We start from the raw sequence: 288,358 nt of genomic DNA, 5'->3' as shown, positions 1-288,358 counted from the left end.
AAAACTTTCCGTAATAGTTCAGGAGCCCCAAAAATGACCTCCGCTCTGCACTACAAGGTTCTCTCCAATGGTTGGTGCTGACACGAGGATGTCGTCCATGAAGCACACAACATTGTCTATACCGTCCAAAATCTGATCCATTGTATGTTGGAATATCGCTGGAGCTGTCGACATTCCATAGGCCAAGCGATTTGAATCTGAATAGCCCCTTGTGTGTGTTGATGGTCAGATACTGTTCTGACTCCGGATCCAGCTTCAGTCGCTGATAAGTGAATGCCAGGTCCAGCTTACTGAAAACCTTCCCACCAGCTAGAGGCAAACAGATCTTCAGCGTTTGGTAGGTGATATTCCTCTGTATGCAGCGATTTTCTGTGACCTTGTCGTCTCCGCACATTCTGACGGTCTTGTTTGTCTTTGGCACTGTAACGATCGGAGCAGCCCAGTCGCTCCTCAATACTTTTGTGATGTTGTTCTTCTGAAGGTGGTCCCGTTCCTTCTCTACTGCTTCCTTAAGAGCATAGGGAACTGGACGTGGTTTGTGAAAGATAGGCTTGGTTCCTTCTTGCACTCTGACTATTGCTGTGAAGTCTTGTGTTTCGCCATAGCCATCTTTGAAAAGTTATTTGTGCTTCTCCAGCATGTTAGTGTAGCCTGACTCACTGGTTTGTCATTTTTCAGAGTGAAGATTTCTCCCCAGTTCAACTTTATCTTTTGTAGCCAGCAAGGCAGACTTTTATCCTTTAACAATGACAAGCGGTAGCATCCACTCCTTCCCCTCATACTGGACTGGTACCTGGATCTGCCCTAACACAGGAATAGTGTCACCAGTGTATGAAGAAAGGCTGTTGGATGCTGGCTGAAGAGGGCACTCTTTCGGTTTTTCTTTGTAGAGTCTTTCTGGAACAAGTGATACAGACGCGCCGGTGTCCAGCTGCATTTTCACTGGTTTTCCGCTAACTCCATGCTGAGATAGATTCCATATTTTTGTTGTTGAGCTGTGTACACTGTTTCAGTTGTACCTTCCTCTTCTTGTGCTGTGTCTGACACTTTGTGTGCTTTTGCCATGCGTTTTGGAGCTTTACACACTCTCTGTAGATGTCCAACCTTTCCACAATTGTGGTACTTTTCATTTTGGAATCGACATCCACTGTGTTGATGATTATCTCCTCCACATCTGTAGCAACTTGGCTTAGACCTTTGTGATGTGGACTGCTTTGTTCTTGTGTAATCTTGAGGACGGTACTGAGAAAAGTGTGAGACGAGCCTTTTTCACCACGTGCATCACTGACCTTGTGAACACCTTTCTGAAATTCTGCATGTCCCTATAGCTCAATAGTACCCATTTGGGCAAGTGCGATATCACAGGCTTTCTTAAAGATCAGGTCCTTCTCTGACAGAAGCCTTCTGTGATATGCTTCACCTATGAGACCACATACAAACTTGTCTCGAAGAGCATCATCAAGAAATCATGCAAACTCACATGTACTTGCCAGCCTTTCCAAAGCAAGGATGTAGTCATGACGTTGGCCTGGAGGGGGGGGGGGGTTGGTTTATGACAGTCATACATACCTCTTTCCCCCTTTTTCCTCTCTCTACCCCACTGAGGTTACATTTGCAAAACCATTGGTTAACATAGAGATTCTGGGAACATCAGAAGGTGGGGGGAAATTAACTATATTCTGGTAATCCGATCAATTGAACATATGCGGTGGTACTTAATGAATATGATGTCACTTCGGTTGTCATCTGAGACATTCTCATCAATGATAAGATGACATAAACTCTACAGTGGAAGGTCTACCTACACATCAGAGTTATTTGATTCACATGAAATTGTTGTTCAATTTAAATGTTTGAATATGAAATTATTCGTGATGGGATGAAATGTGAGATTTGGTTTTCATAAGATAGGGATCTGCTCAATCAGTGGCCCACCCCTGTGAATTGACATGGGCTATAAAACTTTTCAAACACGCCCTCCTCTCCCTTCCTATATAAGCCCTTGACGACAATATAACCTCCTGTTCCGAAGATTTGGGGACGACGGTCCTATGTCAGAATGGTTCAGATAATAACTACAGAACGAAGCCAACATCAGCGTGAGCTTTGGTTGCAAATGGTATGAACTTTGAACTCTTATTCACTACAGAAGCGATACCTTCTAGCCGTTGAGTTAGCAACAGCAGATGCAAACGAGGGTTAGGATGGAACAGACCGAGTATCCCGTCTATCACACAACGACGTTACTACAACGTTTCCAATTAACCACCAGAGACATTCTTCAAAGGACTTGGTTGGGCAACACGGCCTTCCATCTACCACCAACCTACCGAAGCGCAGCTCAGAGTAAATATTTATTGTCTTTTCCTTTTCCAAATGGGTGGTAATTTAGAATGCATAAGATACTGTATTTACGATAGCACAGCTTCTTCCCTTTGTTCCTCAGTCTTCCCGCTCTTTGACTCAAACCCATCCCCTTTTCTTTTGTGTAACAAGCTGTCATATCTGTTCCGCCCGCTAGGGACGTTTTCCTTTATGACGTAATGTGTAACCAAGTTATGATTTAAACTATATATTGATAACCAGTTGTTCAGACACACAAAGACTACTCCATGGTTATTTTAAAAATGGCAAAGTTCTCATAGATGAGGAAAATAAACACAATTCTAGCCTGGTTATGGATTGTAACAATACAATAACAAATATAGCTTTTCTATATATCTTCACATATAACTAAATGAACACACAAGCACTAATTCAACATAGAGAAGATAAAAACGAAGTAAACAGAAAGCACAGTATGTGTGGATGGTGTGGTGTATGTTTATTTTGATTTGTTATGTTTGTAAGTTGAGTGAGTGAGTAATGAAATGGTTGCATATCCCAGAGCCAATGTATTGCTGTAGGCCGGGGTACGGGAGGGCTTTCAATGCTGTTCAGATGATGGATATACTTTTATAATGAATTATAGGTCTTATTTATTTATTGTCCTATCATGGTGGAACAGTTTTAAAATAAATGATACATTTAATTTGTTATTGTCCTATCATGGGGAACTACATTTTTAAAATAAATATCTAATTATTTATTTATGATCCAATTTTAATGGTACGGTCCATGACCCTATACCCTAGACACCCACCTGAATGACCCAGAGACTCAGAAGTCCCTAACTGTTTTATGTGCATGCTGTAAGTGGTCTGTATGCAGCCAAATGATGGTCAGAGACCAAGAGCAGCACTGCCCCCTCAAGATTCTGAGCCTGCTTGGCAGGGCTGGTCCTGCAAAGCCAAAGCCCCCTAAAGGGAGAGCATACTATATAGGGAAATTCTCATAGCTACTAATGAGAACCTTGACGACCTTGTACCTAGCCGGTGGGGATTCCGGTGGGGTGCCCCCACCCAGGCAGTGGCAGTGCTGGCAACACTAGCTGCAGTAACCCATGGGGAGGGGTTCACACTCGGACATTCTGAGAGGGGGTATATTATTGTGACCCTAGTGGCACAGAATCAAAGTTGGACTGCATGGAGATGCTTGGGAATATGGTCAATACGGGTGACCGTATTGTGGGGGTTTCAGGGTAGAGGTGTACATTTGACCTCCATCATCTAGGATGTGACAATGGTAAATAAAATCTCTTAATTTTTGCCTAATTTTTTGTGCGGTCTTGGAAGCCTTCTCGTGCAGCTGCAACTGCGAGTACATTTGTAATTCAAGACCTGTCTTGAGTTGGGCTCTGGGGGGGTGCAATTGTTGAGTAAGTGAGTTTATGGTTGTCTAGGGGTATGGGTTGAGTGTGTATGTGTATGTGTGTATCCCACAACTGTTGCGAAGAAGTAAAAGATGTTAGGGACAATAGAGGATGATCCACAGATATATATATAATACAGATCGAGGTGAGGGCGATGGAAATGCATTTGGCAGTTAATCTACTTCAATTCGGTAAATAGCACTGTGTGCTCTTTCCAAAGGATGTTATGGGATACGGGGTCGAGGGTGGTCGAGGGTGGTTTGCCGGGCATTGGGATGACAAACCAACTCAGGATGAGGAGGGCTTTTAGCGGGTGGAATAGTAGGGACCAATTGGAGGTTTACTTAGTAGAAAGGCAAAGATCATGGTACAGCTATATAGACACTTCATCATCATGTTACTTTTTAAGGGTACATTTACAAACATATATTTTGATAAATAGAATTGAAAGTTGTCTCATTATAGTAAGTGGTGAAATAAGTATAGCCAGTTACAATTGTAATGGCCTAGCAGATAATAAGAAAAGACAATCAGTATTTACCTGACTAAAAGTGAAGGAATATAATATTTATTGTTTACAGGAAACCCATTCAACAGTTTTATGAAGTTTTGTGGAAAAATAACTGGGGGGGGGGGGGGGCGAAATATACTTCTCCCATGGGCAAAGAAATTCAAAAGGGGTGATGGTTTTAATTAACAATAATTTTGATCCAAATGTGCAAATTGTCCAAACAGATCCTCAAGGTAGATTTTAAATATGTTATTGGACAATAAACAGATATGGCTTATTAACCTATACGGTCTGAATAATGATGATCCAAGCTTCTTTGAAAATATATATAAGAATCTATCAACTCTACAAGCAACACTAGACTATATTTTTATGGTGGGGGATTTTAATACGGTCTTAAATACCTCTATGGACCAGAAAGGAAATCACACTACAAACTATCACCCTCAGGCATTTAAGGAAATCATGAATGTCATGGATATATTGGAATTAGTGGATATATGGAGACTTAAATACCCTGACCTAGTGAGATATACATGGCGAAGGCTTAATTAAGCTAGTCGCCTTGACTACTTTCTTATACCATTCTCTCTGGCACCAAAAGTTAGTGTTGATAGGGGACAGAATGCGGTCGGATCATCACATAATTGGCATATATATTACTCTTACAGAATTTCCACGTGGGCGAGGATATTGGAAATTTAATCAAAGCCTACTAGATGATAAATTGTTTAGAACTAGGACAGAAGAATTTATAACTGACTTATTCAGACATAACATAGGTACAGCAGATCCCCTTACTGTATGGGACACTTTTAAATGTGCCTTTAGAGGCAATGCAATACAGTACTCATCTATAAAGCAAAAGCAATTTAAATCAAGAGTCCATATTAACAAAGGAAATTGAAGGACTAACAGCACAGTTAGATAGCAATAAAAACGGTACTGTAGAGGCACAGAATAAGGAAAAAAACAAAAAGAAATGGAGGAACTTATTCAAGAAAGATCTAGTGTAATATATTATAAAAATAAAGTGAACTGGATGGAATATGGGGAAAAATGCACCAAATTATTTTTCAATCTTCAATATAGAAATGCTACCCCAAAAAATGTATTAAAACTTGTTACAAATGATGGAGTCACGCATGATTCACCGGATGATATTTTGAAGGAGGAAGTAAAGTACTTTGGGAATATGTTTTCATTTCAGACTCCTCCATCTCCACTAACTGAATCTAATTGTATGGATTTTTTTCCTAATAATATGTCAAATTAATATCTGTACAGAAAGACTCATGTGAAGGCCAAATTACAGAGGAGGAACTGCTTGAGGCAATTGGGGCCTTTAAGGATGGGAAAACTCCAGGGCTGGATGGCATACCAGTGGAAGTATACAAAACTTGTTTTGGTATACTCAAAGGACCATTGTTGGCTTGTTTTAACCACTCCTATATAAATGGTAGATTATCAGACACGCAACAAGGTCTGATATCATTTTTACTGAAACAGGACCCAAGTGGTATATATAAAGATCCAGTCCATTTAAAAAATTGGAGACCTCTTACACTTCAGTGTTGTGATGCAAAAATCCTAGCAAAATGCTTGGCACACAGAATTAAAAAAGTATTGTCAGATATTATTCATCCTAATCAGACAGGTTTTTTACATGGACGATACATTGGAGATAATATAAGACAAGTACTGGAAACAATAGAACACTATGAAATATCGGGGACACCAGGCCTGGTTTTCATAGCTGATTTTTAAAAGGCTTTTGATAAAGTACAACTGGAGTTTATATATAAATGCCTAGAATATTTCAATTTTGGGGAATCTCTTATAAAATGGGTTAAGGTTATGTACAGTAACCCTAGGTGTAAAATAATAAATAATGGCTACATCTCAGAAAGTTTTAAACTATCTAGAGGGGTTAAACAAGGTTGTCCACTATCGGCATATCTGTTTATTATTGCCATCGAAATGTTAGCTGCAAAGATTAGATCAAACAATAATATTAAGGGATTGGAAATCCGTGGCCTAAAAACTAAGGTGTCATTGTACGCTGATGATTCATGTTTTCTTTTAAAACCACAATTGGAGTCTCTCCACGGCCTCTTAGAGGATCTAGATACTTTTGCTATCCTCTCTGAATTAAAACCAAATTATGATAAATGTACCATATTACGTATTGGATCACTAAAAAATGCACATTTTACATTACCATGTAGTTTACCAATGAAATGGTCTGACTGAGATGTAGACATACTCGGTATACAAATCCCAAAGGAAAGAAATGATCTCACTCCAATAAATTAAAGAAAAGTGTGATAAATAAAAACATATACCAATTTCATTTAAGGACCAAAAATATGAACAAAAAATATTCTGACGGCAAACCAGATAAAATTGCTAAATTGTTGGGAAGAGATTTTCGATGTACCCATTCCATGGCACATTGTTTATGAATTGATATGCAAAACAACGCTGGATTCAAAACTTAACATTTTTCAATATAAATTACTATACATTTACATATTTACATTTAAGTCATTTAAAAAAGGTATAAATTTAGACGATATCATAAGTAGGACTTATCCAGACATATGGAAATGTCTGCTCTACTTACAAATTGGTGCATTCATATGTCCTTATTAAAGAATGACATCCAGTGGAACAGTAGTGCATCTAAATCTTTTAAGAGGGGGCACATTGTTTATGAATGAGAAGGATTAACATTTTTCATCCTATCCTAGGTATTCCTTAAAGAGGTGGGGTTTCAGGTGTCTCCTATCCTAGGAAAAGGTGGGAAGGTGATTGACTCCGCTGTCCTGGCGTCGTGGGGAGTTTGTTCCACCATTGGGGGCCAGAGCAGCGAACAGTTTTGACTGGGCTGAGCGGGAACTGTACTTCCTCAGTGGTAGGGAGGCGAGCAGGCCAGAGGTGGATGAACGCAGTGCCCTTGTTTGGGTGTAGGGCCTGATCAGAGCCTGGAGGTACTGAGGTGCCGTTCCCCTCACAGCTCCGTAGGCAAGCACCATGGTCTTGTAGCGGATGCGAGCTTCAACTGGAAGCCAGTAGAGGGAGCGGAGGAGCGGGGTGACGTGAGAGAACTTTCATTATACATACAGATGAGAGGGGATGAGTGAAGCTGAAGGGTGGGACTAATAACAAGATAAACAATGTAGGGCATAAGGGATCTGTAGAATGTATATAGGTTCGGAGCTTTTGTGAAATAGCATAGTTACAAATAGAAATCAAACTGGATGGACATCAGAAATAGAGGAAGGACTAAGAACAAACAAGAGAGAACTATTGTAAAGTAGACTGTATGTAGAGTGTGTATAAGGATTGAAGGTAGAAGCAGAAGTGTTTATTAGTTTACTCCAATTGGGGGATCGGCGGAAGGGTTTGCGGGGAATAATAATAAAGGTATATTCTTTAAAAAAGTATGTATGTCTATATAGGTATGTGTATATATGTGCATATATATATGCATACGTGTATGGATATATATATTTACCCCCAAAATATGGGGGATTGGAAATGATGCAGACAATTACATTGGAAGCAACATTCTTTCCGCTATATTAAGCTGATCCACCCTCCAAAAGTTATGATTTAAATATGTGTATGTGTAATTCTGTGTGAGGTATTTGTGTAATTCTAGTTAGGTATTTAGTAAATAAATAATTAACCCCAATTTTGTATAGCTGATTCAACTTGTTAGCCAGGGTTCGTGCAGACAACTAAGAATTTACAACTTTCAGATGAGACTGAATTAAGATGACGATTAATATTGATTGCTATTGATGTAAAATATTACTAGGTCTTTAAGAGTTTATTCGGAAGATAACAGCTCTATAAATATTATTTTGTGGTGCCCGACTCTCTAGTTAATTACATTTACATCATTAGCTCAATCAGGTAATATTAATTAACGGAGAAGTTATTTAATAGAATAGCATGTCATATCACTTAATCAGGCATAGCCAAAGACATGACATCAGCCACGGTTTCCCCTTGAATCTGAAACGTTCTGCAATCAGAATTGTCTTGAAATACCTTGAAATAGTTTGTCAGTTCTGCATAGGTCAACTCCACTGCTTTTATTGGTTCAATGAGACCTTTCAGCAATCCATACTCAGTTGGACCCAAAATACTGAGAAATATGTCTGCTTTCTTTTCATTTTTTATTTCATTTGCAGCCAGCCAACGCTCTAAATAGGAATCAAAATCCTATTTTGTAGCCTCAAACTCTGGTACTCGACCAATGGTTGCCATTTTCACAGTTAATTGTTCGGTTTCCTCATTTACTTGTATTCCTTAATTTTCTGAATTGTCATCTAATTCTTCACTTTCTTCGTTTCAGAGGTTTCTGCAATTACATCATTCACTGCAACGTTTCTTCCTTTTTTTAAACAATATTTCTCCACTTAGATCGCCTAATATCAATGGGTTCAGTGATAGTTTTATTTAACCACCAGAGGGCAGTGTCGCTATTCTGGACTCCAATAAAGCCTGCTACTTGGCAGCTCCTGAACACTGTACCTGCTAGCCGTGCTTAGCCTTCATGACTGGCGAAAAAAAAATAAAGATAACTGCCAATTTACATAATAATTTTGAGTTTCATTACTCACACAACATTCTTCCCTTCAAGCAATGTCCGTTTAAGAAGCTTAATCACCTCGTCGTCACTGTAATATTTGTGTTGTGGAGAAATGACCAGGCAGGAGACAGGAGTTTCGTTTAGTCAAAACCTCTCTGCTCTACAGCCCCTGCACAATTGTGCGCATGTGCATTTCCTATTAGGTGTAGTAATGTAACACTGCCGTAATATATTACTGCTTAGTAACAGCATAGCAACTAATATAAACAGATGTAGATCACAGATACTACAATTGGGCTAGGCCCGGTTTGCAGTGAAGTAGTAATATATCACAGGTGCTACAATTGGGCTAGGCCTGGTTTGCAGTGAAGTAGTAATAGAATCTTGGATGTTAAGTTCTCCTTAAACGCAAATCTCACGTGTGTGTGTAACTTTTTAGTGCTATTGTCTGTCCCTGACACCACCTTTGGGTCATTGCGGCATTTCTGACTGGATTACAGAGACTGCAGGAATTTAGTAGGTCGCCAAGCATTTCATGCACGCTGTTTTATGAAATTGTATATTTACACTAAATATAAAAGCAACATGTAAAGTGTTGGTCACATGTTTCATGAGCTGAAAAGAAAATCCCAGAAATGTTTTATACGCACAAAGCTAACTTCTCTAAAATGTTGTGGACAAATTTGTTTACAATCCTGTAAGTGAGTATTTCTCTTGCCAAGATAACCCATCTACCTGACAGGTGTGACATATCAATAAGCTGATTAAAAAGCGTGATCATTACACAGGTGCATCTTGTGCTGGGGACAATAAAAGGCCACTCTAAAATGTGCAGTTTTGTCACCAAACACAATGCCACAGATGTCTCAAGTTGAGAGAGAGTGTAATTGGCATGCCGACTGCAGGAATGGCCACCAGAGCTGTTGTCAGATAGTTTAATGTTAATTTCTTTACCATAAGCTACCTCAAGTCGTTTGATAGAATTTGGCAGTATGTCCAACCGGCCTCACAACCTCAGACTAAGTGTATGGTGTCGTGTGGGCAAGTGGTTTGCTGATGTCAATGTTGTGTACAGACATTTTCATGGTGGGGTTATGGTATGGGCAGGCACAAGCTACGGACAACTAACATTTAATTTTATCCAGGCCCACTTGTTGTGCCATTCATCCGCCGCCATCGCCTCATTATTCAGCATGATAATGCCCCATGTTGCAAGGATTTATACACAATACAAATGTCTGTTCTTCCATGGCCTGCATACTCACCAGACATGTTACCCATTGAGCGTGTTTGGTATGCTCATGATCGGAATATACAACAGCGTGTTCCAGTTCCGCCAATATCCAGCAACTTCGCACAGCCATTGAAGTGTGACAACACTCCACAATCAACAGCCTGATCAACTCTATGCAAATGAGATGTCGCGCTGCATGAGGCAAATGGTGGTCACAGATACTGACTTGTTTTCTGATCCACGCCCCTACTTTTTGAATATATACAGTACAATATATATACAAATATGTGGACACCCCTATTTCAGCCACACCCGTTACTGACAGGTGTATACAATTGTGCACACAGCACAGCCATGCAATCTCCATAGACAAACATTGGCAGTAGAATGGAGTGCGACCCTCAAAAACTTTTACAGATGCACAATTGAAAGCATTCTGTCGGACTGTTTAACCACCTGGTACGGCAACTGCACCGCCCGCAACCGCAGGGCTCTCCAGAGGGTGGTGCGGTCTGCCCAACGCATCACTGGGGGCACACTGCCTGCACTCCCAGGACACCTACAGCACCCGATGTCACAGGAAGGCCAAAAATATAAACAAGGACATCAACCACCCGAGCCACGGCCTGTTCACCCTGCTACCATCCAGAAGGCGAGGTCAGTACAGGTGCATCAAATCTGGGACCAAGACACTAAAAAATAGAAGCTATCTCAAGGCCATCAGACTGTTAAATAGCCATCACTAGCTGACTACCACCCGGTTAGTCAACCCTGCACCTTAGAGAATGCTGCCCTATATACAGTGGGGCAAAAAAGTATTTAGTCAGCCACCAATTGTGCAAGTTTTCCCACTTAAAAAGATGAGAGAGGCCTGTAATTTTCATATTGTACACTTCCACTATGACAGACAAAATTATTTTAAAAAATCAAGAAATTCACATTGTAGGATTTTTAATTAATTTATTTGCAAATTATGGTGGAAAATAAGTATTTGGTCACCTACAAACAAACAAGATTTCTGGCTCTCACAGACCTGTAACTTCTTCTTTAAGAGGCTCCTCTGTCCTCCACTCGTTACCTGTATTAATGGCACCTGTTTGAACTTGTATAAAAAAGACACCTGTCCACAACCTCAAACAGTCACTCCAAACTCAACTATGGCCAAGACCAAAGAGCTGTCAAAGGACACCAGCAACAAAATTGTAGACCTGCACCAGGCTGGGAAGACTGAATCTGCAATAGGTAAGCAACTTGGTTTGAAGAAATCAACTGTGGGAGCAATTATTAGGAAATGGAAGACATACAAGACCACTGATCATCTCCCTCGATCTGGGGCTCCACGCAAGATCTCACCCCGTGGGGTCAAAATGATCACAAGAACGGTGAGCAAAAATCCCAGAACCACACGGGGGGACCTAGTGAATGACCTGCAGAGAGCTGGGACCAAAGTAACAAAGCCTACCATCAGTAACACTACGCCGCCAGGTACTAAAATCCTGCAGTGCCAGACGTGTCCCCCTGCTTAAGCCAGTACATGTTCAGGCCCGTCTGAAGTTTGCTAGAGAGCATTTGGATGATAGAAGAAGATTGGGAGAATGTCATTTGGTCAGATGAAACCAAAATATAACTTTTTGGTAAAAACTCAACTCGTCGTGTTTGGAGGACAAAGAACACCATACCTACTGTGAAGCATGGGGGTGTAAACATCATGCTTTGGGGCTGTTTTTCTGCAAAGGGACCAAGACGACTGATCTGTGTAAAGGAAAGAATGAATGGGGCCATGTATCATGAGATTTTGAGTGAAAACCTCCTTCCATCAGCAAGGGCATTGAAGATGAAACGTGGCTGGATCTTTCAGCATGACAATGATCCCAAACACACCGCCCGGGCAACGAAGCAGTGGCTTCGTAAGAAGCATTTTAAGGTCCTGGAGTGGCCAAGCCAGTCTCCAGATCTCAACCCCATAGAAAATCGTTGGAGGGAGTTGAAAGTCTGTGTTGCCCAGCAACAGCCCCAAAACGTCACTGCTCTAGAGGAGATCTGCATGGAGGAATGGGCCAAAATACCAGCAACAGTGTGTGAAAACCTTGTGAAGACTTACAGAAAACTTTTGACCTCTGTCATTGCCAACAAAGGGTATAGAACAAAGTATTGAGATAAACTTTTGTTTTTGACCAAATACTTATTTTCCACCATAATTTGCAAATAAATTCATAAAAAATCCTACAATGTGATTTTCTGCATTTTTTTTCTCATTTTGTCTGTCATAGTTGAAGTGTACCTATGATGAAAATTACAGGCCTCTCATCTTTTTAAGTGGGAGACCTTGCACAATTGGTGGCTGACTAAATACTTTTTTGCCCCACTGTATGTACCATCAAAAGAAAGGGAGAGTGGAGGTGCTATTTTGAAACCACTGTGGATTACATTATGCTTTTGCACTCCACCATGATGGAAGAGATGTGTATCGACCTCAACTGTTGAATAGCTGGAGGTATTTTATAAGCCACTCTCAAGAACAGCAAGTGTGGCTTCAACTGGAACAGTGAAGGTGTTCAAGGTTAGAATGCTCAATGGATTGTTCTGATGTGCATTTATGGCTATACGTTTTCTACACTGAAAAAAATGTTTTAATGAGCTGAGTAAAAGATCCCAGAAATGTTCCATATGCACAAAAAGCTTATTTCTTTCAAATGTTCTGCACAAAATTTATATCCCTGTTGGGGAGCATTTATATCTTGCCATGATAATCCATCCACCTGACAGGTGTGGCATATCAAAAAGCTGATTAAACAGCATGGTCATTACACAGGTGCACCTTGTGCTGGGGGACAATAAAAGGCCACTCTAAAATGTGCAGTTTTGTCACAACAAAATGCCACAGATGTCTCAAGTTGAGGGAGAGTGCAATTGACATGCTGACTGCAAGAATGGCCACCAAAGCTGTTACCAGATGTTAATTTCTGTACCATAAGCTGCCTCCAACGCCATTTAGAGAATTTGGCAGTGTGTCCAGCCGGCCTAACAACCGCACACCGCACACCACATGTAACCACGCCAGCCCAAGACCTCCACATCCTGTTAATTCACGTGCGAGATTATCTGAGACCAGCCACCCACCCAGACACCTGATGAAACTGAGTTTGCACAGCCAAATAATTTCTGCGCAAGCTGTCAGAAACCATGTTAGGGAAGCTCTGCATGCTCACCCTCCTCACTGGTGTCATAACTGACTTCAGTGGGAAAATGGTCACCGTTGATGGCCACTGGCATGCTGGAGAAGTGTGTTCTTCACAGATGAATCCTGGTTTCAACTGTACCAGGCAGATGGCAGACCGCATGTATGGCGTTGTGTGGGCAAGCGGTTTGCTGATGTCAATGTTGTGAACCGAGGGGCCATGGTGGCATTGTAGTTATGGTATGGGCTAGCACAATTGCATTTTATCGATGTGAAATTGATTGCACAGAGATACCGTGACAAGATCCCGAGGACCATTGTTGTGCCATTCATCCACCCCTGTCATGTTTCAGCATGATAATGCACGGCTCCTTGTCAATTCTTCCATGGCTTGCTTACTCAGTCATGTCACCAATTGGGCATGTTTGGGATGCTCTGGATCGACAGCATGTTCCAGTTACCGGCAATATCCAGAAACCTCAGACAGCCATTGAAGACGAGTTGGATAACATTCCACAGGCCTCAATCAACAGCCGGATCCCCTCTATGCTAAGGAGATGTCACGCTGCATGAGGCAAATGGTGGTCACACCAGATACTAACTGGTTTTCTGATCTACACTCCTACTGTTTTTAAGGCATCTGTGATGAACAGATGGTTATCTGTATTCACGGTCAGGCACAATCCATAGATTAGGGCCTAATTAATTTATTTCAATTGACCGATTTCCTTATATGAACTGTACCCCCCCAAACAAGGGTTGTGTAACGTGTACGCAAGTGAATTTAATACATAAATGAACATGGACCAAACAAGAAACAGAAATAATAACGTCTGAGGAAAGAACCAAGGGATATCAGGAAGGTGATGAGTCCAGGTGAGTATGATGAGGCGCATGTTCGCGTAACAAATGGTGACAGGTGTGCATAATGAAGAGACAACTAGTGATGTTGTGCACCGGAGAGGGGGAGTGGGAGTAAAAGTGACAGTTATGGCACACATTTACTTATGTTCCTTTTTTTAAATTAAAGGGCAGTTTAACTACACTGGTACGGATTCAATCATGCCAAGTTTATGTTTCGTAATGTGTGAGAACCATTAGTTTACTATGTTTTCTAATATTGTATCCATCATATCCCTCGTTCAGGTAAAGACGCGTAAGAAAAATAAGCACTGGGCTCGCTATGGACTTGGGGTTGTGAGAGAATTCTGGGTTCAGAATACAACATGGGTTTTCCAATAGGTCTGACAATAATCCAGCAACCCCGCCACAATAGTACAAAATCAGGCTTTCATATCCCACTATTTGTAATTAAAAAAGTAATTTGGTAGATGTCTGTTGGGAATGTGAAAGTATCTTTTTGTTCAAGCTGCTTTAAAGCTGCCTTGTGTTGATTTTAAAGATGGATTTCAGGCAATTAATTTCCTGACAAGTGTAAAGATGTAATTGAATAATATAGAAATGACACAGGATGCTTCTCAAATGGCACCATATCATGGGTTCTCAAACCTCTCCTCGGGGGCCCCCAGCCGTTCCATTTATTTTAACTATTCCCCAGCTAGCACGCCTGGTTAAAATGGTCAACTAATCATCAAGCCCTTGACTAGGTGAATCAGGTGAGTTAGTTCAGGGTTACAGCAAAATTGTGAAAAGTTTGAGAACCACTGCCCTATATAGTGCAGTACTTTTAACTAGAGCCTTATGGGCCCAGGTCAAAAGAAGTGTACAATAAAAGGGAATAGGGTGCCATTTGAAACACATAAAATTCACCAATGGGAAATTACAGCCAAGAAAGGAAATCTAAAGACCAAGCTCTATGCAAAATAGTGAAAGCTCCAGAAATCTGCTTGGGATTATGCATGGTTAGAGCAGGGATGACATTGAGGAAATAGAACCCTTCAGAGAGTTCTAGAAATGTTATGGATTATATAAAAATGGACAAAGCTATATCCACCACACATTGGCTGGCATAATAAATAATGGGGGAAAAAAGAGCTCATCAACCCTTTAACATTGTAAGAAATAGCCTGTTTTAACCGGTATGGTCAGGCGTCAGTGTATTGAACACAGCAAAACTCAGATATAGATTTTTTTTTTATTACACTTAACAAAAATACACTGCTCAAAAAATAAAATAAAGGGAACACTAAAATAACACATCTTAGATCTGAATGAATGAAATATTCTTATTAAATACTTTTTTCTTTACATAGTTGAATGTGCTGACAACAAAATCACACACAAATTATCAATGGAAATCAAATTTATCAACCCATGGAGGTCTGGATTTGGAGTCACACTCAAAATTAAAGTGGAAAACCACGCTACAGGCTGATTCATGATGTAATGTCCTTAAAACAAGTCAAAATGAGGCTCAGTAGTGTGTGTGGCCTCCACGTGCCTGTATGACCTCCCTACAATGCCTGGGCATGCTCCTGATGAGGTGGCGGATGGTCTCCTGAGGGATCTCCTCCCAGAACTGGACTAAAGCAGTGCCATTGGTGGATGGAGCGAGACATGATGTCCCAGATGTGCTCAATTGGATTCAGGTCTGGGGAACGGGCGGGCCAGTCTATAGCATCAATGACTTCCTCTTGCAGGAACTGCTGACACACTCCAGCCTGACACATGAGGTCTAGCATTGTCTTGCATTAGGAGGAACCCAGGGCCAACCGCACCAGCATATGGTCTCACAAGGGGTCTGAGGATCTCATCTCGGTACCTAATGGCAGTCAGGCTACCTCTGGCGAGCACATGGAGGCCCCGCAAAGAAATGCCACCCCACACCATGACTGACCCACTGCCAAACCGGTCATGCTGGAGGTTGATGCAGGCAGCAGAACGTTCTCCACAGCGTCTCCAGACTGTCACATGTGCTCAGTGTGAACCTGCTTTCATCTGTGAAGAGCAGAGGGCTCCAGTGGTGAATTTTCCAATCTTGGTGTTCTCTGGCAAATGCCAAACGACCTGCACGGTGTTGGGCTGTAAGCACAACCCCCACCTGTAGACATCGGGCCCTCATACCACCCTCATGGAGTCTGTTTCTGACCGTTTGAGCAGACACATGCACATTTGTGGCCTGCTGGAGGTCATTTTGCGGGACTCTGGCAGTGCTCCTCCTGCTCCTCCTTGCACAAAGGCGGAGGTAGCGATCCTGCTGCTGGGTTGTTGCCCTCCTACGGCCTCCTCCACGTCTCCTGATGTACTGGCCTGTCTCCTGGTAGCCCCTCCATGCTCTGGACACTACGCTGACAGACACAGCAAACCTTCTTGCCACAGCTCGCATTACTGTGTCATCCTGGATGAGCTGCACTACCTGAGCCACTTGTGTGGGTTGTAGACTCCGTCTCATGCTACCACTAGAGTGAAAGCACCGCCAGCATTCAAAAGTGACCAAAACATCAGCCAGGAAGCATAGGAACTGAGAAGTGGTCGGAGGTCACCACCTGCAGAACAACTCCTTTATTGGGGTTGTCTTGCTAATTGCCTATCTATGCCTGTCTATTCCATTTGCACAACAGCGTGTGAAATTTATTGTCAATCAGTGTTGCTTCCTAAGTGGACAGTTTGATTTCACAGAAGTGTGATTGACTTGGAGTTACATTGTGTTGTTTAAGTGTTCCCTTTATTTTTTGGAGCAGTGTATAAAGGCAACGTGCAACAATTTCAGAGATTTTACTGAGTTACTGTTCATGTAAGGAAATCAGTCAATTGAAATAAATATGGATTCTGTTGGGCACAGATACACTACATGACCAAAAATATGTGGACACCTGCTCGTTGAACATCTCATTCCAAAATCATGACCCTTAATATGGAGTTGGTCCCCGCTTTGCTGCTATAACAACCTCCACACTTCTGGGAAAACTTTTCACTAGATGTTGCAACATTGTTGCGGTGACTTGCTTGCATTCAGCCACAAGAGCATTAGTGAGGTTGGGCACTGATGTTGGGAGATTCATCCCTAAAAGTGTTCGATGGGGTTGAGGTTTGGGCTCTGTGTAGGCCAGTCAAGTTCTTCCACACCGATCAACAAAACTTTTCTGTATGGACCTCGGTTTGTGCATGGGGACATTGTCAGGCTGAAAAAGGAAAGGGGCACAGAATTGTTGAGAATGTCATTGCATGCTGTAGTGTTAAGATTTCCTTTCACTGGAACTAAGAGGCCTAGCCCGAACCGCGAAAAACAGCCCCAGACCATTATTCCTTCTTCACCAAACTTCACAGTTGGCACTAAGCATTCGGGCAGGTAGAGTTCTCCTGGCATCTGCCAAATCCAGATTCGTCCGTCAGATTTCCAGATGGTGAAGTGTGATTTATCACTCCAGAGAATGCGTTTCCACTGCTCCAGAGTCCAACGGTGGTGCACTTTACACCACTTCAGCCGACGCTTAACATTGCGCATGGTGATCGCACATGCTGTGTGTGCAGTCGCCACATGTTCAGGACACGCAGATAGAAATATCTAAACAACCTCTGAACCAACTATATTTGTCAGAGACCATTGAAAAGCATTAAGCATTTATGACAATTTAGCTAGCTAGCTTGCTGTTGCTAGCTAATTTGTCCTGGGATATAAACATTAGGTTGTTATTTTAACTGAAATGCACAAGGTCCTCTATTCCGACTATTAATCCACAGATAAAAGGGTAAACCTAGTTAGTTTCTAGTAATCTCTCCTCCTTCAGGCTTCTTCTTCCTCATACTTTATATGGCGGTCGCCGACCCAACTTTAAGGTGCATTACCACCACCACCACCAACTGGACTGGAGTGTGTACCACAGTTCATCTTTCAAGTCACCCACGTGGGTATATGCTCCTAAAAACCAATGAGGAGATGGGAGAGGCGGGACTTGCAGCAAGTCAAGCTTCAAAAATTATATTTTACCGCCTGGCTACGCAGACGCGAGCGACAAGTGTGGGTGCAATGATTGAATAACATGTGTACATTTATTTTGCAACGCTCAAGCACTCGACCCGGGCGGCATGCTCAGCATGTTAGGCCAGTGCGCGCTGCTCGGCCATGGGAACCCATTTCACGAAGCTCCAGATGAACAGTTATTATGCTTCCAGAGGCAGTTCGGAACTCTGTTGTGAACGTTGCAACTGAGGACAGACTATTTTTACAAGCTTCAGCACTCGGCAGTCCTGTTCTGTGAACTTGTGTGGCCTACCACTTCGCGGCTGAGCAGTTGTTGCTCCGAGACATTTCAACTTCACAATAACAGCACTTAGTTGACAGGGGCAGCTCTAGCAGGGCAGCAATTTGATAAACTACTTGTTGGAAAGGTGGCATCCTATGACGGTGTCACGTTGAAAGTCACTGAGCTTTTCAGAGAGGCCATTCAAAATCAAAATCAGTCACCTACATAGCAGATGTTATTGCGGGTGTAGTGAAATGCTTGCTCCAACAGTGCAGTAGTATTAAAATTAAAATTCACAACAATACACACATAAAGTCAAAGAATGGAATTAATAAAAATATATACATTTTAGGATGAGCAATGTCAGAGTGGCATTGACTAAAATATAGTAGAATAGAATACAGTATACACTTGAGTAAAGCAGCATGTAAACATTATTAGAGTAAACAGTGATCCCATGTCTATGTACAGTGGGGCAAAAAAGTATTTAGTCAGCCACCAATTGTGCAAGTTCTCCCACTTAAAAAGATGAGAGAGGCCTGTAAAAAAAATCCAGAAAATCACATTGTAGGATTTTTAATAATAAATTAAAATTAAAATTAATAAATTCATTAAATATCCTACAATGATTTTCAGGATTTTTTTTCTCATTTTGTCTCTCATAGTTGAAGTGTACCTATGATTAAAATTACAGACCTCTCATCTTTTTAAGTGGGAGAACTTGCACAATTGGTGGCTGACTAAATACTTTTTTGCCCCACTGTATGCATGGGGCGGGAAGAGAGAAGGTCTTTCAGCGGATGTCAAGAATAGCACTGAAGAGAACAATTATATATTTCCCATAAATGTTGGGGGCTCCACTCCACTCAAGGCTCCATTCTTCCCCCTCAGAAGGTCTAGGGAAGAGTTGGATCAGTACAGTTATTTTATTAGGGTGAACAAAACTTACCCTCTAGTTCACATCAGTTCAAAGAAGGTATGTTTTCACATCTGAAAGAAATGGGGGTTGGGCAAAATAGTTGTGCTAGCCTTCTCACATGTTATAAGCCTCAGATATTGTAACAACCTTTAAGTGCATTATGAACTTCCCAGAGATTCAAGTCCTGGTTGGGCTATCCTCAGAATTCCATACATCGGTGCCAGAAATGGGATTGCACAGCCTGTGAGGCCAAAGGGAGTTAATTCTCTTGGTTGTGGTTATGTGCTTAATCTTGAAAAAAAACAGGGTTTGAGTCTTTGCAAGGCAGGTAGCCTAGTGGTTAGATCGTTGAGCCAGTAACCGAAAGGTTGCAGGATCGAATTGCCGAGCTGACAAGGTAAAAATTCTGTCGTTCTGCCCCTGAACAAGGCAGTTAACCCACTGTTCCTAGGCCGTCATTGAAAATAAGAATATGTTCTTAATTAACTGACATGCCTAGTTAAATAAAGGTTAAAAAAAGGCTAACCTTGAATTTTCTACAATATATTTCCAGTATGAATAATAGAAGTACATTGGCAAGAAAAAGTATGTGAACCCTTTGGAATTACCTGGATATCTGCATAAATTGGTCATCAAATTTGATCTGATCTTCATCTAAGTCACAGCAATAGACATAGTTTAAACTAATAACACACAAATTATTGTATTTTTCTTGTCTATATTGAATACATTTAAACATTCAGTCTAAGTTGGGAAAAAGTATGTAAACCCCTAGGCCAATGACTTCTCCAAAAGCTAATTGGAGTCAGCTAACCTGGAGTCCAATCAATGAGATGAGATTGGAGATGTTGGTTAGAACTGCTTTGACCTATATAAAAAATATCCCAATTTAAGTTTGCTATTCATAAGAAGCATTGCCTGATGTGAACCATGACTTGAACATAAGAGATCTCAGTAGACCTAAGATTAAGAATAGTTGACTTGCATAAAGCTAGAAAGGGTTACAAAGGTAAAAGCCTTGATGTTCATCAGTCCACAATAAGACAAATTGTCTATAAATGGAGAAAGTTCAGCACTGTTGCTACTCTCCTAGGAGTGGCCGTCCTGCAAAGATGACTGCAAGAGCACAGCGCAGAATGTGGTTAAGAAGAATCCGAGCGTGTCAGCTACAGAAATCACAGAAATCTCTGGAACATGCTAACATCTCTGTTGACGAGTTTACGATACGTAAAACACTAAACAGGAATGGTGTTCGTGGGAGGACACCACTGAAGAAGCCACTGCTGTCCAAAAAAACATTGCTGCACATCTGAAGTTTGCAAAAGTGCACCTGGATGTTACTGGCAAAATATTCTGTGGACAGATGAAACTACAATTGAGTTGTTTGGAAGGAACACACAACCCTATGTGTGGAGAAAAAACGCACAGCACACCAACATCAAAACCTCATCCCAACTGTATGGTGGAGGGAGCATCATGGTTTGGTGCTGCTTTGCTGCCTCAGGGCTTGGACAGCCTGCTATCATCGACAGAAAAATTAATTCCGAAGTTTATCAAGACATTTTGCAGGAGATTATTAGACTATCTGTCCCACAATTGAAGCGCAACAGGACAACGATCCAAAACACAGTAAATCAGCAACAGAATGGCTTCAACAGAAGAAAATACCCCTTCTGGAGTGGCCCGGTCAGAGCCCTGATCTCAACACGTTTTGAGATGCTGTGGTATGACCACGAGAGCAGTTCACACCAGACATCTCAAGAATATTGCTGAACTGAAACAGTTTTGTAAAGAGGAATGGTCCAAAATTCCTCTTGACCGCTGTACAGGTCTGATCCGCAACTACAGAAAATGTTTGGTTGAGGGTCAACCAGTTAACAAATCCAAGAGTTCACATACTTTTTCCACCCTGCTCTGTGAATTTTTACACAGTGTGTTCAATAAAGACATGAACATGTATAATTGTTTGTGTGTTATTAGTTCAAGCAGACTGTTTGTCTATTGTTGTGACCTAGATGAAGATCAGATTCAATTGTGTGACCAATTTATGCAGAAATCCAGGTATTTCCAAAGGGTTCACATACATTTTCTTGCCACTGTAGTTCTCAAGTCCACACACTAAGATAACATTGCATCATATTCATCTTTGCCATTCAGCCCGTGTTTTCATTCCCCATTTGTCATGCTCAGGAACAAAAACTGTGCTGAAGTTAAAAAAAGGAAACCGTCGTAACGGATGATTAATAAACCCCTGGTAATTGCATCTGAAAAATATTTTTGCGTCTAATTTAAAAGACAAATGACCTATCAATAATATTTCAGGCCGAGAAATCTTTGATCTAAGCCCCATGCATGTGTACACATCTATGTACACCAGTATTAATAAGAATACAAAAACACATTAATTAATAAACAGCCTAGCCTAGTCCTACTGCTGACGGATGCACCAACAATATAAAATACAAAGTACATATTTTTCCATTACACCTTGGTGTGTCTGGTAAAGTAAAACCAAGAGGTCAGTGGTTTCTTCATGAAAATGAGATGTACATTTTATTGATGATGGTGTGCACAATATGGACATGCCAGTGACTCCATTATATCTACACTGATAATTTGGCATTAGAAAGTCCAATGCAGCAGTTTCTTCTATCTCAATATCAAATAATTTCTCGGTAAGAATTAAGTACCTTAATGTGATTGTTTTTAATTAAATTGGTCAAAAAGACTGAAAAATGGCTACATAGCAATTTCTCAAACATTTTGCTAGGACTGTCTTGGGAGTTGTCTGAGTGGGGAGGGGAAAACTAGCTGTTATTGGCAGAGCGGTTTGGAACTCTTTCTTATTCGTGTAACTAATTTACTACCTGGTGATGTGACCCCCCCCCTCAATCTACACACAACATCCCATCATGACAAAGCAAAAACAAGTTTTGAGGAATTTTTGCAAATTAGAATGGTATATTTTTGACTCCACAATTATGTCTTTACTATTATTCTACAACATAGAAAATAGTAAAAATCAAGAAAAACCCTGGAATGAGTGTGTCCAAACTTATGACTGGTACTATATAGAGTACCAGTCAATAGTTTGGACACACCTACTCATTCAAGGTTTCACAAGTATACTGAGCACTTGGGGGCTGCTTTTCCTTCACTCTGCGATCCAACTCATCCCAAACCATCTCAATTGGTTTGAGGTCGGGTGATTGTGGTGACTAGGTCATCTGATACAGCACTCCGTCACTCTCCTTCTTGGTAAAATAGCCCTTACACAGCCTGGAGGTGTGTTGGGTCATATTCCTGTGGGGAAAAAAAGATTGTCCCACTAAGCGCAAACCAAATGGGGTGGCGTATCGCTGCAGAATGCTATGGTAACCATGCTGGTTAAGTGTACCTTGAATTCTAAAGACAAACAGTGTCCCCAGCAAAGCACCATCACACCTGCTCCATGCTTCATGATGGGAACGACACATGCGGAGATCATCCGTTCACCTACTCTGTGTTTCACAAAGACATGGCAGTTAAAACCAAAAACCATTTGCACTAATCAGACCAAAGGACAGATTTCCAATGGTCTAATGTCCATTGCTCGTGACCCAATAAAGTCTCTTCTCCTTATTGGTGTCTTTTGGTAGTGGTTTCTTTGCAACAATCCAACCATGAAGACCTGATTCACACAGTCTCCTCTTAACAGTTGATGTTGAGATGTGTCTGTTACTTGAACTCTGAAGCGTTTATCTGGACTGCAATTTCCGAGGCTGGTAACTAATGAACTTATCCTCTGCAGCAGAGGTAACTCTGGGTCTTCCTTTCCTGTGGCGGTCCTCATGAGAGACAGTTTCATCATAGCGCTTAAAGGTTTTTGCAACTACACTTGAAGAAACTTTCAAAGTTCTTGAAATTTCCATATGGACTGACCATGTCTTAATGTAATGATGGACTGTCGTTTCTCTTTGCTATTATTTGTATAGAAAATAAATTCCACAGAAGGCACAGCTGTTAATTAAAATGCATTCCAGGTAAGTACCTCATGAAGCTGGTTGAGAGAATGCCAAGAGTGTGTCACCAAGACGTGTCACCATGGCTACTTTAAGAATTTCAAATAGTTTTTTATATACTTTTGGTTACTACATGATTCCATGTCATTTCATAGTTTTGATGTCTTCACTATTATTCTACAATGTAGAAAATATTAGAAATAAAGAAAAACCCTGGAATGAGTAGGTGTGTCCCAACTTTTGACTGGTAGTGTGTGTCTGTATGTGTAAACACACACACCCACTACCGTTCAAAAGTTTGGGGTCACTTAGAAATGTATTGTGTTTGAAAGAAAAGCACATTTTTTGTCCATTTAAAATAACATCAAATTAATCAGAAATACAGTGTAGACTTGTTAATGTTGTACATGACTATTGTAGCTGGAAACAGCTGATTTTGAATGTGATATCTACATAGGTGTACAGAGGCCCATTATCAACAACCGTCCCTCCTCTGTGCTAATGGCACGTTGTGTTAGCTAATCCAAGTTTATCGTTTTAAAAGGCTAATTGATCATTAGAAAACCCTTTTGCAATTATGTTAGCACAGCTGAAAACAGTTGTGATGATTAATACAACTGGCGGAGAGATAGCCTTACATTCTCCTGCAAAATGTCTTGATAAACTTGAGAATTCATTTTTCAGTGACTGTAAAGCTGTCCAGGACCTGAGGCAGCAAAGCAGAGTGCTGACATAAATTTCTTGCCACTGTATGTGACTTGTAAAGGACATTTCTACTCCTGAGCTTACTTAGGCTTGCCATAGCAAAGGGGTTGAATACTTATGACAAGACATTTCAGTTTTATATTTTTATTACAGGCTCAAAATGACCAGAAACAAAGCACTTTTTTCTGAAACTCGTCAGTCTATTCTTGTTCTGAGAAATTAAGGCTTTTCCATGCGTGAAATTGCCAAGAAACTGAAGATCTCGTACAACGCTGTGCACTACTCCCTTCACAGAACAGCGTAAACTGGCCCTAACCAGAATAGAAAGAAGTCCTCAACTGGCAACTTCATTCAATAGTACCCGCAAAACACCAGTCTCAATGTCAACAATGAAGAGGCGACTCCGGGATACTGGCCTTCTAGGCAGAGTTCCTCTATCCAGTGTCTGTGTTCTTTTGCCCATCTTAATCTTTTCTTTTTATTGGCCAGACTGAGATATGTCTTTTTCTTTGCAACTCTGCCTACAAAGCCAGCATCCTGGAGCCACCTCTTCACTATTGACGTTGAGACTGGTGGTTTGTGGGTACTATTTAATGAAGCTGCCAGTTAATGACTTGTGAGGCGTAGATATTCCATAAAAAAAATCATTTCCAGCTACAATAGTAATTTATAACATTAACAATGTCCACTCTGTATTTCTGATCAATTTGATGATATTTTACTGGAAAAACAAGGACATTTCTAAGTGACCCCAAACTTTTGAACGGTAGTATACATACAAACATACAAAAGTTTAGAATGATCACACCCGTGTGTTGTTACGTGTGAAAGGTTTACCAGCATGATGACCACAGCATTCTGCGGCGATACGCCATCCCATCTGGTTTACGCTTAGTGGGACTATCATTAATTGTTCAACAGGACAATGACCCAACACACCACCTCAAGGCAATTTAAGGGCTATTTCATCAAGAAGGAGAGTGATGGAGTGCTCCATTAGATCACCTGGCCTCCACAATCCCACGACCTCAACCAAATTGAGATGGTTTGGAATGCAGAGTGAAGGAAAAGCAGCCAACAAGTGCTCAGAATATGTGGGAAATCCCTCAAGACTGTTGTAAAAGCATTCCAGATGAAGCTGGTTGAGAGAAACTTCCGTCTTCAACTATGTGTGTGTGTGTGTGTGTGTGTATATATATATATATATATATATATATATCAGTTGAAGTCAGAAGTTTACATACACCTTAGTCAAATACATTTAAACTCAGTTTCACAATTCTTGACATTTAATCCTAGTAAAAATGCCTTGTCTTAGGTCAGTTAGAATCACTACTTTATTTTAAGAATGTGAATGTCAGAATAATAGTAGAAAATTATTTATTTCAGCTTTATTTCTTTCATCACATTCCCAGTGGGTCAGAAGTTTACATACACTCAATTAGTATTCGGCAGCATTGCCTTTAAATTGTTTAACTTGGGTCAAATCTAGCCTTCCACAAGCTTCCCACAATAAATTGGGTGAATGTTGGCCAATTCCTCCTGACAGAGCTGGTGTACTGACACACTCTTTTTCAGTTCTGCCCACACATTTTCTATATGATTGAGGTCAGGGCTTTGTGATGGGCACTCCAATACCTTAACTTTGGAAGTATGCTTGGGGTCATTGTCCATTTGGAAGACCCAATTGCGACCAAGCTTTAAGTTGTCTGACTGATGTCTTGAGATGTTGCTTCAATATATCCACGTAATTTTCCTGCCTCATGATGACATCTATTTTGTGAAGTGCACCAGTCCCTCCTGCAGCAAAGCACCCCCACAACATGATGCTGCCACCCCTGTGCTTCACGGTTGGGATGGTGTTCTTCGGCTTGCAAGCTTTTTTCCTCCAAACATAACGATGGTCAAACAGTTCTATTTTTGTTTAGTCAGAAAGTACGATCAAACAAGTACGATATTTGTCCCCATGTGCAGTTGCAAACTGTAGTCTGGCCTTTTCATGGCGGTTTTAGAGCAGTGGTTTCTTCCTTGCTTTCAGGTTATGTCTATATAGAACTCATTTTACTGTGGATACACATACTTTTGTACAGATTTCCTCCAGCATCTTCACAAGGTCTTTTGCTGTTGTTCTGGGATTGATTTGCACTTTTCGCACCAAAGTACGTTCATCTCTAGGAGACAGAATGCGACCCCTTCCTGAGCAGTATGATGGCTGCGTGGTCCCATGGTGTTCATACTTGCGTACTATTGTTTGTACAGATGAACGTGGTACCTTCAGGCTTTTGGAAATTGCTCCCAAGGATGAACCAGACTTGTGGAGGTCTACAATTGTTTTTCTGAGGTCTTGGCTGATTTCTCTTGATTTGATTTTCCCATGATGTCAAGCAAAGAGACACTGAGTTTGAAGGTAGGCCTGGAAATACATCCACAGGGACACCTCCAATTGACTCAAATGATGTCTATTAGCCAGAAGCTTCTAAAGCCATGACATTTTGTGGAATTTTCCAAGACGTTTAAATGCACAGTCAACTTAGTGTATGTAAACTTCTGACCCACTGGAATTGTGATACACTGAATTATAAGTGAAATAATCTCTGTAAACAATTGTTGGAAAAATTACTTGTCATGCATAAAGAAGATATCCTAACCGACTTCCCAAAACTATAGTTTGTTAACAAGAAATGTGTGGAGTGGTTGAAAAACAAGTTTTAATGACTCCAACCTAAGTGTATGTAAACTTCCGACTTCAACTGAATATATATTTGAAAATCATGTTTTTTTGACTGCACTGGGTCTTTAAGGAATTGAGAAGCATATTTATACTCTGGGCTGATTAAATCCTGCTCTAAGAATGTGCTAATAGTAATGGCAATGTTAACACACCAATATTATATCTTCACATAGGTCCCTTTGAAAGCGTGATTACAAAGTGAAAAATGTTGCTGTTTAACATTGGCCACTCAAGCCCACTAGCTGGCATTAGCCATCCCCTGTAGTCACATGTTAGCGAGTAGGTGTTGTTTACTTAGCCTCACTCCCTCTCACACAGGCACGCACACACACACACCTCCGCTGCCATCTGACTTTGCCGCCCATCGGAGGCTACTTTACAACAATACAGAAACCATCTGCTGTAGAAATGTACTCCACCGCAATTAGCATAGCATTTGCATGCATTAATCCAACCAATACACTGTGTAATATGATTTTTTTTAATGAGTTGTTTTCTGCTGAGTAAAATCTCCCTTTGCCTAATTGCTGCGAAGTCCTCTCCCTGGTGCCCTGTCTCCTTGGGTCAGGGGAAATTCAGTGAGTCAGGAGGCACATCCGAGACAGATGCACGCTGGTCAGTACAGGTACAGAAGTCATGGATGTATTTCACTACTACGGAGTCCATATCCATATCCACGTCCTCAATCTAATCTGTCAGGAGGTTTGAGGCCGTCCTTATATGAACACTGAACAGTGTATAAATGGTCAATAAAACCTGTATTCTATTTGCATTGATGCTTTGTCAGCTCTGCACTAGTGGATCATTTTCTGGCCCAAAAGTGTTCCTAGATATTTCAGCCTCTGTTAAAGCAGGGTCGATACTCCCCACTAATGGAGGTTAAGTCTGCTCTGAAATTTGTAGCGCACTGTGGGTCATGATGATTCCGGATAGAATATCTTTGCTCACTCCTGGCATATCCTTGCATTGTTGGCTACAACTTTTTGGGGGGTGTTTTCAACCATCATATCTCTGTTGCCATGAGCTCCAGGACACACAGGAAACCAAGTTACCTCTGGACTGCATCACTTCCTGCAGTGGCTCCTCATTGAAACCAAACTAGGGTTTATGTATGATACTTCGTTATTGAAGCAGAATAGAAGTCCCTTCAAATAAACTGTATTCATCCTTTGCTAAATGGAAACGTTTGCCTTTTGAAAGAAATACTTCTTGTTACTATTTGAACCCAGGTCTTGATGGCATCTGAGCAATTGTGGGTAGTAAGCAGCCTTATCTGAGACCTGAATAGTTGTATTAGCTTCACAAACCAATGCCCCTACTTTATTTCAGCAGGCTAACACAATCTTGTGGTGTGCAGGAGACCAGGGGTCTCATTTATCAACCATGAATACATTTCTTACTAAATTCTGGCATGTGGAGATTCTAGGATTTGTGTTTATCAAACTGTGGCACACAACACATAGGCATGTTAATTGATAAATCTGAGCCCTACTATATTTGCGTGTTACAAACCCGCCTCCATTCACTTTTTATGATAACAAAAACGACCTCATTTGCTGTATGATTTGGAGATGTTGAAACTGGGCCATGAGGGCTGTTGTAGTGACCATAAAAAGCCACACCTGCGGTCATGACCGAAGTAAAATTCCATGTGGCAGTTGTCATGGTAATCTCCTTTTTATGCACTCTGGACATGCTTTGGTAGTACCCAACTTGCCAACAACCATCAGGTCATAATGGCCTGGTTCTCAGGGCTCTATTGTCCCTCTAACCACTGACATCAGTGGAAATGCAAATGAAAATCACATCAAACACTTATCAAAACAGTAGGCCTATCATACTTAAAACTCACCTTACTGTGGTCATCAATTTGAATTATGAAGTTCAACAGCAGGTTGAAACATGTAAAACATGGATGTTGTTTCAAAGCTGATGATTAATTCAAAACATCCATACGCATATTAGAGCATATGCATAGGCTTAAGGAGTCTAAGCCCCCCCCCCCCCCCTGCATATTAAGCATGGCAGCAAAAACCGAAAGCAAAACTGATTCAAGATGTCTTTGGTAGCCTATATAATTGGTCTAGCCTATATTCCAAAATCAAACACATTTGAGTATGGACATTATGCATATTGTATGGCCTAGTTAACTTATACTTTGCTCCAAAATGTATATTCATGAGTCTAGGAGATAATGTATAGCCCTAGTGTCACGACTTCCGCCGAAGTTGGCTCCCCTGCCTGTTAGCCACCACCGATCCCTTTTTCGTTTGTCTCTTTTTTTTCTTCTTCTTAGTTTCACCTGTGTTTTGTTGTATGGCTTAATGAGCTTCCCTATTTTAAGTACGTGTACCCTCCCTTGTTTTGTGCGGGATTGTCTTTATGTTACGTGTGTGTGTTTTAGGTAGAGCTGGTTATATTTTCTGGACTTGGCACCCTGTGTTTTTGGGTAGTCACTTTGTTGTCCGGGCCCTGTGTTGTTGGGCTTGTCATTTTTGTGTGCCGTATTAAAGAGCACTTTTCCCCAGTGGAACTCTCTGCGCCTGATTCTTTCACCCACCTAGTCCCGCTGTTGGTTCATTGATTGTGCAGAGTGGCTTACAGTTAGTATTTTATTTTGAATAGCCTAGTAATAGGGATTAAAAAAATATATTTTCATAATTAATTGGGTGACATTACCTTTTTAGCTATACAGAATATCTCCCCACCATGCGTTACCATCTCCTCTCAATCCTGTATTTATTTCTTGAGCGAGGAGACGGGCTGTCAACAGTTTAGTGAAATACAGTATATTTTGAAAACATGTTACGATCAATGTTCCTGAACAGATTTCACTTGGTTTCCCAAATAAAGCACTGGGTAGCTGCAGGAACAATGTTGGGGAGCACACGGCATAGGCCTATATTAAATTGATTTATTATTACCTTTTTAAATGTAGGTGTGCATCAGTGGCTTGTATGCATGGTGGCATGGATATGCTAAATGTGTTTGTTAATGAACAGTAAATTACCATTAGAACCGCAGCCTTTTGCATGACAATAACCGTCTGACAAAAATTTAATGACTAACGCTCCGGGTGTCGTGGGTGTGGAGTCAGACGCAGGAAACAGAGAGTGCAATGCTGTGCTCTTTAATGCACAAAACGCAACACAGGGTGCTCACAACCAAACTGCCCCAAACACGGGGGACGAAAATAGTACAACCGAAATACACGACCAGGAACAAACACGTTCCTCTACTACAGAACCGAAGGTCACAATAATTAATCCCACACAAAGAAACAGGCGGGCCGGCTGTCTAATAAAGCCCAACTAATCATTCACGAACAGGTGCTAACAATAAACATACAAGGAGGGGGAGGAAAGACAATCAGTGGCAGCTAATAGGCCGGTGACGACGACCGCCGAGCGCCACCCGACCGGGAAGAGAAGCCACCCTCGTTGAACTCGTGACAGTACCCCCCCGCGCGGCTCCTGCAGCGCACAGACACCGGCCTCGAGGTCGCCCCGGAGGACGAGGTGCAGGGCGATCCGGATGGAGGCGATGGAAATCCCACAACATTGATGGATCCAAGATGTCCCCCACCGGTACCCAGCACCTCTCCTCCGGACCGTACCCCTCCCAGTCCACGAGGTACTGCAGGCCCCTCACCCGGTGTCTTGAGTCCAGCATGGCCCGGATCGTATACACCGGGGACCCCTCGATGTCCAGAGGGGGGGAGGGGGACCTCCGGCACCTCACTGTCCTGCAGGGGACCAGCTACCACCAGCCTGAGGAAAGACACATGAAACGAGGGGTTAATATGATAATAGGAAGGGAGTTGTAATCGATAACACACCTCATTTATTCTCCTCAGGACATTAAAGGGCCCTACACACTGCAGACCCAGCTTCCGGCAGGGCAAGCGGAGGGGCAGGTTTTGGGTCGAGAGCCAGACCCTGTCCCCTGGTACAAACACGGGGGCCTCACTGCGGTGGCGGTCAGCACTCCTCTTCTGCCGTCCACTCGCTTGTTGGAGTGATTCCTGGACAGCCCTCCAGGTCTCCTTGGAGTGCTGTACCCATTCCTCCACCACAGGAGCTTCGGTCTGGCTCGGATGCCATGGTGCCAGGACCGGCTGGTACCCCAACACACACTGAAAAGGGGACACGTTAGTAGAGGAGTGGCGGAGTGAGTTCTGGGCCATTTCAGCCCAGGGAATGTATCGTGCCCACTCCCCTGGCCGATCCTGGCAATACGACCGCAGAAACCTACCCACCTCCTGGTTCACTCTCTCCACCTGCCCATTACTCTCGGGGTGATAACCGGAGGTCAGGCTGACAGAGACCCCCAAACGTTCCATGAATGCCCTCCATACTCGGGACGTGAATTGGGGGCCCCGATCAGAAACGATGTCCTCCGGCACCCCGTAGTGCCGAAAGACGTGGGTGAATAATGCCTCCGCAGTCTGTAGGGCTGTAGTGATACCGGGCAACGGGAGGAGACGGCAGGACTTAGAGAACCGATCCACAATCACTAGAACCGTGGTGTTCCCCTGAGACGGCAGAAGATCGGTCAGGAAATCTACGGATAGATGTGACCATGGCCGTTGTGGAACGGGGAGGGGTTGTAACTTCCCTCTAGGAAGGTGCCTAGGAGCCTTACTCTGGGCGCACACCGAACAGGAGGAGACATAAACCTTAACGTCCTTAGCCAAGGTAGGCCACCAATACCTCCCCCGAAGGCTCCCCACTGTCCTCGTCACCCCAGGGTGACCCGAGGAGGGTAGGACGTGAGCCCACCGAATCAGTTGGTCCCGAACACCAAGCGGTACGTACTTTTGCCCCGCCGGACACTGAGGAGGTGCGGGTTCCGCCCGTAACGCCCGCTTGATGTCCGAGTCCACCTCCCATACCACTGGTGCTTACCAGCCTTGAGGCGGGAAGGATGGGAGTAGGTTCGGTGGACCTAACCTCCGTGTCGTAAAGGCGGGACAGTGCGATCCGAGCCCGGTCTATAAGACAATGTAAACCGGAACCGGGTGAAGAATATGGCCCACCGTGCCTGAGTGGGCTACGTCTCCTAGCTGCCCGAATATACTCCAGATTCTGGTGGTCGGTCCAGATGAGAAAGGGGTGCTTAGCCCCCTCAAGCCAGTGTCTCCACACCTTCAGAGCTCTGACCACCGCTAGCAACTCCCGGTCCCCCACATCATAGTTACGCTCCGCTGGGCTGAACTTCCTTGAGAAGAAAGCGCAGGGGCGGAGTTTTGGTGGCGTCCCCGAGCGCTGTGATAGCACGGCACCCACCCCAGCCTCGGACGCGTCCACCTCCACTATGAATGCTAGAGAGGGGTCCGCATGCGCCAACACGGGTGCATCAGTGAACAGCGCCTTCAACTTGTTGAAAGCTCCGTCCGCCTCTGCTGACCACTGTAACCGCACCGGGCCAACCATTCAGCATTGAGGTAATGGTAGCCGCTATCTGGCCAAAACCCCGGAGGTTTGGTAGTAGTTGGCAAAACCCAAAAACCGCTGCACCTCTTTTACCGTGGTCGGAGTCGGCCAATTACGCACAGCCCTAATGCGGTCACCCTCCATCACCACCCCCGAGGTGGAAATGCGATAACCCAGGAAGGAGACGGCTCGTTTAGAGAACACACATTTCTCAGCCTTGACGTATAGGTCATGCTCCAGCAGTCTACCAAGCACCTTGCGTACCAGAGACACATGCACGGTGTGAGTGTCCGAGTAGATCAGAATGTCATCGATATAAACAACCACTCCCTGCCCGCACTGGTCCCTGAGAATCTCGTCTACAAAGGATTGGAAAACGGCTGGAGCATTCTTTAACCCATACGGCATGACGAGGTACGCATAGTGGCCCGATGTGGTACTAAATGCGGTTTTCCACTCGTCTCCCTTCCGAATATGCACCAGACTATATGCGCTCCTGAGATCCAGTTTTGTGAAGAACTGCGCTCCGTGAAATGATTCCACCGCTGTAGCAATGAGAGGTAGAGGGTAACTATACCCCACTGTGATGGCGTTTAGACCTCCATAATCAATACACGGACGCAAACCTCCCTCCCTTTTCTTCACAAAAAAGAAACTCGAGGAGACGGGTGAGATGGAGGGCCGAATATACCGCTGTCCCAGCGACTCCGTGACATATGTCTCCATCGCCAACGTCTCCTCCTGGGACAATGGGTACACGTGACTCTTGGGAAGCGCAGCGTTTACCTGGAAATCTATCATACAATCCCTTCCCGGTCGATAAGATGGTAATTTAGTCGCTTTCACTTTACTGAAAGCGATTGCAAAATCGGCATACTCGCGGGGAATGCACACCGTGGAACCCTGGTCTGGACTTTCCACCGACGTGGCACCGATGGAAACTCCCAAACACCTTCCAGAACACTCCTCTGACCACCCCTGGAGAACTCCCTGTCTCCACAAAATTTTAGGATTGTACCGGGCCAGCCAGGGTATCCCTAGCACCACTGGAAACGCAGGCGAATCAATAATATAAAGACTGATACGCTCCCTATGATTCCTCTGCGTCACCATGTCCAGTGGAACCGTAGTCTCCCTGACCATCCCTGACCCTAATGGCCGGCTATCTAGGGAGTGTACGGGAAAAGGAGAATCTAACGGCACCAGCGGAACCCCTAACTTAAGGGCGAGTCCGCAATCCATAAAGTTCCCAGCTGCGCCTGAATCGAATAGCGCCCTATGCTGGGAAGAGGGAAAAAAGTGAAGGAAAAAAGTTAAGACAAACATGTGGCCAATGGGGGGTTCTGGGTGAGATTGATGCTGACTCACCTGGGGTGATCGAGAAGCGTTCCACCTGCCATCTCTACTCCCAGACGGACCCCCCCAGCACCGATCGGCCGTGTGTCCTCTCCGACCACAGTTGGTGCAGGGAAGGCCTCCTCCTCCGGTACCCCTCGGCACGCCCCCTCCCAACTCCATCGGAATGGGAGCGGAGGGGCTGGGTGGTGGAACACACAGGACCCTCTCCGAACACCCGCGGGCAGCCAGCTGATTGTCCAGTCGAATGGACATGTCAATCAGCTCATCCAAGGAAAGAGTGGTGTCCCGACACGCCAGCTCCCTGCGGACATCCTCCCGGAGACTACATCTGTAGTGGTCAATTTCCCTGTCGTTCCACCCAGATCCTGCTGCCAAGGTCCGGAACTCCAGTGCGTAATCCTGGGCGCTCCTCCTCTCCTGCCTGAGATGAAATAGTCGTTCTCCCGCCGCTCGGCCTTCTGGAGGGTGATCAAACACGGCACGGAAGTGGCGGGAAAACTCTGGGTAGTGCTCCCTCGCTGAGGCTTGGCCATTCCAGACTGCGTTCGCCCACTCCAGAGCATGACCCGTGAGGCAGGAGATGAGGACACTCACCCTCTCCGCTCCCGAGGGAGTTGGTCTGATGGTGGCCAGGTATAGCTCCATTTGGAGTAAAAAACCCTGGCAACCCGCCGCCGCTCCATCATAAGCCCTCGGGAGCGTCAGACGGAGGGTGCTGGAGATGGGGAGTCCGGAGCCGGGGGTGCCGAAGGTGGAGAGAGGAGACCACTCCTCTCCCATCGGTCCATTCTCTCCATCACTTGATCCATCGCCGATCCGATCCGATGAAGGACGGTGGTGTGGTGGAGAACCCGTTCCTCCATCGATGGGAGAGGGTTGGCTGCTGCTCCTGCTGACTCCATTCAATACGGATGCGGGATTCTGTAACGCTCCGGGTGTCGTGGGTGTGGAGTCAGACGCAGGAAACAGAGAGTGCAATGCTATGCTCTTTAATGCACAAAACGCAACACAGGGTGCTCACAACCAAACTGCCCCAAACACGGGGGACGAAAATAGTACAACCGAAATACACGACCAGGAACAAACACGTTCCTCTTCTACAGAACCGAAGGTCACAATAATTAATCCCACACAAAGAAACAGGCGGGCCGGCTGTCTAATAAAGCCCAACTAATCATTCACGAACAGGTGCTAACAATAAACATACAAGGAGGGGGAGGAAAGACAATCAGTGGCAGCTAATAGGCCGGTGACGACGACAGCCGAGCGCCACCCGACCGGGAAAGAAAGCCACCCTCGGTCGGACTCGTGACAATGACCACCACAGCTCTAGCCATTGCAGTTTCTAAACAAAAAGCCCAATGGCACATTTTATTGCATTATTGGTGTTAGGTTCTAAATAAACTTAGTAAAGCTTAAACCAAGTTTATTCACCGATTGGAAAAACAGGGTTTATAATAAAAATACCTTTTCCCCCTTCCACTTGTTAAAGGTTCCAATTGATAAAGTTTTTTAAATATTTTTTTTAATCAATTAGTATATTTGAGTTTAACCAGAATTTTATTTGTATGATTTATTCTGTCTTTTCTGGTGGATTAAACTGAAATTGCAACCAACTTTCTATGGCTTGTTAAAAAAATCACTATATTTTGGAGATTTTGTTTTCAAATAACCGAAAGTGAGCGAGGAAAAAGGCCATTCTTGAAAAGGGGGTGAGACATTCTTACTAAAATAAAAATCTCAGATTTATCAAGACCAGTCCCCATGCTTGTCTCAGAGCAGTGCTGTCTTGACCTCTGAATGCTGTCTTTTCCCCATTCCACTTGCCTCTTCCATTAATTTTGAAAGATTATTTTCCAGTAAGCATGATTTGTTTACCTTCATTAACCTACTTTGTTCCAATATTTCTGTCATTCATTGATATTTATTCCTATAGTAATTCATTATGGATCCATATGGAAAATGACATGCTCAAGAGACGGTGGTAATAGTTTTCCTTTTACAGACTATAATGCATGGTGTCCAGGTCAGGAGAACCCAAAAAAATTCTTTATTAAAGACTATCAGGAAGAATGTTGGAACTTCATTTAGATCCAAAGCCATGAATGACTGAGTCACTCAGCTTTATATAAGTGCCAAGGCTATATTGCTGCGCCATCAACTTGATTATTTAGCAGACCTTAGTGTAACAAAAAGTGTTTTTCCAGGTGTGCGCGTGTAGCACAGAGGAATAGCAATTCTCACAGTATTGTTCTAAATTCAATTTTGAAGTGCACAATTATCAGTTTCTATTTGGTTGATGTCGCGTGTGTAGGTGGCAGGGATGTCAGGCGCAGGAGAATCAAACTTGGTATAAATGGAGTAGTTTAATAACACATAAAACAAAAACTCCAAAACCAAAGTACATAATAAAATAAATGTGGGTACAAGAACCTGTCGCGAACCAATCCATAAATCACAAGCATAACAATAAACAATCTCTGACAAGGACATGAGGGGAAAAACCAAAGACAAAACCAATGGAAAATGAAAAATGGATCAATGATGGCTAGACGACTGGTGACGTTGACCACCGAGCACCGCCCGAACAAGGAGAGGCATCGACTTCGGTAGAAGTCGTTACAGTCAGAGACATATTAGCGCCTTGGGACCCAAAAGCATAATCAGTACTCTAACTCCCCCTTGCGCTGGTCTGGAGCAATGAAGCCGTGACGTAGGGTACCGTACTAAACCAAAAATTACCTCTAAGTCCCGCAGCATAATCTCAAAACTTTTAGTTGAGCAACCACTGTATACTCATCATTAAACTCCTAGACTGGGTTTCTGTGTCTCATCACTTTTTGACCAGAGTGCAGTTCAGTAGACATTTGCTCGGATTAATATGCTTCATTTTAAGAAGTTATTTGGACACTTTAGTTGTGATAAATGTTGGGTAATATGTTCTAATGATGCGACTAATGATTGATTTTTAAAAAGTTGCATGAAAGGCATGATCTCTACTTTGTCTCTCATTCACAATTTGACAATTAGTTTAACTAATTCGAAATTAGTAAAAGCCTCCATCTTCCTTTCTACGAAGGCAAGTCTGAATTTCCCGGCAGCAAGTATATCATTCACAAGTGATAACATAATATTGATTTAATCTTCTCTTTACATATACTAAATAATGTGTGAAATTTATTTTGATTCATCATGCACCTGTCTCGAAGCAGGGAGAAAAAATACATGTAATTGAGGATGCTATTCCCGTGGTTAATTTTCATTCCATCCTGTACTTAATATTAAGAAAGTTGAGAAATAAATATAGTAGTACTAGCCTATAGAAAGCTGATGGGATTCTCTTTTAATAAGAGGCCATCACTTTGTTTTCTCACAATTGCATAGCCTATAGAAATGTTGCGCAACATGAGCTCATGAAGTGTTTGATTAGATTTTGGATTACTTTTGCTTTGATGTCAGAGTGATTAGTAGGTTACTAATGACCATCAGCAGCATCCGAGCTTGGAGAAGCCTAATTACCATGACTAAATGGTCACATGGAATTTTACTGCCATCATGACTCATGTGGCAGTAATACGGTCACCATGACAGCTTTGTGGTCAAGGGTGGTGCATTTTCCATACCAAGCAATTATGCAACCAGTCGAGATGCTTTTGATGGTGCAGCTGTATAACGGAAAATTTAAGGAGCCCATGCCAAATCTTTTCAGACTTCTGAGGGGATTCACTCGACCCGCTCCACTACAGCCCCGTCGATGTGGATGGGGTGTGCTCTCCCCTCTTTCTTCTGGAGTCCACTATCAGTTCCTTGGTCTTACTGACATTGAGGGAGAGATTGTTGTCATGGCACCACACCTCCAAGTCTATGACATCCTCAGTGTATGCTCTCATAGCCATCAGTGATCAGGACTTCCACTGTTGTGCAGTCAGCAAACTTGATGATGTTGGAGTGGTGCGTGGCCACGCAGTTGTGGGTGAACAGGGAGTACAGGACGGGACTAAGAACACACCCTTGAGGGGCCCCTGTGTTGAGGGTCAACATGGCAGAGGTTTTGTTACCTACCCTCACCACCTGGGACCGTCCCGTCAGGAAGACCAGGATCCAGTTACAGAGGGAGTTCAGTCCCAGGGTCCCAAGCTTGGAGGAGACTATGGTGTTGAATACTGAGCTGTAGTCTATGAACAGCATTCTCACAATGCTACAGTGCCTTTAGAAAGAATTCACACCCGTTGACTTTTCCACATATTGTTGTGTTACAGCCTGAATTAAAAATGTATTAAATAGAGATTTTGTATCACTGGCCGACACACACTCATACACAATACCCCATAATGTCAAAGTGGAATTATGTTTTTTGAAATGTTTACAAATGAATAAAAAACTAAAATGTCTTGTCATAAGTATCCAACCACTTTGCTATGGCAAGCCTGAATAAGCTTAGGAGTAAAACAATTCTTTACAAGTCACATACAGTGGCAAGAAATAGTCAGGGCTCTGCTTTGCTGCCTCAGGGCCTGGACAGCTTACTGTCATCGAAGGAAAAATGAATTCTCAAGTTTATCAAGACATTTTGCAGGAGAATGTAAGGCTATATGTCCGCCAGTTTTATTGCTTCTTTAATGAGTACAACAGTTTTCAGCTGTGCTAACATAATTGCAAAAGGGTTTTCTAATGATCAATTAGCCTTTTAAAATGATAAACTTTGATTAGCTAACAACGTGCCATTGGAACACAGGAATGACGGTTGCTGATAATGGGCCTCTGTACATATTCCATAAAATCCTTCCAGATACAATAGTCATTCACAACATTAACAATGTCCACACTGTATTTCTGATCAATTTGATGTTCTTTTAAATGGACAAAAAAGTGCTTTTCATTCAAAAACAAGGACATTTCTAAGTGACCCCAAACTTTTGAACAGTAATGTAGATAAAACGTATCGGTGCTAATCGACAATTGGACATAACATTACACAAGAAGTTGGAAATCGCAAAATTCATCCAAAAATGAGGTTTTGGATGATGTCTTATGCGACTTCATAAATTATGTAGGATGCCAGAGATGTATACTGTAGCTAAGAACGTAATTTTAAGTTTATTGTGTGTAGTAAGCTGTTAGTAGCCCATGTGCCACACCCTAATAATTTGGTCTATTTTCACCAATTCAGTATTGCAAACTCATAGTTCGTGGCCGGTGTGTGCCCGTTTGCCTATAACCTGTTTTAAAAAAATCCTAAATATGATCCTCAATTAGAGGCAACCATTACCAGCTGCCTCTAATTGGAAACCATACAAACCCACCAACATAGAAATACCCCCCCCCCTTCAAAAAAAGGTGCAAACCTGATACCAAACGGGGGGTTGAATAGTGTCTGTGCGGGTCGTCGGATCCGGGAGCTGGGCTGGACGCCGTGCCTGGACTGGCACTGGCGCAGAGGAAGGCTCCTGCTATGGAGCAGTACGGGACGCCTTGCCTGGAAGCTTCGGACCGTGGACCGTTGTCGAGAGGTTCCGGGCCGTGGACCGTCCCCGGGGGGTTCGGGACCGTGGACTGTCGCCGGGGGGTTCCGGACTGGGAACCGTCGCCGGAAGCTCTGGACTGTGAATGCGCACTGGAGGCCCAGTGCGTGGAGCCGGTACAGGTGGCACCAGACCGGTGACACAAACTTCAGGGCGAGTGCGGGGAGGAGGCACAGGACGTACCGGACTGGGGAGGCGCACTGGAGTCCAGTTGTGTGGAGCCGGCACAGGTTTCACCAGACTGCTAACCGGATCCTCTGGTCGAATGTTGAGCAGAACACACTTGCACAACATCTCTCTCAATTCTCTCTCTACCAACTTCTCCATCGCCTCCCTGACAGTCTCTGGCTCTTTAGGGCGAATGCAGGGAACCGGCACATGATGTACCGGGCTGGGGAGGCGTACTGGAGATCTGATGTGTGGAGCCGGCACAGGTTTCACCAGACTGCTAACCGGATCTTCTGGTTGAATGTTGAGCAGAACACACTTGCACAACATCTCTCTCTCTCATCTCTCCAAACTTCTCCATTGCCTCCCTGATGGTCTCTGGCTCTTGCCTCAGCTCGACCAGCCACCCCTTGTGCCTCCCCCCCAAAATCTTGGGGTTGTCCTTGGGCTTTCTGTGGCCACGAACTCTGGTGTTGTCGCTGTCCTCCATTATTACCTTCCGTCTGCCTCTAAGGAAGGGTTTCACATCCACCCATCACTTCTTCCCATGTCCAAAACTCCTTTCCCTTTTGGGCACGCTGCTTGGTCCTGGTTTGGTGGGATTTTCTGTCACGATCGTTTTGAGAGACGGACCAAGGCGCAGCGTGAGTATAGTTCCACATATTTATTAATCTCCGTGAAACAAACAAAACAATAAATAAACAACGAAACGTGAAGTCATGACGTGCACACAGGCAACTAAACACAAACAATATCCCACAAAGCAAGAGGGAGATAGGGCTTCCTAAATATGATCCCAAATTAGAGGCAATGATTACCAGCTGCCTCTAATTGGGAACCATACAAAACCACCAACATAGAAATACACACTCTAGAACACCACCCTAGTCACACCCTGACCTAAACCACTATAGAGAATCCAAGGGCTCTCTATGATCAGGGCGTGATAATAAACTTGTCCCAACACCAGTCCCCAACACCTTACCACTGCTACACCTGGCTTCCAGCGGAGTCCTGTCTGGCAGTAAAACAGTTAATTCAGCCTCATTTACTGCATTTGAAAAAACAGCTGATAGGGTCTAGTTTCCTGAATTTCCGCCTGATTGACGTGCCAAAGTAAACTGCCTGTTACTCAGGCCCAGAAGCCAGGATATGCATATAATTGGTAGCATTGGATAGGAAACACTTTCAAGGTTTTAAAACTGTTATGTCTGAGACTATAACAGAATTGATAAGGCAGGTGAAAATCCGAAGAAAATACAACCCAGGCTCTTATAATGGGAACCTATTGTTTATTTATAAATCCGTCTCCCAGATTGCAATTCCTATGGCTTCCACTAGATGTCAACAGTCCACTAGATGTCAACTAGTTGTCAAATGTCAGCAGTCTTTCGGCGCACGAGGGACAGGGTGCACGCTTACTAATGTTCCTTTCCTATTGAACATACTACTTTCCGTATGAAATATTATAGTTTTACATTTTAGAGTACCTGAGGATTAAATAGAAACATTGTTTGACTTGTTTGGACGAAATGTAGCGGTAGCTTTTCGTCTGCATGTTGAATGAGTGGATTACTGAAATCGATGGCGCCAACTAAACTGACTTTTTGGGATATAAAGAAGGATTTTATCTAACAAATCGACCATTCATGTTGTAGCTGGGACCCTTGGGATTGCAAACATAAGGAGATCTTCAAAAGCAAGTGATTTATTTAATCGCTATTTGTGATTTTTATGAGGCCTGTGCTGGTTGAAAAATATTTTGATGTGGGGCGCCGTCCTCAGACAATTGCATGGTATGCTTTTGCTGTAAACCCTTTTTGAAATCGGACAACGCAGTTAGATTAACAAGAAGTTGAGCGTTTAAATGATGTAAGACACTTTTATGTTCATTGATGTTTAATATTATGATTATTTATTTGAATTGCGTGCCCTCCAATTTCACCGGAAGTTGTCAGCTTGTGTCCCGCTAGCGGGGCGCCTATCCCTAAGAATTCAGACTGTAACATAACAATGTGGAATAAGTCAAGGGGTATAAATACTCTCTGAAGGCACTATTTCACTTCTTGTGGAGGTGGGAGAGGGCAGTGTGGAGTGCAACTGAGATTGCATCATCTGTGGATCTGTTTGGGCGGTATGCAAATTGGGATGGGTCTGGGATGATGTGTGTCATGACCAGCCTTTCAAAGTAGGCCAGGTTTGCACCTTTTGGGGGGGGGGGGGGGTATTTCTATGTTGGTGGGTTTGTATGGTTCCCAATTACATAATTACAGAAGTGAATGCTACAGGGAGATTTTAGGGGAGGGGGTGCTGAGGTGTATTTCTGTCTGTAATAAAACCCTTTTGTGGGGAAAAACTCATTCTTATTGGCTGGGCCTATGCCCTCCAAGGTCCACGCATGGCTGCCAAACATTAGTCACACCATCTGGATAAGGCATTTCTGTGCTGTGCCAGAAACCCTAAACAGGGAGATCGGAAATTAGATTTGTATTATATTTATTTTTCATTTGCAAATCTCATGACGTGACTATGAGACGTAGCTGTATCTAGTGGGATTTTTATTTTATTAATCTAACACAACACTCAACTACTACAAACTAATTTAAATGACAATCAATAAAGGTTAAGTTATTTGTGGGATATAAAGATCAGCGTTTCGTCAGCAACACTAAAGTATTTTCAGGTCACAAAATGTCAGAAATGTTCAAAATAAAAGTCCCCCCAACGTAATAGTAGAAAAGTGTCAACCTGTGTGTATTCATGATATGAAAAATAATTGTGACATTTGCATTAAATTTGGGCTTTAAACATGTTCCAATGCCCCCAATATGAATCACTGTATATGGAATACATAATCACATGTGCGCTTACTGCACTATAGAAAACATTGCAGGGCATGCTCACAGAATTAAAGGGCAACTACACTTTTTCCCAGAACTCAAGTCATCCCCTAATGTGATTTAAGCATTGTTGTGAGCACAGACATATTTTGGGGGGTTTATCTACAATACAAAATAAAAAAATCAGACAAAAATTGAGGGAATCCAAAACCTGGAAAAACAAAACTGAGAAAATGGAATTTGGCAAAATATGTAACTGATTTTCAAAGGCTCTACCAACAAGTTGGCGATTTAGGCATGCGTGAATCCATTTTTTTGTATGGGTGGTCCCGGGAATCAAACCCACTGTCCTGGCATTGCAATGCTCTACCAAGATGCATGACAGGGTTATACATGCTTTGTGAAGCCTCAATTTAATATGATCTAAGGCCTTTATTAAAACCTCTTTAAGATCAGTGGGTCCCCTGTGGGACATTGAGTTAACATAGACTAATGCGATTAGCATGAGGTTGTAAGTAACAATAACATTTCCCTGGACAGACATATCTGATATTAGCAGAAAGCTTAAATTCTTGTTAATCTAACTGCGCTGTCCAATTTACAGTAGCTATTACAGTGAAAGAAAGCCATGCTATTGTTTGAGGAGAGTGCACAGTTTTGAACATGAAAAGTTATTAATAATCCAATTAGGCACATTTGGGCAGTCTTGATACAACATTTTGAACAGAAATACAATGGTTCATTGGATCAGTCTAAAACTTTGCACATGCTCTGCTGCCATCTAGTGGCCAAAATCTAAATTGCAACTGGGCTGGAATAATACATGACCTTTCTCTTGCATTTCAAAGATGATGGTACAAACAAATAATACAAAAGAACGGTTGGGTTTTTCTTTGTATTATCTATTAACAGATCTATTGTGTTATATTCTCCTACTTTCGTTTCACATTTCCACAAACTTCAAAGTGTGTCCTTTCAAATGGTATCAAGAATATGCATATCATTGCTTCAGGGCCTGAGTTACAGGTAGTTAGATTTCGGTATGTCATTTTAGGTGAAAATTGGATTTTTTTGCCCTTTATAAAGCACAGATTTGTCATTATTGACATTGGTGGTTGTCAGTTATGCCACATTTATGAACTCTTTATAAAGCATTATACATACAGTTATAGATTTGTGACACATTACATTTGCCCATTATTCTTTAAAAAAAATATCAAGCTCTGTCAAATTGATTGTTGATCATTGCTAGACAACGTTCAGGTTCAGGTATTGCCATTGATTTTTAAGTAGATTTAACAGATGCATATCGGTTTTCCCAGTCATGTGAAATCCATAGATTAGGCCCTAATGAATTAATTTAAATAGAATGATTTCTTTATATGAACTGTAACTCAGTAATATCTTTGAAATTGTTGCATTGTTGCTTTTATATTTTTGTTCAGTATAAAGAGTAAAGTACAGACCCTAAAAAGTTTTTTTTTACTTAAGTATTTTACACCACTGGGTACAACTCACACTCATCAGTAAAGTTTCATGCACAGTCTTCCCTAATGTGACTGTAGGTGTTTGACCAACCCTGAAAGCAGCCCAAAGAGCACAGCACACAGTTGCTAGCGAGGTTCACGGACAGGTTGCGTTTATCAGGAGGGACCCACCTCATAATTGTTACAGAGCCACTTTAACTTTAAACGCCACAAACATCCTATGCATCCCCGCTGCCTCTCAGCTGTTAAGGGGGCTTAAAATAGAACTCAAGGTCCCCAAGCTATTCAACGCTGAAACCTGAACTGCTATTAAAAGTAGTTACACTCCTTTGTTACTGACTTGTGGGGTCACTCCAAGGTGACAGGAACGGGTGTTGATTGTCTGCCCTTTTCTGGGGACATTTTTTTCTGGTGTGGCCTTTTCCAGGGAACAAGGACTTCTCTCAAGAAGTTCTATAATTATCACTGATACACTTCACTCAGACTAGACTTCATACGTATTATGAAGTCTTTCTGAAAAATACTGTTAATGGACTACTGTACGTTACAGAAGTACATCTGACCGTATTTTTCTTCAATAGATGATCAATAGATGATCAATCAAACCAGATCATTGCTGTTTGGCATGACAATTCCATAAGGAGTTGGCAAGACCGCAAGAAGACTGGCACTAGGCTAGATTATTGGTAGAGTTGTCCTAGAATTAGGATAATACCGTAGTATGCCCATACTTATCTAGGCCATGAACAGGGGAAGACAGAAGCAATGGGACACTAGGACTAACGCAATGTGCTTGCTTTTGCAGCCTTGCTGTGCTGGAAATGCCATTGTGGCTCATTACATAGAAATGAGCCACTTAGTGCGCATTTCTATGCAAGAGCCCACATTAATCCCCCCAACTCCAGGGAATTTTAAATTAGAGCTGGAAGGCTTAGATACAGTCGCTAGTATGCTGATTAATGAAGAGGGTGGTTTGAATTGCCGACCAAATTAATCATGGTTCGAAATGGATGAAACAGCAGTCAGTATTCAGAGTTTAAGTCAAATGCTGCAGCGAGGGATGAGAGAGAAGGAAACTAGAGAAACGGTTTGATGGGGGAGAAACCTGCTGGTGTAAATACTGCATTGGGGAAATAGCAGTTCCATCCATCTCCACTTTTACTAACTATTTGGGGCTCACTCTGGTTCTAATCATGCATTTGCATTTGGTGACAGCCTGAGGGTAACAGGAATTCACCTTTGACCTTCATTTTAGTCTAGTTTAGTTTAGTAGTTTTGACTGATGTCTTGTGTCATGTTTTGCACCACCAGATAATGTTTTGAAATCTAATGGAGAAAGAAAGGTATGTTATAGATTGGTATAGACAGGCACTTCCATACAGTAGACTGGATTAGTAATTTTCCATAAAATAATCCAGAAAAGCCAACCAAAGCAAACTGAACACAGATGGAGAAGGTGTTCGTGAAACATTTCTGGAAAAGAAGCACTGCCATTTCTACTGCGAATAAAACTGCTGTTGTGATTGGTTTAAATTGAACTACTGCAAGACTCTACGAACAAGTGGCAACCAAATTGCTGATCGTGCGTTGTACAGTACATTCAACATACTGAATGGTCCATCTTAATATTTGGTGGTTTCACAGTTTAGAGAACGCAGCACTCCAGTTTATGTAAACCTCTCCTTCGATAAAGGATCTTTCTAGGGAGTGTTTAGCACAAGTGCCATCCAAGCTGCTGCTGCTTGCTATTCAGAGATCAAAGAACAGGCTAATTAAAAAGATTCATCTCCCTTTAGGCCATTAGACGACTTCAATCATAACTGTTCCAAAGCGACAAAACCGAGATCCCCAGTGGCTAGTAAAGTACAACAATTATATCAGCAGCAATTGTAAAAGTGGCTGATTTTGTCATTCACACAATCCCAGTAAGCATAATTAGGTGTTTGCTCACACATATGTACCTGCATGCACACACACACACACACAGACACACAAACAGTATATGTGTTGTTATATAGTAGGTAGATATGTGTAACTGAATGAAAGGTTTGGGTAAGGCTTATGGTGATGCCCATCTACTGTGAGACTCTGATTAGAGAGCAGGCGGAGTCAGATGCAGATCAGTTTAAGAGTCTTTATATATTTTTCAGGTAATGGAGATGATACAGTTGACATGAACATTTCTGGAATCGGATGGACCAGCCGGTGGCTCTGTAGAGTATGTTTGTATGAAGCATGGTTTTTCTACAGAGGAGACCCTAACGAAGCAATGAAAGCAAACATGCATAATTAATTGGCTGTTAATTAGTATAACAGATGAGTACCAATCGCAATATCAGTGTGCAAATGCTGTAAACATATTAATGGGTATTGCAGCAGTTAACTAATGGCGTGCAGCATGGTAGGCCAAAGCTAGAGCAGACTACATGAACAGTAGCATGGCATGTGGCAACAAACCACATACAGCTAACAGGGTCACAAGTATATCCATAAAGCAGGCAGAATTACATCGTAATGCAACTGCATAAAAGGTGTAAACGACAATAAACAAGTCAGTTACTACATGTAACTACATGTAGTTACTACATGTAACACATGTACTACATGTAACTACATGTAACTACATGTAACTACATGTAACAAAATCACATGACTAAATGGTTGCTTGGCCATTAACAGCCCAAATCCCACACAAACAAAACAGAAGTGAGGAAGTCGTATTCTATGCAATAAAATATGTGATCCGTTTCAGGAAACTAGGCGTATGTCGCGGGTCGATACTTCTCAGGTGAGCCATTTGTACGTAATTTTTATTTTAAAATCAAAATGTGTTTTTTTCTAAATCCCTTCTCGACCATCTGAACTTTCAAGTGCCTTAACTTCTTGGATATAGGGGGCGCTATTTTAATTTTTGGATGAAAAATGTCCCAGTTTTAAACAAGATATTTTGTCACGAAAAGATGCTCGACTATGCATATAATTGACAGCTTTGGAAAGAAAACACTGACGTTTCCAAATCTGCAAAGATATTGTCTGTGAGTGCCACAGAACTGATGTTACAGAAAAAAAACATATAAAAATCCAATCAGGAAGTGCCGCATTTTTTAAAACCGCCTCATGGCAATGACTCCTTATATGGCTGTGAAGGATCTAGGAGTCAGCTTACGTTTTCCACATTTTCCCCAAGGTGTCTGCAGCATTGTGACGTATTTGTAGGCATATCATTGGAAGATTGACCATAAGAGACTACATCTACCAGGTGGTCGCTTGGTGTCCTCCGTCGCAATTATTGCGTAATCTCCAGCTGCAGTATTTTTCCGCTTGCTTCTGATGAGAAGCCAACTGACACTACTGATAGATTATCGAATAGATATGTGAAAAACACCTTGAGGATTGATTCTAAATAACGTTTGCCATGTTTCTGTCGATATTATGGAGCTAATTTGGAAAAAAAGTTTGGCGTTGTAAGTGACTGCATTTTCCGGTCTTTTTCTTAGTCAAACGTGATGAACAAAACTGAGCTATTTCGTCTACACAAATAATATTTTGGGAAAAAATGAACATTTGCTATTTAACTAAGAGTCTCATCATTGAAAACATCCAAAGTTCTTCAAAGGTAAATTATTTTATTTGAATGCTTTTCTTGTTTTTGTGAAAATGTTGCCTGCTGAATGCTAGGCTTAATGCTATGCTAGGCTATCAATACTCTTACACAAATGCTTGTGTAGCTTTGTTTGAAAAGCATATTTTGAAAATCTGAGATGACAGTGTTGTTAACAAAAGGCTAAGCTTGTGTTTGAATAGATTTATTTCATTTAATTTGCGATTTTCATGAATAGGAAACGTTGCGTTATGGTATTGAGCTTGAGGCTATGATTACGCTCCCGGATACGGGATTGCTCGACGCTAGAGGTTAAACTTGTCTGCCATCTGTATATACAAATACAATTGTTAAATTACGAGCCTAGTTGGTTAAGCCATAGAAAAAGTCAGCAACCTTCCCACTAGCCATGATTGGCTGAGAGAATGAATCCTGTCCAACGTTGCTTTTTAAAATGTATTGCATAGTAAAACTTAACAAAATACTCCACTATGCAAATATCCATTTCAATAGAATGTCACTGCACCAACTGTTTCACAGCGCTCTCGTCTGAGTGTGCCAGAGCGCAGAATAACTGATGAATTTATGAACGCTCAACAACCGTTGAATATGGCCGGTGTCAGTAAACGTCAACAAAAAAGCGTAATTAAATTGTTGCCAGGAGCAAAGTTAGTCACCATCGCTCTGGATAATATGAAAACAGCCAAACCAGATCAGCTAGGTCGAGGTAAAATTGTCAGAGTTCGGGTGGGGAGACGACACAGGACTTTGTCACGATCTTCTTGATAGGCAAACTCAGACCAATGCAGCGTGCCACATTTTAATTAAAGTGAAACAACCAACAAAAAATCGAACGACCGTGATGTACAATTGAAGTGCTCTCATGCAACAACAAAATCACACAAACCACAGTGGGGAAAAGGCTGCCTAAATATGATCTCCAATCAGAGACAACGATAGACAGCTGCCTCTGATTGGGAACCATACCTGGCCAACATAGAAATAAAAAAACTAGAGTACCCACCCTAGTCACACCCAGACCTAACCAAAATAGAGAATAAAAAGGCTCTCTAAGGTCAAGGCATGACAGACGTCTATTTTAATGAAAGGAGTTGCAGTACGCCGTGAAGATTACATCCAAGAGTAGTAAGAGTCTAGCTACAGTTTCATGTATCTAATTTTGTCAGAAAGTTGTTTTCATTGCTAGCTGGCTCGCTAGCTAACATAACATTACTACACACTGATCAAAAATGTTTTTTATGTATTATTTCTTACATTGTTACCCCAGGAAATCTTAAGTTATTTTACATACAGCCGGGAGGAACTATTGGATATAAGAGCAAAGTCAGCTTACCAACATTACCACCAGGAATACGACTTTCCAACCCAGGACAATGGATCGGATCCCAGCCGGTGACCCAAAACATAGGCGCCGCAGGAGGGGCAGAAGAAGCAGTCTTCTGGTTAGGCTCCGTAGACGGGCACATCGCGCACCGCTCCCGAGTTTACTACTCGCCAATGTCCAGTCTCTTGACAACAAGGTAGACGAAATCCGAGCAAGAGTTGCCTTCCAGAGAGACATCAGAGATTGTAACGTTCTTTGTTTCACAGAAACATGGCTCACTCGGGATACGTCATCAGAGTCTGTACAGCCGCCCGGCTTCTTCACACATCACGCCGACAGAAACAAACATCTCTCTGGTAAGAAGGGCGGGGGTGTATGCCTTATGATTAACGAGACGTGGTGTGATCATAACAACATACAGGAACCCCGGCTGAGGCATGGGAGCCCGGCTGAGGACCCCGACGAGGCCGGCTGAGGCATGGAAGCCCGACGAGCCAGGCTGAGGCATGACATGACGTTGGATGAGAGCCTGACGAGCCAGCTGAGGCCCCCCGGTTCCAGCGGACCCGGACCCGACACCAGCAACAAAATCAAAAACAAAAACTCCCTGAAGCTTCAAGTTGTGGTGTCAGAGTTCTGTAAGCACTGATGGAAGGCTATAAAGACAGTTGTCCATATAGAAGTGCTGCTCCAGGAATAGCAAGACGTCACTCAGACCTTTTTGCAAGGACAGACGATTGGAGATGAGAAGCAAGTACAGGGAGTGAACATCTAATTAATAAACAGACATGAAACAGGACAGGACAGCATCTGGATATGAAAAACATAGCGACATTAATGCTGACACAGGGATGAAACAGACAGATATAGAGAAGGCAATCAAACTGTGAAGGAGTACAGGTCCAATGAAGCGCTGATGTGCATAACAAAGGTGACAGGTGTGCTTAAAATGATGGGCAGCCTGGCGCCTTCGAGTGCCAGGGAGGGGGAGCGGGAGCAGGCATGACACCTTTGGCTGCTCCTCTATCCTCATGTTCCTCCAGATTAACTTCGGTACTGGCTGGTCCTCTGGAAGTAATCAAACCTGATGGAACATGTCTCGGATGTCCCCACAGATGGCAATAGCATGTTGGGAAAAAACGGAGGAATACCCAGGTCTGCGGTGGCTATCAGGCTGGTGTAGTCTGCTCCAATGACAATGGGTGTGCCTTGTCAAAGGCAGGAAGTGGGATGCCTCTTAGATGGCGATAGCACTTCTGCAGGGCTTCCACTGGATAGGACTGTTAGGCAAGGGCCGGTTGGCTGTGAAAGCTCCCTTTATGGTGTACCTCTCTTCCAGCCTGTCCGACGGTGACACCTGAACGTTAACTGATGACACAGTAAGATGAGCAACATCATGGTGGCTTGTCCTCCTGGCTAATGACTCCTCTGGGCCTTCGAAGTGTCTAACCGATGCGGGGAGAATGATTGTCTGTTCTGCTCAGTCATCTAAAATGGCATATGTACTCAGGGACTTCTAACCACTCCTGAGCATGACTGTCACTAGCTTCAAGGAGACTTGTCTGGTCTGAATAGATCGGGCAAGGTAGACCATCTAGATGGGTGACAAGCAGGACACTGGGCTCGACTTGGCTACACAACGAAGGACTTTGAGGTGTACTTAGTTTCATTCTCCATAGGCCTTCATAAGGATGCATGCATCGTGCCCATGGTCAGTGCGGCCACACTTCCTGCAATGCTTGTCGTCCTTGATACTCTTCTTAATCTGCTCTGATAACTGCTTTGCTATCTCCGGGCATTGAGAAATGTAGTGTTTGACGTTGTTCTTACAGTACATCGGGGCGGCAGGGTAGCGTAGTGGTTAGAGTGTTGGACTAATAACCGAAAGGTTGCAAGTTCAAATCCCCAAGCTGACAATCTGTCGTTCTGCCCCTGAACAGATAGCTAACCCACTGTTCCTAAGCCGTCATTGAAAATAAGAATTTGTTCTTAACTGACTTGCCTAGTTAAATAAAGGTAAATAAAATATGATGTGACTCTCTGCCAATAATTACATATAGACAATTATCATATTTATTCCCATAGTAATTCGCTATGGATCCATAACTAAATAAACATTAGCACTTTGAAAGAATATTTATATTATTAATTTATTAACGAAAGCATGAAGCTACCATTATTAGTTTCATTGTTTTAGTTAGAACGTGCAGACTGGCACTAAGAACAGAACAGCGGGAACGTTTCTGTCATGGCTGTTGAAGGAAGAGGACCAAGGTGCAGCGTGGTGAGAGTACATTTTCTTTTATTAATATAAATGACGCTGAACAAAACAATAAACACTACAAAAACAAACCATGAAGCTAAAAGCTATGTGCCCTAAACAAAGTCAACTTCCCACAAAGACAGGTGGGAAAAGGGCTACCTAAGTATGGTTCTCAATCAGAGACAATGATAGACCGCTATCCCTGTTTGAGAACCCTACCTGGCCAAAACATAGAAATGCAAATAATAGAACATAGAATACCCACCCCAAATCACACCCTGACCAAACCAAATAGAGACATAAAAAGGATCTCTAAGGTCAGGGTGTGACAGTTTCCCTAGTCAGCACCATCATTAGTGCAATGGCCCTTGAAGTGTTGCCAGTGTGGCGGGGTGGGGGTCCACCCCCCTACTCCCTTCCCCGTTTTCATCAAGCAAGCTTCTTTCTATTGTGCTACCCATTCCAGGGTTAGGACCACCACGAGAGAATTTGAAAATGAGTGAAACTGAGAGGATCACTAAAGGTATTTTGATTTCAGTGCATTTTCTAAAAATATTTTTTACATAGCCTATCAATGTGGAGGCAGGCATACTGTGTAATAAAATTGATAATTCAATAAAGGTTCAATAAAAAAATAAAAATGTCCTAAAAAAATTAATGTGTTTTTGCAAAGCATACAAACCTGCCAACAACTATCCATGTAGATCAGTGGACAAAGGGCTGGACAACGGGCTGCACCGAAAAAACGCATGGTTACCAAGAAAGAGGTTAGCTTTGCTAGATTCTTAAAATGTGTACACAGCATTTGTGTGTTGGAGTCACTTTTAACCTTTTCATGTGTGAGTTCCAAATATCTCTAACGGTCGCCCCAGTGTGAGTTTTTTATGCATGTGAAGGTAGAATGGCTATGCCACAGTACATTTAATCCACACTGCCTTCAAACCAAGGCACACAGCCTGTTTTTATTTATAGGCTGTTTTCAACTTGACAATTTGACATTATTTTCTAATAACAGATTGATTTGAGGTGTGTTCCACCTCCTCATTCATTCACATAAAAGTAGTCCGTTTTACTTAAGCAGACAATTAATTTTTTAGACAATTCCGACCCGGACAAAATTCCCAAAAGCACTTCCCAATTGTTTGTGCAGTTCAAGTCTGCAGACATTTGCACGTCTCCCATCAGAACAGGATCTGGACACAGGTGTTCATATTTTCCGTCTGTTGCCCGCATCGCAGTAATTGTTGTTTTTGTTACCAATAATTACTTTGGAAACGTGTGCGTTTCAATCGATGAAGTCAAAAGTTTACATACACCTTAGCCAAATACATTTAAACTCAGTTTTTCACAATTCCTGACATTCAAATTCCCTGTCTTAGGTCAGTTAGGATCACCACTTTATTTTACGAATGTGAAATGTCCGAATAAAAGTAGAGAATGATTTATTTCAGCTTTAATTTATTTTATTCCCAGTGGGTCAGAAGTTTACATACACTCAATTATATTTGGTAGTTGCCTTTAAATTGTTTAACTTGGGTCAAACATTTCGGGTAGCCTTCCACAAGCTTCCCACAATAAGTTGGTTGAATTTTGGCCCATTTCTCCTGACAGTGCTAGTGTAACTGAGTCAGGTTTGTAGGCCTCCTTGCTCACACACACTTTTTCAGTTCCGCACACAAATTTTCTATGGGATTTAGGTCAGGGCTTTGTGATGGCCACTCCAATACCTTGACTTTGTTGTCCTTAAGCCATTTTGCCACAACTTTGGAAGTATGCTTGTGGTCATTGTCCATTTGGAAGACCCATTTGCGACCAAGCTTTAACTTCCTGACTGATGTCTTGAGATGTTGCTTCAATATATTCACATAATTTTCCTTGCTAATGGTGCCCTCTATTTTGTGAAGTGCAACAGTCCCTCCTGCAGCAAAGCACCCCCGCCCCTGCGCTTCATGGTTAGGATGGTGTTCTTCGGTTTGCAAGCCTCCCCCTTTTTCCTCCAAAAATAATGATGGTCGTTATGGCCAAACAGTTCTATTTTTGTTTCATCAGACCAGAGTATATTCCTCCAAAAAGTACAGTCTTTGTCCCCATGTGCAGTTGCAAACCACAGTCTGGCTTTTTTAGGGTCATTTTGGAGCAGTATCATCTTCCTTGCTGAACGGCATTTCAGGTTATGTCAATATAGGACTCGTTTATTGTCACGACTTCCGCCGAAGTCGGCTCCTCTCTTTGTTTGGGCGGCGTTCGGCGATCAACGTCACTGGCTTTCTAGTCATCGCCGCTCCATTTTTCATATATCCATTTGTTTTGTCTTGTCCCATACACACCTGGTTTTCATTCCCTAATCATTCTACATGTATTTAGCCCTCTGTTTCCCATCATGTCTTTGTGTGTAATTGTTTGTTTGGTATTGTGGATTATTGTCGGGCACTTTACTTTTGTCATGTTCTGTGTTTTTGGCACGTTATTGTTTTTATGTGCTGTGTATTTTGGAACAGAATTCAAGTGCGCCTGTTCAATACACTCTGCTCTCCTGCACCTGACTTCGCCTCCCGTACACACATTTGACATTTTACTGTGGATATAGATACTTTTGTACTGGTTTCCTCTTACATCTTCACAAGGTCCTTTGCTGTTGTTTTGGGATTGATTTGCACTTTTTGCACCAAAGTACGTTCATCTCTAGGAGACAGAACGCGTCTCCTTCCTGAGCGGTATGACGGCTGCCTGGTCCCATGGTGTTTATACTTGCATACTATTGTTTGTACAGAAGAACGTGGCACCTTCAGGCATTTGGAAATTGCTCCCAAAGGTAAACCAGACCTGTGAAGGTCTACAATTGTTTTTCTGAGGTCTTGGCGGATTTCCTTTGATTTTCCCATGATGTCAGGTAAAGAGGCACTGAGTTTGAAGGTCGGCCTTGAAATACATCCACAGGTACACCTCCAATATACTCAAATTATGTCAATTAGCCTGTCAGAAGCTTCTAAAGCCATGACGTCTTTTTCTGGAATTTTCCAAGCTGTTTATTAATGGCACAGTCAACTTAGTGTATGTAAACTTCTGACCCACTGGAATTGTGATACAATGAATTTTAAGTGAAATAATCTGTCTGTAAACAATTGTTGGAAAAATGACTTGTCATGCACAAAGTAGATGTGCTAACCGACTTGCCAAAACTATAGTTTGTTAACAAGAAATGTGTGGAGTGGTTGAAAACCAAGTTTTAATGATTCCAACCTAAGTGTATGTAAACTTCGACTTCAACTGTAAGTGCCTTATTACATTAATAGTTTCTGTATGTCGTGCTATGCCGTTTGATTTCTCTCTCCTGTCAGGTGGTCCACCTTCCCTGTGGCCGACATGGTTGCTGTATGGACAGTGGAGAGGACATGGACGTCTCGTTTGTCATGCCAATTTACTGCCAGCTGTTGACCGTTATCCTTGAACTCCACCTCTCCTCTCTGCATCTTCCTGCATCCGAATGCTGGCATCCCCTTTCTGTTCGACCGGACTGTACCACAGGCCCCTGTGCTGTTGGGGAGCAGATGCTGGAAGAGTGCGGGACTGCTGTAACAATTGTTTCCCTTGCTGAGAAGAGGAGCCAGCCTGGTGTGTAATGCCCTGGACAAATCCTGTCTTCACATCGCACATGACATAGAACTTGACCCCAAACCTGTGCTTTTTGGAGGGAATATATTGAAAGAATGCCAGCCTACCTTTCCATAACATCAGGGACTCATCAATGCATAGGTCCTTGTATGGCACAAAGACCCGACCAAATGCTGATGTCAGGCTGGTAGAACATATATTATTTTGTATTACGGGTCATTTAGGATAGCAGTAGCATTGTTGACGAAATGCAGGCATCGCAGCAGAACTAGGAAGCTGTCTTCGGCAAAGAAGGGAGTTGCAAACATAGGATCTGTGCTCCAGTATTCTATTAGGGAGTTCTTCTTTACTATCCCCGTGAGAAGGACTGTCACCACTGAGGTTAACCTTAGGAAAAGGGATAGCGTGATGCTTAGCTAAAATGCTTCAGTTATCGCCGACATGACAACTAGATGGACCTGTAAAGTTAACCACAATGGTACAAACCACCAGTTTCGACAAACCATAAGTATCATGACATTACATTTCCTGACCCATGACGGGAAGAAAAAACAAACCATGAAATGCTTACTTACAAGCCCTTAACCAACAATGCAGTTAAGAAAATACAAGAGTTAACTTCTTGCATCGAGCCATGCCGGATCCGGTAGCGTAATCATAGCCTCAAGCTCAATACCATAACACAACGTTAACTATTCATGAAAATCGCAAATGAAATGAAATTAATATGCTAGCTCTCAAGCTTAGCCTTTTGTTAACAACACTGTCATCTCAGATTTTCAAAAATATGCTTCTCTACCATAGCAAACTAGCATTTAGCATTTAGCGTTAGCATTTAGCGTTAGCATTAGCAGGCCACATTTTCACAAAAACCAGCAAAAACATTCAATAAATCATTTACCTTTGAAGAACTTCGGATGTTTTCAATGAGGAGACTCTCAGTTAGGTAGTAAATGTTCAGTTTTTCCTGAAAGATTTTTTGTGCAGGAGAAATCAGTCCGTTTGGTGCGTCACGTTTGGCTACCAAAAAAAAACGAAAATTCAGTTATCCAAACGCCAAACTTTTTTCCAAATTAACTCCATAATATCGACTGAAACATGGCAAACGTTGTTTAGAACCAATCCTCAAGGTGTTTTTCACATATCTCTTCAATGATGTATCGTTCCTGGAAGTATGAGTCTCCTTCTGTAACGCAAGGTACAATGATTGCCACTGGGAATTACGCACCGACTTAGACAAAGGACACCGGACGGCCCCCTGGCAAATGTAGTCTTTTATGGCCAATCTTCCAATGATATGCCTACAAATACGCCACAATGCTGCAGACATCTTGGATGAACGGCAGAGCGCATAAGCTCGTTCACAGCATATTCACAGCCATATAAGGAGACGTTAGTAAAACACAGCGTCAAAAATCCTGTTCATTTCCTGTTTGAAGTTTCATCTTGGTTTCGCCTGTAAGATCAGTTCTGGGGTACTCACAGATAATATCTTTGCAGTTTTGAAAACGTCAGAGTGTTTTCTTTCCAACGCTGGCAATTATATGCATAGTCGAGCATCGTGACAAAATATTGCGCTTAAAACGGGCACGTTTTTTTTATCCAATAATGACATAGCGCCCCCATAGGTTGAAGAGGTTAAGAAACCTGTTGAGTGTAGGGGGCAGTGTTTTGATGTTTGGATGAAAAACTAATTAAACTGCCTATTTCTCAGGCCCGGAAGCTAGAATATGCATATAATTAGGATAAACACATAAAATATTGTCTGTAAGTATAACAGAACTGATATTGCAGGCGAAAACCTGAGGAAAATCCAACTAGGAAGTGCCTCTTATTTTGAAAGCTCCCTGTTCCATTGCATGCCTTCCCTCCATTTAAAGAGATATCAACCAGATTCCTTTTCCTGTGGCTTCCACATGGTGTGAACAGTCTTTAGACATAGTTTCAGCCTTTTATTCTGAAAAAATAGCGAGAACGATCACATCACGTCAGTGGATGCTTAGGTGCCAGCAGAGTTTTGCATGCGCAACAGCTTGGAGCAGACATTTTCTCTCTCTCTACTATTGAAAATGCTACGGTCCGGTTGAAATATTATCGATTATTAATTGTAAAAACAACGTTTGACATGTTTCTATGAACTTTACGGATACTGTTTGGAATTTTCGTCTGCCCTGTCGTGACCGCTCTGGCCTGTGGATTTCTGAACAAAATGCGCCAATCAAATGGAGTATTTTGAATATAAATATAATCTTGATGGAACATTTATTGTGTAACTGGGAGTCTTGTGAGTGCAAACATCCGAAGATCAACAAAGGTAAAGGTAATTTTATTGCTTTTCTGACTTTCATGACCAATCTACTTTGCTGCTAGCTGTTTGTAAAGGTGTTCCTTCAGTCTGCTGAGAGAGATGTGCTTACATAAATGCTTGGTTTGCTTTAGCTGTAAAGCTTTTTTGAAATCTGACACGCCAGGTGGATTAACAAAAAGCTAAGCTGTGTTTTGCTGTATTGCACTTGTGATTTCATGAAAATTAAATATTTTTGTAATTGAATATGAAATTCAGCGGATGTTGACACAAATTATCCCGCTAACGGGATGGGTGCGCCAAGAAGTTAAACGTTTACTAAATAAACTAAAGTTAAAAGATCAACAATAAAATAACAATAATGAGGCTATATACAGGGGGTACTGGTTAGTCAAGGTAACTTTTCAGAATTCTTATGGCTTGGGGGTAAAAGCTGTTAAGAAGCTTCTTGGACCTAGACTTGGCTCGGTACCGCTTTCTGTGCGGTAGTAGAGAGAACAGTCTATGATTGGAGTCTCTGGCAATTTTTAGGACCTTCCTCTGACACTGCCTTGTATAGAGTTCCTGGATGGCAGGATGCTTGGCCCCAGGGATGTACTGGGCCCTACGCACTACTCTCTGTAGTGCCTTGCTGTCAGAGGCTGAGCAGTTGCCATACCAGGCGGTGATGTAACCAGTCAGGATGCTCTTGATGGTGCAGCTATAGAACCTTTTGAGGATCTGAGGACCCATGCCAAATCGTTTCAGTCTCCTGAGGGGGAATAGGCATAGTCGTGCCCGCTTCACGACTGTCTTGGTGTGTTGGGACCATGATCGTTTGTTGGTGATGTGGACACCAAGGAACTTGAAACTCTCAACGTGCTCCACTACAGCCCCATCGATGAGAATGGGGCGTGCACGGCCCTCCTTTTCCTGTAGTCCATGATCATCTCCTTTAGGGAGAGGTTGTTGTCCTGGCACCACACTGCCAGATCTCTGACCTCCTCCCTATAGGCTGTCTCATCATTGTCGCTGATCAGGCCTACTACTGTTGTGTCGTTGGCAAACTTAATGATGGTGTTGGAGTCGTGCTTGACTACGCATTCGTGAGTTAAAAGGAAGTACATGAGGCGACTATGCACGCACCCCTGAGGGGCCCCTGTGTTGAGGATCAGCGTAACAGATGTGTTGTTGCCTACTCTTACTACATGGGGGCGGCTCGTCAGGAAGTCCAGGATCCAGTTGCAGAGTGAGGTGTTTAGTCCCAGGGTCCTTTGCTTAGTGATGAGCTTTGAGGGCACTATGGTGTTGTTCGCTGAGCTACAGTCAATGAATAGCATTCTCACATAGGTGTTCCTTTTGTCCAGGTGGGAAAAGGCAGTGTGGAGTGCAATAAATATTGTGTCATCTGTGGATCTGATGGGGTGGTATGCAAATTGGAGTGGGTCTAGGGTTTCTGGGATGATGGTGTTGATGTGAGCCATGTCCAGCCTTTCAATGCACTTCATGGCAGAGACGTGAGTGCCACGGGTCATAGTCATTTAGACAGGTTACCTTGTTGTTCTTGGACACAGGGACTATAGTGGTCAGTTTGAAAATGTCAGTGAAGACACCTGCCAGTTGGTCAGCGTGCTCGGAGTACACATCCTGGTAATCCGTCTGGTCCTGCGGCCTTGTGAATGTTACCCTGTTTAAAGGTCTTACTCAAATCAGCTATGGTGAGCGTGATCACACAGTCGGCTGGAACAGCTAGTGCTCTCATGCATGCTTTAGTGTTGCTTGCCTCGAAGTGTGCATAGTCAGATCTTTTCTACTTATTCAGTCAAAATTACAAATCTTTCAACTAATTTCATTCAATTCAGTAATGCCCAGAGCATGCTGGATCCCCTACCGGCGAACAATAAACAAAACACTCAAATAAATCATGATACAAGTCTCTCGTTCACCTTAGGGGGATTGTTATTGGAGCTGTCCTTTGTGACTAGGACTTGTAAAAGTGTGCATCAAACAATGTACATTTGTGATTGCTAGGCAATTATTGATACCTTTTGGAATTATCTAGTTGCGGCCGCAACCGGACTAGATGGTGAACGGCTCTTGGCGGAATGACACTGCTTGACTGCCGCAAGGGAGAATAGCACAAAACCGTTTGCGAACTGCAGCAGCCCCCGAACGATTCGTTCGAGTGTTGAGGAGAGGCAGACTGTGTATGTTTTACTTCTACTAAAAGTTGTCCATCGAGTAACATTCAAGAATTAATTCATAGTATTCTTGCATCATATGATCAATTATCAGTTCTTAACATGTATTTTTCTCCTCTATGCTGCCAGCACCCTGATCTATTTCCTCCGGACCCGAATATTAATCCTGCTTTCAAGTCGGTTAAAAGAGTCATTCAAAATAATTAATCATTTGCGAACTGCACATCACTACAAAACAGAAACTCTGTGATACATGTGCGTCTCTCCCAATGACTGTATATGGTCACTCCAGCATAGACGGGAGAGGAGGCGAGACATCCCTCTGGCAATTTTTTCAGGTTAATTTACAGGTAGACCAGACCCAGCTGCTATTGCATTGGTGTCTATGGGAGAGCCATCCCTTAAGTAGACCGGAACTGTGATATATTTTTCAATGGTAAACGGCCTGAGTAAGACATCTGCCTCACATATTACTTATTGACGAACAAAAATAGATTTATTGTCGCTATCATGTGAAAGTGCAAGGCAGATCATCTCAAACCCAGGACTTGGCCCTGAAAGATGGTGGCCACTGCAACAGATTTTTGGGAAAGACAGCATACTATTAACATAATGATAAATTCACTCATCAATGGACAGTTGAACGGCAAGACACAGACACCTTTCCCCCGAAAATTGCCATTGCAGAAAGAACAGACCCAAGAGTTATTTTGGCAGGATGAACATGGTACATTCATGTTTATTATTACAGAGTTGTTTGACTCCTCAGTAAAAGCATTCTTAAATCGTGCCTCCCAGTAGCCTATTCTCCAACTAAATATAACAATTTTAAAGATGTCTACTTTATTGCCTGTTTATTTTCAATGTCATTCTATTAGAAACCTTTATTATAAACGTTTGTTAGTTTCATGTTTTTAACTTTCATTAGGCCGGTGGTGGAAAAAGTACCCAATTTTCATACTTGAGTAAAAGTAAAGATAGAAATGACTGAAGTAAGTGCCTATCTGTCACGTTCTGACCTTTATTTCCTTTCTTTTGTATTTATTTAGTATGGTCAGGGCGTGAGTTGGGTGGGCAGTCTATGTTTGTTTTTCTAGGTTTTGGGTATTTCTATGTTTTAGGCCTAGTATGGTTCTCAATCAGAGGCAGGTGTCATTAGTTGTCTCTGATTGAGAATCATACTTAGGTAGCCTGGGTTTCACTGTGTGTTTGTGGGTGATTGTTCCTGTCTCTGTGTTTGCACCAGATAGGACTGTTTTTGGTTTTCCACATTTATTGTTTTGTTAGTTATTTCATGTCTAGTTCCTTTATTAAAGAACATGAATAACCACCACGCTGCATTTTGGTCCGCTTCTCCTTCACCACAGGAAAACCCTTACAGAATCACCCACCACAACAGGACCAAGCGGTGTGGTAATGAGCAGCAGCAGGAGCAGCAGGAGCAGCAGCAGCAGTGGGAGAGGCTGCACTACTTGGAGAATATGGACTATACTACTTGGGAGGTAATAGACAGGTGGGCGGTCGACCCAGGGAGAGTGCCGGAGCCCGCCTGGGATTCGATGGAGCAGTGTGCGGAAGGTTACAGGAGAATGAGGTTGGCGAAGCAAGCACGGCGGCGCGGACGGAAGCCCGAGAGTCAGCCCCAAAAATTTCTTGGGGGGGACACAGGGGGAGTGTGGCAGAGTCAGGAGTCAGACCTGAGCCAACTCCCCCCGTTTATCGTGAGGAGCCAAGGAGGAGCTCAGAACCAGAGCTGGTTTTGGAGGTGAGCGAAGCAGAGACTGTGAAGGAGTTAATGGGGAAATTGGAGGAGAGAGATATTAGGGAGTTGCTGGTTTGGTGCATGAGGCACGACATTCGCCGGACGGAGCGTGTCAGGGATTTAATGGCACCTGGGTCAGCTCTCCATACTCATCCTGAGGTGCGTGCTAGGGGTCTGGTGAAGACTGTGCCAGCCTCACGCACCAGGCCTCCTGTGGATCTCCCTAGCCTTGTACGTCCTGTGCCATCTCAGCACTACAGTGCTAACCGTGGCAGGCGTGGTGCTGATCAGGCACCGTGTTATGCGGTGGTTCGCACGGTGTCCCCAGTACGCGTGCTTAGCCCGGTGCGCTACACCCCAGCTTCCCACATCTGCCGGGCTAGGGTGAAGATCCAGCCAGGGCGGTTGGTGCCAGCCCTGCTCTCAAGATCTCCAGTACGCCTTCACGGTCCGGTCCATCCAGTGCCACCTCCACACACCAGCCCTCCGGTGGCAGCTCCCCGCACCAGGCTTCCTGTGTGTGTCCTCGGCCCAGTACCACCAGTGCCAGCACCACGCATCCGGCCTACAGTGCGCCTCGCCTGTCCGGCGCTGCTGCCGGAGTCTCCCGCCTGTCCGGCGCTGCTGACGGAGTCTCCCGCCTCTCCGGCGCCGCTGACGGAGTCTCCCGCCTCTCCGGCGCTGCTGCCGGAGTCTGAGGCGCCAGAGCCCCTCAGCCCAGAGGCACAAGAACCCCTGCCCCTCTGTCCCGAGCTTCTGCCCCTCTGTCCAGAGCTTCTGCCCCTCTGTCCCGAGCAGCTGCCCCTCTGTCCAGTGGGGTCATTGAGAGGGGTTGCCATGGTTAGAGAGCCACGGACGCGGACAATGAGGCGGACTAAGACAATGGTGAAGTGGGGTCCACGTCCCGCGCCAGAGCCACCACCGCGGACAGACGCCCACCCAGACCCTCCCCTAGAGGTCAAGGTTTTGCAGCCGGAGTCCGCACCTTTGGGGGGGTACTGTCACGTTCTGACCTTTATTTCCTTTCTTTTGTATTTATTTAGTATGGTCAGGGCGTGAGTTGGGTGGGCAGTCTATGTTTGTTTTTCTAGGTTTTGGGTATTTCTATGTTTCGGCCTAGTATGGTTCTCAATCAGAGGCAGGTGTCATTAGTTGTCTCTGAGAATCATACTTAGGTAGCCTGGGTTTCACTGTGTGTTTGTGGGTGATTGTTCCTGTCTCTGTGTTTGCACCAGATAGGACTGTTTTTGGTTTTCCACATTTATTGTTTTGTTAGTTATTTCATGTCTAGTTCCTTTATTAAAGAACATGAATAACCACCACGCTGCATTTTGGTCCGCTTCTCCTTCACCACAGGAAAACCCTTACACTATCATAGCAAAAACTAAGCCATGAGGTCGTAGGAATTGTTTGTAGAGCTCTGAGACAGGATTGTGTCGAGGTACTCTTAAGGCTGTTGCGAATTTTCGCAGCTTTTTGTTAAAAATCGCGCAACATTTCAGCGCCCTGCTACTCATGCCAGGAAAATAGTATATGCATATGATTAGTATGTGTGGATAGAAAACACTCAGACGTTTCTAAAACTGGTTGAATCACGGCTGTGACTATAACAGAACGTGCGTTTCATCGAAAAGTGCAGGAAAATCTGATCACTGAAAATGGAAAAATATATCCATGCGCCACTTCAACCAATTGTTAAAGGTGACCCAGATTAAATGAGGCCGAGCTTGCAATACCCACAGCTTCCACACGATGTCAACAGTCTTGTCATTTGCCTAGGCTTTGTTTCTTGGTCAAACGAAGAAGAGAGCCCATTTCTTCAGGTATCCAACCGGATATTTTGGTTGAGATTTACCCGGACATTATTTCCAGACGGACAGCTATAGAATATACATCGCCTCGTGATCAATTTGATCGCTTATTAACGTTTACTAATACCTAAAGTTGCATTACAAAAGTATTTCGAAGTGTTTTGTGAAAGTTTATCTTCGACTTTTTTAATTTAAAAAAATGACGTTACGTTAGAAAACGCTATTTTTTTCGTTGTTCACACAGTCTTCATAGATCGATATCTAGGCTATATATGGACCGATTTAATCGAAAAAAGACCCAAAATGATGTTTATGGGACATCTAGGAGTGCCAAGAAAGAAGCTCGTCAAAGGTAATGAATGTTTTATATTTTATTTCTGCGTTTTGGGTAGCCCCGGCTACCGCAAAATCTGTCGTTAGGTGACGTTGCAGTATTTTGGGGGTACATGTTATCAGATAATAGCTTCTCATGCTTTCGCCGAAAAGCATTTTACAAATCTGACTTGGTGGATAGATTCACAACGAGTGTAGCTTTAATTCACTACCTTGAATGTGTATTTTAATGAAAGTTTAATGACAGTTTGAGTTTTATCAAAAACTATAGGTGGCGCTCTGAAACTCCGCTGAGTGATGTTCCTGCCAGGGAACTGTATTCTGCTACATCCTTAAGAAGTTATTTCATGTCTAGTTCCTTTATTAAAGAACATGAATAACCACCACGCTGCATTTTGGTCCGCTTCTCCTTCACCACAGGAAAACCCTTACACTATCATAGCAAAAACCAAGCCATGAGGTCGGAGGAATTGTCCGTAGAGCTCTGAGACAGGATTGTGTCGCGGTACAGATCTGCGGAAAGGCACCAAATAATGTCTGCAGCATTGAAGGTCCCCAAGAACACATTCTTAAATGGAAGATGTTTGGAACCACCAAGACTCTACCTAGTGCTGGCCGCCCGGCCAAACTGAGCAGTCAGGGGCAGAAGGGCCTTGGTCAGGGAGGTGACCAAGAACCCAATGGTCACTCTGATAAAACTCCAGAGTTCCTCTGTGGAGATGGGAGAACCTTCCAGAAGGACAACCATCTCTGCAGCACCACCAATTAGGCCTTTATGGTAGAGTGGCCAGACAGAAGTCACTCCTCAGTAAAAGGCATATGACAGCCCACTTGGAGTTTGCCAAAAGGAACCTAAAGGACTCTCAGACCACGAGAAACAAGAGCCCAAGCTTGTAGCGTCATGCCCAAGAAGACTCAAGACTGTAATCACTCAAGACTGTAAGTACTGAGTAATGGGTTTGAATACTTTTATGTAAATGTTATATCAGTTTATTATAAAAATCTTCTTTTGCTTTGTCGTTATGGGGTATTTTGTGGAGATTGATTAGGAAAAGAACACCTTAATATATTTTAGAGTAAGTCTATAATGTTACAAAATGTGGAAAAAGTGAAGGGATCTGAATACTTTCCGAATGCACTGTACATACCTTTGATCAGAGTGAGAATAAGGTTCTCACCAGTGTTGAATTTGAAGTGAGCTCAGATGTTATTGCCTGCACCCTAAACAGCTGTTTGTCATAGCAAGTGAAGATAGGAATGGTTTATATAGTGTCTTCACATTAGTGTATCCAAACAAGGACTTCACCATTGGACAGCTGACAGAACAACATGATATGGTAGACATGCTGGGAGAGGTTATAAGCACTGATTTTCGCTCATCATGTGTACTTACAAAGTGGTTTGCCACTGACCGACAGAAGGGCCTACCACGTATTCAACCAGATGCAGAGCTAACACCAGGCATGGTTCCACAGTTGTTGTCTTGTGATGTGCTTGTTGGTCCAGCATGTGAAAACACACATTTCTCATGTCATGGCTCGTGTAAATTGCTTCATGAAACATCCAAATTAATATAATTTACAGAGGTTTGGGGCAAGGCATTAGAATCTGTGTCAGAGGCACAGGTTATTCCAGTTAAGAGAATTATGAAGCGCTGTGCATATATATATATATACATATATATATTTTTTTTAAATATTTTTTTCCCCCCACCTTTATTTAACCAGGTAGGCAAGTTGAGAACAGGTTCTCATTTACAATTGCGACCTGGCCAAGATAAAGCAAAGCAGTTTGACACATACAACGACACACATTTACACATGGAGTAAAACAAACATACAGTCAATAATACAGCATAAACAAGTCTATATACGATGTGAGAAAATGAGGTGAGATAAGGGAGGTAAAGGCAAAAAAAGGCCATGGTGGCAAAGTAAATACAATATAGCAAGTAAAACACTGGAATGGTAGATTTGCAATGGAAGAATGTGCAAAGTAGAAATAAAAATAATGGGGTGCAAAGGAGCAAAATAAATAAATAAATTGAATACAGTAGGGAAAGAGGTAGTTGTTTGGGCTAAATTATAGGTGGGCTATGTACAGGTGCAGTAATCTGTGAGCTGCTCTGACAGTTGGTGCTTAAAGCTAGTGAGGGAGATAAGTGTTTCCAGTTTCAGAGATTTTTGTAGTTCGTTCCAGTCATTGGCAGCAGAGAACTGGAAGGAGAGGCGGCCAAAGAAAGAATTGGTTTTGGGGGTGACTAGAGAGATATACCTATATTGCCGGTATAAAGTGCAGTTTGCCAGAACTACAGAGATAGTAACATGTGGTAGTACCAGTTTCAAGCAGGGCTGCTTTTTAAGTATTAGGCTACTTGGAGGTGAAATACTGAGAAATCAAGGGGCCTAGCATTTGACATTTGAGAGCAAAGCTAATGTTTATTTCTTTAAATCATAGTTGTAAAAAACATTTCTTTATAAAATAAAGTGTATCACTTATGTTTTATTGTCAGTTTTTTATTTGGAAATTTGCATTGTACTGTGTAGCTGCTTGATGTGTTAAAATCCCATTTGTCAACCAGCCTTTTTAGCTTGGTCTTTATTCAATGACGCCTTTGTATTCTGTTCTTTGATAACATTTTATCTTTAATTGCCATGCTTGTTTTTTCATTTTGTTTTAAGTGTTGCTATTTTAATTTCACTTCAAACAAAGTTTGGATTGAAGTTTGATTTCATAATGGATCTTTAATTAATGATTGTATGAATATAGACTTCATAGACTATAAAGTTAATCATTCTTATTAAATTAAGACTCTTTTAAAATGAACTATGTATAGGCCTACTAAATAAATATTTGGAGTAGACTGCCTTCTGAGCTGAACTGGGGCGTGATATAAGGACAGTAGACAAGGTGTTAGGGGCTATTATTATGTGTAAAGATCCATGACCTTCCAGAGCCAACTAATCAAGTCTGGTCAAGCTCTGTGTTTATTCTGACTTCTCAGTACTGAGCATCTACTTCTTATGATTAAAGATATTCTGATATACATGTGCACACTCAGAAACAGGCCATATTAAGCAGTGATAGTAGATTACCAACTATAGCCAACTGCAAGTGAGTCTCCTGTTATTAGTGGTTCCTGATGGAATTTGCCAGATACTGTTTTTATTTGCTGCATGATTTATTTCCTCAGGGAAATGTGGGCAGCATCTCAAATGTCACCCCATTCCCTACATTGTGCACTACTTTTGACCAGAGCCCTATTGGCTTTAAACCCTTTCATAAGGTAATTCTGAAATCCATCAAAAAGAGTGGAGTGCAATTTGGTGGATATTAATATAGGTATAGCCGCTGATTTACTCTCCACTAGACGGTTTTATGTGCGACCCCAGTCCATCACGCAGTGTTATAACACTAGGGTAATTGCGCTGGCATGTCCTTCCTGAGCACTCCATATAACACAGTCTCTGGCTCTGCCCTGTTAGGGATTGTATGTACTGTAGCTAACAATAACCTTGTCACATAGTGACTATATAAATGGTATTAAATGTTTCCAAGACGTGTGTGTGTATCGTGGCTAGATGTAGAGATCTCAGTTACTTTGAAAGTGAATTCTTAAAGGAGCATGTTTTTTTTTTGTGTGTGTGTGTGTGTGTGTGTGTGTGTGTGTGTGTGTGTGTGTGTGTGTGTGTGTGTGTGTGTGTGTGTGTCAATCACCAGATCACAACCCAATTAAATACATGGGAGATTCTGGAGCTGTGCCTGAGACAGCGTTCTCCACCACCAAATTACATTTTATTTGTCACATACACATGGTTAGCAGATGTTAATGCGAGTGTAGCAAAATGCTTGTGCTTCTAGTTCTGACAATGCAGTAATAACCAATGAGTAATCTAACCTAACAATTCCACAACTACTACCTTATATACACAAGTGTAAAGGGATAAAGAATATGTACATAAAGATATGTGCCTGAGTGATGGTACAGAACGGCATAGGCAAGATGCAGGAGATGGTATCGAGTACAGTATATACAGTGAAAAAGTATTTAGTCAGCCACCAATTGTGCAAGTTCTCCCACTTAAAAAGATGAGAGAGGCCTGTAATTTTCATCATAGGTACACTTCAACTATGACAGACAAAATGAGAAAAAAAATCCAGAAAATCACATTGTAGGATTTTTTATGTATTTATTTGCAAATTATGGTGGAAAATAAGTATTTGGTCAATAATAATAGTTTATCTCAATACTTTGTCATTGCCAACAAAGGGCATATAACAGAGGTCAAACGTTTTCTGTAAGTCTTCACAAGGTTTTCACACACTGTTGCTGGTATTTTGGCCCATTCCTCCATGCAGATCTCCTCTAGAGCAGTGATGTTTTGGGGCTGTTGCTGGGCAACACGGACTTTCAACTCCCTCCAAAGATTTTCTATGGGGTTGAGATCTGGAGACTGGCTAGGCCACTTCAGGACCTTGAAATGCTTCTTACGAAGCAACTGCTTCGTTGCCGGGCGGTATGTTTGGGATCATTGCCATGCTGAAAGACCCAGCCACGTTTCATCTTCAATGCCCTTGCTGATGGAAGGAGGTTTTCACTCAAAATCTCATGATACATGGCCACATTCATTATTTCCTTTACACGGATCAGTCGTCCTGGTCTCTTTGCAGAAAAGCAGCCCCAAAGCATGATGTTTCCACCCCATGCTTCACAGTAGGTATGGTGTTCTTTGGATGCAACTCAGCATTCTTTGTCCTCCAAACACGACGAGTTGAGTTTTTACCAAAAAGTTATATTTTGGTTTCATCTGACCATATGCCAATCTCCCAATCTTCTTCTGGATCATCCAAATGCTATCTAGCAAACTTCAGATGGGCCTGGACATACACTGGCTTAAGCAGGGGGACATGTCTGGCACTGCAGGATTTGAGTCCCTGGCGGCGTAGTGTGTTACTGATGGTAGGCTTTGTTACTTTGGTCCCAACTCTCTGCAGGTCATTCACTAGGTGTGGTTCTGGGATTTTTGCTCACCGTTCTTGTGATCATTTTGACCCCACGGGGTGAGATCTTGCGTGGAGCCCCAGATCGAGGGAGATTATCAGTGGTCTTGTATGTCTTCAATTTCCTAATAAATGCTCCCACAGTTGATTTCTTCAAACCAAGCTGCTTACCTATTGCAGATTCAGTCTTCCCAGCCTGGTGCAGGTCTACACTTTTGTTTCTGGTGTCTTTGACAGCTCTTTGGTCTTGGCCATAGTGGGGTTTGGAGTGTGACTGTTTGAGGTTGTGGACAGGTGTCTTTTATACTGATAACAAGTTCAAACAGGTGTCATAAATACAGGTAATGAGTGGAGGACAGAGGGCCTCTTAAAGAAAAAGTTACAGGTCTGTGAGAGCCAGAAATCTTGCTTGTTTGTAGGTGACCAAATATTTATTTTCCACCATAATTTGCAAATAAATTCATTAAAGATCTTCTAGATTTTCTGGATTTTTTTCCCTCATTTTGTCTGTCATAGTTGAAGTGTACCATTGATGAAAATGACAGGCCTCTCTCATCTTATTAAGTGGGAGAACTTGCACAATTGGTGGCTTACTAAATATTTTTTGCCCCACTGTACATATGAGATGAGTAATATAGGGTATGCAAACATTATATTAAGTGGCATTGTTTTAAAGTGGCTAGTGTTTCATTGTTTTACATCAATTTCCATTATTAAAGTGGCTGGAGTTGAGTCAGTATGTTGGCAGCAGCCACTCAATGTTATTGGTGGCTGTTTCACAGTCTGATGGCCTTGAGATATACCGCTTCTTTCAGTCTCTCGGTCCCTGCTTTTATGCACCTGTACTGACCTCGCCTTCTGCATGATAGCCGGGTGAACAGGCAGTGGCTCGGGTGGTTGTTGTCCTTGATGATCTTTATGGCCTTCCTGTAAAATCGGGTGGTGTAGGTGTCCTGGAGGGCAGGTAGTTTGCCCCCGGTGATGCGTTGTGCAGACCTCACTACCCTCTGGAGAGCCTTACGGTTGTGGGCGGAGCAGTTGCCATACCAGGCGGTAATACAACCCGACAGGATGCTCTCGATTGTGCATCTGTAGAAGGTTATGAGTGCTTTTGGTGACAAGCCAAATTTCTTCAGCCTCCTGAGGTTGAAGAGGCGCTGCTGCGCCTTCTTCACAACGCTGTCTGTGTGGGTGGACCAATTCAGTTTGTCCGTGATATATACACCGAGGAGCTTAAAGCTTACTACCCTCTCCACTACTGTCCCGTCAATGTGGATAGGGGGGTGCTCCCTCTGCTGTTTCCTGAAGTCCACAATCATCTCCTTTGTTTTGTTGACGTTGAGTGTGAGGTTATTTTCCTGACACTACACTCCGAGGGCCCTCACCTCCTCCCTGTAGGCCGTCTTGTCGTTGTTGGTAATCAAGCCTACCACTGTAGTGTCGTCCGCAAACTTGATGATTGAGTTGGAGGCGTGCATGGCCACGCAACCGTGGGTGTGAACAGGGAATACAGGAGAGGGCTCAGAACGCACCCTTGTGGGGCCCCAGTGTTGAGGATCAGCGTGGTGTTATCTACCCTCACCACCTGGGGGCGGACAGTTAGGAAGTCCAGTACACAGTTGCATAGGGCGGGATCGAGACCCAGGGTCTCGAGTTTGGAGGGTACTATGTTGTTAAATGCTGAGCTGTAGTCGATGAACAGCATTCTCATGTAGGTATTCCTCTTGTCCAGATGGGTTAGGTGTAGAGGTCGACCGATTAATCGGAATGGCCGATTAATTAGGGCCGATTTAAAGTTTTTATACCAATTGGAAATCTGTATTTTTGGGTGCCGATTTGCCGATTATTATAATTTTTTTCATGTTTTTTATTTATTTTTATACCTTTATTTAACTAGGCAAGTCAGTGAAGAACACATTCTTATTTTCAATGATGGCCTAGGAACGGTGGGTTAACTGCCTTGTTCAGGGGCAGAAAGACAGATTTTCACCTTGTCAGCTCGGGGGATCCAATCTTGCAACCTTACAGTTAACTAGTCCAACGCAATAACGACCTGCCTCTCTCTCGTTGCACTCCACAAGGAGACTGCCTGCTACGCGAAATTTAGTAAGCCAAGGTAAGTTGCTAGCTAGCATTAAACTTATCTTATAAAAACAATCAATCAGTATTGTTCATTCAGTATTGTTGTAATTGTCATTATTACATATATATATATTTTTAATCGGCCGATTTAATCGGTATCGACTTTTTTGGCCCTCCAATAATTGGTATCGGTATCGGCGTTGAAGAATCATAATCGGTCGACCTCTAGTTAGGTGGTTGCGACTGCGTCGTCTGTGGACCAATTGGGGCGGTAAGCAAATTGGAGTGGGTCTAGGGTGTCAGGTAGGCTGGAGGTGATATGGTCCTTGACTAGTCTCTCAAAGCACTTCATGATGACGGAAGTGAGTGCTACGGGGCAGTACATTTACATTTACATTTAAGTCATTTAGCAGACAGTAGTCATTTAGCTCACTTACCTTAGCTTTCTTGGGAACAGGAACAATGGTGGCCCACTTGAAGCATGTGGGGACTTGAAGCATGTGGGGACTTGATTGAATATGTCCGTAAACACACCAGCCAGCTGGTCTGCGCATGCTCGGAGGACGCGGCTGGGGATGCCGTCTGGGCCTGCAGCCTTGCGAGGGTTAACACGTTTAAATGTTTTACTCACGTCGGCTGCAGTGAAGGAGAGTCGACAGGTTTTGGAAGTGGGCCGTGTCAGCTGCACTGTATTGTCCTCAATACAGATGTTATTTAGTCTGTCTGGGACCAAGACATCCTGGTCCGCGACGAGGCTGGTTTTCTTTTTGTAATCCGTGAACGCTAACTCTCTCTCTCTGCTCTCAAGACGGAGCCTGTGAACCAACCTCCCCCACCCTCTCCAGGGGCAACTGCTTGACTGTAGACCCTGCCACATACCTCTTGTGTCTGAGCCGTTAAATTGCAACTCTACTTTGTCTCTATACTGACGCTTAGCTTGTTTGATTGCCTTGCGGAGGGAATAGCTACACTGTTTGTATTCGGTCATGTTTCCGGTCACCTTTCCCTGGTTAAAAGCAGTGGTTCGCGCTTTCAGTTTCGTGTGAATGCTGCCATCAATCCACGGTTTCTGGTTTGGGAATGTTTTAATAGTTGCTGTGGGTATGACATAGGCGATGCACTTTCTAATGAACTCGCTCACCGAATCAGCGTATTCGTCAATGTTGTTGTTGTTGGACGCAATGCGGAACATATCCCAATCCACGTGATCGAAGCAGTCTTGAAACTTGGAATCAGATTGGTCGGACCAGCGTTGAACAGACCCGAGCGCGGGAGCTTCATGTTTTAGTTTCTGTCTATAGGCTGGAAGCAACAAAATGGAGTCGTGGTCAGCTTTTCCGAAAGGAGGGCGGGCCTTATATGCGTCGCGGAAGTTAGAATAACAATGATCCAGGGTTTTACCAGCCGTGGTTGCACAATCGATATGCTGATGGAATTTAGGGAGTCTTGTTTTCAGATTAGCCTTGTTATTATCCCCAGCTACAATGAATGCAGACTCAGGATATGTGGTTTCCAGTTCACATAGAGTCAAATAAAGTTTGTTCAGGACCATCGATGTGTCTGCTTGGGGGGGAATATATACGGCTGTGATTATAATCAAAGAGAATTCTCTTGGTAGATAATGCGGTCGACATTTGATTGTGAGGAATTCTAAGTCAGGTGAACAGAAGGACTTGAGTTCCTGTATGTTGTTATGATCACACCACGTCTCGTTAATCATAAGGCCCCTCTTCTTACCAGAAAGATGCTAGTTTCTGTCGGCGCGATGCGTGAAGAAACCAGCTGGCTGCACCGACTCCGATAGAGTGTCTCAAGTGAGCCATGTTTCCGTGAAGCAAAGAGCGTTAGTCTCTGTCTCTCTGGAATGCTACCCTTGCTCCGATTTCATCAACCTTGTTGTCAAGAGACTGGACATTGGCGAGTAGTATGCTAGGGAGTGGTGCGCAATGTGCCCGTCTCCGGAGCCTGACCAGAAGACCGCTTCGTTTGCCCCTTTTACGGTGACGTTGTTTAGGTTCGCCGGCTGGGATCCGATCCATTGTCCTGGGTGGTGGGCAAAACACAGGATCCACTTCGGGAAAGTCGTATTCCTGTCGTAATGATGGTGAGTTGACGTTGCTCTTATATTCAGTATTTCCTCCCTACTGTATGTAATGATTAAACATAACATTACCTGGGGTAACAATGTAAGAAATAGCACATAAAAAAACGAAATACTGCATAGTTTCCTTGGAACACGAAGCGAGACGGACATCTCTGTCGGCGCCGGAAGTGTATCCACCACCACCAACAACAAACAGTGCTGGAAAAAGTACCCAATTGTCATACTCGAGTAAAAGTCTAAAAGTATTTGGTTTTAAATATACTTAAGTATCAACAGTAAATGTAATTGCAAAAATATTCTTAAGTTGAAGTAAAAGTATAAATAATTTCAAATTCCTTATATTAAGCAAAGCAGACAGCACCATTTTCTTGTTTAAAAATGTATAAATAGTCAGGGCACACTCCAATACTCACACATTTATTTACAAAAGATGCATTTATGATTAGTGAGTCCACCAGACCATAGTGGTGGTCACGTGTTCTCTTGATAAGTGCGTGAATTTCACAATTTTCCTGTCCTGCTAACTATTCGAAATGTAATGAGTACTTCGGGTTTTCAGGGAAACTGTATGGAGTAAAAAGTACAATATTTTCTTTAGGAATGTAGTGAAGTAAAAGTAGACAAAAATATAAATAGTAAAGTACAGATACCCCCCCAAAAATACTTAAGTAGTACTTTACACCACTGCCAACAAAATACCAAATTATGAAATTTCTTGTGTAAGAATTGTCTCACATCCCTCCAAAAGAGTTCCAGACAAATCAAATCAAATTGTATTAGTCACATACACATGGTTAGCAGATGTTAATGCGAGTGTAGCGAAATGCTTGTGCTTCTAATTCCGACCATGCAGTAATATCCAACAAGTAATCTAACAATTTCACAACAACTACCTTATACACACAAACAATGTGTCTGCATAGAGAGTCTCGTCAATGAATGGGGAAGAGGTGTATTTATCCAGGGACACACATGGGGCCATTTTGCTGACGACCCTCCCGGCTCCGCCCACCGACATCCTAATAAGGAAAACAAGAACAAAGAGAAAGAAAATGGTAGATGGAGTGGGAGGGTCTTTACAGCAGTTATTCCAAGTCTTCTCAATAGCTGTGCTTGTTGGATGAGATTTATTTGTCTCTTCACTTAAATTTGACCATTACACATAACCGAGAAGCTACCAAATCCATTTTCACTCTCCTTCCTCTCTTGGCACCCAAAGGGCCCTGTGCTGTTGTTTAAGAGGATCCATTAATAAGGGTTTTTCTAAGGTCACATTTTCATGCCGGTTGGTTTATAAATGACATTTTAATCACATTTCTACCCCAGGTGAATATACTGTAATCGTTTTAGGGCAACAATGGTGGAGGCACCTCCGAACCTCGACTCTTGCAATTAGCTTCAGCCACAAATATGAGCCCCAGGACAAGGGAGAACAGGAGTAAACTCCTCCAAATTAGAATTACACGCTTTTGTTAAAACCTATTGAATCTAGGGGTATTTTTTTGGGGGGGGGGTAACGTTCCCAAAGTAAACGGGCTATTTTTCAGGACCAGAAAATAGAATATGCATATAATTGACAGCTTAGGATAGAAAACACTCTAAAGTTTCCAAAACTGTAAAGATATTGTCTGTGAGTATAACAGAACGGATATTGCAGGCAAAATAATGAGAAAAATCCAATCAGGAACGCAGCGGTTTCTAAATAAGAGGCTCTTCGTATGCTTCCCTATTTATTTTTTATTTTTTTATTTTTTTATTTCACCTTTATTTAACCAGGTAGGCAAGTTGAGAACAAGTTCTCATTTACAATTGCGACCTGGCAATTCTATTGAGCAGTGAACGAGATTCCTTTTTCTATGGCTTCCTTAATGTGTCTAGTATCACAAGACATAGTTTCAGGCTTTTATTTTGAAAAATGAGCCTGAACGACAACATTGCGTCAGTGTCCACCTGATGGCTCTTTGTGTATTTCTTGCGCAAAAGACAGAGGTAGCCCTTTTTCCACCCGGTCTTACTGAAAAAAGCTCTGTCCCGGTTGATATATTATCAAATAGATATTTGAAAAACACATTGAGGATTGATTATAAACAACGTTTGCCATGTTTCTGTCGATATTATGGGGATAATTTGGAATATTTTTCAGCGTTGTCATGACCTCAATTTCCGGTAGTTTTCTCAGCCAAAAGTGAAGAACTAACGGAGCTATTTTTGGCTACAAAAATAATTTTTCTGGAAAAAAGGAACATTTGCTGTCTAACTGAGAGTCTCGTGAGTGAAAACATCCGAAGCTCATCAAAGGTAAACGATTTAATTTGATTGCTTTTCTGATTTTCGTCACCAGATTGCCTGCTGCTAGCTATGCATAATGCTATGCTAGGCTATCGATAAACTTACACAAATGCTTGTCTTGCTTTGGCTGTAAAGCATATTTTCAAAATCTGAGATGACAGGGTGATTAACAAAAGGCTAAGCTGTGTTTGAATATATTTCACTTGTGATTTCATGAATATTTTCTAGTAAGATTTTTTGGTCCGTTGCGTTATGCTACTTAGTGTCAGTTGATGACAATTCTCCCGGATCCGGGATGGGTAGTTCCAAAAGAGACATCTAGATGTAAACTTTTCACACTTACTAACACACGGTTGTGATCATTCTATATTGGTCCCTGTAGAGTATGATCAAACCTGTGTGATTAGAAAGCTTATTTAGAACAGTCAGTTTCAAATGACACAACAATCAGCATTTGAACTGGCCACGCTGTTTTTTCAGAAACATTTTGCACAAACACAGTCCTTACAAAGTTATGTCCAGAATGTGAGCAGTTTATTTTTGGATGCAATGTTCAGGCATTCACAGAAATATCTACAGCATAACAGAATCATCCAAACTGAAAAAAGTGTGGGCTACATTTGTCCTAGCGCTAACTGAGGAAAGATTGACGTAACCACAAGCAGTCATATTTTTATAACTCTCAGCTGACAAACTACAATATGAATTAGCTAATAGCAATTACTATGATAATTAATCACATCACGGGTGAGCTCACCATTGATCAAAATAATTGAGAAACACACTTTCTAGAAATCGAAAGTAATCTGAGTTTTTTTTTCTGTGCGCCCCCAGCTTTTTCTTCTCACAGAAACCAAAGATAATAAGAGAAGACAAGATGAGTTTGGTCTGTTTATAGTATGCATGTTGAAGGGGGTGCGTCGTCTACCATCGTTCACATCCCACCGTTCAATTCCGGAAGTTCTCAAAAAATGAGTGAACCCATACTCACCTTATTTTGTCCGACAAACGATTACTTGACACCCAGAATGCATTGTATGTCAACAAACATGGCTCAACACATATCTGGAATTAGCTTAGCCCATCATAGCCCTCAAAAAAGTATTTTAAACACATACAGTGGAAGTCGGAAGTTTACATACACCTTAGCCGAATACATTTAAACTCAGTTTTTCACAATTCCTGACATTTAATCCTGGTGAAAATTCCCTGTTTTAAGTCAGTTAGGATCACCACTTTATTTTAAGAATGTGAAATGTCAGAATAATAGTAGAGAGAAGGATTTATTTCAGCTTTTATTTTTCATCACCTTCCCAGTGCGTCAGAAGTTTGGATACACTCAGTTAGTATTTGGTAGCATTGCCTTCAAATGGTTTAACTTGGGTCAAACGTTTCAGGTAGCCTTCCACAAGCTTCCCATAATAAGTTGGGTGAATTTTGGCCCATTCCTTCTGACAGTGCTGATGTAATTCAGTCAATCTTGTGTGTAGATTGAGGGATTTTTTTTAATTATTCATTTTAGAATAAGGCTGTAAAGTAAAAAAATGTAGAAAAAGTCAAGGGGTCTGAATACTTTCTAAATGCACTGTGTATATACAGTGGTGAGAACAAGTATTTGATACACTGCCGATTTTGCAGGTTTTCATACTTACAAAGCATGTAGAGGTCTGTAATTTTTATCATAGGTACATTTCAACTATGAGAGACGGACAACAACAAAAAAATCCAGAAAATGACATGTATGATTTTTAAGTAATTAATTTGCATTTTATTGCATGACATAAGTATTTGATCACCTACCAACCAGTAAGAATTCCAGCTCGCAGACCTGTTAGTTTTTCTTTAAGAAGACCTCCTGTTCTCCACTAATTACCTGTATTAACTGCACCTGTTTGAACTCGTTACCTGTATAAAAGACACCTGTCCACACACTCAATCAAACAGACTCCAACCTCTCCACAATGGCCAAGACCAGAGAGCTGTGTAAGGACATCAGGGATAAAATTGTCCGACCTGCACAAGGTAGGGATGGGCTACAGGACAATAGGCAAGCAGCTTGGTGAGAAGGCAACAACTGTTGGCGCAATTATTAGAAAATGGAAGATGTTCAAGATGACGGTCAATCACCCTCGGTCTGGGGCTCCATGCAAGATCTCACCTTGTGGGGCATCAATTATCCTGAGGAAGGTGAAGGATCAGCCCAGAACTACACGGCAGGACCTGGTCAATGACCTGAAGAGAGCTGGGACCACAGTCTCAAAGAAAACCATTAGTAACACACTACTCCGCCATGGATTAAAATCCTGCAGCGCACGCAAGGTCCCCCTGCTCAAGCCAGCGCATGTCCAGGCCCGTCTGAAGTTTGCCAATGACCATTTGGATGATCCAGAGGAGGAATGGGAGAAGGTCATGTGGTCTGATGAGACAAAAATAGAGCTTTTTGGTCTAAACTCCACTCATCGTGTTTGGAGGAAGAAGAAGGATGAGTACAACCCCAATAACACCATCCCAACCGTGAAGCATGGAGGTGGAAACATCATTCTTTGGGGATGGTATTCTGCAAAGGCGACAGGACGACTGCACCGTATTGAGGGGAGGATGGATGGGGCCATGTATCGCGAGATCTTGGCCAATAACCTCCTTCCCTCAGTAAGAGCATTGAAGATGGGTCGTGGATGGGTCTTCCAGCATGACAACGACTCGAAACACACAGCCAGGGCAACTAAGGAGTGGCTCCGTAAGAAGGATCTCAAGGTCCTGGAGTGGCCTAGCCAGTCTCCAGTCCTGAACCCAATAGAAAATCTTTGGAGTGAGCTGAAAGTCCGTATTGCCCAGCGACAGCCCCGAAACCTGAAGGATCTTGAGAAGGTCTGTATGGAGGAGTGGGCCAAAATCCCTGCTGCAGTGTGTGTAAACCTGGTCAAGAACTACAAGAAACGTATGATCTCTGTAATTGCAAACAGGTTTCTGTACCAAATATTAAGTTCTGCTTTTCTGATGTATCAAATAATTATGTCATGCAATAAAATGCAAATTAGTTACTTAAATATCATACAATGTAATTTTCTGGATTTTTGTTTTAGATTCCGTCTCTCACAGTTGAAGTGTACCTATGATAACAAATTACAGACCTGTACATGCTTTGTAAGTAGGAAAACCTGCAGTGTATCAAATACTTGTTCTCACCACTGTATATTAGGCATTCAATGGTACAGTGGGCACACGGTTCGGTATGTATCACGGTTTGTGGGCCACGGTAATGGTACGGTTTCGATATCTTTTATGTTTTTAAGAAAAAAATAAAAACACATCACCCTTTATTTTTGCCTATAGACAAATTAAACTTTCCATTCAGAAAAATGGCAGCATGACGGACTAGGCTTGATTTCTGTGTCTACTGTATGAAATCAAGGGGAGAAAAACATTCAAATTAAAAGTGCTTCTTAGTTTTGACAACCTGTATCTCTTCATCTCCCAATCCAGTACATGGTGAACAGTCACAGTGAGGTAGCTTAGAGTTGCTCTGGAGGTCCAACTAGAGCTAGATAGGGTGTCTGTCAATTCGTTTTCATAGAGTTTGGGAATTACTTTGCTGCTGAAATGTGTGCGGGAGGGGACATTGTAACACGGTTAAATTTTTTCATCAGGTGACGAAATCCCGAGTCAGTAAACCACTGAATAGTGCTGCACATCTTTGGTTATGAATACTCCCACTACTTTCGTTATTTCTGAATATGTCGCAAATTGTTGTTGGAAGGCAGCAGCGAGAGATTGCTGTGTTTTCGCTAAAGAGATACTCTTCTTGCTCCAACTCCACCTGCAAGGGGTACGGCTGGGTGATGGCGCTGTAAATGACATCATGTTAGAAGTGTTTCCACTCAAGTAGCCAAAGCAATGATTGTGGAGTCTTCTTAAGTTGGTTTTTTCAAGATGATTGGTGAGAAAAGTATGGGCCAACCCATCTCACTGCACACATGAGGGTGCTATGACTTGAAATATGCAGACAGACGGGTTAAATGTACATTTGAATTGTAATTATTTTGACAGCCAACTTTCTAAATTGGCCCATACATTTTGGACTTCATAGCATTCCCAGAATGCATGGATTATTGAGTCATTGTTAGTTTAAGATGTAAGACATGACACTGCCGTTGTGCTGTAGGATTTGTCCATTTTGTGTCTTGGGAAATATATTCTATACATTACATTATACCTGATAAAGCGTGCATTGTATGTTCCAACATTCCTTCCATCTTGTGCCAATATCAGTCTTGGTTCCAATAGTATATTTTCTTCTAAGAGATTGTCAGTTGGATAGGCTCTCTGCAAGGTTTTGTATATCTTACATATCTAATGAATATCCTTTTATAACTCAAATAGGATTCCCTCAAGATTGCTGGGATGATCAAAAGATTTCAAAAAAAAATATCTACATTGGTAAATCCAGAATTGCTTTTTAATTATGTCATGTAAATACATGTACTTTTTATTACTACACCATTAATGGTTTCTATGCCTTAGTTTTCCATGTGGACCAATTTATTGGTGAATTCTGAAAAGCTATCCAAGGATTGTTCCATAGGGTTGTGTTTTTAGAGTGAGTCATATTGGTTCTTACAGAATACAGATGTCGGATCTTAATTTGACCCTTTTGTCGCAAGAGGAAAATAATCCTGCAGCAGGAGGATTTGAATACATGAAGAAATATTTAGAATTGGAAGTGGTATTTGTATACAATGCATTACCGTATCCAACATTGTACCTTACGTAGGCTACGTGCAGGCTACAGTGCGTCTCGTGTGAATTCTTATGTGGATTATAATAAATGGACAAATTTGTAGGCAGTAGATGTCGTTTTCGTGAGGGAAAATTTGTTTTGTTTGATCAATTGTTTTATTATATGTTGAAGGCAAGCAATAGGCAGAATACATTATTGGTTACCTCAGGGCCTGTGTGGTGCAGCGGTTTACACATATCACACATATCCAGAGTAGGCATGGGTTTGAATCTGCCTCACTGCCCTTTCACTCATGGATGAATGCATTTTTGACGCATTAATTCTTCATGGTTACAGGGTTAATTCCGTGTGGTTACAGGCTTAAAACCGAAACAATCAAAGGTTAATAGTTTAGGCATTAAATCTGAGTAGTTAAGGTTAGGGGAAGGCTGTGGTTTTGGGAAGGCTTAAATAAAAATAATTTTAAAAGACTATGTATGTATCATCAGTGTTCATTGCCTTCTTAGTGCTAGGCAGGTAGCCGAGCGCAGTGGTCTAAGCAGCACACTCAGGCTCCGAGCCTCATGAGTTCGCTCTCAGTGCTTGGTGAGCTAGTGACAAGTCTGAGCCTACATTGGGCCCACAAGTTAATTGCATGTAAACTCAGCAAAAAAAGAAACGTCCTCTCACTGTCAACTGTGTTTATTTTCAGCAGACTTAACATGTGTAAATATTTGTATGACCATAAGATTCAACAACTGAGACAAACTGTACAAGTTCCACAGACATGTGACTAACAGAAATGGAATCACATGTCCCTGAACAAAGGGGGACTCAAAATCAAGTAAAACTCAGTATATGGTGTGTCCACCAGCTGAATTAAGTACTGCAGTGCATCTCCTCCTCATGGACTGTGCCAGATTTGCCAGTTCTTGCTGTGAGATGTTACCCCACTCTTCCACCAAGGCACCTGCAAGTTCCCGGACATTTCTGAGGGGAATGGCCCTCGCCCATACACTCCGATCCAACAGGTCCCAGACATGCTCAATGGGATTGAGATCCGGGCTCTTCACTGGCCATGGCAGAACACTGACCTTCCTGTCTTGCAGAAAATCATGCACAGAACGAGCAGTATGGTTGGTGGCATTGTCATGCTGGAGGGTCATGTCAGGATGAGCCTGCAGGAAGGTTACCACATGAGGGAGGAGGATGTCTTCACTGTAACGCACAGAGATTGCCTGCAATGACAACAAGCTCAGTCCTATGATTCTGTGACACACTGACCCAGGCCATGACGGACCCTCCACCTCGATCTCGCTCCAGAGTACAGGCCTCGGTGTAACGCTCATTCCTTCAACGATAAATGCGAATCCGACCATCACCCCTGGTGAGTCAAAACCGCGACTTGTCAGTGAGGAGCACTTTTGGCTAGTCCTGTCTGATCCAGCGACAGTGGGTTTGTGCCCATAGGCGACGTTGTTGCCGATGATGTCTGGTGAGGACCTGCCTTACAACAGTCCTACAAGCCCTCAGTCCAGCATCTCTCAGTCCATTGCGGACAGTCTAAGCACTGATGGAGGGATTGTGCATTCCTGGTGTAACTCAGGCAGTTGTTTTGCTATCCTATACCTGTCCCGCATGTGTGATGTTCAGATGTACCGATCCTGTGCAGGTGTTGTTGCACGTTGTCTGCCACCTCGAGGACGATCAGCTGTCCGTTCTGTCCCCCTGTAGCGCTGTCTTAGGCGTCTCACAGTACGGACATTGCAATTTATTGCCCTGGCCACATCTGTAGTCCTCATACCTCCTTGAAGCATGCCTAAGGCACATTCCTGCAGATGAGCAAGGCATCTTTATTTGTGTTTTTCAGTCAGTAGAAAGGCCTCTTTAGTGTCCTAAGTTTTCATAACTGTGACCTTAATTGCCTACCGTCTGTAAACTGTTAGTGTCTTAACGACCGTTCCACAGGTGCATATTCATGAATTGTTTATGGTTCATAGAACAAGCATGGGAAACGGTGTTTAAACCCTTTACAATGAAGAGCTGTGAAGTTATTTGGATTTTTACAAATTATCTTTGAAAGACCGGGTCCTTTTTGCTGAGTTTATTTCAATGTGTTCAATAAGTAAAACACAATAGAAAAGTGTCTCAGCTCAATATGTTGTATAATAAATCAAGTACGAGAAACAAGAAGATAAAATATAAGGTATGAATAAAATAAAAATAAAAATAAGATGAAAAAGCCTATAGGGATACAGAAGGCTGTGGACATAGTTTGTCCATGTGTATAGTGAGTGGAAAAGGTACTGTACAGTTACAGCATATCATTTATATGAAAGTATACACGGAAAGTATGTCGGTCAATTTCTGTACACAAAGAAAGACAATGGAGTTACATATGAATCCCAGATGGTCTTAAACAAGTTTAAGAATTTACATATAAAGTGCACAAAACAAATATAACACATTTATATAAAAACGTACTGTGAAGAATGGTAATCAGAAACAAGTTCACGAAACAGGCCTCATCTCCTGCCTATGTGGTGGAGATGGCAAGACTGTTTGACAGAATGCAACGTAGCATCTGCCACACTGTCGACTTTAGGTCCTTGGCATCCATTACAACCAGAAACCTAAGCTGCAAAATAAGTATTAGAAATGGCACTTAACATATTTCCCAAACCTATATTTGATATACCTTTATTATGGCCGTAAAGACAGATGGACAGATATTTCCAATCCTGTAAGTATGTACATTTAAGTTGTTAACAGTAATGTTCTCACCGTTATGTCTACGACCCAAACTTGGCACTTTTGGCCCGTTGTAGTGACTCGATCCTGGCCCTGTCAGAAACAATAACATTACATTGAAATAAAGTACATACTGTGCAAGAAAGAACAGATTGGCAAAGTCTCATCTGGGCTAAGTGAATGTAACATTACCTATCTCATTGGATATCACATCCACATGGTGCTGTGGGGAATATGATGCTGAGGCTGGCCAATGATCTAATGGAAAGAACAGATTAGCTAGCTTCTATAGATGACTAAAGAAAGGGTAAGTTTCTCCTCTGAATGTAGCTAACTAACTACATACGCTACATGACCAAAAGTATGTTGACAAGCTTTAACGTGTAAAAATGGTCTCCCCTGGTTGTAACACTCACTACCAGTTCCAAACTGCCCCTGGAAGCAACGTCAGCACAATAACTGTTCGTCAGGAACTTCATAAAATGGATTTCCATGGCCAAGCAGCCACACACAAGCCTAAAATCACTATGTGGTGTAAAGCTCACAGCCATTGAACTCTGGAGTAGTGGAAAAACATTCTCTGGAGTGATTAATCATGCTTCACCGTCTGAACGTCTGACGAACAAATCTGGGTTTTGCAGATGGCAGAAGAACTCTACCTGCCCCAATGCATAGTGCCAACTGTAAAGTTTGGTGGAGGAGGAATACTGGGGCCAGTTTTCATGGTTCAGGCTAGGCCCCTTGGTTCCAGTGAAGGTAAATCTTAGCGCTACAGGATACAATGATATTCTAGATGATTCTGTGCTTCCTTGTGGAAACAGTTTGGGGAAAACCCATTACTGTTTCATCATGACATTGCCCCCGTGCACAAAGCGAGGTCCATGTAGAAATGGTTTGTCGAGATCGGTGTGGAAGAACTTGATTGAACTGCACAGAGCCCAAACCTCAATCACATCGAACACCTTTGGGATGAATTGGAACGCCGACTGCGAGCCAGGCCTAATTGCCCAACATCAGTGCAGACCTCACTAATGCTCTTGTGGCTGAATGGAAGCAAGTCCCCACAATGTTCCAATATCTAGTGGAAAGCCTTCCAGGAAGAGTGGAAGCTGTTATAGCAGCGAAGGTGGGACCAACTCCATATTAATGCCCATCATTTTGGAATGTTCGACAAGCAGGTTTCCACAAACTTTTGGCAATGTAGTGTACGTTAGCTATAAGGTTAGTCGATGTTGTTAGCCAGGTAGCAAACCATCTAGCGTAACATTAGCAAGCTAGCGAATTAACTCAGCTAGCAAGGACACAAGCAGATAGAAAACTAGCTAGCCAACTTAACCACATTTACCATAATTTCGCTAGCAATGGTCAAGTTCATGTTTCTATCTAGCTAGCTAATGTTAGTAAGCTAGCCACGTAATGTTAGCTAGGCAGGCTAGGTTACATTATTTTCCTTGTGGACGTTACACAAGTAAAACTACTAAGAAATTAAGGAACGCGGTAACATTATAAATGCATTCCAATCTGGTGTATGAACAGATGAGGACTAAAACCAAAAACAATGTTACTCCTCAGGGAGTAAAAATATAATATTTAGCTAGGCTATCTAGCTAACAAGGTCTATTTTCTCCCACAAATGATCCACTGCCTGGCTGCATGTAAGATTCAAAATTTAGGCTAGCGAATTGTTGCGCTATCTCATCGACCGCTACTGTAATCTGTAATCTACTGTAATCTACTGTAAGGGGAAGGACTGCCCGTTCCATGATCTCGCCATCACGGTTGACAACTCCATTGTGTCCTCCTCCCAGAGCGCTAAGAACCTTGGCGTGATCCTGGACAACACCCTGTCGTTCTCAACTAACATCAAGGCAGTGGCCCGTTCTTGTAGGTTCATGCTCTACAACATCCGCAGAGTACGACCCTGCCTCACACAGGAAGCAGCGCAGGTCCTAATCCAGGCACTTGTCATCTCCCGTCTGGATTACTGCAACTCGCTGTTGGCTGGGCTCCCTGCCTGTGCCATTAAACCCCTACAACTCATCCAGAACGCCGCAGCCCGTCTGGTGTTCAACCTTCCCAAGTTCTCTCACGTCACCCCGCTCCTCCGCTCTCTCCACTGGCTTCCAGTTGAAGCTCGCATCCGCTACAAGACCATGGTGCTTGCCTACGGAGCTGTGAGGGGAACGGCACCTCAGTACCTCCAGGCTCTGATCAGGCCCTACACCCAAACAAGGGCACTGCGTTCATCCACCTCTGGCCTGCTCGCCTCCCTACCACTGAGGAAGTACAGTTCCCGCTCAGCCCAGTCAAAACTGTTCGCTGCTCTGGCCCCCCAATGGTGGAACAAACTCCCTCACGACGCCAGGACAGCGGAGTCAATCACCACCTTCCGGAGACACCTGAAACCCCACATCTTTCAGGAATACCTAGGATAGGATAAAGTAATCCTTCTCACCCCCCTTAAAAGATTTAGATGCACTATTGTAAAGTGGCTGTTCCACTGGATGTCTTAAGGTGAACGCACCAATTTGTAAGTCGCTCTGGATAAGAGCGTCTGCTAAATGACTTAAATGTAATGTAAAATGTAATATTATTAAGTATTTCCAAACGTTCGGTGGTGATAAATAAAACCATTAAACTGTTCTTTAGTTACAAAATCTTGTGGAATTTTATTTCCCAAAAGCTAGCTTGCTAATGGCTATTAGCTAGCCAGTATCAGAGATTTGCAACCTCGATGGAGGATTGATTCCACTATCGTTAATTACCACAGCCACAAAATCATTTGGCTAAATCGTAAAAATGTATGAAAAAAGCAATTATCTTTTGGGTCTTAATTTAAGGTTAGGGTTATCAGTGTCGTTAAATTTAGGGTTCTTCTATTTTAAGATTGGGTTTGCAGATCGCCTTCAACTTTTGAGGTGCCAGTCACAGCCTACCTACATTTAAAGGCTAGTCACGGCCAACCTACATTAAATTATCTTAATTAGTCATATTCCTTAACCTGTTAGTACTCTAGGGGCAGTATTTCATTTTTGGATAAAAAGACGTGCCCGTTTTAAGCGCAATATTTTGTCACGAAAAGATGCTCGAATATGCTTGGAATTGATAGTTTTGGAAAGAAGACAGTCTTACGTTTCCAGAAATGCAAAGATTTTCACTGTGAGTCCCTTAGAACAAATGCTTCGGGCAAAACCAAGATGTATGACCGACCAGGAAATGCACAGGATTTCTGAGGCTACGTTTTCCATGATCGCCTTATATGGCTGTGAATGCGACAGGAATGAACGGACTCTTTCTCTTGTTTCCCCAAGGTCTCTGCAGCATTGTGACGTATTTGTAGGCATATCATTGGAAGATTGACCATAAGAGACTACAATTGCCAAGTGTCCCTCTTGGTGTCTGCGTTTGTTCACCATTGTTCCTGTTCCCAAGAAAGCTAAGGTATCTGAGCTAAACGACTACCGCCCTGTAGCACTCACTTCCGTCATCATGAAGTGCTTTAAGAGACTAGCCAAGGACCATATCACCTCCACCCTACCTGACACCCTAGACCCACTCCAATTTGCTTACTACCGCCCCAATTGGTCCACAGACGACGCAATCGCAACCACACTGCACACTGCCCTAACCCATCTGGACAAGAGGAATACCTACCTATGTGAGAATGCTGTTCATCGACTACAGCTCAGCATTTAACACCATAGTACCCTCCAAACTCGTCATCAAGCCCAAGACCCTGGGTCTCGACCCCGCCCTGTGCAACTGGGACTTCCTGATGGGCCGCCCCCAGGTGGTGAGGGTTGGTAACAACATCTCTACCCCTCTGATCACTGGGGCCCCACAAGGGTGCGTTCTGAGCCCTCTCCTGTACTTCCTGTTCACCCACGACTGCGTGGTCATGCACGCCTAACTCAATCATCAAGTTTGCGGACGACATTACAGTGGTAGGCTTGATTACCAACAACGACAAGACGGCCTACAGGGAGGTGAGGGCACTCGGAGTGTGGTGTCAGGAAAATAACCTCACACTCAACGTCAACAAAACAAAGGAGATGATTGTCGACTTCAGGAAACAGCAGAGGGAGCACACCCCTATCCACATTGACGGGACAGTAGTGGAGAGGGTGGAAAGATGTAAGTTCCTCGGCGTACACATCACGGACATACTGAATTGGTCCACCCACACAGACAGCATTGTGAAGAAGGTGCAGCTTTTTGGCTTGTCACCAAAAGCACTCAAACTTCTACAGATACACAATCGAGAGCATCCTGTCGGGCTGTAGCACCGCCTGGTACGGCAACTGCTCCGCCCAAAACCGTAAGGATCTCCAGAGGGTAGTGAGGTCTGCACAACGCATCACCGGGGGCAAACTACCTGCCCTCCAGGACTCCTACACCACCCGGTGTCACAGGAAGGCCATAAAGATCATCAAGGACAACAACCACCCAAGCCACTGCCTGTTCACCCCGCTATCATGCAGAAGGCGAGGTCAGTACAGGTGCATCAAAGCTGTTTATCTCAAGGCCATCAGACTGTTAAACAGCCACCACTAACATTGAGTGGCTGCTGCCAGCATACTGACTCAATTCCAGCCACTTTAATAATGGAAATTGATGGAAAAAATGTATCACTAGCGCCTTTAAACAATGCCACTTAATATAATGTTTACATACCCTACATAACTCATCTCATATGTATATACTGTACTCTTTATCATCTACTGCATCTTGCCATCTTTATGTAATACATGTATCACTAGCAACTTTAACCTCTTGCGTCCCCCCGACACGCAGGCATCTGGAAATGCAAATGCGCTACGCTAAATGCTAATAGCACTCGTTAAAACTCAAACGTTCATTAAATCACACATGCAGGGTACTGAATTAAAGCTACACTCGTTGTGAATCCAGCCAACAAGTCAGATTTTTAAAATGCTTTTCGGCGAAAGCATGAGAAGCTATTATCTGATAGCATGCAACACACCAAAAGACCCGCAGGGGACGTAAACAAAATAATTAGCATAGTTGGCGCTACACAAAACGCACAAATAAAATATAAAACATTCATTACCTTTGACAATCTTCTTTGTTGGCACTCCTAGATGTCCCATAAACATCACTATTGGGTCTTTTGTTCGATTAAATCGGTCCATATATAGCCTAGATATCGATCTATGAAGACTGTGTGATCAAGGAAAAAAACAGCGTTTTATAACGCAACGTCATTTTTTAAAATTAAAAAAGTCGACGATAAACTTTCACAAAACACTTCGAAATACTTTTGTAATGCAACTTTAGGTATTAGTAAACGTTAATAATCGATCAAATTGATCACGAGGCGATGTATATGCTATAGCTGTACGTCTTGAAATAATGTCCGGGTAAATCTCAACCAAAATATCCGGTCGGAGACCGGAAGAAATGGGCTGTCTCTTGTTCGTTTGACCAAGAAACAAAGCCCAGGCAAATGACAAGACTGTTGACATCGTGTGGAAGCTGTAGGTATTGCAACCTCGGCCCCATTTAATGTGGTTTATTTTCAACAATACATTCAAGTGGCGCATTGATATATTTTCCCATTTTCAGTGATCAGATTTTCCTGTGCTTTTCGATGAAACGCACGTTCTGTTATAGTCACAGCCGTGATTTAACCAGTTTTAGAAACGTCTGAGTGTTTTCTATCCACACATACTAATCATATGCATATACTATATTCCTGGCATGAGTAGCAGGGCGCTGAAATGTTGCGCGATTTTTAACAGAATGTTCGAAAAAGTAGGGGTAGGATCAACAGGTTAAACAATGTCACTTTTATGTTTACATACCCTACATTACTCATCTCATATGTATATAATGTATCTACTGCATCTTGCCTATGCCGTTCTGTACCATCACTCATTCATATATCTTTATGTACATATTCTTTATCTCTTTACACTTGTGTGTATAAGGTAGTAGTTGTGGAATTGTTAGGTAAGATTACTCGTTGGTTATTACTGCATTGTCGGAACGAGAAGCACAAGCATTTCGCTACACTCGCATTAACATCTGCTAACCATGTGTATGTGACAAATAAAATTTGATTTGATCCCAGCCCAGCCTCTCTAACCCTTTCACACAGTCTCCCCTTCTACATCATATGTCATACAGTTCACAAAATATCCACTAAACACTCATCACACAGACCTGTTTTCATGTCTCTCTATCATCCACAACATGGCATTCAAAATACCTATGGGCCCAAACCATAGTCTACTCCACACAACTTCTTCTCTTCTACATCCCATACTCCCCACCTCTTCCTTAACTGACCGGTGCACGCGATACAATTGCCTACCGTTGCTACTAGCACCCCACTCCCAAGGACTTCACTTCCCAGCGGCCCAACGGGACCTGAATATGTACCCCCTCTCTCCTCACCGCACTCTTAGCCACCACATCAGCCTTCTTATTAATCTCTACAGCAAAAGCTTACCACCACTCGCATCCTCTCCAATACCATTAACAGCACCATCATCTCCACAAACATGTCTCCCTCATCCGACCTACCCATCACTGCAGGTGAATCAGAGCAGATCACCACTCTAAGTGGTTTCACCTCCTCCACCCATCTCAAATCATCAACTCGGCCACATACACTGACACATAATCAGTTTACCACTTACATACTCTCACATTGAAATCTGGGATATACACCCCTGCCCCCACCCTACCATTGACTGGATCCTTTGAATCATCTGTATATACAGTGGGGAGAACAAGTATTTGATACACTGCCGATTTTGCAGGTTTTCCTACTTACAAAGCATGTAGAGGTCTGTAATTTTTTTACAAAAATCCAGAAAATCACATCACCTAATATTTGGTACAGAAACCTTTGTTTGCAATTACAGAGATCATACGTTTCTTGTAGTTCGTGACCAGGTTTGCACACACTGCAGCAGGGATTTTGGCCCACTCCTCCATACAGACCTTCCCCAGATCCTTCAGGTTTTGGGGCTGTCGCTGGGCAATACAGACTTTCAGCTCCCTCCAATGACTGGATTGAATGAATGGCTGCCTTCGATACTGTGAACCATCAGATCCTCCTCTCCACCCTCTCCGAGTTGGGCATCTCCGGCGCGGCCCACGCTTGGATTGCGTCCTACCTGACAGGTCGCTCCTACCAGGTGGCGTGGCGAGAATCTGTCTCCTCACCACACGCTCTCACCACTGGCGTCCCCCAGGGCTCTGTTCTAGGCCCTCTCCTAATCTCGCTATACACCAAGTCACTTGGCTCTGTCATAACCTCACATGGTCTCTCCTATCATTGCTATGCAGACGACACACAATTAATCTTCTGCTTTCCCCCTTCTGATGACCAGGTGGCGAATCGCATCTCTGCATGTCTGGCAGACATATCAGTGTGGATGACGGATCAACACCTCAAGCTGAACCTCGGCAAGACGGAGCTGCTCTTCCTCCCGGGGTAGGACTGCCCGTTCCATGATCTCGCCATCACGGTTGACAACTCCATTGTGTCCTCCTCCCAGAGCGCTAAGAACCTTGGCGTGATCCTGGACAACACCCTGTCGTTCTCAACTAACATCAAGGCGGTGGCCCGTTCTTGTAGGTTCATGCTCTACAACATCCGCAGAGTACGACCCTGCCTCACACAGGAAGCAGCGCAGGTCCTAATCCAGGCACTTGTCATCTCCCGTCTGGATTACTGCAACTCGCTGTTGGCTGGGCTCCTACAAACCCCTACAACTCATCCAGAACGCCGCAGCCCGTCTGGTGTTCAACCTTCCCAAGTTCTCTCACGTCACCCCGCTCCTCCGCTCTCTCCACTGGCTTCCAGTTGAAGCTCGCATCCGCTACAAGACCATGGTGCTTGCCTACGGAGCTGTGAGGGGAACGGCACCTCAGTACCTCCAGGCTCTGATCAGGCCCTACACCCAAACAAGGGCACTGCGTTCATCCACCTCTGGCCTGCTCGCCTCCCTACCACTGAGGAAGTACAGTTCCCGCTCAGCCCAGTCAAAACTGTTCGCTGCTCTGGCCCCCCAATGGTGGAACAAACTCCCTCACGACGCCAGGACAGCGGAGTCAATCACCACCTTCCGGAGACACCTGAAACCCCACCTCTTTCAGGAATACCTAGGATAGGATAAAGTAATCCTTCTCACCCCCCTTAAAAGATTTAGATGCACTATTGTAAAGTGGCTGTTCCACTGGATGTCTTAAGGTGAACGCACCAATTTGTAAGTCGCTCTGGATAAGAGCGTCTGCTAAATGACTTAAATGTAAATGTAAATGATTTTCCATTGGGTTCAGGTCTGGAGACTGGCTAGGCCACTCCAGGACCTTGAGATGCTTCTTACGGAGCCACTCCTTAGTTGCCCTGGCTGTGTGTTTCGGGTCGTTGTCATGCTGGAAGACCTAGCCACAGCCCATCTTCAATGCTCTTACTGAGGGAATGAGGTTGTTGGCCAAGATCTCGCGATACATGGCCCCATCCATCCTCCCCTCAATACGGTGCAGTCGTCCTGTCCTCTTTGCAGAAAAGCATCCCCAAAGAATGATGTTTCCACCTCCATGCTTCACGGTTGGGATGGTGTTATTGGGGTTGTACTCATCCTTCTTCCTCCAAACACGACGAATGGAGTTTAGACCAAAAAGCTATCTCCCATTCCTCCTCTGGATCATCGCGATGGTCATTGGCAAACTTCAGACGGGCCTGGACATGCGCTGGCTTGAGCAGGGGGATCTTGCGTGCGCTGCAGGATTTTAATCCATGCCGGCGTAGTGTGTTACTAATGGTTTTCTTTGAGACTGTGGTCCCAGCTCTCTTCAGGTCATTGACCAGGTCCTGCCGTGGAGTTCTGGGCTGATCCCTCACCTGCATGGAGCCCCAGACCGAGGGTAATTGACCGTCATCTTGAACTTCTTCAATTTTCTAATAATTGCGCCAACAGTTGTTGCCTTCTCACCAAGCTGCTTGCCTATTGTCCTGTAGCCCATCCCAGCTTTGTGCAGGTCTACAATTTATCCCTGATGTCCTTACACAGCTCTCTGGTCTTGGCCATTGTGGAGAGGTTGTTGTCTGTTTGATTGAGTGTGTGGACAGGTGTCTTTTATACAGGTAACGAGTTCAAACAGGTGCAGTTAATACAGGTAATGAGTGGAGAACAGGAGGTATTCTTAAAGAAAAACTAACAGGTCTGTGAGAGCCGGAATTCTTACTGGTTGGTAGGTGATCAAACACTTATGTCATGCAATAAAATGCTAAATAATTACTTTAAATCATACATTGTGATTTTCTGGATTTTTGTTTTAGTTTCCGTCTCTCACAGTTGAAGTGTACCTATGATAAAAATTACAGACCTCTACATGCTATGTACGTAGGAAAACCTGCAAAATCAGCAGTGTATTAAATACTTGTTCTCCCCACTGTATACTCTTAAAAACGACAATCTATATATCACTCCACACATCATCTCACTTCCTCACCCCATTCTATCCTACCCTCTATCACGTTTTAGGGAAGACCCAGAAGCAGACAGTGTCGAAGTAACAAAAGTTTATTACTAGAACAGGGGGCAGGCAAGACGACAGGTCAAGGGCAGGCAGAGGTCAATAATCCAGATCAGAGTCCAAAAATTACAGAACAGCAGGCAGTCTCAGGGTCAGGGCAGGCAGAGGTCAATAATCCAGTGTGGTGGGGCAAGGTACAGGACGGCAGGCAGGCTCAGGGCAGGTAGAATGGGAAAACAGGAACTATAGTAAAGATAGGCGCAAGGGGAAAACCGCTGGTAGGCTTGATGAACAAACCAAACTGGCAACAGACAAACAGAGAACACAGGTATAAATATACAGGGGATAATGAGGGGAGATGGGAGACTCCTGGTGGGGGGTGGAGACAAGCACAAAGACAGGTGAAACAGATCAGGGTGTGACACCCTCAATCATATCCACATCTACACTTGGTTTCGGAAACCGCCACGGAGGAACAATCCCCAATACAATTGCCGGCCCTATCTCTCTCTCCCTCTGTCCATATCCTACCACCTTCTGCCCAGTTGTCCACCGTAAGCCTTCTGCTTACCTACTCGTCACTCCCAGAATTCCCCAGTTGCCATGGCCGCAGGATGTCCTCCTGAACTCCCTTTCAACCTTGCCCAGTATGCTAATGCAAGTTTGTCCTGCCTTATCCTTAGTGGCAGTTCCCCACTATCCACCTGCAATGCTTCAATAGGTGTCGTCCTGAAGGCACACAATCTCGGGGCCCTTGGCTGTGTCCGTTTTGGCTGCCGATCCATATACAAAGCACCCATAATCCAAATACGACCTGATCAATGCCTGATACGTACACAACAGTGTTTGTCTATTCAACCCCCAATCGTATCCTGCCACTGCCCTCATGAGGTTCAGCACCTTCCTACACTTAATTTCAATATACTCAACATGCCTCTTCCACGGAGACCTCTCATCATATATTTCCAGCCTAATATCTTTAACCTTCCTCCTAGAAAACACTAATACCAGACATCCAAAAACCCCATGTTAGAGACCAGTCTTCCACAACTCCCACAGCTTCTTGCATCTTCTTCTTCACATTCCCACCTCTCTTGCATACAGCCCCATCATCAGCATACAAGGCCACACCCACTCCCTGTCCCACCTCCTTAAATATGTAATCTATCATCAGGGTGAACAATACCGGACTAACCACCCTTCAATCAATCAATCAGTTGTATTTATAAAGCTCTTCTTTACATCAGCTGATGTCATAAAGTGCTGTACAGAAACCTTCCTAAAACCCCAAACAGCAAGCAATGCAGGTGTAGAAGCACGGTGGCTAGGAAAAACTCCCTAGATAGGCCAGTGAAATGCTTACTTACAGGCTCTAACAAATAGTGCGGAGAAAAAAAAGTGTGTGTGAAATGCTTACTTACAGGCTCTAACCAATGGTGCCAAAAAAGGTGTGTGTGTGTGTAGGTAAGTAAAGAAATAAAAAAAACAGTAGAAAGACATTTGAAAAAAGAGTAGCAAGGCTATATACAGACACTGGTTAGTCAGGCTTATTGAGGTAGTATGTACATGTGGGTATGGTTAAAGTGACGATGCATATATGATGAACAGAGAGTAGCAGAAGCGTAAAAAGAGGGGTTGGTGGGTGGTGGGACACAATGCAGATAGCCCGGTTAGCCAATGTGCGGGAGCACTGGTTGGTCGGGCCAATTGAGGTAGTATGTACATGAATGTATAGTTAAAGTGGCTATGCATTTAAGATAAACAGAGAGCAGCAGCAGCGTAAAAGAGGGGTTGGGGGGTACACAATGCAAATAGTCCGGGTAACCATTTGGTTACCTGTTCAGGAGTATTATGGCTTGGGGGTAAAAACTGTTGAAAAGCCTTTTTGTCCTAGACTTGGCACTCCCGTACCGCTTGCCATGCAGTAGTAGAGAGAACACTCTATGACTGGGGTGGCTGGGTTCTTTGACCATTTTCAGGGCCTTCCTCTGACACCGCCTAGTGAAGAGGTCCTGGATGGCAGGCAGCTTTACCCCAGTGATGTACTGGGCCATACGCACTACCCTCTGAAGTGCCTTGCGGTCGGAGGCCGAGCAGTGGCCGAACCAGGCAGTGATGCAACCGGTCAGGATGCTCTCGATGTTGCAGCTGTAGAACCTTTTGAGGATCTCAGGACCCATGCCAAATCTTTTTAGATTCCTGAGGGGGAATAGGCTTTGTTGTGCCCTCTTCATGACTGTCTTGGTGTGTTTAGACCATTCTAGTTTGTTGTTGATGTGGACACCAAGGAATTTGAAGCTCTCAACCTGCTCCACTACAGCCCCGTCAATGAGAATGGGGACGTGCTCGGGGCTCCTTTTCCTGTAGTCCACAATCATCTCCTTGGACTTGGTTACGTTGAGGGATAGGGTTGTTATTCTGGCACCACCCGGCCAGGTCTCATCTCCTCCCTATAGGCTGTCTCGTCGTTGTCGGTGATCAGGCCTACCACCGTTGTGTCATCAGCAAACTTAATGATGGTGTTGGAGTTGTGCCTGGCCATGCAATCGTGGGTGAACAGAGAGTACAGGTGGGGACTGAGCATGCACCCCTGGGGAGCTCCAGTGTTGAGGATCAGTATGGCAGATTGCTACTTTCCCTCACCACCTGGGTGCGGCCCGTCAGGAAGTCCAGTATCCAGTTGCAGAGGGAGGTGTTTAGTCCCAGGTTCCTTAGCTTAGTGATGAGCTTTGAGGGTACTATGGTGTTGAACGCTGAGCTGTAGTCAATGAATAGCATTCGACGCAACAACGACGAGACTGCCTACAGGGAGGAGGTGAGGGCCCTCGGAGTGTGGTGTCAGGAAAATAACCTCACACTCAACGTCAACAAAACTAAGGAGATGATTGTGGACTTCAGGAAACAGCAGAGGGAACACCCCCCTATCCACATCGATGGAACAGTAGTGGAGAGGGTAGCAAGTTTTAAGATCCTCGGCATACACATCACAGACAAACGGAATTGGTCCACTCACACTGACAGCGTCGTGAAGAAGGCGCAGCAGCGCCTCTTCAACCTCAGGAGGCTGAAGAAATTCGGCTTGTCACCAAAAGCACTCACAAACTTCTACAGATGCACAATCGAGAGCATCCTGGCGGGCTGTATCACCGCCTGGTACGGCAACTGCTCCGCCCTCAACCGTAAGGCTCTCCAGAGGGTAGTGAGGTCTGCACAACGCATCACCGGGGCAAACTACCTGCCCTCCAGGACACCTACACCACCCGATGTTACAGGAAGGCCATAAAGATCATCAAGGACATCAACCACCCGAACCACTGCCTGTTCACCCCGCTATCATCCAGAAGGCGAGGTCAGTACAGGTGCATCAAAGCTGGGACCGAGAGACTGAAAAACAGCTTCTATCTCAAGGTCATCAGACTGTTAAACAGCCACCACTAACATTGAATGGCTGCTGCCAACACACTGTCATTGACACTGACCCAACTCCAGCCACTTTAATAATGGGAATTGATGGGAAATGATGTAAATATATCACTAGCCACTTTAAACAATGCTACCTTATATAATGTTACTTACCCTACATTATTCATCTCATATGCATACGTATATACTGTACTCTACATCATCGACTGCATCCTTATGTAATACATGTATCACTAGCCACTTTAACTATGCCACTTTGTCTACTTTGTCTACATACTCATCTCATATGTATATACTGTACTCGATACCATCTACTGTATGCTGCTCTGTACCATCACTCATTCATATATCCTTATGTACATATTCTTTATCCCCTTACACTGTGTATAAGACAGTAGTTTTGGAATTGTTAGTTAGATTACTTGTTGGTTATCACTGCATTGTCGGAACTAGAAGCACAAGCATTTCGCTACACTCGCATTAACATCTGCTAACCATGTGTATGTGACAAATAAAATTTGATTTGATTTGACATAGGTGTTCCTTTTGTCCAGGTGGGAAAGGGCAGTGTGGAGTGCAATAGAGATTGCATCATCTGTGGATCTGTTTGGGCAGTATGCAAATTGGAATGGTGTTGATGTGATCCATTACCAGACTTTCAAAGCACTTCATGGCTACGGACGTGAGTGCCACGGGTCTGTAGTCATTTAGGCAGGTTGCCTTTGTGTTCTTGGGCACAGGGACTATGGTGGTCTGCTTGAGGCATGTTGGTATTACAGACTCAATCAGGGACATGTTGAAAATGCCAGTGAAGACACCTGCCAGTTGGTCAGCACATGCCCGGAGCACACGTCCTGGTAATCCATCTGGCTCCGCAGCCTTGTGAATGTTGACCTGTTGAAAGGTCTTTCTCACGTCGGCTAGGGAGAGCGTGATCACACAGTCATCCGGAGCAGCTGCTGCTCTCATGCATGCCTCCGTGTTGCTTGCCTCGACGCGAGCATAGAAGTGATTTAGCTCGTCTGGTAGGCTCGTGTCACTGGGCAGCTCGCTGCTGTGTTGTGTTTAGTGAGTCCACCAGATCAGAGGCAGTAGGGGTAACCAGGGATGTTGTCTTGATAAGTGTGAATTACACAATTTTCCTATCCTGCTAAGCATTCAAAAGTAAAGTACAGATACCCCAAAAAACTACTTAAGTAGTACTTTCAAGTATTTTTACTTAAAAAATATTTGGGATAGGGGGCAGCATTTTCACTTTTGGATGAATAGCGTGCCCAGAGTGAACTGCCTCCTACTCAGTCCCAGATGCTAATATATGCATATTATTATTAGTATTGGATAGAAAACAGTTTCTAAAACTGTTTGAATGATGTCTGTGAGTATAACATAACTCATATGGCAAGCATAAACCTGAGGTTTGTAGTTTTTGAACTCACCCCTATCGAATACACAGTGGGATATGGGTTATTTTGGGCTCTGAGCGCCGTTCTCAGATTATGCTTTTTCCGTAAAGTTTTTTTGAAATCTGACACAGCGGTTGTATGAAGGAGAAGTGTATCTAAAGTTCCATTTATCATAGTGGTATTTTCATCAACATTTATTATGAGTATTTCTGTGAATTCATGTGGCTCTCTGCAATATCACTGCATGTTTTGGAACTACTGAATGTAACACGCCAATGTAAAATAAGATTTTTGGATATAAATATGAACTTTACCGAACAAAAAATACATGTATTGTGTAACATGAAGTCATATGAGTGTCATCTGATGAAGATCAAAGGATAGTGATTAATTTAATCTCTATTGGTGCTTTTTCTGACTCCTCTCTTTGGCTGGAAAAGTGGCTGGGTTTTTCTGTGAGTTGGTGGTGAACTAACATAATCGTTTGTGGAGCTTTCGCTGCAAAGCATTTTTGAAATCAGACACTGTGGCTGGATTAACGAGAATCTTATCTTTAAAATGGTGCCTAAATACTTGTATGTTTGAGAAATTTGATTTATGAGATTTCTGTTGATTTGTATTTGGCGCCCTGCAATTTCATTGCCTGTTGGCGAGGTGTTCCGCTAGCTTAGTCCGGGTTAAGTACTTTACACCACTGTTAATTTATTGCTAGAAACAAACCATTTAAAGGAACCTCAAATATATAGTAGCTTATATTAAAATCAGTGGTAAAATGTATACCAATTAATACACTTAACCTTTTGACATGTACGAACACACGGGTGTGATCATTCTACAGTGCAGCGTATACTCAAACCGGTGTGATTAGGAAACGTATTTAGAAAGTCCAGTTACGATTGATGCAGCAGTCAGCATTTGAGCTGGCCACACTGTTTTTTCACAGAAACATTTTGAACAAATAGTCTATACAATGTTATGTCCTCAATGTGAGCAGTTTATATGTGGATGCAATGTTCTGATATCCACAGAAGTAGTGAAAGCTCCTGAGTGGCGCAAGGCACTGCATCTCAGTGCAAGAGGCAACACTGTAGCCCCTGGTTCAAATCCAGGCTGCATCTCATCATTGGGAGTCCCATAGGGCAGCGTCGTCTAGGTTTGGCCGGGGGTCGGTCGTTATTGTAAATAAAATAAAATTCTTAACTGACTTGTCTAGTTAACCTCTTAAGTCGACCCTCTACTTTTTTGAACATTCTGTTAAAAATCGCGCAACATTTCAGCGCCCTGCTACTCATGCCAGGAATATAGTATATGCATTTGCTTAGTCTGTGTGGATAGAAAACACTCAGACGTTTATAAAACTGGTTAAATCACTGCTGTGGCTTTACCAGAACGGCATTTACATCGAAAAGCACAGGAAAAACTGATCACTGAAAATGGGAAAATATATCCATGCGCTACTTGATCCCATTGATAAAGGTGAACCACAATTAATTGACTGAGGTTGCAGTACCTACAGCTTCCACACGGTGTCTAGAGTCTTGTCATTTCCCTTCGAGTTTTTTCTTGGTCAAACACATGCAGGGCACCGCACCGTATCTCCTCGGGTCTAGGACCGGATATTTTCGTTGAGTTTCTAGCCGGACATTTTTCCAGACGGACAGCTAATGATCTTTACATCGCCTCCTGATGAATTTTATCGCTTATTAACGTTTACTAATACCTAAAGTTGCATTACAAACGTATTTCGAAGTGTTTTGTGAAAGTTTATTGTCGACTTTTTGAATTTTAAAAAATGACGTTACGTTTTGAAACAATGTTTTTTTCGTTTATCACACAGTCTACATATAACGATATCTAGGCTTTATATGGACCGATTTAATCGAAATAAAGACCCAAATAGTGTTTATGGGACATCTAGGAGTGCCAACAAAGAAGATGGTGAAAGGTAATGAATGTTTTCTATTTTATTGTGCGGTTTGTGTAACGCCGAAATGCTAATTATTTTGTTTACGTCCCCTGTGGGTCTTTTGGGGTGTTGCATGCTATCAGATAATAGCTTCTCATGCTTTCGCCGAAAAGCATTTTAAAAATCTGACTTGTTGCCTGGATTCACAACGAGTGTAGCTTTAATTCGATACCCTGCATGTGTATTTTAATGAACTTTTGAGTTTTAACTAATACTATTAGCATTTAGCGTAGCGCATTTGCATTTCCAGAGCTCTAGTTGGGACGCAAGCGTCCCGAGTAGAAGCAAGAGGTTAAGTAAAGGTTAAATTACACAATTCTCATCCAAACTGGAAAATGTAGGCTACATTAGGTCACTCTTTCCTCGCTAAAACTAACACAAGCGGTCATATATAGCTAACTCTCAACTGACAGAAACCATAATATGAATTAGGTAATACAATTGCCAGTTACAATTCATCACCAAAATCAAAAGTAATCTGACAATGGGTAGTTTGTTCATGCCACCATGTTTAAAAAAATAAGAAAATGTGTCAACCAAAGATAAGAGGTTGAAGATGAGTTGGGTCTGTTTGTAGTATGCATGTTGAAGGGGGTGTGTTGTCTACCATCATTCACTTCTGGAAGTTTACTCGAAAGACTAGTGAACCATCCTTTCACCTAATTTTGTTATAACATCTTTGGTCTGACAGACGTTTACATGACAACCAGAATGCATTGCATGATGGGGCGGCAGGGTAGCCTAGTGGTTAGAGCATTGGACCGAAAGGTTGCAAGTTCAAATCCCCTAGCTGACAAGGTACAACATCTGTCGTTCTGCCCTTGAACAGGCAGTTAACCCACTGTTCCTAGGCCGTCATTGAAAATAAGAATTTGTTCTTAACTGACTTGCCTAGTAAAATAAAGGTAAAATTAAAATGCCAACAAACATGGTGCCACGCATAGCTGGTAATTAGCTTAGCATTAGCTCATCATAATCAGTAAAACCCCCAAAAAAGTATTTTACACACATCATGTGTGTCCATTACAATCTATGTAAGAATCGGAATGCATGATTTGACATCAGCCCTGAAAACGTGAATATAAAAGTCAATACATTATGCACCATACAAATGGTGTGCTATAGTAGAAACAGAAACTATAATGATAACATGCTAGGACGCACGCATGTTCAAAGTTATTATTAGTAGTGAATGCAATGCGTGTGCCAACCGGAAAATGTGCCAGGGAGGAAAACATTTGTGCTTGGGCTCTCATCAAAAAGAGTAGTTTGTCAAGCTCAGTAATGCCTCAAACATAAATTGTCCACAACAGTGAAATGGGCTACTTCTATGTGAATTAATGAGGAGGCAGAACTCCCCTCAATTCAAACTTGTTAGAAAATAATTTGAAATTGACAAATTGAAGCCTATAGTTAATTAACCTTGTTTGTCATCAGTGAGTGTATTCTGACATCATACATCATAAAACTAATGTTGGGGTGACCGTTAGAGATATTTGGAACTCACATGTGAAAAGGTTAAATAAACAGTAAATTATTAGATGTTGGACTGATGTTGACACGTTTTGTGTCATCAGCAATGATTGTAAATGGATTATGTCCACGTGTGGTTGTATTGTGTTTTTAAATTGGCAAATAAATTCAATCAAATTAAAATCACAACAGTAAGTTATTTATAGAAACAACAAAAACAGCCTCTGTCTCAAATATATAGAAGCCTGCAAGGTGGCAGGCTGAATTTGAGATTAGAGAAATTCCTTGCTTTTGTCTTTCAAATTAACTTGTGGCTAAATGGCTTGCCTAAGGCTTATAGCTGTTCTCTGAACGGATGCTAAACGCCAGAGATGCAAAATTGGACTGCTGTGGGCTTGCAACAGATGCAAATCATGTCCAGAACGGCAAACTCCACTCGCCTGCTGGCGGTACAAACGTATAGACTTGGACGTAGCGCCAGCAGAAAATAGCACGTGGGGGACATTTTTGGTTATCAGGGACAATGCTTGAAAATATGAAGTGGTGTGTTGTGTTAGATTGCCCCAAACATAACACTTTGTATTCAGAACAGTTATTCAGGGCGGTTTTACTTTAGTGCCTTATTGCAAACAGGATGCATGTTTTAGAATATTTTTTATTCTGTACAGGCTTCCTTCTTTTCACTCTGTCATGTAAGTTAGTATTGTTGAGTAACTACAATGTTGTTGATCCATCCTTAGTTTTCTCCTATCACTGCCATTAAAGGTAGTCATTCAGAAATCATGTTAAACACTATTATTGCATGAGTCCATGCAACTTGTAACTTGATAAGCAAATCTTGACTCTTGAACTTATTTAGGCTTGCCATAAAAAAGGGGTTGAATAATTATTGACTCAAGACATTTAAGTTTTTCATTTTAAATATTTCTAAGTGACCCCAAACTTTTGAACGGTAGCGTATATATATTGTTTTATCAAGGCATATCAAGGTAAATCGCTTACAAATCAACTTCTGTTAGACCAAATCGCTTCACGACAGTTCTGGCTGATTGCCCTGATTCCCTGTTTCAATTCAGTTGGCTCCGAATGACTCTGTGGTGTTGGGTTACATATCCGCAGCCAGTCGAGGCTCGGGAGTGCCGCTTTAACACTCATTTGCTGTTCAGACTGTCCGTCAGTGTGAGGTGGAATGGTACATCCCAGGCACACAAGCTACATAGCGCTGCAAAGCTGAGATTCTACTGCAGTGATAGGAAATAGGCCATTGTACAATGACAAACATACAAAAAACACAATTTGAAGACGTGAAACAAAAACACTGTGTTCGTCACAGAGGGACAAAGTTTATATTAGATGAAAACTGAGATTGTGATCAGTCAGTAGATTTGCTAGCCAACCCTTTGGTACGTTCATAGGGGGATAGAGACAACAATGAATGAGAGAGCTAGTACCAGGAAATTGTCCCTTACCACGAGTTACTGTATACAAAAAAAATGATTACAGTAGTAAGGCATTTGAAATCGTATAATAGCAAAGTAAATTATAAGTAAATGTAGACTATCAAGAAAAAAAATCTACGCCCTATTCCCCAATTTTTCATGATTATAATTTTAAAATGAAAACTGCAATGTAAAATGATTCATTCTGTTTACTATAACAGTGCATACTAGTGCAAAAAAAAATGCATACAAATCATATATAAAAAATAAATACCAAGTAAAAATGTTGAGCTTTATTACAGTACAAGGAATTACTGGGTACTGTTCATGGCCCTCTCATGAAGATATGTCCACTTAACATTAATATTCAACGGTTCTGGAACTTAGCTTTACAACTATTTGTCAGTTTTGTCTATACTGTCTATTGAGAGGACATATAGCGCAGCTGCCAAAGCAATGTCTGATTCATCTTAGCTGTGCTCAATAAAGACACTTAGTGATCCAATGCACCTGCAGACCGAGCCACTCTGAAGGTGTAAAAAGCAATCAAAAACGATTTCAATGGCTTTCAACATTGGATAATAGCATAGCTTTCTACTTACCTCACATTTGAATCGGTTGCCTGCATTCTCTGTCCTTGGTGCTTATGTGCATAATGGCTGTAGTGTGGTTGTCATGGAGGGGGTAGTATTGGAACACAACAAAACATTATTGTGTCATAAGTTATATTCTCACTCTTCACAGGAACTGCCATGAGATTGTGTGTTCAGTCATCGAGACCCATAGGCTGAGTCCAAAATGACACACTATTCCCTATATAGTGCACTACTTTTGACTGGGCCCTGATCAAAAGTAGTGCATTATGTAGGGAATTAGTGTGTCATTTGGGACATATCCATAGAGAGGCATATCGCCTGATTTTGAAGCCTGCGTCTGTTGCATCTACTAGAGAGGGACACCTCATTTGGAGTCGTCAACTGTGATCAATGTCTCGTATTACTATTCAACACCTGATGTTGTTCAGCGGGAGGGACAAAGTCCTGTTTATGACTCAGCCCAAGAAATGGTGGGTGACCAGCAAACAGATATTTACAAGCAAAGGGGAGTTTTGGGGTAAAAGGATCCATTGCTTCAGCATGGTGCGGGTAACAAAAAGCCCCTGAGTGAGTTCCTGGAAAAGAGGCCACTAATCAAAAACAACCTTTTTGGAAGACATCCCTATTATTATGATGTTGTAGGGGTAGTATGAAAAAGGATACAGGGTCTCTGCCTCTTCTGTGGACTGACAATTATCTCTTCTATCTATAGGAGAAGTTATTATGAACCCTCTGCACTGGTCAATTTCTAGGAATAATAAGAACTATTTTCAACAGAATAAAAAAAACGGTGGTTTTCTTTTAACCAGCAGTACAGTTCTTTCTGAGTCATTACGTATCTCAGAGAGTTTAATTTAACCCTGTGTCACCTTATGATGATTTCCAAATTCAACACCTGTGATTACTGTATGCCTCGCTGTATGTCTCTCTCAGATGTCAATATGCCTTGTATACTGTTGTTCAGGTTAGTTATCATTGTTTTAGTTCACAATGGAGCCCCTAGACCCACTCTGCATACCCCTGTTACCTCCTTTGTCCCACCTCCCACACATGCGGTGACCTCACCCATTACAACCAGCATGTCCAGAGATACAACCTCTCTCATCATCACCCAGTGCCTGGGCCTACCTCCGCTGTACCCGCACCCCACCATACCCCTGTCTGCGCATTATGCCCTGAATATATTCTACCATGCCCAGAAACCTGCTCCTCTTATCCTCTGCCCCCAACGCTCTAGGCGACCAGTTTTGATAGCCTTTAGCCGCACCCTCATACTACTCCTTCTCTGTTCCGCGGGTGATGTGGAGGTAAACCCAGGCCCTGCATGTCCCCAGGTACCCTCATTTGTTGACTTCTGTGATCGAAAAAGCCTTGGTTTTATGCATGTCAACATCAGAAGCCTCCTCCCCAAGTTTGTTTTACTCACTGCTTTAGCACACTCTGCTAACCCTGATGTCCTTGCCGTGTCTGAATCCTGGCTCAGGAAGGCCACCAAAAATTCAGAGATTTCCATACCCAACTATAACATCTTCCGTCAAGATAGAACTGCCAAAGGGGGCGGAGTTGCAGTCTACTGCAGAGATAGCCTGCAAAGTAATGTCATACTTTCCAGGTCCATACCCAAACAGTTCGAACTACTAATTTTGAAAATGACCCTCTCCAGAAATAAGTCTCTCACTGTTGCCGCCTGCTACCGACCACCCTCAGCTCCCAGCTGTGCCCTGGACACCATTTGTGAATTGATCGCCCCCCATCTAGCTTCAGAGTTTGTTCTGTTAGGTGACCTAAACTGGGATATGCTTAACACCCCGGCAGTCCTACAATGTAAGCTAGATGCCCTCAATCTCACTCAAATCATCAAGGAACCCACCAGGTACAACCCTAACTCTGTAAACAAGGGCACCCTCATAGACGTCATCCTGACCAACTGGCCCTCCAAATACACATCCACTGTCTTCAACCAGGATCTCAGCGATCACTGCCTCATTGCCTGTATCCGCCACGGAGCCGCAGTCAAACGACCACCCCTCATCACTGTCAAACGCTCCCTAAAACACTTCTGTGAGCAGGCCTTTCTAATCGACCTGGCCCGGGTATCCTGGAAGGACATTGACCTCATCCCGTCAGTTGAGGATGCCTGGTCATTCTTTAAAAGTAACTTCCTCACCATTTTAGATAAGCATGCTCCGTTCAAAAAATGCAGAACCAAGAACAGATACAGCCCTTGGTTCACTCCAGACCTGACTGCCCTCGACCAGCACAAAAACATCCTGTGGCGGACTGCAATAGCATCGAATAGCCCCGTGATATGCAACTGTTCAGGGAAGTCAGGAACCAATACACGCAGTCAGTCAGGAAAGCTAAGGCCAGCTTCTTCAGGCAGAAGTTTGCATCCTGTAGCTCCAACTCCAAAAAGTTCTGGGACACTGTGAAGTCCATGGAGAACAAGAGCACCTCCTCCCAGCTGCCCACTGCACTGAGGCTAGGTAACACGGTCTCCACCGATAAATCCACGATTATCGAAAGCTTCAATAAGCACTTCTCAACGGCTGGCCATGCCTTCCGCCTGGTTACTCCAACCTCGGCCAACAGCTCCGCCCCCCGCAGCTCCTCGCCCAAGCCTCTCCAGGTTCTCCTTTACCCAAATCCAGATAGCAGATGTTCTGAAAGAGCTGCAAAACCTAGACCCGTACAAATCAGCTGGGCTTGACAATCTGGACCCTCTATTTCTGAAACTATCTGCCGCCATTGTCGCAACCCCTATTACCAGCCTGTTCAACCTCTCTTTCATATCGTCTGAGATCCCCAAGGATTGGAAAGCTGCCGCAGTCATCCCCCTCTTCAAAGGGGGAGACACCCTGGACCCAAACTGCTATAGACCTATATCCATCCTGCCCTGCCTATCTAAGGTCTTTGAAAGCCAAGTCAACAAACAGGTCACTGACCATCTCGAATCCCACCGTACCTTCTCCGCTGTGCAATCTGGTTTCCGAGCCGGTCACGGGTGCACCTCAGCCACGCTCAAGGTACTAAACGATATCATAACCGCCATCGATAAAAGTCAGTACTGTGCAGCCGTCTTCATCGACCTCGCCAAGGCTTTCGACTCTGTCAATCACCATATTCTTATCGGCAGACTCAATAGCCTCGGTTTCTCGGATGACTGCCTTGCCTGGTTCACCAATTACTTTGCAGACAGAGTTCAGTGTGTCAAATCGGAGGGCATGCTGTCCGGTCCTCTGGCAGTCTCTATGGGGGTGCCACAGGGTTCAATTCTCGGGCCGACTCTTTTCTCTGTATATATCAATGATGTTGCTCTTGCTGCGGGCGATTCCCTGATCCACCTCTACGCAGACGACACCATTCTATATACTTTCGACGTCATTGGACACTGTGCTATCTAACCTCCAAACGAGCTTCAATGCCATACAGCACTCCTTCCGTGGCCTCCAACTGCTCTTAAACGCGAGTAAAACCAAATGCATGCTTTTCAACCGATCGCTGCCTGCACCCGCATGCCCGACTAGCATCACCACCCTGGATGGTTCCGACCTTGAATATGTGGACATCTATAAGTACCTAGGTGTCTGGCTAGACTGCAAACTCTCCTTCCAGACTCACATCAAACATCTCCAATCGAAAATCAAATCAAGAGTCGGCTTTCTATTCCGCAACAAAGCCTCCTTCACCCACGCCGCCAAGCTTACCCTAGTAAAACTGACTATCCTACCGATCCTCAACTTCGGCGATGTCTACAAAATGGCTTCCAACACTCTACTTAGCAAACTGGATGCAGTCTATCACAGTGCCATCCGTTTTGTCACCAAAGCACCTTATACCACCCACCACTTCGACTTGTATGCTCTAGTCGGTTGGCCCTCGCTACATATTCGTCGCCAGACCCACTGGCTCCAGGTCATCTACAAGTCCATGCTAGGTAAAGCTCCGCCTTATCTCAGTTCACTGGTCACGATGGCAACACCCATCCGTAGCACGCGCTCCAGCAGGTGTATCTCACTGATCATCCCTAAAGCCAACACCTCATTTGGCCGCCTTTCGTTCCAGTACTCTGCTGCCTGTGACTGGAACGAACTGCAAAAATCGCTGAAGTTGGAGACTTTTATCTCCCTCACCAACTTCAAACATCAGCTATCCGAGCAGCTAACCGATCGCTGCAGCTGTACATAGTCTATTGGTAAATAGCCCACCCATTTTCACCTACCTCATTCCCATACTGTTTTTATACTGTTTTAAAAAAAAAAAATTTTTTACTTTTCTGCTCTTTTGCACACCAATATCTCTACCTGTACATGACCATCTGATCATTTATCACTCCAGTGTTAATCTGCAAAATTGTATTATTTGCCTACCTCCTCATGCCTTTTGCACACATTGTATATAGACTGCCCATTTTTTTCTACTGTGTTATTGACTTGTTAATTGTTTACTCCATGTGTAACTCTGTGTTGTCTGTTCACACTGCTATGCTTTATCTTGGCCAGGTCGCAGTTGCAAATGAGAACTTGTTCTCAACTAGCCTACCTGGTTAAATAAAGGTGAAATAAAAAAAATTAAAAAATAAATGATCAAAGCACAATGTTTTTTAAAGACACCCAGGAGAGCACTCCAATCCTACACCCAAACAGAGCTGCTACACTGCGGGTGTCATGGTCGCATTATTAAAACTCGATGTGGGTATTTAGCTGCTACACTAGCTGCTCTGTTTTCTTCATTTGAGAGACTTTAGGAAGGTTGAATGAGTCAAACAAAGCCACTACAATGAACATAGCAGCTTGTCAAAGAACAGATTGGCCATACAAAGTAAAAGGGATACATTAAAATGTCCCTACACATGGGACATTGCCTGGGTCACAGCTGTCATTGGCTGCCGTGAAGAAGGAGCACATCATGACATAACAAGTAGACAGCAGTCAGTGGCATTTGAACAAATACCAGCATTTGAGCCTCAAAGTTCAGGAGTGAGTGGCACTTCTCCCTTTGGGGAATGGGGAAACATTTGTCGGATCAAAGGTCCTGCCATGCAGTCACTCGTGGTTAACCTCCAGACCTCCCCAAAGGTATTGACCACTCAGACAGCTATGCTTCAGACAGAGTTATGTTTGAATAGTGGGCTCAGTTTTGAACTTAGTGTCATTCTCTCTCAGCCGTTAAAATCCGTGCCTCGCTGTCTTTTCAATCGAATGACAAGTTTTAGTATTTGCAAACTTTCGGTACGGTACGTAAAACGCTCTAAAAATTAAAAGGCAAAAAGAAGCTTTGTTAACTCTGGTATATTTCATAAGCGATTTGCATATACATTATCTGCATATTTTCATGAAATTATTATGCAGTTATCTAGGTATTTTACCCCAATATATGGTTGCACAGGTTAAATGCAAAAAATGGCCAATGATTTTCACCATCATGCCAGTTAAATAACAGTTGTTCCAGAAGTTCTCTCTTCTATTTTTCAACCAGAGCTGAAATCATTATGTACATTCTTAGAAAAAAAGGTGCTATCTAGAACCTAAAAGGAAAAAACGTTTTTGATTACATGTATAGAATCCTTTCACAGATGCTTCTACATGGAACCAAAAAGGGGTTTTATCTGGAACTAAAAAAGGGTTCTCCTATGGGGACAGCCGAAGAACCATTTTGGGACCTTTTTTTCTAAGACTGTACATAGGGGAATCCTTGAGGTAGGAATTGCTTTGAAGCTAATCATGGGTAAGTATGAAATTATAGTTGACGTCTGGCTTTCTCAATCCAGGTAAGTTTGGAAGGAAGGTGTCGGTGAAGGGTGAGTAACAGACTTTCATCTGAGTGAGACAACTCCTTTTGGGTTCCTGCTTTGTACTCCTCAAGTGATACATACTCTGATTGAAAATGGTACCTTGGATCCTAGATTCTCAGTCAATGGTATGGCATCTGTTGCCAGTCACACCATATTAGTCTTTAGAGTTGTGCCAAATTTTGTAGGCCTGACTTGGTCTTGATTTGACCTAAATAATAGTTCATTAAGACGTCCTTTCAAGATCATTTCATCCATAAAGACGTCTCGTTGATGTTCATGTTGTTTAAACTTTCACCCTGCACCAAATACAGACGTCAAAATCCACCCAGTGTAAATATTTCATGGTTCTTCATTCAATACGCTTTTTTTCCACCAAGCTCCTGTCCACACTTTTACAGTGCATCCTGCAGTAGTCATATGAAGGCATTCTTCAAAATTCAATGAAGGAAATTTAATTTACAAGATCATGAGAGGACAGAAGTTTTTGGGGACAGGTAGCTGGAGGCCATCTGTCACCAAGCTCACTTAACCCGTCATAGATTGACTGTATCAGAGGTCTTTGAAAAATGAATATATCAGTCATTATGACTGATTATTAAATTTGTCATAGATAAGATTGCGCCGGAGTAGATGGCCGCTGTTTTACGGTCTCCTAACCAATTGTGCTATTATGTGTTCTTTTTGTGCGATATTTGTAAATGATTTTGTACATACTGTTTCTGCAACCGTATCTTACGGCAGAAAAGAGCTTCTGGATATCAGGACAGCGATCACTCACCTCGGATTAGATGAAGATGTTTTCAACAACAACAGCAGCAAGCAGGACTCACACGATATTCTCCAAACAACCCACAGGGCAGACATCCCAATTATTTGCAAAGGGAAGCGACGCAGAGGAAGAGGAGCCGGATGCCTCGTCCGGATCCGCAGAAAACAACGAGGAAAGCTGCCGTTACCGTCAATATTACTCGCAATCATTGGACAATAAACTAGACAAGGTAAGATCACGAATATCCTACCAACGGGACATAAAGAAACGAATATCCTATGCTTCAGGGAATCATGGCTGAAGGACGACATGGATATTCAGCTAGCGGGATACACGCTGCACTGGCAGGATAGAACAGCACACTCTGGTAAGACGAGGGGGGGGAGAGGATTCCGGGATTCTTCCGATGACATTGAGGAATACACATCATCAGTCACTGGCTATATTAATAAGTGCATTGAGGACGTCGTCCCCACAGTGACTGTACATACATACCCCAACCAGAAGCCATGGATTACAGGCAACATTCACACTGAGCTAAAGGGTAGAGCTGCCACTTTCAAGGTGGGGGACTCGACGAACCATAAAACAGGCAAAGCGTCAATACAGGGCTAAGATTGAATCATACTACACCGGCTCTGACGCTCGTCGGATGTGGCAGGGCTAGCAAACTATTACAGACTACAAAGGGAAGCACAGCCGCGAGCTGCCCAGTGACACGGGCCTACCAGACGAGCTAAATCACTTCTATGCTTGCTTCGAGGCAAGGAACACTGAGCAATGCATGAGAGCATCAGCTGCTCCGGATGACTGAGTGATCACGCTATCCCTAGCCGACGTGAGTAAGATCTTTAAATAGGTCAACATACACAAGGCTGCGGGGCCAGACGGATTACCAGGACGTGTGCTCCGGGCATGTGCTGACTAACTGGCAGGTGTCTTCACTGACATTTTCAACATGTCCCTGATTGAGTCTGTAATAGCAACATGCTTCAAGCAGACCACCATAGTCCCTGTGCCAGAGAACACAAAGGCAACCTGCCCAAATGACTACAGACCCGTAGCACTCACGTCTGTAGCCATGAAGTGCTTTGAAAGGCTGGTAATGGCTCACAACACCATTATCCCAGAAACCCTAGACCCACTCCAATTTGCATACCGCCCCAACAGATCCACAGATGCAATCTCTATTGCACTCCACACTGCCCTTTCCCACCTGGACAAAAGGAACACCTATGTGAGAATGCTGTTCATTGACTACAGCTCAGCATTCAACACCATAGTACCCTCAAAGCTCATCACCAAGCTAAGGATCCTGGGACTAAACACCTCCCTCTGCAACTGGATCCTGGACTTCCTGACAGGCCGCCCCCAGGTGGTGAGGGTAGGTAGCAACACATCTGCCACGCTGATCCTCAACACTGGAGCTCCCCAGGGGTGCGTGCTCAGTCCCCTCCTGTACTCCCTGTTCACCCACGACTGCATGGCCAGGCATGACTCCAACACTATCATTAAGTTTGCTGACGACACAACAGTGGTAGGCCTGATCACTGACAACGACGAGACAGCCTATAGGGAGGAGGTCAGAGACCTGGCCGGGTGGTGCCAGAATAACAACCTATCCCTCAATGTAACCAAGACTAAGGACATGATTGTGGACTACAGGAAAAGGAACACCGAGCACGTCCCCATTCTCATCGACGGGGCTGTAGTGGAGCAGGTTGAGAGCTTCAAATTCCTTGGTGTCCACATCAACAACAAACTAGGTTGGTCCAAACACACCAAGACAGTCGTGAAGAGGGCACGACAAAGCCTATTCCCCCTCAGGAAACTAAAAAGATTTGGCATGGGTCCTCAAAAGGTTCTACAGCTGCAACATCGAGAGCATCCTGACCAGTTGCATCACTCGGCCTCCGACCGCAAGGCACTTCAGAGGGTAGTGCGTGCGGCCAGTACATTACTGGGGCAAAGCTGCCTGCCATCCAGGACCTCTACACCAGGCGGTGTCAGTGGAAGGCCCTGAAAATTGTCAAAGACCCCAGTCATAGACTGTTCTCTCTACTACCGCATGGCAAGCGGTACGGGAGTGCCAAGTCTAGGACAAAAGGCCTTCTCAATAGTTTTTACCCCCAAGCCATAAGACTCCTGAACAGGTAACCAAATGGTTAACCGGACTATTTGCATTGTGTCCCTCCCCCCCAAACCCCTCTTTTACGCTGCTGCTACTCTCTGTTTATCTTATATGCTTAGTCACTTTAACTATACATTCATGTACATACTACCTCAATTGGCCTGACCAACCAGTGCTCCCGCACATTGGCTAACCGGGCTATCTGCATTGTGTCCCACCACCCGCCAACCACTCTTTTTACGCTTCTGCTACTCTCTTTTCATCATATATACACAGTCATCTTAACGATACCCAAATGTACATACTACCTCAATAAGCCTGACTAACCGGTGTCTGTATATAGCCTTGCTACTCTTTTTTCAAATGTCTTTCTACTGTTTTTTTTTATTTCTTTACTTACCTACACACACACCTTTTTTTGGCACCATTGGTTAGAGCCTGTAAGTAAGCATTTCACTGTAAGGTTTACACCTGTTGTATTCGGCGCACGTGACAAATAAACTTTGATTTGATTTGATAGACATAGAACTATCTATGATATGATATGATAGAATTTCGTATTCCAGATGTTATATTGAACATTATACATATTGAGCTCATCAACTTGTAGTTCTAAACCCGTAGTTCTATTAGACGTGTAGTTCTAAATTAGTTACCTCTGGTTCGTTCCGCCATTCCTATTGGGAAAATGAAAGCGGAAAGAATAGGGTTTGGGATAAACGCCGAAAGTAAGTTTTGAGGTTAAATAACAGGTCACAGGCTTAGGAGATCTTATACTGTATGTTTTGTTCAATGAGATAATATCAGTCAGTTAACATGACCTTTATTAATTATGAAGCCTTTATGTGCTTTGTGCCTATTTACATTTGTTTTACATAAATGCTTTAAAATTCTCAAAAAGTGATGCTAATCTTAATAAGCTAACTCATAGAACAAAACTTATAAAATCTCCTAAGCCTGTGTTTACCACAGACTTTTATTTAGGTGTTTATCCAAAAACCATGAACTTTTCCCACAGGCTTTGTCCAACAAACCATGGCGGAGTTAGTGCCTACAAAAAAACACCATTACTATTTTTCTCAATTCTATGGAACTAAAACAATGATTTGTTGCATAGGCTGGCTTTTCAATGAGAATGCTTTGAATTGAGGTTTGGGTACCGGCATTGAGACAGCTCAGTATCCAGGCCATTACACACCCACACACACAGAGGACCTTGCTGATAAAATAGGGAGATGTCAAATACAAGCTAAAGACTCCATATTTACAGATGTACACACATCATTAAAGTACAACATTTGCCTCAACAATACGAAGGACAAATATGTCCCGACTGTGCGGTTGCAAACCCAAATTGTTACTTCCACTCCCTTGTTAGATTTAATGTTATCATTTACGGTTTAGCAGAGTAGGAAGTAAAGGGCATAAAGTGGGCAATAAGGGGTAAAGATTGGATATCCAGAATTCATCAGCCATCTCCTTTTCTAGAGGGTCACGGTAGAAATTAGTTGGAAATGTTTTGGGTAGTGACACCCAAGTGATTATATCATTAATACACATATACAGTGAGGGGGAAAAAGTATTTGATCCCCTGATGATTTTGTACGTTTGCCCACTGACAAATAAATGATCAGTCTATACTTTTAATGGTAGGTTTATTTGAACAGTGAGAGACAGAATAACAACAAAAAAATCCATATAAAAAAATGTTAGAAATTGATTTGCATTTTATTGAGGGACCAATCTTCGGTGAGAACCTCCTTCCCTCAGCCAGGGCATTGAAAATGGGTCGTGGATGGGTATTCCAGCATGACAATGACCCAAGACACACGGCCAAGGCAACAAAGGAGTGGCTCAAGAAGAAGCACATTAAGGTCCTGGAGTGGCCTAGCCAGAATCCTATTGAGAACTTGTGAGCCCTTCTCAAATGTGAGATTTACAGTGTGGGAAGACAATACACCTCTTTGAACAGAATTTGGGAGGCTGTGGTTGCTGCTTCAGATAAAGTTGATCGTGAACAGATCAAGAAACTGACAGACTCCATGGATGGAAGGCTCATGGCAGTTGTTGAAAAGAAGGGAGGCTATATTGGTCACTGAATATTTCTGAAAGGCCAAAAATATTATTTCATTGTCATTTTGTGTAACTTATTTGTTACACTTACTCTAAAAATAAAGTGAGTTGGTAGAAATAAATGTTGTAATTTAGTTGCCTAATAATTCTGCACACTAATAGTTGCCTAATAATTCTGCACACATATATTCCCCTGAGAAAGACAAAACTCACTTTTCCTTTGTTAAACATTCAGGTTTGAGGTTCAATAGCATTTTGGATTGACTGAGAGCATTTGTTCAACAAGAGTGTTTGTTCAACAAGAAAATTAATCCTGAGGAATACAAGTTGCCTAATAATTGTGCACACAGTGTATATTACACTACTTTTGACTAGAGCCCTATAGGCCATGCACTAAATAGGGAATGGGGTGCCATATGAGATACAGAGAGTATGAATCTGTTATTCAATGTGTTTATATGGGATAATAGCCGAATAAGGCCAAATTCAATCAATAAGAAATGTTGGATACCTTGGGAGTGTTTATTAATTAAATTAATCCAAACATGTGTTCTTTCACAAAGGAAAAGGTTTATCTTACCTTAGCAGGGATGTCCTGATACAGATTAAGATTGAGATACTGCCCAGCTTGAAGGCCATTGTGTGAATCAGAACCAATGACGTGCTAAATCAGACTACGAAAATAAAGCTCACTGAACATTTTGATCACACAGTGTTCCATTATTTATCAAAGGGCAGTGGATACAGTCACTCGTCTAATGGAGAGTAAGTGTCTTCTATTGCCAAATTTAATTTAGTAAATAATTGCCACCTTGTATGTTCAAATACAAATGATCCGAGCCAGAAATTTGCCCATGACAAATATACTTAGATTACCCTTCCCTGAAATGGTCACGAAATAATAGGGTGCATGCGCCCCTCTCTTTGGGTAATAACGGGTCTATGAGCGTTCCGTTGAGATTGGCAGAGGATAATGATGATGATGACACATGGTTCCTTGAGACTGCAATGCATATCTGCCAAGTCCATTATGATACGGCCTGGCACACAGCAAAATGGATAAATACATAGTTCCTTAGCTGTCTTTTTTTTGTTCCCCTGAGACCATTAAGAACAATTGTGACAGCAGGAACAGCAAGGAACCATACTGGTGAGTGCACTTAATAATGTTGATCCGGGAACATAAAAGACATGCCATTTAGGTTTATAAAAAGACAGTTACAAAATCCCTGGGGTAGGGAGATGGCATAGTCTCGATGTTCGAGTTGGCAGGCTTTTTTGTGATTGTCAGGTAACTTTGCCTTTCTCTCTGAAATATGTTGGTCCATAGTTTCCATTGTGATAATGGTGTGCACTTATATTTCTACCATATGGATGGAGGAGTTGTAGAGTCATACTGCTGCAACATACACTGAGTGTACAAAACATTAGGAACATAACAGGTGAATCCAGTTGATAGCTATGATCCCTTATTGATGTCACTTAAATACACTTTTATTAGTGTAGCTGAAGGGGAAGAGACAGGTTAAAGAATCATTTTTAAGCCTTGAGACAACTGAGACATTGATTGTGTATGTGTGCCATTCCGAGTGTGAATGGGCAAGACAAAAGATTTAGGTGCCTTTGAACGGAGTGTGGTAGTAAGTGCCAGGCGCACCGGTTTGAGTGTGTCAAGGACTGGAACACTGCTGGGTTTTTCATGCTCAACAGTTTCCTGTGTGTATCAAGAATGGTCTACCACCCAAAGGATATCCAGCCAACTTGACACAAATGTGGGAAGCATTGGAGTCACAGGAGGTTGGTGGCACCTTAATTGGGGAGAACGGGCTCGTGTTAATGACTGTGGCAGAATTAGTGGAATGGTAAATAAAACACATGGTTTCCAGGTGTTTGACATTCCATTTGCACCGTTCCGGCCATTATTATGAGCCATTCTCCCCTCAGCAGCCTCCTGTGATTGGAGCCAACATGGGCCAGCATCCCTGTGGAACGCTTTCGACACCTTGTAGATTCCATGCCCTGACGAATTGAGGCTGTTCTGAGGGCAAAAGGGAGTACAACTCAATATTAGGAAGGTGTTCCTAATGTTTTGTACATACTATTTCTCATTTGTGAATGTAACCTATATATTTCTAGTCAAACCATAAAGAAGGCATTCAAATAACTCACATTTTGTTCCCTTTGAGAATGCAAAAGCAGACATCCAGCAGCATTTTTCAAATAACTGTCCTACATATTTTTTGTTTCCTTTGTTTCCCCATACATTCCCTATTTATTTTAAGACGGTAGCTAGGTAATCCACTGGACATGAGAACCAATCTACTCCCCAAATTATCCCAACCAGAAGTTGTTTGTGGTTGGTATGTCGGGTTGATGTATACATGCACTAACTATTTGTGTTGCATGCAAAAATGTCCTGGAGGACATTCCATCTCTGCAAACTTGGACCTCACTACCATAGCTGTGATGTGTGTTTAGATTGCTTGACAGCCTTCATAATTCCAATACCAGTTTGTATCTCTAATTCATTCCAGTACACTATGACAACTAGGGCGGTTTGAATGTCTGCAAGGAAAGATATAGATCCTCGTTTAAATATCAATGCGACAGACTATTACATATCTTTGCTTGAACATGAAACTCATTTTCAGGTGTAGTGGGGAAAAATATTGAAATGTAGATAAAAAACCATGGATTGATAAAGATCAACCACAAATGCGTGTCTTTCTCCTCTTTTGCCATTTTGGATTCATTTCAGATATGCTCTGTTGTTGGATTGGTGGCTAGGCTTCATCTCAATTTCAGGAAGTCAAATGTCCTGTCAAATGTCCTCGCTTTATGAATTATTTGCCTAATGGAAGGTGACTAGAGTGAATACAGTAAATCAGTGCATGGAGTAAGTACCTCAGGACTTGAAAAATCCCAGTACTGATCTTATCTCTTTGTAAAGGTTAGGCTTTAAGTAGTGGGTGACAATGGGGAAAGAATTAAATAACTATTTATTTTAATACATCAAAATACACATTTTCTATCTTAATGTGATAACTCTGTTGTTGCAGAGAATTTTCCTCATAGCAGGAAATGCAAACAGTAGTATATTCAGGGGTTACAGAGGCTCTAAAGTCTGACTAAATTGATCAACCCCTACCAAAATGTAAATGTATTATAATTCAAATTTCCTGTTGCTCCAGGATTATTTTCCTGCTGTGAGAATTGGGGTCAAATTAAGATGGCGCATCTGTACCATTGACTATACCGAGTAATAAATGGCACCGTTTAGGCCCTCGACAAAATAGTATAATAAATAGCACCCAATATTTCCTATTTGGACTGCAGCCGTAGAAGTAGGAGAGGGAGAGCTGCTTCCCCCTCATGGAGGAGTTGTGGTTGAGGACATGGTTGAGGACTAATTAAAGCCTATCATATTCTACTCAAATAGCACATGGTTGTCATGTGACAGGAGTGTAATGTGAGAGAGGAGAGAAAGCTGTAGGGAAGCCAGAGATGGCTTTTATTTTCCGATTTTGCACGAAATGGAAAGCTCACGTCCCTGATATTTTAGTGCTCCTTTTTGAGTGCGACGTGAGTGTTTTTTTGCTGCTGTATTAATGATGCACAATATTCGATACAGATTTATTCAGTGCCCTGAAAAGGAGAGGCAGTATCTCGCCAGCTTTTATAATGTGCAGTGGCATAGTCTATGACAGACAAATGGCTAATACTTGCTTGTTTAATAATTCAATGTATTCTAAAAAAATGTCTTTAGACGAAACAGTATTTATGATGGTGGCCTTCAAGTGGACTGGTATCATACAAATGGTTGGGTCCTTGAGTAGCCTATCTATAACAACTCTCTGATGATGAATTATGGCTTTGAGATACAAACAGGCAAAATTACAATAATAGAATGGATAAGCAGGTTAAAGCTAGAGAGGATACACCCAATGTTTGTAAAAGCCTTTATGGAAATTACTAGTCAATGTTACACAAGGTTTAGTGTTAGGCATTTCCTTCTACATCACATTTATGTGTTGTAAGCACATCCCTATGCTAAAACTTGATGTAATTGTGTTTTACAATAAGGAATTAATTTGGGAATACACAATCTCTGTTTTCACTGAAGTAAACCAATGATCACATTATTTCCCCAACCCACAGTAGCTGCATGGCTTTAAAACCAACACAATGCATGTCCCTTAAAAGGGCAAAGCTTGAGTCCTGAGCTGTTGTTGGTTGTAATTGACTTCTGAACTGTTTGTAGCCCTCAGCTCTCTAAAGTGTAATCCTGGACCCTTAATTTACCATAGTTGTGCACTGCATGACAATTTCTACAACATAATCCTTTATTTTTTCCAATCATTTTTAATAGGATCTCCTTTGTAAAGGTGCTCCAAACCTAACAGGATTCAATGAAATTAAATGAAACGTTATTTGTCACATGCGCTGAATACAACAGGTGTAGATCTTACAGTGAAATGCTTACTTACAAGCCCTTAACCAGCCTATAAAAAGTGGTCAGATGAAGCAGATGCTAAACTACAGGACTGTTTTGCTAGCACAGATTGGAATATGTTCCGGGATTCTTCCAATAGCATTGAGGAGTGCATCACATCAGTCACTGGCTTTATCAATAAGTGCATTGATGATGTCGTCTCCACAGTGACCATACGTACATACCCCAACCAGAAGCCATGGATTACAGGCAACATGCGCACTGAGCCAAAGGGTAAAGCTGCCGCTTTCAAGCAGCAGGACTCTAACCCGGACGCTTTAAAAGAAATCCCGCTATGCCCTCAGATGAACCATCAAACAGGCAAAGCGTCAATACAGGACTAAGATTGAATCGTACTACACTGGCTCCGACGCTCATCGGATGTTGCAGGGCTTGCAAACTATTCCAGACTACAAAGGGAAGCACAGTCGCAAGCTGCCCAGTGACACGAGCCTAGCAGATGAGCTAAATTACTTCTATGCTCACTTCAAGGCAAGCAACACTGAAGTATGCATGAGAGCATCAGCTGTTCTGGACGACTGTGTGATCACGCTCTCCGTAGCCGATGTGAGTAAGACCTTTAAACAGGTCAACATTAACAAGGTCGCAGGGCCAGACGGATTACCAAAACATGTACTCCGAGCATGCGCTGACCAACTGGCAAATGTCTTCACTGACATTTTTAACCTGTCCCTGACTGAGTCTGTAATACCAACATGTTTTAAGCAGACCACCATAGTCCCTGTGCCCAAAAACTGTAAGGTAACCTGCCTAAATGTCTACTGGCTGATATCACTCACGTCTGTAGCCATGAAGTGCTTTGAAAGTACCTCCAGGCTCTGATCAGGCCCTACACCCAAACAAGGGCACTGCGTTCATCCACCTCTGGCCTGCTCGCCTCCCTACCACTGAGGAAGTACAGTTCCCGCTCAGCCCAGTCAAAACTGTTCGCTGCTCTGGCCCCCCAATGGTGGAACAAACTCCCTCACGACGCCAGGACAGCGGAGTCAATCACCACCTTCCGGAGACACCTGAAACCCCACCTCTTTAAGGAATACCTAGGATAGGATAAAGTAATCCCTCTCACCCCCCTTAAAAGATTTAGATGCACTACTGTTCCACTGGATGTCATAAGGTGAATGCACCAATTTGTAAGTCGCTCTGGATAAGAGCGTCTGCTAAATGACTTAAATGTAAATGTAAATGTAATGAAAGGCTGTCATGGCTCACATCAACACCACTGTCCCAGAAACCCTAGACCCACTCCAATTTGCATACCGCCCCAACAGATCCACAGATGATGCAATATCTATTGCACTCCACACTGCTCTTTCGCACCTGGACAAGAGGAACATCTACGTGAGAATGCTATTCATTGACTACAATTCAGTGTTCAATACCATAGTGCCCTCAAAGCTTATCACTAAGCTAAGGACCTTGTGACTAAACACCTCCCTCTGCAACTGGATACTGGACTTCCTGACAGGCCGCCCCCAGGTTTTAAGGGTAGGTAACAACACATCTGCCACGCTGATCCTTAACACGGGGGCCGCTCAGGAGTGCGTGCTGAGTCCCCTCCTGTACTCCCTGTTCACTCAGGACTGCACTCATCAAATCAAAAATCAAATCAAATCAAATTTATTTGTCACATACACATGGTTAGCAGATGTTAATGCGAGTGTAGCGAAATGCTTGTGCTTCTAGTTCCGACAATGCAGTGATAACCAACAAGTAATCTAACTAACAATTCTAAAACTACTGTCTTATACACAGTGTAAGGGGATAAAGAATATGTACATAAGGATATATGAATGAGTGATGGTACAGAGCAGCATACAGTAGATGGTATCGAGTACAGTATATACATATGAGATGAGTATGTAGACAAAGTAAACAAAGTGGCATAGTTAAAGTGGCTAGTGATACATGTATTACATAAGGATGCAGTCGATGATGTAGAGTACAGTATATACGTATGCATATGAGATTAATAATGTAGGGTAAGTAACATTATATAAGGTAGCATTGTTTAAAGTGGCTAGTGATATATTTACATCATTTCCCATCAATTCCCATTATTAAAGTGGCTGGAGTTGGGTCAGTGTCAATGACAGTGTGTTGGCAGCAGCCACTCAATGTTAGTGGTGGCTGTTTAACAGTCTGATGGCCTTGAGATAGAAGCTGTTTTTCAGTCTCTCGGTCCCAGCTTTGATGCACCTCATGACACCATCATTAAGTTTGTAGACGACACAACAGTGGTAGGCCTGCTCATCGACAACAATGAGATAGCCTATAGGGAAGAGGTCAGAGACCTGGCCGTGTGGTGCCAGGATAACAACCTCTCCCTCAACGTGATCAAGGCAAAGGAGATGACTGTGGACTACAGGAAAAGGAGGACTGAGCATGCTCCCATTCTTATCCACGAGGCTGTAGTGGAGCAGGTTGAGAGCTTCAAGTTCCTTGGTGTCCACATCCCCAACAAACTAACATGGTCCAAATATACCAATACAGTCATGAAGAGGGCATGACAAAGCCTATTCCCCGTCAGGAGACTGAAAAGATTTGGCATTGGGCCTCAGATCCTCAAAAAGTTCTACAGCTGCACCATCGAGAGCATCCTGACTGGTTGTATCACTCACTGCCTGGTATGGCAACTGCCCAGGCCTCCGATCCACAAGGCACTACAAAGGGTAGTGAGTACGGCCCAGTACATCACTGGGGCCAAGCTTCCTCCCATCCAGGACCTCTATACCAAGGCCCTAAAATTTGTCAAAGACTCCAACCACCCTAGTCATAGACTGTAGTAAAGATTGTCTAGAGTTTTTTCCCCTCTGGTTGCACATTTAACATGCTGGTAGAAATGCACGTTTCCCTGCATTAAAGTCCCCGACCACTAGGAGTGCCACACCTGGATGAGTGTTTTACTGTTTGCTTATGGCCTTATACAGGTAATTGAATGCAGACTTACTGCCAGCATCGGTTTGTGGTGGTAAATTGAAAGCTACGAAAAATATAGATATAAATATAGAAAACTCTCTTCGTAAATAGTGTGGTCTATGACATACAGTAGGGCAAAAAAGTATTTAGTCAGCCACCAATTGTGCAAGTTCTCCCACTTAAAAAGATGAGAGAGGCCTGTAATTTTCATCATAGGTACATTTCAACTATGACAGACAAAATGAGAAAAAAAATCCAGAAAATCACATTGTAGGATTTTAAATGTATGTATTTGCAAATTATGGTGGAAAATAAGTATTTGGTCACCTACAAACAAGCAAGATTTCTGGCTCTCACAGACCTGTAACTTCTTCTTTAAGAGGCTCTTCTGTCCTCCACTCGTTACCTGTATTAATGGCACCTGTTTGAACTTGTTATCAGTATAAAAGACACCTGTCCACAACCTCAAACAGTCACACTCCAAACTCCACTATGGCCAAGACCAAAGAGCTGTCAAAGGCCACCAGAAACAAAATTGTAGACCTGCACCAGGCTGGGAAGACTGAATCTGCAATGGGTAAGCAGCTTGGTTTGAAGAAATCAACTGTGGGAGCAATTATTAGGAAATGGAAGACATACAAGACCACTTATAATCTCCCTCGATCTGGGGCTCCACGCAAGATCTCACCCCGTGGGGTCAAAACGATCACAATAACGGTGAGCAAAAATCCCAGAACCACACGGGGGGACTTAGTGAATGACCTGCAGAGAGCTGGGACCAAAGTAACAAAGCCTACCATCAGCACGGGCATTGAAGATGAAACGTGGCTGGGTTTTTCAGCATGACAATGATCCCAAACACACCGCCCAGGCAACAAAGGAGTGGCTTTGTAAGAAGCATTTCAAGGTCCTGGAGTGGCCTAGCCAGTCTCCAGATCTCAACCCCATAGAAAATCTTTGGAGGGAGTTGAAAGTCCGTGTTGCCCAGCAACAGCCCCAAAACATCACTGCTCTAGAGGAGATATGCATGGAGGAATGGGACAAAATACCAGCAACAGTGTGTGAAAACCTTGTGAAGACTTACAGAAAACGTTTGACCTCTGTCATTGCCAACAAAGGGTATATAACAAAGTATGGAGATAAACTTTTGTTATTGACCAAATACTTATTTTCCACCATAATTTGCAAATAAATTCATTAAAAATCCTACAGTGTGATTTTCTGGATTTTTTTTCTCATTTTGTCTGTCATAGTTGAAGTGTACCTATGATGAAAATTACAGGCCTCTCATCTTTTTAAGTGGGAGAACTTGCACAATTCGTGGCTGACTAAATACTTTTTTGCCCCACTGTACTTTACCTCAGACAAGCAAAACCGTAAGACTTCATTAATATTAGATTTCGTGCACCAGCTGTTGTTTATAAACATACATAGACCGCTACCCTTTGTCGTACCGGAGGTAGCTGTTCTATCTTCTATTTTATCCATGTTGTCATTCAGCCACGACTAGGTGAAACATAAGATATTACCGTCTTTAATGTCCAGTTGGTAGGATATTCGTGATCGTAGCTGTTCTAATTTGTTATCCAATGATTGTACGTTGGCTAATAAGACTGATGGTAGAGGCAGATGACCCATTCGCTGTCGGATCCTTACAAGGTACCCCGACCTACATCCTCGATATCTCCATGTCTTTCTCCCGTGAATGACAGGGAATAGGGCCTTGTCGGGTGTCTGAAGTAAATCCTTCGCGTCCGACTATTTAAAGAAAAAATCTTTGTCCAGTACGAGGGGAGTAATATTTTGTTCTGATATCCAGAAGCTCTTTTCGGTCATAAGAGACGGTGGCATTGTCCTATGGCACACTATAGTGTGTCATAAGACTATTAGTGTTTGATATAGACTCGGTGCTTAGTGGAATCCTTTCGACAAACTGCTCCTATATCACTGTTGAAAGTTGTGTGATGTGTACATCCATCATTATATTTTCATGTTAGGCCACATTAAGGCATATTTTTTTGTTTCAGTCCTAAGACCAGAGGCTTGGCTAACACTGTCACAGTGTACATTTCAACCGAAACACCAAGACAAGTAAAGTTAAACAGTTGAGTAAGCCTGTGAGATTTTACATCCACACATGGATAACGTGCCCTTAATTCTGGCTGTGCATGTCTCTGACTGGCATGGCCCTTTGCTGACTCCCCCTTGCCTGGTATGGGCGGTGCGTGCGTGGCTGTGCACACACCCGTGTGCACGTGTGCGACGATGCAAGAGAGACGAAGAGGGCACTGTAGAGCTAGACACTGCTGTAAGATGAGAGCATCTTTTGCGGTCTGAACACTGAGAAAATAAACCCTGGGCAGCCAGACTGCTAACCATAGCCACATAAAGTAGGAGTGCTGCAGCACACCCTGAAAAAAAATCTACCCCCCCGACCCCCACCCCCAAACTACTTTGCGTGGCTATGCTGCTAACACTACTGTTTCGGGGTAGTGTTAGACACTCCCATCAGCGCGCTGCAAAGCCAAGGAGCACTGGCCCTCAGTTCACTCTGCACAAAACCTTAGCAGCATGGAGGACCATGCCAATGGATTTATACTGCACTGAACTCATTTCAAATGTCTTGTAATCTCTGTGCAGAGCTATAGTTGAGTGGTAGCACTCCTAGCACAAGTCCCATGCAATTATTCCCACTGGTGACCAAGGTTCAATCCTCTGGTTGATCACCCTTCCCACTGTACCCTCTTCTGATTTTCATACTATCTCAATAAAATGTCAAAAAACATATATTCTCCAATTGATTATAGCCCATAAATGGACACTTGAGTTGGTGTATTTCAGTTACTGCACCATTTGATTAAAAGTGCCCGAAAACAGCCAACACAGTACATGATCCTTTACTTAGATTTGTGTGAAATTGTTAGATATTACTTGTTAGATATTGCTGGACTATCGAACTAGAAGAGCAAGCATTTCGCTACATCAACAATAACATCTGCTAAACATGTGTATGTGACCAATACATTTTGATTTGTTCCTAAAATTGCATATTATTCAGTGATGGTCGACCAAGATCAGGATTATAGCTGTATAAAGTTATGTCCCTCTTAAGTATTCACATGGTAATGGCAGGTACAGTGCAATTACAGTGTATAATTGTTTATAAAAGCTGAACCTCGGCAAGACGGAACTGCTCTTCCTCCCGGGGAAGGACTGCCCGTTCCATGATCTCGCCATCACGGTTGACAACTCCATTGTGTCCTCCTCCCAGAGCGCTAAGAACCTTGGCGTGATCCTGGACAACACCCTGTCGTTCTCAACTAACATCAAGGCGGTGGCCCGTTCCTGTAGGTTCATGCTCTACAACATCCGCAGAGTACGACCCTGCCTCACACAGGAAGCGGCGCAGGTCCTAATCCAGGCACTTGTCATCTCCCGTCTGGATTACTGCAACTCGCTGTTGGCTGGGCTCCCTGCCTGTGCCATTAAACCCCTACAACTCATCCAGAACGCCGCAGCCCGTCTGGTGTTCAACCTTCCCAAGTTCTCTCACGTCACCCCGCTCCTCCGCTCCCTCCACTGGCTTCCAGTTGAAGCTCGCATCCGCTACAAGACCATGGTGCTTGCCTACGGAGCTGTGAGGGGAACGGCACCTCAGTACCTCCAGGCTCTGATCAGGCCCTACACCCAAACAAGGGCACTGCGTTCATCCACCTCTGGCCTGCTCGCCTCCCTACCACTGAGGAAGTACAGTTCCCGCTCAGCCCAGTCAAAACTGTTCGCTGCTCTGGCCCCCCAATGGTGGAACAAACTCCCTCACGACGCCAGGACAGCGGAGTCAATCACCACCTTCCGGAGACACCTGAAACCCCACCTCTTTAAGGAATACCTAGGATAGGATAAAGTAATCCCTCTCACCCCCCCTCCCCCTGAAAAGATTTAGATGCACTACTGTTCCACTGGAGGTCATAAGGTGAATGCACCAATTTGTAAGTCGCTCTGGATAAGAGCGTCTGCTAAATGACTTAAATGTAATGTAAATGTAAAATAATTGTTACATTACCTGTTCATAACAATACAAACTAAATATAAGCATTACATTTGTAAACCAACTCAAATCAATTCCGTTGAAAAATGAGATTATGCAAGCCACTAACAGGTAGGATAACAGTGCTAAGCACAAACAAATTACGACATTACGTTGTACCTCAGCAGTCAACTGCAGTCATTCTCGATTTGTGATTTGTGTTTACACAATTTGAAATGGGAAACAAAGTTAAAAATGTTATTTCATATAAATGATTATCAACATTTCACATGGTTTTCATGGGGGTGAATAGTCTTTGCCTCAATCATGCGGTGGGAATGGAACTTCCAGTGCACTGTGCAGAGACAGATCCCTTGTTTCCACCCCTATGGTAAAGAAATGGTTTGCTCCATGCAGATAGTGGCTCTTTGCTGAATTTCACTACAGTCGGTGCTTGCCTTGCTGCCGTGACAGTACTGTACCTTTTTCTGCGTCTGTTGATCTCTTATTGCTCTTTGAACAATTTTACTCTTGACATTTTCCTTGGTGAGTAATTTCTTCCCCTCTTACCTTTTCTTTTTTTCTTCTTTTTCTCTATTTTTGTTCCTCTTTATTTTGTTATATTTTTCCATTTCAGTGCCTCAATTCTCACAGATTTTTAAATTTTTTAAATGCATTTTGACTTTTGGATAGCTCGCTATTGACTTATAATTACAGTGTCCGAGGAAAGAATGTATGTGTCTTTACTCTCTTACAAAATGTGTATTACGAATAGGACATATGTGTTGGGAGGAATTTATATTTCCAATAATCAGCAATCTGTTTTCATGTTCTCTATTTTACTCCCAAATGACTGTCATTGATTTTTGGTGTGCAGGTTTTTCTAAGCCTACAAAAAGTAACCCAATGACACACTGACCAGGTATACAATGTTTTTTGTTGTTGTTATTCTTCTGGCGTATCTCCGTTTGAGGTTATTAACCATTTTTCTTTTTAAGATGATATATATATATATATTATTTTTATCGCTATTTTCATTAAAGTAGTTCATGCAGCTAGATATGCGTGTGGCTCAACGTGAAAGTTTAAATGCAAAATTAAGATAAGGCATTAACGCCTTCTTATTTATGTATTGTGTTCTTATATAGAACGTTCCATTGTACTTTGACTGATAGCATAGTGAAAAACAAAAAAACTAACCAAGAAACAATTTTCTCCATACATGATGGCTAGAATTTCATATAGGGTTTCTCTCATAGAACAAATTTCACCAACAGTCCAAATAGTTCATGTCAATACAATACTAATGATCCGACACTGCAGATAGGCTATTCATGCAGCTGACTGATGACACAGGGCAATGAGAAAGCTTAGCCCGAAGACAGCCATGGTATTTGCAGATCTGTCATCATCATTATTTAGTGTTTTACCCTAATGCATCTATTATTATTTGTGGATGCTGTGCTGTCAAATGTTTTGTGCTCCACCTCTGCCCTGATAGAATGTCTTTCCCTTCAACTGGCGGTAACCCCATGCTTCTATAGGGTTATCCATCAAAAATACATAATTACAATGTAATGTATGAAGCAAGAGCAGAGACGGACCTATTGAATTATAGCAGAAGCATTCATTTGTGGAGGTGACGAAAGGGCAAACATTCTAGGGTCATTTTTTACAGAAAATGTATCATTATTTAGCTACCTCTGCATTATCAGTATCTGTTACTATACTGTATTTATACTGCTTAACCCCATCCTGACCAATTCAGTACCAGTATGAAAATAACAGACCTGGGTCCAAAAAGTATTTATTTTCTTTCAAGTACTTTACCTGCGTTTAATCATGCTTTAGTTGCGCTTTAGTTGTTGAATGGAATAGTCCCAAAAGTGCAAACCCTGTCCATCTGGCACTTCTGGCAGGTTCAATCAAATGCTCAAAGTGCTTGAAAGAAAACAAATACTTTTTGGAACCAGGTCTGAAAAACATGAAACTGTTGAATGACTGTTTCTGAGAGTGGGACGCCTTCTTGAAGTCCATCTGAGCTAAACTTGTTTAAATATAAGTCAAGGTGTTTTAATGTAGGGCTTAATTTTGGGCCAGGGAATGCTTTTAAACTGACTCAGACATACTGGTACAGACATACTCCCGTAGATATGCATCACGTAGCTTATCATTCCAAGTCTTCTTCTCTTAAGTCTGTTAATTGCTAAGGCTCTCGTTGACTGAAGAAGATTCCCATTAAGAGTGAGTAAAGTGCATGCATCCCAAGTCCAATTTTAATCAAAGAAATGTAGTCTTACTGAATATGGCATGAACAACCAAAATGGTTCTGAGAAGATAAACCAAACTTTTGAGTTAATTGACTAGATAATTAATTTAAGCACTCCATGAGACATAAATGTGTTTTTCATATAAAACTGAATGACAGATTTTGTGTTTTTGACCGTCATTTTTCCAGCAGTAATGTTCACTGTCACCGGGGACAGAAGTGTTAAAATCTCGGTGAAAGCATAACAGAAGTATAGCAACCGTGTGAAGTGTAAGGGAATTTTAAATGGAAAGCTCAGGTGTATTGCCTTAGGCAAGAGCAGGCTGCCACTTCTTTGCAGGGGTCTGGGCTGAAAATGACAGGTGTTTGATCCTTTGATCTTCAGCAGGTTCTTCCAGGAGCTAACTCCAATTCACGTTGTAGAGAAAGTATGTCTTCTATCGTGTGCAAAATCCAGTGGGTAGTAACTTTTTTTCTTAAGCACGATGATCGAACATTTTCAACATAGAGCATGTGTTATGATACGGCCATGTTTTGAGGAGCATGGTTGGGTTCTGGACAGACCAGACCTCACTCTTTGATCAACAGTACTCCTACGGGTTACCTTCGAGCTTTGGAAAACACGAGTCCCCAGATCACTTGTTTCTAACCAACATACATTGCAGTAGCACTGTACGTTACAAATAAATATGTGTAGCCTATTAGTAAGAGATTCACCAAAAGATGTTGCCTAACTATCTTTTCCCTGTTGAAAGCCATCAACACATGCAACATATCCTCTTTAAATAGGACAGAATATTGGCACATACGGGGGGGATAATTCAATATTTGCAATGTAAAGCTCTGTAGGGAATAATATTTTATCATCCAGATGCTGCAGCAGTAATCCTGGACTCCCTAATTGAATCCACAGGGTGTTTTTAGTGATAAGGTCTCAGGTGAGCCTCTGCTGCGACAGGTTACGTCTCTGTAGTGAAATCACTCTGCTTATCATGCTTCTTTTAAATTGCAGGATTCCATTGTACAGTCCCGGGCTGAGAGCACTGGGACCAAGCATCTAGTATCAGACCTCCTCGTTACCTGGTCAGAGTAGACAGGTATGTGCAGTGGCTTTAATAACCAATACAGTATTAGGAACCTAACAATAGTCTGAGCAGTGATACATTGAACATTTAGGAAAGATGTCATATGTTGGTGGTTATCTGGTCAGATAAGCAGATTTACAACCAGTTTAAGTATTTTCGGGTTGCTCAAATTGTTTTTACAAAATAGTATACAACTAGTATACAACTGGACCATGTTGCCATACTGACGTCCCGTTTTGGCCGCTAAGATGCTGTCACCAAATGTTCTATGACAATAACACTCACATTTTCATTGTAACTGGAATGAAATTGTCCAACATGGCAGCAATGGAGGAAGTGCATGAAGATGGCTGCCTCATGCACTTATCACAAATGCCTCGTTTGCCATATTTCTCTATGTTACTCTTTCTTTGTATCGGCATTAGCATGATGCCTATTCTAGCTCCAAGACAGCAGCAATTTTTAAAAGTATATTGTGCTAATTTATTGGTGCATTGAACCATGTCGCGCCCCATAGTTTAAAGACTCGGTGGTAAAACAATGACATTATACAGTATCTGTGCTCTGCCATCTTTATACATGTTCGCCATTGAAATATAACATTTGTTACAATGTAAACATGTAGGTTATACCAGCTATAAGGACTAGCCTTTTGAAAATAATTTGAATGTTCTATATGGTCCTGTCGTATGACTGGTGGCAATACTTAGACTGGGCACCCCCATTTTATGTTAAAACTACACTGGGGTCATGGTGTTGATATTTTTGGCGTTAAAACAAAACTAAATGGAGTAAATATCCAACTCTCAGAGTTGCTTAAATTGAACTCCAATTGCCATTTTACTATTTTCAGTGTTGTTTTTAATGAACTCCCTTGTCATTGTAAACTTTTTTATTGTGAATTAACAATCAAGCAGAGAACATTTATCTTTCAGTTTAGTTAATTAGAGTTATAAGGATGTACAAGTTTATTTGAATATTTCACGTTAAGGTGGTTTGAAATTTTTGGAAGCCAACTTGCAGGAAGATATCCAGCTCTTTTATATAATTTACAACTTGCAATCAGAATGCCTGTCAAAGTAAAGATGAAATGGCGTACACATGAAGACTACCTACAGCATGTAAACTGGAACAACAATCTTACCAATGGTTGCTATAAATACAACCACTTACAGATCGGATTAGTTTAGAAAAATGCATGTTTCTGATCTGTGTGTAGCATAAGATCAAAAACAATCAATGTACATGTGAAAACACACAATGAAACAAACAATTAAACAAATCAACAAGGCATGCTGGAAAATATTAGGCCCCTCCCACATTTGTGGATAACTCCATAGATTTAACTCCCTTGCCCAATCCCAAATCGGCCCCAAGAGCCTACACTTTACGCAATTGTGGAGATCTGAGACGATTTGACAGGTGAAACTTTCACCTAGCCTATCAGAGGACAAGGTTATCAAATCAAATCAAATGTATTTGTCACATACACATGGTTAGCAGATGTTAATGCGAGTGTAGCGAAATGCTTGTGCTTCTAGTTCCGACAATGCAGTAATAACCAACGAGTAATCTAACCTAACAATTCCAAAACTACTAAAGGGATAAACAATATGTACATAAAGATATATGAATGAGTGATGGTACAGAACGGCATAGGCAAGATGCAGTAGATTGTATCGAGTACAGTATACACATATGACATGAGTAATGTAGGGTATGTAAACAAAGTGGCATAGTTTAAAGTGGCTAGTGATTCATGTATGACATAAAGATGCAGTAGATTATATAGGGTACAGTATATACATCAAATCAAATGTATTTATATAGCCTTTCGTACATCAGCTGATATCTCAAAGTGCTGTACAGAAACTCAGCCTAAAACCCCAAACAGTAAGCAATGCAGGTGTAGAAGCACGGTGGCTAGGAAAAACTCCATAGAAAAGGCCAAAACCTAGGAAGAAACCTAGAGAGGAACCAGGCTATGTGGGGTGGCCAGTCCTCTTCTGGCTGTGCCGGATGGAGATTATAACAGAACATGGCCAAGATGTTCAAATGTTCATAAATGACCAGCATGGTCAAATAATAATAATCACAGGCAGAACAGTTGAAACTGGAGCAGCAGCACGGCCAGGTGGACTGGGGACAGCAAGGTGTCATCATGTCAGGTAGTCCTGAGGCATGGTCCTAGGGCTCAGGTCCTCCGAGAGAGAGAAAGAAAGGGAGAATTAGAGAGAGCATACTTAAATTCACACAGGACACCGGATAGGACAGGAGAAGTACTCCAGATATAACAAACTGACCCTAGCCCCCCGACACATAAACTACTGCAGCATAAATACTGGAGGCTGAGACAGGAGGGGTCAGGAGACACTGTGGCCCCATCCGAGGACACCCCCGGACAGGGCCAAACAGGAAGGATATAACCCCACCCACTTTGCCAAAGCACAGCCCCCATATCACTAGAGTGATATCTTCAACCATCAACTTACCATCATGAGACAAGGCCAAGTATAGCCCACAAAGATCTCCGCCACGCCATACATATGAGATGAGTAATGTAGTGTATGTAAACATTATATTAAGTAGCATTGTTTAAAGTGGCTAGTGATATATTTTGCATCAATTCCCATTATGAAAGTGGCTGGAGTTGAGTGAGTGTGTTGGCAGCAGCCACTCAATGTTAGTGGTGGCTGTTTAACAGTCTGATGGCCTTGAGATAGAAGCTGTTTTTCAGTCTCTCGGTCCCAGCTTTGATGCACCTGTACTGACCTCGCCTTCTGGATGATAGCGGGGTGAACAGGCAGTGGTTCGGGTGGTTGATGTCCTTGATGATCTTTATGGCCTTCCTGTAACATCGGGTGGTGTAGGTGTCCTGGAGGGCAGGTAGTTTGCCCCCGGTGATGCGTTGTGCAGACCTCAATACATGTATGTTTTGTTTGATAAAGTTCATATTTATATTTAAAAAAATTGAGTTTACATTGGCGCGTTACGTTCACTAGTTCCAAAAACATCCAGTGATTTTGCATAGCCACATCGATTCAACAGAAATACTCATCATAAATGTAGATGATAATACAAGTTATACACATGGAATTATAGATATACCTCTCCTTAATGCAAACGCTGAGAAGGCGCTAATAAATTCAATTTTCCGCCATGTTGGAGTCAACAGAAACCAGAAATCACATTATAAATATTCCCTTACCTTTGATGATCTTCAATAGAATGCACTCCCAGGAATCCTAGTTCCACAATAAATGCTTGATATGTTCGATAATGTCCATTATTTATGTCCAAGTAGCTATTTTCGTTAGGTACACATATCCAAACGCTCGTGCTTGTCCAGCCGAACGTTGGACAAAAACTTTATTAAGTTATATTACAGGTCGAAGAAACATTTCAAACTAAGTATAGAATCAATCTTTAGGGTGTTGTTATCATAAATCTTCAATAAAGTTCCAACCGGAGAATTCCTTTCTTTCTAGAGAAGCAATGGAACGCAGGTCAATATCATGTGGAATGCACGTGACCAGGAAATGGCTCTCTGCCAGTAACCTGACTCAGTCAGCTCTTATTCAGGCCAACAACACAGTAGAAGCCTCATTCAAGTTTCTAAAGACGGTTGACATTAGTGGAAGCCCTAGGAAGTGCAACTTCATCCATATCTCAATGTGAATTCAATAGGGCCTGGGTTGAAAATCGACCAACCTCAGATTTCTGTTTGGATTTCACTTCCTGTTCAGATTTCTTCTCAGGTTGTTGTCTGCCATGTGAGTTCTGTTATACTCAGACATCATTCAAACAGTTTGAGAAACTTCAGAGTGTTTTCTATCCAATACTACTACTACTAATAATAATATGCATATATTAGCAACTGAGACTGAGGAGCAGGCCGTTTACTCTGGGCACCTTTCATCCAAGCTACTCAATACTGCCCCTGCAGCCATAAGAAGTTTTAAGCACACCTGTAAAGGCCATTATTTAAAATAGCTACAGTTGAAGTCGGAAGTTTACATGCACCATAGCCAAATACACTAACAATCAGTTTTTCACAATTCCTGACATTCAATCGTAGTAAAAGAAAATCCCAGTTTTAGGTCAGTTAAGATCACCACTTTATTTTAAGAATGTGAAATGTCAGAATAATAGTAGAGAGAATGATTTATTTCATCACCTTCCCAGTGGGTCAGAAGTTTACATACACTCAATTGGTATTTGGTAGCATTGCCTTTACATTGTTTATCTTGTGTCAAATGTTGTTTCGGGTAGCCTTCCACAAGCTTCCCACAATAAGTTGTTCAAATTTTGTCCCATTCCTCCTGACAGAGCTGGTGTAACTGAGTCAGGTTTGTAGGCCTCCTTGCTCGCACAAGCCTTTTCAGTTCTGCCCACAAATCCTTTTCTATAGGATTGAGGTCAGGGCTTTGTGATGGCCACTCCGATATCTTGACTTTGTTGTCCTTAAGCCATTTTGCCACAAATTTGGAAGTATGCTTGGAGTCATTGTTCATTTGGAAGATCCATTTGCGAGGAAGCTTTAACTTCCTGACTGATGTCTTGAGATGTTGCTTCAATATATCCACATAATTTTCCTGCCTCATCATGCCATCTATTTTGTGAAGTGCACCAGTCCATCCTGCAGCAAAGCACCCCCACAGCATGATGCTGCCACCCCGTGCTTCACGGTTAGGATGGTGTTCTTCGGCTTGCAACCCTCCCCCTTTTTCCTCCAAACATAACGATGGTCATTATGGCCAATCAGCTCTATTTTTGTTTCATCAGACCAGTACAGTCTTTGTCCCCATGTGCAGTTGCAAACCGTAGTCTGGCTTTTTTATGGCAGTTTTGGAGCAGTGGCTTCTTCCTTGCTGAGCGGCCATTCAGGTTATGTCGATATAGGACAAATTTTACTGTGGATATAGATACCTTTGTACCTGTTTCCTCCAGCATCTTCACATGGTCCTTTGCTGATGTTCTGGGATTGATTTGCACTTTTCGCACCAAAGTACGTTCATCTCTAGGAGACAGAACGCGTCTCCTTCCTGAGTGGTGTGACGGCTGCGTGGTCCCATGGTGTTTATACTTGCGTATTATTGTTTGTACAGATGAACGTGGTACCTTCAGGCGTTTGGAAATTGCTCCCAAAGATGAACCAAACTTGTGGAGGTCTTGGCTGATTTCTTTTGATTTTCCCATGATGTCAAGCAAAGAGGCACTATGTTTGAAGGTAGGCCTTGAGATACATCCATAGGTACACCTCCAATTGACTCAAATGATGTCAATTAGCCTATCAAAAGCCATGACATCATTTTCTTAGTGTATGTAAACTTCTGATCCACTGGAATTGTGATACAGTGAATTATAAGTGAAATAATCTGAAATAATCTAGCTAACTAGCTAAACAGTGAACCATAATCACAACTCATGAGGTTACTACCCTGCATGATTCTGCAGTGAGCTAACCAACCAGGTTCAATGTTAGTTAGCCAAGCAAATGGCTCTGAGATACAAATAATAAGATCATACACGTAACGTTAGCTAGCAAGCAGTACACTTTAACTAGAAATGAAACAACTTTCTTACCCATATACATGATAGATGGACGCGTCTCCTGTCACGGATGTCATGTTTCCCTTCTTTTGAATATGTAATCCGGAGACAGGAGTTTTCTCCATCTCCTTAGCTATCACACTCGAATTCCATTGAACTCGGTCCTCCAGAAAGTGGAGGGAAACACTTATGCAGTTTTAATACGCGATACATAAAAAAGCTACGTTAGACAGGATTACCAACACATACTGACCAGCTCAAATAGACAGAAGCGTACTAAACTCAGCAAAAAAAGAAACGTCCTTTTTCAAGACCCTGTCGTTCAAAGATTATTCGTAAAAATCCAAATAACTTCACAGATCTTCATTGCAAAGGGTTTGAATGCTGTTTCCCATGCTTGTTCAATGAACCATGAACATGCACCTGTGGAACGGTCGTTAAGAACCTAACAGCTTACAGATGGTAGGCAATTAAGGTCACAGTTATGAAAACTTAGGACACTAAAGAGGCCTTTCTACTGACTATGAAAAACACCAAAAGAAAGATACCCAGGGTCCCTGCTCATCTACGTGAACATGCCTTAGGCATGCTGCAAGGAGGCATGAGAACTGCAGATGTGGCCAGGGCAATAAATTGCAATGTCCCGCACTCTGAGACACCTAAGACAGTGCTACAGGGAGACAGGACGGACAGCTGATCTTCCTCGCAGGGGCAGACCACGTGTAACAACACCTGCACAGGATCAGTACATCCAAACATCATACCTGCGGGACAGGTACAGGATGGCAATAACAATTGCCCGAGTTACACCAGGAACGCACAATCCCTCCATCAGTGCTCAGACTGTCCGCAATAGGCTGAGAGAGGCTGGACTGAGGGCTTGTAGGCCTGTTATAAGGCAGGTCCTCACCAGACATCATCGTCAACAACGTCACCTATGGGCACAAGCCCACCAGTGGACTATAAAGGGAATCGGGTGTCATATTGGACATTGAGATACTGTCTCTGTTCTCTATGAGTTCAATGGACAAGTGTCCTGTGACGTCAACATTAAGTAAACAATTTTAATAAGCTAAGTACATGCTGTGATAGGTGGTAGGTACACGAGTGTGTTTGAGCCTTTTCCTTACTCCCCTTTAGTGTTTTCCCACTGCATTGGATGACATGCTCCCTTTGGGGACTGCAATTGTGTGTGACTGTAGCCCATCTCTGAAAACCTCAAAGGCTTTTTATTCGGCATCTTACCCCAAGTGAACCTTATATTCAAGGTCTTTGTCTGTCGGGCTGGTATCATGTCAGGTAACGATAACGCACTACTGTACTGTTGACTGGTGAGCCATACAGGTCAGTAGTACCCAGGACATCCGTGTGATAGTGTATCCTATCCTGTGTGTGTGTGTGTGTGTGTGTGTGTGTGTGTGTGTGTGTGTGTGTGTGTATTTAAAGGGCTGGTATAGTGTGCTTACACCTGTGTTTGCATGTGACACGTGCACGCATGTGTGACAGCACCTGAGAGAACCCATATCAGCTGTCCGAGTTTGTAATCATCACGTCTCCCTTCACTGCCACATTACTTTATTGCATTTTTAAAAAGGGCCTGAAAATGAATGGGCTCACTCCCAGTTCATAACGAGTATCCTCTGTCTTGTCTCTCTAAGGGCTGGATTCAATCCGCAGCGCTGAAGTTCGGGGTTACAACATGATTGAAATTTAAAGGCACTGTTCCCATGTTAGCAGAGACCGCATTCACAGTAAACGCTGTATAAGTCAGCTCAATCAGAAATGACCTTAACATTTTGATTGTGCAATCTGTAAAGCTTCAGCGATACAGATTGAATTAAGCCCTTAGTGTTGCTCTTGCTCGTCCCAGTGAGTTTACGGTAACAGTTAGTCAATGCTCTAGATGTCATTAAACAGCCTAACCAGCTCAGAGTGAGGTGTTCTCGATCTCTTGTGATCTCTTGTAGTAGCTAACTAGCATGCCAGCCAACTTTCGGCACTTGTGTTCTTGGTTGGGACAAGCATGCATTGACAACGAGGCTACAATTCCCCATCCTTTATCAATACAATTTTGACGGCCAACTAGTTGAGAAAGTTTGAGAGGGTTTATCTAATGTTCCTTCATAAGATTTTAGCTTATCTTGCTCTGCCTCACAACTGAGGGAGAAGAGAGCCTACCTTTTCATGGTTGTTTAATCAATAGAACTCTAAAGTTCCCAAAATGTAAGAGGACTCCCGTGGTGTTTACATATTTGCAGAAATCCAATTAGACCACATGGGTCTCCCGGTCGCAGCCGGCTGCGACAGAGCCTGGACTCGAACCCAGAATCTCTAGTGGCACAGCTAGTACTGCAATGCAGTGCCTTAGACCACTGCACCACCTTGGAGGCCAAATTGCATTTTATTGCTGGCAATTTGAGTGCACAGAGATACCGTGATGAGATCCTGAGGCCCGTTATCATGCCATTCATCCGCCGCCATCACCTCATGTTTCAGCGTGATAATTCACGGACCCATCTCGCAAGGGTCTGTACACAATTCCTGGAAGCTGAGAATGTCTGAGTTCTTCCATGGCCTCCATACTCACCAGACATGTCACCCATTGAGCGTGTTTGTGTGCTCTGGATCAACATGTACGACAGCGTGTTCCAGTTCCCGCCAATATCCAGCAACTTTGCACAGCCATTGAAGAGGAGTGAGATAAACATTCCACAGGCCCTAATCAACAGCCTGATCAACTCGATGTAAATGTAAAGGAGATGTGTCGGGCTGCATGAGGCAAATGGTGGTCACACCATTGACTGGTTTTCTGATCCAAGCCCCTACATTTTATTGGTGTCTGTGACCAACAGATGCATATCTGTATTCCCAGTATGTGAAATCCATAGATTAGAGCCTAATTTATTTATTTAAATTGACAGATTTCCTCATATCAACTGTAACTGTAAAATGTTATACATTTTTGCATTTTGTGTTTATATTTCTGTTCAGTATATAAAGGTCTACTGTTGCTCTGATTGGCTATAGCGCATCAGTCTGTGTAGACTCTGGACCTGGACAAGACAGATGTTTTTATTGCAGTGTCTATTAATTGTCCAAATGCACGGCAGCTTTCCCACGCTATATTGATATAGAATTTTCACAAATGTCTTAGTATGTCTAATTCCAAAACATTGTAAGAATTTATGAAAATGTGAAAATTACCATATCTAAGTGGTTGCTTATCAGAAATGTTTTAAGTGGGGGTGTATATGAACAGATTTTAATAAGATTTTGTGTTGCTAAAATGTTGTCAGTTGTACTTAAAAATTAAACAATGTTTCACACACAGTTACTTCCAAAGAGATGGCTAACAACAGCAAGCGTGCTGCAATAAATGAGTTTCACATACCAGGTGATGATCATTTGAAACTTAACTTCTTGGTGAAAGTTATTCTTGAAAAGGGAGAAGCTAACCAATTAGAAGCTAACAAAAATTGTCCCACTCATTAAGTCAAAATGTGATTGGTTGATTCCACTGTCACTCCAAAATGTTGCCCTAATACAGTCAACAGATGACTTTATCTAGCTTCTGATGGCCTAGCCAATGACTGACTTAGCTAGCTAGATTTATCTCCCCAGAGACCAGCGAAGAGAAATCCTGAAAACTGAAGATGTTAAATCAGAACATCATTAAAAATAATATAATGATCATTATTATATTATTATTTTATAAATCCTTAGCCCTTCTCTGAAGGCATAGAAGGACCCATGGTTCCCCACTGTGTTTGGGTTAATAATAAATTATAGAGTGGCTCTATTTTCCCCCTGCATGTATTTTTTCAATATTCTGAATGTCTAAATAATCCATATGTTGTTCTGACATTATCACAGAAATACTGGACATTTTGAACTCTTAATTTGACAAAAGAATTCGGGTATCGGTCTTGACTCAGTCTAGGACCCCCTTGTTCCCCTCCTTGACTTGGACTCAATTTGCTTGGGTCTTGGTCTCGAACACAACACTGTTGGACACCCCTTCAAATGAGTTTATTCGACTATTTCAACCACACTCGTTTCTGACAGGTGTATAAAATCGAGTACACAGCCATGCAATCTCCATTGACAGACATTGGCAGTAGAATGGCCTTACTGAAGAGCTCAGTGACTTTCAACGTGGCATCATCATAGGATGCCAACTTTCCAACAAGTCAGTTCGTCAAATTTCCGCCCTGCTAGAGCTGCCCCAGTCAACTGTAAGTGATGTTATTGTGAAGTGTAAATGTCTAAGAGCAATAACGGCTCAAGAGTGAAGTGGTAGGCCACACAAGCTCAAAGAACGGGACCGCTGAGTGCTGAAATGCGTGGCGCGTAAAAATCATCTGTCCTCAGTTGCATCACTCACTACCGAGTTCCAATCTGCCTCTGGAAGCAACGTCCTCTCAAGAACTGTTCGTAGGGAGCTTCATGAAATAGTTTTCCATGGCCGAGCAGCCACACATGCCTAAGATCACCAATGCCAAGCTTTAGCTGGAGTGGTGTAAAGCTCGCCGCCATTGGAGTCTGGAGCAGTGAAAACGCGTTCTCTGAAGTGATGAATCATGCTTCACCATCTGGCAGTCCGACGGACGAATCTGGGTTTGTTGGATGCCAGTAGAACACTACCTGCCCGAATTCATAGTGCCAAATGTAAAGTTTGGTTGAGGAGGAATAATGGTCTGGGCTGTTTTTCATGGTTCGGTCTTAATTCCAGTGAGGGCAAATCTTAACGCTACAGCATACAATGACATTCTAGACGATTCTGTCATTCCCACTTTGTAGCTACAGTTTGGGGAAGGCCCTTTCTTGTTTCAGCATGACAACACCCCCGTGCACAAAGTGAGTTCAATACAGAAATGGTTTGTTGGTGTAGAAAACCTTGACTGACCTGCACAGAAGAACCCTGACCTCCATCGAACACATTCGGGATGAATTGGAATGCAGACTGCGAGCCAGGCCTAATCATCAGTGCCTAACCTCACTAATGCTCTTGTGGCTGAATGGAAGAAAGTCCCCGCAGCAATGTTCCAACATCTAGTGGAAAGTCTTCTCAGAAGAGTGGAGGCTGTTATAGCAGCAATGGGGGCACCAACTCCATATTAATGCCCATGATTTTTGAATGAGATGTTCGACGAGCAAGTTTCCACATACTTTTGGTCATGTAGTGTAGTTCGGGTAGCCATTTGATTAACTGTTCAGCAGTCTAATGGCTTGGGGGTAGAAGCTGTTCAGGAACCTTTTGGTCACAGACTTGGAGCTCCGGTAGCACTTGTCATGCGGTAGCAGAGAGAACAGTCTATGACTTAGGTGGCTGGAGCTTTTGACAATTTGTATGGCCTTCCTCTGACACTGCTTGGTATAGAGGTCCTGAATGGCAGGGATCTCTGCCCCAGTGATGCACAGTGAGGGAAAAAAGTATTTGATCCCCTGCTAATTTTGTACGTTTGACAAAGAAATGATCAGTCTATAATTGTAATGGTAGGTTTATTTGAACAGTGAGAAACAGAAGAACAACAACAAATCCAGAAAAACACATGTCAAAAATGTTATAAATTGATTTGCATTTAAATGACAAGACCATGGTGCTTGCCTACGGAGCTGTGAGGGGAACGGCACCTCAGTACCACCAGGCTCTGATCAGGCCCTACACCCAAACAAGGGCACTGCGTTCATCCACCTCTGGCCTGCTCGCCTCCCTACCACTGAGGAAGTACAGTTCCCGCTCAGCCCAGTCAAAACTGTTGCTGCTCTGGCCCCCCAATGGTGGAACAAACTCCCTCACGACGCCAGGACAGCGGAGTCAATCACCACCTTCCGGAGACACCTGAAACCCCACCTCTTTAAGGAATACCTAGGATAGGATAAAGTAATCCTTCTCACCCCTCCCCCCCTTAAAAGATTTAGATGCACTATTGTAAAGTGGCTGCTCCACTGGATGTCATAAGGTGAATGCACCAATTTGTAAGTCGCTCTGGATAAGAGCGTCTGCTAAATGACTTAAATGTAAATGTAAATGAGGGAAATAAGTATTTGACCCCCTCTCAATCAAAAAGATTTCTGGCTCCCAGGTGTCTTTTATACAGGTAACGAGCTGAGATTAGGAGCACACTCTTAAAGGGAGTGCTCCTAATCTCAGTTTGTTACCTGTATAAAAGACACATGTCCACAGAAGCAATCAATCAATCAATCAGATTCCAAACTCTCCACCATGGCCAAGACCAAAGAGCTCTCCAAGGATGTCAGGGACAAGATTGTAGACCTACACAAGGCTGGAATGGGCTACAAGACCATCGCCAAGCAGCTTGGTGAGAAGGTGACAACAGAACTGTCAATCTCTCCCTTGGCCTGGGGCTCCATGCACGATCTCACCTCGTGGAGTTGCAATGATCACGAGAACGGTGAGGAATCAGCCCAGAACTACATGGGAGGATATTGTCAATGATCTCAAGGCAGCTGGGACCATAGTAACCAAGAAAACATTTGGTAACACACTATGCCGTGAAGGACTGAAATCCTGCAGCGCCCGCAAGTTCCCCCTGCTCAAGAAAGCACATACAGTGGGGAGAACAAGTATTTGATACATTGCCGATTTTGCAGGTTTTCCTACTTACAAAGCATGTAGAGGTCTTTTTTTTAATCATAGGTACACTTCAACTGTGAGAGACGGAATCTAAAACAAAAATCCAGAAAATCACATTGTATGATTTTTAAGTAATTAATTAGCATTTTATTGCATGACAAGTATTTGATCACCTACCAACCAGTAAGAATTCCGGCTCTCACAGACCTGTTAGTTTTTCTTTAAGAAGCCCTCCTGTTCTCCACTCATTACCTGTATTAACTGCACCTGTTTAACTCCTTACCTGTATAAAAGACACCTGTCCACACAGTCAATCAAACAGACTCCAACATCTCCACAATGGCCAAGACCAGAGAGCTGTATAAGGACATCAGGGATAAAATTGTAGACCTGCACAAGGCTGGGATGGGCTACAGGACAATAGGCAAGCAGCTTGGTGAGAAGGCAACAACTGTTGGCGCAATTATTAGAACATTTAAGAAGTTTAAGATGACCTCCAATCACCCTCGGTCTGGGGCTCCATGCAAGATCTCACCTCGTGGGGCATCAATGAAGGTGAGGGATCAGCCCAGAACTACACAGCAGGACCTGGTCAATGACCTGAAGAGAGCTGGGCCACAGTCTCTAAGAGAACCATTAGTAACACACTACGCCGTCATGGATTAAAATCCTGCAGTGCATGCAAGGTCCCCCTGCTCAAGCTAGAGCATGTCCAGGCCCGTCTGAAGTTTGCCAATGACCATCTGGATGATCCAGAGGAGGAATGGGAGAAGGTCATGTGGTCTGATGAGACAAAAATAGAGCTTTTTGGTCTAAACTCCTCTCGCCGTGTTTGGAGGAAGAAGAAGGATGAGTACAACCCCAAGAACACCATCCCAACTGTGAAACATGGAGGTGGAAACATCATTCTTTGGGGATGCTTTTCTGCAAAGGGGACAGGACGACTGCACCGTATTAAGGGGAGGATGGATGGGGCCATGTATCACAAGATCGTGGCCAACAACCTCCTTCCCTCAGTAAGAGCATGGAAGATGGGTCGTGGCTGGGTTTTCCAGCATGACAACGACCCGAAACACACAGCCAGGGCAACGAAGGAGTGGCTCCGTAAGAAGCATCGCAAGGTCCTGGAGTGGCCTAGCCAGTCTCCAGACCTGAACCCAATAGAAAATCTTTGGAGGGAGCTGAAAGTCAGTATTTCCAGCGACAGCTCCGAAACCTGAAGGATCTGGAAAAAGTCTGTATGGAGGAGTGGGCCAAAATCCCTGCTGCAGTGTGTGCAAACCTGGTCAAGAACTACAGGAAAACGTATGATCTCTGTAATTGCAAACAAAGGTTTCTGTACCAAATATTAAGTTCTGCTTTTCTGATGTATCAAATACTTATGCCATGCAATAAAATGCAAATTAGTTACTTAAAAATCATACAATGTGATTTTCTGTATTGTTGTTCTCCCCACTGTATACATGCCCTTCTGAAGTTTGCCAATGAACATCTGAATGATTCAGAGGACAACTGAGTGAAAGTGTTGTGGTCAGATGAGACCAAAATGGAGCTCTTTCGCATCAACTCAACTCGCCGTGTTTGGAGGAGGAGGAATGCTGCCTATGACCCCAAGAAAGCCATCCCCACCGTCAAACATGGAGGTGGAAACATTATGCTTTGGGGGTGTTTTTCTGCTAAGGGGACAGGACAACTTCACCGCATCAAAGGGACGATGGACGGGGCTATGTACCGTCAACTCTTGGGTGAGAACCTCCTTCCCTCAGCCAGTGCATTGAAAATGGGTCATGGATGGGTATTCCAGCATGACAATGACCCAAAACACACGGCCAAGGCAACAAAGGAGTGGCTCAAGAAGAAGCACATTAAGGTCCTGGAGTGGCCTAGCCAGTCTCCAGACCTTAATCCCACAGAAAATCTCTGTGGAGGGAGCTGAAGGTTCCAGTTGCCAAACGTCAGCCTCGAAACCTTAATAACTTGGAGAAGATCTGCAAAGAGGAGTGGGACAAAATCCCTCCTGAGATGTGTGCAAACCTGGTTGCCAACTATAAGAAACGTCTGACCTCTGATTGCCAACAAGGGTTTTGCCACCAAGTACTAAGTCAGGATTTGCAGAGGGGTCAAATACTTATTTCCCTCATTAAAATGCAAATCAATGTATGACATGTGTTTTTCTGGATTGTTTTGTTATTCTGTCTCTCACTGTTCAAATAAACCTACCATTTAAATTATAGACTGATCATTTCTTTGTCCGTTGGCAAACGTACAAAATCAGCAGGGGATCAAATACTTTTTTCCCTCACTGTACTGGGCCGTACACACTACCTTCTGTAGTGCCTTACGGTTGGATGCCAAGCTGTTGCCATACCAAGCGGTGATGCAGCCAGTCAAGATGCTCTCAATGGTGCAGCTGTGGAACTGTGAGGATCTGAGGGCCCTGCCCAATCTTTTCAGCCTCCTGAGGGGGAAAAGTCATGCCCTCTTCACGACTGTGTTGGTGTGTTTGGACCATGATAGGTCCTTCGTGATGTGAAAGCTCTTGACCCGTTCCACTACAGTCTCATCGATGTGAATCGGCCCTCCGTTTCCACACTGCAAGTTCTCTGACTTCCTCACTGTAGGTTGTCTCATCGTCATCAGTGATCAGACTTACCACCGTTGTGTCATCGGCAAACTTAAATCTATATTATTAACAATAACATACTACTTAGAGCAGGGGTGTCAAATTCATTCTTCACCGGGGGCAGCATAAATAATGTGGTGTTATTTCTTCGCTGTCAAAATTGTTTTAGGAATTGTCAATGCTCCCTGACTGTCTAGCTTAGCTGATTATTAGCGAGCTGGAAACAGTTAAGACTCTGTTGGAATGTTGGTTCATTATCATTTCTACACAGTTTCGATTTGATTTCAGTAAATAAGGTAAATATATGTTAAAAATTATACTTATTTTATTTTACCCGCGGGCCATATGTTTGACACCCCTGATTTAGAGGATGCTCAAATCAAATCATAGCTTGATATTAAAAATGAAAACGGTTGTCTTAATCTCTTTTTTGTTGTTGTAACTAAAATAAGAATTAATTGGTCTAGTGAATTGATTACAGTTCTATAAAAGCATCTGTTCCTTTTTCTGGGTCTAAGGATTTAATGGTTTTAGTCAGATTAGACTCTGTCTATCAAGTTAGCTACTCACACATCTCAGTTGGGGCCCATAAGAAAATGTAACCATAGGCACTAAATGGAGAGATAATTACTCAAATAGCTTTCTAGTAGCAAATGGAGATTATTTTTACGGCTTTAATGGTTATTTCTGAGGTTTCCCTGCAGCCCTCAATGGGCTTTGCCTATACAGTATGCATTCTTATTGAATCTAGGTGGATACCTCTCTTTATTTCAGTTCGGCCTAATGTGCAGTTAGTCTACACATTTATGTAATCTCCCTTTTACAATGCATATTGCTTTTTTCATACCTTAGAGCCAGATAACTCTCGTGAACTTAGTATTAGAACCAGACACGGGCCACTATGTTTTCGTAATAAGGAAGATGCTGGGTTAGTCCTCCTGCCTGCATGCATGATGTGCCTGTCTTACCCAGCATCCACATCAGGGGTGACCAAGGAGAGAGGTTTCACACCCGGATGCCTGGGAAAATGAGGACAGTTGCATATTATAGAGCACAGCGGCTTCAAAATGCGCATTAATAAAGTTAATGGACGAGTTATTCGCACGCCATCTATACCACCATAAAATCGACTTTTCACAGCATTCAATACAGCTTTCGATCCTTATTGATAAAGTATGTTCATTTGACCTATAATGGTAATAATTAAGGATTTGTCGTTGGGTGGAATAAGGACTTTGACCATCCTTTGCCCGTACAGAAATGTACAGCAAGTAAGAAAATGTGTCTATCAATGCTAAGCTGTTATAGTAAACACCCTCAGAGCAGCTTTGAGGGGTGACAAACTGCCCGCTTCACATAACATGTCTCCACACTCAGCCCAACCTCCACTATGTTCAAGTGGAAAGATCTGACAGTTCTGATACTGAAATGAATGGGCACAGATACCCTGTGCAGAAAATGATATGCAGGGAGCTAAGCAGCAGCCAAACCGAAGGCAGGCCTCGCCACTCCTCACACAGCAGTTGTCCTCCAATCTGTCTCAACCTTCCACAATGTTTGCTGCTTCTTTCAAAATATCCCAACTAGTCGAATGGGAATGAGAAATGGCAATGTTAACCGCTGTGACATCCACCACCCTTCCCCTGAACTCGTTAAATTACAGTTTGAGCAGTCAATAATCACTTCTGTATAAATAGCCTCTCAACCTAAGGGGTAACCTCGGCGAGTGAGTATGATCATTATTATTATTATTTTCGCAGCAGACCAATGTGTTATTTTTCCCTCCTGAGTTATTCACTGTGACTGTCAAACAGGCCCACCACACAGCTGCATGGCTGTGTGGTGGTAGTGGAGGGAGGGACTGTTCTCCGTTGATTAGGAATATTCAACAACAATTAGGATCAGAGTTGTTGCAGAAGGAGCCGGCCGCCGAGCCTCAGTGCCAAGAACAACAGCACAAATGTCACTAGAACTAGTCACAACGTTTTTAGATCAGCAGGATACACTGGGGCCTTCCAGGCTAGCGTTTCCACAGGGAAAAAGCTCTCGGTTTTGACTGTGGAGATGGTGCAGGTAATTTTCGATTGGAATGTAGAGGCATTGTTAGGGAAGCTACTCTGAAAATATAGTTTACCCAAGCTACCAATTACTTCACACTGGAATAAGTTAAGCTACCCTTAAGAAAAATATAGTTTACAAATTGCAATGACAGATCACTCTGTAGTCCAATGTTAACTGTGTAATTTAGCTTATTAAACACAAAAACTGTTTCAAGTGAAAATTAGGTAAGTATGATGCCGAAAAGAAAGGACATTCTTGCATAATACACCCATATTTTATTTTGGTTCAAAAAAAAATTGTTACAGTAGTTGGCTACACGGCAAATAAGTACTTAACTACAGAAAACACTACCAAGATTTTAATTTACTAGTTAAACTACCACCAAACTGCTCCACAATGGAGTTAAATTACTAGTTGAACTACATGTAGTTCACTACTTACTTACACTGCATAACAGGTGTGTCTATGATTTTATTCATGTATTCGTGTGTGTAACTGAATCAATTGGCCCCATTCTTAATCTCTCTTCCCCTTAAGCCATGAAGAGCCATAGTCACAATTGCTTCTCTCAACGCTTGGATAAGCACAGTTCGAACACAGTTAAGTATGCAGGCTGTCAAGTCGCTAGTTTATAGGAATTCTGACCACAAACCACATCAGCAGTCAAATATTAATTGCCAAAATGGGCAATTCTTTCCAGTGTAAACACAGATGGAAAAATAACAGCAAGAACAATGTGAACGCTATATGTAGGCACCTCGTTCACAAACTGTGCTGTATGTAGTTGGCCTCTGTGTTGCTGATGTCAACGATGGCTGCAAACATAAAAACTCTACTGAAATGGCTGCATCACAGCTCAACACAACAGGAGTCCAAAATTATCCACTTTTTTAAAAAACTGCTACATTTTAACATAATAGGAGAAAAGACCAACAGAGTTGCATTCAAGAACAACAATACGAGGATGATATTGGGAGGTCTGTCATATTGGCAGTTGTGGTATTGTGTGCCATCTTTCTGTATGAAATACACAACAAAGCAAAGGCTTTTGTCCAGACTTGTTTGTGTCCCTCCTGCTTTTCCTGTCTATTCACCGGCACCCAATGAATCAAAGTTAGTTTGCGCCATTAGATGAGTGTGTGTGTTCCCTGAATCATTATCTGTGTGCCTAATAATTTTCAGATGTGGGAGGAAGCAAGATGAATAGACTTTGCTGATGCGAGGTGTGTGCCATTTCATGTGTGGTCACTTGGCAAACAGATAAATAACACCAAGTCTTGTTTATGGTACAACAGATTGTAGAGACTGCGGACCAAATGACCAAGATCCATCACATCGTTACGATTAGGGCCTGAATAGTAAAAACAAGATATCTAATGTATGTTTTAACAAGAGGCTCCCTTTATTGTATTGCTCTGTAAATCACACGTGGGTGTGAAAGTGACACATTAAACAATTATATAATTATTGAGTGTGCTGTATGAGTTGTGGGAGAGGTGGGGCCAGGATAGCATCTCTTCTTCATTTGGCTATTACAAATTGTAAGGGTCTTGTTGGAGCTAAGCAGTGTGTGTGGGTGCGTGTGTATGGTGCGAGTGTGCTTTCTCGTGTCCATGCATTTAATTGCTTTATTAAACCATCTATTCAGAGACCTGCTTATGGCAAGCGTGCCACAAGTGATCCTATTTGAACAGGGGACTGTTTGCCCACTAAAATGGCTTTGCCAGGGCTCTGTGTATTTACTAAATTACTCAGGAGCTCAATTACGCCGCCCCCCCCCCCCAAAAAAAAAGAAATGTGCTCTGATATCCAAGTGATCTTAATGAAGGCCATTCTGATAAGCCGTGCGTTGAGTCTCTGGAAAGGAAAAGGGCATGGGCAGCAGTGTCGAAGGAAGTGTGCCAATAGGAGAACTGATGGGCTCAGCAGAAGTGTGTGAGACCGAGTGGGGACGAGAGAGATGAGGGGAGTGGGTAAAAGGGGAGAGGGACGTGGGATTCCTTGGCCCAGGCACGTAATGGAGGTATGCGGTGCATGTGTGTGGGCAGTCACTCTGGCAAGCTTAACAGATTGCCCGTCCGTTGAGTGGTGACCTTTGCTGACAGCAGTGCACTGTACAGCCCTGTTGCAGCCTCCAATCGGCTCCCGCTCTCTGGCTTTGGTCAAGTAGAATACAAACTAGGCTAAACCAAGCACACCATGCGGTACTACTCCCCTTTGAGGAGAAACGGAGGGCCAGGGGGGATTTGGGGGAGAGGGTGCGGGTGGGGTGGGGTAGATGTGTGGAAGGGAGGAGTAAGAGGAAGATGGGACATTTTGCATTCAGAATTTGGCAGTAAAGATCTAAAGAGAGGCATGCAATTTAGCATTTTATGCAAAATGTTATGTTTGTATTAGGTACAAATATTTGTAAAAATACATTTTCAACTAACACATAAAGTCAGAGATGGAAAGAAAAAGGCTCCCCGTACCTCGGCCCAAGTTGTGTTAGGATCTGTGGGTCGTGAGCAAAACCACTCTGCCCTTTCATCAGGCTTATTCCAAACTGCTGGCACTGGCTTGCCTAATTAATGCAGAAGCATGCAAGAGGCTCAGGAGCACACTGTGTGTGGGAGAACACTGCTATAGTGCTACGGCCCTAGCGACACGGTAGGGCAGTGTCAAACTCATTCCATGGAGGACCGAGTGTGTCCGGGTTTTCGCTCTTCCTTTGTACTTGATTGATTAATTAAGGTCACTAATTAGTAAGGAGCTCCCCTCACCTAAAAGGAAAAACAAACAAAAAACAGCAGACACTAGGCCTTCCAAAGAATGACTTTGACACCTCTGTGCTAAGGCTACGGCCCAGCTCCATGGGAGACAAGCCCACAGAGAGGAAGGTGTGAGTGGGGTGAATTGAGTGCAGTGAATGATTTTCCTGAGTGGGCCTGGTGGTTTTATTTTCCAAGAATTCATTAAGTGGTGTAGTCGGTAATGGATAGATTCCATTTCCTTTCCCTGCAGGGTTGGGCTCAATTCAAATTCGAAGGCAGTCAATAATCGAAGGCAGTTAAATAGCTTCTACTTCTCAGTTTATTGAAAAGAAATGCCCTTTTTTCAATTATTGAACTGTAATTTGTTTACTTCCTGAATTGACTGCCTTCATTTCTAATTGAGCCTAAGGGAATGTGGAATGTTTCCCTGAGGAAATGTGTACTCCCACTGCCTTAGTAGAAGCTTAGCAGTTACTGTTGCAAGCTTACAATATGGGTTTGATTCAATGGAACCTAAAATGTTTCTGCTGTGTTACTCTGAGTAAGGAAGTGGCAACGCATGGGTGTCCACCTGTTTTTTTTTTTTACAGTACCAACAACAATCCTGATTGTATCCAACTAGTGGAAAACTACAGTTTAAAAAACTAAAAATTTCACTTAATTAAATTCTTCCTTGTTAAGGAAGTCGCTACTTTTCGCAGCTTTTTTGTAAAAATCGCGCAACATTTCAGCGCCCTGCTATTCATGCCAGGAATATAGCATATGCATGTGATTAGTGTGTATGGATAGAAAACACTCAGACCTTTCCGAAACTGTTTAAATCACGCCTGTGGCATTTACAGAACTAGCGTTCCATCGAAAAGTGCATGAAAATCTGTTCGCTGAAAATGGAAACATATATCCTTCCGCGACTACAGACAATTGTTAACAGCGAATGGAATTAAATAGAGCCGAGTTCTCATTGGCTACAGCTTCCCCATGCTGTCTAGAGTTACGTCATTAGTTTCGCAATTGATTCTTGGTCTAACCCAAACAAGGGAACTACTTTCCTACTGGCACCGCCCAGATTTTGGGACGACCATTTCCAAACATCTTTTTCTCCACGGACAAAGCTAACGATTTCACACCGCCTCCTGAGGTATTTTATCGCTTATTAACGTGTACTAATACCTAAAGTTGCATTACAAAAGTATTTCGAAGTGTTTTGTGAAAGTTTATCGTCGACTTTTGGCATTTTAAAAAATGACGTTACGTTATGAAATGCACATTTTTTCCTCTAATTCCAAGGTATTCCTAGCTCGATATCTAGGCTATATATGGAACGATTTAATCGAAAAAAGAACCTAAATGATGTTTATGGGACATCTAGGAGTGCCAAGAATGAAGCTCGTCAAAGGTAAGGAATGTTTTATATTTTATTTCAGCCTTTTCGTTTGCGAGCGCTAACGAAAAATCTGTCGTTTTGTGACGTTGCAGTATGTGAGGCTGCATGGTACAGATAATAGCGTCTCATGCTTTCCCCGAAAAGCATTTTACAAATCTGACTTGGTGGATAGATTCACAACGAGTGTAGCTTTAATTTGGTATATTGGATGTCAATTTTTATGAAATTTAGATTTTTATCATAAACTATGCGTGGTGCACTTGAAATTTCAGCAAATTCGATTCCCACAGGGGAAGCACTTCCCTAACAAGGGCACAGAAATTACAATTCCAGTGTCAGTCCTGATTTGAATGAATTGAAATTAAATTGAACCCAAACCTAGTGGTTACGTTTAACTACTGTGTGTGTTGGAATAAAAACAAGCCCCTGGATGGCTGTATTTCACTCAAACGTAACCACTTTAATGACTAAAGAGCCATAGTTGAGAGACTTCATTTTCTTGTTTCGCAGAACTGAACTGTTTTAGCTTTGATTAAGGACACACAACTCAATAACTGCCTCTGCACGATAACCATTGCTTCTGCTACATTGGAGACCATTTTAATTAGAACAAAACATATTAAGCATTTGATTCGCCAAGAGTTCCCAGGCATGTTCAAGCCATTGATTTCTTCACACCCTAATTGATCTAAGGGGCTCTGTGTGTACATTGCAAATAGCAGTGACAACAGTGTGAGCAACATCAAACGTCATTGATGTTGTGCAGACAAACGGAGAGCCAGAGAAAAAAAAACATTTTTTTCTTTGGTATCAGAAACTCGCGTTTTGCTGGATTTAGATGGAGGTAAATCTTTTGGTGTTTCACTCAAAATCCGAAGGCCTTTGGAAATGAAATAACGAAGGAGCCTTCAATAGAGATGTACTGTCGTAGTACAAAAGGCAGTACAGTGGCCTTATAGCCTTCGTGCTGCCTGTAACACGAATCAAACCCACTTGACTTGATACTCTATTGAATGTGTCATGTGTGCTATTCCTTCTCTACCCCGTCACAAAGCACAAAGTTCTCTTGAAAAACCTTGGATGCTTTGATGACTTTGTGTGTGCGCTGACCAAGTGTGCGATTAGGCTAGGACTGGGCTGTCTGCAGCTTCTATTGTCAAAGAGCATTCCATGCTCCACTAGTTTCACATCATTGAAAGGCTACATACTCTCTCTGTCTGCTCTTCTCTCTCCATTCAGGTGACACACTGTTGGAGGTACACTACATGACCAAAAGTATGTGGACACCTGCTCGTCGAACATCTTGTTCCAAAATTATGGGCATTAATATGGAGTTGGTCCCCCCTTTGCTGCTCTAACAGCCTCCACACTTCTGGGAAGGCTTTCCACTAGATGTTGGAACATTGCTGCAGGGACTTGCTTCCATTCAACCTAAAGAGCATTAGTGAAATCGGGCACTGATTTTGGGAGATTGGGCCTGGCTTTCAGTTGGGGATCCAATTAAACCCAAAGGTGTTCGATACATTTGAGATCAGGATTCTGTGCAGGCCAGTCAAGTTCTTCCACACCGATCTCGACAAACCATTTCTGTATGGACCTCTCTTTGTGTCATGCGGAAACAGGCCTTCCCCCATACTTTTGCCACATTTGGAAGCACAGTATTGTCTAGAATGTCATTGTATGCTGTAGAGTTAAGATTTCCCTTCACTGTAACTAAGGGGCCTAGCCTGAACCATGAAAAACAGGCCCAGACCATTTCTCCTCCTCCACCAAACTTTACAGTTGGTACTATGCATTCGGCCAGGTAGCATCCTCCTGGCATACGCCGAACCCATTTTTTTCTGCCGGACTGCCAGATGGTGAAGTGTGATTCATCACTGCAGGGAACACATTTCCACTGTACCAGAGTCCAATCCTTTACACCAATCCAACTGATGCTTAGCATTGTACATGGTGATCTTAGGTTTGTGTGCGGCTGCTCGGCCATGGAAATCCATTTAATGAAGCTCCTGACAAACAGTTCTTGTGCTGACGTTGCTTCCAGAGCCAGTTTGGAACTCCGCAGTGAGTGTTGCAACCAAGAAAATATTTTTACACGCTGCGAGCTTCAGCACTCGGCGGTCCCATTCTGTGAGCTTGTGTGGTCTACCACTTTGCGGCTCAGCCGTTGTTGTTCCTGGACGTTTCAGTTGACTGTGCTCAATTTTATACACCTGTCAGCAATGGGTGTGGCTGAAATAGCAGAATGCACTAATTTGAAGGGGTGTCCACATACTTTTGTGGAAATATAGTGTAGGTCTCTTGTACCATCTCTCACCCCACAGCTGTTTTGAGTTGTAATTACAAAAATAAGTCTGTTCAAAAAGGGAATTTAGTCAAGGGAATTTAGTAACTGGAGGAATTTGTTATGGAGGGATATGAGTTTAAGAAAGGAGCAACAATCTTGTTATATATTCATGAGAATATTATACACCGGTGTCAACATACTTTGTATTTAAATGGTATACAGTGCATTCGGAAAGTATTCAGACCCGTTCACTTTTTCCACATTTTGTTACGTTACAGCTTTTTTCCAAAATGTATTAAATTGTTATTTTTCCTCATCAATCTACACATAATACCCCATAATGACAATTCAAAAACAGGTTTTTATAAAAATCCTAAACTGAAACATCACATTTACATAAGTATTCAGACCCTTTACTCAGTATCTTGTTGAAGCCCCTTTGGCAGTGATTACATCCTTGAGTCTTCTTGGGAATGACGCTACAAGCTTGGCACACCTGTATTTGGGAAGTTTCTCCCATTCTTCTCAGAAGATCCTCTCAATCTCTGTCAGGTTGGATGGGGAGTATCGGTGGACAGTTATTTTCAAGTATTTCCACAGATGTTCGATCGGGTTCAAGTCCGGGCTCTGGCTGGGCCACTCAAGGACATTGCGACATGCCCCAAAGCCTCTCCTACGTTGTTTGGGCTGTGTGCTTAGGGTCGTTGTCCCGTTGGAAGGTGAACCTTCCCCCCCAGTCTGAGGTCCTGAGCGCTCTGGAGCAGTTTTTCATCAAGGATGTCTCTGTACTTTGCTCCATTCATCTTCCCCTCGATCCTGACTAGTCTCCGAAAAACATCCTCATAGCATGATGCTGCCACCACCATTCTTCACCGTAGGGATTGTATTGGCCAAGTGAGGAGCGGTGCCTTGTTTTCTCCAGACGTGACACCTGGCATTCAGGCCAAAGAGTTCAATCTTGTTTTCATCAGACCAGAGAATATTGTTTCTCATGTTCTGAGAGTCCTTTAGGTGCCTTTTGGCAAACTCCAAGCGGGCTGTCATGTGCCTTTTACTGAGGAGTGGCTTCTGTCTGGCCACTCTACCATAAAGGCCTTATTGGTGGAGTGCAGCAGAGATGGTTGTCCTTCTGGAAGGTTCTCCCGTCTCCACAGAGGAACTCTGGAGCTCTTTCAGAGTGACCATTGGGTTCTTGGTCCCCTCCCTGACCAAGGCCGTTCTCCCCCGATTGCTCTTCCATTTAAAAATGATGGAGGCCACTGTGTTCTTGGGGACCTTCAATGCTGCAGACATTTTTTGGTACCCTTCCCCAGATCTGTGCCTCGACACAATCCTATCTCGGAGCGCTACGGACAGTTCCTTCGACCTCATGGCTTGGTTTTTGCTCTGACATGCACTGACAACTCTGGGACCTTATATCAACAGATGTGTGCCTTTCCAAATCATGTCCAATCAATTGAATTTACCACAGGTGGACTCCAATCAAGTTGTAGAAACATCTCAAGGATGTTCAATGGAAACAGGACTCACCTGAGCTCAATTTCGAGTCTCATAGCAAAGGGTCTGAATACTTATGTAAAAAAGGTTGCTAAAATAGCTAAAAACGTGTTTTAGCTTCATCATTATGGGGTATATTTTGTAGATTGATGAGGAAACATGTTTATTTATTTTATTTTAGAAAAAGGCTGTAAAGTAACAATGTGGATAAAGTGAAGGGGTCTGAAAACTTTCCGAATGCACTGTATGTCTGTGAGAGGTTAGTGGGCCTAGCCGGTCAGTGACTTGGCTGGACTGCGGGTCATGGGCAGCTAAATGGCCAGTCTGACCCTGAGTTACCTCTTTGGGCTTTAAGCATCCATGATCGAGCAGAGCATGGAAGATGTCTAAAGAGAAGAAGAGAGAGTTTAAGGGTGTGTGTGTGAGAGAGAGTGGAAGACGGCGAACATGTTTGTGACTGCGAACATATGTGTCAAATAGATGGGTCATGATCTCTGTGTGAGTGTGTGTGGAAGGAGATGGTGGCAAATTGTGTGAGTGGGTGTGAGAAAGGGAGAAGGTTAGTGTGTGTGTGTGAGAGGGAGAGAGACAGCAAGTGTGTCTCTGTTCTGCACTTGACGGATCATTTGTAGTGTTCCCCTGTGGGTTCCCACTCTCTCTTTCAGTCAGCACACAGAGCATTGAGCACAGAGCTCACAGCTTGGAACATGCAACAGCAATGTCCCACATTCAGGCATCAGTACCATTAAATCGAAGAGGCCCAGTTTTGAAAAGAACGGCTGTATATAAGGCTTATGCAGTTACCTCCATAGCAGCTGTTTTGATTCACTTAGTCACTGTTTTATTCCTAAAACAAGGGCAAAACACCATATCTATCATTTTTGTCCTGTGCGAATCTGCCATGTCATTCTTTTTTACATGGCTGGAGTGTAACAATTCCATCCAGAATAACCTACTGTATTTCGGCAAACTCCAAGGTCCTCTGATAATACTGGTCCCGTGCGTATTGGCATCCCTTTGTTTTGTGAGAAATTACAGAGTTGGACAGGTGCGTCTTGCAAGAAAATAAGAACTGATTTGTATTGTATTACCTTTATTTAAACTTCACTTAGTCAAAGTATTGGACAAAGTATTGCTGCAGAGTCAATTAAACATTCTTTAATGAGTTTGCCCTCATCTAATGGCTTGCTATGTTTAGCAATTTTGTGGGACAGTACATAGCTAGCTCTCGCAATTCTGTCATTTGCTGAATGCAGTTTTGTGAAAAATAGTTGCTGCTTTTGCAACTGAGAAAGCAACTGTTTCGATGCACTTGCCCTCTGCTCAGAAGACACATTCCTATATTTCTCTGCATGCTTCGCCTGGAGGTGTTGGGACACGTTGTAGTCTTTCAAGACAGCGATGGTCTCTTTGCACACAGCTTTCCCTGATACCTCAATAAAGAAATATTTCAATGTCCACTCTTCCTGGAACACCCTACATTCATTGTCTACTTTCCTTTTCTTTGAAATCTTTCAAAAAGTAATTTTTGCGCAATTTCTAACTAGCTACTATTTGTAACTGTGACGTCTGTGTCAGCCTGTCAGTCACTGTCTGTCCTCGTGCAGTTGTTATTTATACGTGCCTTCAAAATAAATGTCCCACAAGCTGTGGGAGTTAAATCATTACACAAAGGCGAGTATTCATTGGGCTTTCAATATGAATAACAAATGTTTTTCAAAACTATACTATCGCAAAATTTCACATCGGTTACACTCACCCCCCTTTTGACCTCCTCCTTTTCCGCAGCAACCAGTGATCCGGGTCAACAGCATCAATGTAACACAGTTTAACTTTAGTCCGTACCCTCGCCCCTGCCCGGGCTCGAACCAGGGACCCTATGCACACATCAACAGTCACCCTCGAAGCATCGTTACCCATCGCTCCACAAAAGCCGCGGCCCTTGCAGAGCAAGGGGAACTACTACTTCAAGGTCTCAGAGCTAGCGACGCTACCGATTTGAAACGCTATTAGCGCGCACCACCGCTAACTAGCCAGCCATTTCACATCGGTTACACAGGCCTTTGACCAGGCCTGATCTAGAGGGACAATCCAGGAGGATTAACATTATTGTGGATGGCATACCAGAGTCTCCACATGAGACCTGGATGGAGTCTGAGGAGAAAGTGAGAAAGATGGTTATCAAAAAGCTGCAGACTAGTAAAATAGAAAAACTCAGAAGTGAAATGACAACTATTGAGAATGGTAGCAGACTATATTGTCACCCCTAATTGCTCTAACTTTAACCAAAGCCTAAAATAGTGTTTTTCCACAGGCATGGAAGGAACCTAAAGTAACTCCACTACTTAAAAATACTAAAGCACCCTTTGCTGGCTCTAACAGCTGCCCAATCAGTTTGCTGCCTGTTCTTAGTAAACTGATGGAGAGAATTGTGTTTGACCAAATATAATGCTATTTCTCAGATAAGTTAACTACTGACTTTCAGCATGCGTATATATAGAAGGGTACTCAACTTGTACTGCACTGGCTCAGATGACTGATGATTGGTTGAAATAAATGTATAACAAGATGATAGTTGGGGCTGTACTGTTAGAGTTCAGTGCAGCCTTTGATGTTATTGATCATAAATTGTTAGTTAAAAAAAAACACTTACTATGGCATGACATCACCTGCCATCACATGAATGGAGAGTTATTTATCCAATAGAACCCAGAGAGTGTGGTGTCCGTCAGGGCAGTTGCCTTGGGCCATTACTCTTCTCTATTTTTACAAATGATTTGCCACTGGTCTTACTCGAATATGCATGTATGCAGATATGTATGCAGATTATTCGACACTCTACATGTCAGCACCCAAGCCAGTGAGCTCACTGACATTCTAAATAAGGACTTACAGTCTGTATCAGAATAACCTTTTACTGCAGTGGGCTAAATCAGGGTCACACAGAGGGATTCTTGGTTGTCTTAAACAAATCTACTTTAAAACCAAAGTATACACCTCACACATAGGGTTATGGAGTTTTAAAAACTTTATATGCATCACAGAAGACTGAAATACAGAAAAAAACATTGACATAGAAACACAGGATTTAATAAAAATTGTAATCTTTATTAATAATGAAATTATGAAAAATATTTACATTCCACCCATGGGGACAAAGAGAGCGCTTTTGGTCATTAACTGCAGAAAAGGGCTATTAATAAACTGGTCTTAAATACTGTACATATTAAACTAAAAGCATTGTATTTGGTTCAAAACATGCTCTAAGACATCAACCTCAACTGGAGTTGTGTATAAAGGGTGTGACCATTTAACAAGTTGAGGAAGCTAAACTCCTAGGTATAACATTGGATGGTCAAATTATCATGGTCAAGTCGTATTGACAAAGTTGTTGTGAAGATGGGGAGGAGTGTGTGAATTTGGGCAGGGGTATGTCTGTTATAAAAATATGTTATGTGTTTGTTTTTTTACACAAACATCAACTGTACTAGTTGTTCATGGTCAAATTATCATGGTCAAGTCGTATTGACAAAGTTGTTGTGAAGATGGGGAGGAGTGTGTGAATTTGGGCAGGGGTATGTCTGTTATAAAAATATGTTATGTGTTTGTTTTTTTACAGAAACATCAACTGTACTGGTCTTGTCCCATCTTGATTACTATCTGGTAATATGGTCAAGTGCAGCAAAGAAAGACCTAGCAAAGCTGCAGCTGGCTCAAAACAGAGCAGCACGCCTTGTCCTTAACTGTACATACAGAACTAACATCAACAACATGCATGCCAGTCTTTCCTGGTTGAGGGTTGACGAGTGGTTAACTGCTTCTCCTAGCTTTTATGAGAAATATTACTGTGATAAATTCCAGGTTTGTCTGGATAATCGAATAACATACAGCTCAGACACCCATACCTATCCCATAAGACATGTCACCAGAGGTCGCTTCACAGTCCCCAAGTCCAAAATGAATTCAAGGAAATGCACAGTATTATACCGAGCCATGATCCCATGGAACTCCTTCCATCTCCAATTATTCAAGCAAACAGCAACGTTCCCTTTATGGCAAAATAGGGACAGTGAAATGACACACACACAAACACACTCTAACACACACAATCTAAACACACATTATTATTTAGTTTTGTTTGTATATCATTGTATTTTATGTTTGTGTGACTGTTCTTGTCTATCAGTGTATTATTGCTTTTGTTGCTTGTCGTGTTTTATGGTTTTGTGCAGACCCCAGGAAGAATAGCTGCCGCTTTGGCAAAAACTAAGGGGATCCGAATAAACCAATTGAGCTTCAACATCGCCAAATATGTCAGTTTAATTAAATGTGCAATAAAAATGAAATTGCCCTAGGCCTATTTAATGAAACCTGGCTGTTGATGTAGGCTGTAGACCGCAAAGCAGGGCATTACCAAAACTTTGTGAAAATGGCAAATTCACTTTCTCATCCATAAACGCATCTCAAGTGCGCTGTTCAGCAGCTCACATAAGCAGGATGGAGGGCATTTTCATTAGTTCAATTCAATACTGTGAATTGATAAAATAATGATTATGATCACACTTCCTCAATTTAATTATTATGTGGACACCTATAAATTTGGCAGCCAAGCACGAGTTATCCGTGTAGCTTAGTATCACCTAGACATAATATTGCAATATATTCATGTCTAGAATAAAAATCTCCAGGCTTCCATCATAAGAGTCAATCGAATTTTTTAAAAAATAAAGAATTACAGGGGGCAGTACTCTGGAATCACGCACACGCCGGGGTGATATTTACATAACCAACATCTCTAGTCCTGTCCGAATATGTCAGCAGACTCCATCCCTGTTAGGATGGTCCTGGAGAGCTGGAGTCCAGGGTTTTGTTCTAGCCTTGCACTAACACATGCTCTAATCCAGTTCTTACTGATTATAGTATCAGGTATGTTTGTTTTATTGCTATAGAATTATAATTGCTCCCCGGGATGGGGACCACCACTGGCTTACAGAACTGTAATAGGCCTCATCTACAGTATATTGAGGTCGCAGGTCATAGTGTAACGAAAACCAATAACTAGCCTGCTAATACTGCTGCACTCGCTATGCCTAGGGGTCTTAGACCTAGTTAACTGGTTTTTAACCTGATTTTAAGATGTGCATCTTTGTAAGAAGTCAGTGTCTGCACTAGGGACGCAACGGTACACAGCATGTTATCGAACCATTCGGTATGCCCACTACGGTTCAATATGCACACATGAACCACATAATTACACACATGAACCACAAAATTACGGTATGCCTGTCATTTTCCTATAATTTCCAATCGTGCTTATTGCGTTGCAGACTACACGCACGTCAAACATTCAGATCCACAGAACCAGACGCACAGCCTGTGGCCGTTAGGGGGCTTCTGAGGACTGACAAACTTTACTCCACAGCAATGTCTCAAAATGTGGCAACCGCAGTGACCGCAACCCCCTCCCCATTAAACAATCAATGGACGATTTGCAATGACATCTCAGTAGGAAACCTCCCCAAAAGGGCCCCATGAAGAGAGGAGAAACTAAAAACTAATATTCTTTCAGCTCCAACGTGATAATGGCGAGCACCAGCGAGATAAAGAGAAGCACATTTGAAGAAGCTCCAATGCCTTTCAAGTCCGCCATGTGGGAATATTTTGGATTCAGCGTTCAATATGATGACGAGGGTAAGAAGACCATAAACAATCAAAGTACAGCCTGCAAGCATTGCTTTGCAACTGTTGGCTACTCAAATGGAAACACTTCTAACTTGTAATTTACATCGCCATCACCCGGCCATATCCCTTGCAGGTGGAGCTGTATCAAGGAGAGTCCACTCGTTAGCGAAAACACAACAATCTCTCACTGCTGCCTTCCAACAACAATTTGTGACAAATTCAGAAAAACATAACGAAATACCAAAAGCAGTGGGAGTATTCATAGCCAAAGATTTGCAGCCCTATTCGGTGGTTAAAAAAATGAAAAAGAATTGGGGGGGAAATTGAACCACGTTACAATGTCCCCTCCCGCACACATTTTAGCAGCCAAGTAATTCCCAAACTCCATGAAACATCACGGAGAGAAATTGAAAACTAATTGACACAGACACCCTATCTAGTTCTCTCCACTGACAGTTGGACCTCCAGAGCAACTCAAAGCCACCTCACTGTGACAGTTCACTATGTACTGGATTGGGATATGAAGAGCTACAGGTTGTCAAATCTAAGAAGCACTTTTTAATTTTAATGTTTTTCTCCCCTTGATTTCATACAGTAGAGACAGAAACCAGGCCAAGTTTGATTTGTCTATAGGAAAAATAAAGAGTTCATTGTTTAAAGGGTGAAGTGTTTTTATTTTTTTCTTAAATGGCCCACAAACCGTGCTACATACCGAACTGTGGACCCACTGTACCGTTGTATCCCTAGTATGCACCTAGGGGTTGAATATACATGTGCCCAAAGAGACAGCAACCTAACCATGGTCCAGGGCCAACTCTGTCTCTTTTGGCCTCTTGGTCGGCTAGTCCAAGCGGATTATTATTTGCTCAGATAGTGACGCAATATAAATATGTACAAAAAGGAAAAAAATCACAGGCATGCCCAAACTAAAGACTGAAAAACAAAACCAGACTTAATTGGCAGCACCTGTCTCCTTATCAACCAGGCTTTGCAACTGGACAAGATTTCTGCTGCCCCCTGGGGGAATGGAGTGTTAAAGTGGTAGTGAGCTGTAGTGTGCTGTCTAAACTATTTGACCTATTCCATAACATTATGTGGAAGGTCAGAGTAAACCTGTTCTAAATTGTAGCCCTGGAGGTTAGGCTTTATAGGCCTTAATCTTCCATGCCCTGATGTTTGTCTTTGTGACTCATGCAGCAGATGAGCTTATTTACAGCCATATAAATCTCTGCTATGAAACGACCTGTGGGTTGGCCCTGATGGAATTGTGTGTTTGCCAGTAGTTTGTCAAGACCGATGGATGTCACACTTGGCCTCCCAGGTCAGCTCCATCACGTCCTGGATTAAGTTAGCCAGTTTTGAAGAAAACCCCTGTACAGGAGCAGAGAGCACAAGCCTCGTCAAGTTACTGGGGTTTACTAGGCTAGTAAACCCCAGTAACTTGACGAGGCTTGTGCTCTCTGCTCCTGTACAGGGGTTTTCTTCAAAACTCAAAACTGCTTTCTAGAACCTAAAAGGGTTCTTCGGCTGTCCCCATAGGAGAACCCTTTGAAGAACCTTTTTTGGTTCCAGGTAGAACCCTTTCCACAGAGGGTTCTACCTAGAACCAAAAAGGGTACTCCTACTGGGACAGCCAAAGAACCTTTCTGGAACACTTTTTTTCAAAGAGTGAAGAACTTGTTGAGATACTGTTGAAAATACCTAAATTGTTTGAATTTGAAAGGTTTTGATCTTTTTGAATGGTGAAAAAATCTATCTACAAAGAGCTTACTTTGGGTTATTTTTTATTTATTTTACCCAGGCAAGTCAGTTAAGAACAAATTCTTATTTTCAATGACAGCCTAGGAATAGTGGGTTAACTGCCTGTTCAGGGGCAGAACGACAGATTTGTACCTTGTCAGCTCCGGGGTTTGAACTCGCAACCTTCCGGTTACTAGTCCAACGCTCTAACCACTAGGCTACACTGCCGCCCCGTTATGGCCTACTACCTGTAAACACATCAGACAGTGCAGAAGCAACTTCAGATTACCTCAGAAAACATTGTTATTCTGACTGAACATCAGAGGGAAATGTATTTGTAAATAATCTGAAAGTATATTTTGGATGCTGCTTTGATAAGCGTAACCATTGTGACTGCGGACATTTTGTGTGCTTCAGGAATACAGGCATTAGGACCACTTTCTGCACGGCTAAACATCTGTGCTCCTTGTTAGGGTTCTGTCTGTGTGTGTGTGCCATATGGCGTGCGTGCACGTGTCTTCAAGAGAGCGGGAGCGAGTGTGTATGTGCGTGCGTTTCCCGGCAGCTCTTTCTAAAAAGAGTAACAATGGGAGAGGTTGAGAAGGGAGGGAGTGAGGGGCCAAAGCAGGTGAAATTTCCCTGGGATAAATGGCTGGTTTCACCCTGGCAATAATGCAATCAGAGACTCAATGCAACAAACTGACATGTGCCAGGCTGGCGGATTTGAAGGCCGCTCAACAAATAACTGAGGCTGGAGGTCAAGCTGTATTTTTCTGAATAATAATATTGCTTGTTGTTTAATTTCAGTGACATTTGGTGAGCTATAGAGGCATCCGTCAAGGACTTAAGGGGATATAGGGAGAGAATCTCAATTGCAGATTCCTCGTGTCCTTTTCAAAACCTGTTGGAAGAGAGAGCCAGAGGTTACCGCAAGGAGTATGCAATTGAGATTCTCCCAGAGTAACTCCTAGATGAAAATGCAGTCGTGACTAGCTCTTAGGAAACACTGCAGTATTTTGTTTGTTTATGTACTATTTTTTTACGTTATTAGCTCAGGAATTGTTTTGTGTCATTACGTACAGCCGGGAAGAACTATTAGATATTAGAGAGGCGGTAACTCACCAAAACCTCCAGCATTACGAAAAGGATTACGACTTCCCTGGAGCAGATCCTTTGTTTGCTCTCACCAGAGCAATTTAACTTATTCCAGAGGCTGACCCAAAACAATGAGAGGGGTACTCGGGGCGGTCTTCTGGTCCGACATAGGAAGCGTAGACACCACCCACCGCTTCCGAGTATTTTACTCACTAATGTCCAATCTCTGGATCATAAAGTTGATGAGCTCCAGGCGAGAGACACCAGGGATTGTAACATACTTTGCTTCACGGAAACATGGCTCTCTCGAGATATACTGTCGGACTCTGTAAAGCCAGTTGAGTTCTCAGTACATCGTGCCGACAGGAACAAACATCTTTCCGGGAAACAGAAGGGTGGAGGTATATGATTAACGACTTATGGTGTAACTGTGATAACATACAGGAACTCAAGTCCTTCTGTTCACCCGACCTAGAATATCTCACAATCAAATGCCAACCGTACTATCTCCCGAGGGACTTTTCGTCAATAATAGCCACAGCGTTCTAAATCCAACCTCAAGCCGATACCACAACGGCCCTCAAAGAACTTCACTGGACTTTATGCAAACTGGAAACCACATATCCTGAGGCTGCATTTATTGTAGATGGGGATTTTAACAAAGCAAATTTGAGGAAAAGACTCCTGAAATTCTATCAACATATTGATTGTTGTACTCACGCTTCTAAAACTCTCGACCATCTTTATACTTACTACCTTCCAGGATGAAAATAAGGCCCTCCCCTAACATGGGGTGAACAACTGCAGTGATTGCTCTCTATCCAATAGCATGGACGGTGTCAGACCCGCTCAATGTCACGTCTACTCCCGCTCCTCCCCTCTGGCGTTATACTAACCACCGGTCCTGGGATCCATCTTTAAGCACACCTGGCATCAATCATCGGGCACACCTGGACTCCATTACCACACTTATTACCTCTCCTATATCTGGCACTCCCTTAGGTTATTTCCTCAGTCAGTATTGTTTGTGTTTTGTGGCTATATGTGGCTCATGTTTGTTATATTGTTCGATGTTCTGTTTATGATTAAACTCACCACTTGCTTTCTGACTCCCAGCGTATACGTTGCAGAATACTGACTCCAACAATGGAAGCAGCAGGAAAACAGAATATATCCCACATGGTCAATGCGTAGGGATACCTTCTACGTCAACACCATGACCAGCTGGCACAACTGGAGATGGCTATAGAAGAGGCTCTTCGCAGTGTGCATCTTCTCGAACATGCCCGGGCAGTGTTATGGTCAACTAGCGGAGGATACTCTACAACCAGTAGACCCAGCGAGCCAGCACAACAGCCCATTCAGCAACCCGCTCAGGTCAGCGATGCCAGTTTGTCCCTCCCAGGATAAATATGACTGTACCCCATGGGAGCCCCCACCACAGAGAGGTTCAAGGTTGCCACGGTTATTTCTCTGCTGACTGGGCAGGTGTTGGAATGGGCCACGGCCGTTTGGGAGAGAGGAGAGGAGAGGAGCTAGATTCATATGAGGGGTTCATGGCTCTGTTCAAGTGTCTCTTTGATCATACCCAAGAGGGCAGAGAGGGATTTAAGCGCTTGCTTCAATTACAGCAGGGTGACCAGACGGCTGACGAGCACACGCTCACCTTTCGGACAGTAGCAGCATCCAGTGGATGGAATGAGCCTGCCCGTACGCTATTCTGAAGAGGTCTGCGCGAGGAGAGCCAGAAGGAACTGGCCTGTCAAGTCGACAACCTCTACTTGGACGCACTCATTGCAATGGGAATCTATCTGGATAACCTCATTTGGGAGTGTCGGTACTCATCACTTCTTTCCCTTCCTCAGTGAACACTGGATCAGAGCCTGAAGGTAGGGGTCACACACCTTCCCACGGCGGAGCAATGCAAACGGAGACAGCTGGGGCTCTGTTTGTATTGTGGTCAAGGAGGGCTCCAACGGTGTCCGGCACTTCCTAATCCAGTATCCACAAGAGGAGAGGGATGGTCATGTGATCTTCCACCTCCTGGGGCAGGAGTGAGTTCCATCTTCATCACTTTCTGCTAAACTCTTTTTGGTGTCCATCACACTAGTTGACTGTCTCTCAAGTACTGTCTACAGCGTTAGTGGATTCCGGTGCCGTGGGGAACTTTATTGACCAGACCCTTTCCTCCTCTCTTAACATCTCATACCCACTCTCCTCTCCTTTCCCGGTTCAAGCCCTAGATAGTCGGCTATTAGGATCCGGAACCATTACATCACTCACCCTCACCGTGGAGTCCATTCATCAGGACTAGTCACCTGACTAGTCACCTGAATGCCAGAGGACCTGCTTCCTCATCCCCTGTGGTTCCACGTCGGTTGAGAGTCCTATGGTTGCCCTTCAGCTCAACATCTCAGAAGTTTACCAGGACCTGCTGGAGGTATTCTCCAAGACCCATGCCACCTGTCTTTCTCCTCATCACCCCTGGGACTGTGTCATCTACCCTCTGTTGGTGGCTGAGACCCAGGCCATGAAGGATTACATCCAAGAGGTGCTCCAACAAGGTTTCATCCGCACAGCCACTTATCCTGCTGGTTTCTTTGTGGCCAAGAAGGATGGAGGATTACATCCATGTATAGATTACAGAGGACTCAATGAAATCACCACAAGGTATCGTTACCCTCTCCCGTTGGTGGTGGCAGTCCTAGAACAGCTCCGCGAAGCCCAGTTCTTTGCCAAACTGGACCTGCGGAGTGTATACAATCTCATTCGCATCTGGGAGGGGGATGAATGGAAGACTGCGTTTAGCACGATGTCTGGTCTCTACGAATACTTGGTGATGCCATTTGGTTTAGCCAATGCTCTGTCAGTGTTCCAGGCATTTGTTAACAAGGTGTTCAGGGACATGCTCGGACTCCAGGTGGTCGTGTATATCGATAACATCCTGGTCTACTCAGCTACGCTGGAGGATCACATCACAGACGTTCGAGCAGTCCTGGAATGCCTCCTGGCTAACCAACCACCTGTTCGTCAAGACTGAGAAGTGCCAGTTTCATCAGAAGGCGGTCTCCTTCTTAGGCTAGGGCAGTTCTGTCTCAATGGCAGGGTAATCCACAGAAATTGTATCCATGTGCATATTACTCTAAGAAACTGGCCCCTACTACGATGTCGGCAATCGAGAGCTCCTGGAGGTGAAGTTGGCATTAGATGAGTGGAGACACTGGCTGGAGGGCACCAAGGAACCATTCCTCACCGACCATTGGAGCCTGGAGTACATGCGGACAGCAAGGAGGCAGAATCTGCACAAAGCAAGGTTGGCCCTTCTCTTCACAAGGTTTGACTTCACGCTGACTTATCACCCAGGTTCAAAAAACGCCAATGCCAATGTCCGGTCTCTACGATTCGAAAGACGGTCCTGTCCAGAATGCACCTATATTCTCATCCTCCCAAGTCATAGCTCCTGTGGTCTGGGACGTAGATGTGGCCATTCGCCAGACTCTGGAGCCCGCACCCACTAACTGTCCTCCTGAGTGCATCTACATTCCCACGAGGATAAGGGATCAGCTGCTGACCTGGGCAGACACAGTTTTCGTCACTGGACATCCAGGTATTTCTCGCACTACCCAATCCATCTCTGAGAAGTACTGGTGGCCCACCTTGGCGCAGGATGTCACTCATTACGTCAACTCCTGTTCCGTATGTGCCCAAACCAAATCCCCCCCGACCGCTCCAGTAGGAATACTCCTTCCCTGTGCCTCAGCGTCCCTGGTCCCATTTATCCATTGACTTTGTCACGGATCTCCCCTCTGACGGTTGAGGATAGATTTTCAAAATCCTGTTTAATCCCACTTTCTGGTCTCGCTACTGCTCAACAGGTTCTGAGGCACTATTCCAGCAGGTCTTCCGGCATTATGGCCTTCCGGAGGACATCGTCTCCGACTGTGGCCCTCAATTCACATCACGGGTATTGGGAGCCTTTATGGAGAACGTACGCCCAGAACTCGCTACGTCACTCTTCCACCGAATTGACCCCCTTCCAGCGTTCTGTGTTTTCAACTGGCCCTGGCTCTGTGGACCCCAGGCCAGACGGAAACTCCTGCTGTTGAGTGAGCAGAAGGTGAGCAGAAGTGTGGAGCGACACTCACGTGAGACTCCAGTGTGCCGTCCACCATCAAAAAGAGCAGGCAGACTGTCACCGCAGTGAGACCCACGTGTACCACCCTGGGGATCGTGTCTGGCTTTCTACCAGGAACCTCCCACTTCGCCTGCCCTGCAAGAAGCTGAGTCCCCATTTGTAGGGCCGTTCATATCTCCCTTCTCAGGCCGGTGGTTCATGGTCCCCCACCTGATGTTTTCCCCCACAACACCCCTCCAGGAGGGGTCCGGCCTATGCTGTCAGATTTCTATTGGACACTGTATGTCGTGGGGGTCGGCTCCAGTATCTGGTAGACTGGGAGGGGTATGGCCTAGAGCAGCGGTGTTGGGTTCGGGTGGAGGACATTCTGGATTCCAACATCATCCGTGATTTCCACCTTCGCCGCCATCCCTCTGGCCGGTGTTTTTTTTTTGGTGGGGGTGGGGGGGTACTGTCACATCTACTTCCACTCCTCCCCTCCGGCGTTTGACGTCACCGGTATATTAACCACTGGTCCTGGGATCCATCATTACGCACACCTGCATGTCATCAGGCACACCTGGACTCCATTACCTCACTTATTACCTCCCCTATATCTGACACTCTCTTAGGTTCTTTCCTCAGTCAGTATTGTTTCAACTTAAGTTATAGTATAGTTTGTTAACAAGAAGTTTGTGGAGTGGTTGAAAAATGAGTTTAATGACTCCAACATAAGTGTATGTAAACTTCTGACTTCAACTGTAGCTGGTAGCTTGTTAGCTAGTTAGCTCACATGCCAATTTCAAGTCTATCTAAACTAATATCTGACTAACTCGGAAATAAGTTCATAAGGCTTCATGCTTTGTGACATTATGTTGGCCCATATACTCCCACTTCATGAAGATGGCGACCTGTGTGACTAATAATTTAATTTAATAATTTAAATTTCCAAATTCTTGCCTCGTTAAAATCTTAGAAACTTTGCTAAATATTCAACTTAGATGCTTTTTAACCATGAAATGTATTCTAAATGATCATCAGTTGATTTTCAGACCTGGTCATAGCACTATTTATGCTACTTCTATGGTTTTAAATTTGATTAATTATATGAATAGGAAGAATACTGTGGAGCTCTTTTTTTGGCCTGTCTTTGACACTGTGGATCACTCATTACTTATTCAGTGACTTTCATCCTGGACCAGCCTGCATGTACAGTGCCTTGCGAAAGTATTCGGCCCCCTTGAACTTTGCAACCTTTTGCCACATTTCAGGCTTCAAACATAAAGATATAAAACTGTATTTTTTTGTGAAGAATCAGCAACAAGTGGGACACAATCATGAAGTGGAACGACATTTATTGGATATTTCAAACTTTTTTAACAAATCAAAAACTGAAAAATTGGGCGTGCAAAATTATTCAAAAAAAGAAATATGCTTCTCAACCATAGCAAAACAATCATTTGTGTAACAGTATTGATAGCTAGCGTAGCATTTAGCGTTAGCATTCAGCAGGCAACATTTTCACAAAAAACAGAAAAGCATTCAAATAAAATAATTTACCATTGAAGAACTTCGGATGTTTTCAATGAGGAGACTCTCAGTTAGATAGCAAATGTTCAGTTTTACCTGAAAGATTATTTGTTTAGGAGAAATCGCTCCTTTTGTTCATCACGTTTAGCTACGAAAAAAACCTGTATCCAGGAGTGTAATTCTATTCGCAAGCTCATTAGCATAACACAACGTTAACTATTCATGAAAATCGCAAATGAAATGAAATATATCTGCTAGCTCTCAAGCTTAGCCTTTTGTTAACAACACTGTCATCTCAGATTTTCAAAATATGCTTCTCAACCATAGCAAAACAAGCATTTGTGTAACAGTATTGATAGCTAGCGTAGCATTTAGCGTTAGCATTCAGCAGGCAACATTTTCACAAAAAACAGAAAAGCATTCAAATAAAATAATTTACCTTTGAAGAACTTCGGATGTTTTCAATGAGGAGACTCTCAGTTAGATAGCAAATGTTCAGTTTTACCTGAAAGATTATTTGTTTAGGAGAAATCGCTCCTTTTGTTCATCACGTTTAGCTACGAAAAAAACCTGTATCCAGGAGTGTAATTCTATTCGCAAGCTCATTAGCATAACACAACGTTAACTATTCATGAAAATCGCAAATGAAATGAAATAAATCTGCTAGCTCTCAAGCTTAGCTTTTTGTTAACAACACTGTCATCTCAGATTTTCAAAATATGCTTCTCAACCATAGCAAAACAAGCATTTGTGTAACAATATTGATAGCTAGCGTAGCATTTAGCGTTAGCATTCAGCAGGCAACATTTTCACAAAAACCAGAAAAGCATTCAAATAAAATCATTTACCTTTGAAGAACTTCGGATGTTTTCAATGAGGAGACTCTCAGTTAGATAGCAAATGTTCAGTTTGTCCAAAAAGATTCTTTGTATAGGAGAAATCGTTCCGTTTGGTTACCAAAAAAAAACGAAAATTCAGTCATCAAAACGCCTAACTTTTTTCCAAATTAACTCCATAATATCGACTGAAACATGGCAAGCGTTGTTTAGAATCAATCCTCAAGGTGTTTTTCACAAATCTCTTCGATGATATATCGTTCGTGGAATTGTGCTTTCTCCTCTGAATCCCATGGGAAAATGCCTGCAGCTGAAGATTACGCACCAATTTAGACAAAGGACACCGGGCGGACACCTGGTAAATGTAGTCTCTTATGGCCAATCGTCCAATGATATGCCTACAAATACGTCACAATCCTGCAGACACCTTGGGCAAACGGCAGAAAGCGTAGGCTCATTCAGGGCACATTCACAGCCATATAAGGAGACAATGGAAAACAGAGCCTCAAATTCTGCTCATTTCCTGTTTGAAGTTTCATCTTGGTTTCGCCTGTAGCATCAGTTCTGTGGCACTCACAGATAATATCTTTGCAGTTTTGGAAACGTCAGAGTATTTTCTTTCCAAAGCTGTCAATTATATGCATAGTCGAGCATCTTTTTGTGACAAAATATTGCGCTTAAAACGGGCACATTTTTTTATCCAATAATGAAATAGCGCCCCCATAGGTTGAAGAGGTTAAGACACTAACAGCTTACAGACAGTAGGCAATTAAGGTCACAGTTATGAAAACTTAGGATACTAAAGAGGCCTACTGACTCTGAAAAACACCAAAAGAAAGATAGCCAGGGTCCTTGCTCATGAGGACTGCAGATATGGCCAGCGCAATAAATTGCAATGTCCGTACTGTGAGACGCCTAAGACAGTGCTACAGGGAGACAGGATGGACAGCTGATCGTCCTCGCAGTAGCAGACCATGTGTAACAACACCTGCACCGGATCAGTACATCTGAACATCACACCTGCGGGACAGGTACAGGATGGCAACAACAACTGCCCGAGTTACACCAGGAACGCACAATCCCTCCATCAGTGCTCAGACTGTCCGCAATAGGCTCAGAGAGGTTGGACTGAGGGCTTGTAGGCCTGTTGTAAGGCAGGTCCTCACCAGACATCACCGGCACCAACATCACCTATAGGCACAAACCCACCATCGCTGGACCAGACAGAATTGGCTAAATGTGCTCTTCACTGACGAGTTTTGTCTCACCAGGGGTGATGGTCGGATTTGCGTTTATCATCGAAGGAAAGAGCATTATATCGAGGCCTGTACTCTGGAAAGAGATCGATTTGGAGGTGGAGGGTCCGTCATGGTCTGAGGCAGTGTGTCACAGCATCATCAGACTGAGCTTGTTGTCATTTCAGGCAATCTCAAAGCTGGGGATTACAGGGAAGACATCCTCCTCCTTCATGTGGTACCCTTCCTGTAGGCTCATCCTGACATGACCCTCCAGCATGACAATGCCACCAGCTACACTGCTCGTTCTGTGTATGATTTCCTGCAAGACAGGAATGTCAGTGGTCTGCCATGGCCAGCGAAGAGCCCGGATCTCAATCCCATTGAGCACGTCTGGGACCTGTTGGATCGGAGGGTGAGGACTAGGGCCATTCCCCCCAGAAATGTCCGGGAACTTGCAGGTGCCTTGGTGGAAGAGTGGGGTAACATCTCACAGTAAGAAATGGCAAATCTGGTGCAGTCCATAAGGAGGAGATTCAATGCAGTACTTAATGCAGCTGGTGGCCACACCAGATACTGACTGTTACTTTTTATTTGGACTTCCTCCCTCTTTTTTCAGGGACACATTATTCAATTTCTGTTAATCACATGTCTGTGGAGCTTGTTCAGTTTATGTCTCAGTTGTTGAATCTTATGTTCATACAAACATGCTAAGTTTGCTGAAAATAAACACAGGACTAAGGATGCAACGGTACACACTATGTTATTGAACCTTAGGTACGCCCCCTACAGTTCGATACGCACATGTGATCCGCGGAATTACAGTATGTATGCCTGTCATTTTCCTACAATTTCCAAAACTTGCTACAGGCACGTTGTACATTTAGATCCACAGATCCAGACGCGCTTGTGGCCGTTAGGGGGCTCCCGAGGGCTGACAAACTTTACCCCACAGCAATGTCTCAAAATGTGGCAACCGCAGTGACCGCAACCCCACTCCCCCTTACCTTTTGTGTTAAACAACCAATGGACGATTTGCAATGACATCTCAGTAGGAAACCTCCATAAAGGGGCCCCATGAAGAGAGGGGAAACTAAAAACAAATATTCTTTCAGCTCCAACGTGACAATAGCGAGCAATAGCGAGACAGAGAGAAGCAAATTTGAGGAGGCACCGACGTCTTTCAATCCGCCTTGTAGGAACATTTTGGATTCAGCGTTCAATACGATGACGAGGGTAAGAAGACCGTAAACAAACAAAGTACACTCTGCAAGCATTGCTTTGCCACTGTCGGCTACTCGAGTGGAAACACTTCTAACATGATGTGTCATTTATGTCGCCATCATCTGGCTGTTTCACTTGCAGGTGGAGCTGGAGCAAGGAGAGTCCACTCATTAGCGAAAACACAACAATTTGCGACAAATTCAGAAAAACATAAAGAAATAACGAAAGAAATGGGAGTATTCATAGCCAAAGATTTGCAGTGGTTACTGACTCGGGATAGCATCACCTGATGAAAGAAATTGAACCACGTTACAATGTCCCCTCCCGCACACATTTAAGCAGCAAAGTAATTTCCAAACTCTATGAAACATCACGGAGATAAACTGAAAACAAATTGACACAGACACTATCTAGCTCTCTCCACTGGTAGTTGGACCTCCAGAGCAACTCCTCACTGTGACAGTTCACAATGTACTGGATTGGGAGATGAAGAGATACAGGTTGTAAAAGCTAAGAAACACTTGTGATTTTAATGTTTTTCTACCCTTGATTTATTTCATACAGAAGAGACAGAAACCAGGCCTAGTCAGTCATGCTGCCATTTTTCCGAATGGGACGTTTTATTTATCTATAGGCAAAATAAAGACTTAATTGTTTAAAGGGTGGTGTTTTTATTTTTTTCTTAAATATAAAGATACCGAAACCGTGGCCCACAAACCGTGATACCTACCGAACCGTGGGACCACTGTACCCTTGCATCCCTAGTGAGGACCTTAAGGAAGAATGTGTTTATTTCTGATGATTCTATGCTTGATCTTGTTTATTTTTGTTTTATTTATGTTTTTTGCTTGCTTATATATTTTATACGTAGGTTAACTACGTATTTTCACTATATTTTGTAACTTTCCCAAGGTCGTTGCTGTAAATGAAAGTATTATCAGTCAACTCAGCTGGTAAAATAAGGAGTAAATATAAATAAAGCTCAATGCCAAAAAACATCCCACATATTACTTATTAGGCTAATACGCTAGCATGCTAATCCCCTCTCAGCCACTTGTGAGGGATGGTAGGTGACAGAGGAGCTCAGCAGACCCAATTAATGGATCTGCAGAGCAGGCCAGAGTAAATGATGATCATAGGAGAGCTGTACTCTTGTGCTGGTGTGTCTGAAACCGCACTTGTGCTGGTGTGTCTGTTTCTGAAACCGCACAACTCATTACTGTTAGCCTTTCTCCAACCTTGTAGGGACCCCCATCAGACCATCATAGTTTAATGGATTATGTGAGTGACATTGAAGTAATTTACCATCAGTAGGCTACTGTAGTCCTCCTTTAGCAAGCTACTGAGTTTCTGCAGGTGACCTACAGTATGTTATGCTCTTTGAGTAGAGGGTGCAAATTCAGGAAAATACTGTTTCAAAGATTTAGAAAACAGTGGTTGTGTTTTTCACAATGGACAAATGTCTCCACGTGTAGCACATTTATTTGTTCAGCCTGAACTGCGTTAAATGGGAACGCTGAAACAGCTTTTTCCCCATTAGTTTGCCTGAGGACTGCTTGCCGACAACTAACATCTTGTTAATTATGGCACATGAGCAAAACACCAAACAAAAGACCTTAAGCTAATGTTTTCAATTAGGGCTTTTATTCACACCATTAGGTTCTTTTTAAAAGTAGGGGTTCCTCTTACCCAAGAGTTAACTGCTAATAATAGCCTTTCGCTTTAATGCCAAACTATGCTAGCAGTTGCAGTTCAGAACAATGCAAATTAAGGAGTGATACAGCCTCTTCTTTAGGTTGGTGCATGCAGGCATAGGCATCTGTAGCCACATTTTTGTCTTATAGAACTGCCACAAATAAAACAGCAAAAACATTTGAACATTGCTAATACACTAGCCTTGGGTTACAGTAGTTAACAAAGTTGAATGTAAAACATAACCGTCTAGGTCACAAAATTAACATGAGTGGTAACTTAAACAGAATCAGTAGCCATACTAACTTGATTACATTAAGTAATACTTTTACACAATTCCTTGTGTGTATCATAGCCTTTGAACTGAAATGTCTGTCATCTTGCTTGATTGGTCATAACAAAATCGTGAGCTACTTAGATATGACAAATAAAGAAGCAATTTGCATATACTGAAAATGTTGCACACCTTGCATTTTACTTCTGGTGGATGCCTGAAGAACGGAGGCAAGAGGTCATTCATTTTTAGATCAAACGGAGCTTGACTTATCCTCAGTACATACTGTGCCATTTCTTCTCTAACTGCCTGAAAAAGAAACCCTTTATAACGGTTCTTCCTCTTTAGATGAAACATGTTCTATTTTGCTGTTGGTTTTAGTGACTCAGACTATGTTTTTGCTGAGGCAGTGAAATCACAAACACTGTTAATTCCAATGTCATCATACAAAGTGTCTAATTTCCCAAGTACTGGACTCAATTTCAAGTTGTAGTCTGATATCAAATAAATTAATCAGAAATGCAGAAACTCATTTGGATTTGGAGAGAAAGTAATTAGGCCTACTATGTCTATGACCATATGATGAGAATGTGGAAGACCCTGTGTTGATATGGCATGGCTCAAACATCAATACATTTTCAGCTACCCTTCCTTATTGTTTCATTCAACCCCTGACGTCTCTCCATAGTTAGCTCCCTCACCACTTTCAGTGGGGCTAGGATTAACAATTGTTTCAATCTTGTAACATAGATATAGTGCCTTCAGAAAGTATTCATACCCTTTGACTTATTCCAAATTTTGTTGTTGCAGCCTGAATTCAAAATAGATTAAATATTTTTTTTCTCACCCATCTACACAATACCCTATAATGACTAAGTGAAAACATGTTTAAATAATTTTTTGCAAATGTATTGAAAATTAAATAAAGAAATAACAAATGTACATACAGTAGCATTCAAAAGTTTGGACACACCTACTCAAGTGTTTTTCTTTATTTTGACTATTTTCTACATTGTAGAATAATAGTGAAGAAATCAAAACTATAACACATATGGAATCATGTAAGCAACCAAAAAAGTGTCAAACAAATCAATATATATTTTATATTTGAGATTCTTCAAAGTAGCCACCCTTTGCCTTGATGACAGCTTTGCACACTCTTGTTGCATTATCTCAACTAGCTTCACCTGGAATGCTTTCCCAACAGTCTTGAAGGAGTTCCTTTCCTTCACTCTGAGGTCGGGTGATTGTGGAGGCCAGGTCATCTGATGCAGCACTCCATCACTCTCCTCCTTGGGCAAATAGCCATTACACGGCTTGGAGGTTTGTTGAAAAACAAATGATAGTACCACTAAGCGCAAACCAAATGGGATGGCGTATTGATGCAGAATGCTGTGGTAGCCATGCTGGTTAAGTGTGCCTTAAATTGTAAATAAATCACAGACAGTGTCACCAGCAAAGCACCCCCACATCATCACACCTCCTCTTCCATGCTCACGGTGGATACCACACATCAAAATAAAATAAAATGTTATTGGTCATATACACGTGTTTAGCTGAGGTTATTGTGAATGTTCTTGAGATGCACCTGTTCTGACCTCGCCTTCTGGATGATAGCGGGGTGAACAGGCAGTGGCTCGGGTGGTTGTTATCCTTGATGATCTTTCTGGCCTTCCTGTGACATTTGGTGCTGTAGGTGTACTGGAGGGAAGGTAGTTTGATGTGTTGGACAGACAGCACCACCCTCTGGAGATGACTGTGGTTGCAGGCAATGCAGTTGCCGTACCAGGCAGTGATCCAGCCTGACAGGATGCTCTAAATTGTGCATCTGTAAAAGTTTGTGAGGGTTTTAGGTGCCAAGTCACATTTCTTCAGCCTCCTAAGGCGCTGTTGCGCCTTCGTCACTACACTGTCTGTGTGGGTGGACCATTTCAGTTTGTCAGTGATGTGTATGCCGAGGAACTTGAAGCTTTCCACCTTTTCCACTGCGGTCCCGTCGATGTGGATAGTGGGGTGCTCCCTCTGCTGTTTCCTGAAATTGGTATTCCTCTTGTCTAGATGGGATAGGGCAGTGTACAGGGCGATGGCGATTGCATTGTTTGTGGAGCTATTGGGGTGGTAAGCAAATTGAAGAGGGTCTAGGCTGTCAGGTAAGGTACAGGTGATATGATCCTTGACTAGTCTCTCAAAGCACTTCATGATGACAGAAGTGAGTGCTACGGGGCAATAGTCATTTAGTTCAGTTACCTTTGCTTTCTTGGGTACAGGAACAATGGTGGCCATCTTGAAGCATGTGGGGACAGCAGACTGGGATAGGGAGAGATTGAATATGTCCGTTAATACTCCAGCCAGCTGGTCTGCGCATGCTCTGAGGACGCGGCTAGGGATGCCGTCTGGGCCGGCAGCCTTGCGAGGATTAACGCACTTAAATGTCTTACGGCGGCCACGGAGAAGGAGATCCCACAGTCCTTGGCGTGGGCCACGTTGGTGGCACTGTGTTATCCTCAAAGTGCGCAAAAAAAATTGTTTAATTTGGCCGGAAGCAAGACGTCGGTGTCCGCAACGTGACTGGTTTTCCCTTTGTAGTCCATGATTTTCTGTAGACTCTGCCACATACATCTCGTGTCTGAGCCATTGAATTGCGACTCCACTTTGTTTCTATGCTGACGTTTTGCCTGTTTTATTGTCTTATGGAAGGAATAACTACACTGTTTGTATTCGGCCATATTCCCAGTCACCTTGCCATGGTTAATGTCGTCATTCCCGCTTTCAGTTTTGCGTGAATGCTGCCATCTATCCACGATTTCTGGTTAGGGTAGGTTTTAATAATCACAGTGGGTACAACATCTCTTATACACTTCCTGATAAATTGTAGGCATAACAGAAGTTGGAGTAGCAGTGGTCAAGTGTTGTAGCAGTTCAAGTACTGCAGTCAATCTGTTGATAGAACTTCGGTAGCGTTTTCCGCACATTTACTTTGTTAAAATCCCTAGCTACAATAAATACGGCCTCAGGATATATGGTTTCCAGTTTAAATAAAGTCCAGTGGAGTTCTTTTAGAGCCGTTGTGGTATCGGCTTGAGGGGGATCATCTGTTCACCTACTCTGCTTCTCACAAAGACACAGCGGTTGGAACCAAAAATCTCAAATTTGGACTCATCAGAACAAAGGACAAATTTCCGCCGGTCTAATGTCCATTGCTCGTGTAGCTTGACTCAAGCAAGTCTCTTCTTATTATTGATGTCCTTTATTAGTGGTTTCTTTGCAGCAATTCGACCATGAAGGCCTGATCCATGCAGTCTCCTCTGAACAGTTGATGTTGAGATGTCTGTTACTTGAACTCTGTGATGCATTTATTTGGGCTGTTATTTCTGAGGCTGGTAATGAACTTATATTTTACTTTAAAAGTTTTTGAAATTTTGTGCATTGACATGTCTTCTTGTCTTAAAGCAATGTTGAACTGTCGTTTCTCTTAGCTTATTTGAGCAGATCTTGCCATAATATGGAATTGGGTCTTTTACCAAATAAGGCTATCTTCTGTATACCACCCCTACCTTGTCACAACACAATTGATTGCCTCAAACACATTTAAAAAATTACTTCTCCAAAAGCTCATTTGAGTCAGCTAACCTGGGGTCCAATCAGTGAGACGAGATTGGAGATGTTGGTTAGAGCTGCCTGACCCTTTAAAAAACAGTTTGAGTTTGCTATTCACAAGAAGAATTGCCTGATGTGAACCATGCCTTGAAGAAAATACATCTCAGTAGACCTAAGATTGAGAATTGTTGACTTGCATAAAGCTGGAAAGGGTTACAAAAGTATCTCTAAAAGCCTTGATGTATATCAGTCCACGGTAAGACAAATTGTCTATAAATGTAGAAAGTTCAGCACTGTTGCTACTCTCCCTAGGAGTGGCCGTCCTGCAAAGATGACTGCAAGAGCACAGTTCAATGAGGTTAAGAACAATTCTAGAGTGTCAGCTTAAGACTTACAAAAGAAAGATGTTGAGTTTTTTGGAAGTGAACACTGTCGTGTTAATTTCCTGTATTACTAAGTGAAAGGAGAGTTTACAAACCACACACAAGTCAGAGTTATACTTTAAACTTCATATTTTAATAATATGAGCTTCATCATAGCCCTTTGACTCTCAGATCAATTCAGTGTCGATAAATTAATTCTGAGAGTGTCAACATAATGGTAACTGAAATCTTTTATAGCAAATATCCACCCCTCTCAACTCACAATGACGAACCATAGGTCTTAGGAAAACTGCTCAAAGGAAGACTTTTACTTGAGAGAGGAGTATCCCATAGCCAGAGAGCATTAGCTATAAATTATTGTTCAGTTTGCTCTCTTAGACGAGGTTCTACTTCTCGTTCTTGGTACTTTCTATTACCAAAATATTACCTCATCCAATGGCATATATCAATTGTCAATTCTAGATATTCCCATCTCTCATACAACCACTCCTGGACAAGCTCACGGAGAGGAATGAGCCTCTAGGTCATATACTACGAAAGACAAGTTTCGACATCAGAGGGGACATACAATGGTTCCAGACACTGCCATACTCCTCCCCCCAATGGGAAAAGTAGGGAGTGACTGGTGTACAGACCTTGTGGAGCCCTTCACATATTTTAACAGATACACCCACATATGAAGACATTCCTGACCTCTCCCCTCTCTGGGCCCCAACATTTTTTCCACATAAGCATATTTATGAAAATTGATAAACATCTTATTTATCAATGTTACCTAACTAATTCTGATTCTGCTATGACAACACACAACACTATGTGTGGAGAAAAAAAGGCACAGCACACCAACATCAAAACCTCATCCCAACTGAAACGTATGGTGGAGGGAGCATCATGGTTTGGGGCTGCTTTGCTGCCTCAGGGCCTGGACAGCTTGCTATTATCGATGGAAAAATGAATTCCCAAATGTATCAAGATATTTTGCAGGAGAATGTTAGGCTATCTGTCTGCCAATTGAAGCTCAACAGAAGTTGGGTGATGCAACAGGACAACAACCCAAAACACAGAAGTAAATCAACAGAATGGCTTCAACAGAAGAAAATACCCCTTCTGGAGTGGCCCAGTCAGAGTCCTGACCTCAACCCGATTGACATGCTGTGGCATGACATCGAGCAGCTCACACCAGACATCCGGTGAATATTGCTGAACTGAAACAGTTTTGTAAAGAGGAATGGTCCAAAATGCCTCCTGACCGTTGTGCAGGTCTGATCCGCAACTACAGAAAACATTTGGTTGAGGTTATTGGCGCCAAAGGAGGGTCAACCAGTTATTAAATCAAAGGGTTCACAAACTTTTCCCACCATGCACTGTGAATGTTGACACGGTGTGTTCAAGAAAGACATGAAAAAGTGTAATTGTTTGTGTGTTATTAGTTTTAAGCAGACTGTGTTTGTCTATTGTTGTGACCTAGATGAAGATCAGATCAAATTTGATGACCAAGGTATTTCCAAAGGGTTCACATACTTTTTCTTGCCACTGTATATGTTATTTCATAGTGTTGATACCTTCACTATTATTCTACAATGTTGAAAATAGTCAAATAAAGAAAAACCCTTGAATGAGTAGATGTGTCCAAACTTTTGACTGGTACTGTAAGTATTCACACCCCTTTTGCTATGACACTCCAATTTGAGGTCAGGTGCATCCAATTTCCTTTTATCATCCTTGAGTTGTCACCTCATTTTGATTGGAGTCCACCTGTGGCCAATTGAATTGGTTGTACATGATTTAGAAAGAAACACACCTGTCTATAAGGTCCCACAGCCGACAGTGCATGTCAGAGCATAAACTATACCATGAAGTCTAAGGAACTGTCTGTAGATCTCCAATATATAATTGTGATGAGGCATGGATCTAGGGAAGGGTATTAAACCATTTCTAGAGTGTTAAATGTTTTTCAAGAGCACAGTGGTCTCCATCATTGGGAAATGGAAAAAATATGGAACTACCCAGCCTCTTCATAGAGCTGGTCGTCCGACCAAAATGAATGACCTTGGTCAGGGAGGTGACCAAGAACCCGATAACCACTCTGACAGAACTACAGAGTTCCTTGGCTGAGATGGGAGAACCTGCCAGAAGGACAACCGTCTCTACAGCACTTTACCAATCTTTGCTTCATGCGAGAGCTGCCAGATGGAAGCACATGAGAAAAAGGCACATGACAGTACACCTGGAGTTTGCAAAAAGGCACATGAAAGACAAGATCGTAAGGCAAAAGATTCTGTGGTCTGATGAGCCAAAAATGTAACTCTTTCGTCTTAATGCAAAGTGCTATGTCTGGGGAAAACCAGGCACAGCTTATCATCCATCTAACACCATTCCTACTGTGAAGCAGGGGCTGGGAGACTGTTAAGGATAGAGGGAACAATGAATGGAGCCGAATACATGAAAATCCTTGATGAGAACCTGCTTCAGAGTGCATACGATCTTAGACTGGGATGAAGATTATACGTTTAAACAGAACAATGACCCCAAGCATCGAAGGAAAATGGCAAGAATCGTACAGGGTAACAGGTGGGCCACAAACAGGCAAATAATGGCATAGTACAACAGTGTGCAGAACGGCATCTCAGAACGCACAAGTCATCAGTCCTTGTCACCTATGGGCCATTGCAGCAGACGACCACACCGTGTCTTCACTCCTATCAGCAAAAACAAGAAGCAGCGGCTCCAGTGGGCACGTGATCACCAACACTGGACAATTGTTGTTGGTCCGACAAACATTGTCTGGTCCGACAAATCCAGGTTCCTGTTGTGTCATGCTTATGGCAGAGTCAGGATTTGGCGTGAGCAGAATGAGTCCATGGCTCCATCCTGCCTGGTGTCAATGGTGCAGGCTGGTGGCGGTGAAGGTTTCCTGGCACACATTAGGTCTCTTGATACCAACTGGGCATTTTTTTTCATGACCCAAAGAATTCATTATTTTCTGGAGGCTACAGGGGGTCTGACCTGGTACTAGTTGGGTGTACCTAATAAACTGACCACAGTGTATATTTCTATATGTTGTTGCATAGCTGACTGTTTCAGAACTAGGAAAGTATCTGAGAATTTCAGATAGCTATAATTCCAACGTGATTAGTCAAATGTGTGATTCAATCTCTGACTGAAATGGTGATCAATATGAAACGCTGATGACAAGGGTTTTCATCCTCACGATTTGATTTAATTTCCTTACAAGTACATTTCCTGTGAGGCAAAAGGGGGATCTGTGTCAATTAAAATTGAGAACACAAAATCACGGCCTGTATGCCATTATCTGATGAATCACAGTAGCACAATCTGTATTATGTGCATATTTAAGCTATACTGGGTAACCAGGGGGTAGTAAACCCAATTATTGAAATGCTTAATAAATTATTTTAGTGTAACAAAGTTAAGAATGTGCTGTAAGCTCACTCAACAGCTAGTTTGAAGTGTTGAGGATGGAGCCATCCAATCGGTGCCTAACTTAATGGCGTAAAATAAATGCCTGAAACTGTATCCCCTACATATTGCTCTTGACAAAAAGAAGAAAAAAACAGTACGGGAAGCTCTCTTCTACACTGTTCAACCAATCCAGTAAATGTGGAGGAGGGATTAAGATGGTGTCGCCTTTGTAACATCTAACGTCTAAAAGCAGACTTTGTGTGATGGGCTGTCTTTCCATTTCCCCTGAAAACCAGAACATTTGGTTGTCGGGACTCAGTAGGAGCTCGGGTGGGTCAAACCGTTGGTAAGTTGTCAAGGAGGGAGGTCACGTGTGTTGTGAGGCAGAGGATCACTGGTTCCTCTGCCTCACAACACACGTGTATGGGACAGTGGAGTATGCTATGGGACAGTGGAGGAAGCTAATCTGTTACTAGCACACTGACCCCTGTTACATAAAAAAATACTACAGTTTTCTATAGAATACTACAGTACTCACTATACTATACTACACACTGAAGTATAGAAGTGTAGACCCCAGTCCTAACCACCTACAGGTTATGGAAATGTTTATATTTGTGTATTCTTCCAGTAGGTTTCCTCAAGGAGAAAGGCTCCACTTCTATGTCAAAGAAAAGAAAATCACTACAATAAGGTCCTCAAAAACACTACAGTAAATACTAAAGTATACTACAATCCGTAAAAACAAATACATGAATTCCTATAGTGTACTGTATATAGTACAGTTCTTTTACTACAATAGTTATACTATAGTTAACTCTAAATAATGCATTATACTAAAGTTAAAACTTCAGCAAAGTCTGCAAAAACACTACATTAAATACTGTAATATTAATACCATAGTATACTATAGTATTTTTTTCATGTGGTTAGCTCAGCAAACAGTTTACTAATTTACATAATATGTAGCTAGAATCTCCCTGTTTTTCATCTATGTGTGGATCAGTTTGATGACAATGCACGACAAATATCAAATTACCGGTCAGAAATTAGAGGAACTGGGTGAACTGTTTAAGGGTTTATGCAATACACATTAAAGCAACTCCTATTCTAACTGGTTTTTAATGACCGCATTGGAATTTGATTTGAGGACTGCAGTCTTTGTTAATGAGGGCAGAATTCTGAAGTACTTTGTCTTCTGCTTTCTGGGGCATATGAAAGCAGCGATGGAACTGTCTTTGCCTCCTGCAGCAGATTTTTTTAAGAATCTCAGTACTCCCCGGGTCACGAACTTCAAAGCGCCAAAAACGGGATCCCTCTCCATACTGTCAACAGCCAGTCAATGCAGAAGACTGCAGCAAATGTCATTCGTGTCACTGGATGTGTGTAGGAGTCGTGTAGGTGAGGGAAAGAAATTATCATAAATTACAATAGAGTAAAGATTAATTTAACAGTCCATTAGCACACCATTAGATTAATCCACACCCATTAAAATTATAAATGATAATTATGAAGATAGTTATTTCTACATTGCAGAGAATAAAGTTAATTATTATTCAAATGAACACATGTAATGCAATTTCATGTTAAAATTATGTAATCAACCTCACATGAATAAAAATGGTTGAAGATGCTATCTTCCTCATTGAACACTGTCTATTTGTTTGTGAGCTCAATTCTATTTTTCAATTATACTTTTTTTCTCTCTCACTGTAATTGTATCTTCTTAATGGGAAGTCTGATAATGCCTGGACAGGAAGACAGGTTTTCAAGCAGAGACATTATTTTTCTATCTGTTTCTATCTGTTTACGGTATCGATAGAAAGGTGTTGGAAAAGCTTCTTGTGGTTCTGTTTCAGCTCAAACTGTAGTAAATTATGTATTATGTCCTATATACAGATGAAGTCAGAAGTTTATATACACTTAGGTTTGAGTCATTAAAACTTGCTTTTCAACCACTCTTGTTAACAAACTATAGTTTTGTCAAGGCGGTTAGGACATCTACTTTGGGCATGACAAAAGTAATTTTTCCAACAATTGTTTACAGACAGATTATATCACGTATAACTCACTGTATCACAATTCCAGTGGGTCAGAAGTTTACATACACTAAGTTGACTGTGCCTTTAAACAGCTTGGAAAATTCCAGAGAAGTATGTCATGGCTTTAGAAGCTTCTGATAGGTTAATTGACATAATTTGAGTCAATTGGATGTGTACCTGTAGATGTTTTTCAAGGCCTACCTTCAAACTCAGTGCCTCTTTGCTTGACATCATGTGAAAATCAAAATAAATCAGAAAGACCTCATAAAATAAATTGTAGACATCCACAAGTCTGGTTCATCCTTGGGAGCAATTTCCAAACGCCTGAAAGTACCACGTTCATCTGTACAAACAATAGTACGCAACTATAAACACCATGGGACCACGCAGCCGTCATACTGCTCAGGAAGGAGACGTGTTCTGTCTCCTAGAGAGGAAGGTACTTTGGTGCGAAAAGTTCAAATCAATTCCAGAACAACAGCAAAGGACCTTGTGAAGATGCTGACAGAAACAGGTACAAAAGTATCTATATCCACAGTTAAACGAGTCCTATATCGACATAACCTGAAAGGCCACTGCTCCAAAACTGCCATAAAAAGCCAGACTACGGTTTGCAACTGCACATCGGGACAAAGATCTGGTCTGATGAAACAAAAATAGAACTGTTTGGCCATAATTACCATATGTTTATAGGAAAAAGGGGGAGGCGTGCAAGCCGAAGAACATCATCCCAACCATGAAGTAGGGGGGTGGCAGCATCATGTTGTGGGGGTGCTTTGCTGCAGGAGGGACTGGTGCACTTCACAAAATAGATGACATCATGAAGCAACATCTCAAGACAGTCAAGAACTTAAAACTTGGTCACAAATGGGTCTTCCAAATGGACAATGACCCCAAGCATACTTACAAAGTTGTGGCAAAATGGCTTAAGGACAACAAAGTCAAAGGTATTGGAGTGGCCATCACAAAGCCCTGACCTCAATCCTATAGAAAATGTGTGGGCAGAACTGAAAAAGCATGTGCGAGCAAGGAGGCCTTACAAACCTGATTCAGTTACACCAGCTCTGTTAGGAGGATTGGGCCAAAATTCACCCAATTTATTAGGAGACAGTAGAGGGAGATTGCCCCTATCCACATCGACAAAACCGCAGTGGAGAAGGTGAAAAGCTACAAGTTCCTCGGAGTATACATCACTGACAATCAGAAATGGTCCAACCACACAGAACGTGTGGTGAAGAAGGTGCAACACCACCTCTTCAACCTCCGGGAGCTGAAAAAAATAGTCTTGGCCCCTAAGACCATCACAGACTTTTACAGACGCACATTTATAAGCATCCTATCGGGATATATCACCGACTGGTACTGCATCTACAATGCCCGCAACTGCTCTCCAGGGGGTGGTGCGGTCTGCCCAACGCATCACTGTGGGCACGCTGCCTGCACTCCAGGACACCTACAGCACCCGATGTCACAGGAAGGCCAAAAAGATCATCAAGGACATCAACCACCCGAGCCATAGCGTGTTCACCTCGCTATCATCCAGAAGGCGAAGTCAGTATAAGTGCATCAAAGCTATGACCGAGAGACTGAAAACAACTAATATCTCAAGCCCATCAGTCTGTTAAATAGCCATCACTAGACGGCTACCACCCGGTTACTCAACCCAGCACCTTAGAGGCGGCTGCCCTATGTACATAGACAAGGATTCACTGGTCACTTTAATAATGTTTACATACTGCTTCACTCATTTCATTTGTATATAATGTATTTTACTGTATTTTAGTCAATGCCATTCCGACATTTTTCATCCTAATATTTCTATATGTTTTAATTCCATTCATTTACTTTTAGATGTGTGTATTGTTAGATACTACTGTACTTTTGGAGCTCCATCCGCAATAACATCTGCTAAATTTGTGTGTGACCAATAAAATGTGATTTGATTTGTTTTGCTTTTGACCCTACTCATATTTCCTAGACAATGCTGTATATACACACACACTACATTGGCACTCCCACAGACATCCACATACACTACATACACACACACACACACACACACATTACACACTCGCACACTTTTACACTCATAATTAGCTGCTGCTACACTGTTCTTTATTTTACTCTTATTATTAACTATCCTGACGCCTTACTATCCTGACGCTTTACACTGCCTTCAGGTACATACAGTGCCTTGCGAAAGTATTCGTGCCCCTTGAACTTTGCGACCTTTTGCCACATTTCAGGCTTCAAGCATAAAGATATAAAACTGTATTATTTTGTGAAGAATCAACAACAAGTGGGACACAATCATGAAGTGGAACGACATTTATTGGATATTTCAAACTTTTTTAACAAATCAAAAACTGAAAAATTGGGCGTGCAAAATTATTCAGCTCCTTTACTTTCAGTGCAGCAAACTCTCTCCAGAAGTTCAGTGAGGATCTCTGAATGATCCAATGTTGACCTAAATGACTAATGATGATAAATACAATCCACCTGTGTGTAATCAAGTCTCCGTATAAATGCACCTGCACTGTGATAGTCTCAGAGGTCCGTTAAAAGCGCAGAGAGCATCATGAAGAACAAGGAACACACCAGGCAGGTCCGAGATACTATTGTGAAGAAGTTTAAAGCCGGATTTGGATACAAAAAGATTTCCCAAGCTTTAAACATCCCAAGGAGCACTGTGCAAGCGATAATATTGAAATGGAAGGAGTATCAGACCACTGCAAATCTACCAAGACCTGTCCGTCCCTCTAAACTTTCAGCTCATACAAGGAGAAGACTGATCAGAGATGCAGCCAAGAGGCCCATGATCACTCTGCAGAGATCTACAGCTGAGGTGGGAGACTCTGTCCATAGGACAACAATCAGTCGTATATTGCACAAATCTGGCCTTTATGGAAGAGTGGCAAGAAGAAAGCCATTTCTTAAAGATATCCATAAAAAGTGTCATTTAAAGTTTGCCACAAGCCACCTGGGAGACACACCAAACATGTGGAAGAAGGTGCTCTGGTCAGATGAAACCAAAATTTAACTTTTTGGCAACAATGCAAAACGTTATGTTTGGCGTAAAAGCAACACAGCTCATCACCCTGAACACATCGTCCCCACTGTCAAACATGGTGGTGGCAGCATCATGGTTTGGGCCTGCTTTTCTTCAGCAGGGACAGGGAAGATGGTTAAAATTGATGGGAAGATGGATGGAGCCAAATACAGGACCATTCTGGAAGAAAACCTGATGGAGTCTGCAAAAGACCTGAGACTGGGACGGAGATTTGTCTTCCAACAAGACAATGATCCAAAACATAAAGCAAAATCTACAATGGAATGGTTCAAAAATAAACATATCCAGGTGTTAGAATGGCCAAGTCAAAGTCCAGACCTGAATCCAATCGAGAATCTGTGGAAAGAACTGAAAACTGCTGTTCACAAATGCTCTCCATCCAACCTCACTGAGCTCGAGCTGTTTTGCAAGGAGGAATGGGAAAAAATTTCAGTCTCTCGATGTGCAAAACTGAGAGACATACCCCAAGCGACTTACAGCTGTAATCGCAGCAAAAGGTGGCGCTACAAAGTATTAACTTAAGGGGGCTGAATAATTTTGCACGCCCAATCTTTCAGTTTTTGATTTGTAAAAAAAGTTTGGAATATCCAATAAATGTCGTTCCACTTCATGATTGTGTCCCACTTGTTGTTGATTCTTCACAAAAAATACAGTTTTATATCTTTATGTTTGAAGCCTGAAATGTGGCAAAAGGTCGCAAAGTTCAAGGGGGCTGAATACTTTCGCAAGGCACTGTATCTACCTCAAATACCTTGTACCGCTGCAGATTGTTGTGGTACTGGTTTCCCTGTATATAGCTCCATTCTTGTGTATTTTATTCCTTGTGTTACTATTTATTGGAAATGTTTTAACTCTGCATTGTTGGTAGCTAACCGAGCAGCTAACCGATCGCTGCAGCTGTACATAGTCCATCTGTAAATAGCCCACCCAATTTACCTATCTTATCATCATACTATTTTTATTTATTTACTTTTCTGCTCTTTTGCACACCAGTATCTCTACTTACACATGATCATCTGATCATTTATCACTCCAGTGTTAATCTGCTAAATTGTAATTATTTGCCTACCTCCTTATGCCTTTTGCACACAATGTACTGTATATAGACTCTTTTTTTCTACTGTGTTATTGACTTGTTTATTGTTTACTCCATGTGTAACTCTGTGTTGTTGTCTGTTCACACTGCTATGCTTTATCTTGGCCAGGTCGCAGTTGTAAATGAGAACTTGTTCTCAACTAGCCTATCTGGTTAAATAAAGGTGAAAAAAAAGGTCTCATAAGCAAGTATTTCAAGGTAATGTCTAAACCAGATGTATTCGGTACATATGACAAATACAATTTAATTTTATTGATTTGAATGTCTTTTCTATGGCTGTACCATAGCCAATATTCCAACAGAACCTTAAGGTAGGCACAGATTTATCCCAAAACCAGTACTGTATCTAAAACAGTGGCTCCCAAACTGTGGTGCGCAAGGTGTCAGCAGGACTTTAAATGGTTTTAAACTTACTCTTGAAAGTTGTAATAGTAGAATGCACAAGGTGCCATTTCGAAATTGGGTAGTGTACCATCAGTATCTCTTGTCATGTTAGTCACACCTTAGAGAGCTATTTATAACTTGTCAGAAATGTCTAGATCAATTAGCTCATGTCAGCTGTTTTTTTATTTAGTTATTTTTAGACCATATACAGTATATTGTTGCATTTTTTTTGTCACTCAAATATCACATGAATACGCATTAGACATGGAAACATTTATAGAATTGCAAGAAAAGTACATTTAAAACAAAATCATTTTCTTTGCACCACATGACAGTGTGTCGAATTACAGGAAATAAGATTGAAACCTGCTAAATTCTCTACGCCAATAAGAGGGGTGTGAACAGTTTGTGTCATGAACAGTGCTTGTGCCCATAGAAATAGACTTGGCGTGTGCCAATATTGGAAGGGGGGCCCCCGAGTGAAAACATTTGGGAACCCCTGATCTAGAACACTCTGTCATAAAGCATTAGTACCATTTCAATGGTAATTAAAAAGTCTAATTAAAAAGAGCATAACATTCAGGGTATGGATTACCCTTAGTCTGTGTTTAAGAAATGACAAAGTGAATTTCAAACTGTGTAATGCATCCTCATACTTAACTTTGAGCTGCAGATACTGAAAAACGTCCTCCGCTTAACTACTTAGGGTCTTTGTCTTGTACCTATCAAGCGAAAACATCACAGAGAAGACCTCTGATTCACTGAGAGAGATATTTAAGAGCCCTCAGCCAATGGATGTGCAAGGGGCCGAGCACCCAGCCTTGTGATGCCGCCTTCCCATTCATTATCACCCAGTACTCCCAGCCGCCTCAATCATTTTGCTCTCCTCCTATTGTTTCCTGGTGATGAACGAGCAACAGAGGCTCTAATCTATCTGCAGGGCAGCTCCATTTATCCACGCGGCTGAAAAATAGATGGTATATGAAGTGTAATTTGGTGCCATTGCCCGGCCCTGTCCCTGTGGATGTGTCAGCGCCGGTTTGATTAAATCCCCTTTATAGGAAATCAATACTTTCTTCATTAGGCCTCTCCATTCAACAATCCAGACTTCTTCATGTACATCAAACCCATGTGGGTAAAATGGAGAAGAGAAATGAGTGGAATCAGCCACTCCTATTCACTCTGGCTTTCTCCCTCTTCCCCTATTCCCTCAGTCATAACCACCCCCGTCCTCATTCCCCTCTCATTGTTCCCACGCTACCGGAGTGGAGTAAGCAAGCTCAGAGAAGATCAATAGCAGAAATGCTAATGCTCACCAGAGAAAAGGTCTCAGAGAGGGCCTTGTAAGGGCCTGTAAACCATACACTCTTAGAAAAAGGGTTCTTTGTCAGTGCCCATAGGTGAACCCTTTTGGGTTCCATGTAGAACCCTTTGTGTAACCAAAAAGGGTTCTGCAAAGTGTTATCCTATGTGGACAGCCGAAGAGCCCTTTTAGGTTCTCGATAGCACCTTTTTTTTCTAAGAGTGTACTAATGAACAAGGAAGAAGCCTTTGAGAAATATTGCAACCAAACAGCAAATCCCAGCCAAGTGGATAGATCAGACGCAGAGGAACGAATATCACATTAGGTAGCATTGACATTCAATACAGTCAAATTATTTTGTGAACAGCTGGTCAGCTAGCCAGTTAATTTTCCTATGTTCTTTGGGCAGGGGACCTGAGTCGAATCATTTTAAAGGCCGGGAGGGCGTATGACATTTTTTATTCATCCTCCCTTGCTGATAAAGAGACGGCTAGCTCTGGCCACGCTTCCGCCAGGGCTATTTTAATGTTTGCAAGTGTCACCTGCTGTCAATTTAAATTTGAGGAGAGAAGCTCCCTGGAGGCTAATTTGCTGTTGCAGTGGCTACGCGCTAGCGAATGGCAGCACCCATGCCTGGTGCCTCCCCGTCACTCTCTATCTCCCCCACATAATCTCTTCCTTCATTCCTTCATCCCCTTATGGTGAAATGTTCTACTTTTGCCGATTGCATTGAAACTTCAGCCACCTACTGTATAGCCTGCCAAAAAAATGCCTGGTTACACCAACCCCCAAAGGAGAAAAAAACAAGCTTATTTATCATCCCTTGTTATCCTGAAAGTGGTGTGAAACAGAATATCACAATATCACAGAGGCCCTAATTTCAAATCAAATCAAATTGTATTGGTCACATACACACATTTAGTAGATGGTTATCAAAATGCTTGTGTTCCTAGCTCCAACAGTGCAGTAGTATCTAACAATTCACAACAACACACACATCTAAAGGAAAAAGAATGGAATTAAGAAATATCTAAATATTAGATTGAGCAATGTTGGAGTGGCATTGACTTAACTTCAGTAGAATAAATACAGTATATAGATATGAAATGAGTAAAGCAGTATGTAAACATTATTAAAGTGACTAGTGTTCCATTATTAAAGTGGCCAGTGATTCCAAGTATATAGAGTAGCAGCCTCTAAGGTGCAGGGTTGAATAACCGGGTGAAAGCCGGCTAGTGATGGCTATTTAACAATCTGACGGTCTTGAGGTAGAAGCTGTTTTTCAGTCTCTCGGTCCCAGCTTTGATGCACCTGTACTGACTTCGCCTTCTGAATGATAGCGTGGTGAACAGGCCGTGGCTTGGGGTGTTGATGTCCTTGATGATCTTTTTGGCCTTCCTGTGACATCGGGTGCTGTAGGTGTCCTGGTAGAACCCTTTTGGTGAGCCCTGCGTTTGCCGGCTGTGCAGTTGCCGTACCAGGTAGTGTTACAGCCCGACAGGATGCTCTAAATTGTGCATCTGTAAAAGTTTGTGAGGGTTTTAGGGGCCAAGCCAAATTTCTTCAGCCTCCTGGGGTTGATGAGGCGCTGTTGCGCCTTCTTCACCACACTGTCTGTGTGGGTGGACCATTTCAGTTTGTCAGTGATGTGTACACCGAGGAACTTAAAGCTTTCCACCTTCTCCACTGCGGTTCCGTCGATGTGGATAGGGAGGTGCTCACTCTGCTGTTTCCTGAAGTCCATGATCAGCTCCTTTTTTGTTGATGTTCAGTGAGAGGTTATTTTCCTGGCACCACACTCCCGGGGACCTCACCTCTTCCCTGTAGACTGTCTCGTCATTGTTGATAATCAGGCCTACTACTGTTGTGTCGTCTACAAACTTGATGATTGAGTTGGAGGCGTGCGTGGCCATTACAGTCATGGGTGAACAGGGAATACAGGAGGAGGCTGAGCACGCACCCTTGTGTGGCCCCTGTGTTGAGGATCAGCGAAAAGGAGATGGTGTTTCCTATCTTCACCACCTGGGGCCAGCCCGTCAGGATGTCCAGGATCCAGTTGTACAGGGTGGGGTTCAGACCCAGGGCTTCAAGCTTAATGATGAGCATGGAGGGTACAATGGTGTTGAATACTGAGCTATAGTCAGTCAATGAAGAGCATTCTTACATAGGTATTCCTCTTGTCCAGATGGGATAGGGCAGTGTGCACTGCGATGGCAATTACACCGTCTGTGGATCTATTGGGGCGGTAAGCAAATTTATGTGGGTCTAGGGCCGGGAGCCTTGCGAGGGTTAACACGCTTAAATGTCTGACTCACGGTCGGCCATGGAGAAGGAGAACCCACAGTCCTTGGTAGCGGGCCGCATCGGTGGCAGTGTGTGATCCTCAAAGCGGGCAAAGAAGGTGTTTAGCTTGTCTGGAAGCAAGACGTCGATGTTCGCGACGTGGCTGGTTTCCCCTTTGTAGTCTGTGATTGTCTGCCAGAGACGTCTCGTTTCTGAGCCGTTGAATTGCAACTCCACATTGTCTCTGTATTGACGTTTTCCCTGTTTGACTGCCTGACGTTTTGCGCAAATGCTGCCATCTATCCACGGTTTCTGGTTTGAGTAGGTTTAATAGTCAAAGTGGGTACAGCATCTCCTGTACAACTTAGTCACCATATCCGTGTATTTGTCGATATTATTCTCAGAGGCTACCCAGAACATATCCCGGGTAACAAACCCTTGTTGGTGATTGCTTGAATTGATAAGTACTGACCCATTTCACAAGGTGACCTCTTAACACACCTACAGGGAGCTCCAAAAGTTTTTAGGACAGTGACACATTTTGTTGTTGTTTTGGCTCTGTACTCATAATGATGAGTGAGAAAGTTAAAAGCTCAAGGTTAGCATTTTGGGGGGGATATGATATTTATGCCTCTAACTTTCTCACTCAATCAAAATTCATGGTAGCATCCACTTTAATGTAGAAATGTTTAGAAACCTTTTCTTATTTAGAATAAAAGTGACTCCAAAATGACACAATACATTATTTACCATTAATTTCTATTGGGCACAAAATTATCTGAAACAATTATCCAAAACAATCACCAAATGCCTCCAACAAATTTGTAGAATTCCAAGCTTGATGTAGTCCTTGCGTGCTGTGAATATGGTATCAAATACTTAACTTTTTACTACTTTAATACACATACTGTACAAGTGAATTTGTCCCCCTTCCTTTGGTCACCTAAAATGTACAAAAGGTGCTGTAATTTCTAAACGGTTCACCAAATGTGGATGAAAATACCCTGAAATGTAATGTTCTGGTGTACGGTGTGAAATCAACAACAAACGTGTCACTGTCCCAACACATTTGGAGCTCACTGTATGTTCATTTGAAAATGTAATTTTAAAATAGATGCCTCTTATAACATGAAGGGTAAATTGACCTGCGCTAACACGTCTTGCTGGCTATTCCTGTGTGAAGTGGGTTGAACCACAGGTAGAGACTCTGGCCTATCTAAAGTGCATGCCTGCAATGCCCCTGCAGATGTTGAGTGTGTTACTGGGGTTTTTGTATGTTGCACTAGCAGGCCTCCTCTAGCACACAGGTCTGTGTGTGGCTGCTACTCCTACTGCCCACCTCACACCACCACACACACCACCCTTACTGCCTAACACACACCACACACACCACCCCTACTGCCTGACACACACCTCCCCTACTGCCTGACACACCACACTACCACCCCTACTGCCTGACACACACCTCCCCTACTGCCTGACACACACCACACACACCACCCCTTCTGCCTGTGCTAGTAAAGGCCACGCACCATTAAAGCTGGATGAACACAGATAAGCAGAAGAGAGAGAAACAGGAAAATGGCTGCAGGGACAAACTTGCTGCGAATATCAGAGATTGTGATGGAAATTAATTCTGCCAGCGAGGGAGGGCAGGCGAGGAAAGTGAAGGAAATCAGTGGCAGCGGTTTTTCGGCTGTGTTAGGGGGAGGAAATGCAGTGAGGCAGCATGGCCCCTGGGCTAGCTGAAGGGCCCTTCGTACTGGAACTCAATTATGCATCAGTCTGGTGATCCATTGAACATGGTCGCAGCTATGCTAATGGTTTATCAAGTTGTCCAGCTGCAGCCCCCGGCCACGGCACTGTGTCTGCGGAAAGGTCCCTCTTCCCAGGCAACATTAGAAATTTATTGGTGGTTGGGAAACGTGCATCTAATTAATGTTTTTGGAGCACGGTGCAAACTTGTGCAGAAGGTTCGCCCAGTGCTGGTGTGATGGAAAAGCTGGGATTTGGAATAGAATGCCTGTCAGTTTATATGTGGATAATGGCAGAAATAATATGAACAGAATGTGTAGAAAGATGACAAGGGAATAAAAAAATGCATTTTTAGACCTACTGGAATTTACGTGTGAGTTTTGAAAAGAACAGCAAACAATACTAGATTAATCCCCATGTCAGCGACATTGCAAACATTGCTGATTTGTTCTCCAGACAAAATAAAATATTCAGTGCTACAACTGTCCTTGGAGGACAGTCAAAAGATTCATGTTGTATTGCTCAACAGTGTGTAATGTTGTTTACCTCCCTTGGTATGACCTTTTACACAGTCAACATATAGACTGTCGCTGTTCGATAGACACATGAAAACATGTTAAAAGTACAGCGGTGCTGGGCTGGGCCATAGTATAAATGGCTGCAGGTATTAGCAATATATTTCCTGCTTGCCTGACAACGGTGGCAATGGGTGTCAGCACTTCCTATTGGCAGAAGAGAGACCCAATAACTCAAAGGAAGAAAACAATCAATACACCCCCACCTCTGTTGTTCTGCTGGCGGTTTCACAACAGAATATGATGGACTGTGACCTTCATGCCTGTGCCGCTCTGCTAGAGCTTGCTAATTATTGTGCAAATGATAGCGGAGAGGCCGGTAAATAAGCAAGATATCACATTCTGACAGGGAATTAGGATCTACCAGCCCCACCACCTTAGCTCTATTGTGGAAGAGAGAAAAAAAGTGTGCTATTACACATTTATTAAGCCCTTCGCTGTTATCTCGGGAAGGACATGTACCTTCTGGGGTGACTTATATTTGTTTTTCTCAGGTGCCAAGACACTTTGGGATATATGGGGCTTTGCACTGACCTGCTTTAGTGTCATCTAAGGGTATGAACAATGATTTATATATACACTAGATGACATACAGGGGGCTGTTTTGAAGCCAATGTGCCTCCATATTGGTACTCCCCCACCGTTGTAAAAAAAAAAGCTTGTTTATTCCATTGCAGATAAAATAATGCATACTTTTAAAAATCTAATAAAACATGAAAAAATATATTAAAACATTTCCTTAAAGTATATGTATATTTTTAAGTATTTAAGAAATACTTAAATACAATTTTAATTGAAACTCTGTAGAATTACATTCATTTTTGTGGAGGTCTGCTCCTTCCGGGGAGTGCCAATATGGCCAACTGGTGGCTTCAAAGCCTCTCATTGGCAAATACATAGCATCCGCAATGCAGGGTATATATAAATCACTGGGTACGACCTTGAAAGGAATATGAGCCTCAGATCTTGTTCCCACATTGCTTCTATGTCACGTTCTGACCTTAGTTCCTTTGTTATGTCTTTGTTTTAGTATGGTCAGGTCGTGAGTTAGGTGGGTTGTCTATGTTAGTTTTTCTATGATTTGCTATTTCTGTGTCTGGCCTGGTATGGTTCTCAATCAGAGGCAGCTGTCAATCATTGTCCCTGATTGAGAACCATATTTAGGGAGCCTGTTTTCTATTGTGTTTTTGTTATTTCCGTGTTCATTCCAATAAATATGGACACATACCACGCTGCACCATGGTCCTCACCTTCTTCCACCAACAACGGCGCGTACAGAATCACCCACCACCAAAGGACCAAGCAGCGTGGTAACGGGCAGCAGCAGCAGGAGCAGCGCTATAAGGAGGAATGGACATGGGAGGACATTCTGGATGGCAAGGGTTGCTACACATGGGAGGAGATCCTGGTTGGAAGGGATCGCCTCCCATGGGAACAGGTGGAGGCAGCCAGGAGAGCAGAGGCAGCAGGTAAAGGGAGCCAGCGCTTTGAGGGAACACGGCAGGCAAGGAAGCCCGAGAGGCAGCCCCAAACATGTATTGGGGAGGGCACACGGGGAGTGTGGCTAAGTCAGGTAGGAGACCTGAGCCAACTCCTGTGCTTACCATGGAGAGAGAGGGACCGGGCAGGCATCGTGTTATGCCGTGAGGCGCACGGTGTCCCCAGTGCGCAGGCATAGCCCGGTGCGGTACATAGCAGCGCCTCGTATCGGCCGGGCCAGAGTGGGCATCGAGCCAGGTGCCATGAAGCCGGCTCAGCGCATCTGGTCTCCAGTGCGTCTCCTTGGGTCGGAGTACATGGCACCAGCCCTACGCATGGTGTCCCAGGGTTCGCCAGCACAGCCCAGTGCGGGCTATTCCACCTCATCGCACTGGCCTGGCTACGGGGAGCATTCAGCCAGGTAGGGTTGGGCAGGCACGGGGCTCGAGAGCTCCAGTGCGCCTTCACGGTCCGGTCTATCCGGTGCCACCTCCACGCACCAGCCCTCCGGTGGCAGCCCCCCAGCACCAGGCTGTCTCTCCGTCTCCTTCCTACAGGTGCTTCCGCCTGTCCAGTGCTGCCAGAGTCTCCCTCCAGTCCGGATCTGCCAGAGTCTCACTCCAGTCCGGATCTGCCAGAGTCTCACTCCAGTCCGGATCTGCCAGAGTCTCACTCCAGTCCGGATCTGCCAGAGCCTCCCTCCAGTCCGGATCTGTCAGAGTCTCCCTCCAGTCCGGATCTGCCAGAGTCTCCTTCCAGTCCGGATCTGCCAGAGTCTCCAGTCTGTCCTGAGCTGCCAGGGTCGCCCGTCTGTCCTGAGCTGCCGGAGTCGCCCGTCTGTCCTGAGCTGCCGGAGTCGCCCGTCTGTCCTGAGCTGCCGGAGTCGCCCGTCTGTCCTGAGCTGCCGGAGTCGCCCGTCTGTCCTGAGCTGCCAGAGTCGCCCGTCTGTCCTGAGCTGCCAGAGTCGCCCGTCTGTCCTGAGCTGCCGGAGTCGCCCGTCTGTCAGGTGCTCCTGGAGTCTCCCGTCCGTCCGGTGCTGCCGGAGTCTCCTGTCCATTCGGGACCCGTGGCTAGGGTCCCCAGTCCGAGGTCGGCGGCGAGGGTCGCCGCTCTTAAGAGGCCACGGAGGCGGGCTAAGAGGCGGACAAGGACTATGTTGAAGTGGGGTCCACGTCCCGGCCAGAGCCGCCACCGTGGACAGACACCCACCCAGACCCTCCCCTATAGGTTCAGGTTTTGCGGCCAGAGTCCGCACCTTTGGGGGGGGGGGTTACTGTCACGTTCTGACCTTAGTTCTTTTGTTTTGTCTTTGTTTTAGTATGGTCAGGGCGTGAGTTGTGGGTTGTCTATGTTAGTTTTTCTATGATTTTCTATTTCTGTGTTTGGCCTGGTATGGTTCTCAATCAGAGGCAGCTGTCAATCTTTGTCCCTGATTGAAAACCATATTTAGGGAGCCTGTTTTCTCTTGTGTTTCGTGGGTGATTATTTTCTGTTTTCTGTTGTTTGTCTGCACCAGCCAGAACTGTTTTCGGTCGTTTCTCTTTGTTATTTCTGTTATTTCCGTGTTCATTCCAATAAATATGGACACATACCACGCTGCACCTTGGTCCTCACCTTCTTCCACCAACAACGGCACGTACAGAATCGCCACCACCAAAGGACCAAGCAGCGTGGTAACGAGCAGCAGGAGCAGCGCTATAAGGAGGAATGGACATGGGAGGACATTCTGGACGGCAAGGGTTGCTACACATGGGAGGAGATCCTGGTTGGAAGGGATTGCCTCTCATGGGAACAGCTGGAGGCAGCCAGGAGAGCGGCGGCAGCAGGTAAAGGGAGCCAGCGCTTTGAGGGAACACGGCTGGCAAGGAAGCCCGAGAGGCAGCCCCAAAAATGTATTGGGGGAGGGCACACGGGGAATGTGGCTAAGTCATGTAGGAGATCTGAGCCAACTCCCGTGCTTACCGTGGAGAGAGGGGGGCCGGGCAGGCACCGTGTTATGCAGTGAGGCGCACGGTGGCCTCGGTGCGCAGGCATAGTGTGGTGTGGTACATAGCAGCGCCTCGTATCGGCCGGGCTAGAGTGGACTTCTCGGGCCGGAGTACATGGCACCAGCCCTACGCATGGTGTCCCCGGTTCGCCAGCACAGCCCAGTGCGGGCTATTCCACATCGCCGCACTGGCCTGGCTACGGGGAGCATTCAGCCAGGTAGGGTTGGGCAGGCTCGGTGCTCGATAGCTCCAGTGTGCCTTCACGGTCCGGTCTATCCGGTGCCACCTCCATTCTAAGAGCAAATATTATTCATATACAGTTCTTTCGGAAAGTATTCAGACCACTTAACTTTTTCTAAATGTTGTTAGGTTACAGCCCTATTCTAAAATGGATTTAAAAAATACAAATCCTCTGCAATCTACACACAATACCCCATAATGACAAAGCAAAAACAGGTTTTTATAATTTTTTTAAATGTATATAAAAAAAAAAAAGCTTATTTACATAAGTATTCAGACCCTTTGCTATGATCCTCGAAATTGACCTCAGGTGCATCCTGTTTCTATTGATCATCCTTGACATGTTTCTACAAATTGATTGGAGTCCACCTGTGGTAAATTCAATTGATTGGACATGATTTCGAAAGGCACAAACCTGTCTACAGTATATAAAGTCCCAAGGTTGACAGTGCATGTCAGAGCAAAAACCAAGCCATGAGGTCGAAGGAATTATCCGTAGAGCTCCGAGACAGGATTGTGTCAACGCACAGATCTGGGGAAGGGTACCAAAACATTTCTGCAGCATTGAAGGTCCCCAAGAAAACAGTGGCCTCCATCATTCTTAAATTGAAAACATTTGGTCACTCTGACAGAACTCTAGAGTTCCTCTGTGGAGATTGGAGAACCTTCCAGAAGGACAACCATCTCTGCTGCACTCCACCAGTCAGGCCTTTATGGTAGAGTGGCCAGACGGAAGCCACTCCTCAGTAAAAGGCACATGACAGCCCGCTTGGAGTTTGCCAAATTGCACCTAAAGAGTCTCAGATCATGAGAAACAAGATTCTCAGGTCTTATAAAAGATTTATAAAGATTTAACTCTTTGCCCTGAATGCCAAGCATCATGTCTGGAGGAAACCTCACACCATTCCTACAGTGAAGCATGGTGGTGGCAGCATCATGCTGTGTTTTTTTTCAGTGGCAGGGACTGGGAGAAGTCAGGATTGAGGCAAAAAAGTACAGCAATGCTTCCGAGAGCTCAGGACCTCAGACTGGGACAACGACCATAAGCATAATACAGCCACGACAGCGCAGGAGTGGCTTTGGAACAAGTCTCTGAATGTCCAGCGTCGTCCGGGTAAGGGGAGGGTTTGGCCGGGATCGGCCGTCATTGTAAAATAAGACTTAGTTCTTAACTGACTTGCCTAGTTAAATAAAGGTTAAATGAATAAAAAATACTTAAAAAGTAAAGGGTCTGAAGAAATGTAAGATTTGGCTATTTTGTTTTATAAATTAGCAACAATTTAAAAAAAACTATTTTTGCTTTGTCATTATGTGGTATTGTGTGTAGATTGACGAGTAAAAAAAATATTTAATCAATTTTAGAATAAGGCCGTAACGTAACAGACATTGCCTCCCAGAGCTCTCCACACAGACACACAGGAGGCCGGGGAGCAGCTTCACACTGTTCTGTTCAATAGAATCAACTTTAGTCCTTTCAACTCTTGTCTTTAAAGTCATTTTTTGTTCTTTTATACACTCAATTTACATACTGTAGAATTCTGAATCTCTCAAAATGCAACGCCTATAGTCAGAGTGCGAATTACACCACGGCATGGGGGGGTCTCTATATTTAAAAAATGATGGGCCTATTAGTAAAGACGGTATTTAAACGGTAAAAATGAATGACCTTTTAATGTGTCACACAACATTTCATTATTTTTTCATCTGATTGTCAAACAAATCACTTCAAAAAGTAGGCTTCCTGTGCATGTTCATCCACTCCAAAATAATTCCAGCATCAAAAACGGCATGTATACTCGCGCCATTTGATTAATGGAAATAGACTTCTGCTTACAAAACACCAAAAAGTGTGCCCACTGACATTCAGCGATTGCCATTGATTAGGCCTACATTAATTGATGCATCTTCCTGACAAATGTTTTAAAAAATTGCAGCCTGAAAAGTCAGAAAACCTGAAATGTGGCTGAAACTGTCCTAGTTAAAATAGGATGGTCACATGTATAAGGGCACAAGGTGAGACCCAAATGCAGGCACAGGAGCAGATGGTTGAGCTCCGATATTTATTATAACAAAGGGAGTAGGCAAAGGCAGGTCGGGGACAGGCAAGAGTTCATAAACCAGGTCAGAATCCAAACAGTACCAGGTGATAGGAAGTCTCGAGGTCAGGCCAGGCATGGATCAGAAACCAGATTTGAGTCCAGAACAGTACAAGGGGATAGGCCGGCTGGTAGTCAGAACAGGAGTGGTCAGGCAGGCGGGTTCAGAGTCAGGACAGGCAACGGTCAAAACCAGGAGGACTATCACAAGGACAGGTGAACCAGATCACGGTGTGACAAGATGATAAACTTATTAGACTAGGCTACAATGTGTATTACCATGAACTTCAAAAAGGCCTACCGGTAGCCAGTGATATTGTGGTAAATAAAATGGTTGGTGAACTGATTCGCGGTAAAAAAATAAAAAAAAAAGGTAATGCTGCCTATACTTTCAATGCATTTTTCTGAAAAAGCTGGTTAAACAGCATTTACTTGTGTTTGTTTACTCTCCACTAGGCCTACACCGCCGGTAGCCTACCCTCTCAACCGAGGCAATTTTACACACATGAACAAATGCAGAACAGGTAGCCTACGTTCAATATAATACATGAGTTGAATCAAAACATGTTTTACACATTGGTTCATGAGTTGTCCATAATTCATGAGTTAATGCTTGGAGTCTCCACAGATTGTGTGACATAAAACAATACCTTTCCTTCATTACATTAATGACATTTATGACAGTGTTATTTGTCATTAATTACAACATCGAACTAAACCCTGTACGAATCATGGATCTTGGAGATCTTGGAAAATGCACTGTATGTCAGAGTCGTGTGTATAGGTGGCAGAGAATCAAACTGAGTGTAATGGAGTTATTTAATAACAATAAACGAAACATACTCCAAACACCTAATGTAACAATAAACAAAGAGGGTACGAGGACCCGTCGCGCACCAATACAGAAACAACACAACACTGAATAACAAACCATCTTTGACAAAGACATGAGGGGAAACAGAGGGTTAAATACACAGGTAACAGGTAATGAATGGGATTGAAACCAGGTGTGTAGGAAGACAAGACAAAACCAATGGAAAATGAAAAACGCAATGATGGCTAGAAGACCGGTGACGTCGACCACCGAGCACCGCCCGAACAAGGAGAGGCTTCGACTTCGGTAGAAGTCTACGTAACATGTCATTACTTTTCACCGTGAAAACAGTTTTTATGGGCACAGAAATCCAAAATAATGTAAGCCTATGTAAGCCAAAATGAAATGCTTCTAACTGAGCGTTAACCTCTTCTAGCTGAAATAGTCATCTACAGTGCATTCGCACCACTTGACTTTTTCCACATTTTGTTACCTTACAGCCTTATTCAAAAATTGATTACATTGTTTTTCGTCCCTTATAAATCGACACACAATACCCCATAATGACAAAGAAAAAACAGGTTTGTAGAAATGGTTGTAAATGTATAAAAAAACCTAACCTGAAATATCACATTTACATAAGTATTCAGACCCTTTACTCAGTACTTTGTTGAAGCACCGTTGGCAGCGATTACAGCCTTGAGTCTTCTTGGGTATGACGCTACAAGTTGGCACACCTGTATTTGGGGAGTTTCTCCCATTGTTCTCCGCAAATCCTTTCAAGCTCTGTTAGGTTGGATGGGGATCGTCGCTGCACAGCTATTTTCAGTTATCTCCAGAGATGTTCAATCTGGCTGGCCCACTCAAGGACATTCAGAGACTTGTCCCAAAGCCACTCCTGGCTGTGTGCTTATGGCCGTTGTCCTGTTGGAAGGTAAACCTACCATAAAGGCCTGATTGGTGGAGTGCTGCAGAGATGGTTGTCCTTCTGGAAGGTTCTCCCATCTCCACAGAGGAACTCTGGAGCTCTGTCAGAGTGACCATCGGATCCTTGGTCACCTCCCTGACCAAGGATCTTCTCCTCCGATTGCTCAGTTTGGCCGGGCGGCCAGCTCTAGGAAGAGTCGTAGTGATTCTTCAATTTAAGAATGATGGAGGCCACTGTGTCCTTGGGGACCTTCAGTGCTCTAGACATGTTTTGGTACCCTTCCCCAGATCTGTGCCTCGACACAATCCTGTCTCGGAGCTCTACGGATAATTCCTTCAACCTCATGGCTTGGTTTTTCTCTGACATGCACTCTCAACTGTGGGACCTTATATAGACAGGTGTGTGCCTTTTAGAAATCATGTCCAATCAAATGAATTTACCACAGGCGGACTCCGATCAAGTTGTAGGAACATCAAGGATAATCAATGGAAACAGGATGCACCTGAGCTCAATTTTGAGTCTCATAGCAAAGAGTCTGAATACTTATGTAAATAAGGTATTTCTAATAACCTGTTTTCACTTTGTCATTATGGAGTATTGTGTGTAGAATGATACTTATTTAAATCCATTTTAAAATAAGGCTATAACGTACCAACATTTGGTAAAAGGAAAGGGGTCTGAATACTTTCCTGAATGCACCGTACTGTCATTAAAATATAGCCTACTTGTTGGATGGATTGGATGCACATTGGTGTCTAGCTGTAGGCTAGTTGTCTCGTGATATTGTTGACCATCATCACCTGATCCAGGAAAGAAAACAAATTTTGATACAAAATAATAAAGCTAAATAAACGGTCTACTACTTCTGGCCACGGATGGCACGGAAAACACCAGTAGCCTATTCGCGTGCACCAACAAACAGGTGACTGACAAAAGCAAACAATGATAAATGAACAGATACATCTAATGTATTGGAATTAGGGCTATTTTTTTAATCAAGGCAGCATGGAAAACAAATGGCGAAAATAAGGAAGTACAAAGGAAAATCTATGCTTAAAGTAGCTCAGTTGAAGCCGAAATTCAGCACTACTTAGTGGACAGAGCCGCCGCCACATAGAAATAAATGGTTCAAACCATGATGGAGAGAGAGGTGGGGGTGTTAGTTTCATTTGGAAGCTTTTATTTTCATATTTACCAATTTGTAAGTCGCTCTGGATAAGAGCGTCTGCTAAATGACTTAAATGTAAATGTAAATGTAAATTTACCACTACATCTAAAACAAATAGGAGAATGGTTAAATTAGCATTATTTAGAGACCCCCCCAAAAGTTAGACTTTGTTGTATTTAGGGGAGTTAATGTCTCATTCAGGGATCTGAGTCCCCCCTGGCTCCCCCATAATTTGCACCTTCCCTAAAGTAACAGCAAAACTGATAAATGTGTCTGCAAACCCACTGTGCACAGATGTCAATTTAATGTCTATTACACACGTTGGTTCAACATAATTTCATTGAAATGACGTGGAAAAAACATTGATTCAAACAGTGTGTGCCCAATTATTTTTTTTTACATGTTTATTTCACCTTTATTTAACCAGGTAGGCTAGTTGAGAACATGTTCTCATTTACAACTGCGACCTGGCCAAGATAAAGCAAAGCAGTGCGACACAAACAACAACACAGAGTTACACATGGAATAAACAGACATACAGTAAATAACACAATAGAGAAAAAAAAGTCTATATACAGTGTGTGCAAATGAGGTAAGATAAGGGAGGTACGGCAATAAATAGGCCATATTGGCAAAATAATTACAATTTAGCAATTAAACACTGGAGTGATAGATGTGTAGAAGATACTGGGGTGCAAAGAAGCACAAAAAAATAACATTATGGGGATGAGGTAGTTGGATGGGCTATTTACAGATGGGCTGTGTACAGGTGCAGTGATCTGTGAGATGCTCTGACAGCTGGAGCTTAAAGTTAGTGAGGGACATATGGGTCTCCAGCTTAAGTAATTTTTGCAATTCGTACCAGTCATTGGCAGCAGAGAACTGGAAGGAAAGGCGGCCAAAGGAGGAATTGGCTTTGAGGGTGACCAGTGAAACATACCTGTCGGAGAGCGTGCTACGGCTGTGTGCTGCTATGGTGACCAGTGAGCTGAGATAAGGTGGGACTTTCCCTAGCAAAGACTTATAGATGATCTGGAGCCAGTGGGTTTGGTGACGAATATGAAGCGAGGGCCAGCCAACGAGAGCATACATGTTGCAATGGTGGGTAGTATATGGGGCTTTGGTGACGAAACAGATGGCACTGTGATAGACTGCATCCAGTTTGCTGAGTAGTGTTGGAGGCTATTTTGTAAATGACATCGCCGAAGTAAAGGATCGGCAGGATAGTCAGTTTTACGAGGGTATGTTTGGCAGCATGAGTGAAGGATGCTTTGTTGCGAAACAGGAAGCCAATTCTAGATTTCATTTTGGATTGGAGATGCTTAATGTGAGCCTGGAAGGAGAATTTACAGTCTAACCAGACACCTAGGTATTTGTAGTTGTACACATATTCTAAATCAGAACCATCCAGAGTACTGATGCAGGGCGGGCGGGCAGCGATCGTTTGAAGAGCATGCATTTAGTTGCAATGGGAAGTGACAGAAGTCTGTTAAGTGATGGCAACCTTGATGTTATTTGGGTTTCTTTTGTCCATCATTATCGATTGTTGAAAGGAATTCTGCATATCTTGTCTAGTATTTCTCTATTAACTCATAGCACCTCATTAAACTAACGCAGTTTTGTCCTCGCAGCAAGTAGAATATCTACCACAGCAAAACATCCCACCAGGGGACTTACAGTATAATTCCAAAACAAAACAAAAAAAGTTGAAGAGCAACTTATCATCCAAAGAAAAGGAACTTACAATTTTTGTTTATCATCCTTTTCCCCCCTCATCGCAGATATTTTGAGGTTCCTAACCAAGATGTCTCTGAAGGTTCAGACCAGCAACGTCACGAACAAGAACGACCCCAAGTCCATCAACTCACGCGTGTTCATCGGTAACCTCAACACAGCGGTGGTGAAGAAGATGGATGTGGAGACCATCTTCTCGAAATATGGCCGCATGCTGGGCTGCTCTGTGCACAAGGGCTACGCCTTTGTCCAGTACGCCAGCGAGAGGCATGCCAGTGGGGCTGTTATTGGGGAAAACGGACGAATGCTGGCGGGACAGACTTTGGGTGAGTCCTGTTTGGGTTCTTCTCTCATTCGTCTGAATAGTGAATACTACCCAGCTAGCACATAACGTTCTAAGAACCATATGTTTCTTAGAGTTTGGTGAGAGCGTGGTTGACCTATGCTTATGTTTGCATACAACCTTCCCACAACTTTCTGGGAATGGTGCATGATAGTTGCTTGGTTTAGGAACATTCTCAGCCAGTGCTTCATTTGTAAATCGGGAGGTGCCGGAACAAAAAGTGAGCTCGAAAGGGGGGTGACCTGGGGAGCTCTGAGGTACCAGAATGCATGAAAACAAAAATCACCTTTATAAAGAAGCATTGCATGCATATCATCTCATTTGCGTAGTAGCATAGAGCAGTAGAGTAGAGGCACTTACAGAAGTTGCATACATGGAGAATATTTTTTTGTGGCCTAGGATCTGGGAAAATGTTGGCCTTGCATTTCATGCAATTCTACATAATAAAACATTTGGCATAATATTTTTTTATGCCGCGTTCGAAACAACTGGGAATTCGGAACTGGGAAATCTCCAACTTCAGTGCATTCAAGACAGCTGGGAACTGTCAATCAACTCGGAATTCCAAGTTGGGAACTCGGGCCTCTTTCCAGAGCTCCAGCTTTCCTGACGTCATGAATCGACCTAGTTTTTTCTGAGTTCCCAGTTATCTTGAAAGCACCTTAATACCGCACAAATGATCAAAATGACAGGCTACTTTGACACTGACTAACTGAGAATCTAATAATGAACCTTGTCTTGAATCCATCAATAGCCTAGGTGTGTGGAGACATGTAGGCTACAATATGAGGAGGAAATTATAGTCATAAAAATACTTTCCAGTTTCACTGACTCACCCAATGATGTGTAGCTCACTTGCTGGTGATGGCCCATGCACTAGTTCTAAAAGCCTCTCTCTTTCTTGTTTTACTTTGTAAAACAATATTTGGAAGTTAATGAAATATTTCAGTAGCCTACAGCAGACAAATTGGGGTCGTCTCTTTTCAGAAGGAGCCATTTGCCTTCCAACCTGTGTTTTTCTACGATTGTATTTGAAATATTGTGAAAGGCCTGTTTTGTTTGCATGCTGTTTGTTCACGGACAGATTTTTACCTGTGTTCCCTACTGTAGTCTATGCCTTGTTATTGGGCTATTTTTTAAAGAAGCTATTGATCTTCTGTGGTTAAATTATAGGCTTTGTCATGGTGTAGTAGGCTATTCTGAATTATTTAATTTCTTTTTGAACAGTAGGTCTAACTTTGGCAAATTTATTTCAATAAATCAGGGGTACTGAAGATCCACCATAAGCATTCGGGCGGCTATGATTTCTATAAGGAAATAAATAATGAAGTGCAACGCTTGAGCGATGAGAGTTGCGGACTCATGTCAATCAGAGAGAGGGAGAGAGATCATAGAAAGTGAATCTCATTCTAATTCTGTGAGTGATATAGACTCGCTTCTCACACAGCCATGGCCACGCGTTGGTCTCAAACATAGGATACAATGTTGCGCAAACAATAAGCCCGGGCCGGCCCAACCCAAATCAACTCTTAGAATATCAGGCCCAGGCTGAAAATGTACTTTTGTTTTTGAAAATTGAAAATGTTTTTTTCTTGGTGGCAGAAGAATTAACGAAAAGGCAACTCAAATGAACTTTAAATGCTTTTATTATAATTTTTACTTTGCAAAAAGTTACAATAATTAGGTACCGGATCAGGACAAATATGTTCCAGAATGAAACAGTCCAAAACGGACAGGTCCCAGATCCTGTTCCAGCAGGATCCAGCTCAAATTAAACACTGTTCTCAGCACATGGTAACTATTAATAGAGAGCTTGTAATTACATTACTTTAAAAGAAAATTTCCAAAAGGTTAAAACATGGTTCAATTTAATTTCCATTTTAGTATGTACCCCATGTATAATCCAGCAGCCTTGGCTACAGGTCGGCCATGTTTATTTTGGCCTTGCATCAACTACCTCTGGGAATGAGAGAGCAGAGAGAGCTTCTGGGCCAGAGCTAAGAGCAGTGGGTATATAAACCACTCTTACGGCGCTCCCTGTAGTCCTTATCAGGCCTTTGAAGAGTGGTGCTTGTTATCAGAGTATTGATCTCAATGGAACATGGAGATTAACCTCCTGGCTGTGTGGTGAGCCACAGAGGAATACCAGCACAGACTACACTGCACTGGGAATCATTTAACACCCTGCTACTGGTTGTCTGGTAAAGCTTCATCCCCCCATTACACAGAGCACCAGCTGGACAGTTTCAGGGAACTAAATGTGAGTGGCGGAAAAGACCAGAAAAGTCACATTGGGCAGTATTTTGATTTGTCGTGAATTTTTATACATTTATTTATATACATTTTTTTCCTCCCAATGAGTGATTTACTGAAAAGAGATGTGTGCACTTGACTCTGAATTGGGCCTAAAGAGATTGTTATCAAATAGATATCAAATTACATATCACTCTTCTTAGCTACACATCATCTCTCATGATGCACTACTTTTGACCAGGCATAATCCTATATAGGGAAATAGGGTGCCATTTGGGAAGCAGACATACTGTTGCTAGCCACTGCAGTAAATTGCTTGACTAGTCCACTTATGCAGGCTACACAGCTTTACACATATCACCTCTGTATCAAATAACGCTCAGGATACCGCTTATTAACTAGCAGCTGGAAACCTCGGTTTTCATTTCAACTTTGTCCTCCAAAATTAGATCTAGGTTAATCAGCTGTGGCATGGGCCGCTGTAACCACCGGTAATGTACCCCGGCAACAGGGCCTTTGCTGCCCTTCATGCAGATAGATGAGGGGCAGGCCGGGGCCAGGTGTTGACTCTGCAGGTGCCCATACCCAGCTAGCACATAATGTTCTGAGAACCATATGTTTCTTAGAACTTGGTGAGAGCGTTGTTGTCCTATGGTTATTTTGAATGGGAATGGTGCAGGATAGTGCTCAGCTCATTTAATGACAAAAAACTTTACTTTAACCAAACATTTCCTAAAAGTTCAAACATGGTTACATTTAATATAAATGTTGGTAATGTTCTAGGAACGTTCTCCAACTAGTTTGACATTGGGAATGTTGTAAAAAAAAACATTCTATTGGAATTTCAGTACTTCAGCATAACGTTTCCTACTGGTTTCCTCATGGTTCTATTTAAAGTCATGTTCTAAAATTGCTCTGAGTACTTTAAGAAAACTTTCCATAAAAAAAACACAAGAAAATGTTAGTAAGTTCAGAGAATGTTATTTACAAACACATTATTTCTCAGAACGTTAACAAAACGTCCCATAAAAAACAAAAATGTACGTTCCCACAACTTCCAAGGAACCAAATGTGCTAGCTGGGTAGGATCACAGGGGGAATCAGAGAGGGCTTAAAGTGCTCACTGACTCGTGCCAACTCTGCTTTCAAAGACCCTGGTCCCGGCAGACCGAAATACTCGGACATGCCAACAGAGACACAAACACACATGCACAGACACATAAACAAAGACTTTCAAAGATGCACACAACCTGATGCACACACACACAAAAACACGCACCTACTCATATACACACACACACTACTGAAAAACACACCACACACAATCTGCAACATATAGACTGTAGGCTCACACCTACTCTCTCTCGCAAACACACACTCACACTCAAACACAGCTCGTTCACGTCACAGTCAAGTTAACAGGCTTTCAGTGTGGAGTGAGGCCCCAGCGTACACCTCACAGCCTCATCCTTAATCCCCACACGGTGGGTGTGCCCAGAGAGCACAATCAGGATTGTGTCCACAGGAGCCAGAGAGAGTGACAGCTAGGGATCAGGCCACTGATGCTAGCTTTAGCTACATTCCAGTGGAGGGAGAGACAGAGAGAGGCGTAGCATGGCTAAACACCTCCCTCTGGTGGAGATGTTAGGCCTGCACAAACATCAAGGTTGTCAGGCATTTATGTTGCCCTTTTATGGCTAGACAGATCTAGAATCAGCTTCCCCTCCCCAATACTAATCTTAATCATTAGTAGAGAAAATGCTAAACTGACCCAAGATCATCATGTAGCCTTCTGTCGCGTTCAATCAAACATTTTTTGATCATTGTTGAGTGGTCCCTGCATACCATCGCAAATATGGGGTTTGAACAGAAGCAACAGGGTGTCTACATATGATGCAACAAACGCGTCTAAATATTATTGTTGTCTGAAAAGCATCGACTAAACAATGTTTTGTACTGATGGAAAATAAAGGACTTCACAACTTTATTCCTCAATTTCACCTTTTATTGTAAAAGATAAATGATAAACTTCATCATCCAAGCATTACAGGGAACACATTCACAGCCAAATCATTCCATAAACCAGTTTAAATTACAGGATGTATTGACAGAAAACAAAACATAAGTTAGACTTGTTTACAATGCACCACTTCTCTGGTGGGGCACATCAGAGAAATGTAATATTGTTTAGAAAAGAGATACGTGTCAACTATGCTAACAGCGGCTAAATCCATTATGATAGCAGCTATGTTTGACAGATATTACACATCTTCGATGTGCTTGTTACAGTGTATACAAGAACCGGACCACATGACTTACCATTTTTGACAAATCACAAAGCACACAGGTTATCACCTCACAGATTATCACATCACATACAGGGAAAGGAAATGGAATGGGGGATACCTAGTCAGTTGTACAATGGAATGCATTCAACCCAACCCCTCTGAATCAGAGAGGTGTGGGGGGCTGCCTTAATCAACATCCATGCCATTGGCACCCGGAAAACAGTGGGTTAACTGCCTTGCACCTTAATTGTTGACAGATACTGACAGCCATTGAGTATAGAGTAATGATATTTTGTAATTCTAATGAAGAATCTGTGTATGAGAGTGAGTCGGCTCAAATTAATATCTGCCCCCCACCTTCTGGACTGTGAGCGTGAGATGTCTGAGGACAATGGTAACCACCTCAATTAATTTTTTTGTCAATAAAGTTTTTAATTAATTTATCAACATGACACTAATAACAACAAAAACATAACACTCAACAAGTCAGTAAACAAGACAGCACCTTTTAACCATATGGTGGTTGAAAAATTAAACAGCAAGTAAAAATAAATGACTATATATTTTTTTAAATGCCAAAAAAACACCCATTACATATATATATGTTCTAACTTATGCCCTAGCTTCTCACCCGCATGTCCCTTATATAATTAAATAAGTGTTCCCATATCTTGCTAAATTTCCCTTTCCTCTCCTGTAATTTTGCTATCTTTGATTCATAAGATGCAGTCTCCACCATGAGTTTCAGCCAATCTGTTGATTTCGGACTATCTGTGCTCTTCCAGTTACGTAGTGAGTCTTGCCGCAGTATGAAAACCCACACAGGTAAGACCAAACTCTTCTCTGCTAATACCTGGTGGTAAAATAGATATCCCCTAATAAGCACACCTGTGGGGACTCTGGGATAGGCTGTCCCACCCATTCTTCAAGCTTTTTAAGAACCTTCTTCCAAAAAGGGAGCAACATGGGACATTCCCATATAGCATGAAGAAAGGTACTTACTTCACCCTTGCATTTCCAGCATAAATTGTTTCGCAATAGACCAATTTTAAGTAATCTAACTGGGGTAGAGTAGTATCTATGAACAATCTTATAACGTGTAAATGTCCCTCTTGTATCCCTGGTACACCACCCTACATTGGAAACAAAATGTTTCCATACATCTTCCTCAATGTCACAATTCAGATCCCTCTGCCAAATCAACCTTCAATTCTCACAGTTTCCTATTGTGCATATGAGACTCTTTTATAAAACACTGAAACGGAGTGCGATATTCCTAACAACATGAAATATTGTTCTAACAAGTTTAAACTCTCTGGAGGTTAATATTCATAAGAGACCCCATGCAGCTCCTTAGTTGTAAAGTATTTCCAGAAATCTCCCTTATCTGGCAAATGAAATGTTCCCTTCAGGTCCTGACAAGACATAAGCACTCCTTTCTCATATAGATCCCCTAGTGCATGCAGGCCTTGTCTAAGCCATACCTCACAGATAAATGAATGTTTTCCTATGCAAACCGATGGGTTATGCCATATGGAGGAATATTTTTGTTTAAACTGTGAAATTCCAAACATATTTTGAATCTTAACCCATACCTCTCAGGAATGTTGTATGATTGGGTTATCCTTTTCAGTTAGCTGTCTCTGAATTTTTGGGGGTGATAAGGCCTCACTGTGATTGAGAGGACTGTCTGAGTCCATCCCAAATGGAAATCATAATTGTCCCAGTGTCTGGACAATTTGGCTACTTCAAATGATATGTTGTACAGTTCTACATTGGGTAATGCTAGTCCTCCTTCATCCCTTGGAATATACAACCTGTTCACATTTATTCTGGGATTTTTCCCATCCCAAAGATAATCCTTAATCATTTGATTGTACTGCTTAAATAGTAAGGGAGAAATGGTCACAGGGAGCATCATGGACACATAATAATAAAACGTTGGGGACACAACAATTTTAACAGTATTTATTTTACCCCATAAAGTAAGATTAAGCAACCTCCATTTATCAAGATTATTCTTTGTTTTTTGTAGTCGTGGCATCATATTACTTTGCATGATATTCAGTAGTTCGTTGCTCAATTTTACACCCAGGTATTTCATCCCTGATGGTATCCATTTGAACTGTAATGAAGTAATTGCAACAGGAGGACATAATTTGGATACAGGCATAGTTTCTGACTTCTGCCAATTAATCTTATAAGCAGATATCTGTGAGAACATGTCAATTGTGTTCAAAGCCAAAGACAATGATGTGGCCGGTTCCCTAATGAGTAACAATATGTTGTCAGCATATAAAAAACGCTTTTGTTCTCTGGCACCTCCAATCACTCATTTGATTCCTAAATCAGCTCTGATTAATGCTGCCAAGGGCTCCAAAAATAGAGTAAAAAAGGAGAGGTGAGAGAGGACTACCCTGATGGGTTCCCCTCAACAGATTAAAAAAGAAAGAGATCATACCATTTATGAGAACTGCCGCTCTTGGATTGGAGTATAATACCTTAACCCACTTAATAAATCCAGTGCCAAAGCCAAACTTCTCACGGGTATTCAGTTGTAGTCGGAAGTTTACATACACCTGAGCCAAATACATTTAAACTCAGTTCCAGTAAAACATTCCCTGTCCTAGTAGGTCAGTTAGGATCACCACTTCATTTTAAGAATGTAATATGTCAGAATAATAGTAGAGAGAATGATTTATTTCAGGTTTTATATATTTTGTCACATTCCCAGTGGTTCAAAATTGTACATACACTCAATTAGTATTTGGTAGCGTTGCCTTTAAATTGTTTAACTTGGGCCAAACGTTTTGGGTAGCCTTCCACAAGCTTCCCGCAATAAATTGGGTGAATTTGGCCCATTCCTCCTGACAGAGTTGATGTAACTGAGTCAGGTTTGTAGGCCTCCTTGCTCGTACACGCTTTTTCACTCCTGCCCACAAATTCTCTACAGGACTGAGGTCAGGGCTGTGTGATGGCCACTTCAATACATTGACTTTGGTGTCCTTAGCCATTTTGCCACAACTTTGGAAGTATGCTTGGGGTCATTGTCCATTTGGATGACCCATTTGCGACCAAGCTTTAACTTCGTGACTGATGTCTTGAGATGTTGCTTCAATATATACACATCATTTTCCTGCCTCATGATGCCATCTATTTTGTGATGTGCAGCAGTCCCTCCTGCAGCAAAGCACCCCCACAACATGATACTGCCACCCCCATGCTTCACGGTTGGTATGGTGTTCTTCGGCTTGAAAGCTTCCACCTTTTTCCTACAAACATAACAATGATCTTTATGGCCTATTTTTCTTTTCATCAGACCAGAGGACATTTCTCCAAAAAGTATGATCTTTGTCCCCATGTGCAGTTGCAAACCGTAGTCTGGCTTTTTTATGGCAGTTTTGGAGCAGTGGCTTCTTCCTTGCTGAGCGGCCTTTCTTCAGGTTATGTCGATATAGGACTTGTTTAACTGTGGATATAGATACTTTTGTACCTGTTTCCACCAGCATCTTCACAAGGTACTTTGCTGTTGTTCTGGGATTGATATGCACTTTTCGCACCAGCGTACGGTCATCTCTAGGAGACAGAACTCGTCTCCTTCCTGAGCGGTATGACGGCTGCGTGGGCCCTTGGTGTTTATAGTTGCGTACTATTGTTTGTACAGATGAACGTGGTACCTTCAGGCGTTTGGAAATTGCTCCCAAGGATGAACCAGACTTGTGGATGAACCAGACTTGGCTGATATCTTTGGATTTTCCCATGATGTCAAGCAAAGAGGCACTGAGTTTGAAGGTAGGCCTTGAAATACATCCACAGGTACACCTCCAATTGACTCAAATGATGTCTATTAGCCTATCAGAAGCTTCTAAAGCCATGACATCATTTTCTGGAATTTTCTAAGCTGTTTAAAGGCACCGTCAACTTAGTGTATGTAAACTTCTGACCCACTGGAATTGTGATACAGTGAATTATAAGTGAAATAACATGTCTGTAAACAATTGTTGGAAAAATTACTGTGTCATGCACAAAGTAGATGTCCTAACCAACTTGCCAAAACTATAGTTTGTTAGCAAGAAATGTGTGGAGTGGTTGAAAAACTAGTTTTAATGACTCCGACCTAAATGTATGTAAACTTCCGACTTCACCTGTATGTCAAAAAGCCCCACTCCACCCTATCAAATGCCTTCTCCACGAGAAAGGGCTGCTACCTGAGTATCCTCTGAGTATCCTCTTTTTGACTCAGCCACATGAGGTGAAGCAAAGATTGTCTGTGGAGGTTCTACTTTTTACAAATCCCACCCGATCTGTGTGAGTAATATGAGGTAAAACCTGCTCCAGCCTCATGGCTAGTACTTTGGAGAGCACCTTACAATCAACTCGAATTAAACTGATAGGGTCGGTCGGGGTCTCTATCCTTCTTGAGAATTAATGAAATTAGTGCCTTGTTAAAAGTGTCAGGTAGCTGTTCCAGTTCCAGAGCTTCTGCGTCCACCTGTGTTAATATAGGAGCTAATACGTCGATATTCCTTTTATAAAACTCAACTGGGAAGCCGTCTAATCCTGGTGAATTTCCAGATTTCATTGTGAGGTCTGTTCTTATCTCAGATTCTAGTTTAGGAGCATCCAAATCCTTTATTTGATCATTTTAGTTGGGTCTAAGCTACTTTCAGACTTATAAAGAGTCAAATAAAAGTCACAAAGCAAATTGTTAATATATTTTGTACCAGTCATTACCTCCCCACTTCCATTTTTGATAGCTGGTATTACAAAACTGGCATCGTTTTGGTTCAATTGTCTAGCCAATATTTTACCTGTTTTTTCACCACTTTCTTCAAAGTTTGTCCTCAGCCGAAACGTTGCATATTCAGCCTTTTTGTTAAATATTTCATGTAATTGAAACTTCAGATCACAGACTTGTTTCAACAGTGACTCAACAGTATTTTTCTTGGATTACTATTTTTCCAACTCTTTAATTTGAGACTCTGGTTTTTCAACTCTTTCTCTATCTTCCCTTTTCTTTCTACTGGTGTGTGCTATTATTTTTTCCCAAACATAAGCTTTAGAGGCCTCCCATACTGTTTTCAATTTGTCAGTGGCACCAATGTTTGTTTTAAAACAAAACTTGGTCTTCATTGAGAGAAAGATGAAATGTTTAATCTTGGAATAAGAACGTATTCATCCTCCATCTAATTATTTTCTTAGCTATATCAGCCTCAACTGCTATACATAATTCCACTGTTGCGTGGTCAGTCAAAGCAATAACCCCTAATTTACTATCTATGACACCTTTAGTCATACTCTTGGAAATGAGGAAGTAATCAATCCTGGAATTTGATTCATGGTTATGTGAATAAAATCTATATTCCTTCTCTCTAGGATTGGCAAGTCTCCATATATCTACCAGACCCAAATCCCTCTGTCACGTTTTATCAAGGTGGGTGGAATCAGGCGCAGCGAGCAGGTTTCAGATATTTGACCGTTTATTCTCCGGTGCACAAAAAAACACTGTCAACCCAACACACAGGGTGAATAATCCAACACAGGATCAAAAATAGACCGGAGAATAAAACACAAGCACTACACCAAATGACATGAATACAAAAACAATCCCGCACAAAACAAGGGCGGGACAACCTACTACATATAAGGACGTTAATTAAACTAAAATACACACAGGTGAAACTAATAAGACAAAACCAATAGACAAACGAAAAAGGGATCGGTAGTGGCTAGTAGGACGGTGACGACGACCGCCGAGCACCGGCGGAAGTCGTGACAGTACCCCCCCTCTGACGCGCGGCCCCCGCAGTGCGCCGCCACCGTCCTCGAGGACTACCCGGAGGACGGGGTGCTGGGCGATCCGGGTGGAGGCGGTGGAAATCTCTCAGGAGAGAAGGGTCCAAAATGTCCCCCACCGGAACCCAGCATCTCTCCTCCGGACCGTACCCCTCCCAGTCCACGAGGTACTGTAGGCCCCCCCACCCGGCGTCTCGAATCCAGAATGCCCCGAAATGTGTACGCCGGGGACCCCTCGATGTCCAGAGGGGGCGGAGGGACCTCAGGCACCTCACCTTCTTGCCACCACCGGCCTGAGGAGAGACACATGAAACGAGGGGTTAATACGGTAATACCTAGGAAGTTATAACCTGTAACACACCTCGTTTATTCTCCTCAGGACTTTGAACGGCCCCACACACTGCGGCCCCAGCTTCCGACAGGGCAGGCGGAGGGGCAGATTTTGGGTCGAGAGCCAGACCCTGTCCCCCGGTGCAAACACGGGGGCCTCACTGCGGTGCTGGTCAGCGCTCCTCTTCTGCCGTTCTCCCGCTAACCGTAGTGACCATTCCTCCACCGCAGGAGCCTCGGTCTGGCTCTGATGCCATGGGGCCAGGACCGGCTGGTAACCTAACACACACTCAAAAGGGGACAAGTTAGTTGAGGAGTGGCGTAGGGAGTTCTGAGCTAGTTCAGCCCAGGGAACATACCTTGCCCACTCACCAGGCCGGTCCCGGCAATAGGACCGCAGAAACCTGCCCACATCCTGGTTTACGCGCTCCACCCGCCCATTACTCTCGGGGTGAAAACCTGAGGTTAAGCTGACCGAGACCCCCAGTCTCTCCATAAACGCCCTCCACACTCTGGACGTGAATTGGGGACCCCGATCAGAAACGATATCCTCAGGCACCCCGTAGTGCCGGAAGACATGGGTAAACAAGGCCTCCGCAGTCTGCAGGGCTGTAGGGAGACCGGGCAACGGGATGAGACGACAGGACTTAGAAGGTCGGTAAGAAAGTCCACCGATAAGTGTGTCCACGGCTGTTGTGGAACGGGGAGGGGTTGTAATTTCCCTCTAGGCAGGTGCCGAGGAGCCTTGCTCTGGGCACACACTGAGCAGGAGGAGACATAAAATCTCACGTCTTTAGCCAGCGTGGGCCACCAGTATCTCCCTCTCAGACTCCGCACTGTCCTCTCGATGCCAGGATGACCCGAGGAGGGGAGAGTATGAGCCCACCGGATCAGCTTGTCCCGAACCCCCCTCGGCACGTACTGAGTCCCCACTGGACAGTTGGGGGGGGCCGGCTCTGACCGTGAGGCCCTCTCTATCTCCGCGTCCACCTCCCATACCACCGGTGCCATGAGACATGACGGTGAAATGATGGGAGTTGGCTCAACGGACCGCTCCTCGGTATCATAGAGGCGGGACAGCGCGTCGGCTTTGGTGTTTTGGGAGCCTGGCCGGTATGAGAGGGTAAACCGGAACCTGGTAAAAAACATGGCCCATCTAGCCTGACGTGGATTCAGTCTCTTCGCTGCCCGGATATACTCAAGATTACGATGGTCAGTCCAGATGAGAAAAGGGTGTTTAGCCCCCTCAAGCCAATGTCTCCACACCTTCAGAGCCTTGACTACAGCTAACAACTCCCGGTCCCCCACATCATAGTTTCGCTCCGCTGGGCTGAGCTTGCTCGAAAAGAAAGCACAGGGGCGGAGCTTGGGTGGCACGCCCGAGCGTTGGGACAGCACGGCTCCAACCCCAGCCTCAGACGCATCCACCTCCACTATGAACGCTAAAGAGGGGTCCGGATGCGCCAACACTGCGCATTGGTGAACAGCTCCTTCAAACGACTGAAGGCTCTGCCCGCCTCTGCTGACCAGCGCAAGCGCACCGGTCCTCCCTTCAGCAGTGAGGTGATGGGAGCAGCCACCTGACCAAAACCCCGGATAAACCTCCGGTAGTAATTGGCAAACCCTAAAAACCGCTGCACTTCTTTCACCGTGGTCGGAGTCGGCCAATTACGCACGGCTGTAAAGCGGTCATCCTCCATCACCACCCCGGAGGTGGAAATACAATACCCCAGGAAGGAAACGGACTGTTTGAAAAACTCACATTTCTCCGCCTTGCAATACAGGTCATGCTCCAGCAGTCGCCCAAGTACCTTACGCACCAGAGACACATGCGCCGCGCGTGTGGCAGAATAGATCAAGATGTCATCGATGTACACTACCACTCCCTGCCCGAGCAGGTCTCGGAGAATCTCATCTACGAAGGATTGGAAGACGGCTGGAGCATTCTTCAACCTGTATGGCATGACACGGTACTCATAATGACCAGATGTAGTACTAAATGCGGGTTTCCACTCATCTCCTCCCCGGATACGCCCCAGATTATACGCGCTCCTCAGGTCCAGTTTTGTGAAGAAGCGTGCCCCGTGAAATGATTCCACCGCCGTAGCGATGAGAGGTAGTGGGTAACTAAACCCCACTGTGATGGAATTTAGACCTCTATAATCAATGCACGGACGCAGACCTCCATCCTTCTTCTTCACAAAAAAGAAGCTCGAGGTGACGGGTGATGCGGAGGGCTGAATGTACCCCTGTCCCAGCGATTCAGCAACATATGTCTCCATAGCTACTGTCTCCTCCTGGGACAATGGATACACGTGACTCCTAGGAAGTGCAGTGTTCTCCAGAAGGTTTATCGCGCAGTCCTCTCGACGATGAGGTGGTAATTGGGTCGCCTTCTTTTTACTGAAGGCGATAGCCAAATCGGCATATTCAGAGGGAATGCGCACGGTGGAAACTTGGTCTGGACTCTCCACCGTAGTCGCACCAACGGCAACTCCTATACACCTACCTGAACACTCCTCTGACCACCCCTTAAGAGCCCCCTGTCGCCAGGAAATCACCGGGTTGTGTTGAGCTAACCAGGGAACCCCCAACACCACTGGAAACGCAGGTGAATCTATAAGGAACAGACTAATCTGCTCCTTATGATCCCCCTGCGTTACCATATCCAGCGGCACCGTAGCCTCCTTAATTACTCCTGACCCTAATGGTCGGCTATCTAAGGAGTGCACGGGGAAAGGTAGGTCTAACGACACCAGGGGAATCCCTAGCCTTAACGCAAGCCCACGATCCATGAAATTCCCAGCTGCGCCTGAATCGACTAGCGCCTTATGCTGTAGAGAGGGAAAAAACCCAGGGAAAGAAGTCAACACATACACATGACCGACAGGAAGCTCTGGGTGAGTCTGGTGCTTACTCACCTGGGGTGATCGAGCAGTGCTCCGCCTGCCCTCCCGACTCCCAGACGAGTTCCTCCAGCACCGATCGGACGTGTACCCTCGTCGACCACAACTGGTGCAGGAGGACACTCCTCCTCCGGTCCCCCTCGAAGCCGCCCCTCCTAATTCCATAGGGATAGGGGCAGGAGGGCTGGGAAGTGGAAACGACAGCCAGCAGGTTGTCGAGACGGATAGCCAAGTCAATGAGTTCATCCAGTGTGAATGTGGTGTCCCGACATGCCAGCCTCCCTGAGACTGCATCTGAAATGATCGATCAAGGCCCTGTCGTTCCATCCTGCTCCTGCGGCCAAGGTCCTGAACTCCAGAGCAAAGTCCTGTACGCTCCTCATCTCCTGACGCAGGTGGAACAGCCGTTCACCCGCCGCCCGACCCTCTGGTGGATGGTCAAAAACAGCTCGGAATCGGCGGGTGAACTCTGGGTAATTATCCCTCGCTGATTATCCCTCGCCATTCCACACTGCGTTGGCCCACTCGAGGGCTCGTCCAGTCAAGCAGGAGACGAAGGCGCTTACGCTCTCCTCTCCGGAGGGAGCAGGACGCACGGTAGCCAGGTATAGTTCCAGTTGAAGGAGGAAACCCTGGCACCCAGCCGCCGTTCCGTCATACTCCCGTGGGAGTGTCAGCCGAAGAGCCCCGGAGCCAGATTTGGTCGCAGGAACAGGAGGTGCTGTAGAAGGGGGCGCTAGAGATGAGGTGGGGAGGCCACTCCTCTCCCATCGATCCATCCTCTCCATCATTTGGTCCATGGCAGAACCAATCCGGTGAAGCACGCTGGTGTGATGGAGGACCCTCTCTTCCATCGATGGAAGAGGAGACGCGGCTGCTCCTGCTGATTCCATGGGGGTGCGGGATTCTGTCACGTTTTATCAAGGTGGGTGGAATCAGGCGCAGAGAGCAGGTTTCAGATATTTGACCGTTTATTCTCCGGCGCACAAAAAACACGGTCAACCCAACACACAGGGTGAATAATCCAACACAGGATCAAAAATAGACCGGAGAATAAAACACAAGCACTACACCAAATGACATGAATATAAAAACAATCCCGCACAAAACAAAGGCGGGACAACCTACTACATATAAGGACGTTAATTAAACTAAAATACACACAGGTGAAACTAATAAGACAAAACCAATAGACAAACGAAAAAGGGATCGGTAGTGGCTAGTAGGACTGTGACTACGACCGCCGAGCACCGCCCGAACATGCAGGAGAGCCAACTTCGGCGGAAGTCGTGACACCCTCATCAAATCCGCTCCTCCGCTCCCTCCACTGGCTTCCAGTTGAAGCTCGCATCCGCTACAAGACCATGGTGCTTGCCTACGGAGCTGTGAGGGGAACGGCACCTCAGTACCACCAGGCTCTGATCAGGCCCTACACCCAAACAAGGGCACTGCGTTCATCCACCTCTGGCCTGCTCGCCTCCCTACCACTGAGGAAGTACAGTTCCCGCGCAGCCCAGTCAAAACTGTTCGCTGCTCTGGCCCCCCAATGGTGGAACAAACTCCCTCACGACGCCAGGACAGCGGAGTCAATCACCACCTTCCGGAGACACCTGAAACCCCACCTCTTTCAGGAATACCTAGGATAGGATAAAGTAATCCTTCTCACCCCCCTTAAAAGATTTAGATGCACTATTGTAAAGTGGCTGTTCCACTGGATGTCTTAAGGTGAACGCACCAATTTGTAAGTCGCTCTGGATAAGAGCGTCTGCTAAATGACTTAAATGTAAATGTAATGTAAATGTTTTAAGACATTTATCAAACCTTGCATATTGGGTATTAGAATTATTGAAAATCAATCATTTTCGATGTTGTCATATATTACAACCTCACCCTTTGTCGTGCCAAAAACACTTGCACGCGCCATGAACCTGACGACACAATACAAAACACAAAACAGCAACAACCACCCCACCCCTCTCTTTGTTTTTCTACTTGAAGAGAAAAGCCCTCTATTACACAGTCCACGAGACACTTACAAGTGGTCACCCTAGTCCCAACCCCCTCCCCTTCTCAATTTAGCTGTCTACTTGAAAATATACAGCACACCTTAGTAAAAAAATATATGAATGCGTGAAAGCGTGCACCCCATTTCTTCATCTTATTTAACCAGCATATACCAGAATATCAAATCAAAGTTTTTGTCACGTGCGCTGAATACAAAAGGTTACACCTTACAGTGAAATGCTTACTTACAGTCTCCAATAGTGCAAAAAAAGGTATTAGGTGAACAATAGTTCGGTAAAGAAATAAAACAACAGTAAAAAGGAAGGCTATATATAGTAGCGAGGCTATAAAAGTAGCGAGGCTACATACAGACACTGGTTAGTCTGGCTGATTGAGGTAGTATGTACATGTGGGTATGGTTAAAGTGACGATGCATATATGATGAACAGAGAGTAGCAGTCGCGTAAAAAGAGGTGCTGGTGGGTGGTGGGACACAATGCAGATAGACCGGTTAGCCAATGTGTGGTAGCACTGGTTGGTCGGCCCAATTGAGGTAGTATGTACATGAATGTATAGTTACAGTGACTATGCATATATGATAAACAGAGAGTAGCAGCAGCGTGAAAAGTGGGGTTGGGTTTGGGGTTGGGGGGTACACAATGCAAATAGTCCGGATAGACATTTGATTACCTGTTCAGGAGTCTTATGGCTTGGGGGTAAAAACTGTTGAGAAGCATTTTTGTCCTAGACTCGGCACTCCGGTACCGCTTGCCATGCGATAGTAGAGAGAACAGTCTATGACTGGGGTGGCTGGGATCTTTGACAATTTTTAGGGCCTTCCTCTGACACCACCTGGTGTAGAGGTCCTGGATGGCAGGCAGCTTAGCCCCAGTGCTGTACTGGGCCATACGCACTACCCTCTGTAGTAGCTAACAATACTTATATTCACCCACCAAATGGCAAGAAGTAAAAAGAGTAGAGAAGCAAAATAAACAAAACTGAAATGGAAAGGGGAGAACAACATTTTCTATGCAACCATATAAAATCAGATCAATTAAAAATAATGTCAAAGTTGTTAGTTCCATCTACTTACTTGACCACATCCTTGCTTAAAAACCTCTATAGGGTAGGTGAGACGATAGCGTCCCACCAGGGCAACATCCGGTGAAAGTGCTAACATTCTAAATACACCATTTGTTATAGTAAACATTATTGTAAATACATGTATCGTACACCATTTAAAAGATTAACATCTTATTAATCCAGCCGCTTTGTGTCAGATTTCAAAAAGGCTTTACTGTGAAAGCAAACCATGCGATTTTCTGAGGACAGCTCCCCGCACACACAAGTATTACTAGCATTTTCCAACCAAGCATTAGCGTCACGAAAGTCAGAAATAACAATAAAATAAATTGCTTACCTTTGAAGATCTTACACTGGTGGACATGCTAAGTGTCCTAACTACACAGTGAATGTTCGTTTTGTTTGATAACATCCATTTTTATAGCCTAACACGAAACATTTGTAAACCGCTTGCGTCGTGATTTCCGTCTCATTCAACTTTGGACGAAGCGTTCGTGGTAATTACACACACTAAACAAACGTTTATCCAGTCATGGTTGGTTTCATTGCAATCCTCTGGTTGTTATTAACACAACCATACGTGATGGTTCTTTTCCCGGGACGTATTGACCGAAACAAACCCATTTGAAGACACCAATCAATGACCTCATTGCTCACCAATGGTAGGACCTGTTTATCATTGATTGACTGTATTTTGGCACAATGACCACTGATCATCTTGAAATCTATTTTGGAAGATAGCCAATGAGCTGAGGTAAACGTCAATATGTAATGGTTATACGTTCGAAGACCAGCCTTTGTCGTAAACTCTGGCGTAAGAGAGGTTAATTCGCCATTCCAAATCCTTCTTGACGGAGCCACAAGTGTTACGCATAGCAGTACATAGCATTTTCAGCAAGTTTATATATTTAAATTATGGCAAATAAATTAGGAAATGCTAAAACAAAGTCTAGGTATACAGATTTAACCCAAATTATAGAGGAAATTGATAGAGAAAGCGAGACCGAGTAAATAGTTACCCTTGTTATTTTTTATTTTTTATATATATATTTTGTGGTGTGTGTTAGAATAGCATTTATGTATTTTGTATATAGTTCTTTCCTTCAAAATATATCACTGTACCAATTCGGCCACTTGGGTACATTTGGTTACATTTGTGTGGGACACCTGGGTGACTTCATGCTCAATGTCATGTAACTCGCTCATTTTTTAAGTTATCTGTCTAAAACTTTGCTCAGCTATTGTTGCCATCTTATGTTCTTCATTAAAATCATCCCCAGCATCCTATCTGTATGTTTGGCTGTTCTTGGTCATTTGAAAGATGATGCAGCAACAATAAAAAAACAGAAACCCCATGTTTATTTCCTTGTATTTTCTTCTAGAAGAAAAAGAAACGCACACCTATTTAGACGAGGTGCTGGCTAGCGGAGTAAAAAACTTGAAAATAAAAGAGAGCCGCACACTCTAGGAGCTCAGATGCAAAAATGTAATTACCAACGTTTCGACAGCCAAGCTGTCTTCATCAGGGTATAATCGCCCTCGGGATGCGTTGTTGAAGACAGCTTGGCTGTCGAAACGTTAGTAATTACATTTTTGCATCTGAGCTAGAGTGTGCGGCTCTCTTTTATTTTCTTGTATTTTTTTCTACCAGATCTATTGTGTTATAATCTCCCACATTCAATTCAGATTTCCACAAAATGCAGTGTTTCCTTTCAAATGATACCAAGAATATGCATATCCTTGCTTCTGGGCCTGAGCTACAGGCAGTTAAATTAGTGTATGTCTTTAGGCAGAAATTGAGAAGAAGGGGGGTACCCCAAAGAAGCTTTAGTTTTGACCAGGCAAGTAGAATATAGTGACTGAATAGCCAACCGGCTAAACCTCCAGTGACCAAAATAACATTGTAGCTATACAGTCTGAAATTCACAAATACCCGAATTGTCATTTCACAGTGTCTTTGTGATAGTGTGTAACACAGATACCGGCCAAAATAGCTATGCGATCCATGCCCTTATTTCTGGGCCTCTGAGTTTTTCTTGTTTTTCTTGAGGAATTCCATCGCCTTGCGATAGTCATCGAAGCTGTCTTTCCCCCTTCCATGAAAACGGTAGCACAGCTGGGTAGGCGAGTGTGAGACTATATCCAACTCATGCAGCCTTTCCTTGTTGCGGTAAAAAGTATAATTTTATCTGCTAGCTCCTTGGTCATATCAGGAAAGAATGATAGCTGGCAGCTCTTCCAGGTCACCTCTCTCTTCTCCCGATACATGCCCTTCACAGTGGCCAATACTCTCTCTCTCTCCAGATCCCTGAGAAAGAGGATGATGACTGGTCTAGGTGGCTGATCCTCGCGTGGTAATAATGCTAGGGAATGGTGGACTCGTTGAAGCTCAGATTCATCCAGGTCCACCCCCACAGCCTCCAAGATAATTTGTCTCACGCATTCCCGCGGCTTGCCATCCTCTAGACCCTCCTAGACCCCTTAATTAAAGTCTTAAATTGAGGCGTCTGTCTCGGTTAGATGCAACTTGCACACTTCTGTGGAGATCCTCATATGGTTTGGCATTCTTCTGTGCGTTCTTAATCAGTCGATCGTTGTCGTCCTCAAGCATTGATATCCGACCCTCTGCCTCGTCTAGCCTTTGTAATATGACCGATACATCTTCTTGCATATTCATGTGAGATTGTTTGACCTGAGACAAATCAGATTCAAAAGATTCAAGAATGATGCTGACTCTACCCATTTCTTCCATGGCCTTCTGTAGGGATGATTTCAAGGCCGACAACAAGCTGGGTTCTATGTTCTGCCCTTCCAGATTCATGCTTGCTGAAGTGCTAGCAACAGAGCTAACGTTGGCCTTGTCAACCACTGGACTAAATGTACTATTCTATTCTAGGCTCCGTTCAGACAACCACCTTGCTTCGCAGCATCACGTGGCTCCCCCCACCCCAACCTTGCAGGCAATGAGCATCCCTCACTTTCCCAAGATGCTGGTGCTGATGTCAATTTTGTAGGCTGTGTGGTAGAAAATATTGAAATTGAGGAGGATGGTACCTGCTGCTGGAGATCCTGCCATTTCACACCATTAGAGATAAACTTCAATGACACCCTTTCTGGTGTACAAAGGACCCTGCCTACCCCCTCAGAGGCAGAGTGTTTTAAACTGTTCCTTGATGAGGAATTGGTGGAGAGTGTGGTGCAGGAAACCAATAGGTATGTCCAATATTATATTAGAGAAAAACCCAAGGCGCTCTTCAAATATTTAAAAATTCAGAATACCTTTAGCCTACTAAATATGCATATTTTTTTGCAGGTATGCTCATGAACTGAAAAAGAAGACTGCACCTGGCCTAAAAGGGAAGCTCTCAAAATGTGTGAACACTACGAGCAAAATTAGGAATGTCCTTGGCAGCTTGGCCAGGGCATTTGGAAGAGAGTTTATGCCTCACAAACATGCATGAATGAGTCTCTCATGGCTTGGAAAGGGAGGCTTACATTCTACCAATACATCCCATCAAAGCACCACATATTTGAAGTTGTTCTTTGTTTATGTGACTGTCTGACAGGATATGTACAGGACCTGATCATCTACACCAGCACCACCATAGATATAAGGCATGTTGAGGGTCTTGGCATATCTGGATCAGTGGTGATCACCATGCTGCAGCCTTACCTCGGAAAGGGGCACACTGTATTTGTGGACAGCTGGTACAGTAGGCCTAGCCCTTTTCCAGTAACTTTTTTAGGGAGAACACAGGAACCTGTGGCACAATAAAATCCAACAGGAAGGGGATGCCAATATTAAAAAATAAAAATTAGCAATGGGGAGGTGGAGTTCCAAACCAACGGGGAGATAATGGCAGTGAAATGGCATGACAAACCTTACGTCCATGTTCTGTTCACACTTCCAAAATGTCGGACACAGAAAAAGTGGACTGTCACCAGAGAGAGGAACATGAATTCAGTACAAGAAGAAGATAGCCCTATTTGGTAAAAGGCCATGTCCATATTATGGCAAGAACAGGTGAAATAAGCAGAGAGAAACGACCATCCATCATTACTTTAAGACATGAAGGTCAGTCAATCCAGAAAATGTCAAGAACTTTGAAAGTTTTTTCAAGTGCAGTCGCAAAAACCATCAAGCGCTATGATGAAATTGGCTCTCATGAGGATCACCACAGGAAAGGACAGTGTGGTGAAGAAGGCGCAACAGCGCACATGTTTACAGATGCACAATCGAGAGCATCCACTTTAATAAATGGATCAGTATTCACTTTATACAATGCCACTCTAAATAATGCAACTTTAATAATGATATCATATTTCACATTACTCATATCACATGTTTATACTGTATTTTATAGCATCGATTGCACCTTGCCTATGCCGCTCTGCCATCGCTCATCCATATACTTACATGGACATATTCTCATTATCCCCTTTAGATTTGTGTGTATTAGGTAGTTGATGGGGAATTGTTAGATATTACTGCACTGTCGGAACTAGAAGCACAAGCATTTCGCTACACTCGCATTAACATCTGCTAACCATGTGTATGTGACAAATAACATTTGATATGATTTGAAAGACCCAGAGTTACCTCTGCTACAGAGGATAAGTTCATTAGTGTTACCAGCCTCAGAAATTGCAGCCCAAATAAATGCTTCACAGAGTTCAAGTAACAACATCAACTGTTCAGAGGAGACAGCGTGAATCAGGCCTTCATGGTCGATATTCTGCAAAGAAACCACTTCTAAAGGACACCAATAAGAAGGAGACTTGTGTAAGAATATTTTGAAGATAAGTGCACAACGCAGAGGACGAGAGGTCAAAAGTACTAAAGGTCAATAGAGTACTAACGGTCAATAGGGAATTTATCAATGGGAATAGTTGGTTATCATAACTACGTGTGGCACGTTCTCATTGGTTCAACCTGAAATAGGATACTTGTTATTTGCCCATTGGCACAGTTTTATTGCAAGGAATTCTAATGGGTCAACCACAGGCTATGGCTGGGTTAAAAAACAACATCCTATCCTTTGTTCTGTGGAGAGAACCACAGGAGAGAATCACTGAGGACAGGGGAGCATAAACATTACTTCCATGCATGATTTGTTCGCTTTGAATAAACCTATTTCCCCCCCACCCCTGATTTACTTTGGGGCATGTGTTATTGAAGAATAACATCAACTGCTAACATTTGGTGCCGTAACCCGGATGACTTGGTCTAAACAACAACAAGAAAAACTCAACTGGGTGTTGTTCAAGAAGAAAGAGAGAAGGCTGAGCACAACCCACTTTGGGGAGTCAACTCTTAATCTCCTGATTGATGGCATAAGTGCTGGGTGAGTCTAGACCAATATAATTTTAAAAGAACCAATCAGGTTAAAATGTGTGCATGCAATGAGTGATACGTATCTGTGATGTATAAGGGTTCAAGTCCTTTGTTTGCTCAGTTAGTGGTTAGTGTCCTCTGTAACAGGTTTGTTCTCTATTATACGGGTTCAAATCCTCTATTAAAAGGATAGAGTCATAGGATAGAATTTGTGAAACCTTGTTGCATAGAAGTGAGTTGCTAGTTGAGTAGCAATTTTTACACGTATGGTTAATGTAAGGCTTCAATGAGCTTTTTGAGGTGAAAATACGTTTTTTATGGGTAGCTAGACCCAACAGAAAAAATATTTGAGTAATCAAAGGGGGATATATTTTGGGGTAAAATAAATGTATAAACATTGTGTATATCTCTGAGTTCCCGTGTCCAGTGTCTGTGTTCTTTTGCCCATCTTAATCTTTTATTTTTATTGGCCAGTCTGAGATATAGCTTTTTCTTTACAACTCCGCCTAGAAGGCCTACATCCAGGAGTCACCTCTTCACTGTTGACGTTGAGACTTTTGTTTTGCGGGTACTATTTAATGAGCTGCCAGTTGAGAACTTGTGAGGCATCTGTTTCTCAAACTAGACATTTGAATGTCCTCTTGCTCAGTTGTGCACCGGTGCCTCCCACTCCTCTTTCTATTCTGGTTAAAGCCAGTTTGTGCTATTCTGTGAAGGGAGTAGTACACAGCGTTGTACGAGATCTTCAGTTTCTTGGCAATTTCTCGCATGAAATAGCCTTCATTTCTCAGAATAAGAATAGACTGACGAGTTTCAGAAGAAAGTCCTTTGTTTCTGGCCATTTTGAGCCTGTAATTGAACCCACAAATGCTGATGCTCCAGATACTCAACTAGTCTAAACAAGGACAATTTTATTGCTTCTTTCATCAGAACAACAGTTTTCAGCTGTGCTAACATAATTGCAAAAGGGTTTTCTAATGATCAATTAGCCTTTTAAAATGAGAAACTTGGATTAGCTAACACAACGTGTCATTGGAACACAGGAGTGATGGTTGCTGATAATGGGCCTCTGTACGGCTATGTAGATATTCCATAAAATAATCTGCCGTTTCCAGCTACAATAGTCATTTCCAACATTAACAATGTCTAGACTGTATTTCTGATTAATTTGATGTTATTTTAATGGACAATTGTTTTTGATTTTCTTTGAAAACAAGTACAATTTTAAGTGGCCCCAAACTTTTGGACTGTAGTGTATGAACCATTTCAAAGTAAAGAAGTGTAGGCAAGAGATAATAAAGAAATATTCTGTCATTGTTGACAAAGATAGAATATGGAATCTGTCTGATATACAAAAATCTGGGGGGAAATACAGAGAATGTCGAATTCCTTGACAAAGACACGATGGTAAGAAAACGGGATGAGAAATAATTTCTGGAGAATCGTAACAGGACATTGAAGAGAGAAGGATAATTTGAAAGCTCTCGGTGAACAAATCAAAACCTTGAAAGTAGAAATTCAACAATTACAGGCAAGGGTAGTTCAAACAGACTTGACACCCACCTGCGGACCATTTGTTCCCTCAATCTACCCTCAGGCTGAGTTGCGCAAGGATGATCGGGTTTCAAGCATCTGGTCAGTACTGCCTGGCTTTGAGTCAACAGATACTGACAGCGGTGACGAACGATGTCTTAGGCCAACCAGAACACAGGCTGTAAAAGGTAGTAAAGACAAACCTCTTCTGACAGTTTCACGCACAAATCAGCATCTCCAAAACAGTTTGATGAATAGTCAAAAACGTTGAAACATCCACAAGAAGTGGGTATGAAAACATGGGACCATTTGAAGCTCTATAAGAAACTCTGGGTTACAGTTACTAGCCTTTGTTTTGAACAACAGTGAACATGGTATACTTGAAGAAAATAGTTTAGAGCTGTGGATGGTGAAGAGCAAGATGTGGCGGATGGATGGAGAACCATACATGTTTTCCTTCAGGGTCTGACCAATGCAAGCACTAATTGGGGAGAGAGAAACCAAATGTGTTCAAAAACCGAAATAAACTTTAGAGCGACGGTGGTTATACACAGTGGGTTACCTGACATGGAAGATGAAGATACACACAATTCCTCCAAAAATGGGGCAATCACTCATCAGCTGATGCTGTCCATACATGATGATTTGCGAAAAACGTTTGTTTCCACAACTAATGACTGGGAGAGACAAAACTACGGCAACATCATCGACAGGTTGTCCCAACTGGACAGAGACATCAATCAACATAATAAACCGGCTGTTATCAGAGTTCTGCGGGTTACGAGTGAAACCTATAACATTAGCACAAGAGAAACCTGGTGTATGTCATTATTGCTGCATTTCTGTTCACAACGAGAATGTCGGAAAAGAATCTAATGATGAATTGCCAGAAGAAATTGGGTCCGTCTAAGGGAAAATGGAAACAGGACAACTGCCTCAATGATACAATGCTGATGCAGAAATTTAAGAAACCCTCTACGGCTCAGCTGGATGCTGTGGAAGTAAACTAACAAGGCCCCCTCTTACGTCCCATCTCAGCTGGTGTACATATGAATTCAGCTGGAATATATGTGAACATGATTAACAACTTTGCAGTAGATTCTTTAGTAGATACGGGTGCTGAAGTCACTGTATTGCCCATATTTTATGCAAAACATATATGTCCTCAGTACAGTACACGGGCAAAAAGAGCAACAGGAGTTGGGGGGGATATGAGACAGATATGAAACAGACTAAATCATTATCAATTTTTATTGGTCCAATGAAGATTGATGCAGGGGTGTGGATAGGCTCATTTGAACAACCTATTTTAGGTCTTGATGTTATTATGCAACTTGACTCTACATTGAACATTTCTGAAGGGAAGGTGAAGTGGAAAATTAGACAACTGCAGAGATCTACAGTTCAGAACCATCCTATTTGGACTACGAAGAAAAACGAGTGTGGAACTTTGGATATGGAACCAGTGTGCTAGCAAAGAAGCTATGGCCGCTACTAAAGTAGTGGAGGCTCCTAACATAATCATACAACGTGGCACCACATGTAATCCAGCCACTCTGATGTATCTTACAGATACCACATTATTTGAACACGACTGTTGTGAGTTGGTTTTGGATCAGCTCTCTGATAGGGTTAATAAGAGTCATCTGTTGGAAAACCCTGAGTTTATCTTATACATAGGCGGTTTAAGCATTGTGGAGGGGGGTGTGAGGAAGGCAGGCTGGGCAGTTACTACAATGGACAATGTGATAGTGGCAGGCACGTTAGATTTGAGGAAAGCAGTTGTTCACGTTATGAGTGACACAATGCTTAACTATTGCAAACAACTCTTTAATGCAGTATGGGAAGCAGACAGACAAGAGGAGTGGGGAATAAGCCCCGAGGGGGTACATGATGTAGTACCAGGACAGTGGGTGATGGTAAAAGAAATAGGGCCAAGTTTTGCTCATAATGAGGTCAGCAGTAAAAGTCCAGGGAAAATCACGACGGATACATGTCACTCATTGCAAGGTTGTCCATTTTGATGACAAAGCAGAGTCTGGAGAATTTAGAACTGATTGATTAGCAATCGGGGGCCAATCTTGGGTGAAGAAGCATAGTAAGATAATCATAACCTGATAAGCTTCTATGTTGTACACAGGAGTCATCATATTAGGGATATCTAGCCAACGTTTTCCTGAAAATCGGGACATGCTTACTTAGGGAAATCTATTTCTCTTGAAACCAGGACATGTTACTTTCACTTTTTTGTTTCCTTCGTTACAGGTTATGTGAATTTACAGTCTGAAGCTGAAGCAATATCCCTTGATCCAAGAACTGTACTTGAAATGATACAAGATCACCGGTGATGTGTTCATTAGAGAGTCCTTATCAACCAGTGGAACGGAAGAAGAATTCGAATGGAAGAAGAATTCCTTACTACCGGCAGACTGTCAGAACATAATTTCTAATAGCTATCTATGTGAGACTGATACCAGTGTGGAAGAGCTGGTCACTTTTAAAGGACTTGGTGAACCTTGCCAATAGGACGATAGAATATTGTCTTGTAGTATTTTTGTTTTTTAGTTTCCTCCTAATACAGGATGTTGTAGGGACATTATCATTACACCTGTTAATACTTGTTTTCTATTTCTTATTGTAACAGCAAGTACAATATGCCCTTTGTGTTTTATAGAAATGCAAGGAGATAAATGTGAATGATTTATGCTTCCTACTGTTTTTATACTGTCTATTTTTTCATAATTTTTGTTTTCTTAAAATACATTTTAAGTATTTATTTTTTAAATGGCGAGAGGTCAAAAGTACTAAATGTCAATAGGGAATTATCAATGTGAATTATCAACATCTGTTAGGAATGTCAGTCCTGAACTCATAGCTACGTGGGGCACGTTCTCATTGGTCAAACCTGAAATAGGATACTGGTTATTTGGCCATTGGCACAGTTTTATTGCAAGAAATTCTAATTCGTCAACCACAGGCTAGGGCTGGGTTATAAAACTACATCCTGTCCTTTTGTTGTGTGGATAGAACCACAGGAGAGAATCACTGAGGACAGGGGAGCATGAACATTTACTTCCAAGCATGATTTGTCCGCTTTGAATAAACCTATTTGAATCTCCCTTATTTGCTTTGGGGCCTGTGTTATTGAAGAGTAACATCAACTGCTAACACTTGCTTGGGCCAAGAAATATGAGCAATGGACATAAGACCAGTGGGAATCTATCCTTTGGTCTGATGAGTCCAAATTTGAGATTGTTGGTCAAAACCGGCGTGTCTTTTTTGGACGCAGAGTAGGTTAACGGATGATCTCCGCATGTGTGGTTCCCACCGTGAAGCATGGAGGAGGAGGTGTGATGGTGTGGGCGTGCTTTGCTGGTGACACTGTCAGTGATTTACTTAGAATTCAAGGCACACTTAACCAGCATGGCTACCACAGCATTCTGCAGCGATACACCATCCCATCTGGTTTGCACTCAGTGGGACTATCCAACCCTGATCCAACACCCCTCCAGGCTGTGTAAGGGCTATTTGACCAAGAAGGAGAGTGATAGAGTGCTGCATCAGACCTGGCCTCCACAATCACCCGACCTCAACCCAATTGAGATGGTTTGGGTTGAACTGCAGAGTGAAGGAAAAGGAGTCAACAAGTGCTCAGCATATGTGGGAACTCCTTCAAGACTGTTGGAAAAGCATTCCAGGTGAAGCTGGTTAAGAGAATGCCAAAGGTGTGCAAAGCTATCAAGGCAAAGGGTGACTACTTTGAAGAACCTCAAATATAAAATATATTTTGATTTGTTTAACACTTTTTCGGTTACTACATGATTCCATATGTGTTATTTCATAGCTTTGATGTCGTCACTATTATTATATCATGTAGAAAAGAGTAAAAATAAAGAAAAATCATGTAATGAGTAGGTGTGTCCAAACTTTTGACTGTTACTGTTTTTATAGAAATATGTAATATATGTTTGTTAACCTGACATTTTTTGACTCCTGGGTTCCATTCCTGAAATAAAACACGACAAGGAAATAATGTATGACTTTTGTTATTCCTTGAGGTGTAATGCTTTATATTTGATAAATTTCAATCAAACTTTTCCAAATCATGTTTTCCCTAGCCAACATCCTTTAAGCCAAACTGTTTCATCAGCTGGTTACTACTGTATGTAACGTCTGCTTCCAACTCATTCTCAAACACATAGATCCCCTGAACGCAGCTCACTTTCCAGCCCACCTTCCAGCTCACACTCTCAAACACATAGATCCAATGAATGCAGCTCACTCTCCAGATCCCAATCCCCTGAATTCTGATCACCTGTTCACACACCTGTATGTCATTTACACTATTTAGTTCAGTTCATTGTACCCCATCATTGTGAGGTATTGTTTGTTTTTGTGCACATTCTAGTTGGAGCGCTTATTTTCATTTATTTTCATATTAGTCCTCCCGTGTATCGTAGTTTTTGGCCATCCTAACTAACAACGTTTTTTGCCTATCAGATTTCCTATCATCAACTTCTTGTCTGATCTCCCAGACTACGTTATTAGCCTTTTTCCCCCACCTGTAATGTTACCTTTTTGGATTCCCTGTGTATGACCTTCTGCCTGTCCCTGGACCCTGCTACCTGCCTCCTCCTGTGGTCCTTTACTAAATAAACACCTGCTGTGCCCTGCGCTTTAAACCAGCACTCTGTCTCCCATCATGCTCATTACACTGTAGACTAAAGAGCACGATTTGAATTGTTACATTACATAGATTTGTCCGAGGAATATATAGTTGGTGTCGTAACGTGACTATCATATTAATGTGATGACTGCAAATAATTACCTACTACGTTTAATTATTACTCAATTAAATTAATCATGTAATAATTAACTCATTGGGAATTTGGGGCACCACGGGAAATGTCATTTACCGAGTTACTATCTCCCGACAAACTCTCAAGATTATCTAAATATCTCTTACATCAATAAGTCAACTATTCATTATTTCCTCATATCAGTCTAATTCGTAAATCTGCACGAACCCTAACCTAAGTGATGAATCAGCGATACACAAATTGGCTTAATTATTTATTTACTAACTAAATAATCACACAGAAATACATAAAACACACACACAGTATAGGTTATTGATTACTAACATAATGCAATGAAAACAGTCCCTATTGGACTAACAAAAACATGACCTTCTGGTTACACAATGGAAAGGGGAGGGGTATGTAAGGAGAGAGTCAACTTCTCGTACATATATTTGGAAACTACGCTCACCGTAGTCAGAATATTTAGCACCTTAACAACCGAAATGCAACATATATTTACGCATAGATGTATTTCTCTGCTGTCTCTCTTTTGAAACCATTCGATCCGTCTATGGCAAGTAGTTCGATGTACGTCTCTGTCCTTTTTAGTTGTATGCCTCTTTGTCTTGGAATGTCCGTTAGAATGGATACATCAGAGGTACATATGGTGGTGAGAGGGAACTGTTCTTCCCTCTGACCTCATTAGGGGCGTGGCTTAGTTTGTGTGCAACAAACATGAAAACCATTATCTCATTAGAAGACTAAAATCACATTTCTATCGTTTCAAAAATAGTTTCATATTTAATCATACGTTTTACAACATTTAGATGTAAATCTGATATATACTGTGTGGAAGCTCTTAGTTACAATGTTTCCATCATGTCTTTCTGATCATTTTAATGGCATCACAAAATAGACATTAATTTCCCATATTCTGTCATCATTCCCAACATTCTTTATGTTAGAAATATTGTTTCAATGTCCATTGTTTGATGTTAAAGTTTTGGCGGCACAGTCTCTCTGAGTAACAAAGGATTTTCAGCCTTCCATTTCTGCGTGTGGGAGAGTTTCTGCAAGGCATTTAAGTCATAAAACAGGCCAAACTCCCCCCTCTCCTCTCCTGTGGGAAGAGGGGGGAGTCTGGCTATCCTCAGACATTTGTCTAGCTGATGGGTCCTTTTGATCCTCACCAAAGAGAGAGAGAGTCATGACATTGGTAAATACTTGAAGTTTATTCAAATGTAACCAAGGAGATCAATAACGTGTCCACATAACAATCAGCCCGTAGATGTCGCCAAAGCATAAGCCTTGATAATCCTGTCTGGCTTCAGAGTTTACGATAACCCATTATATCTACAACTTTGCCTCACTCATGCCATGGTCTCTGCATACAATATATCTAATTACACACACACACACAATTCAATTGGATGATATCTACAACCTTGCCTCACTCACGCCACATTCTCTGCATACAGTAGATCTGATTAGACGCCCAAACTACCTCACTTTGTTGCTTACTTGACTTGATCCACCCTTGTTCTCACTCCCCTCTGCCCCAGCAAGGTAAAACTTCTCCAAGCCATAATACTCACCGAAATATCTTCCTCGCTTGGTGATGAGGCAAGAATCTCAAGTGGTGATGAAATATAGCCACCGCTGTAGCCCTCTCTTTCCAGGGGAGAATAAATTAAATTCATTTAAAAAAATTAACCAAATATATTTAGATGCCAGCATTTCCCTTAGCCGTGGTTGGCATATGTACGTACGTGTTAAAAGGCTAGGGGCAGATTCACCCTATTTCTGTGGGCTTGCCTTTGTGTTATGGCTAGGTTCCATGCAGAGATCAAAGGGTGGGGTCTAGATATTCTTGTTATTTTGAAACGGTTTACATTGTGCCATTTATGTTGATTCACCGTTACCTGACTCCCAAATGTCAGACATAATATTGCAGCACTTACACCTTCAGCAGAAAACGTCCTCGTCTAAGAGAGATGAAAGGAGTCCTGCTCTTTATTGTATGTCTATGTTTGATGTAATATTAAAGTTCACCCAAATTACAAAATTACATATTGGTTTCCTTATCCTGTAAACAGTCTATGGACAAGGTAAGACAGCAGTCCATGCTTTGGTTTTGTTTATCCGACCACTGTCTCCGAAACCTAATACCAGGGATATTGACTTGTATTGGATTTGTTCCACAAATGCGGAGAGTCGGCAGGTAAACCAAACCAAAGCATTGATTGCTCTCTTACCTTGTCCATAAACTGCTTACAGGGTACAGAAACCTATTTGTAATTGTTTTATTTGAGTGCACTGTCCATTTAAACGGGCAATCTGCAGTTCAAACAATAACAAAGTGACACCCCGCCACTGATTTGGTAAATAGCTGAGGGATGGGACTGGACAAAATGTAACCACTCTCAAATTCAGACAGAGATGTGTATATGCAAGGACTGACCACCCATGAGATAGAAAATATAGTCTCAACAATTTTTAAGGCTATAAAGTGCTTGTTCACACTTATTGTGTACAAACAAAATGATAAAACAAGCTTATTTTGGGTTCTGATGGGGTACAACAATTGAACTAAGTTCATAAAGCATTTCTACGTTATATCCTTCAAGAATCAATAGCTATACACTAAGTGTACAAAACATTAGGAACGCCTTCTGAATATTGAGTCTTACCCCCTTTTGCCCTCAGAACAGCCTCGAGTTGTCGGGGCATCCCTGTCGAAAGCATTCCACAAGGATGCTGGCCAATGTTGACTCCAATGCTTCCCAAAGTTGTGAAACTGTTGAGCATGAACAACCCAGCAGCGTTGCAGTTCTTGACACACTCACACTGGTGTGCCTGTCACCTACTACCATACCCCATTCAAAGTCACTTCAATATTTTGTCTTGCCCATTCACCCTCTGTATGGCACACATACACAATCCGTGTCTCAATTGACTCAAGGCTTAAAAATCCTTCTTTAACCTGTCTCCTCTCCTTCATCTACAATGATTGAATCGGATTTAACAGGTGAAATCAATGTGATCATAGCTTTTACCTAGATTCATCTGGTCAGACTATGCCATGGAAAGGGCATGTTTAGTACACTCAGTGTACTGTATGAATTTAAAAGTCCCAAAATTGGTGTAACAATCGCAGATTGCCCCTTTAATAACAGATGATAAGGGTGATGTTGATACAATTGATAATTGAGACTCATTTTGTCTCGATCCATCTGCTTTTCTCTGTAACACCCCTTTTCTCCACTCCTCTCCTCCTCAGACATCAACATGGCGGGGGAGCCCATGCCCAACAGACCCAGAGGGCAAGGTTGATATTGATGATTGAGAGACTCCTGTGACTTTTTACTACATTTTTCTAAATTTCTCTGTAACATTCTCCCTCTCCGTTTTTCCTCAGACATCAACATGGCGGGGGAACCCAAGCCCAACAGACCCAAAGGGCTGAAGAGGTCTGCCACTGCTCTCTACAGGTACTCCATAGGGAGTAAAGCTTCATGGAAGGGACGGGGCAATAAGTAATAAGGGTTCAATCTCAATTGTCTCAATACGGTAATTGCTGATAATTCCTTTACTCATTTCCTATCCTTCAACATCACTGATCTGATAGAACCGGACAGTGGGCTTTTTGCCATACAGCTCTGATCTGTCTTTTTCTGAGACCGGGGCATACAATGGAGAGGAATTTGAGGAAATTAGGAAACTTTTGATGCTAATTGTCATTCCAGAATGTTATAATGTTGTTTAATTATATGTATACATAAATATACATTATTGTTCAAAAGTTTGGGATCACTTAGAAATGTCCTTGTTTTTGAAAGAAAAGCAAATTTTATGTCCATTAAAATAACATCAAATTTATCAGAAATACAGTGTAGACATTGTTAATGTTGTAAATAACTATTGTAGCTGGAAATGGCAGATTTCTTATGGAATATCTACATAGGCGTACAGAGGCCCATTATCAGCAACCATCACTCCTGTGTTCCAATGGCATGTTGTGTTAGCTAATCCAAGTTTCTCATTTTAAAAGGCTAATTGATCATTAGAAAACCCTTTTGCAATTATGTCAGCACAGCTGAAAACTGTTGTTCTGATTAAGAAGCAATACAACTGGCCTTCCTTAGACTAGTTGAGTATCTGGAGCATCAGCATTTGTGGGTTCGATTACAGGCTAAAAATGGGCAGAAACGAGCACTTTCTTCTGAAACTCGTCAATCTATTCTTGTTCTGAGAAATGAAGGCTATTCCATGCAAGAAATTGCCAAGAAACTGAAGGTCTCGTACAACATTGTGTACTACTCCCTTCACAAAACAGTGCAAACGGGCTCTAACCAGAATAGAAAGAGGAGTGGGAGGCCCCGGTGCCCAACTGAGCAAGAGGATAAGTACATTTGAGTGTCTAGTTTGAGAAACACACGCCTCACAAGTCCTCAACTGGCAGCTTCATTAAATAGTACCCGCAAAACACCAGTCTCAACGTCAACAGTGAAGAGGCGACTCCGGGATGTTGTCCTTCTAAAGCAAGGTTGCGCTGTTTCTAAAGAAGGCCAGTTCTATTGCTTCTTTAATTACCACAGTTTTCAGCTGTGCTAACATAATTGCAAAAGGGTTTTCTAATGATCAATTAGCCTTTTAAAATTATGAACTTGGATTTGCTAACACAATGTGGCATTGGAAAACAGGAGTGATTGTTGCTGATAATGGGCCTCTGTACGCCTATGTAGATATTCCATTAAAATATCTGTCGTTTCCAGCTACAATAGTCATTTACAACATTAACAAAGTCTACACTGTATTTCTGATCAATACAATGTTATTTTAAAGTACAAAAAATTTGACTTTTCTTTCAAAAACAAGGAAATTTCTAAGTGACCCCAAAGTTTTGAACGGCAGTGTATATATATATATATTTTTTTTTATCTTTCAGTGGGTACGACTTTGATTATCACTACTACAGAAATGAATTATATGGCAGGTGAGTGGATTACACCAGAGCATTTCCATCTAAAAATACCCATGAGCATCAACATGTGATGTTCATAGGAGCACATCAAATTTGAAACTAAGAGAAATGAAGGCATACATTTTCCATCCCAAAAAATTGTAATAATCAAAGGTTTAGATTTCTGGTCAAACATATGGAAAAGGGGTCTAAGAAAACATTTAGCAGAAAAGGTCTTAGAAATACATCAAAACATAATGTTGAAGTAAAGAAACCTCTCAACTAATATCAACATTTATATTTAGTTTGCTGAAAAGATTTGCCTTCTGTAAGTTTAAGAAACATTGCCTAGCATCTTGTCATTCTGTTACCAAAACCCCACATACAGTAAGTATTCGCATCCCTGAGTGAATACTTTGTAGAAGCACCTTTGGCAGCGATTACAGCTGTGAGTCTTTCTGGATAAGTTTCCATATTTATTCTTTTCAAAAGTCGTCAAGCTAGATAGATTTTCAAGTAGATTTAATTAAAAACTGTAACTCGGCCACTCAGGAACATTCAATGTCTTCTTGGTAAGCAAATACAGTGTAGATTTGGCCTTGTGTTTTAGATTATTGTCCTGTTGAAAGGTGAATTAATCTCCCAGTGTCTGGTGGAAAACAGACTGAACTAGGTTTCCCTCTAGGATTTAGCCTGTGCTTAGCTCCATTGTTTTGGTTTATTTGCACAGGCTTCCTTCTTTTCACTATGTCAAATAGGATAATATTGTGGAGTAATTACAATGTTGTTAACCTGTTGCTCCTACTCGGGACGCTTGCGTCCCAACTAGAGCTCTGGAAATGCAAATGCGCTACGCTAAATGCTAATAGTATTAGTTAAAACTCAAAAGTTCATTAAAATACACATGCAGGGTATCGAATTAAAGCTACACTCGTTGTGAATCCAGGCAACAAGTCAGATTTTTAAAATGCTTTTCGGCGAAAGCATGAGAAGCTATTATCTGATAGCATGCAACACCCCAAAAGACCCACAGGGGACGTAAACAAAATAATTAGCATTTCGGCGTTACACAAACCGCACAATAAAATAGAAAACATTCATTACCTTTCACCATCTTCTTTGTTGGCACTCCTAGATGTCCCATAAACACTATTTGGGTCTTTATTTCGATTAAATCGGTCCATATAAAGCCTAGATATCGTTATATGTAGACTGTGTGATAAACGAAAAAAACATCGTTTCAAAACGTAACGTCATTTTTTTAAATTCAAAAAGTCGACGATAAACTTTCACAAAACACTTTGAAATACGTTTGTAATGCAACTTTAGGTATTAGTAAACGTTAATAAGCGATAAAATTCATCAGGAGGCGATGTAAAGATCATTAGCTGTCCGTCTGGAAAAATGTCCGGCTAGAAACTCAATGAAAATATCCGGTCCTAGACCATAGGAGATACGGTGCCCTGCATGTGTTTGACCAAGAAAAAACTTGAAGGGAAATGACAAGACTCTAGACACCGTGTGGAAGCTGTAGGTACTGCAACCTCAGTCAATTAATTGTGGTTCACCTTTATCAATGGGTTCAAGTAGCGCATGGATATATTTTCCCATTTTCAGTGATCAGTTTTTCCTGTGCTTTTCGATGTAAATGCCGTTCTGGTAAAGCCACAGCAGTGATTTAACCAGTTTTATAAACGTCTGAGTGTTTTCTATCCACACAGACTAAGCAAATGCATGTACTATATTCCTGGCATGAGTAGCAGGGCGCTGAAATGTTGCGCGATTTTTAACATAATGTTCAAAAAAGTAGAGGGTCGACTTAAGAGGTTAATCCATCCTCTGATCTCCGATCACCGCTATTTAACTGTTTTAAACTCACCATTGGCCTAATGGTGAAAACCCTGAGTGGTTTCCTTCCTCTCCGGCAACTTAGTGACTGATACATCATCCAAAGTGTAATTAATAACCACCCTGCTCAAAGGCATATTCAATGTATACTTTTTTAATTTTACCCATCTACCAATAGGTGCCCTTCTTTACAAGGGCATTGGAAAACCTCCCTGGTCTTTGTAGTTGAATCTTTGGTTGAAATTCACTGCTCGACTGAGGGACCTTACAGATAATTGTATGTGTGGGGTACAGAGATGAGGTAGTCATTCAACAGAGTCCATGCAACTTATTATGTGACTTATTAAGCAACATTTTACTCCTGAACTTTTTTTAAATTGAACCTTTGTTTAACTAGGCAAGTCAGTTAAGAACAAATTAAGATTTACAATGACGGCCTACCCCGGCCAAACCCTGACGACGCTGGGCCAATTGTGCGCCGGCCTACGGGACTCCTAATCACGGCCGGATGTGATACAGCCTGGATTCAAACCAGGGACTGTAGTGACGCCTCTTGCACCTCTTGCACTGAGACCAAGTGCCTTGGTCATAAAACCTGAGGGAGATTGTTAGTCATTCTGTTACCAAACTTTACAGCTGCACTGTTCTTCGAGTAAATGTGTTTTTGTAAAATGTTCTGTGGAAATTGTTAAAAGTAGTCCTTGTGCATAGATTTGTGTGGTTTGTTTAACTTTGCAATCAATGGTTTTTGTTTGGCATACTTTTAAAGTGAAGAATCTGTGTCTCAGCATTCTGTTACTGTGGAATTGCCCACCTGTTAATACCCTTTCAGTAAAACTCTACTTAGCACAAATGAGGTAGAAAGAAGAATTTTGCAACGGCGAACATTCACAGTAAATTAAATAAAGAGATACATTGTTTTGCAATCTCCCAAAAGCTCAGTCACTGATGGCATTATAAAGCAGTCATACAGAGGGTGCAAACTATATAATCTCTATATTTACTATCCAGAGACTTTTTGTGAGAGATGTTTTTGCCTTTTGTTCTCCACTCATCATCACTGGAAGGTCTTCAAACTCGTTCCCATAAAGAAAGCTCAACCAGCTTTTAAGTCCAGCTTTAGTTTCACAAAACAACCTTTGCCAAGCAAACTTTGGCAGTATCTTTTCCCCCATCTCTTGGCCGCCCCTGTTTCAGTGGCTATAGAAGCCCCGCTGGTGCTCTCCGCTGGATGCCCGTGTTTGCAGACGTCTGAACATAATATCCAGATGAGGAACACATTTCAACCATCCAGGGGAGTTTATTTATACCCTCTCTGTGATGTCCAATTCAGAGTTACGGCTGTCAGAGGCTGCCTTTGACTGGGATCAATATATTACAGAGAGATACACCCAATAATTTCATTGCCCTTCTGCTTTCAAGTGATCTCCAAAACCCCCAGTCTTCGGGGAGCCGCTGACGTAACCGGCGAACCTGCTCTCTGTCTGGACTGCAGATACCGCTTTGAAGCAGAGGCGATAGCCTATTACTTCAATCGCAACACACCAGATAGAAACCTTTTTTCCTCAAAATCCTTGCTTATCTAAATCTTTACAGCGCAGTGGACTCATATACCCTTAAAGGCAATATACAGGTAACTACCAAAATAAAGGAAACACTAACATAACGGGTGTTAATAAGGTGCTGGGGCACCACAAGCTGCCAGGACAGCTTCAATGCACCTTAGCATAGATTCTACAAGTGTCTGGAACTCTATTGGAGGGATGCAATCATACAGGGATGTAGTCATAGAGACCATTCGTCAAAGAAACTAAATATGAAATTTCTTTTGGAAGGTGGTGGAAAAGGCTGTCTCAGGCGCTGCTCCAGAATCTCCCATAAGTGTTCAATTGGGTTGAAGTCTGGTGACTGACACACACAAAACACATACACACACACACACACACACACACACACACACACACACACACACACACACACACACACACACACACACACACCCTTTAAACCCCATTCTTCTCCTTTGAGACGCCTCTTTGAAAGTCACTGAGATCTTTTCTTCTAGCCACGGTAGCCAAAATAACGGGCAACTGGGCATTTTTATACATGATTCTAAACATGATTGGATGCTAATTGCTTAATTAACTCAGGAACCAAATCTGTGTGTGGAAGCACCTTCTTTCAATATACACTAAACAAAAATATAAACTAAACATGCAACCATTTTTAAGATTCAAGATACATATAAGTAAATCAGTCAATTAATCTATGGATTTCACATGACTGGGAATACAGATATGCATCTGTAGGTCACAGACACCTTTCAGTATCTGGTGTGACCACCAGACACATCTCCTTTGCATCGAGTTGATCAGGCTGTTGATTGTGGCCTGTGGAATGTTGTCCCACTCTTCTTCAATGGCTGTACGAAGTTATTGAATATTTGCGTGAACTGAAACACGCTGTCGTACACGTTGATCCAGAGCATCCCAAAGTATCCAGGAATTGTGTATAGATCCTTGCGACATGGGGCAGTGCTTTATCATGCTGAAAAATAAGGGGATAGTGGCAAATGAACGGCATGATAATGGGCTTCAGGATCTTGTCATGGTATCGCTGTGCATTCAAATTGGCATCGATAAAATGCAATTGTGTTTGCTGTCCATAGCATATGCCGCTCATACCATAACCCCACCGCCACCATGGGGCACTCGGTTCACAACGTTGACATCAGCAAACCGCTTGCCCACATGACACCATACACGTGGTCTGCGGTTGTAAGGCTGGTCGGATGTACTGCCAAATTATATAAAACACATTGGAGGAGGCTTATGGTAGAGACATTAACATTACATTCTCTGGTAACAGCTCTGGTGGACATTCCTGCAGTCAGCATGCCAATTGCACACTCCCTCAACACTTCAGACAGCTGTGGCAGAGTGGCCTTTTATTGTCCCCCAGCACAAGGTGCACCTGTGTAATGATCATGCTGTTTAATGTGCTTCTTGACATGTCACACCTGTCAGATGGCTGAATTATCTTTGCAAAGGAGAAATGCTCACTAACAGGGATGTTAATAAATGTGTGCCGAAAATTAGAGAAGTAAGCTTATTGTGCATATGGAACATTTCTGGGATCTTTCATTTCAGCTCATGAAACATTGGACCAACACTTTACATGTTGCGTTTCATATTTTTGTTCAGTGTATTTTGTATCCCTCATGTACTCAAGTGTTTCCTTAATTTTGGTACCTGTAGTTCTCTCAAACTCCATAAAATGTATTCACCACTCTCAGTCCATGGCACTGTACTGTAGTATAGCTACAGTTGACCCTTTCAATGTTTCAGGCATGTCAAGATCTTTTCAAGACCTTTTACCTCTGAACTGTCATAACTCAATACAGAAATGTACATTATGAATATATCAATATCCTTCCACCAAATGCTTTGTCTTTCCCTCTGTAGGCTGTTTGAGTACCGGGGCAGAGTGTCGCCAGTGCCTCGAGTGGTACCAGTTAAGCGGCCTCGCATGGCCATGCCCCTGGTGCGCCGGGTCAAGTCTTTGCCCGTCAAGCTGTTGGCACGTGCTTCAGTCCTCCCCGGCAGCACCATCAAGCAGAAGTGTGAGTTTCCGCAGGCGCTCTATACAATTTATCCAATAAAGTTTGAGACCACTTCGAGACAAAGCTTTGACCTGAATTGGCTGGGTTGAACATGAACAACTCTAAAGCCAGCTCTTTTCATCTAGAATAATGTTATATCTGCTTTAAAACAGTCAATTCTAAGGTTAAATAATGGATTTAATTTTGTCGGGACAAATCATTGTTATTGTCTTGAGTAATAACCATTTGCAGTGTTGTTACCATATATACAGCAATCTTCTCTTGATTCACATGCTATTACGTTGCAATGAATGTCAGAGTGAATGTCTTTTAAAGGCCCAATGCCATCAAAAACATTTTTCCTGTTTTTTATATATATTTCCACACTATGAGGTTGGAATAACACTATGAAATTGTGGTAATGATGATAATGCCCTTTTAGTAAAAGAGCTGTTTGAAAAGGCCGCCTGAAATTTCATGCTGTTTTGGTGGGATGGAGTTTTGGCCTGCCTGGTGACATCCCCATTTGGTAAATTAGTGCCTCTCTGCCAATAACAGCTTGTTTTCAGTTTTCCCCTCCTCACTCAGACCACTCCCAGACAGTCTTAGCAAAAATTATTGCTTGAGAAATTGTTCTTTATTTAGAAGCTATTTTTTGTTTCTTTTTGACCATTTTAATTGAAAATAATCACAATAAGGAACTTCATTGTTACCCAGAGATTATTTAATATTTAGATGAAAATAGCTGCATTGGACCTTTAAACTTAAACACTCTTCTCTGCTGTCCCTTGCTCTCTCTCGCTCTGTCTCTCTCTCTGGTGTTTTCTGTTATGGGTGGCTCAGCGGTGAACTCCAACGAGCTACAGGATATCAAATCAGAGCTGACTCAGATCAAGTTCAACATTGATGCGCTGCTTGGCCGACTGGAAAGGATCACAGAGGACAAACACATCGCTGCTGGTGAGTTCCATCTCCATCAGGCCACAAGAAAAATACAACTCTACAGCGCACACCTCTACAGAGTACTCTTTCTCTATCAGGTGGAGTCAACCAAGGGTCGAAAATGTCTGTGTGAAAACCAGGGGTTGAAACCGGTTCAGGCAACAAAATCAGAACCACAAACGAAAGTGATCTATAATGTTCCAGAACAGAACCGTTATTTTGAAAGCATGAGAACGGGTTAAAAATTGTATTTTATGTTACCGGCATTTTCCAGTCACACAAAAAGCCCTCACTCTGTCACTCAGAAACTTATTCCAGTGTGTGTGCCAGGGTTTCCGTCAGGAAAAAATGTCGCCAGACAACGTTACTAGAAAGATGAAAATGTATTGGACATTTGAGAAATTTTACGGACATATGCGTTCAGATCCGACCTTGCGCAGCCAGCGCCATCAAGAGATATTGGCCATATGAGCCAAATTTAATTGCCCTTACAGCCTATACATCTTTTTGTAACTGTTAATTGGGTTTCAATGTGTAGCATATGCTAAACTTTATAGCCAATCTGTATTTATTTTTTACTTTCCCAAAACAATGATTGTCCACCTCACAGTGTAGCTGTCGGAGATTTTATCACTAACTGCAACAGGGCACTGCATGCATAGGCCGATAGGCTATAATATTAATATTAAAAATATATATTTACAGTGCCTTCAGAAAGTATACAGCCTGAATTCAGAATGTATTAAATATTTTTCTCATCCATCTACACACAATACCCCATAATGACAAAGTGAAGACATATCTTTAGAAATGTTTACATATGTTTACAAAATGTTTACAAATTTATTGAAAATTAAATACAGAAATATCAATACTTTGTAGAGCACATTTGGCAGTGATTACATCTGTGAGTCTTTCTGGGTAAGTCTAATGGCTTTCTACACCTGGATTGTGCAACGTTTGCCCACTATTCTTTTCTAAATGTTTCAAGCTCTGTTTAATTGGTTGTTGATCATTGCTAGACAACCATTTTCAGGTCTTGCCATTGATTTTCAAGTAGATTTAAGTCAAAACGGTAACTCGGCCACTCAAGAACTGTAACGGCAGATTTCCTCCTCTTCGTTTGAAGAGGAGTAAGGATCGGACCAAGATGCGGCGTGGTAAGCGTGTTCATGATGTTTATTTTAAAGACATAAACTGAACAGTAAAATACAAAACAATAACCGTGAACAAACCAAACCAGTACCGTGTGGCGACAAACACAGACACGGAAACAAACACCCACAAACCAACAGCGAAACCCAGGCTACCTAAGTATGATTCTCAATCAGAGACAACTAACGACACCTGCCTCTGATTGAGAACCATACTAGGCCGAACACAGAAATAGAAAAACATAGAAACACAAAACATAGACTGCCCACCCCAACTCACACCCTGACCATACTACATAAAGACAAAACAAAGGAAATAAAGGTCAGAACGTGACCAGAACATTCACAGTTTTCTTAGTAATCAACTCCAGTGTAGATTTGGCCTTCTATTGTTGGTTATTGTCCTGCTGAAAGGTGAATTAATCTCTGTGTCTGATGGAAAGCAGACAGAACCAGGTTTTTCTCCAGTATTTTGCCTGTACTTAGTGCCATTCTGTTTATTTCTTTTATCCTGAAAACCTCCCCAGTCCTTAACGTTTACAAGCATACCCATAACATGATGCACACACCACTATGCTTGAAAATATGGAGTGGTACTCAGTAATGTGTTGTGTTGGATTTGCCCAAAACATAACACTTTCGTATTCAGGACAAAAATATCATTGCTTTGCCACGTTTTTTTGCAGTATTACTTTAGTGCTTTGTTTCAAACAGGATGCATGTTTTGGAATATTTTTATTCTGTTTCCTTCTTTTCACTCTTTCAATTAGGTTAGTTTTGTGGAGTAACTAAATCAAATCAAATCAAATTTATTTATATAGCCCTTCGTACATCAGCTGATATCTCAAAGTGCTGTACAGAAACCCAGCCTAAAACCCCAAACAGCAAGCAATGCAGGTGTAGAAGCACAATGTTGTTGATCCATCCTCAATTTTCTCCTATCACAGTCATTAAACTCTGTAACTAACTTAAAGTCACTATTGGCATAATTGTGAAATCCCTGAGCGGTTTCCTTCCTCTCCTTCAACTGAGTTAGGAAGGACCACTGTATCTTTAGTGACTGGGTGTATTGATACGCCATCCAAAGTATAATTAATAACTTCAACATTGTTAAATGGGATATTCAATGTCTGCTTTTTTTATTTTTACCCTTCTACCAATAGGTGCCCTCCTCAGCAAGGCTTTGGAAAACTCCCTGGTCTCTGTGGTTGAATCTGATTTTGAAATGTACTGCTCAACTGAGGGACCTTCCAATAATAGTACTTGTGGGATACAGAGATGAGGTAGTCATTCAAAAATCATGGTAAACACTATTATTGCACAAAATGAGTCCATACAACTTATTATGTGGCTTGTTACGCAAATTTTAACTCCTGAACCTATTTAGGCTTGCCATAACAAAGGGGTTGAATACTTATTTACTCAAGACGTTTCAGCTTTTCATTTTTTATTAATGTGTAAGAAATTTGAAAAGCACAATGCCAATTTGACATTATGGGCTATTGTGTGAAAGCCAGTGACCAAATATCTCAAATTAATACATTTTAAATTCAGGCTTTAACAAAATGTGGAATAAGTCAAGGTATGTGAATACTTTCTGGGGCTAGGCCTAAACTTTTCTTCTTCAGAGAGATGACACCGAGATGCATTTCTATGTCAGATACAGTGGGGAGAACAAGTATTGGAAACACTGCCGATTTTGCAGGTTTTTTAAGTAATTAATTTGATTTTTATTGCATGACATAAGTATTTGATACGTCAGAAAAGCACAACCTAATATTTGGTACAGAAACCTTTGTTTGCAATTACAGAGATCATACGTTTCCTGTAGTTCTTGACCAGGTTTGCACACACTGCACCAGGGATTTTGGCCCACTCCTCCATACAGACCTTCTCCAGATCCTCTCGCTGGGCAATACGGACTTTCAGCTCCCTCCAAAGATGTTCTACTGGGTTCAGGTCTGGAGACTGGCTAGGCCACTCCAGGACCTTGAGATGTTTCTTACGGAGCCACTCCTTAGTTGCCCTGGCTGTGTGTTTCGGGTCGTTGTCATGCTGGAAGACCCAGTCACGACCCATCTTCAATGCTCTTACTGAGGGAAGGAGGTTGTTGGCCATGATCTTGCGATACATGGCCCCATCCATCCTCCCCTCAATACAGTGCAGTCGTCCTTTCCCCTTTACAGAAAAGCATCCCCAAATAATGTTGTTTCCACCTCCATGCTTCAAGGTTGGGATGGTGTTCTTGGGGTTGTACTCATCCTTCTTCTTCCTCCAAACACGGCGAGTGGAGTTTAGACCAAAAAAGCTCTATTTCTGTCTCATCAGACCACATGATCTTCTCCCATTCCTCCTCTGGATCATCCAGATGGTCATTGGCAAACCTCAGACGGGCCTGGACATGCGCTGGCTTGAGCAGGGGGACCTTGCGTACGCTGTAGGATTTTAATTTATGACGGCGTAGTGTGTTACTAATGGTTTTCTTTGAGACTGTGGTCCCAGCTCTCTTCAGGCCATTGACCAGGTCCTGCCGTGTCGTTCTGGGCTGATCCCACACCTTCCTCATGATCATTGATGCCCCACGAGGTGAGATCTTGCATGGAGCCCCAGACCGAGGGTGATTGGAGGTCATCTTGAACATCTTTTCCATTTTCTAATAATTGCGCCAACAGTTGTTGCCTTCTCACCAAGCTGCTTGCCTATTGTCCTGTAGCCCATCCCAGCCCTGTGCAGATCTACAATTTTATCCCTGATGTCCTTACACAGCTCTCTGGTCTTGGCCATTGTGGAGAGGTTGGAGTCTGTTTGATTGACTGTGTGGACAGGTGTCTTTTATACAGGTAACAAGTTCAAACAGGTGCAGTTAATACAGCTAAGGAGTGGAGAACAGGAGGGCTTGTCACGCCCTGACACATGTATGTTTATATGTTTTGTTTGGTCAGGGTGTGATCTGAGTGAGCAGTCTATGTTGGATGTCTAGTTTGGCTGTTTCTGTGTTTGGCCTGATATGGTTCTCAATCAGAGGCAGGTGTTAGTCGTTGTCTCTGATTGGGAACAATATTTAGGTAGCCAATATTTGGGTTTTTGTTTCCGTGTCTGTGTTTGTCACCACACGGTACTGTTTCGGTTTTCGTTCACGTTCACATTTATTGTTTTGTATTTCTTAGTGTTGAGTTTATGTTTTATAATAAACGATATGGACACTTACCACGCTGCATTTTGGTCCGATCCCTGCTTCACCTCCTCTTCAGCCGAAGAGGAGGAAGTCTGCCGTTACAAGGCTTCTTAAAGAAAAACTAACAGGTCTGTGAGAGCCGGAATTCTTACTGGTTGGTAGGTTATCAAATACTTATGTCATGCAATAAAATGCTAATTAATTACTTAAAAATCATACAATGTGATTTTCTGGATTTTAGGAAAACCAGCAAAATCGGCAGTGTATCAAATACTTGTCCTCCCCACTGTAGGTACTGTGTCTGCTATACAGATAAAGGTGTACAGAAGGGGGTTAATTTGTTCATTTTGCATCAGAATATATTTTTTTAAGATCAGCATTATTGTTAGATTATAGGAGTAACTCTGGAAGGCCGAAAACATTCTTCCTCACCTCAAGTTCAAATGCCATAGTCAGTTGGAGAGCTGGTGCGCACTGCCTTCATATCACAGGCCTGCAGTAGGTAAAGCTTAATAATAGCCACACCTTAATTAACAAAAGTAAGTAAATCCATTTACAGTTGGAATTTAATTTGTATACTTAAAGAACTGGTTTTCATTCATCAATAGGCTTAAAAAATAATAACACAAATTATTATAAATACGGAAATCAATAAAAGTAACCTGCATATGCCCCTGCCAATGTTATTCTCATCTTAGTCCACTACAATATTAAACATTTACCATGCAGAGGACATTCCTCTTGTAGCCTTTTCACTGTAGGCATGTTCTTTTTTTTCTCTTCAATGAAAAAGCCCTCCATCTTCGCATTCAACAGTAGCCTGGGCCAATCTCTCTCTCTCTCTCTCTCGAACAATGGTTCTCTCTCTCGAACAATGGTTCTCTCTCTCTCGAACAATGGTTCTCTCTCTCTCTCTCTCTCTCTCTCTCTCTCTCTCAAACAATGGTTCTCTCTCTCTCTCTCTCTCTCAAACAATGGTTCTCTCTCTCTCTCTCTCTCTCTCTCAAACAATGGTTCTCTCTCTCTCTCTCTCTCTCTCTCAAACAATGGTTCTCTCTCTCTCTCTCTCTCTCTCTCTCAAACAATGGTTCTCTCTCTCTCTCTCTCTCTCTCTCGAACAATGGTTCTCTCTCTCTCTCTCTCTCTCTCTCTCGAACAATGGTTCTCTCTCTCGAACAATGGTTCTCTCTCTCTCGAACAATGGTTCTCTCTCTCGAACAATGGTTCTCTCTCTCTCGAACAATGGTTCTCTCTCTCTCTCTCTCTCTCTCTCGAACAATGGTTCTCTCTCTCTCTCTCTCTCTCTCGAACAATGGTTCTCTCTCTCTCTCTCTCTCTCTCTCGAACAATGGTTCTCTCTCTCTCTCTCTCTCGAACAATGGTTCTCTCTCTCTCTCTCTCTCGAACAATGGTTCTCTCTCTCTCTCTCTCTCTCTCTCGAACAATGGTTCTCTCCCTCTCTCTCTCTCTCTCTCTCGAACAATGGTTCTCTCCCTCTCTCTCTCTCTCTCTCTCGAACAATGGTTCTCTCCCTCTCTCTCTCTCTCTCTCGAACAATGGTTCTCTCTCTCTCTCTCTCTCGAACAATGGTTCTCTCTCTCTCTCTCTCTCTCTCTCTCGAACAATGGTTCTCTCTCTCTCTCGAACAATGGTTCTCTCTCTCTCTCTCTCTCGAACAATGGTTCTCTCTCTCTCTCGAACAATGGTTCTCTCTCTCTCTCTCTCGAACAATGGTTCTCTCTCTCTCTCTCTCGAACAATGGTTCTCTCTCTCGAACAATGGTTCTCTCTCTCTCTCTCTCTCTCGAACAATGGTTCTCTCTCTCTCTCTCTCGAACAATGGTTCTCTCTCTCTCTCTCGAACAATGGTTCTCTCTCTCTCTCTCTCGAACAATGGTTCTGTTCGAAACGATTGCAACATTTATTTAGGTTTCAACCTCTGGTGAAAATGCCTTTAGAGGACATAGAAAGTAGGGTAGAGAGAAACTCCCAACACTAAAAATGTTAGGTCTTCACAGCCAAGTTTAAGTACAGTTTAATCAACCACAAAATAAACTTTTAGATTTGCAGCCAAGCAAATCAGACCAATTAATAAATAATCTCAATTAGTATAATAGTGCATTCAAATATTTGAAAGGTCAAATTTAGCCATTTTTATTTCAATATCATAACTTCTAGGTAACAATTAAGTACCTTACTGTGATTGTTTTCAATTAAAATGGAAGAAAAAAAAACAAAGGCAAAAATTGCTTGTTAGCAAAGAACAATTTTTCACAAGCAAGAATCTAATTTGGACTGTCTGGGAGTAGTCTGAGTTGGGAGGGAAAGCAGAACACTAGCTGCTATTAGCAGATAGGTTTTGAACTGTCTTTCTTATTTATTAACAAATTTACCGCCTGGTGAGCTCACCAGGAAGGCCAAAACTCCATTCCACCAAAACAGGATGAAATGTCAGGTGGTCTTTTCAAACAGCTCTTACACTAAAAGGGTATTTTAATCATTTTCACTATTTCTTCAGTAGGTTTCCTCAAGGAGAAAGCCTTCACTTCTATGTCAACGATAATAAAATAAAAACACTATATTAAATATTATAGTAATGTCCACAAAATCACTACACTAAATACTACAGTATAATCAACCACAAAACAGTCCACAAAACACTACAGTAAATACTACAGCATAGTACAATCCCCCAACTACACTACATGAATTACTATAATATATGCTACTGTTTTCTTTTACTACAGTATTTATACTATAGTTAACTGTAAATACTACATTCCGGGTCTCTGGCAGCGTTTGGAACTGCCGATCTGCAGTCAAGAATGTTCATCTCAACCCATACTGCCCTTCAGTCCCTTTATTTTTTGGGCCCTGACAGAGACATGATCACCCCAGAGAACACTGCTACTCCAGCTGCTCCTTCGTCATCTGACTATGTTTTCTCTCATAGTCCGAGACCATCTGGTTGTCGCGGTGGTGGCACGTCTACTAATTTCTCCTAAATTTAGATTTTCTCTTTTCTCCCTTTCACCTGTCCATCTCCTCATTTTAATTCCATGCTGTCACTTGTCCACTCAAGCTTAACATTATTGTCATTTATCGACCACCAGGTGCCCTTGGAGAGTTCCTCAATGAGCTTGACACCTTGATAAGTTAATTTCCTAATGATGGCTCCCGCTCTTCATACTTGGCGACTTCAACATCCCGACGTCTGCCTTTGATTAATTTATTTCCAATTTTCTCTTTGTCCTCCTTGCCTCTCTTACCCTTTCCCAATCCCCTCCAACTCACAAGGCAGGCAATACGCTTGAACTCATCTTTACTAGAGTCTGCTCGCCACCTAATCTCTCTGCAACCTCCCTCCAGGTCTCTGGTCACTACTTTGTTTTCTGTCTCCCTTTCCTCCAACCCTAACCACTCAACCCCTAAACAGATGGTCATGCGCCGTCCCAATCGTCGCTCTTTCTCCCACTACTCTCTCCTCTTCTATCCTATAATCTCTCCCTTCTGCTAAATCCTTCTCCCTCTTGTCTCCTGATTCTGCCTCTTCGACCCTACTCTCCTCCCTTTCCGCACCCTATGACTCGCACTGTCCCCTTTCCTCCCGGCCAGCTCACCCCTCCAATCTGTGGCTGAGTGACTCATTGCGAGCTTACAGAACAGGGCTGCGGGCAGCTGAGCAAAAATGGAGGAAAGCTAACTAACTTCTGGAGGACCTATCATCCTTTAACTCCCTCCTCTCTACCTTCTCTTCCTCTGTATATGCTGCGAATTACACTTTCTACCACTCAAAAATGTCAAGCTTCTACTTCTAGGAAACTCTTTCCTTAATCCTCCACCGATCCCTCTCTGCGGACGACTTTGTCAACCACTTTGAAAAGAAAAGAAGGTTGATGACATCCGCTACTCATTCCCTCAGCCTATTGAGTCCACTGGTCTCACTCACTCACACAGACCTACCCTATGCCATGACCTCTTTCTCACCTCTCTCTTCAATGACATCTTGCGACTAGTGAGGTCTGACCGCCCAACAACCTACCCGCTCGACACCATCCCCTCCTCCCTTCTCCAGACCATCTCTGGGAAACTTCTCCCATTCCTCATCAACTCATCTCTGACCACTGGCTGCATCATCTCTGACTTCAAAATGGCCCGAGCCTCTGCCCTCCTCAAGAAACCAACACCCGACTCATCTGAGGTCAAAAACTATAGACCAATATCGCTTATTTCTTTTCTTTCCAAAACACTTGAGCGTGTTGTCTCTGATCAACTTTTTTGTTTTCGCTCTCAGAACAATCTTCTTGACCCTAACCAGTTTCTTGACCCTCCACAGACACCTAGACGGGTCACTTAACCGAGAAGGCTCTTCTCTGTGTCACTATAGCATTCTCTGTATACTATAGGATTTTTTCATGTGGGGAGAAGAAGACTGGGGGAGAAACGGGCTCAGAGTACACACTGCACACAAGCAGGCTAGCAAGCCAAGCAATCCACAGCTGTAGTTAGCAAACAGCACAAAGCCTATACAACTTATGTGATTTGTAAGAGTTGGAAAAAGACAAGCCTGCCGGGAAGTTTGTTATGCAGCCGGGCCCGGGCAGCCTGCCCAATTTGAATATCCAAGTGTATGTACGTCTGGCAAATCGGTTGTTTATGTCTGGTGCACTCCCAAACCACTATGTTGTTTCCTAACAGGCCAAGCAGGGGCATAGAGAAAAGCTGTTTATTTAACATCCTTGACTTGAAAAATGGTAAGGACATCTATTTAATTCATATTGTAATTCATTTGAGGTCATAATTCATAGAAATCTGGAACAGTTGACAGATACTTTAAATCTCATTCAAGTTGTGTTATTATAACAGGACTGGTGTCAAGTTCGCATAGTTTCCTTCCCTCCCCTCATGCCCAAACTGTCCAGTAGGTGGCAGAATTACACAATCAGCCATTGGCTATCCTTCTGGTGTGACGAAAGACGATAACTCTCTCCCACTTCCTGGTCACAGATTGAACTTTATTTTACTAACAGCCCCCACATACTTTTCCCTATAATGTGATATACCTTATAGGTTGTTTGACCCTCCACAGACACCTAATTCACTGTCTACACAAACACTGTAACGGTGCTGAGTCGGCGAGGTCCTAGCCGTGTCTCAAATGGCACCCAATTCACCATGTAGCACATCACTTTTGACCAGAGCCCTATAGAAATAGGACGCAATTTGGGACGCAGCCCTGTTATATGAGCTGGCATTCACACTGGGTTTATGACCCTATTGGCTGGGCCAGCTGTGCTCCTCACTCTCTCAAACACATACACACACACACAGGTCATAAATTCAAGCTGAGTTCAGTGCTCCCCTGTCTCTGACCAGGTGTGGCCTTAAGCCACAGGTTCAGTATTCTCTTTCTAAATATTTAAGTCAAACCGTATAGATGTGAAACACAATTCATCATGGATCAGGTGTTTAGGGGTCTACTCTACGGAGCCCTATATGTTCTAACTAATCAAATATATGTTTGCCAGTTGTTACTCTGCTGCCTGTACCGTACTTTTAGTTTTCAAGTAGACTTGTCAATGATGTGACTGGACAAATAGTACCTAGTTGAAGTGCTCTATTGAGAGCAGACACTTACCTATGGAGCCTTTTTGGGACCCATTTAATCATATTGCGAAACGGTGGTGAAAGCATACCAAAAAAAATGTATGCACAAGTCCTCTGTGTTACTGGTTTCATAACTTTGGCTCATGACATGTTTAAGGTGCAACCTAGAAAATTAGCCCCAAAGGGCAAGTCTTGTGTGGGAACTGAAAAGGCATGTGGTTAACAAAATGTGCAAGGCACCCAGACACTAAATGAGACACAAAAATGGTTACGATTCAGATAAATCCAAATTCTGATTCCCTCGAATCAACTTGTCTCACATGTCTTTGGTTTTGACTGACTTCTGGTCTTCTAGAATGGCTTAACTTTCTCAGGCATGAGGGTTTCTGTAGCTAAGCTTCATAGCTACAGCTCTAGTGTCTATAGTGCTAATAATGTTCTCCTCAGCCAAAAAGGTTTTATATTTTTTTGTGACCAAATTTGTATTTATTTTCTTTGGTGGAAGGGGGGGGTTAATGTATAAATCCCACAACCCCACACATTCCCCCAACCCCACACATCTAACATATCTCCATCCAACCACCCCCTCCCCCAGAAAACCCTTCCCATACCACATCAAATAAAGTAAAACATTTATAGATGAATAGATTCAAACAAAATGTATATATGTGTAACAACTGCATCCCACGAAGAATCGTTACTTATCGCCTTACAAAAGTCACGGCCCTTGAAGAGCAAGGGAACCAACTAATTCAAGATCTCAGAGCGAGTGACGTCACCAATTTAAACACTATTAGCGCGCACCCAGCTAACTAGCTAGCCATTTCACACCGGTTACAAATGTACAGTACCAGTCAAAAGTTTGGACACCCGACCTCAAACCAATTGAGATGGTTTGGGTTGAGTTGGACCGCAGAGTGAAGGAAAAGCAGCCAACAAGTGCTCAGCATATGTGGGAACTCCTTCAAGACTGTTGGAAAAGCATTCCAGGTGAAGCTGGTTCAGAGAATGCCAAGAGTGTGCAAAGCTGTCATCAAGGCAAAGGTGGCTACTTTGAAGAATCTCAAATATAACATTTGATTTGTTTAACACTTTTTTTGGTTACTGTTGATGTCTTCACTATTATTCTACAATGTAGAAAATAGTTTTTAAAAAAGAGAGTAGGTTTGTCCAAACTTTTGACTGGTACTGTATTTGTTGGCATTTCTGGGTTTTGTATTTGTATGTGTTGGGCTTTAGCTGAGATTATTCTTTACAGAGCCAAGTGTATTCCAGGCTTCAATTGTTCCTTGACAAAAACCATTCATTCTCTCTGTCAATAATTCTAATGTTATAACTTCTAAGTAAGTGTACACACTGGCGAATTGGGAGAGAGTGGGGGAATTGCCATCTAAGAGCCAATATCTTTTCTTGCATCAGTAAAGCATGCCAGCAGTATTTGTCTCTGATTAACTGACAGATTCAAGGCGCTATCATCGCTAATTAACATAGTAGATGCAATGTATTGAATATTTAAAATTCTAAATTAATTTTGTAACTTTGTACCAGAAGCAATTAACTGCAGGGCACTCCCACGTCATATGAAGGAATGTGGATACCTGATTTAGGTATCCACATTTAACCAGTATTTTAAATTTGCAGCCAGAGGGAAAAATAATCTAGACCACTTTTACTCCACAATACAGAGATGCGTACAAAGCTATCCCTCGACCTCCATTTGGCAAATCTGACCATAATTCTATCCTCCTGATTCCTGCTTACAAGCAAAAAGCACCAGTGACTCGGTCAATAAAAAAGTGGTCAGATGAAGCAGATGTTAAGCTACAGGACTGTTTTGCTAGCACAGACTGGAATATGTTCCAGGATCCTTCCGATGGCATTGAGGAGTACACCAAATCAGTCACTATCTTCATCAATTAGTGTGTCGACGACGTCGTGACTATACGTACATACCCCAACCATGGATTACAGGCAACATGGATTACAGGCAACATCTGCACTGAGCTAAAGGGTAGAGCTAACGCTTTCAAGGAGTGGGGCTCTAACCCGGAAGCTTATAAGAAATCCCGCTATGCGCTCCGACGAACCATCAAACGGGTAAAGTGTCAATACAGGACTAAGATGGAATCGTACTACACTTGCTCCGACGCTCGTCGGATGTGGCAGGGCTTGCACACTATTACAGCCAGGAGCTGCCCAGTGACGCCAGCCTACCAGATGAGCTAAATTACTTATATGCTCGCTTCGAGGCAAAAACACTGAAACATGCATGAAAGCATCAGTTGTTCCGAACGACTGTGTGATCATGCTCTCTGTAGCCGAAGTGAGTAAGACCATTAAACAGGTCAACATTCACAAAGCCAAAGGGCCAGACAGATTAGCAGGACGTGTACTGCGAGCATGCGCTGACCAACTGGCAAGTGTCTTCACTGACATTTTCAACCTGTCCCTGACTGAGTCTGTAATACCAACATGTTTCAAGTAGACCACCATAGTCCCTGTGCCCAAGAACACTAAGGTAATCGGCCTAAATGACTAAAATGGATTGTGGAAAAACGATTGGAACCATTTCCCTGTTTGACCGCTATGTTTCATGGGTATTATGCCCCTTCCATTGTGGGGCTCTATAGGAGACACCATATTTCTCTCTATACTCCGCCAGGGGGCAGAAGAATTATGTCTAAAAATGTAGGAAGGGACGAAATGCTAGTGCCTGGAAATACAATTTCAAGTTTGGTACGGATAGTCCTCCTACGTCTTTTCCTCTTTGTACGTTTGTTTATTTTATCCTCAATCGCTTACCTTGCCACATTTTATCCCAATAGCCAGCCAGAAGGCGTTAGACATGGGAATCATTGAACCGTGAAGACAGTCAGCGTACACATCTCCGGACACCCTGGTGAAGAAAGCACGACAATGACTCTTCAACCTTAGGATGTTGAAGAAATTCAGCCTTGCGCCAAAGCCAGGGCATGTTTTCCCCGTTTCCATCACTCAGACTCCCAGTCTTCGCCTGGTTAAAGCAACTGGGATGTTAGTCCATCTACCGAGGTCGGGTTTAATTTATTTGAGCTTTTTTTTTAAAGTTTCTGGCAATGGTTTTATCTAAGGAAGGAAATATACAGTATCTCCTCACAAATATTTTAAATGGGAAACAATTGGGATTACATAAGTAGAGATAGGAGTCCTCCATCGGGGTCTTGAGAGGCACTAGGGCTGATTGGGTTTGATTAATATTATACCTTGAAGCGAACCTGAAATAATTGAATCTTCAATGTGTTTCAAATCAAATTTTAATTGTTACATGTGCCGAATACAACAGATGTAGACCTTACCATGAAATGCTTTACGAGCCCTTTCCCAACAATGCAGAGTTAAAAAGTAAGAAAAATGTGCTAAATAAAAAAGGAAATAGTAACAATAATGAGGCTATATACAGTACAAGGAATACCGGTACCGAGCTAATGTGCAGGGGTTCACCTTGACTTTTTCCACATTTTGTTGTGTTACAGCCTGAATTAAAAATGGATTTAAATTGCGTTTTTTTTTTAAATATGATTTTTTTGGTCACTGGCCTGGCCTACACACAATAGCTCCATTACAAGTGAATAAAAAAAACTTTGTTATGGCAAGCCTGAATAAGTTCAGAAGTAAAAATATGCTTAACAAATCCCATAAATTGCATGGACTCGTGTGCAATAATATTGTTTAACATGATTTTTGAATCACTTTTGCATGCCACACATACAATTATCTGTAAGGACTCTCAGTCCAGCAGTGAATTTCAAACAGATTCAACCACAATGACCAGGGAGGTTTTCCAATGCCTCCATAACCTACAATCAGAAGTGCCCAGAATTTGGGCAGCACGTGGAGCAAATACAAAATAGATGATTGCTGAGTTGCGAATGTCAGTGAGAAGTAGAGACCCAGGCAGGCAAATTGCAATATTTAAAAATAAATTGTGAAAAAAACTGTTTGGAAAGCAAATGGCTATTGCTGTAGAGATTACAATGAAAAGACTCCAATCGGTCTTTAAATTATGAAAATTCTCAACTTAATTGAGTGAACAGTAAGTAGCCTATCTTTTTGGCACCAGCAGAGAGCATTAGCCATATCCCTGCATTCCTAGTCGATCGCCAAACATTTCTGCAAAAAGATAAAGCCTTAGGTTCCTATTTTTCTTGCGCTGTTGATGGTAGGTGCACCAGATTTAGCTGCCCTGCGTGCCGGATAGGCGACATGTTCCCATTTTTTAAACAATTCTGTGTGTCTGGCCATAGGATAAACCACATGGATTTGTGCATGAGGCAAAACAATGCAGTGTGACTCGAGTTTCGCCATAAACTGGAAGACGGTGTCCCTTTTTGGTTAGCAGAGGAAAAGTAGAGCGGAGGGACGTTGAGAGGCGAACCCTCAGTCTGCTGCTTTCTCCCTCCGCTGAGACTGACCATCAGATGCAGGCACCATCAGCCCAGTAAAATCAAAAAGCAAATTATTTAAATGTAGGCTCACTCAGCTGTACCTCCAAAAAGTAATACAACTTACCGTATCTATTGCTGGTGTGATCATATAGCAACAATTCTCTCTTTTATGAACAAGTCTTACAAATGGATACATTCTTTTGACAGCTTATCAGTGTACACCCAATATGTCTCCCCTGTTGATGATGCTTATTATGCATTATGGTTGAACCTTAAAATATTACATGTAACAAAAAATTTAATAGGATTAAATATATATGTGAAATTGATTTAAACAATAATGTATGTTGATGCTAATATTATGAAGAATATTTAATTATGTTTCCATATGATAACAATAGCCTAATATATTCAATAAACAATTGTTTTTAACAGTTTCACTTAATTCATTCTAATTAACTTAATAATTATGACACACCCCTCACTGTTGTCATTGGTTGCACTAATTGCACTGTTAATCTACATAACCTGGTTCAAACATTCACTGTCACGCCCTGATCTGTTTCACCTGTCCTTGTAATCGTCTCCACCACCTCCAGATGTTGCTTGTTTTCCCCAGTGTATGTTTCCGTGCCAGTTCGTCTTGTATTTTTCCAAGTCAACCAGCCTTTTTCCCATTCTCCTGCTTTTTGCATTCTCCTTTTTCCTGGTCCTCCTGGTTTTGACCCTTACCTGTTTCTGGACTTTGTACCCGCCTGCCTGACCATTCTGCCTGCCTTGACCACGTGCCTGTCTGCCACTCTGTACCTCCTGGACTCTGATCCGGTTTTGACCTTTTGCCTGTCCACGACCATTCTCTTGCCTACCCCTTTGGATTAATAAACATGGTAAGACTCCAACCATCTGCCTCCTGTGTCTGCATTTGGGTCTTGCCTTGATAGTACGAACTGGCCATTGCAGACCCAGCAGACTTGGACCAGCTCTGCCAAGCTGTCTCCCTGCAGGGAACCACCATTGGGAGACATCAGGAGTTGCTACAGGGCCCTTCCTTGACAGAATGCCACGACCATGGGTTAACCTCTTGAACCTCTGGGGGCAGTATTTCATTTTTGGGAAGAACTAAGCTATCAGTTTGGGAGCGCACACGGAGGATGTTGTCTGTACTGTGGAGTGGCATGACATTATAGCTACCTGCCCTATTAGGAAACCCTTGTGTCTAGTGGGTACTAGTACTATGGTGAGTCAGACTGGGAGTTCCCAAATTCCCATCACCCGCACACCCCTTTTTGCTCTTGTGCTGTGGGGAGACCAATCTAAGTCTTTCCGAGTGTTCATTGATTCTGGGGCTGATGAATGTCTTATGGATGCCATGAATTTTTCGGAGCTTGGTATTCCCACTCAGCCTCTCTGTGCCCATGGATGCTAGTGAACTGGACGGCCACTCTATAGGGGAAGTCATTCATAGTACTGTGCCCGTTCAATTACGGGTTTCTGGTAACCACAGTGAGACCATACAGTTCCTCCTTATTGCATCTCCCCATGTTCTAGTTGTTGGGATTTTCCTGGCTACAAAAGCACAATCCTGTGATTGACTGGACAACAAGCTCCATCCTGGGTTGGAGTCCTTTTTGCCATTCCCTACATAAGGGACACCGATGGTATTTCCCGTATGATTGATGAGGATCTCCATATTGCAAATGTACAGTCCCTTACTAGACGTCCGCAAATGTTTTTAAAATAGGCTGCCGGACTCAGGGTCAGATCTTCCGGGAAGTCATCAAATAGATTTGGCTTCCATTTTATAACATGTTCAACTTTTAGTCATTTTTACGCTGTCCTGGAGAATTCCACCAGATGGCGACTGGCTACTTATTGCAAATGGACAAAACCTCACCAAAGTGACATGGCCATTTCTCCTAAATGGAAAAGACTTCGAAGACAAAACTCGGTGAGCACAGGTTTGGCCAAATGGGCTTTTAGCCCAGAAACCAGATGGCGTCAACGCCTCAACGCTTTTTGAATTATGAGGCCCATTTTCTGGGATTAAAGGTAAACTGTAATAGAGCTCTAATTTGACCGCTTCACATCAAAGTACATGAACCTACAGTGTAAGGAAAAAAGAACCAGCCATTTATCTAACGTAATTTACGAGAATGGTTAAAGAATAAAAAAATTTAAAAAATTAGTTACAGATCCAGTTGTGGCATGTTCAGACGAATCCGTTAAGGCGGGTTTTGGAACTGTATGTGATTTCTGTGATTTTCTGAACTCTCACACACAGTCAATGGGGAAAGGCTTTTATTCAGAAAAATGAGTAAGAATGACAACATTTTCTGAGTGGTCGGTCGACTGTACCAGAGCATTTTGCATGCGCGCCCTCCGTTATTTTTCCTTTGTATTGAATACGTTATTGTCCGGTTGAAATATTATCGATTATAAAGACAATAGACAACCTGAGGATGAATAAAAAACATGTTTCAACGAACTTTACCGGTACTATTTGGATCTATTTGTCTGCCTGTTGTGACCGCCTATGAGCCAGTGGATTACTGAACAAGTTTTTTGGATATAAAGAGGGACTTTATCGAACAAAACGAACATTTGTGTAACATGGAGTCTTGTGAGTGCAACCAAAGGTAATTGATTAATTTTATCGCTATTTCTGACTTTTGTGACTAATCCACTTGGCTGGAAAATGTTTGTATGCTTTTGTAAGCGGGGCACTGTGCTCAGATAATCGCATGGTATGCTTTCGCCGTAAAGCCTTTTTGAAATCTGACACAGCGGCTGGATTAACAAGAAGTTAATCTTTAAGCCGATGTATAACATTTGTATGTTTTATGAATATTAATTATGAGTATTTGTGTATTTTGAATTTCGCTCCCTGCAATTTCACCGGATGTTGTCGACGCTACCGTCCCACTTGCCCATAAGAAGTTAAATCATCACATAAAGGGAAAGAAATGGCATCACCATAGTCTCTCAGAAGTGCCGAGTTCAACGAGATGCCCCACTTGACCGTAGCGACCTTGCAAAAAAGTATGCCCAAAATTAAGCCTGACCTAAATTTGAGGTGCTTTTTGAAAAACACTGCATTCAACCCTCTGTAAATCAGTCAGTTCTTAGCGTAAAGACTTAACTCAGGATTCTGTAAAAGCCTACCCCAAGGAGGATATGTGTTTACCTTCAGTGCCAACATGACGTGCCTTAAATTGGGGACATAGGGGCTGTTTCAAAGGGTTAAAGTCACATCATTCCAAAATGTCATGTGTGATTTAGGCAACCCTCGAACTGTAAATCAGTCATTTCTCCCATCAGATGTCCAAGAAAAACTCACACACACACAACCAGGATGGAGTAACAGTGTGGGGCTTACAGACACACAGAGCATACAATAGTTACCTGCGTTCGAACTATCAAAGAACCGTCAGACCTAGAGCTCTAAAACTTTAGAAGCCTGTTCTAGAGCTTAAGTCACCGTGCACTATGTGGCTCTAGAAGGTTCTTAGGCCGAGAAACAGCCTTGTACATTTGCAATGACTTCAATTCACTTTGACCATCGCGAAAATGACATTTAGAAAAGTCCCAGTGTCACAAGACTAGGTGTATTGAAACCGCCTCGGCCCATAGAGATGGACCCTAAAGTTTCTGTCCCATAGCAACGCCAGGATAAAGTGCACTTTCAGCAATAATTAATGTTGCTGCTCGGGCTCCGAATGACCTATCAAGCCGAAACTTGGAATTTGGGGTTGCCTTAGCTAGGCCTACACATAATGTCGAAACTGGACCCGCAGCTAGAACATAACTACGTGTTTAAACAGAAGGCGCTGTGAATATTAGGCCAGCTCTAAAATATGTGATAGTTGCTTTCTAAACGAGTTGGAAGTGGGTTTGGTGTCAGTTTGTATCAGTTTGGTGTCAGAATGATATCTTATTGACTGATGGACGGTGACTTTATTGTTGACTTGTCCATTTGCAATAAGTTTAAACAGTGATAAACCATCACCAAATTGACCTGCTGAAATCAACACCAATGAGCGATGGAGAGGAACCACTATCACTGCCCGAGTTCAACAGGCCAGTCAATTGGGCATTTCTGCAGTATATTAGAGCATGCCAAATTTGTGATGGTAAATGCCCATTGCAAGACATAGCAAATGGACAGTACATTTCCAATGTTTTTAATGAGTGATTTACCATCACCAAATGGACATGCTGAAATCAACACCAACGAGCGATGGCGAGGAACCACTATCACTGCCCGGCCATCCCGAGTTCAACAGGCCAGTCAATTGGGTATTTCTGAAGTATATTGGAGCATATCAAATTTGTGATGTAAATGCCCATTGTAAGACAATGCAAATGGACAGCCGTGCACCTGGAAATCGGAACGGGTTACCAGGCGCACATTATTTATTTTTTTACCCCTTTTTCTCCCCAATTTTGTGGTATGGTATCCAATTGTTTAGTAGCTACTATCTTGTCTCACCGCTACAACTCCCATACGGGCTCAGGAGAGACGAAGGTTGAAAGTCAAGCGTCCTCCGATACACAACCCAACCAAGCCGCACTGCTTCTTAACACAGCGTGCATCCAACCCGGAAGCCAGCCGCACCAATGTGTCGGAGGAAACACCATGCACCTGGCGACCTTGGCTAGCGTGCACTGCGCCCGGCCCACCACAGGAGTCGCTGGTGCACGATGAGACAAGGATATCCCTACCGGCCAAGCCCTCCCTAACCCGGACGACACTAGGCCAATTGTGCGTAAAATAATCAAATAAGACAAAGGTGTTATTATATGTATAATTGACACAAAAAAAGAAAATGGTCCAGAAAGTACTTTTTAGAGGGGGTTGTATTTTTGAAAATCTACGGTGGAGCGCACTCACCATCTTTGGGATTTTTGTTGTATGACACTTAGCATTTGCATGAACTGCCGTCCAGTTGAGCGGTATTTGCGATTGTGTATATGTTTCGCCCAAAGGCAATAAGTTGCCATCCATTTTTGTTCACTTCATGGGGGTCTTCCCTTACCACTGCCTTTGGGGATTTGGGTATTGAGAACCTGGTTCGTGAGATGCAACGCTCCCAACCTGGATCTGAAGGGTCCCGGCTAACCGTCTGTTTGTCCCTAACCTAGGTCGGTCCGAAGTTCTGGAATGGGCTCATTCCTCCAGGCTGACCTGTCATCCAGGGTCCTGTCGTACACTAGCCTTCCTTCAACGTTTCTGGTGGCCCACAATGGTCCCTGACGTCTCTGCCTTCGTCACCGCATGCACTTTTTGTGCTCAAAACAAGACTCCACGGAAAGCTCCTTCTGGCCTCCTGCAGACACTCGTCCCTGGTCTCATATCTCTGGACGTTTTCACTCTGGTTCCCTCCGTCTGATGGCAACACTGTCATTCTAACGATTGTTGACCGGATCTCCAAGGCCTCCTATTTCATCCCTCTCCCCAAACTACCCTCTGCCAAGGAGACGGCCCAGCCTATGGTGCAGCATGTCTTCTGGATCCATGGAGTCCTGGTAGACATGGTCTCCGATCGGGGTCCTCAGTTCTGGAAGGCATTCTTCACCCTTATTGGGTTGTCGGCCAGCCTGTCATCCGGATTCCATCCCCAAGCTAACGGTCAGTCGGTGCGAGCCAACCAAGAAATGGAGACCGCCTTAAGGTGCCTGGTCTCAACCAACCCCACTACCTGGAGCCGTCAACTGGTCTGGGTGGAGTATACTGTTATGTTAGTTTTTTTTAAAGAAATGTGTCAAATCTGAGGGGTAGATCTCGGTTTGCATTTTCACTCAAAGGTTGGTGACCACTGGGCAAAAAAAGTCTGTCAATGAAAATAGTCCGGATAGCCATTTCAGCAGTCTTACGGCTTTGCGTTTCAGTCCCAAACTTGGCGCCCTGGTACCATGTGGTAGCAGAGAGAACAGTCAATAACTTGTTTGGCTGGAGCCCTTTTCTGACACTGACTGGTATAGAGGTCCTGGATGGCAGGGAGCTGTAAACACTACCCTCTGTAGCGCCTTACGGTCGGATGCCGAGCAGTTGCCATACCAAGCCATGATGCAGCCTGTCAAGATGCATTCAGTGGTGCTGCTGTATAACTTTTGAAGGATCTGAGGGCCCATGCCTAATCTTCTTATCCTCCTGAGGGGGAAGAGGTGTAGTGCACTCTTCACGGCTGTGTTGTTGTGTTTGGACCATAATAGATCCTTAGTGATGTGAACTCTGAGTAACTTGAAGATCTCGACCCGCTCCACTACAACTCTGCCGATGTGAATGGGGTGCGTGCTCGGCCCTTCGTTTCCCTTAATCTACAATCAGCTCCTTTGTCTTGCTGACTTTGAGGGAAAGGTTGTTGTCCTGGCACCACATTGCTGTCTCATAGTTGTTGGTGATCAGGTCTACCACCGTTGTGTCATCTGCAAACTTACTGATGGTGTTTTGGAGTCATGCTTGGCCACGCAGTCGTGAGTGAACAGGGAATATAGGAGGGAACTAAGCACACACCCATGAAGGGCCCCCGTGTTGAGGGTCAGTGTGGTGGATGTGTTGTTGCCTACCCTCACCACCTAGGGGTGATCGGTCAGGAAGTCCAGGATCTAGTTGCAGAGGAAAATGTTCAGTCCCAGGGTCCCCAGCTTAGTGATGAGCTTGGAAGACGTTATGGTGCTGAACACTGAGCTGTAGTCAAATAAATGGTATGCAAATGTGAGGGGGTCCAGGGTGTATGGAATGATGGCATTGATATGAGCCTCATTTAGAATTATGTGATTACAAGCTGCAGGTGTTCCTGGTTTTAGGTTTTCTAAATTGATTATTTGGACGAATCAGGATTAGGAGAAGGCAGGTGCTTAAACTGAGGCAGTGATTTCAAGCCCTGTGTGCAGTACTTTTTGTACCCCCGGGGACACACTAAAGACGGTGTCACGTCCTGACCGTAGATTGCTTTGTATGTTTCTATTTTTTTGTTTGGTCAGGGTGTGATGTGGGTGGGGTGTTTATGTCTAGGTTTTGTATTTCTATGTTTTGGCCGGGTATGATTCTCAATCAGGGACAGCTGTCTTTCGTTGTCTCTGATTGAGAACCATACTTAGGTAGCCTGTTTTCCCACTGTTGGTTGTGGGTGGTTGTTTCCCGTTTTGTGTTTTCACCTTTCAGGACTGTTTCGATTTTCATTTCTTATGTACACTTTGTTATTTGGTATTTTCGTGTTCTGTTATAATAAATAATCATGGACAGATGGTCATTTGATTAATTGTTCAGCAGTCTTGTAGTTTGGGGTTAGAAGCTGTAAAGGAGCCTTTTTGTCCTAGACTTGGCGCTCCGGTACCGCTTGCAGTGCGGTAGCAGAGAGAACAGTCTATGACTTGGATGACTAGTTTGACAATGTTTTGGGCTTTCCTCTGACACTGCCTAGTATATAGGTCCTGGATGGCAGGAATCTTGGCCCCAGTGATGTATTGGGCCGTATGCACTACCCTCTGTAGCACCTTACGGTCTGATGCCAAGCAGTTGCCATTCCAGTAGGTGATGCAACCTCCTGCTCTTGATGGTATAGCTGTAGAACTTTGGATCTGGGGACCCATGTCAAATCTTTTCAATCTCCTGAGGTGGAAAAGGTGTTGTCGTGCCCTCTTCACGACTGTCCTGGTGTGTTTGGAACATGATAATTTGTTGGTGACGTGGACACCAAGGGACTTGAAACTCTCGACCCGCTCCATTACATCCCCGTATATGTTAATGGGGGCCTGTTCGGCCCTCCTTTTCCTGTAGTCCACCATCAGCTCCTTTCTCTTGCTCACATTGAGGGAGAGGTTGTTGTCCTGGAACCACACCAGGTCTCTGACCTCCACCCTATAGGCTGTCTCATTGTTGTCGGTAATCAGGCCTACCACTGTTGTGTCGTCAGCAAACTTAGTGATGGTGTTGGAGTTGTGTTTGGCCACGCAGTCATAGGTGAAGGAAGGGACTACGCATGTTCCCCAGAGGGGCCCCAGTGTTGGAGATCAGTGTGGCAGACGGGTTGTTGCCTACCCTTACCACCTGGGGGTGGCCCGTCAGGAAGTCCAGGATCCAGTTGCAGAGGGAGGAATTTACTGCCCTCCCAAGCAAAAAGGCAGTATCTGTTCATAGAATGGAACTGAGAAAAATGGCTTCTAAGTTTAATTTTCCAGCCAAATGAATTCTAGGGTGATCATTGGAGATGTAATGATCTGTTGCCTTACTATGAGTACATTTTCTATTCATGTTGACCCTGACCTCTGACATGACCCTTAAACGGTAGTTACTGCCTTCTTCCCTGGCATGATATGTTATAAATTGCAGGGTAATACCAAAGCAAAGAGCAGTATCTGCCATTTTCATTTGTTAGTTTACTATACTTCTCGTTTATGCTATTAATACAAGAGCAGTGTAATTACTGACAGTGTAACAGAGTTGAAACTGCATCCTTTGTGTGTTTTCCACTAAGATACCAGTTGCATTTACATAGAGATGTAGGTTCTGCATCAGTCACATTACATACTGTTTGACAAGCCTATGTCTTGAAATTGTTTGAATTACATAAAATGATTACCTGTTTTGTAATATATAATGATGGAACATGATCGAAGTAGAGTAATACAAATTATAAAAAAATGACCATGAGATTGCTAATAAAAACATTTTATTTGTATTTTTTCAAATGACAGCTTTAAGAATACATTTTAAACATATTTACATGTTCATATTCACAAGAGGACCCAAATGACATTTTGCTACAATTGATAAAATTGATAAAATACATTTAATTTTAAAGTAAAACTTCAGTGCCCTTCCATATCACTCCTCATCCTCAGCAATGCTGTTCACAGCCAAGGCATTCCAGAACTGCCTTCGATTTGCAGGCATCAGAGGACACAGCTTGGTGATTATGTCCATCTTCTTGGACTCTTATATCCCTCTATCCTGTGTCCGTAGTGTTGAGGGTGTCTCTAGAGTGACTTTCTTCATGATGAAGTCAAGCTCTGTGAAGTCCTTTACTTCATGGGAGACTTTGTAGAAGAGGCTCCTGGATCCACGCCTCAACTGGATCTCAGCCATCTCTGCCAGCTTTGGTGCTGCTGCCTTCTTCAGCTTGACGATGGAATGGCCAGCTTTCCATGCCAGGATGTTTTCCTTTTTCATTTCGACCACCTCCACCTTGCCTGCATTGGAAGTGGCGACCACATGGAGGAAATCCCCAAAGTCGTACACCACACCTCCAGGTCGAGCTTTCATTTCCTGTTCCACGCCATGGTGGAAACTGTCTGCACTCATGAAGGTGTGTCCTGGCTCGAAGAACTTGAGGGTGATGTCCTCCATTAAAGTTCTGTCAGCATTGACAACACTCACCAGTGCTGTTAGGAGGCACCCGTTTTTGTTTTGAGAAGTGCAGTTATCCACCCAATACACTGTATGCTTGACATCTCTCTCCCTCTCCAGTGCTGTTACGTAAGATGAAGTAATCTCCTCTGCCTTCCAGCTGTTCCTCCATGCTGTTCCTTCATGCCATACCACTTTCCAGTGGTGGTGAATGTCTCGTGATAGGCAACAATTCTTCTTGTGAACAATGCTGTTTTCAGACCTGGCATGCGAGGAAGCATGATGACTTTTTGCATATCAACGCTCCTCACAGACCAGTCCTCAGGCCAATCTTTGTGCAGACTTCTTATGTTCCTCATATTTTCTACATTGCATGCAGTCTGGATTGGTGATGGTGAATTCAGGTGCTGCATGTCTTGGCAGGCTTGGGTTTCCATGGCCTCATTCTCCCTGTGCTCCATCTTCAGATGATAACCCTGCACCAAACAGAACTCGCACTCCTCCTCTCCAAGCTTCACAAAGCTGATGTTCCTTCCCTTTACCGCCTTGCGATAGGTTTCATAACCGCAGCTGGCATCTTTGTTCTTCTCCTTGTAGTCATTATGCATTAACCGAATATTGACGTCACTAGAGGTAGAGGCGATGTGGGGCATGCTCTCGTCTGTAGTGGCTGATTTGAGGATGGAAGGACTCTGTGTTGCAGGATTGGATTCATGTTCAATTTGCTCACGGAATATTTCTTTCCCCTCTGATCCTTTGGTGGAATCAGTTTGGTGATTGACTTGCCCATCATTGTGACAATCAACCTGTCATTTTTGGGGTGGTAGCCCAATGTTGTCAGAAAAAAAACACTTTGCACACCTGTTGATCAGAACTGCTCTGGTTTGGAAGATGGTACAGAAACGACTTGCTGCGTTGACTGTCGGCACCAACAGTGACATTTTCTTAGATTGCTGTGCCACCATGTGGAAGATCCATGTCCTCTTCTCCTTATACTTAATCTCCTAATACTTACCCATATTTCCTTTCACCTAACCTCAAATACTCTAAGTACATTGCCTCTTGCATTTGGGACCACATGTCTTACCCATTGGTGGAATCCTGGATTTCTTGTTTGATAGGTGTTCTGGAGTTGTGTCCACGGGCTCAGCTGCCACTTGTGCTGGAACATCCAACTCTGAAGGTGGATGATAATCGTCATCATCATTGGCAATTGATTACACTTCTGATATACTGATGTCTAAGGAGTTAGAGACCACCCACTGGTTCTCTATTTCTTCAAATAGTGTTGACACTGTGACTTCAGTTAAAGGGGGTAGATCAGGAATCTATGTTGGAATGTGGTGCTCAAACTCAACTGAAATAAATAGAGCAAATAATCAGGGACATGCATTCTATTCTGTCATGGATGATAATTAATACGGACATTTTCTGGTGTGGAAACATATGATCATAATCATTTTCAGTTATTCTATAATATAGGATATAATCAATGCTGATTTTATCTTGTGCAAACATTATCATAATTTGCACTGCCATAACTGAGTTCATCTATTAATTTCATACCTGCTCGCAAAAAGGCTCTTGCAATTTTTATGTATTTGTAAATAAAAATGTATGGATGGACATTGACAGGAATAAAATCAAGTGTTGACGTGGTTGTACTGTCCTAATACATCCTCACAGATACTAATCAGCTAGACCACAGGGATTGGTGGAAGTCATGCAAAACAGTTTTTTTCCGCATTAATGTAATGATGGCACTGAAGCAGACATATTGAGCACACGTTTGGCATGTTGTACTAATTACAAAGGTGATGGATACAATTTGGGATTTTAACTTTCCTGACCAGGACAGTCACGCAATACTGGAATATAAAAGAACCAGAAACCCTGAACATGTGAGTAGATTTATTATTAATGAGCTAGCAATGCTGTGTGTGCGTGGCTTTTGACAATTCAGTATGGGGTGCACGTCCAACTGACCGTCAGCTGGCTAGAGATGTGTGTGGTGTAACGTTATGGATTCAAATAGCCCATTGAATGTCAGAATACAACTATAGGGATTATATTAATTCTAGGTCAAATAGATTGAAGCTAGTATAAACTGCTGCTGATCGTCTCTTATGGGAACATGTAGCACAAATATCTTGCTTCATGCTAATGCTAGCTAGGTTTTGACGTTTTGGTAGGGACGCGTCAGTTTCAGCTAGGTGGCTGTCACTGGCTAGAAATTGTATGTATGGTGTACTGATTCAAAGAAACCATCAGATGAAATTTCAGAATATAATTAATTATATGGCTAATAGATTGATGTTAGTATCAATTGCAGATCTCTTATGAGAGTGGGTAGCATTGTTAGTCTATTCTCACTAGCTAGCTTAGCTTGCTAGCTAGCTAATTCATTTTGATGTCAGATCTACTTAGCTAGCTAGTTCTTACCAAGTGTCTGGATGTCGGCGTTTCAGAGCAAGTTCAACCATTTCCCCCCAGGAATGCTATGCCATGGTGTTGTATCCCTAGATTAGCAATGTATGTCTGTGTAGGTCAGTGTCATACAGGTTCGATTGCATCACTATCAGAATAAAATGATATGATACAAAGGTAAAACGCAGTAACTGCAGCCAAGGGCAGGTTGAAACCAAGCTAAAAGGCAGTAAGTTCAGTTACTGCCATTTACCTTGGTTTCACAGTAACTTTTTGCAGTTACTGCTAATACGACCTCCATTTTCTCAAACACAATACAATAGAGGCAGGATACTTGTCCACATGATTAAGCCTGCATTTAATGTAACAAAAATTACATTAACTCATTTTTGACCAAATGAGCAGTTACTGCCTTTTTGCTTGGGAGGGCAGTTTAGTCCCAGGGTCTTTAGCTTAGTGATGAGCTTTGTGGGCACTATGGTGTTGAACGCTGTGCTGTAGTCAATGAACAGCATTCTCACATAGGTGTTCCTTTTGTCCAGGTGGGAAAGGGCGGTGTGGATTGCGTCATTTGTGGATCTGTTAGGGTGGTATGCGAATTGGAGTGGGTCTAGGGTATCCGGGATGATGCTGTTGATGTGAACCATGACCAGCCTTTCAAAGCACTTCATGGCTACGAACGTGAGTGCTACGGGGCGGTAATCATTTAGGCAGTTTACCTTTGCTTTTTGGGGCACAAGGACTATAGTGGTCTGCTTGAAACATGTAGGTATTGCAGACGGTGAAGACACTTGCCAGTTGGTCTGCGCATGCTTTGAGTACACGTTCTGATAATCCGTCTGGCCCCGTGGCTTCGTGAATGTTGACTAGTTTAAAGGCCTTGCTCACATTGGTTACCGAGAGCGTTATCACACAGTCATCCAGAACATCTGGGGCTCTCATGCATGCTTCAGTGTTGCTTGCCTCGAAGCGAGCATAAAAGGCATTTAGCTCGTCTAGTAGGCTTGCCTCACCTAGGAGCCAATAAAATAGCAGCCAAGGGAGGGTGAGGGAGAACTTTGTATGCGGAGTAAAGGTGGTCTAGAGTTGTTGTTTTTTTCCCCTTCTGGTTGCAATTAGGTCAAACGGATTTAGGTTTGCCTGGAGCGCCGCTTCTGGATGAGAATTTTCTTGTTTGTTTATGACCATATACAGTTGGGTGAGTGCAATCTTTAGTGCCAGCATCGGTTTGTGGTGGTAACTCGACGGCTACAAATAATATAGCTGAGAACTCTCTTGGTAGATAGTGTGGTCTACAGCTTATCATAAGGGACTCTACCTCAGGCAAGCAATACCTTGAGACTTATTAAATATTAGACATCGCGTAGCAGCTGTTATTGACAAATAGACACACACCCCCACCCCTCGTCTTACTAGACGTAGCTTCTCTGTCCTGCCGATGCATGGAAAATCCCGCCAGCTCTATAATATCCGGGTCGCCATGACTTGGTGAAACATAAGATATTACCGTTTTCAATGTCCCTTTGGTTGGACAGTCTTGATCATATATCATCCATTTTGTTTTCCAATGATTGCACATTGGTCAATGCATTGCTTCTGACACATGGTAGTGGAAGTTTACAAACCCGCCTACGAATTCTCAGAAAGCAGCCTGACCTCCACCCCCTTTAATTTCCGTCTTCACGCAAATGACGGATTTGGGCCTGTTCCCAAGAAAGTAGTATGCCCTTTGCATTGGACTCATTAAAGAGAAAATCTTTGTCCAGTTTGAGGTTAGTAATCGGTGTTTCTGATGTCCAGAAGTGATTTTGTGTCATAAGAGACAGCAGCAGCAACATTATGTGCAAAAAAAACCTGACAAAGCACAATTGATTTGGACCTCGTAAAATGGCAGCCATTCCCTCCGGCGCCATATCTGTCAGATCTAAAGCATGAAGGATCGTGGCATGTGTCAGAAGCAATGCATGTTAGATAGATGCCCTTAGCTAGCTAACTATAGCCTACAGATGTAACTCAGAGGTGTAGCCTACTTAAAACCTTTTTGGGATAGGGGGCAGCATTTTCACTTTTGGATGAATAGCGTGCCCAGAGTGAACTGCCTCCTACTCTGTCCCAGATGCTATTATTAGTATTGGATAGAAAACACTCAAGTTTCTGAAACTGTTTGAATGATGTCTGTGAGTATAATAGAACTCATGGCAGGCGAAAACCTGAGAAAAATCCAACCAGGAAGTGGGACATCTGAGGTTTGTAGTTTTTCAAAGCTTGGCCTACCGAATACACATTGAGATATGGATGAGGTTGCACTTCCTACGGCTTCCACTAGATGTCAAGTCTTTTGAAACTTGAATGGGGATTCTACTATAAAGGAGGGGCTCATGAGACCTGTTTGAGTCAGTGGTCTGGCAGAGCCTTGGTCTCATGACGCGCGCTCCGGACAGAGTTCTCGCATTCCAGTGCTTTTCTGAAGACAAAGGAATTCTCCGGTTAGAACATTATTGATGTTTTATGTTAACATCCTAAAGATTGATTATATACATCGTTTGACATGTTTCTAAAGGACTGTAACGGAACTTTTCGAGTTTGTCTGGATGAAGTGCCTGCGCCTCATGAAGATGGATTACTGGGCTGAACACGCTAACAACAAGTGGCTATTTGGACATAAATGATGGAACTTTATGGAACAAATCAGTCATTTATTGTCGAACTGGGATTCCTGGGAGTGCCTTCTGATGAAGATCATCAAAGGTAAGTGATTATTTATGGTGTTTCTAACTTTGTTGATTCCAAAATGGCGGATATTCCTCTGGTTGTTTTGGGTTCTGAGCGCCGTTGTCAGATTATGCTTTTTCCGTAAAGTTTTTTTGAAATCTGACACAACGGTTGCATAAAGGAGAAGTCTATCTTTAATTCTGTGAATAACACTTGTATCTTTTATCAATGTTTATTATGAGTATTTCTGCAAAATCACTGGATGTTTTGGAATCAAAACATTACTGCACGTAAGGCGCCAATGTAAACTGCGATTTTTGGATATAAATATGCACATTATTGAACAAAACATACGTGTTGTGTATTATGTCCTATGAGTGTCATCTGATGAAGATCATCAAAGGTTAGTGATTAATTTAATCTATTTTTCTGCTTTTTGTGACGCCTATCTTTGGCTGGAAAAATGGCTGTATTTTTTTCGACTTGGCGGTGATCTAACATAATCATATGTTGTGCTTTAGCTGTAAAGCCTTTTTGAAATCGGACACGATGGGTAGATTAACACGATGGGTAGATTTTGAATTTCGCGCACTGCCTTTTCAGCGGAATGTTGTCGAGGGGAACCCCTGCGCTAGAAAGGTTAAGAAATAGAGTAGATACTTAAGGTTGTCGCTTAGCTAGTTACCTAGGCACATCTTTCCGACATCACCATGAGCCAGTTTGGTATCAACAATCACAGGCATCTAAGCAAACTACTGTACAATAAGGAGGAGCATGATGTTGTCATTGTCAATAAGTTGAGGTAGCAATTGTTAGTGAGATGAGACGTGATGCCATAATATAATTCACTTGGAATGACATGTCATGTTTTTTTAATCAACTCTATTGTTGTAATTTACAGACATGAATCATGAAATAGGCAAACTGATACATGAACTCTAAATGCAGGAACCATTTTCTTTTGTTAATGTCTGCAGGTTTGTCATCTGATTTCTTGGAGCCTGCTGGCTACACTATCTAGACAAAGGTATGTGGACACCTCTTCAAATTAGTGGATTTGGCTCTGGCTGAAAGTTGTATAAACTTGAGCACACAGCCATGCAATCTCCATAGACAAACATGGCTAGTGGAATGGCCTTACTGAAGAGCTCAGTGACTTTAAACATGACACTTTCATAGGATGCCACCTTTCCAACAAGCGAGTTCTTAAAATTTCTGCCCTGCTAGAGCTACCCCGGTCAACTGTAAGTGGTGGTATTGTGAAGTGGAAATGTCTAGGAGCAACAACGGCTCTGCTGCAAAGTGGTAAGCCACACAAGCTCACAGAATGGGACTGCTGCTGAAGCGTGTTGCGCATAAAAATCATCTGTCCTTGGTTGCAACACTCACTGCCAAGTTCCAAACTGCCTTTGGAAGCAACGTCAGCACAATAACTGTTCGTCGTGAGCTTCATGACATGGGTTTCCATGACCGAGCAGCCGCAATGCCAAGCCGCAGCAGGACTGGTGTAAAACTCGCCGCCATTGGACGTGTTCTCCGGAGTGATGAATCACGCTTCACCATCTGGAAGTATGATGGACTAACCTGGATTTCGTGGATGCCAGGAGAACGCTACCTGCTCGAATACGTAGTGCCAACGGTAAAGTTTGGTGGAGGAGGAATAATGGTCTGGGGCTGTTTTTCATGATTCCCAATGAAGGACAATCAGCATACAATGACATACTAGACAATTCTGTGCTACCAACTCTTCTGTTTCAGCATGACAATGCCCCTGTGCACAAAGCGAGGTCCATACAGATTTAGTTTGTCGATCAGTATGGAAGAACTTGACTGGCCTGCACAGAGCCCTGACCTCAACCCCATCGAACACATTTGGGATGAATTGGAACACCGACTGCGAGCCTGGCCTAATCGCTCCACAACAGTGCCCGACCTCACTAATCTTCGTGGCTGAATGGAAGCAAGTCCCCTCAGCAATGTTCAAACATCTAGTGGAAAGCCTTCCCAGAAGAGTGGAGGCTGTTATAGCAGCAAAGGGGGGACCAATTCCATGTGAATTTTGGAATGAGACATTCAACAAGCAAGTGTCCACATACTTTTGGTCATGTTGTGTAGATGCCACCATTCCACAATGGAAGACATTGATCTGCAGCCATTGCATGATACTATTACAAGAGCACAAAGGCCCTATACACCATAAACTTGTAAAATCCTGGATATAACAAGATTCAACAACTGAGACAAACTGAACAAGTTCCACAGACATGTGACTAACAGAAATGGAATAATGTGTCCCTGAACAAAGGGGTGGTAAGGGTCAAAATCAAAGTTAGTCAGTATCTGGTGTGGCCACCAGCTGCATGAAGTTCTGCAGTGCATCTCCTCATGTACTGCACTAGATTTGCCAGTTCTGGCTGTGAGATGTTACCCCACTCTTCCACCAAGGCACCTGCAAGTTCCTGGACATTTCTGGGGGGAATGGCCCTAGCCCACACACTCCGATCCAACAGGTCCCAGACGTGCTCAATGGGATTGAGATCCGGGCTCTTCGCTGGCTATGGCAGAACACTGACATTCCTGTCTTGCAGGAAATCACTCACAGAACGAGCAGTATGGTGGCATTTTCATGATGGAGGGTCCTTTCAGGTTGAGCCTGCAGGAAGGGTACTACAGCGTTGAGATTGCCTGCAATGACAACAAGCTCAGTCCGACGATGCTGTGACACACCGCCCCAGACCATGACGGACCCTCCACCTCCAAATCGACCCCGCTCCAGAGTACAGGCCTCGGTGTAATGCTCATTCCTTCAACGATAAACGAGAATCCGACCATCACCCCTGGTGAGACAAAACCGTGACCAGTCATTGAAGAGCACTTTTTGCCAGTACTGTCTGGTCCAGCGACGGTGGGTTTGTGCCCATAGGTGACGTTGTTGCCGGTGATGTCTGGTGGCGACCTGCCTTACAACAGGCCTACAAGCCCTCAGTCCAGCCTCTCTCAGCCTATTGCGAATAGTCTGAGCACTGATGGAGGGATTGTGCGTTCCTGGTGTGCGTTCCTGGCCATCCTGTACCTATCCAGCAGGTGTGATGTTCGGATGTACCGATCCTGTGCAGGTGTTGTTACACGTGGTCTGCCACTGCGAGGACTATCAGCTGTCCATCCTGTAGCTCTGTCTAGGCGTATCACAGTATGGACATTGCAATTTATTGCCCTGGTCACATCTGCAATCCTCATGCCTCCTTGCAGCATGCCTAAGGCACGTTCCCGCAGATGAGCAGGGACCCTGGGCATCTTTCTTTGTTTTTCAGAGTCAGTAGGAAGGCCTCTAGTGTCCTAGGTTTTCATAACTGTGACCTTAATTGCGTACCGTCTGTTAGTCTATTAGTGTCTTAATGATCGTTCCACAGGTGCATGTTCATTAATTGTTTATGGTTCATTGAACAAGCATGGGAAACAGTGTTTAAACCCTTTACAATAAAAGATCTGTGATGTTATTTGGATTTTTACAAAATATCTTTGAAAGACATGGTCCTCAAAAAGGGACATTTCTTCACTATGGCATTCTGTCTGTGTGATTGCACAGCATATTATCCAGGGCCACTGATTGGATTTAATATACTCACTCAAACGCATGCTCTCTCATCTCTGTAAAAGTATCCCAGACTTTTATAAAGAACTAGCATGTGTCCATGCACCTATCCCCAGGTGAGTCTGCTGGGCTATAGTACTCTAGAGCAGTGCATCAAAACACCTGCCACCCTGTTGTCAGCTATCCGCAGACAGTTCCCTGAGGAAGGATGCAACTAACCCTTTCAATGGCCACATTTTGGGGATGACCAATGCAATAAAGTTTTGTATAAACAAATCATTTTCATTTTTTATATATTTAACTCAATTGTTAAGATTACAAACAACTTTTTCATAGCATGTTTGGCACGTTAGGCTCTTTTCTTTTTTTTTTTTTTTTTACTTCTGTGCTAACTTCAACATCAAGATATCACTTAGAGCTTATGATTGAAAAGGTCTAACATCAGTGACATTCTCATGTCCAGGGTGAATTCCTTTCCATTAATTTACACCAGACACATCACACAGGTGTGTAAACTAAAACATACTGTATATTATTCCAGTCAAGATTTACGAATGGGTCAAATGGACAAAGTGAATTTAAGTCTGGGCTTTTGCCTGTAGTACATTGTATGAATTTGAGTGGTTATATACAATACATGTTGACAGAATGGCTGTGAGAGAAACTGTTGCTGTGCTCCCAGGTAAGGTCCTTGCTTCTGTTAGCACTGAAGCACTGCCCCAGTATTCAGTCAGGCAGCTTGAATCCGTGACAGTGGCTAACTGCAAGCATTGCAAAGCAATCACTAGCCTGATATTCAGTGGAGTGGGTGTGTGGTCCATGTCTGGGTTTAAGGGTCTCTATTCCAAGTTTAAAAGGAGAAACAATAAAATGCCATGGGTCAGAAAAGGTTGAATACATTGGCCATGCTGTGAATCCAGCATGAATTATGTCATGTTCAAAACAACTGGAAACAAAAACACAAGCTCCGACTGGGAAAATACGTTTTGAACAGTCATCCAAGTCGGGAACTCGGATCTCTTTCTAGAGCTCTGACCTGAAGGGAAAGGGGATACCTAGTCAGTTGTACAACTGAATGCCTTCAACTGAAATGTGTCTTCCGCATTTAACCCAACCCCTCTGAATCAGAGGTGTGGGGGGCTGCCTTAAATCGACATCCACGTCTTCGGCACCTGGAGAACAGTGGGTGAACTGCCTTCTCAGGGGCAGAACGACAGATTTTTACCTTGTCAGCTCGGGGATTCGATCCAGCAACCTTTTGATCAGTGGCCCAACACCAACCACTAGGCTACCTGCCACCAATCACTTTTTTTTACCGAGTTCCCAGTTGTCTTGAAAGCACCATAAATCCAGATTATGCCAGACTTTGATAACAAAATTTAACCACGAAAGACCGCCGCTTGTTCATGAGCCCTACACAAAAATGTTTTGTATGCCGCTGCATAAATGCTGTAATATGCCAGGGAGATATGTATACTGTAGCTAAGAAAGTAATACTAAGTATGCTTTGTAATAAGCTTTTAGTAGCCCATGTGCCTCACCCTAATAATTTGGTCCCTTTCCCCCTCATAACTGTTCTGACTTGTTGGTGCACATGTAGCCTATAGCCTGTTTTAGAGAAATGTAATCATCAAATATTGTAAGAGATTTCATTGTCTGCTTATATGCCACCTATAGGGAGAATACTGTAAGAACCACCCATGTTCTGAATTCTGTTGCTGTACATTTCAAAAGTGCTGAACAAATATTTAGATTGACTACGTCTGATCTAGCTCGCTCATTAATGTCTTAACCAAAATTATGGATTGCCTCTTATCTGCTTGTTGTCCCTGTATGCTATAGTTTGTATATCTCAATTGTCAGTAAAACCACATTTGTTTAAGCAACTCAGCCATATCAGCTATGTTTTTTAAAAAGGCAGTAAGTTTCGCTGCCAGTCAAGACTCCACTGATAGCCAGATGTAGAGGATTCACTCTTCTGGTGACATGATGATTGAAGCTCGACTGCCGTTTGACAAATACAAATAATCTTGCTCTTTTGTCCATAATAATAATAATCTCATGTAGGCTCTATTTGCACTCTAGCCCGCGGTTGGCTAGAGTAGTGGCTCCCAACTGTGTGGGCCGAGGGTTCACTAAGGGGGGCGGAAAGGAACTCAGTCTGGCTTTAAACTTACTCTTGAAAGTTTCAATTGGGCAGTGCATCATCAGTTCCTCTTGTCATGTTAGTCATTGAATACCATAGAGAGCTCTTTATAACCTGTCAGAAATGTCTAGATCAACTAGCCCATGTTAGCTGACGTTTATTTATTTTTTTGCCCATAGATATCGTTGTAATTTTCTTGTCACTAAAATATCACGAATACACATTAGACATGGCAAAATGTATAGAATTGCAAGAAAATTTGCTTTGTGTGGCATATATATATATATATATATATATATTTTGATCAAATGTGCAGAATTGCAGGAAAAAGCTTTAAACATGCTAAATTATCTCCAACAAGAAGGGTGTGAACAGCCTCATGATCAGTGCTGGTGCCCTTAAATAGATGTGGCATAAAGATGTTCCAATGCTGGAAGGGGGCACCGAGTGAAAAAGTTTGGGAACACCTGGGCTAGTGCACATGTGCCAATACCAAAGTTTGCATACTACCTTTCTAATCGACCTGGCCGGGGTGTCCTGGAAGGATATTGATCTCATCCCGTCAGTAGAGGATGCCTGGATATTTTTTAAAAATGCCTTCCTAACAATGTTAAATAAACATGCCCCATTCAAGAAAATTAGAACCAGGAACAGATATAGCCCTTGGTTCTCCCCAGACCTGACTGCCCTTAACCAACACAAAAACATCCTATGGCGTTCTGCATTAGCATCGAACAGTCCCCGTGATATGCAGCTGTTCAGGGAAGCTAGAAACCGTTATACACAGGCAGTTAGAAAAGCCAAGGCTAGCTTCTTCAAGCAGAAATTTGCTTCCTGCAACACTAACTCTAAAAAGTTCTGGGACACTGTAAAGTCCATGGAGAATAAGAACACCTCCTCCCAGCTGCCCACTGCACTGAAGATAGGAAACACTGTCACCACTGATAAATCCACCATAATTGAGAATTTCAATAAGCATTTTTCTACGGCTGGCCATGCTTTCCACCTGGCAACTCCTACCCCGGTCAACAGCACTGCACCCCCAACAGCAACTCGCCCAAGCCTTCCCCATTTCTCCTTCTCCCAAATCCATTCAGCTGAAGTTCTGAAAGAGCTGAAAAATCTGGACCCCTACAAATCAGCCGGGCTAGACAATCTGGACCCTTTCTTTCTAAAATTATCTGCCGAAATTGTTGCCACCCCTATTACTAGCCTGTTCAACCTCTCTTTCGTGTCATCTGAGATTCCCAAAGATTGGAAAGCAGCTGCGGTCATCCCCCTCTTCAAAGGGGGGACACTCTTGACCCAAACTGCTACAGACCTATATCTATCCTACCATGCCTTTCTAAGGTCTTCGAAAGCCAAGTCAACAAACAGATTACCGACCATTTCGAATCTCACCATACCTTCTCTGCTATGCAATCTGGTTTCAGAGCTGGTCATGGGTGCACCTCAGCCACGCTCAAGGTCCTAAACGATATCTTAACCGCCATCGATAAGAAACATTACTGTGCAGCCGTATTCATTGATCTGGCCAAGGCTTTCGACTCTGTCAACCACCACATCCTCATCGGCAGACTCGACAGCCTTGGTTTCTCAAATGATTGCCTCGCCTGGTTCACCAACTACTTCTCTGATAGAGTTCAGTGTGTCAAATCGGAGGGTCTGCTGTCCGGACCTCTGGCAGTCTCTATGGGGGTGCCACAGGGTTCAATTCTTGGACCGACTCTCTTCTCTGTATACATCAATGAGGTCGCTCTTGCTGCTGGTGAGTCTCTGATCCACCTCTATGCAGACGACACCATTCTGTATACTTCCGGCCCTTCTTTGGACACTGTGTTAACAACCCTCCAGGCAAGCTTCAATGCCATACAACTCTCCTTCCGTGGCCTCCAATTGCTCTTAAATACAAGTAAAACTAAATGCATGCTCTTCAACCGATCGCTACCTGCACCTACCCGCCTGTCCAACATCACTACTCTGGACGGCTCTGACTTAGAATACGTGGACAACTACAAATACTTAGGTGTCTGGTTAGACTGTAAACTCTCCTTCCAGACCCATATCAAACATCTCCAATCCAAAGTTAAATCTAGAATTGGCTTCCTATTTCGCAACAAAGCATCCTTCACTCATGCTGCCAAACATACCCTTGTAAAATTGACCATCCTACCAATCCTCGACTTTGGCGATGTCATTTACAAAATAGCCTCCAATACCCTACTCAACAAATTGGATGCAGTCTATCACAGTGCTATCCGTTTTGTCACCAAAGCCCCATATACTACCCACCATTGCGACCTGTACGCTCTCGTTGGCTGGCCCTCGCTTCATACTCGTCGCCAAACCCACTGGCTCCATGTCATCTACAAGACCCTGCTAGGTAAAGTCCCCCTTATCTCAGCTCGCTGGTCACCATAGCATCTCCCACCTGTAGCACACGCTCCAGCAGGTATATCTCTCTAGTCACCCCCAAAACCAATTCTTTCTTTGGCCGCCTCTCCTTCCAGTTCTCTGCTGCCAATGACTGGAACGAACTACAAAAATCTCTGAAACTGGAAACACTTATCTCCCTCACTAGCTTTAAGCACCAACTGTCAGAGCATCTTACAGATTACTGCACCTGTACATAGCCCACCTATAATTTAGCCCAAACAACTACCTCTTTCCCAACTGTATTTAATTAATTTATTTATTTTGCTCCTTTGCACCCCATTATTTTTATTTCTACTTTGCACATTCTTCCATTGCAATACTACCATTCCAGTGTTTTACTTGCTATATTGTATTTACTTTGCCACCATGGCCTTTTTTGCCTTTACATCCCTTCTCACCTAATTTGCTCACATTGTATATAGACTTGTTTTTTTTGTTTTGTTTTTTTACTGTATTATTGACTGTATGTTTGTTTTACTCCATGTGTAACTCTGTGTCGTTGTATGTGTCGAACTGCTTTGCTTTATCTTGGCCAGGTCGCAATTGTAAATGAGAACTTGTTCTCAACTTGCTTACCTGGTTAAATAAAGGTGAAATAAATAAAAAATAAATAAATAAATACTAGCTATATAATACAAACACATTTGAGAAAACCATCAGTAGAGTTGAAAATGCGATGTAAACCCATTGAACTTGTATTTTTTATTTGGTACATGGGAATTTAACTGCAAAACATATTTTATATACAATAGTTCATCACGTACAGCCATTTATCTGCAACAAGTACATTTAATGGAAACCTCTGGTGGGAAAATATGCATGTTTTTTATGCGGAGTCAGAATATTCGCATAAATCTGTCACCAACTGGATGGAAATTCACTTCTATTCAGTTCATAAGCATCAACTAAAACCTCTAGCGTCCTATGATGAAACGACTGCTGTGCAAGGTATTGGGCAAGAGCTTTATTCCAGGGCCCGTATTCACAAAGTGTCTTCAGACTAGGAATAGTGATCTAGGACCAGCTCCCCTTGTCAATGTAATAATATTCATTGTGATCTTAAAATGCCAAACTGATCCTAAATCAGTATTGCTACTCTGATATGCTTTGTGAATACGGGCCCTGGTCTGTCTGCAGCATGCTCCTTTTTGTGATCCAACTCCCTCTCCATCTGAAATGCAACAAGAACATGAATAAGAATTACGCAAGTCAGTCAGTAACTTAGCTAACTAATGAAACTCAGGTAAATGTGCACAAGCCTAATCAGCCAAATGATATCAAAACAAAGCCTATTTGTGGTAAAATCAGGAGGGGCATTTAGCTATATTGCCAACTTTTTCAGTCTCCAATGCGTCAATAAACAGGCAGGGGAACGAAGTAGTTCGAGTTTTTTTTTACCTAGCTACAGCTACAGGTGAATTTAACTCAGATTGTTGGTGGAAATGAACATTCGATAGTTTCCCCCAGCAGTTTCAATCTAGCAAACTAGTTAACACGGCCACTGACGTTTGATTTTGTAACTTTAAAAAATGTCCTGTTCTTTCCCTGACTTTTACTAAATGTTTGTATTTTACACTGCTCATTTGTCAGAATTTTTAAATCACAAACAGAAAATTGTTTAGAGCCTTTAAAAAAAAGTTTTCACACCTATTCCCAACCTAACCCAAACAAATGGACTCACTGCAGAATTTAGATGAGTTGGAGTTGGATGGAGGATCGGACGGATGGATTGAGCTTGAAATTTACATTGTTAATTAGGAGTCTTCGTGTGAATCTCATGTTGACTTTGAGCCTCGCCGCAGCAGAACCAGGACAGAGCAAACAGACAGTGATCTCAACTGCCACGGTGAGACAGGAGTCTGGAAGGGATGGCACAGTTTGGGTAGAAAAGAGTGACGAGTTTGTGACATGCAGATGTTGCTGCACAGAGATTGCACTGTTGCTCATGCGCACAGAAAAGGGACAGGGACATAAATGGAAAGCATTTAACTCAAAGCATTTATTGTACTCTTGTATGTCCGGGGAGCATACGACGGAAAAAGCATGGATGTGGAGTAATTTGGTTTGATGGGTATGGGGTGGGCTTTTTCCAAGATACCATGCCACTCAACCGCTTGAGAAATGGAGTCGCACCTCTGTCGCATTGGCCACATTCTCCAGACTTTCCACTTTAGTTGAATAGGCATCCACTTTAGAAGTGAGCAATGCAGGTGATTAATTTAACGATTTTAATTGCAAATTGAGGATAGAGGTAATCTCCTCACGAACAATCTATTGTAGTAATGGCCAGCTCTTTCTGTTTTCTGGTGTTAAGAGCCGCCATGTTCCCGCAGGTGAATTGTGAATGGACCAGCAGCACCCGTGTGACAGAAATAAATCTATTCAGTCATGTTTGTTTCCTCATCAGCTAGCTAGCAAAGAACCGGCTAACTTTACCAGTATATTCAAACATTTGGGGGCACAGGAAGTAAAAGGGATAGCTTCTTCAGGAGAGCAATAATCATAGCAATGAACGAATGACCGATCTCTAGAATGTTGTCATCACAAACGTGACACTTAAAGAGACAGTGTACAATTTTCATTGTAATGTGTCTCGAAAGGAAAATTGTACTTTTATATAATATAGAAACCTAATATTCCATAAATGAGGGATTTGTATCAACATTTTAGCTTTTAATAATAAACAAATGTATTTACATGATTACATATTTGTTTATAGGGCACAACTTGTACTTCAGAAGTAGCTGGAAATCATATAGGCTATATCTCAATCGATTTAAAAAAATATATTTTCTTGTGTTTCAAGATGTTGTTGTGCTCTTACCCTTTTAAAGTAAAACAATGTAAATGTAGAGCCCTGTGTGTGTGTGTGTGTGTAGAGCTACGGACGTCAGAGGACAACAAGAGTGAGGTGTTTCAGGACGAGTCATTCTCAGACACAGAGGAGCTGGTAGACGAGCCCCATAACAGTGATGTGGAGGAGGACGTCACACAGAATGAGTGTGAAGATGACGACATGGTCAGATTGTGTGTTTGTGCTTGCAAGAATGTGTGCTTGAAGCCTGTATTGATGTGGGGTGTGTGTGCATGTGCAAGCATATTTACAAGGGTGGGGGTTAGTGTGTTTTGTGTGGCCGTGCGTATGTACCTTTGTGTGGCCGTGCGTGAAGGCAGTATGGATGCGGGTGGAGGTGTGAAGGTATTTGAGGTCACATATGACATTTGTGTGTGTGTTTTGGCTTTAGCACGGTATTGTACTGGCATCACACGCTGTCTGAACTAATGTTTGCTCAATCATAAGTTCTATTGCATGATATTACATTAAATTCCCTCACATTTCTCCTCACGTCATTTCACAGGAAAACAACCACCTATCAGAAATGGACTCCAACCTGCAATAAAAAGGCAAGTTGTTCTGAATGTCGAAATACTCAAGTGAAGCAAAGAAACTTTCGATTGACACTAATTACTTGAAATGTGCATGGCCACCGGGCATTTGTATGAGACAATAGGTCAGAACAGAACTACTCTGATGCACATTCATAGCTGTGCTTTTGAAAGACAGCCTGGTCCAAATAGCATGGCAGCTAGTCAATCATTATATAAATGATGGTAAAGTGCTTTATTGACTTGAATGTAGGAACATTAATAAATGCTAGAGCACTCACATGGATAACGTCTGGGTAGCTTGCTAGCTAAGTAGATCCAGTAAGCAATTGCGGTCTTCTTTGAAAAAGTGGGTAAGCAATAATACTTAAAATATGCAGAAAACCAGCCACCACTTATTTATTGACCCCCCCCCCACCCAGTGAAATATAGACTGTTTGCAGATTTCAATCCGTTTTGTTTCTCTGAGAATTCTGTAGATAATGTATGGATACGTACATTACTCACAGGACCATCCCAGATTAAATTGACCAAATCACCCATGTACTGTAGTAAATGTTAACAAATCTGTCTTACTTGGCTCTAAGCTAAAATGTCAGTTACAAATACCTAGTGGGAAATTACGCACATTGAACTTGAAACAGTTTGTAAAAGTTATCAAAATGAGGGAAATTATCCCGATTGTTTTCTCTAATCTGGTGTTCAAGGTTAAATGGCTCAACTTCTCTCGCGTTTAGACCTCCTCAGCCACTGCGATATTGCAAGGCTTTCAGAAAACAAACACGCCATAGTGTCAGGAATCTGTTTCTGATTCCACTGTGATCACATTTCCCCATTTCTCCTCTGAGCAAACACAGAGTGAGGCCCAGGAGACCCAAGCCAAATTAACACAGCGCCAGACACCAATTTCCCCGGTTCGTCACGCTGCCTCCGACCGACACGTGTTTATTTATTTATAAGTTGACGCTCACAGAGAGAGTTTGCATTGGAGACTGAATCGGGCTCATAAGGAAGGTCGTTTTAATACAGTAGGCTGCAGATATTCACATCTGAGCCTGCATTGAAATAAAATGAGAACATACACTCAGCGGACAGTAAACCCATCTAGTCCTGGGTCGGATCCCCCTTTGCCTCCAGAACAGTCTGAATTATTCGGGGCATGGACACATTGCTCAATTGGTATCAAGGGACACAACTTGTGCCAGGAAAACATTACCCCAACCAGCCTGTACCGTTGACACCAGGAAGGATAGGGCCTGACTCTGCCGTCAGCATAACAAAACAGGAACCGTGATTCGTCAAACCAGGCAATGTTTTTCCTCTCCTCAATTGTCCAGTGTTCGTGATCGCGTGCCCACTGGAGCCGCTTCTTCTTGTTTTTAGCTGATAGGAGTGTAAACTTGGTGTGGTTGTCTGCTGCAATAGCAGAGTTGTGCTTTACGATATGTCGTTATGCACACCACCGTTGTAATGCGCCATTATGCCTTGTTTGTGGCCCGCCTTTTAGCTTGCATGATTCTTGCTATTCTCAGTCGACCTCATCAACGACACTGCTGCTGTTTGTCGCACCATTCTCGGTAACCCCTAGACATTGTCGTGCGGTGAAAAGCCCAGGTAACCAGCTATTTCTGAGATGCTGGAATCAGCTCTTGAACTGCACTGTTGGTTAAGGGCTTGTTAGTAAGCATTTCACGGTAAGGTTTACACTTGTTGTATTTGATACCAATGATCGTACCACTCTAAGTCGCTTAGGTCACTTGTTTTGCCAATTCTAACATTCAGTTGAACAGTAACCGAATGCCTAGATGCAAGCCACAGCCACGTGACTCACTGTCTGTAGAAGATAACCATTTTGAATGGGGTTGTGTACCTAATAAACTGGCCACTGAGTGTATATCACCTCAAAAGGGTGCTTCAACTGTCCCCATAGGATAACCCTTTTGGGTTCCAGGTGGAAGCCTCCTTGAAAAGGGTTCTACCTGGAACCAAAAATTGTTATCTTATGGGGACAGCCGAAGAACCCTTTTATGTTCTGGATGGCACCTTTTTTTTTCTAAGAGTGTATGTGAGCCACAGCACTGCTGATTTTTCATCCTTACCCTCTAATCAGGGACTGAGTGAATGGACTGAAATCAAACTCTGAGGCGGAGGGCAACAGAGCATGGCAGGCCTGCTCTACCTACGTAATGGTAGGGGGAACACTAGTATTGGGGACCTCAATGACCGTGTTTGAATTCTCTTGGAGTGGGCGTTTTCCCAAAGCCTACTTTGTTCCATCCATCTATACGCATACAGGAAAGGCTAATAATGTTTAAAACCTGCAAATATTAATGCCTTTAGTGTGTTGCACAGGTGAATGCTACAGTTCTTATTATTCAAAACTAAAGCAAATGTACTGTATGAATGAAGCCTAGCTGGATTTTTCACACCGTACTGATGGCATACTGTGTTGAACCACTGTGTTCCTTTGCCTCAGTTTTGAGTATTAGTCCCATAAAGTATGACTTTGTTACCATTTAACCCTAGAGGTAATTCACCCTTCATTGTTGAGACAAATATTGGCAAAATCTATTGCTCACAGAATAAAAAAGGCCATACCAGACAGTATTCATCACAATCAGAAGGGATTCTTAAAAGGAAGATTGTTTCATAGACTCACTATAGAATTGTAATTTATTATTACTAGTAATAATGGAAAACTTTGAAAATGCAGGGAAAACAGGTATAATCTTTGTAGCTTTGACAGCATTTGATACAGTACATCTAGAATCTGTTTACAAGAGCCAGGACTTTTTCAATTTAGGAGAATCTCTCATAGGATTGGTAAAAGTAGCATACAACACTCCTTTATGTAAAATAATAAATAATGGTTACTTTTCAGATAACTTTGAATTGTAAAGAGGCATAAAACAAGGTTTCCCTATCTCACCATACCCTATTTATTATGGCTATTGAACTGTTAACATTAGATCAGTGTCACGGCTGTTGGAGGAGGACCAAGCTGCAGCGTGGTAAGCGTACATATTCTTTATTTAAGATGATGCCGACACAAACAAACTGTGAAGCTAAAGGCTGTGTCCTATACAAAGTCAACTTCCACCACCAAGAAAAGAGGGGAAAAAGGGCTACCTAAGTATGGTTCCCAATCAGAGACAACGATAGACAGCTGTCCCCGATTGAGAACCATACCCGGCCAAAACATAGAAACACCAAATTATAGAAAACGAAACACAGAATGCCCACCCCAAAATCACACCCTGACCAAACCAAATAGAGACATTAAAAGGCTCTCTACGGTCAGTGTGACAGTAACCCACCCCCAAAGGTGCGGACTCCGGACGCAAAACCTGAACCTGCAGGGGAGGGTCTGGGTGGGCATCCATCCGCGGTGGCGGCTCAGGTGCGGGATGCAGACCCCGCTCCACCTCTGGCTCACCCCGCTTTGGTGACGGCTCTGGTGTGGGGGACTTCACAGCTGCCTCCGGACTGGGCACTCTCGTTGCTGCGGGCCCCGGATTGGAGGCCTGCCTCGCTGGGGGCCCCGGACTGGAGGCCCCCCTCGCTGGGGGCCCCGGACTGGAGGCCCCCCTCGCTGGGGGCCCCGGACTGGAGGCCGTCTCGCTGGAGGCGCCGTGCTGTGGATCATCGCTGGAGGCGCCGTGCCATGGATCATCACTGGAGTGGAGAGACACACAGGAGGCCTGCCTCGGAGTAGGCACAACCCGTCCTGGCTGGATGGTGACTTTGGCCCGACACGTGCGGGGCGCAGGCACAGGACGCACTGGGCTGAGCAGGCGCAGGATATCCTGGGCTGTAGAGACGTACTGGAGGTCTGGAGAGCAGGGCTGGCACAATCCGTCCTGGCTGGATGCTCACCCTAGCCCGGCAGATGCGGGGAGCTGGGATGTAGCGCACCGGGCTAAGAACACGTACTGGAGACACCGTGCGCTCCACCGCATAACACGGTGTCTGACCAGTACGATGCCCGCCACGGTAAGCACGGGGAGTTGGCTCAGGTCTCCAACCTGACCCTGCCACACTCCGTGTGCCCCCCCAAAACAATTCTTTGGGGCTGCCTCTCGGGCTTCCCTCATAACGACGCCTCTCAGCTTTAGCTACTTCCAGTTCCTCCCGTGGACAGCGATACTCCCCAGCCTGCCTCCGGGGTCCTTTCCCATCCAGAATCTTTTCCCATGTCCTGGAGTCCTGACCACGCTGCTTGGTCACTTTGTGATGGGAAGTTCTGTCGCGGCTGTTGAAGGAGGAGGATCAAGGTGCAACGTGGTGAGCGTACATATTCTTTATTTAAGATGACGCCGACAAAAACAATAAACACTACAAACAAACCGTGAAGCTAAAGGCTATGTTCCCTAAACAAAGTTAACTTCCACCATAAAGAAAGGAGGGAAAAAGGGCTACCTAAGTATGGTTCCCAATCAGAGACAACGACACCTGATTGAGAACCATACCCGACCAAAACATAGAAACACCAAATCATAGAAAACGAAACAGAATGCCCACCCCAAATCACACCCTGACCACACCAAATAGAGACATTAAAAGGCTCTATATTGTCAGGGCGTGACAATCAGATTGTTAAAGCTAACACAAAATGAAAGGATTAGAGACAAAAGTATCAATGTATGCCGATGATTCAAGTTCGAGTCCTCAATCTTCAACCTTGAAGAACCTCATTGAGTACCTGGATAATTTCTCCTGTTTCTCTCAACTAAAACCCAACTATGATAAGTGTACTACTATATTACAGATTGGGTCTCTAAAAGATTCAAACTTTAAATTGCCATGTGGTCTCCTGATTAACTGGACAGATGATGTACATATCCAAGAAAAGTTTAGCGATCTTACAAATATGATCTTTTATCAAAAACTTAGCAACAGAGTCTCAAAACCTTGGAGAGGGAAACACCTATCCATTTACAGAGAGGTGATATCACAGTTTAAATATTTATTCAGGGTTCTACAGACTCTAGGGAGAATCCTTTTTCAAAATCATGCGCAATTTAAAAAAAACCTTGTTTGGAATGGAAAACAAGTATATTTATATAATAAGGCATTAAACCACTCTTAAAGCCTTCATTGTTTCTAGCAAGCTACTAAAATAGGCCCATCCACACTCTCTTAGAAAAAAGGGTTCCAAAAGGGTTCTTTGGCTGTCCCTGAAGTAGAAAACATTTTTGGTTCCATGTAGAACCCTCTATGTAAAGGCTCCTACATGGAACCCATAAAGCTTCTACCTGGAACCAAACGGGGTTCTTCAAAGGGTTCTCCAATGGGACAGCCGAATAACCATTTTAAGTTCTAGATAGCATAAGAACGGTAAAAGTATGTCACAAGTGTGTGGGTTAATACACACACACCAGTCAAAAGTTTGGACACACCTACTCATTCCATGTCACGTTGGTATAAAGGGATCGAGAGACAGGCGCGTAATAGTTTTTAAAAAATTGACCCAAATTACAGCATGCCATGTTTGTAGACCAAACAAACACTATACAAAACACAGGGTTGATACCAAAACAAAAAGAGTGAGGAGTACCTCAAATAAATAACACAAGTGCACAATGATACCACATGGGACGAGACCCGTAATCATCTGCGCAATACACGTGGCACGAAAGCCAAAACACAGCACAGATACTCACACGACCAACGGACATTGAAACAATAATTGACACCCCAATTGTGAACCAACGGGCACATTTATACAATTACAATCAGGGGAGTATATGGGAACCAGGTGTGCTTAATGACACAGTTCCTAGAGACCGGGACACACCGAAACTGGTGCACGGAGTGACATTCCAAGGAGCAAAGCTGTCATCAAGGCAAAGATTGGTTACTTTGAAGAATTGTTTAACACTTTTTTGCTTACTACATGATTCCATGTGTTATTTCATAGTTGTGTCAGTATTCGAGCATTTGAGCTAGCCACACGTTTCTTTCACAGAAACATTTTGCACAAACAGTCCGTACAAAGTTATGCCCTGAATGTAACCAGTTTGATTTTGGATGCAATGTTCAGACATTCACACAAGTCACTACAGCATACACAATCATCCAAACCGGAAAATGTAGGCTACATATGTCCTAGTGCTAACTGGGGAAAGATTGACATAACACAAGCATATAATATTTCGATAACTCTTGGCTGTCAAACCACAAAATAAATTAGCTGAAAGCAATTACTATTTCTAATGCATCACATCGCGGGTGAGCTCACCATTGA

General features: G+C 42.8%; 1 protein-coding gene across 1 annotated transcript; it reads left to right on the top strand.

The window, feature by feature from the left end:
• Positions 1-124,245: 124,245 nt before the first annotated feature.
• On the top strand, positions 124,246-282,277 carry raly (RALY heterogeneous nuclear ribonucleoprotein). Its single transcript, XM_029682668.2, has 10 exons — positions 124,246-124,332; positions 127,068-127,152; positions 201,724-202,002; positions 233,630-233,677; positions 233,768-233,840; positions 235,298-235,345; positions 240,625-240,782; positions 241,605-241,721; positions 281,604-281,743; positions 282,084-282,277. Exons 3-10 carry the CDS (start codon positions 201,747-201,749, stop codon positions 282,123-282,125), a joined length of 882 nt encoding a protein of 293 aa, XP_029538528.1. The 5' UTR covers positions 124,246-124,332; positions 127,068-127,152; positions 201,724-201,746; the 3' UTR covers positions 282,126-282,277.
• Positions 282,278-288,358: the final 6,081 nt, after the last annotated feature.

This window comes from Oncorhynchus nerka, linkage group LG15 (assembly GCF_034236695.1).
Source record: "Oncorhynchus nerka isolate Pitt River linkage group LG15, Oner_Uvic_2.0, whole genome shotgun sequence".
In the NCBI taxonomy this organism is placed as follows: Eukaryota; Metazoa; Chordata; class Actinopteri; order Salmoniformes; family Salmonidae; genus Oncorhynchus; species Oncorhynchus nerka.
This window is presented reverse-complemented; position numbering and strand designations above follow the sequence as displayed.

Coding starts and splice junctions, on each gene's coding strand:
- raly (XM_029682668.2), top strand. CDS start 201,747: ATGTCTCTGAAGGTTCAGACCAGCAACGTCACGAACAAGAACGACCCC. Junction 235,346..240,624: donor AGAAATGAATTATATGGCAG/GTGAGTGGATTA, acceptor TTCCCTCTGTAG/GCTGTTTGAGTACCGGGGCA. Junction 281,744..282,083: donor AGTGTGAAGATGACGACATG/GTCAGATTGTGT, acceptor GTCATTTCACAG/GAAAACAACCACCTATCAGA.